At 41.4% G+C, this 217,234-nt stretch overlaps 1 protein-coding gene across 1 annotated transcript; it reads right to left on the bottom strand.

Annotated features, from left to right (window-relative positions):
• Positions 1-49,178: 49,178 nt before the first annotated feature.
• Positions 49,179-172,501, bottom strand: LOC124619607 (transmembrane protein 68). The gene is made up of 7 exons (XM_047146110.1): positions 172,306-172,501; positions 172,030-172,168; positions 102,589-102,683; positions 97,926-98,093; positions 61,530-61,723; positions 51,263-51,466; positions 49,179-50,065 (listed from the first exon to the last, which is right to left on the bottom strand). The coding sequence occupies exons 1-7, from the start codon at positions 172,349-172,351 to the stop codon at positions 49,955-49,957; spliced, it is 957 nt and encodes a 318-aa protein (XP_047002066.1). The 5' UTR covers positions 172,352-172,501; the 3' UTR covers positions 49,179-49,954.
• Between the last annotated feature and the right edge of the window lie 44,733 nt (positions 172,502-217,234).

Raw genomic sequence — 217,234 nt, forward strand, 5'->3', positions numbered from 1 at the left:
GCCACTTTATAAAAAGGGAGACATTGATAACGTTGACAATTTTAGATCTATTTCTATGCCTTCTAGTATTACAGGTGATTCAAAAATATTTCTGTTTGCTGATGACACCAGCTTGATAGTGAAGGATCTTGTGTGTAATACTGAAACAGTAACAAATAATGTAGTTCATGAAATAAGTTCGTGGCTTGTGGAAAATAATTTGATGCTAAATCACAGTAAGACTCAGTTTTTACAGTTTCTAACTCACAATTCAACAAGAACCGATATTTGGATCAGACAGAATAGGCATATTATAAGCAAGACAGAACAGTTCAAGTTCCTAGGCATTCGGATAGATAGTAAGCTGTTGTGGAAAGCCCATGTCCAGGATCTTCTTCAGAAGCTAAATGCTGCTTTATTTACCATTAGAACAGTATCTGAAATAAGTGACACTTCAACACGAAAAGTAGTCTACTTCACATATTTTCATACGCTTATGTCGTATGGTATTATTTTTTGGGGTAATTCTTCTGATTCAAAAAGGGTATTTTTGGCTCAAAAACGGGGCTGTTCGAGCTATATGTGGTGTAAGTTCGAGAACCTCTTGTCGACCCTTATTCAAAAATCTGGGAATTCTGACATTGCCCTCACAGTATATATTTTCTTTAATGTCGTTTGTTGTTAGCAATATTAGCCTATTCCCAAGAGTTAGCAGCTTTCACTCAGTTAATATTAGGCAGAAATCAAATCTGCATGTAGAATGCACTTCCTTGACTCTTGTGCAGAAAGGAGTGCAGTATTCTGCTGCATCCATTTTCAATAAGCTACCACAAGAACTCAAAAATCTTAGCAGTAGCCCAAACTCTTTTAAGTCTAAACTGAAGAGTTTCCTCATGGCTCACTCCTTCTATTCTGTCGAGGAACTCCTGGAAGAGCTAAAAAATTAAGCAAATTCCAGTGTTACATTGTTGATTTTCTTCATTTAAACTTACGACTTGTCACCTGAATATGTTTTTTTATATTTCATTTTATCTGTTTCTAACATTGTGTTATAATTTCGTGTATTGACTCGTTCCACGACCATGGAGACTTCTCCTTAATTTGGTCCCACGGAATAATAAATAAATAACAATTTGGCTTTAGGAAGGGCAAATCCACAGTCCATCCCATTGACTCCCTGATTAAAAAAGTGCTTAATGCTTATGAAGGAAAAAATTTTGCTCTGGCCACCTTTTATGTTCTTAGCAAAGCCTTTGATTATGTGGAGCATATTTCACTTCTCAACAAACTAGTTTATTACGGAATCACAAACAGTGAACTTGACAACAGTTTTGAATCTTTCCTCAGCAAACATAAACAAATTGTTTGTATTGGTAAACAGAGATCACAGCTAGCTGAAGTTAAGTGTGGTGTGCCACAAGGCTCAGTATTAGGACCTCTGCTATTTATCCTAATGACAAATGATCTACCATCTTACATAAATACTCACTCCATTCTCTATGCAGATGATACCACTTTTTTCAATATCAGCTCAGACATGGATATGCTCCAAAATGTGGCAAATGACAATATCACAGGCATCAGTCTGGTTTCGAGCTAATGGGTTCCTGCTTAATGAGAGTAAAACTCAAAAGATTGTATTAAGTTTAAGAGATCTGCCAGTGGAAGACTTCATGGATAGTGTTAAGTTCTTAGGCATTGTTATAGATAGTAAATTGTCTTGGGAGCCACATATTAAATACATTAGTGCAAGGTTGTCTAGAGTGGTGTATTTGTTAAGGAATTAAAAAAAAAATGTACCTGCACCCTATGTAAGATCAAATGGCTCTGAGCACTATGGGACTCAATTGCTGTGGTCATCAGTCCCCTAGAACTTAGAACTACTTAAACCTAGCTAACCTAAGGACATCACACACACCCATGCCCGAGGCAGGATTCGAACCTGTGACCGTAGGATCAGCGCGGCTCCGGACTGGAGCGCCTAGAACCGCACGGTCACCGCGGCCAGCCTATGTAAGATCAGCCTACTTTGCTTTTTGCCAAAGCATTATATGTTATGGGCTTTTAATATGGGGCAACAGCTCACACCTTCAGGATATTTTGGTACTTCAGAAGCAAGTAATTCGAATTATCACAAACAGTGATAAACTGGCCCACTGCAAACCACTGTTTATCAACTTAAAATATTAACTGTTATGAACATGTATATTTACACTGCCCTACTGCATATAAAGAGCAACTTACCAGAATACCAGCGTAGAAGAGATGTACACTCTCATGGAACCAGAAATAGTAGCCATCTTGACATACCTTACTACAGATTATCCAAGTCACTGAACAGCTACAAAGCGGTGTGTATGAAGATGTTTAACAAACTGCCACTAGAATGGGTAGAAACTCCATTTGATTTATTTAAAGACAAATTATTCAGTTGGTTAGCTGCAAATCCTTGCTACTCACTTCAGGAATTTTATGACTGTAAAATATCATAGTGGTACTGGTTTGGACAGTGCAGAATAATTTCTTTAACTAAGTAATTTATGATGCAATGTTTTTGTATTATTTCATTTTAAATATTGTATTATATGGAAAACCAGTAGTGACATATTGATCTTCAACCCTTGTATATATGCTGTATAACTTGTATATATGTAACTTGACTTTGCCAATTGCTTTAATAGCTAAACGACAATAAAATTTCATTCAATTCAATTCATCCCCTCTGCAAGACTTGCCCTATGCACCCTTCCACCACCACCAGCTATATCAGCTCAGTCACTGCCAAAACATACTATCAAAGGTCACGCCAGGAAGACTTGGACACATTAATTCTGACTCTGACTTAAGTGTCCTGTGCCAGCATTCCACCACACCATGCTAGCCAGATGGTAGCTGGTGAAATGGTGATGAATGAACCCGTGTAGTGTGGTCAGCTCATTGAACAATCAAACTGAAGGTGCCTGTCTGTTGTCACATCCATAAGGGAGCTGAACCTTGATATCCACATAGTCATGAATGTTCTTGGAACTGTTTCCGCCTTGATGACCATGGTAGGAGAGCCTCGACCCATTGGGAAGACCTGTTGATAGCTGTGAGAATTTATCTGAATGCTTGCACTAGTGGTAGTGACACTGTGAGGTCTATGTGCACATGTGAAAAACGACCTGTTGGCTCCTGAAATGAACCAAGTGGCTTATGAACATTATGTCCTACGCTGGACACTTTGCAAAGTAAGCATGTTTTAACTCATAAGTGAAAAATTATTTATTTATTTACACATCAAGTTCCATAGGACCAAATAGAGGAACGTGACAGTAGATGAAATTATAACATAAAAGTAGTAACAGATGAAAGATAAAATGTTTATGAACCCGAAAAAAGTCAAGTTTAAGTAAATGCAGTCAACAATACAACAAGAATCAGCTTAATTTTTTATGGAACTCCTCAACAGAATAGAAGGAATGACCCATGAGGAAATTCTTCAGTTTCAATTTGAAAGCACATGGATTACTGCTAAGATTTTTGAATTCTGGTGGTAGCTTACTGAAAATGAATGCAGCAGTATACTGCATACCTTTCTGCACAAGAGTTAAGGAAGTCCAATCCAAATGCATGTTTGATTTCTGCCGAGTATTAACTGAGTGGAAGCTGCTTATTCTTGGAATAAGCTAATATTGTCAACAAGAAGTGACAGTAAGGAATATATACATTGAGAGGCCAATGTCAAAATATCCAGACTTGTGAACAGGGGTCAACAAGAGGTTCGTGAAATTACACCAGTTATTGCCCGAACCGTCAGTTTCTGAGCCAAAAATATACTTTTAGAATGGGAAGAGTTATCCCAAAATATAATACCATATGACATAAGCAAATGAAAGTAAGCGAAGTAGACTAATTTTTGTGTTGAACAATCACTCACTTCAGATACCATTCAAATAGTAAAAATGGCAACATTAAGTCTTTGGACAAGATCCTGAATGTGGGCTTTCCAGGACAGTTTACTATCTATCTGAACACTTAGAAATTTGAACTGTTCAGTTTCATTAATCATATGCCCATTCTGTGAAACTAAAACATCAGGTTTTGTTGAATTGTGTGTTAGAAACTGTAAAAACTGAGTGATTTGGCATTAGTTTATTTTTTACAAGCCATGAACTTATGTCATGAACTGTGCTATTTGAAACTGAGCCAATGCTGCACACAACATCCTTTACTACCAAGCTAGTGTCATCAGCAAACAGAAATATTTTAGAGTTACCTGTAATACTAGGGAGCACATCATTTATATAAATAAGGAACAGGAGTGGCCCCAACACTGATCCCTGGGGCACCCCCCACTTGATCGTACCCCACTCTGATCACACATCACAGCCATTCTCAACACTGTGAATAATGACCTTTTGCTGTCTGTTGCTAAAGTAGGAGATGAACAAATTGTGAGCTACTCCCCGTATTCCATAATGGTCCAACTTCTTGAGCAATATTTTGTGATCAACACAATCAAGTGCCTTAATTAAATCAAAAAATATACCTAGCATTTAAAACCTTTTGCTTAACCCACCCAGTACCTCACAGAGAAAAGAGAATATAGCATTTTCAGTTGTTAAAAGACTTCTAAAGCTGAACTGTACATTTGATAGCAAATCGTGTGATTTAAAATGATCAATTATCGTTACATACACAGCCTTTTCAGTAACTTTAGCAAACACTGATGGCATAGAAATAGGTCTAAAATTGACTACATTATCCCTTTCTGCCTTTTTATAAAGCAACTTTACTACTGAGTACTTTAATCGCTCAGTAAACTGACCATTCCTAATGGAAAAATTACAAATATGGCTAAATACAGTGCTAACATATGCAGCAACGTACTTTAATATTCTGTTAGACACTCTATCATATCCATGAGAGTCCTTAGTTTCCAGTGATTTAATTATTGACTCATTCTCCCTCTCTCAATCTCGTCGTACCCCAGGCTACACGTATCTCTATGTCACCTGGCCAATGGTTGCATTGGCCCCTGAATGTGTTAGCCCATGGATCACATCAAACATTTGTCTTCTACAGCTTGCAGGCACAAAGAGGTGAGATTGGCTTTAAAACACATCACACCAAGTGAGAGAGTTACCCAATGATAGTTGTTTTGACTGCATCCCTGTCATTTGTATTGTCTGGACCACTGTTGTTCTCTATATGTTTTCTGTGCTGCAGCTAGCAGTGTTGGGTCTACATTTGCTGAGAGTGCATTGATTCTGGAGAAATAGTCCATTACCATTTTGTCTGCTCCTCTAAGGTGATGAATACCGGTTGTGAATTGTGCTGTGAACTCTACAAGGTGAAAGTGTCAAGGAGAGGAGGATTTGCATGGTTTGTTAAATGCAAAGGAAGCTGATTTATGATCTGTAAAAATAGTAAAGTCATGCACCTCAACTTGCATTCAGGAAAGCTTGATTGCTTCATAGACTGCCAGAAGTTCCCGATCGTAGGCACTCCATTGCATCTTTGCCTCTGACAATTTCCGAGAGAAAAAAATCAAGTGGTTGCCATGATCCATTTATCTTCTGCTGTAGAACTGTCCCTACAGGAGTCTGATGAGTCAATGACCACAGCTAGTGGTGCAATTCTGTATGGGATGACCTAGAAGTACCTCTTCTTGCAAGGAGAATTTGACTTTGTGAAATGCAACTAACATCTCTGGAGTCCATACAATAACTTGTGTCTGTGCGAATGGCTGCCTGAAAGCACTGCTGTGAGCAGTGTGTATACCTTATCTACCTGTGGTAGATGACATCTGTTAAAAATGACCATTCCCAAGAACCGGCGTAATTGTTTATATTTTTCTGGAAGTGGCACTGCATATAGTGAATATACTTTAGATTGCAAGGGGTTCATTCCTTCCAAGGTTATCCAGTGTCATAAAAAATCCACTGCTTCTTTGAGAAGGGAACATTTGTCTTTGTTTATCTGCAATCCATATTCACCAAGTCTTCCAAAAATTGTCTGTATGCAATTTTTGTGCTCAGACGCAGAAGTAGAAAAAAATCAACACATTGTCCAGATATGCAATACAGAAGTTCAGGCCACATAGAATCTAGTTGATGAACTGTTGCCATGTCTGCACTGCATTCTTAGGGCCAAATGACATTCAAACATATTCAAATAGGCTGAAAGGTGTAATAACCACAATCTTTTTCACATCTTCTGGTGCTACCAGAATAATGTTGTACACAACTTCTTAGAGCCTGCCCCTGTGGTCATAAAACCATGCAAGTGTGGAACTGGATAGCAACCTGGTGTGGTACATGCATTCACGGTACGATGATGTCCACAAAGATGCCATGACCCATTTTTCTTCCTCGGCAGATGAAGGATTGATGCCCAAGGGCTGTTAGAACATCTGATAATCCCCACTGCAATTAACTCCTCAGATTCCTTCTTTGTAGCTGCGTATTTATCAGGAGCTGACCAACATGCGTTGTACACTACCGGGAGCCCTGAAATTGTAGGTATATGGTGAACAGTATGATTCCATACCTGAACTTGTGCTGTTGTAGTCGTCAACACTGCAGCACTTTGCAGCATCCGCGAATGTTCATGTACTGCTTCATTGTCCATCTGCAATGTAGCATCATGTATAGATACGATGATATGATAATAGTAAAGGAAATCACTTCTGTGAATTGGCTCAATGATGTCAACAATCAGAAAAGTCCATCTTAATTTTTGTGAAAACCCCAGACTCACAGTTGCCTCTTCATTGCCATATGCAGGAATCTTCCAATTGATTTGCTGCTGTTAACAATGATTGTATGGAAAAAGGATTAGTTGTCATTGCCAGAAGGGCTCTGACATCTGAACCTGTGTCAACTAAATACATGAGTTAACTGTGTCTGTCTTTGAGGTAAAGTCGGTGTGACAAGGAGATACTGTAAAGTCTAAAGTGCTTGCTAGTCCAGCGCGAGACAGATACATTGCCAATGCTAAGTACAAGATAGGTACCATGTTGTTATGGCTTAATGGTTCTGAGCACTATGGGACTTAACAGCTGAGGTCATCAGTCCCCTAGAACTTAGAACTACTTAAACCTAACTAACCTAAGGACATCACACACATCCATGCCCGAGGCAGGATTCGAACCTGCGACCGTAGCGGTCTTGCGGTTCCAGACTGACGTTCCTAGAACCGCACGGCCACACCAGTTGGCTATGGCTTAATGGAGCACTATTATCAAGTGTCAGGTTACCTAGGCACTGTCCACTGAACCGACTGGATGAGCCTAAGTTTGGATCCTGTATTTGTTTGGGTAAGGAAGTGGCTGATGACATTTGTTTGCCTGAAATGTGCCTAGTAGCAGAACAGTTTCCCCTGTTGGGTACCATCAACTTTTGTTCTGAACTGCTTGCATTTGTCACTGGAGAGTGTAAAAGTTGTGTCATAGAGTGCTCACCTGTTCATCTAGCGGGAGTTGTTGACCTTTGTCCTCAAAAACTTTCTCTATACTTCCTAGGCTGTACTGTCAAATTTTGAAGCTCCTCTTGTGTCTGAGAGTGACAGTATGTGATAAAGTTGGTCTGTGATTAGTAGGTGCAGGTTAAATGAAGAGGAGGTGTCAGAAATCAATGCACTCTTGACCACAAAAGGTAGCTGGCCCATCCACACCTGCCTAAGTGCAGCATCAGAAACCAATGATTGTAGGTGTTGCCAAAAGACCAAAGGCATCTTGTCCCCCATTGCTCTTTGCAGCACTTGCTAAATGCGAATGTTCGTTGGTTTGCGTACCTGTTGGAATACATTGGTTTCATTGTGTATATACTTGCATTTCCTTTCCATGAGCATGTTGTGCATGTCTGCTGGTAGCAATGAGGAAGTGGTGGTGGGTCAAATTGGGATCATGGTCAAAACTGTTCAAGGCATGGTTCGATGTCAGGTTTGCTGTTGGAAGGTTTTTGGGATTGGGTTGCAAAGTGATATTTCCATTTGACATTACATGTGAAGGGAATTAGGTCCTTCACCGAAGCAGCTAGATTGAATGCAGATTTGGGGCTGAAAGTGAGACCTTAGGCTCTTGTGATTGTAGGTTCTTTTTGGTCTAGAGGCAATGGTGAAGGCTGTGGGGTGTTAAAGAGGTTGTCCAAGCTCAGTTTGTAGGAGAGGAATGGTGGTTGATGGTGTGGCTGTTTAGGGAGCTGCAGAGGAACAAGAAGGGAAACACCGCTGTATGGGCAATTTAAGAGAAGGTCGAATAGCTTTTTGAGGTGAAGTCTGGCATGTCGTTGCAGTTTGAAGTTGGCTTGGCAGATGATTCCATCCAAGAAAACATGAGGGGCAGATAACTACAGGATTTTGCAGAAGGAGAAAAGTCTGGTGGAGGGTGAATTGGCTGATGAGGCATATAGGTCACATATTAGCTTGGTAAGAGCAAGAGATAACTGTATTGGAAACTGTAAAAGAGCCTGGTGTAGAGTAGGTTTACATCCAGAAACAGGATTTCAGTATTAGTTCTTTTGGAGTAACTCCAAGGGACAAGCAGGTTTCAATAAACTGAATGAGGGATCTTAATTTTGATAGCGCTGAAGCATGTTTTTGAAAAGAATGGATGTAATATTTGATTGGATTCATCATGGCAAGAGAGGTCAGTTTGGAGTGTTAGTGATCGTGGGAGTGGAAAAAAAGATATGCAGAATTGGCAATCTATATGACACGAAAAAGATGACTGGAACAAAAAATCTATTGGGAAAGTCTGAAAAAGAGACAAAATTTTAAAAACTGTGTAAACCGAAAGAGAAAGACGTAACAGAAAATGTAAACGACTTATAGAATAGAATAGAATCTTTATGGTCACATGACATGTTATATATAATTATTTGATTGAAACATTGGTGACCCATCAGTGAATGATTCTATGCCTACCTAAGTATATCTTAAAACAAGATACATTACAATAAAGCACATAGATGCTCCCAGAAGCACATTACAACATAAAAAGATAATTACATGTTAGATTTCTTCCTGTTTCTTAAAATTTTCCACAGTGGTTTAAAATCTTCCTTTTTAAGCATTTTTCATGTTTGTTTCTCTGGTTTACAAATATGGACATACTTTATAAGAGCACATACTTCCATAAAAGTAATATGTATGTATACCTCTAGATATTTAGATACATAGTTTACACAATATATAGTTTATAAGTATGGATAAATATGAAAAGAACATATACCTCGATAAAAAGAGAACATAAGCATACACATTGAACATAATGTAGAAAAAACAGAAAAACAAAACAAATGTAATATCTCCTATTTGTCTTCCTTGTTTATAAAATCATCCACATTCTAGTAACAGTTGCTTTTTAAATATTTTACAATATTTGCACCTGTGGGTTCTAGCTTGCAGTCCTTGATCTTTGAATGCATTTTATTGCTAAGCTTCAAAGCCATGTAATATGAGCTGTTTTCAAACAATGATAGTCTGTGGCAAAGTAACATGTTATCTTGTTTGTGCATTGTTTCATAAGTATGTGTAAACAAATTCCCCCCCCCCCCCCCAAACAAGGTGTGGGATTTTTAGCTCAAAGAGAAGTGTTTCATAGAAGGAATTGTCAGTAAGTCAAGGCTTGCAAATAAAGGTTTGTGTGATTGTCTATTGTTTGTTCCATTTGTAACTCTGATAATTTTTTTCTGTAGTTTGAACACACTGAGGAGGCTTCCTTTTTCAATTCCCCAAAAATTATGCCATCTCTTGCAACTGATATAAAATATGCATGATACACAGTTTTCCTAACAGCTAAGACAGTTACTTTATTTATTGCGTGTTAACAAAACTATTTAACCGCTTCACATGATTAGTCCATGACAAGTTTTTGTTTATGGTCACCCCAAGAAATTTAACAGATTCTGCAGTGATCAGTTCTCTGCTTTCATAACTTAACTGTTTTATATATTCAACAGTTTCTTCGGTCCTGAAGTGTACAATTTGTGTTTTTGTTAACTTTAGCTTCATAGCATTATTATTTGTTCAATTTTCTAGTTCTTGAAGAGTTTGTTTCGTTTTCTGTGCTAACTTGGCACTTTCTGTGCTAGCTTGGCAACTACTTAGCTTGCCCCTTTGAGGGGCAGACATACAAACAGATCAGGTGTACGGCCATGGGAACCACGATGTCTCCTTCCTATGCCAACCTTTTCATCTATTGCTTGGAGTGGGCTTTCCTAGGATCCATAAGTCTTCAGCCCCTGATTTGGTTCACATACATTGATGACATCTTTACCATGTGGACTCATGGTGAGGCTGACCTGTTAAAATCCTGGAATCTCTGAATACCTTCTCTCAGTTAAATTTCACCTGGTCCTACTCCAACCCCCATACCACTTTCCTTGGTGTTGATCTCATCCTCAATGAAGGCCAGCTACACACTTCTGTCCACATTAAACTATCCAACAAACAACAGTATTTACATTTTGACAGTTATCATCCTTTCCCTGCCAAACATTCCCTCCCATATACCCCACGCATTAGAGGCAAATGCATTTATCGGATGCAGACTCCTTACAGCAATACACCACCATTCTCACCTCAGCCTTCACTACACGTAATTATCCCACCAGCCTAGTTCAAAAGCAGATTTCCCAGCCCATCACATCCAATCCTGGTACTACTGGTCTCTCCAAAAAACAACTTCGGAGCACATCACTGGTCACTCTGTATTATCCTGGTTTGGAATGTATTAATCAGTTACATTGGCAAGGGCAAGACTTCCTAAAATCATGCCCTGAAATGAGATCCATTCTGTCTGAGATTTTGCCCACCCCACCTAGAATAGTTTTTCACGGACTTCCAAAGTTCCTCAATATCCTTGTCAGAATCTATGCTCCTTCTGCACCCATCTCCCTACCCTATGGTTCCTACCCCAGAGGCCAAAAAACAACATAACCTAGTCAGCATTGAGTCATCAAGAAAATAAACTCAAAAAAAGCATGGACTATAATAAATTCAGTGGCCAAAAGCAAGCAGAAAGCTGAGGTAGAAATTTCAGCAGATGAATTTAATAACTACTGTACAAAATCTGTTTACCAAATTAGGGAAAGCATTGGGAGGCCACAAGAAACTGTAGCTGATCTCATTAAATATCATAATGTAGACTACACCCTGAAAGATAAATTCCTCTTAACAGAGGTCACACCAGATGTTGTTTTAACTATTGTAAATAATTTTAGGCCCTCTGATAGTGAAGATATATATGGTATTTCTTGTAAGATGTTAAAAAAGTAATTGGGCACACAGTATATCCTCTTACTAAATGTATAAACAGATGTCTAATTGAAGGAGTATTCCCAGATGTATTAAAATTATCCACGGTAGTGCCCATTTTCAAGAAAGGAGACAAAAGTTGCCCATCTAGGGTTGTATTTTTGTAGTTCTATGGCTAAGGTTTTGTAATAGTTTCTGGAACTGATTTTGTGGTAGTTTTCTTCTACTGAATTTATCACCTCTTTCTGATATTGTCTCTTGATTCGCTTCTTATACAAGTGGTGATTAGCATGGACCTCTAATTATAGACCCATCTCCTTCCTTCCAATGTTCTCATAGATTTTTGGAAAGGCTGCTAATGACGGAATATTGAAACGCATTTCTGATGAAAACATTTGAACAACAGCTGAATTTAGCTACCATAAAGGCTTATTCAGTGCTTGATTTGTAAGAAAAGAGATTCTACTTCTTTAATCTTCTGGGGAGTGGATTTCAAATTTAGACTTCGTAAAATGTTGTTTTGATGCTTTCCTGCGCATTTTAGAAGTGTGAATACAACAATTGTACTGGTTGTTGTGTGGCTAGGGCCTCCTGTCGGGAAGAACTGTTGCCTGGTGCAAGTCTGTTTATGTGATGCCACTTGGACGACTTGCGTGTTGATGGGGATGATGATAATGAAGACAACACAACATTGAGTCCCTGAGTGGAGTAAATCTCTGACTCACCCAGGAATCGAATCTGCACCCATTAGCATGGCATTCTGTCATGCTGATCACACAGCTATCAAGGTGGACACTTGTACCAGTAAAAATAGAGTTCTATCATACCACATGTCAAAACCTGCAAGTCAAATTTTTTTTTACACTTCCGAACATTTAAAACAAGTTGCAAATCCTTGCAACATTTTAAAACCTTATTATGACCTGACTTAATACTATAGCACCAGAGATAGAGAGATGCTGAATCAACATTTGGCTGTCAAGAGAGCAATGCATGAAGCCTTGAATGACCTTCATAGCATTGTCTTACTGAAATATCTGTTCATATGTAAAAGCTGTCAGTGGCACTCAAGTTAGTATCGAGACACGAGACATGACACAGGAACACTGTTCCACTCATAAATGGAGCCTGGGAAAAATTACTAACTATATGCTTCCACGCAGGCCCTGATTTCTCTTACCTTGCTTTCATGATCTTTATATGAGATGTACTTTGGTGGCAGTATGATTGTTCTACCGTCTACTGTAAATACCACATCTGTAAATTTTCACAATAGCATTTCATGCAAAGAATGTCTTCTTCCTTCCAAGGATTCCCATTTGAGTTCAGATAGCGTTTCCCTAATACTCGCATGTTGATCAAACCTAATGCTAACAAATCTAGCACCATGTCTCTGAATTGCTTTGATGTGTTCCTTTAAAATGATGTGAGGATTTCTAACACTCAAGCAGTACTCAGGAGTGGCCTACACAAGTGTTCTGTACGCAGTCTCCTTTGAACATCAGTTACATCTACTTAGGAGTCTCCCAATTAACTGAAGTCAACCCTTTGGCTTCTCTACAACTGACCTTACAAGCTTGTTCCATTTCATGATGCTTTTGCAGTGTTTTGCCTAGCTATTTAATCAGCATGACTGTGTCAAGGCATGCTACTAACATTGTGTTTAACCTTTGTGGGACTGTTTTTCCTATTCATTGCATTAATTTATATTTTCCACATTTAGAGCAAGCAGCCATTCATCACACCCAAATAGAAATTCTGTCCAGTCATCCTGTATCCTCCCACAGTCAGTTAAAGATGATATGTCCCATACACTACAGCATCATCAGCAAACAGTCACAGATTGCTACTCACCCTATCCATCAGACCATTTATGTAAATAGAGAACAGGAGAGGTCTTATTACACTTTCCTGGGGCACTCCTGGCGATACCTTTGTCTCGACGAATGCTCGCTGCAAAAGACAGTCTACTGAGTTCTATTACTAAAAGTTGGGAACTTATTCCATATACTTGGACCTTTGTTAATAATCTGCTGTGTGGCACTTTGTCAGATGCTTTCTGTAAAGTTGTGAATATGGCATCTCTCTGTTGTGCTACATCCAAAATTCACAGGATATAATGCAAGAAAAGGGCAAGCCAAGTTTTGCATGAATTATGCTTTCTAAATGTGTGCTGTTTGTAGATGGAAGCTTTTCTCTTTCAAGGAAATTTATTATTTTTAAACTTACAATATGATCAAGAATTCTGCAGCAAATTAACATTATGGATATTGATCTGCAATTCTGCAGATCCATTCTTAGACCCTTCTTAGATACGGAACTCACCTGCACTTTTTTCCAGTCCCTTGGGACCTTATGGTAGATGAAAGATTCATGATAAATGCAAGATAAGTATCAAGTCAATCATGATGCAATGAGTACTCTCTATAAAACCGAATTGTGATTCCATCTAGATAAGGCAACTTCAATGTTGTCAACCTTTTCAGCTGCTTTTAATGCCAATAATGCCTATTTCTGTGTCCTCCATATGGCAGTTTGTGCAGTGGTCAAACAATAGTATGTGTGTAACATCCTCCTGCATGAATTAAATTTGAAAATTCAGCTTTCCTTTTCCTGACTTCTACTGCCACATCAGACTGGTATAGGAGTGACTGAACTGAAGTCTCCAATCCACTTAGTTATTTTATGTAGAACCAGAACTTTCTAGGGTAATCGGCAAGCTCTTTAACATATGACAGTGGAAATTACTGTAGGCTTCATACATCCATCTTTTCATAAATGCAAAAATTTCTACTAACTTTTGCTTCTCACCATTTCTACTTACTTTTCTGAACCAACAGTGGAACAATCTGTTTTCTCCATCCTTAATCTATTTATTCAGCATGTACTTCTCCAGAGCATGATTTACAATAAGTTTAAAACTTGCCTATTGGTACTAAATGGCACCCATTCATTGTCTAAGAAGCATGCTACTGACTGTTTCACCTGTTTTCTAGCATAAAAACTTTCCTATCATTCTTGATGGAATTATTAAATACAATAACCATCAAGGCTATGATGACAACATAATTGCTAATCCATGTCTCTGTCTAGAAGCTTGGGCCTGTTTGTAGCTATAAGGTCTAAAATATTTCCATTAACTGTGGATTGAATATCCATCTGTACCACCTGCAAAAAATCTATAGATGTCCCAGTCTACACACAATGGTAAAGTTCTGAAGGTGGTAAAGGTGTAAATTTATAAAGATGGTAAAGGTGTAAAGGTATAAAGGTAGTAAGGGCAATACACTGGTATTGGTGTAGGGGAATATTAGTGGTAAAGGTTTAAAAGAAAAGTTTTGAAGCTTTAAAGGAATAAGTGTGGTAAAGGTGTTAAGGTATAAATGTGGTGAAGTTTTAAGGGTATTAGGGTGATAAAGATACAAACTTATAAATAATAGGTATACAGATGATAAAGGTGTACAGGACACAAGGAGGAGCTCTGTGTACTGTGCCATTTTAAAAAATTACGCCAGTGCTACAGAACACCGCTATGACTCAGATTCAGTGTCGGCATTATTGCTTATACTCCAATTAAAATTACTTTGTGACTTACATACTGCCATTGGGGGGGGGGGGGGGGGGGGACAGTATGCAGACAGCCATGCTTCACAAAACTCTGTATGTAACCTAAAAAACAGGCAACACAGTGAGCACATGGAGCTTTAGAAAGAACTACGATAAGAGGCTACTCGCCCCTACCAAGCCTGTCCACAACAAACCACATGAAAAATACACAAGATGAGAGGAAACAGAACTTGATGTGTGAGGGCTAGGGTTTGATTGCAGAGTAGTGTGAACTTTTCAGGTATCTTACTAAACAAAAAAAGAACACTTGCCCCCTCCCTCACCGCACCTTTTTCTTCTTCTTCTTCTTCTTCTCCTCTCTCTCTCTCTCTCTCTCTCTCTCTCTCTCTCTCTCTCTCTCTCTCTCTCTCTCTCTCTTTTTTTTTTTTTTTTTTTAAAAAAAAGGAAGGGTTCAACAACCTTTTCAGTTTGCAGCAGCATGCCAGACATCGAAAACCATTGTGTACTGCTTGATGTGTACTTGGAGCTGAAGCCAAAAGTTCACAGAAAACAGATGGGTTCACTGGATGGAGCTAAGGAGTGATGGGTTAAGGCATGTGTTGAAGCGTTTTCTCCTACATGCAGTTTGGATTGCTTCAGAATAACAAAAGATTTTTCAGTTCTGCAAGTGAGTTTCTGTAATACACAAATAAGCATCAACAGCAGGACACAAAAATACTGAATCATAGCCTTACTTTATTTGCATGGCTTCCTAGAGGTGCAAGAAAGAAGGTGGCATGGTCTTACTGTTACTATATTCCAACATGCAGTAGAGGCTGGCCCTGGTGGCTTTGTATTGTATTGCCTTGCCTTGCTGTGGCCTGATGTTGCCCTGACTTGCCACGGTATTTGCTAGAAGTGTAAAGAAAGGCAGCTGATTACATTACGAGGATGCAATTACAAAGGCAAGCTACAACTGCAAGAAAGATAGCAGTATGCTGACAAAATGTGCAATGACAATGTAATACAAGTACAATAAATGGCAACACATACATCCAAGGGTAAGATGGACATTATCCTCTTACAGAAAGAGGCACATTACTCCAAGAAATGATTTCCATCATGATACATAAAGTAATCACAGAGCAGGCAGTGTAAACATAAGTCTTCCATAGTGACAGAGTGGTATTTTGTCACTGACATTCACCTTATGAGGTGTTCACCTCCAGAAGCAATGCCACATAGGCTAAGAATGGGTGAACATGGAACCAAAGGAAGCACTGAAGTATGTAGCAATGGTAAAGATGATAGATCTAGTCCTCCTCAAGGAAGAACAAAAGAAAAATTGGATAGCATCATTGGTATGGCACTAGGGTAAGAAATTAGAGGAGGAACAAACAATAACTGGTTGGAGTAAGACCACAGTTGCCCACCACCGCAAAATGCAGAATGAGTAACTGCATGTCTCACTGAATAAAGCAGCATTAAGATACACACTCAACAAATTTCTTGTTCCGTAGTTGTCTCATACCCTCTGTGACAGCAAAGAAAGGCAGAAGGTGAATACAACCTCAGATTTGCGTCCTCAGTTAGGATGCAATGTTGTTTTCCATACTCAGCAAGAATGCAATAGATTCAGCAAAACACAGTTTGAGGAAACCTAATTCAAATCCCTCTATCATAGTCCACCCAGGTGCTTGGAACACCAAGTGTTTTTATAGGACCGAGAAATAGAAACTTTTTGCATTGTTTAATCCCTTGTGAGTTACCAGGTCCACCTCATGGTGATTCATCAGGAATCACAGCTGGTGGTGGTGTCAAGTGATTGAGGTATGGCTTTAGCCTGTCAAAAATGTATTATCACGGTGTAATCAGTTAATTGTAACTCAGTGTTCACAGGTTTACATCTACATACAGACAGGCCAATGTATGGTGCATGGCTGAGGTACCTTGTACCACTACTAGTTATTCCCATTTCTGTTTCACTATGTGCCTCCGTACCCACCTTAATTTCTCTTGTCTTCACAGTTGTTATGTGAAATGTACTCTTGTGGTACTAGAATCATTCTGCAGCCAGTTGCAAATGCTAAATCTAAATTTTCTCAATCATGTTTCCCTTCAGGGATTCCCATCTAAGTTCATGAAGCACCTCCACAAAACTCACATGCTTATCAAACCTACTGGTAACAAAAGTAGCAGCACACCTCTCAATTGCTTATGTCTTGCTGTGGCCACGAGAGCATGTTTGGATGTCTGCGTGTTTGTGTGTGTGAATATGTATACCATTACTAGAAAAAGAGCTAATGCTTGAAAGCTAGTGTTAATACTGTTTTCAGTTGTGTGTTTCTGTGATCCATGCATCAATCCACTGGAGGGGCTGCCTTCCTCTTACTTTACTTACTGCTCCATCCAAATTCCCATCATTGTAATAGTAATGTCAGACTTTCTCAGATGATATAGTTATCTGTAAATACTATCTGAAAAAAAGCTGCACAAATGTTCAGTTGGATCTTGATAAGATTTCAGAGTGGCGCTAAGTTTGGCAACTTACTTTAAATGTTCAGAAATGTAAAATCATCAACTTCACAAAACATAACAACACAGTATCCTATGACTACAATATCAATAAGCCATAGCTGAAATCAATCAACTTGTACAAATACCTGTGTATAACAGTTTGTGGGGACATGAAATGGTATGACCACAGAAGTCAAATTGTAGGTGAAGCAACTAGTAGACTTTGACTGATTGGTTGGATACTGGAAAAATGTGTTAGTCAACAAAGGAGACTGTTTAAAAAAACATATTAAATAGGATTAACAGATTACACTGAATGTATAGAAGTATGGGTGGCATGAAGGGTCACAGGTCTGCTTAACTAAGAAGAGCATTACAGACATGCCAAAAAGCCTGAAATGGCAGATGCTTGAAGATAAGATACCAACAATTTTTCCAAAGCCTACTTAAAATGTTACAAGAACCAGATCTTTTCCATAGTGAGTGTGAAAACGAGGTTAGGCTAATTACAATGTGCACAAAGGCATTAAGCAGTAATTCTTCCCACACACCATACACAAATGGAATGGGGAGAGATCCTAATACACGGTACAATGGTTGCCGCGCAGCTCATGGTGGTTTGCAGAATATGGGCGTAGAAACTGGCCAACAACAATAAATCCAACAAAAAGATAATTGGGGATCTTAATGTGAAAGTATGGCAAAAACTACAGAATATATATTTTCTATGGGAGTAACTTTGGCTGTAAACCAGAAATGACAGATATCATACATTAGAAAATTTGCGAAACTAATACATTGTTTTTCATTAAAATACTCTTGCAGAATAAAGCAAACAGAAAATGGACTTGATAGGGACCAAATGCAATTAAAAATGATACTGACCATATTTTACCAAACAACAGAGGAATTCTACAGGACATGACAGTCTTCAATCATTTTTGAAATATATAATTTCTTTTGAAACCTTAACTGCAAGTGAATACTAGGACATTTTTTTCTAAATGAGAGTAACTTAAGGAATTCAACCTCCACATCAAGAAAAAAATTCACCGAAGAAAAAAATTCACGCATCAGATAGGCAGTAGCTGATAATCCAGTATATTGTACCGCAGATGTAACAATCGGAAGGCAAAATAAATAGATATTGAATATTAAATTGGACTACCAAATGGGGGAGAAATAAAACACTTACTTGCATTAATATGTTGTAGAGGAGAAACCCAATTGCATTAATGCATGGCAACATATTGAGCCAACGCAGAAACATAATAATATGGCAATGATAATAATTTGTACACAGCAGAAGTACAATAACTAGAAATATACTGGCTTCCTTAAGTGAGTAAAATATAACAACAAACCACAATAACTCAGAAAAACAAAGCATCTAGCACAGATGTCATGTATGACGTTTCGTGTGAAACCTAGCTCGCGCTATTCGTCCACGAGACTCAGAGGACCATTGACACGGGTTCACAGGTACATGCCGTGTTTCTTGGCTTCTGCAAGGCGTTCGATACAGTTCCCCACAGTCGTTTAATGAACAAAGTAAGAGCATATGGACTATCAGACCAATTGTGTGATTGGATTGAGGAGTTCCTAGATAACAGAACACAGCACGTCATTCTCAATGGAGAGAAGTCTTCCGAAGTAAGAGTGATTTCAGGTGTGCTGCAGGGGAGTGTCATGGGACCGTTGCTGTTCGCAATATACATAAATGACCTGGTGGATGACATCGGAAGTTCTCTGAGGCTTTTTGCGGATGATGCTGTGGTGTATCGAGAGGTTGTAACAATGGAAAATTGTACTGAAATGCAGGAGGATCTGCAGCGAATTGACACATGGTGCAGAGAATGGCAATTCAATCTCAATGTAGACAAGTGTAATGTGCTGCGAATACACAGAAAGATAGATCCCTTATCATTTAGCTAAAATATAGCAGGTCAGCAACTGGAAGCAGTTAATTCCATAAATTATCTGGGAGTACGCATTAGGAGTGATTTAAAATGGAATGATCATATAAAGTTGATCGTCGGTAAAGCAGATGCCAGACTGAGATTCATTGGAAGACTCCTAAGGAAATGCAATCCAAAAACAAAGGAAGTAGGTTACAGTACGCTTGTTCGCCCACTGCTTGAATACTGCTCAGCAGTGTGGGATCCGTACCAGAGAGGGTCGATAGAAGAGAGAGAGAAGATCCAACGGAGAGCAGCGCGCTTCGTTACAAGATCATTTAGCAATCGCGAAAGCGTTACGGAGATGATAGATAAACTCCAGTGGAAGACTCTGCAGGAGAGACGCTCAGTAGCTCGGTACGGACTTTTGTTAAAGTTTCGGGAACATACCTTCACCGAAGAGTCAAGCAGTATATTGCTCCCTCCTACATATATCTCGCGAAGAGATCATGAGGATAAAGTCAGAGAGATTAGAGCCCACGCAGAAGCATACCGACAATCCTTCTTTCCACGAGCAATACGAGAGTGGAATAGAAGGGAGAACCGATAGAGGTACTCAGGGTACCCTCCGCCACACACTGTCAGGTGGCTTGCGGAGTATGGATGTAGATGTAGATGTAGATCAATGTCATGATCTACAGAACTAGCATGAACAGAACTGCGGTGCTGCAGTCCTCTCGCAGAATTCAGAAAGCAACAACACATTTAACATTGGGACAGCAGCTGCAGTTGTGAGGGAGAAAGAAGAACAGTGATCTTGATTACATGACACCAGTGTGTCATGAACCAGGAGAATAACGATGAGATGCTATTGGCTAAGAGATGTGATCACATGGTTACACGTTCATGTTTCTGTTGCTCAAAGACTGGCAATGGTTCCTGGACACCATGTCTGTTATCTAAAAGTTTCAGCCAAGGACAATCATGAACTTTGTTGCATGGCACCAGTCTCAAAAGAATAGGACCATGATCCTATACCACTGCCAGACTCCCCTAGCTGTGGCTGTTGGAAGGGTATGATGCTCTTCCACTGCAGGCAGGGAGCTTTGTAGCAGTGGCATTTAGCTGAAGTGATCAGTTCACATGTGGACTGCTCAACATGAGAGGCAGTGTTTTTAATATTCACACCAACATGTACACTGTACACTGACTTCAGATTAATGGCTGACTATGCCCTTCACTCACACACAGCCCTTTTTTTCTGTAAAGTGGTAGTAAATATGGTTTAATTTGATGAGAATTCAAACCCGCTGTCATCCATCAAATATCTCTGAAAGGGGTGCCCTCAGACAAGAGAGTGTCAGTATGTTTAAATATACAGGGTGAACCAGAACCCTAAAGACAAACTGTCAGAGGTAGTAGTATGGACCAAAACAAAAAATCATTCAGTAAACAAGCACCCTAAAGCCCATACCTTAAGAGCTACAAGCACTTGTTCATCTTAGCTGCTGCAAAACACACCTCTACTACTGAACAAGTGCTCATAACTCTTAAGGTCTGCATTTTAGAGCCTATGTTTACTAGACATTTTTTTCTTGATTTGGTCCATCCTACCACCTCTGAAAGTGCCTGTGCAGTTCTAGTTCACCTAGCATATTCAGGTGGAAACAAAGACCTCCATGTTTCTACACATTTAACTATAACTGCATAAGACTACAGACACGACATCTTTGAAGCATATGAACATTTTCATTCCAGTGTAATTTGTGATGATTTCACAAAAGGAAAACATGTTGAAAACAGGTCTTTTCTTGGCTATGAATATTTTTCAAAGCAAAATATTCATTTTATAGTGAGAGCACCTAAATCTCCCCCATAAAGCATGTCTGATAGCACATTAAGCTCCATTGGAATAATTACAATTCATATTCATATTACTTTTTTTATGTATCAAAAGAGCACATCCACTTTGAACATTTCAGAGAGGTTCTTAGTCCAAAAGAGGATTTTCATGTTTTATTCATGCCATTTTTTGAGTTCTATGCTTCATTAAGTTTCAGGACACAATTATTTGATTTACAGGTTATCTACAATACACCCACATTCTGGAAACTCCTATAAAGTGCACGTTAGACTGTATCTTGTATTAGGGTCTCTCTGTGTTTCCTGACTGTCTACACATTGAGCACCCGCTTCTTCAGCATGACAATGCAAGACTACACCCAAGCACAGGGACATCTGCAACAATCTGATGCCTTGGGTTCACTGTCATCAATCATCCTCCATATGGTCCCAACTTGGCCCCATCTAATCTTCGTCTTTTTCCAGGACTTGTAGAAAATCTTTGAGGACTTCACTTGGACAGTGATGAAGCAGTGCAAGCAGGTGGATTTTTCCTCCTATTATATTTTTCTTCTCTTCCCCCTCGCCCGCCATTTTTTTGCAAATATCTTCAAGATTATCACAGTTATAAGGCATGAGCACAGTACCAAAAGTCTCAAATATTTACTCAGGACTTAGCCAACTTGACTTTATTACCCATTACATTCATTTAGTTAATCAGAATCTGTTAGTGTGATAGGTTTACTTAAAAACTGTGCTGATTAGAAATACCAGCTATTGCAAACTTCATTATCATTGTTGGAAATATGTTAGTAACTTCTGCACTCATTTAGTTTCAGAGTAATTAGCATTCTTATCCAAAGCATTGTTACTGAAGTAAAATCCCACATTTTGGCAAATTAGATGGCATAGTTCAATAGCTTTATCTATAAGTTCACATTGAGAAGCATATCTCTATATTATTCAGTTAACCTGGAATGCAAATGTTTACTATTACTACTGCTATGTCAACATCGTTCACTGGCCAAGGCCAGACAGACTGCATCACATCTTAGTTATTATGTATTAAAAACATTACTAAAACTAAGATAAATGACAAAAAGCATTACAAAACTATGATGCTATAAACAGGGGTTATAAATAGAACTACTAAATGTTTCCAGTTTGTGAATTCACATGTGATGGTATCATGTTGAACAGTCTACAGTTCCATTTGTAGAAAAAAATTCATTTGCCAAATATAGTGGCTGCTGCTTGAGCACATGTGTCAGTCTAGCTCTGAATATCCTCAGTGGCAATGTTTGAACATCTGGTGGTAGGTGGTTGAACATCATCAGAGCTGCTGTTGGAAAACTGAAAGTGTGCTGCTTAGGAGACAGCTTGGAATATCAATATCAGCCTTACTTTGTGTGTCATAGTTGTGAATCTCTTGTATCTTGCAGAAGGATTCTTGCTTTTCTTTTATTTAGATAGGAGAGTTGAAACATACTGGTTAAATATTGTCATTATTCCCACCTGCTTGAAAATGGGTCTACAGTGGTCAAATTTCTTGCTGGAAGATATTATTCCTACAACATTCTTCTGTAGGAGCAATATGTTTTTACTTCAGTAGAGTGTCCCCATAGCAGCAATACGTATGTGGTGTGGCTGTGGAACAGTGCACCACATACTGTGATTAAGTACTGCTCTGTTTTCACACATTTGAGCTTCCTGAGGAGAGCAATTACTTTTGAGAGCTTGAAATCACACGTGCACTGCATTCAGTCCACATCAGCTTATTGTCAGTTGCGATTCCCAGGAATTTGATGCTATCAGCTGATCCGTGTGGCTCGATCAGTGATATTCCCGCCACTGGTACGGGTCATCATTCTGGTGGTGTGTGCAGACCGTGTGGTGGTGCTACCTACTGGGCCGATCAGGGAGCAAGTGGTAAGTACTAGCAAGTAGTGTGGGAATTTGGTTTTGGGGCGCCTAGCAGTAAAGTCATTTGCCAACTCTGGCAGACAGTATAGGTGCCGTGCAAGGAAGCAGGAAGAGCACATCTCAAAGGGGCTGTTTACCCGGGTGACGGCACTGTAGGCAATATCCAGTGTGGAAGCAGTCACGTTACTGGGAAGTCGTTGGTGTATTTTGCTTGCTATAAGTCTCCTGGCACCGGGATCTGCGGCAGCTGGCTTCGTCAAACAAGCAAGAGAGTAAAGGCCTTGCTTGAGCTGTAAATTGTGTCCAGAATCAACTACTGGGTTCAGTGCTGTTGACTTCATTTTCTTGGCAGGCCATTTCTACTCCTACTGAGTCTGTCCTCAAATGTGTTAGTTTCAACTTGCTTAGTACGCAAGGTTCTAGTGACAGCTGTATGTGATGTGATGATTAACATTTACTAGGGCCTGGAGTGCTGATACATTCTGTTTGTAGAATTTACTGTCAGTGTTAACTGCCATTGAAAACAGTTTGACTGGTCCTTGTCTAAGTGCCGCCTGGTTATTGTATTTATATCACAAGATGGAGTTAAGCTGGCCAATTGTTATCGATATACATAGATAAAATATTCCCTGGATATATTTTGCTGCAAACTGCAATAAGATTACTGTTATGTTTCTATCTAAAGTCATAGTGTGTCTGAGAGACCTGTGTCTAATTTTAAGTAAGTAGTCTCATAAATTCTTACAAGTTACTGAGAGGCCAGTTGTTATTCTGTATTTAAATAGTTTGAAACTGATTTTATTAACGAAAGTACAAGAATTCCTTCAATGACAGTATGTGGATATGGTAATTAATTCTGATTTAATCACAAACATAAATGTGGCTATTTGCTGTAAGTTGCCTTGTGTTTTGTGTCGGGGTGAGGGTTCTCAATATACCGTTAGTCTGCACGCTAGTTACTTGCATTTGATTTCATTTTATCGGGACTTCTGCTGTTTGGCTTGGTAGTGGGTGTGGGGTCCTGGGTTGCGTCCTGCTTGTGGTGTTCTGTATTTTTTCACCCCCTTTGCCTGCATGTGCCGGCTGGCCTTGTATCTGGTTCACTCGCGGCTTAATGTATAATTGGCCTTACACACATAAGATAATGGATTTGTACTGCTTAGCTGATGTTCATTAATAGGTTGATTGATTCTACAGGTGATGTGCTGTAATGAATTATTGTGTTTCTAGTTACTTAAGGCAGATGTCAGTCAGTTCTAAATACCCACTAGTTCTGGGATTTTTCGTGCCTATTCGTGACCGTTGCTGCTCCCGTTTGGGGGTCATGCCGAGCCTGTATTGGAAACAGCTGAGTAGGCAGGCGTCTGCTTCTGGGCATAGTTTGTTGAATCCCATGAGGTTGCTAGGTCACATGAAAATTTAGATTTTATATCCTACATTGTAGGGTGTCTGCCATTTAGGTAACATGTTTGTGTGTTATGGTATCTGCTTTGTTGTTGCCTGTACTGTGAATTACTTTGGTAATACCAATCACTGCAGTAACGAAAGACTACATTTACTGTTTAAATTTTAGTAAATTGTTCTTCAGGTTGATCATAGTTTTTCAGTAAATAATTTTTTAACTCATTTCACTAAATGTGTAATACTAATGTGCTGGTCACCTCCTCGAGCAATAAATCATTGATGGACCACAAATTGGCAAGTGGAGACTTCAGAGGATAAATAAGCAATAGAGAGAGAGAGAGGATGCCTTGCTCCCTTCGTCGCAGGTGGAATTGAAGGCTAAATTCAACCAAGGAATGGTCTCATCCCATCTTCACTGCGACTTCTGGTGGAAGGCTATGAGAGTGGCCTTACGATTGCGATTTACTCTCCCAGCAAATGAAGCTTGAGGGTAGCAGGGAATAGTAGTAACATGATGTATAGTGACCTTTGTGGACCAAAGATCAAAAAAATGTTAGTCAGAAGGCGAATGGTTAAACCAGCTGTTGTTCCACTACTAGGGATGAGCCATACAAAGTGCATGAACACATCCATCGCTACCAATATATATCTATTGCCATTCTGCGTTCTCGGTAATGGACTGATATAATCAATGAACACCTTGTCCATTGGTGCATTCTCCCTGGTAGATCGCAGCAACCCTCTCCTCGCATTAGAGTTGGCCTTGGACTCCTTACAAACATGGCATTGCTCTACTAATCTACAAATGTTCTTATACAATGTCGCCCAGGTTAGATACTCCCGAATCTTAGCATTAGTCTTGGCGACTCTCAAGTGGCCTCCCACCACAGTATTATGGAAATAATGGGAAATCGCAGGGACTAGTTCATTCGGCAGACAAATCTTAACCCTTTCGTCGCTCTTAGTTTGTACGCATACGATGCCCTTTTCTATACTATAGCCTGGCACCTGCTTCCCTTCTAGGAGCTGCTGTTTTATGGGACTCAAGGTATGATCCATGCCCTGCTTTTCTCTCAAACTGCCAAACAACTCTGGAACTTCAGTTAGGACTCCCATAACCAAACTGGTTTCCTTCCTGTCCCTCCTCAAACATCCTACTCAGTGTGTCCGCTATAGAATTTTCCATTGAATCTGGAGGCTGATATGCGGACTGCCGCCCGGGCGATACATCTGGTTTTCTTGGGGCGGGCCAGTACCCAGCCTAATGCCTAGTTGTCGGTCTTCAAGTTGACATGTCTATATTCTAGGTAGAAACGAAACCTTTCTAAAGCAAAGAGTACTACCAATGCTTCCCATTCATACACAGAATATTTTAACTCAGCAGGCGATAGTGTCCTGGATGCGTACACTATCGGACGACATTCACCTTCATCCTACTGGAGCAGCACAACTGCCACCCCAGAATTAGACGTGTCTGTCTGAACAATAAAACGCTTACCAAAATCTGGTACAGCCAACACAGATGGATTGGCTAAGGCCTCCTTAATAGCATCAAATGCAGATTTCTGGGATTCACCCCACTGAAAATCTACATTCTTCTTCTGAAGTTGGTTTAGTGGAGCAGCTAATTGCGCAAAATGGGGCACATATTTATGGAAGAAATTAGCCATCCCTATAAATCGGGCAACTCCCTTCTTAGTCTTAGGAGGTGGAAACTTATGTAGATCCCTCATTCTCCCCTGGTCAATCCTCATGCCCACTGCCGAGACCAAATGACCTAAAAACAAAATCTCCTTACATGCCTTACTTATCTTAGAAGGCTTGACCATAATCCCAGCTTCCCATAAGCGGAGTAAGACTTGCTCCAAATACTGAAGGTGCTCTTCAAATGTAGGACTATATACTACCACATTGTCAAGGTAATTATAAACAATCTTGTACTTGACATCCCCCAAGATGTTATCTAGCAGCCGAGACAGGACTGCCGCACCAGTGGACAACCCAAATGGCACCCGATTAAACTCTTTAACAGTACAGTCTGTGCTAAATGCAGTGACTGGTTTAGACTCTTCGAATAATGGAATCTGGTAGTAAGCCTGGTTGAGGTCCACGATGGTAAAGACATTTGCCCTGCTAACCATGTAAAACATGGTGCAAGTCGGGCAATGGCACCGACTCCAAAACAACCTTCGGGTTTAATCGTCTATAGTCCACTACCAGGCTATACTCAGCCTCTGCCTTATGCACCAAAAACATCAGAGAAGTATAAGGAGAGGTCAAATTCCTGATCACTCCTGCCTCCAAAATTTTATCAACTAACTGGCGCAGCACCTCCGCCTTCGGCAGTGACAATCTGTATGGTGGTTGTCGAACTGGCACATCGTTGGTCAAGCAGATATGGTAACGGATTTTATCTATCACACCGAACTTATTAGTCAGCACATCAGGAAAACTACTCAGAAGCATCAATAATTCCTCTGCCTGACTACCTGGCAAATGACTGAGCCCAAATTCAGAATCCTGAACAGATACATTGTTTACGTCGGTCTGCCCCTGGCATGAACACACACTAAACTTCTTCACTGGTGCGAACAGAAAATGAAACATCCTACTGGCATAATCTAACACCAAACCCATCCATTGTATCGAATCACAGCCCAATAACAAATTAATGGACAGGTTTTCCACCACTAACTGTTTCGATACACTTCCCCAGCAACAGCCCATGAGGGGCAACACTTAGCCCATTAAACGCACAACATCTCTCTGAGGTTGGTTGCAAAGGAGGTTACGTACTGAATGATACTTCTGATACCATTGATGGTCTAATAAGGACACACTACTGCCAGAATCTACTAACACACAGACTGGTTCACGGTTCAAGGTGCTGCAAACGAACGGCAGTGACTGGCTACCAACTGTTCTTATGTAATCACATTGCTTCATTGGATGTTCCTGACTAAAGGTGTCCCTGTTCCTTAACTGTCAGCTACTCGGGCACAGTTTCCATCTCTCTGGACAAGCACGTACCAAATGCTCGAAACTCCCACAACGAAAACAGCTCTTATTCCAAACATCATTTATCTTTCCTTCAATACAATCAGGTTGCACCCAGGTCGCGCCCTGGCTCTCTTACTATCAGCAAAATGGAGCCCCTCAATCTGATAAACCAAAGTCTCAAGTTCACTGAAGGTAGTTGGCTTTGGGGCAAACATAACTTGTGACTTGTTCTCTGGTATGATGCCCTGCAATAAACTCTCTACAGCCTCCCTCTCAGTTATATTTAAGTCCAGCGCTGTAATGGCGTCATGAATATCCTCTGAAGTCTCCACTTGCCAATTTGTGGTCCATCAATGATTTATTGCTCGAGGAGGTGACCAGCACATTAGTATTACACATTTAGTGAAATGAGTTAAAAATTATTTACTGAAAAACTATGATCAACCTGAAGAACAATTTACTAAAATTTAATGAGGAAATGTAGTCTTTCTTTACTGCAGTGATTGGTATTACCAAAGAAATCACAGTACAGGCAACAACAAAGCAGATACCATAACACACAAACATGTTACCTAAATGGCAGACACCCTACAATGGAGGATATAAAATCTAAATTTTCATGTGACCTAGCAACCTCATGGGATTCAACAAACTATGCCCAGAAGCAGACGCCTGCCTACTCAGCTGTTTCCAATACAGGCTCGGCATGACCCCCAAACGGGAGCAGCAACGGTCACGAATAGACACGAAAAATCCCAGAACTAGTGGGTATTTAGAACTGACTGACATCTGCCTTAAGTAACTAGAAACACAATAATTCATTACAGCACATCATCTGTAGAATCAATCAACCTATTAATGAACATTAGCTAAGCAGTACAAATCCATTATCTTATGTGTGTAAGGCCAATTATACATTAAGCCGCGAGTGAACCAGATACAAGGCCAGCCGGCACATGCAGGCAAAGGGGGTGAAAAAATACAGAACACCACAAGCAGGACGCAACCCAGGACCCCACACCCACTACCAAGCCAAACAGCAGAAGTCCCGATAAAATGAAATCAAATGCAAGTAACTAGCGTGCAGACTAACGGTATATTGAGAACCCTCACCCCGACACAAAACACAAGGCAACTTACAGCAAATAGCCACATTTATGTTTGTGATTAAATCAGAATTAATTACCATATCCACATACTGTCATTGAAAGAATTCTTGTACTTTCGTTAATAAAATCAGTTTCAAACTATTTAAATACAGAATAACAACTGGCGTCTCAGTAACTTGTAAGAAATTATGAGACTACTTACTTAGAATTAGACACAGGTCTCTCAGACACACTATGACTTTAGATAGAAACATAACAGTAATCTTATTGCAGTTTGCAGCAAAATATATCCAGGGAATATTTTATCCATGTATATCTATAACAATTGGCCAGCTTAACTCCATCTTGTGATATAAATACAATAACCAGGCGGCACTTAGACAAGGACCAGCCAAACTGTTTTCAATGGCAGTTAACACTGACAGCAAATTCTACAAACAGAATGTATCAGCACTCCAGGCCCTAGTAAATGTTAATCATCACATCACCTACAGCTGTCACTAGAACCTTGCGTACTAAGCAAGTTGAAATTAACACATTTGAGGACAGACTCAGTAGGAGTAGAAACGGCCTGCCAAGAAAATGAAGTCAACAGCACTGAACCCAGTAGTTGATTCTGGACACAATTTACAGCACAAGCAAGGCCCTTACCCTCTTGCTTGTTTGACGAAGCCAGCTGGAACATCGCCGTCACACAAGGCTACACCAGCCGGAAAAATTGGCCGTAGCGGAACACTGCCTAATTGAGGGACACAAAATGAAATTTGAGGAAACTGTTGTGATTGCCAACATTTCCGGTTTTTGGAATAGTGTCTATAAAGAGGCGATTGAAATTAGGTTGGCTGATAATTTAATCAACAGAGACAATGGGTTTCCTCTTAGCAAAACGTGGAATCCTGTATTATCTCGCATCAAATCTGAATGTTCTTCGGTGCGGCCTTGATTTCGATATATCGTTGCCAGCAGTGTTTCACTAAGGGTGGCGCCACCTCCCTGTTTTGGAAGCCAGAAACCGTGATGGGCGGCGCATGCGCCGTGTACTGAATGGTGGCCTATATAGGACGTCGAATTGCAATCTTGCGTAAGTTCTCAGTGGGACTCATCAGCAAAAGCAGCGTTTCCTGAAGATGGCGAACAGTTGGATCACCGAAATATCGAGTCGAGTTGATTTTAGGATCCGGCAGCAAACCCGAAGAGACTTTCTATACTCATCGCTATTCCTCTATTCTCAAACATCGGTTCTTTCTTCCAGTAGTCTTGTAATCGCGGATATTTAATGCTACCCATATGTAACGAAACACCCAGGAAAACTAGTAATGCACCTATACATAGAGGTTTCCATTTACAGATCCTAGATCCCCCTTTTGTATTTTCACTCAGCAATATGTTGACTGCGTTATCATTCATTTCGTCAACTACAAGTTGCAACACTTCATCTGTTACCAATAATCTGAAGAAATCCATAGGAGAATTGCCAGCAGGATGAATTTGCAAAACTTCTTCCTCATAAATGGGTGATACTGCATATTATGCGGTTCTTTACGCCAGGAATCACCTGGATTATCTCCGCGTGACAGGTTGGGCTCTTTTTCGTTGTCGATTTCCACACAATCATCATGATCCGTATCTTCAGATTTGGAACTGTCATGAAACAGATTCGAAAGCTGTGCTTCTACGCTATCATCACTCTGCAATTCTTCTGCAGCCTCTAAATGACAATCTCCATGGTATTCCTTGTCCTCACTACACAGAAAATCACTGTCGTCTAGTACGCTAAGTAACTGTTCCTCTGTCAATTTAACACTTTTCCTGCTCCTTTTCACATTGGAAGGTCCAGGTGTCAATTCATTAGCTGCCATTATGAACAATATATGTTCAATAATTGACCACAAAAAACAAAAGTTTACATGCTTTGATGCTAGCTTAGACGCTGCAACTAGACTGAGTAATCCGACAGTGAGCGCGGACGCTTATAAGTGTAAGTTGCACTGGCTTGTGGCTTGTTTTGACACCTATGAGTGTCAGCCGCACTGGCTCATGGCTTGTTGTGACACTTATAAGCGTCAGCCGCAGCGAAAGTGTTAAGTGTGGTTATTTGCTGTAAGTCGCCTTGTGTTTTGTGTCGGGGGAGGAGGGCCTCGATATACTGTTAGCCTGCATGCTAGTTACTTGCCTTTGATTTTGTTTTGTCGGGACTTCTGATGTCTGACTTGGTAGCGGATGCGTCCTGCTTGTGGTATTCTGTATTTTCCACCCCCTTTGCCTGCGCGTGCCGGCTGGCCGTGTATCTAGTTCGCTCACGGTTTAATGTATAATTGGCCTTATGCATATAGGATAATAGATTTGTACTGCTTAGCTGATGTTCGTTAATATATTGATTAATTCTATAGATGATGTGCTGTAATGAATTACTGTGCTTCTAGTTACTTAGGGCAGATGTCAGTCTGTTGTAGATACCCACTAGTTCTGGGATTTTTCATGCCTATTCGTGACCATTGCTGCTCCCGCTAGTGGGTCCATGCCAAGCCTGTATTGGAAACAGCTGAGCGGGCGGGCGTCCGCTTCTGGGTGTAGTTTGTTGAATTCCACGAGGCTGCCATTTAAGTAACATGGTTGTATACCATGGTATCTGATTTGTTGTTGCCTGTACTCTGGATTACTTTGGTAATACCAATCACTGCAGTAATGAAAGACTATAGTTCCTCATTAAATTTTAGTAAATTGTTCTTCAGGTTGATCATAGATCAGGTTGATTCACTAAGGCTGCATAATATTTTCTGGGTTTTATCTTTACTTAATTTAATTTTGTTTGCTTTGAACCACATTTTGGCTACTTTGAGAAAATATATCAACATCCTTCAGTGCTTCCACTGAATTTCTACCCTTAGCTATTAATGTTATATCATCTGCAAAGAACAGGGTATGACCATCATAACTTAAGACATTGATAAATATCAAAGGAGCAGAGGACCACGTACAGAGCCCTGCAGTACACATCATTCAGTCGCCATTTCATGAGATACAAATACTCTGCTGGATACAAATACTCTGCCACTTGTCTCTTAGGTAAGATGATAGTCTCATAAATGACACCATTTACACCATAAGATTTTAGTTTTTTTCAACTTTATCTTATGGGAGATGCAATCAAATGGCTTGTTTAGATCACAAAGAATTAAAGCCATGCAATAATTTTATTCAAATGCTTACATTATTTTTGTTATTACATCAAGCATTGCAGTAAATATAAATTTCTCTCTTCTAAATCAATGTTTGTTATGCAGGATGTGCATATCATCTTCAAAATAACATGACAGTTGATACTTCATAATACACTCCTGGAAATGGAAAAAAGAACACATTGACACCGGTGTGTCAGACCCACCATACTTGCTCCGGACACTGCGAGAGGGCTGTACAAGCAATGATCACACGCACGGCACAGCGGACACACCAGGAACCGCGGTGTTGGCCGTCGAATGGCGGTAGCTGCGCAGCATTTGTGCACCGCCACCGTCAGTGTCAGCCAGTTTGCCGTGGCATACGGAGCTCCATCGCAGTCTTTAACACTGGTAGCATGCCGCGACAGCGTGGACGTGAACCGTATGTGCAGTTGACGGACTTTGAGCGAGGGCGTATAGTGGGCATGCGGGAGGCCGGGTGGACGTACCGCCGAATTGCTCAACACGTGGGGCATGAGGTCTCCACAGTACATCGATGTTGTCGCCAGTGGTCGGCGGAAGGTGCACGTGCCCGTCGACCTGGGACCGGACCGCAGCGACGCACGGATGCACGCCAAGACCGTAGGATCCTACGCAGTGCCGTAGGGGACCGCACCGCCACTTCCCAGCAAATTAGGGACACTGTTGCTCCTGGGGTATCGGCGAGGACCATTCGCAACCGTCTCCATGAAGCTGGGCTACGGTCCCGCACACCGTTAGGCCGTCTTCTGCTTACGCCCCAACATCGTGCAGCCCGCCTCCAGTGGTGTCGCGACAGGCGTGAATGGAGGGACGAATGGAGACGTGTCGTCTTCAGCGATGAGAGTCGCTTCTGCCTTGGTGCCAATGATGGTCGTATGCGTGTTTGGCGCCGTGCAGGTGAGCGCCACAATCAGGACTGCATACGACCGAGGCACACAGGGCCAACACCCGGCATCATGGTGTGGGGAGCGATCTCCTACACTGGCCGTACACCACTGGTGATCGTCGAGGGGACACTGAATAGTGCACGGTACATCCAAACCGTCATCGAACCCATCGTTCTACCATTCCTAGACCGGCAAGGGAACTTGCTGTTCCAACAGGACAATGCACGTCCGCATGTATCCCGTGCCACCCAACGTGCTCTAGAAGGTGTAAGTCAACTACCCTGGCCAGCAAGATCTCCAGATCTGTCCCCCATTGAGCATGTTTGGGACTGGATGAAGCGTGGTCTCACGCGGTCTGCACGTCCAGCACGAACACTGGTCCAACTGAGGCGCCAGGTGGAAATGGCATGGCAAGCCGTTCCACAGGACTACATCCAGCATCTCTACGATCGTCTCCATGGGAGAATAGCAGCCTGCATTGCTGCGAAAGGTGGATATACACTGTACTAGTGCCGACATTGTGCATGCTCTGTTGCCTGTGTCTATGTGCCTGTGGTTCTGTCAGTGTGATCATGTGATGTATCTGACCCCAGGAATGTGTCAATAAAGTTTCCCCCTTCCTGGGACAATGAATTCACGGTGTTCTTATTTCAATTTCCAGGAGTGTAGTTACAATCACCTTTGTTAGTATAGATATTGTGGAAATTGCTCTATAGATGGATGGACTGTTAGAATCACCCCCCCCCTCCCCCCCCCCCCCCCTATTTTTTAATACACAGGCACTATTTTTACATCTTAAGAAAGCTAGACAAACACTAACCTCAAGGCACTGGTTAATGAAGTCAGCCAAAGGTTCAACAATATCAGATACAGTATCCTGTTCATATACGAGGTGGAATCCAAAATTTTCGGAACTGGTGCTGTGATCTGGAAAGTAGGGGTAGTAGATCTTTGCACCACTAGGTGGTGAGAGCTGCACATCTGATGAGTCAGTGTGCGGAGTGGCATTCAGCTGAGACGATGTGTTGTGTGTCCACAGTGATTTCCGTAATACTCTATGTTTGATGTGTGGTGATTTTACAATGGATCTACGAACAGAACAGCGTGTATCAAATTCTGTGCGAATCTCGAGAAAAGTGCTACGGAGACCCTTGCAACGATTCAACAAGTGTTTGGGGGACAGAGCATGAGCCGTATGCGTGTGTTTGAGTGGCATGCTTGGTTCAGGGCCAGCCGTACAGACAGCGAAGATCATGCTCACACTGATAGGCCCATTAGCTGCACAACGCCTGACATTGTTCCAAACTTCAACAATTGGTTCGTGCTGATCAACATCAAACCATTCAAGACCTTGCAGATGAAGTGGACATTGGTTATGGTACATGTCAATGAATGTTGACTGATTAATTGGGCGTGCATCAAGTCACCGCAAAATTTGTGTCAAGGATCTTGACTGCCAGTCAGAAGGCACAGCTTGTTGAAGTGTGCACGGACCTTCGTCAGACTGCATCTGATGATCCAACCTTCTTGTCACAGGTTATCACTGGCGATGAGAGCTGGATTTACGGTTATGACCCAGAGACAAAGCAAGAATTGTCCTAGTGGAAGAGCCTGGACTATCCAAGACCCAAAAAAGCGAGACAGGTGAAGAGCAAAATGAAGAGCATGATCTTCGCTTTCTTTGATACTAAGGGAATTGCGCACAAGGAATTCATCCCATCCAACCAAACAGTGAATTCCGCATACTACTGTGACATTTTGCGACAGCTCTGTGAAAACATGCGTGATGACAGCCCGAACTTTGGAGAAAGGGAACTGACTGCTGCATCATGACAACGCACCCTGCCACACGTCCTTGTTCACCAGGACCTTTTTGGCACAAAACAACATGGCGGTTGTACCCCACCCCACCGTACTTGCCAGATTTGGCACCTTGCGACTTCGCGATGTTCCCAAAACTGAAAATCAAGTTGAAAGGCTGTCAGTTCGACACTCTAGAGAGGATTCAAGAAGCTTTGATGGTGGTGATAAACACCGTCAAAGAACAGGACTTCCAGAAAACGTTTGACCAGTGGCAGAAGCGCTGGGACCGGCGTGTACGTGCAGATGGGAACTACTTCCAGGGTGATGGTGACCATTAGTCCAAAGGTAAGGTTTTCAACAGATGGCAGCACCAGTCCCGAAAATTTTGGATAGCACCTCGTATATATGGCCAACAGAGTGTTTAAACCATTCACCTCTGGAAGCACTTTCTTCCACCTGGTCAAGATAAAACTATTGCTAAAGCTTATAATATTTGTAATTCCAATTTCTAAATCTAATACTTCAGCTGCTTTCTTCCCAACAACATTATAAAATATTTGTTATAATCATCAGCGCCACAAGTGTTTATGGTACTGGGCTCTTTTTTTTCTGTGTTGGTTAACCAGTTCCCAGGCCACTTTGCATGGGTTGCAGGCTTTAGAAATGAACCTAACATAATAAGCTTTCTTGCTGCTTCTAGCTACTTCCTTTCTGTAGATTATTTTAGCTTTCAGATAATTACAATGAAACATATCTTGGCCCTGGCATCTGTTGCTGTTTTTGCTTGGACATCTAGCAGCAAACTGTAACTCATAAAAAGACATTGGGCAACAAAGGAACATTTTGGAAGCCATTTTAGTCAGTCTGCAGATAGGTATGATGTGAGCAAGACCTGTGCCCAAAAATTATTGCACAATGTATGCAGACAAGTTATAACAAATCACAAGTCATAAGAAGGTGCTGAGTTTTATTTAAATTCTTTTTCAAAGTCTTTATATATTGACTGTTTTTTCGATGATTGGTTGTGAACTCATAATTAGATTCATGAATTGTGTTAATACTCAATAATATTTTCTGTGCCAATAGTAATGGATTGTGGACTGTGTTATTTCTGAATTATATATGAATGCTCGATTTCAAGGACAGTGATTTGAAAACTATATTCAGTGACTGAATTAATGCTTTACTTGCCACACACAAACGTTTGGGTCACTTCAGTGTTAAGTTACTGAACTTGAACAATGTCAATATAGAAGATCTTGGATGAGAGCCTAGTGTGGACCACATCATTTAAAATCGCCTGCTTCAAACAACTACTTTTCAGCCTTATTCGACAGAGGCGCAGTTACCAGAGGCATATTAACACAAGTAAGTATGGCTACACTTCAAGGTGAAGTTGTGGCCCCTTCTACAAAGTCAAACATTTTAACACGACATATTCAAACTGGTCTCTTGTTAGGAGAAACGTGTTCACTGCCAGGGTGATTATGTTGAGGAAAAAAAAAAAAAACATGTAGACATGAAGAATAAAAATGTAGAATGCTGACATTTTATTTAGAATGCTGATGTTTTATTTAGAAAGTTTTAAAAGTTTTCACATAAAAAAATATGGGCATTACTTTTCAGCACACCCTCATATTACTAAGTAATTACCTTTCTTATTGAACACTATATCCAAGCTAAAGTTTTGCAGTAGTTAATAAGTTTGTACTGAGTGGCAATTATGATGTGCCTTGTAGTTCACATATACAACACTTATCAAATTCAACACGTGGCTTTACTCCTACCCATCCTTTCACAGCTTGAATGAATAGTTTGCACAGCTGCTGATATCAGACAAGTTATACACTACTGGCCAATAAAATTGCTACACTATGAAGATGACATGCTACAGTTGCGAAATTTAACCGACAGGAAGAAGATGCTGTGATACGCAAATGATTAGCTTTTCAGAGCATTCACACGAGATTGGCGCCGGAGGAAAGTTTCCAACCGATTTCTCACACACAAACAGCAATTGACCGGCGTTGCCTGGTGAAACATTGCTCTGACGCCTCATGTAAGGAGGAGAAATGCGTACCATCATATTTCCGACTTTGATAAAGGTCGGATTGTAGCCTATCGCGATTGTGGTTTATCATATCACGACATTTCTGCTCGCGTTGGTCGAGATCCAATGACTGTTAGCAGAATATGGAATCGGTGGGTTCAGGAGGGTAATACAGAGCGCCGTGCTGGATCCCAACGGCCTCGTATCACTAGCATTCGAAATGACAGGCATCTTATCTGCATGGCTGTAACAGATTGTGCAGCCATGTCTCGATCCCTGAGTCAACAGATGGGGACGTTTGCAAGACAACAACCATCTGCACGAACAGTTCGATGACATTTGCAGCAGCATGGACTATCAGCCCAGAGACCATGGCTGCGGTTACCCTTGACGCTGCATCCAAGACAGGAGCACCTGCGATGGTGTACTCAACGACGAACCTGGGTGCACGAATGGCTAAACGTCATTTTTTCGGATGAATCCAGGTTCTGTTTACAGTATCATGATGGTTGCATCTGTGTTTGGTGACATCGTGGTGAACGCACATTGGAAGCATGTATTCGTCATTGCCATACTGGCGTATCACCTGGCGTGATGGTATGGGCTGCCATTGGTTACACGTCTCCGTCACCTCTTGTTCGCATTGATGGCGCTTTGAACAAGGGTAGACGTTACATTTCAGATTGTTACGACCCGTGGCTCTACCCTTCATTCGATCCCTGCGAAACCCTACATTTCAGCAGGATAATGCATGACCTCATGTTGCAGGTCCTGTACGGGCCCTTCTGGATACAGAAAATGTTCGACTGCTGCCCCGGCCAGCACATTTTCCAGATCTCTCACCAACTGAAAACGTCTGGTCAATGGTGGCTGAGCAACTGGCTCATCACAATACGCCAGTCACTACTCTTGATGAACTGTGGTATCGTGTTGAACCTGCATGGGCAGCTGTACCTGTACACACCATCCAAGCTCTGTTTGACTCAATGCCCAGGCGTATCAAGGCCGTTATTACGGCCAGGGGTGGTTGTTCTGGGTACTGATTTCTCAGGATCTATGCATCCAAATTGCGTGAAAATGTAATCACATGTCAGTTCTAGTATAATATATTTGTCCAATGAATACCTGTTTATCATCTGCATTTCTTCTTAGTGTAGCAATTTTAATGGACAGTAGTGTATATAGTCATGTTGTTACCACACTGAAGAATCACCTCCTCATAAAAGCAGTATGTAGCACTTTCCATGTGATATCTCCAAACACATGATGCCTACATTTTAATTTATTTAAATTAATTAAGGCCAGCATACAAGTGTATTTCAAAAGAAAGACTAAATGGCATATTTACATTTAGTCTTATTCTGCTATCTCTTTTTGAGAGAGTTTTACATATAGCCTTTAGGCCACTCCTTTACCTCATTTCTATGGCTGAAAGAACTATTTGTTCTGAAAGCCTTTGAGCCAGCTTTCTTTAACAATAATGCTTTTTCTGTAGGCTTTGCTTAAAAGACACTAGAAATGTTTGTGACAGTTACCAATTGAAAAAATTAAGACGGCAGTTGGATGCATCAGTAGTGCTGGCACAGCCTCAGCAGCTGTAGCCAGGCCTTAGCAAACAATTGTAGACCGTGGTTTGCCTGAAAGTGTGTCAGCTGTGGTTGCATTCCATTAGAGAAAATCATTCCTCTCAGCTTTATTGTGGTGGGAATGATACTAATTTTCCTCAGACAGTTCTCAGTATTTTGCTCTAGGTTGCTACTATCTAGCAAGTATGTCAAGTCTATTTTGTCATGGTGAGCTAACAACTATTTGACATAGGGAGCTAACAACTAATTTTCCTTGCAAAAACTCAACTGAAACACATGCACACACAGACTAAAAATGTGTTTCTTGGGCTGACAGGGTGGTGAAAGAGGAAAGATGTCTGGCAGTTGGGAATGGTAAGATGTTCGGGCCCAGGGTGTGGGAAGTTAGTGAGAAAGAACACCCACACTCAATAAAGAGAAACTGCTGGATGTTTCTCTTTTAATTATGTGATACCCACACTCTTCATGTCACCTTTCCCACAGCTAATGCTGGATCACACATACTGTTTACATTGTTGAACAAAATGTACAAATGTGAACAACTTAAGACTCATTTTGCCCCGTGTATTAAATATGCTCATGTAAATAGAGAAACAGAATGCTGACTTATAACAGAAAAAGCTAAAATCTTCTTTAGATAAAAATAATTGGTTTGGTGCAGTAAAGTGTAGGTATCTGCTCCATATTTCCCTAAATAGACAGTGAGTTTTGAGACATCTTGAATAGTACAAAGGAGAGTGTATAGCCATCTATTTTACTTCTGCTCCACACAGTCTGAATATAATATGCGGAAACTGAAAAAGTATACATGGTGTGGTACATGAGACAACTACTACTTCCCAGATACTATTAATACTTCATTACATTAAGAAAGAAGTCACTAGTGAAACAAATAATACTGGTGTCTTTATCCAAATTCATTCATATAATACTCGTCACAAATTTCCCAATAAAAATTTGTTACATCAGTCTATAACAACAAAACCTCTTACTACAGTAATAACATAACAATAAAATATGCCATACCCTCATGATAACAGAGGTGAATGATGTATCCATATCATTACATACAAAAATATAGGCTTCTCTCTTATACAATATTGCACAAAGGTGCCAAAGAAATAAAGAAAAACAAAATAATCATTTTCTGTAGTCTGTTAGTATCCAACACAAATGCACAAAAGAAAAATGTTTCACTATTGACACATCACATAAAAGGTATCACAGCTATAAAACAAACCAGTACAAAAACATCTACCAAACAAGCTTCAGTGCTTGTATTTTACAAACAGAACTTCAGAAATATCAGTGCTTGTGAAAATATTTGATTTTCAATAATAGCTGAAGTTAATGTTATGTAATTTACTTCTTAAATAACAGTTTACAAGATGCCTTGGTACATTTGCAATACCATGTTCTGAACTACTTGAGATTACTACTCTTCTCCTGTAAGTGAAGTGAGGAGATCTTTTCCCTATTGTCTATGTCTTAGATCATTATACAATTTTTTTTAAAAAAAGACAAAATTCTTACATAGAATCAAGATATCATTATTCCCAACAGATAACACAAGAATATCTATAAAAAAAAAAAATTTACAAAATCGAAACACCATCAGAGAAACAAAATCCATGAAGTGAGCCTCATTAAAGGATTAAAGGACAAAAAAATTTTGTTATCCGCAATTATTTCAGATCATGACTACTAAATTACATGACTATCAAGTCCTAAAAATAGAAAAATACTGTAGCAGAAAAGGACAGAACACTTTCAGATACATAATATAAAATTCACACCTTCAGACAATAATGTCAATGTCTGGGAATGTAATACTGAATTGATAAACTACAGTAATCACATATCTCAGGTAGAATATCTGCACATGCAAAAAATAATATTTTGAGCCACACCTGGAAATTTGTGATCTATTATAAGCATGACATTAAAAAATTCATTTCTGCACATTCAATTTGATTATCACCTTGCAATTAAAGACCAAGTTTACAGTTATGTACTTAGATAGTTCCAGTTTTTAAACATACACATTACAGCCTATATTCATTTCTAAAACATATTTAACTACAATGGACTACTTCAGGAAAGAGAGAAGAGTGTTGAAGAAATGCACTTCCTGGGAAAGCATAATTGGAACATGCAAATGTTGGCATGTATAATGACAATTTGTGAAAGCAGAGACTGAGTAAATCATCTTGAAATTTGTATAATCCTGGAATTCACAACAGTGCTAAACTGAAGAATCAGTGACACCTTTAAAATTCCAACTACACAAACGAACAACACAGGACTCTAGTCCATAGGAAAAAACAAGGGGCCACATAATAGAATCAACAACTTACTGCAGCAAAGGGGCTCAGAAACACAGAGGATTTGACTGTTTCCATCACTAGCAGTTGGGCAGCTGGACGTGTGAAGGAATGTGAGAATTTTCTTAAGCAGAACACAAACAGAAAGATAATAAAATACACAATGAGAAGTAACAAAAAAGGGATGAAGGAAATGTAATAGAAACAGACACACATGGTACCTCTTAATTTGATTAGAAAAAGATAGCTGATGGTAGGAAGCCACAATAGAGTGGTCGGCAGCTACACACCAGTCAGTTTCTGTAATTACATTCTGAAAGGTAGGAACTAGAAGTATGTATTTTCAGCATTTGTCTACTGCAACAAATGATTCCATCACTCCCACTTAATTTTGGATGTCTGCTATACAAGTCTTCCAGTATTTATACACCCCTCCTTGAGCTACTGGTTTTGGGCCTGTGGTGCAGGAAAATGAATACTGCAGATGTGCCCTCACATCATGTGTGCACCTCTCCAGTGGCTCCCCCTCTGAAGAAGTGACTTTTACCTGCAACGGGACAGCAGTAAGTACAGTGACTATATGAAAAATCCTTGCATCTTTCAGGGTACTTGTGCAAATTTTGGTGCCTTTTATGTCAGGAAGTCCATCTTCTGTTCATATAATCAGAGGCATTCTTAAAATCGTAATAATGTCCCATACTTATATTAATCATAATGACAATATCCAGATTTCCTATATATGTATGTGTTTAAAACTCACACCTAAACAGTAATCACCAGCTTTGCTGTCATGGCCACTGCTACCAAGTCCTGTCAGTTATTTGTTACCACCTGAAGCTTTCTGTTACTGTAATATTACATTATTTTTCTAACTTACTTTCCACACACATCATACTGATAATGACAAGAGAGAATTGCCCTGTAAATGCTGCCAGGGAGGAAGTACATTCTAATACTGTACAAATGGATGTTAGTTACTATGATTTCCATATATACTGACTGTTAAATATTCAGACTTGTGTTTTCTGTAACTACCTAATGAGCTTTTAATAAACACCTTGGCAGAAACTGCGTAAGATGTAACTGGCTCTCTACAGATGAACTGCACAGTTATTTAAACTAGCTGTGAATGGCATACCACTTAACATTCAACAAGCAGAATTGGTACTTTTTGCAGACAAGTGTTATAATAAATACTATTGGAGAGAAAGCAACAGAAGAGATTGATGATGTTTTTCAAAAAAATATTAAGAGGCTCTCTGAAAATGAACTCTACCTCAATTTGGAAAAAAACCTACAGTTTATTCAATTCTATACAAGAAATAAGGTCATATAAACAACTCATGTAGCACATGAACAGGAGTCAGTAAATACGGTGAAATGATCCAAATTTTTTAGTTTACTTACTGATGAAAACTTGAACTGGAAGAAGCATATTACAGAGCTTCTCAGACAACTATGTTCAGCTACTTTTGCTCTGTGTATAATTGCTAATCTTGGAAACATATGAACCAACCTCTGACATATTTTGCATATTTACATTCAATAATGTCCTGTGGAATAATTTATTGGGCTAACTCATCACTTACAAAGAAAGCACTGATTGCACAAAAGTTGGCAACTGGAACAATATGTGGTGTTCACTCACGGTCATCACATAGGGATCTCTTTTAAGAAGTTATATCTTCTAATGAAATTCATCACAATTTGAGAAGAACATCAGAGGAAAAAATGACCTTTATTAACAATGATAAAAGATGTCCATAACTTAGAAAGGAGTTCAATATGTAACAACAACAAAAGTTTCAAATATTTGCTCCACAGCATGAAATGTCAGACAGGAAGCAAAAGGTTTCAAATCTAACCTAAAATCATTTCCCCTGGACAGCTCCTTCTGTTCCATTGATGAATTTCTACTTAAACAAATGGTAGCCTGTAAAAAAAACTAGTTTTTAAGTATAACTGCATGAGCAAGGCCAAAAAATGTATTCATTAATGTTAACACTAATCATATATATACTAATATAATAGAAGGAAACGTTCCACGTGGGAAAAATTATATATAAAAACAAAGATGAGGTGACTTACCGAACGAAAGCGCTGGCAGGTCGATAGACACACAAACAAACACAAACATACACACAAAATTCAAGCTTTCGCAACAAACTGTTGCCTCATCAGGAAAGAGGGAAGGAGAGGGGAAGACGAAAGGAAGTGGGTTTTAAGGGAGAGGGTAAGGAGTCATTCCAATCCCGGGAGCGGAAAGACTTACCTTTGGGGGAAAAAAGGACAGGTACACACTCGCACACACGCACATATCCATCCACACATACAGACACAAGCAGACTTGTGTCTGTATGTGTGGATGGATATGTGCGTGTGTGCGAGTGTATACCTGTCCTTTTTTCCCCCAAAGGTAAGTCTTTCCGCTCCCGGGATTGGAATGACTCCTTACCCTCTCCCTTAAAACCCACTTCCTTTCGTCTTCCCCTCTCCTTCCCTCTTTCCTGATGAGGCAACAGTTTGTTGCGAAAGCTTGAATTTTGTGTGTATGTTTGTGTTTGTTTGTGTGTCTATCGACCTGCCAGCGCTTTCGTTCGGTAAGTCACCTCATCTTTGTTTTTATATATAACATATATATACTAAAACTGACTCGTTCTACATCATTTTAATAAAAAACTCGTTCTACATAATTTTAGTAAAAGAATCATTCAAATGAACTTTGGAACATGTAACTAATTAACTATCAAGCTGGTCACTGGCAGAAGGTTTTGTCTACCCCCATAGAGGTACAGAAGAGTTCAATGTCATGATGGCTTGGAATTTGCTGTACTATCAAATGCAAAAATAATAAATATTTTGTGTCAAAAAAATAATCCACTGTAGCACAAGACAAGTACCATTTTATTTGCAAGCTAAACTTCTGAGTCACTTTTACAAGGTGAGCCACTTAAAGATTTTTTTGTATTTCTAAGTGCCATTGCTTCTGTACTCAGAAAGCCAAACAGACTAATTGATGCAGGTAAAATGATAATTGATGATGGTCCTTATGGAGGAAACTAACATACAAAGAATGATATTAAAACAATATGTATCTAGGTTGGGAGGTGCATAAAAGGGAATATGTAAAAGCACTTTTCTTTACATGATGTAGTTTTGGTAATAACAATATCACTTTAATGATCAGCCATCATTTACCACATGGTTAAATCAAACAATGGAAACTCCAAGTGGGAATATTAACAATATCATGAAAAGGATAGATTGTTGCTCACCACAAAGATGACCCACTGAGTTGCGTGTAACAGTGTGCCTGTCTTACATGAGGTTACATAGACTGTACTACATTTAAGATTTCGTACATAGTTCTATGGTTTATTATGTGACTACTCTTCCCACTTACAGCCCCCACACCCCGCCATTTTATGAAGTACTTCACTTTCTACATCCCAGGTGTGATTCACCATTCTGAAAGACTTTGATGTACACTTTCATTTTTTCTCAGCTTGTTTTTAATGTTTTCAGATAAATTCATGAGGAATAACATACAATAAATCTCACTGAAATGAGAAGTAACCCAAAAAATGGGGCCATGAATTATATAAATCATATTAGGATACTGTATCAATAGAAGTTGATCGAATTACATCAAATATGAACAGTGAATGTTAACCACACTAGTTAGTAACAAAAGACCAAAAACTTTCTTGTTCTGGCAAACAGCAATGAAGCTTTATAAATATATCCAATGACACACTTGGTTAAAGAAATGTAAGGGCAAAATCAATGTAAAGCTTTCCCATATAAAATGTGAAACACAACAACTTACCATATCCCTGAATTAACAAAGAAAACTTCTTCATCTAACCTTTGCTAGTATTTAACATTCCAATAACAATATAGAATGTACAATAACTATTTAAATCAGGAGCAGCAGTAACAATTGCTGGGGAGTCTGAATGACTAAAAATTCCTATGATAGCAAACAAGGAGTTTGACTGGAAGGAACAGGGACATTACTTGTTGAAGATTCCACCATACTTTAGAAGAAGGTGTTAAACACACATTTGGAACTGGTTTTTATGTCAGAAATGACAGTGTATCAAACTTAAAAAATTTTACAGCACAGTGAATCCAGGAATTTCTGTACTCTTACTTGATTTGCTATATCACATTTCACTTTTGTTGACTGTCACGCACCTACATAGGATAGTACACACTAGAAGAAAGATACTTTCTATGTAGAGCTGGAAGACATTGTGGAAGCTGTCCTGAAAGCTAATATTAGAATCCTCATTGACAACTATAATGCCTAAGTTGTGAAAGGGCTGTGTTTTACTTCAGTCGTCTAAGTTTTCATAGACTTCGTGATAATTTTAATAACAATGGAACAAGGTTTGTCAATTTTTCTACATGATATGGCATATTTGTGAGCAGCACTAAAAACCTCCACAAAGATACATATAAAGGCACATAAGTATCTTCATATGGAAAAACTGTCAAACACATAAATCACATAGCAATCAAAGCTGAAGCTAAGAGCCAGATTACAAATGTCAGAAGTTCATGTGTAGTTGAAAGCAGATTTGAACATTTCTTAGTGAAAAGTAGCTTTTCTAAAATCAGTGAAGAGGAGTGATCTAAAGAAACTGCAGTATTCTGATGTAGTTAAACAAACCCAAGAAGGAAGTAGAAATGATCTGCAATTAAGATTCAAAACAGTTTTGTCATATTGACTTATGCAGAAGAGCAGGGTGCAGAACAACAATGGAAAGGTATTAAGAGTGTATTCATATGTGGGGAAGAGTCAGTAATCAAACAATAAGTAGTGACGAAAAGGAGTGGTTTAAGCAAATCTGTGAGAACGCAGCTGGAAATAGGAAGCAAGTCAATGAAAAATTAAACAGTGTCCAATTTTTCAAAGCAGCATTTGAGAAAATGCATACAGGCACACTTTCTGCACCAAGGAGAAAGAAAAATATCTCTTCAAAGTGTAATACATGATGCAGATGAAGATTTTTCTGAGATACGTTAGCAACGATGTTTACAGAAAGATATCCTTTCTAAGAACAAATCACAAATCTATTGTGAAATTCATATAAAAACACTAAACTAGAGGTGTCAACAAATGACTCTTAGATTGCAAATACATGAAAGGAGTGCTTCAGCAATCTACTGAACTGCCCATTCTCAACAACACTGTTTTCTTTTCACAACGAGCACACCATGCACTCTCAGTATGAACCATCAACAGTGGAAGAGATGAAACCAAGCAAGATATGAATCAGCAAGTGGTATTCAATTAGAAATCATCCATAAATGTGGTGAAGACATAATTTTGAGAATCCACAAGTTAATAATCACTTAATGTATGAATAGCTTTCACGAGACTGCAAAACTGCTTTTACCCCATTCAGTCATACTGGAACTACTGGGGTATTGCATTGCTCATTATTTATTATAAATTATTTTCAAAGTCCTTTTTAGGTTGAATTAAGCCCCTAGACCCAATAATTATAGAAGAATATCATGGTGGATTTCACAAAGGGAGATCTACAACTGACTAGATCTTTTCTGTATGGCACATTATGAAGAAAACATAGGAATTACATATACTTTTTTTTTGATTTCAAGAAAGTATATGATAGCATCCACTGAGAGAGTATGATCAAATGTTTAGAGGGATATGATTTCAATAAAAAGTGTGTGAACTTTACAAAAGTACACCTGGCTGACAATTCAGTCAGAATCATAATAGTGAATTAGACAAGAAAGGAAAACACTGTCCAAACAGATCTTTATGGCCCAATGGATGTGGATATGGTGGGGCATGTGGTCAGCACACTGCTCTCCCGGCCACTGTCAGTTTTTGTGATCAGTCCCGCTATTTCTCAATCAAGTAGCTTCTCAGTTGGTGGAATTAGGTGACAAGAGGATTAAAAAATCAAAATTGGGTTACAACAGGTTGACAGTCTTTCCCCTGTACTATTCAGTTTTGCTTTGTACTTGATTATGAAAGAGAATGTCTAAAAAGTTCAGAAGAATTCAGATAGGAAATGAGAGCATTAAGTGGGTTGAGTATACCAATGACTTACAGTTACTGTCTAACTTAAGGAAAAAACTACAGGTAGAAGTGGCTCAGACACTGAAATCAGGTGCAAGTAAATTAAGACTACAAAAAAGAATACAGGAGGCTAATTATGGTCAGAAATGGATCCTTGGAAGCATTTCTACATTTCTGAACTGCAGGCAGATCTTACTCCCACATCCAAGAATTGAAATATCAGGTGCTATATTCAGACAGGAACACTCCAGCCAAGTTGGAACAGAGGCAAGATTACAAGCTGCCAACCACTGCATATTGTGACCTCCATCATCATTTTCAAAAGTCTGTCAACACATTTTAAATTAAACATATAAAAAAAGGTATCCAAAGCTGCACTATATGGATTTACTACCTGAAGCACCAAGTAACAATAGCTGTCAGTGTTTGAAAGAAAGGTGCTTTTTTAAACTGTAGGATCTGTTGCTGATACACAGAGTGAAGAATCTGTCACAATGCTGAACTCTACATAATGTACAATCAGCCAAACATTGGAGCTGTAACAAAAATACAATGTCTACAGTCAGCAGGATGCACTGTTTGCTTGCTAGAAGCAAGAAAATTCAGTGAACAAAATTAATATTAACTGTCAAAATGACTGGAACCAGTTCTGTGGCAAGACCCCAAACATAGTGGATGGATGGCTTTCGAAAGATCTGCAGTAAGTTGGACTGCTGGTTGAGTCATAGCATGAGCAATGACCAGACACCACTGGGGGCAATCACTCAAGAAGGTGCATGGTCCACAGGACCTGATCACGATAGTTCACACTAGTACATGGAAACAGAACAGATTATGTCTGTCTGACTTGTTTCAGAGAAAGAAATCAGTCAGTGCCACATATAAGGAATCATTACATTATTCACTTCAGGTGAATTCATACAAACAATAGGGAGCCTGCACAAGAAACCATGTACATAATCTTGATCATGTAGTGTTTCCTAAGCTTATTAACCGATTAATGCCCACATTGTGTTTTAACATATGTTACACATTTGTTTTGATTTTACTGTCACCACTAGATAGAACAGTGTAGACTGCTTACAATTGTTTTTGTGGACATCCTGCAGATGCTGCTCCATAACAATGGTATTCCCAGTGAAACGAAAATACCATAATGGCACAGTAAGTCATTTCCTCTTAGTATTACTGTGAACTGGCAAAATAATGTGTAATAGGTAAGAATTTTATCCTATACTGAAGCTGCTTATATTAATACTAATGTTTGGCTTGTTCTTGTTTTAGTATTACTCACAGAAACAATTGAACACTATGTTGTTTCTGGTTATAAAAGCTTTTTCTAGGCTTCAGTAATACAATAATACATTGTTGTATGATAACTGTCGCTACCTTTATACCTAACTCAGTTAAAATTCCTTTTTTTACTTTTTGGAGTACAATATTTGATGCAATTGCTTGCAGAGGTCATTTTGCAAAATTCTTAGGTAGTATACTTTATTGGCATGTAAAATGAATACTATTATAATCCAGATGATCCTCAAAATGCAGAAGAGATTCTAAAAATGCTTGAGAGCCTCAGTGATGAAAATAATATCAGCGGTGGAATAGAATGAGCAGTTGAGCTGGATTTAGTCCTCCTTCCACCACATGATGGAAATGATTCTGAATGTAATGATGCTCCTAGTGACGAAAGACACATTAGTTTCAGTGTCATTGGTACAGGAGACCTTTTGCAGCGAATGGAAATGCAAGCCATTGCAGAAGGAAACAGGAATGATGTTGTTGAGCAGCCTGTGACAGACAGGGACAATGAGGATAACAACACACCACCAGAGCAATCAAAGAAACTGAATACTATGAATGTTGGCAGTCAAGTAGATTTCACATAAATGCCTTTTCTTGCAGCTGAAATGAAGCAGTTTCATAAGATGCCTATAGACACATTCAAAGAAGTTTTTAATGAAGAATTTATGGAGTACATCTGTAAAGAGAGAGTCAAATATGATACTCAGAAAGGATGTTTAGACTATCAACGTTCTCCTGATGAATTACATAAATATTTTGGCATTCTTATTCTTGCAAATTACAATACAGCCCCTTTTAGATGAATGTATTGGGAAACAAGGGCAGATATTTACAACTGTCTTGTAAGTAATTCACTCAGTTGAAACAGGTTTGAAAAAATCCATCACTTTCTACATTTTCAAAGATAACACTACTACAGATCCAAGTAATAAAATGTAGAAAATTGATCCTCAACACCATATTTCTGCAACACGTTCAGCCAATAGGGCAGTTTTCTCTTTAGATGAAGCCAGGGAGTCCTACTGTGGACATAACAGAATGAAACAATTCATAAGGGGAAAACCTATTTGTCACGGATACAAGTTATGGTGCCTTGCAGCATCTGAGGGCTATGTTGTGAAAATCAGTCCACACACACTGGTGCTGGTGACAAAGCAGGAGGAAAAGTATCGGGAACTCAAATAACAGAAAAAAAATGTGTACATTTTTTCTTCCTCCTCATTCTGTTTTCTTTGTTAACACGTATTTCTACTACTGAGTAGTTTTTCATAGTAATTTCAACGGCTTACTGCTGGATGTAATCATGCAAAATAGACTATATACCAGAGTCTCATTTCTCTATCTTAATTTTTTGTCATGCAGTTCCACACTGTAATATCACATTTCACAGTTTAAGATTTCATTTTTATTGTTTATGCCATTCTTGAATGTACACTATTTCAGACACCTACAAGCTCTTTTTACACATTTTTTAAATGAATTTTGGACATGATAATCTCATTTGATTCCAATACTTCAAGGACAAAAGGCTATTCACCAATTAATTTTTAATCAATATTAATGAACCATTCATTAGACAACATAATTGTAATTTGTATTACTAATCATCAAAATCAATTTGATGTTAGCTTCATCATGAATACATCACAAAATTACTTTTTGTTGTGTGAATACTTCAAGAGACAATTGCTTTAGGGCAGCAAATAAATTATAAGAACATGTATAAATGAAAAGCAGGAGCTTTGCTTCTTTGTTTTAAGATGCATAGCTATGCATTTCTTGTATTTTTGTTACATCAATGATGAAGCAAAATACTGTTTCCGAAACATGTATTACACATAGAAGAATATAATGTTTAAATCAAGCTCATGAAAAATCTACACCACTGACACAAAGAGAGGGGAAAAAGTGCTAAAATGTAAACATTCATCACCTGATAGAAAAACTCAATGATCATCCTTTCTTTATGATAAAACAAGACATGTAAGACCAGCTTACACCAGTTCCAAAAATAATATAAATTAAATCAAGCACAGTGTTTCCACACACATCAAATTAAGATCAGGCTCTTTTATATATTTCTAATGCACGAGTTAGTGTGAAAATAACACATCACAATGAGAATTAATTATAATTCATAAAAACACCACCAATGAAGAGTTGCCTCTTTCTCATTTTTTTAGCATTTATAAATGGCAGTAAGTAGATATAATACTCCATCGTTGTTCAAAATCTGTCACTAATCCACTGCAAATAGAAAAGAAAAGGTATTATGTTTCTTTTTCTTTAGGCGTTTCATAAACTCGTTCCTTTAGTGCCCTTAAAATACTTCCAGGTGTCCGCTGGTGCTTCCGGATAAGATCTTCCAAAGCAGAAGCTATCTGTAGAGAAACCAAATCAGCAATTACCAAAAAGAACAACTATAAACTTACGACTTACATGCAGCATGAAAAATGCTGCAGAAATGTGTTGTTTACTTAGAAATTTAGGCATACAGATTTTTTCAAACATAATAATTGTTTCTAAATTTAGTACTTAACCTATTAGAAACCAAAGAATTTCCAACAACTTAAATAACTCCTTTCGTATTCCCAGACTAATAAATTATAGCTAGAACATTATCATAACAATAATAAGTTGAGATAGCATTGATTTTTCTGTAAAACCACACAAAATATAGTAAACTAGATAAAAGAATCCTTAAATGGCATTAAACACAACTCTCAAACAGAAAATTTGAAAACAGAAAGTTCATTACATTTGTTCCAGAGCTAGCAAACATAACATAACATAAAATAACATAACATAACATAAAATAACATAACATAACATAAAATAACATAACATAACATAACATAACATAAAATAACATAACAAAACATAAAATAACATAACAAAACATAAAATAACATAACAAAACAATGGAAATTCCTGGTAGCAATATCAACAATTTAGGAAAAGATAGATTGCTACTTAGTGCAAAGATGACCTCTTATTGTAAAGATAACTTATTAAGTTGCAGACAGACAGAATTATAAGACACTTAGGCATAAGCTATTAGCCACAGCCTTCATCACAAAATGAGGAATACACACAATTTATTCACACAAGCAAGCAAGCCTCATGCACACATGACTGCTAACTCCAGCAGCTCGAGCCATAATGCAACAACATGTGGGACAGAAACAGCAATCTGAAGAGGGTAGGGAAGGGGAAGGGGAAGGGACAGCAGTGCAAGGGTAGGGGGAGAGAGGAGTGCTTTCTGGTGGAATGTGCAGGACCTAGTGCCAAAAGGTGCAGTGCCAGGAGGTTATGGACCAGGGAGGTGGGGAAAACCGAGTGAAATGCAGTAAGTAGCAGTCTATCTTTTTCCTACATCATTGGTAACAAACTTAGTTGTGACAACAGAAACAAATCTCCATTTATATGGAAGGGCAGAGTTCTTTCTGAATAGGTGTCTTTTACACAGAGAAAGTCTCTCTATTGGATAAAAATAACCATTGAAACAATATTTAAGTGATATTTCGTATTTGTGCCCCAAAGAAAAATTCACTTGACACTTAAATAATTCAATTTACCTTAGCCTGCAGTTGTTCTGGTGTGAGGCTGCCATCATATGGTATTGGTTTACCAATGTGGGTTTTAAGCTTAACAGGAAATCCCCCATATATGGGAACAAGAGGGAACCTTGTGATGTTGTATAGTCTCAACCAAAGACGACCACCAAGACCAATACTGCGAAATGCTTCCCTCAAGTTCTGTGTGAACATTGGGATAACTGGCTGCAAAAAATAAATTAAATAATTTTATTTACATTTGTCTCACATTCTCCATGTGATACCCTGTTCATAAAATGCAGTGGATGGGGTCAAGATAAGCACTTACCAATTAGCGAAGGTATGCACAGTGGATAAATGGGCAAATAAGAATTACAGCCCATTGGAGTCTCAATGCCAAGAGAGGACTATCCATTTGGCAGTGCAGGATTATATTACCAAGCTTGATGTTATTGTGAAGGTAAATAGCACTATCCATGAAAAGGGCCATACAATTTTTAAAATTTTGTTTAAGAGGGAGGATGGGATGTACGCTTTTGGGATAGAGATGGAAAACCATCATACATCATGGCAGATTGACACTTTGGCAGGATAATGCGGATATGTGAGCAGCGATCTATGGCTTTTTGCTGATGATGCTGTTGTGTACGGAAAGGTGTTGGCGTTAAGTGACAGGAGGAGGATACAAGATAACTTGGACAAAGTTTCGTGGGTGTGATGAATGACAGATGACTCTCAATGTGGAAAAATTTAAGATAGTGCAGATGAGTAGGAAAAATAATCTCAATGTTTGAATACTGCATTGGTAGAATACTGCTTGATACAGTCATGTCATTTCAATATCAGGGCATAATGTTGCAAAGTGATATGAAATGGAATGAGCATATAGGGATGATAGCAGGAAAGGTGAATGGTTGAATTTGGTTTATTGGAAGAATTTTAGGAAAGTGTAGTTCATCTGTAAGGGAAACCACATAAAGAAAACTGGTGTGACCCATTCTTGATTACTGCTCAAGTGTTTGGGACCCCCATCAGATCAGGTTACAGGAAGACATTGAAGCAACTCAGAGGTGGGCTGCTAGATATGTTATTGGTAGGTTTGATGAACATGCAAGTATTGCACAGATGCTTTGGGAACTCAAATGGGAATCACTGAATGGAAAGCAACTGTGTTTTTGAGGAACACTAATCAGAAAATTTAAAGAACCAGAATTCAAAGCTGACTGCAGAGCAATTCTACTGCCAGAATGAAATTTTCACTCTGCAAGGGAGTGTGCGCCGATATGAAACTTCCTCTACCAGCACTTGCCCCCCCGAAATGCAAAGATCCCGAGTTCGAGTCTCAGTCAAGCACACAGTTTTAATCTGCTAGGAAGTTTCAATTCTACTGCCACAAACGTACATTCTCCATAAGCACCACGAAGGTAGACAAGATATATTAGGGCTCGTACAGAGGCATATACACAGCTGTGTTTCCCTCTCTCTATTTGTGAGTGGAATAGGAAAGGAAATGACTTAATGATACTAGGTACCCTCCGCCACACTCCATATAGTGGTTTATGGAGTATGTATGTGGATATTGATAAGTGGAGAAAAGCTGCCATATCTCACATGGAACTTAAAACTTTATATTTCATTTGATTTAGTTAACCTTCTGAATTATTTAATGTACAAAGATGAAACTGGCATCAAGGTGTTCTTAAAGAACTTGATTCTGTTTTCCTCATAGACTTATTTACAGCAACAAATTTTTAAGTTGATGTAAAGAATGCTTACAAAAATGCATTTCCTGACAAAGTTAGTGATTTTCTGACAAATGGGAAACTTTTTTGTCACTGAAACTAAGAGTATATATTACACAAACAAAATCTTAAGAATAAATCATATTTTCATCAGCTCTGATGTAGAACTGTGTCACAGAGTTCTAACGTGAGGTAATCTGAGTTACTGTGATACATAATGCTTCTTCCAGTTGCAAGTGAAGAGCTCTCATAGTTGCAGGAATTATTATTTTATTTTTTGTGTGTTGTTTGATGCTGAACAATATCAGAAGCCAGGGTGTTAACAGTTATGAGTGGAAATGTTGAACACTGTTCCCTCGAGGGGGGGGGGGGGGGGGGGGGAGAGGGGGTGAGGAGGGGGAGAGCTATGTGAAGTGGTCAAGAGAAAGTGTTTGCATTTTGTGAATCTATTTTGAGAAAGAAAACTTTAATGGAAGCTTGTTTGTCTTCATTAACAAGGCGGTTGAAAGAGCTGCTGCTGCTTTAAATATAAACAAAAACACTTCAGTACTGTAAAGGCAGACAAGGATACGTATGAGAATGAAAAGAAAGCTGGAAAATCATTGAACAGGAAAACTTGGGAATACACTGTACAGGTCAGCGGATTACCAAAATAGCTTATTTGCTGGGAATATAATATATTACGTTTATGATTATACTGCAGAAAGGAATATGTGACACTTAACAAATTATTGATCATGCTTAAGGAAGCAAGTATACTGAAGAGCCAAAGAAATTGGTACATCTGCCTAATATTGTGTAGGGCCCCTGCGAGCACACAGAAGTGCTGCAACACAACGTGGCATGGACTCAACTAATTTCTGAAGTAGTGCTGGAGAGAACAGATACCACAAATCCTGCAGGGCTGTCCATAAATCCTTAAGAGTACGAGGGGGTGGAAATCTCTTGTGAACAGCACATTGCAAGACATCCCAGATATGCTCAATAATGTCCATGTCTGGGGACTTTGGTGACCAGCAGAAGTGTTTAAGTGCAGAAGAATACTCCTGGATCCACTCTGTAGCAATTTTGGATGTGTGGGGTGTCGCGTTGTCCCGCAGGCATTGCCGAAGTCTGTTGGTAGGCACAATGGATGTGAATGGATGCAGATGATCAGACAAAATGCTTATGTACGTGTCATGTCACATGTCAGAATCATATCTAGACATATCAGGGGTCCCATATCACTCCAACTGCACACACACACCACACCATTACAGAGCCTCCACCAACTTTAACAACAGTCCCCTGCTGAGATGCAGGGTCCATGGATTCATGAGGTTGTCTCCATACATGTACACATCCATCTGATCGATACAATTTCAAATGAGACTCATCCAACCAGGCAATATGTTTTCAGTCATCAACAGTCCAATATCAGTGTTGAGTACCAGACGAGGTGTAGAGCTTTGTGTTGTGCAGTCATCAAGGGCACACGAGTGGGCCTTTGGCTCCGAAAGTCCATATTGATGATATTTCATTGAATGGTTCACATGCTGAGATTTACTGATGGCCCAGCATTGAAATCTACAACAATTATTGGTGGGGTTGCACTTCTGTCACGTCGAACGATTCTCTTCGGTCGTCGTTGGTCCCATTCTTACAGGATCTTTTTCCGGCCGCAGCAATGTCAGAGATTTGTTGTTTTACCAGATTCCTGATATTCATGGTACACTCGTGAAATGGTCGTACGGGAAATATCCCCACATCATCGTTACCTTGGTGGTGCTGTGTCTCATCGCTCGTGCGCCGACTATAACACCATGTTCAAACTCACTTAAATCTGATATCCTGTCATTGTAGCGGCAGTGAATGATCTAACAACTGCGGCAGACACTTGTTGTCTTCTATAGGCATTACCGACCGCAGTGCCTTATTCTGCCTGTTTATACATCTCTGTATTTGAATATGCATGCCTATACCAATTTCTTTGGCACTTCATTGTATCTTTCAAAACATTCACATGAGATAATTCACAGCTCTGGGCAACCTGAACTTTCATGGTTGACATCTCTCTGGACATAAGCTATTGATGGAGAGAGAAGATGTAACTGCGTGGCTGATGACAAATCAGTTTCATTATGAGAAACAGATTTCTGAGTTTATAGCTAATCTATTATTACATTTTCTGACCAACCACACAGTTAAGTCTTCTCTATCCATCAATATCTTATGTCCAGAGAAATGTCAGCCATGAAAGCTCAGGTTGTGCAGAGCTGTGAATAATCACATCTGAATGCCTCGAAAGATACCTGCTTCCTTAAGCATGATCAATAATTTGTTAAGTGCCTCATATTCCTTTCTGCAATATAATTATAAACTTAATATATAACATTCCCAGCAAATAAGCTATTTTGGTAATCCACTGATCTATACAACTTTATCCCACGTTTTCATTTTCGACGATTTTCCAGCTTCCTTTTCCTACTAATACATTTCTTTGCCAATCCTTACAGTATTGTAGTGTTTTTGTTTGTATTCAAAGCTGTATCAGCTCTTTCAACCACCTTGTTAAAGGAGATATATGAGGTTCCATTGAAGTCTTCTCTCTAAAAGTAGACACACAAAACAAAAAACTTTTCTCTCAATTACTTCATATGGCAATCCCCTAATTGAATGGTGTTCAGTGTTCCCACTCATACCATCTAGCACACCTGCTTCTGACACTGTTCAGCATTACACAACAAACAAAAACTAAAAGAAAGACTCCAGGAACCATACTAAATGAAAACAAAAAGAGTCACAGTGCCCAACAAATGACGAGGACAGGAAGGTGCCTCAACCTCAAGGAAACAGGAAGGAAGGAAAATTTGAGTTTAATGTTCCATTGACAGTGTGGTCATTAAAGATGAAGCACAAGCTCGCATTAAGGATTTGGAAGGAAATAAGCTGTGTCATTTTGACAGGAACCATCCAGGCATTTACCTGGAGTGATACAAGGAAATCACTAAAAACCTAAATCTGGATGACTGGTGGAGATTTGAACCATGGTTCTCCCAAATACAAGTCCAGTGTGCTAACCACTGTGCTACCTTACTCAGTCAACTTTAACCATAATGCAGATTAGAAGTGGTGGTGTAGAGAAGGTTTGGCAATTGTGATTGTTGGCCACAGCCACTGGTCTCATGGGATTGGCTGAATGTGTACCATGCTCCCATGTGATCTTCGCCCCACTGCATCCTAGTTAGTAGTAATTTAACAGTATTTTGAACAGAGTACAGTCCTAAAATACAACCACACCTTCCATCAGAACTTCAACTATCTCTCATTCTGTCCCAAGATGAGGGATATCCTTTCCTCCGAAGTGGTATTCAATCACTCTCACCATATGCAACACCCTAAGTCCATCCCCTAGCCACTACCGTTCCAATGTTGTACCCAATACCGTATTTACTCGAATCTAAGCCGCACTTTTTTTCCGGTTTTTGTAATCCAAAAAACTGCCTGCAAAGTAAGCGGAAATTCTGAAAAATGTTGGTAGGTGCCGCCACGACTAACTTCTGCCATCGAATATATGTAGGCATACTTTGCAGGCACAAAGATAAATACTGGCGCCAAAACCTCTGTGTCAGTAAATAAATTAAAAAAAAAATGTAGAAAAATGTAAACATTATGCCATGTATTCTTTCATGTTTGCTACTATCTCATTTAAATCCTGTCTGCCTAATGAACTATGAAACTAGAGTGAGACAACAGCAAACGCGGAAGAATATAAATATCATGTCATGTTTATGTTCATATTATTCTTATGCTGAATAGCGACACATTCAGAAATGAAGAACGGTAACTAACAAGATTTTTAAATTTAAGATGACTAATTTCTGTGCAGAATGTAATGTACTAAAGAAGCGTCTGCAAAGATTTTCAAACGGAGAAAAATTTTCGCTAAACTCTCGTTCAGAACATCATCTACAGTCTATTATTTGGTTCTTGTTGATCATTATCAAAGAAAGCAACAGTGTAAGTAACAACAAATAGCAGTCTTTTGCCATTGTTTCACTTATGAGATAATTGTTCCTTTTCTTTTTCTTTTTTATTGTAAGCCACGGTACCATGCACAAAAACAAGCAATGCTGTGAGAGGCGACAGGTCATGAGCACTCAGTATCAGAATGCGACAAACAATGCACGACACAGTACAATAATGCGTTTTCAGCTTAAAGTGACAAACACCTATAACAAAGAGAACGACACTTATCAGATCTTAGCAAAATAAGCAATCGATTCAAACCAGATGAAGCACGTGAAAAAGGAAGGGTACCCGTATAAATATGGGCAGAGCGCCTGACACATGGCAATGGCTACTTGGTAAAGCTTAAGTGTTAAACTTACGACTCGACCCAAACTACTGTACCTGTATTCAAAAAGATTTCGGGCTTGCAGCCGGTTGTCGTGGTAGCTGTGTATTCATCCATTCAACCTCAGTTGTGTTTCATGTTACAACGGACCGACTTTGTTTCGGTTTGGAGGGGTGGTCGAAAACTTTTCTCTCACCTTGAATTTTGAGTCTCAAATTTCAGGAGCGGCTTAGATTCGGGAAATTTTTTTTTTCCTCGATTTTGAGTCTCATTTTCCAGGTGTGGCTTAGATTCGAGTGCGGCTTAGATTCGAGTAAATACGGTAGGTCATTCTCCATGGATGACCAATGTGCAAGCCTGTATCATACATCATACACCACTATCTATTCCATTCCAGTCATAGGCATTTCCTGTCTGGTCAAAGGCAGTGCAAAGGCAATCAGGTTTTATATCAGCTATCCTGTTAATACCTGGAAGTTTTTATGTTTGTATGATAAATAACCTGTTCTCTACATGCTGGTCACTGCCAAACTGTAGCTAATCACAAACTTGACCTGCCTTCAGTACCTGCTCCTCTGAATTGCATGCTCTCCGTTCTTACAACTACACTGGCCTCAATGTGTACTAGTTCTCTTTTGAGCCACTCCATACTGTCTCCCACATCCTAACCCTTTCTTCCCCTTCACATCAAACTTGACAGACCTGTACATGCTACTGCACAGGATCACTTTTTGCTACTATTGTTTGTAGGGACAAGCAAATTTTTGCGAAAACAACAATACAAAAATAACAGCTTTTAGCAAAAAATGCAAAATTGGTGATTTTTACAAGATATCACAAAATTTTAATCTTCCTGTTGAAAATGTTGAAAATCTGAAGATAGTAATTTCTTAATTTTTGTAATTGCTGGTTATTGAATGTTGAAATAGCATTTTGTCTTCTAATCTCCTCGAGGTTGAGGTTTGTGCATAATCTTAAAATGATAGTTCAGGAGGTTCATTTCACATTTAAATTGGCAAACCACAAAAAAATTAAAAAAAAAACATATTTGTAGAAGAAACAACACAGAATTTGTTGGAAGCAACATCGAATCGGGCAAAAGAGCACCGAATCGGGCAAAAGAGCACCGAATCGGGCAAAAGAGCACCGAATCGGGCAAAAGAGCACCGAATCGGGCAAAAGAGCACCGAATCGGGCAAAAGAGCAAATTTGTCAAAAACAACACCGAATTCTTGAAAACAACATGTAATTTGAGAAAACACTGAATTTCACAAAAAAACGAGTTTGGCAAGAAATAATGTGGGGAAAAAATACCAAATTTGGCAAAAAATTTCACAAAAAAAACACTGAATTTGGCAACAATCATGGAATCTGAAGAGGATCAACACCAAATCTAGAAAGTAAAGAAAAGAAAAAGAAAAAAAGTTATTTCACAATCATCATCACCAATTTTGGAAAAAAACAGTACCAAATTAGGCAAGAATCTGCACCGAATTTGGCAAAAAACAGCACCGAAAATGGCAAAAAAACAGTACCAAAAAGGCAATAAAACATCACTGAATTTCGAAAGATAACTCGAAATTTGATTATAAGACACCTAATTTGGTAAAAAGTAACACTTAATTGGACTTTAAATAAAACCTGATTTGGCAATAAATAAATAAATACAGACATCGAATAAGGCAAAAAAGACACGATGTCACAGCAGAAATTACAAATATGTTGGTAAAAATAACAATGAATCTGCCAAAAAAAGTAACAACATATTTGACAAAAAGTAACATCGAATTTGGCCAAAAATAACACTGAATTTTGCCACAAATTAAAACTATTTTTTCCTGTCCCTAATGATAAATGTTTAACTTTAGTGGAAATCTGTCCCCAAGGATTGAAGCACACCATACCTGGAACACTCTTTCATTTTTCCCGAATTTAGCTGCACAAATGAGCCAAACAATTTGGCACATGACCTAGTTACTTCCTATTTCATTAATTTTGCTACCCAAACCTATCTATCTTGATCCATACATGGAAAAGGTACCATAGACTATCACATCACTTTCTGCAAATTTCACTTCATCCACAACATACTCAAAGTTAATAAAGTTTGACAGGCATCTACTAGCTTCTTAAGACACCCTCTGGGGTGCCACATCACGTATTGCAGCTCATATAAAACCTTCCATCCCTCCTTAGACCAATGGCAGCATTGTTTGTTTCACACTGAGCAATGAGAGCCATTAGTTCTCGTATTGGTGGCTTTTCAGCAGCAGCAGCAACAACAACAACAACAACAACAACAACAACTTAAAAACCAAGTAGTATTGCCTTTTTCACAATGGTCTGAGCACGATAGTGCTTGATACCAATATGTTCCAAAATGCCATGCATGAAAATGTGATTTTTCAGGGGGTCATATCTTGCATTACATCTGTCAGAGAGATAAGGGGTCAAGTGCTTGGATAGCCCCTGGCCTAGCGACCATACGTATACCTACCAGAAGAATAAACACATTGTAGCTGTCCCTAAGTACAGGTTCAAACTTTAAACATTACACACTTCCTCCAGCCCAGGCAACTGAGGCTATAAAGAAACCACTTCTTCATGGGGCGCTTCCTGAATGAAAATACCAATTGTGGAGCTGTCCACTTCACTTCTATAATTTCTATTCAAAGCATATCATAATTTTTCCCACATGTTCTTAAGATGACATTCTTGGGGAACTTAGAGACTTTTATCAATATCATTATCCGTTACTGACATCCACAGGTTCAAAGTTGCTGTATTTATGCACATAATATACAGTCTGACACAAATGTAGTTTTAACTGATGTAGTGAACACATAGCAAAGGTTCTAAAGTCATAAAACTATGTTTTTAGTCAGCATTTATTCACCCATAAAACTTTATGATTCACTGTCTCGGTATAATGGCACCTCATGTCTATACAAATATGTGCAAAGTACTATTGCAGTGACAAAAACTGGGCTATAAAGTGTTTTAACATGCCTGAAAAGAACTTAAAATGACTGCCAAAAGTTACACAAAACTGAAATGATGCAAATTTAGTCAGATATTTTTAATAACATTTCCATTAAATCATAATCTGGGCATTTCTGATGAACTATTATTGATGAATGAAGTATTCAGAAAAAATTGTGTGTTACCCTAACACTATACATAATTATTTGTTGTTTATACATGTCAAAGTATGTCAATATATTGAAGTATATAAATAAAGTGTCAAATCTTTACTGACCTATAGAATTCATTTTATATAAGCAGCACATTCTGCTGTAGCAGGGAAAAGAAGGGAACCAGTGGCGAACCAGTATGTATGTATGTATGTATGTATCCATGCATGCATGCATACATACATACATACATAGGTACACACATACATACATACATACATCATGTTCCATAAATACCATCAAAGAAAATGGCCCTCTGAGGAGTGGTGTAAGTAAAGTTATGCATTGACACTAGCAACTACTGCAGGCTACTTCTGTAAAATATCTTAACTAATACTGACTAGTACTCATCAACTCATAACTAAGAGCATTACTTTCATATATCCAGTTAGTATGTGTTATTTGGTTTATGGCAATTGACACTGACTTTTAGTAACAGAATCATTTGGAAACTGAGGATGGTAAGAGATATGCATGCATGAATGAAGAGCATCCCTTAATGTACATTCTAAGCAATATTCAAGTTCTGAAAGCCTCATTTCAACCAAGAATCAAGACCTGGGAACCTTAAGTGCAGAAACAGAATCAGGAGAATGTACACACTTTTCTGTTCTGGACGGTTACAATCATAGACTAAGAATTAGGATGTGTAGAATTACATGTTTATGACAATTCTTGTATTAATTTTTATTTGTCTCATATATTTGAAGACTACTTTACTAATGTGCTGTTAAATGGCTGCTACATCTAAGCATGTTAACTCTTGAGTAAAATATGTATTCTATATTCACAATGGTTTATTCAGTCTGGATCTATGTAACATTCAATGCAAATAATGAAACAATGTACAACAATAGGTGTGCATACCTTATTTACCACTGAGAAAGAATGTTAAGGAAAATGGAAGACACTACCTATTTCTGGTAAGTGGTGCACTCTCATCTGATGACCTTTAATTAACTAAGTATGATGTCAGTAGTACAGTTACAAACACACACAGATATACACATATTTACCGCTTTGGCTTCAAGTGCAACTTTTGCAAAACCGAGTCTTTTCTTCCACATTAGTCTGTAGTATGAATCTCCAAACTGTGCTTCATACACACCGCCTGGTGAAATAGCAAGCAGGTTATTTTCCTTCAGTATATTAGCACATGTGTGCACTGTGCCAGGTATCACTCCCAGCACCTCAGATACAATTGTCCAACCTACAAAAAAAATTATACATCATAAAAATATTGATACACTTAATAAGGTACAATGTAGCAGACTTCAATACATATAATCCACTCTGCCAGTACTTTTGTTACCATATTAATATAGAATTATTTAATTTTTAAGTGCACACCTACATATCTAAACTCAAGACATTAACAAACAAACACACAAACACACACACACACACACACACACACACACACACACAAGCTGTTAAAGAACAAAAAATCATAACAAAAGAACAGAGAAGACATATGATGACTGATGATATTTCATAGTGAGGGATGGCACAACTATGTGTATTTTAAGCAAAGTTTGTCTTTACAGTCTCAGTTGTGTGACAAAATGCCTGATGACTAGTTTTTTGACAATAAAAATGATCATCTTCAGAATTAAGTGTTTACAATTGATGATAAGTCAACTCTAATAAAGAGCAGATGTATGTGGCTGGCTATTTCTTAGACTCTATGCCTGTTAGTATATGAGGAGGATACCACATCATAAGCAAATGATCACCAGCCTCTCCAGAGAATCTGAGAAAGGCTAGCTGTCTTCACCAAAGCAGCTAGCCACTTGCAAAAACTGAGTATTGCCTCTGAACCCTAACAGAAAGTATCACTTGTGGTGATATGAGTGATCATTTGAAGCTGGGTGCGTGCATCATGTTTAATCACCATTGACAGAGCCTCTTCCACATCCCGGACAAGGCCCATACAATCAGAGTGGACCTGCTCATTATTTACTTAAAAGGGTATATCACCTGCCTAACACTGGAGCTCCCAATGAGCAGCACACCCAGCCTCTACACTTGTCTGAAACATTGAGGAAGATCAGGCCCAGTATCGAAATACAAAATATCCAATGTTGTCTCAGATGTACTTCAACAAGTATCAGTGCACCAATGCAAAGCCAGTGCCTTGGCCACAGGGCAATACCACTTTGTTATGTATCACAGCTGAGTAGCAGTGCTTTCAAATACAATCTGCAATAAAAAATGTTGCAAAATTAGGAGAATATTACTGAAAAATTCGTATTCAGTATAATCATTAGCAACTGATACTACAAAAAGGAAATGTAAAATATTGCACATAGATAGATAAAATTTCTCAATATTGTTTACGCACACGATCAGCAACAAAACACCTGACACTCTAATATTGTTTTTCAGCTTACATCAGTGTTAACTAACTTAAAGCCAATGAGCTTTTAATAGTGACTTCTCCTCTGCCACTCCCAAGTGGAATGAAAACTGTATGTGATAGTTCTTAGATGATGATCTATCTATAAAAGTCTCACTAGACACTTAAGTTACTTTAACTCAACTCATCTGCATTAGATACAAATAAAATAAATTCTTAGAGACAATATTCCCTTCAGGGACCCAGTCAGAAATTGATTTTGTGTGAGAGAGGAAGGGTTCATATAAAGACAACCCATGCTATGGATGTCTTGCAGCAGAAGTGAGGTGAAGAAGAAATACTGATCCTGTGAGAAAAAAATAGTTCAGGAAACCCAAAAATAGCAACTGTAGAGGCCAAGAGTTTCACACATACCAGAAAGACTCCAGCATAAGCAGCTGCACATGAGTATTTAGATCTCTCCAGGAGATGTTCCTGAGGTGTGACATTCATTAAGGCAGCAGCACAGAACAAAACAGGTTCACTGGTATTGATACTTAGACAAAAAGTTCAGCAGAGGATATTTCACAAAAAAAATTATGTCTTGACTGGTGAGAGACAATATTAACCCAAAATCAAATACCATCTGATGCTTAGTGCTTCCTCATGAGGAGCCCACACAGCAAGATTAAGAGACGTCACCGCTGTGAGAACAAAAGGGATACCTCATTGTCATTGTAACTGTCTACTTGTCCTCTAGGCAATTTCTACACACTGAGTGCTGAACTGTAAGTAGCATGCTGCTTACATCAAGTCACGTCTTTTGGACTTTGAAGCACCTCAAGTGAAATTATATTTATGTCCTTTCGCATAACAACAAACCACAAATGCATGTTCAATACCCCTTCGTCAACTCTTAACCAAACAGTCGACCTTGAGCTACACTACAGATCAGTCCGTCACAACATCCTACATTCCAAAAACTAACACAAATGCAAAAGAAATACTCAGTGTAGGTATGATGTCATATGACACATCATCATTACACTATGAGACAAAATTCAACATGCAGTATTGGTAGATTCAGTTGACCATAAATGCAAGACTAGCAGTAATACCAGCCACTATTTTGCAGACTAAAAATTCACAAATACTACCCACCCCATTTACTTGATATGAAATCTTGTGGCTTCCTCTTTCCTATGACTGAAGAAAAGATGTAACTGCAGATATTTTCTTAAGCTGAACATAGTATATCAGTGCATCAAATGACATTCACCAAAAAAATCTACTAGAACCATTGGAGATGAAGGGAAAGGTGCATAAAGTTTTGTGGGAAATATTTTTATAGGCGTACTGAAAACATTTATTACAACAGGTTCACTAAGGACACTTTTAGCACAATTCTAATAAATGTTTTTAAAACCATATATGTACATGAAATCTGTTAAATCAGAACCGAGAACTAATATTTTAAGTAAGAGGGTACAACAAGTAAAGATACATGTTTATTCAAGATATTTCAATTTCTTCAAACATTTTAAGTCTTAACAGCATTTATAGCAAACAATATCTATCATTTACAACAACAGTACAAGAAATTAAAATGATTTTTTTCAGACTGTCTCTGTTTTGGCGCAAACTGGAACTCTGTATTCTGCTGCAACAAGCTCCCATCTGATACAAAAAAGAAATTGTGACTCCCTACCAACTCAAAAGATTATTATCTGATTACTTTGAATAAAGACTGAAGAGCTCTGTTAGGGGTCTGCAGCAGATGTTAAAGGATATGATGTTGTCGAATACAGCCTGTTCAGTAACTCTGTGATAAAGTATGCATTTAGTCACTGTTTGGCATGGGCATTTATGTGACTAGATAGCTGATTCTCTGTCATACCTGCAGGGAACACAGACCTGTAATCGCAGCATAGCTGGTATAAGATGTGGCTGTTTTCACATGTTGCAGTAAGAAATGCCTGTGACTTTACTGCAACAGAATGTGTGGGTGGGTGCACATATGTATCATGTACCTTGTTAGTCCACGTGAGCACAATCTGTAGGATGGAGGGTTAAAAGCAGGGGCAACAAATGTGTGGACTACAATTCTGTGCACGTCAAGTGGGCAAAGTAATTCTAGTTTGGGTGGTGATGATAGCAAGAGGTAGTCAGACAGCTGGAAAATAATGATGTGGAGTTTTTCAAGGCCCAACCAACATTGGATGATTAGGAGAGGCCTGACTGAAGTGTGATCTGCCAAGCTGGCGACTTATTAGTGTTGCAAGAAGGAATGGTGTGGAAAATTTGCTTCTGGATCAGCTGCCTATAAAGGCTCTGGCAAGGTTATCAGCATATACAGATAGTTACTGATTCCCGCTGCAGGAGTGATGTCCATAGAGGCTAAGGCAACAAGAGAGGGTCTTTTTGATGTGAAACTGATGACATTTGTGGTTAGTATATTTGATATGAACAGAGATTTTTCATGGAAGCATTTGAGAACTATGAGGGTTGACCAAAAAGTAATGCCTCCACCTTCATAACTCTTCAACAGTTGACAGCATTGGTATGTGGCAGGTACTGGCTTGTTCCACAGCCTCTTCTCGATAGCTCCAGTTGGCGGGAAGCCTTAGCACTGAATGGTTGTGTTGTTACTGTGTAAAGTATGGAACCCTGTGCAGTCAGTCAGTCAATGCGATTTAAGCAATGTGCACTCATTGAATTCTTGACAGCAGAAGGTGTCACCCCAAAGGAGCTTCATCAGAGGATGAAAGCAGTTTATGGCGATTGTGTTGATGTGAGTACTGTGCATTGTTGGGTGAGTAAGTTTAAAGATGTTGAGGCGGGAACATATGACCTGCATGGCAAACAAAGAGTTGGACATCCTCTGACAGCAAACACCGAGTTTCACAAGCAAAATGTAGACAGATTGATTCAGGACGATGGCCGGATCACTCAGAGAGAAACTGCAAGCACAAGGACGTATGGGTCACATTATTGCTTTGCTTGGTTATCTGAAGATCTGTGTACGATGGGTACCCCGGATGCTGACACCTGAAATGAAAGCGCACAGACTTGAAATTCACCAGGAACTCCTCTTTCGTTTCGAGAATGAAGGTGATGCCTTTCTCCATTCAACTGTGACAGGAGACGAAACGTGGGTACACCATTATGACCCATAGATGAAATGTCAGTCTATGAAATATCGACACAAACACTCACCCCTGAAAAATAAATTCAAGACGCAGCCCTCAGCTGGAAAAATTACGGCCACAGTGTCCTGGAATGCAGATGGTGTTATCCATCTTAATTTCCTTGATTGTGGAACAACAATAAACTCAGAGTGTTACATCACAATGCTGCAAACTCTGAAATGATGGTTAACAAGGGTCCGAAAGGAAAAGGGAAATGTTTTCCTGCAGCATGGCAATGCCAAGCCACACATTTCACGTGCCACCAGAGCAGAACTTCAGAGACTGAATTTCACCATCATACGGCACCCTCCATACAGTCCAGATTTAGCACCATCTGACTTTCACCTGTTCCTGATAATGAAAGACGATTTGCAGGGATATCATTATGCTTCTGATGAAGATGTTGAGAGAACTGTGAGGCTGTGGTTGTGGAAACAGAGTGTCGGCTTCTTCCGTGACGGCTTCAGAAAACTTTTTCATCATAGGCAGAAATTCATCTAATTGGCTGGTGATTATGTGGAAAAGTGAATATTGTTAATTAAAGATCACATTGTAAGGATTACTTCTGTGTTTGATTTATTAAAATATTCTCATCCAAACCCTACAGCCTTAAAAGTAATAGAATTACTTAGAGCAGTGGTGTAGCATATTGGTTCAAATCCTATCAGATGCATTTAAACTTTTTACTTTTGAATATTTATGGAAATGACATGGTCCTTTTTTATTCAGTTAACTAGTTTAAAAATATTTTTTTTATTTCTAATCCTTTGCTGTGTTGTCTTCTTCATCATACTGACTTTATTTGCTCTTATTTTTTTCCTCTTCTTTCATTTTTATTTATTATCATATTTAAACGTTCAAAAATGCCAATCTACTGATTAAATAGAAAAATATGAAATAATTTACTTAAAGTGGCTGTGCAATGGTATCAAAAATGTCAGTTTCATTACAAGATACACATTTTTTGGATGTTAATTGTTACAAGAACATTCAAAACATAAATTCTTGTTTCATTATCAACAAAATAACACAGATGAAGATTTAAACAACAGAAAGGATTATAAATGACACACAATTCCAGCAGAATGAGGAATAGAAATAATGAATGCAATTACATCAATGAAAATATAAAATGAATGAAAAGCACTGGTTTTCCTTATTTCTACAGTATAGCTTTTATTGTATTAACCAGTTTTCAGCTAACAAGGCCATCTTCAGACATTTACTAAGTATTATCACCAAAGAAGTTACATTCTTTGTAAACAAAATTGAAATAGAAATTGCACACCTATATTGAAGCAGAAACATACAGAAAGTAATATCTTTAACAGTGTGGTGATAATGCAATGTAAGGAGCAAAAAGTTGAACAGTAAATAAAAAAAAAAAAAATGGCGTAAACAGGAAAAAACATAGTACAAATCTAATCCTAAATGACCAGACACAGCTTAACACTTCCCCTCTCCTAAACTTCACATAATCCTCTGTTTTTCATTACTTCCCACACTGCCTGTTCTCACATATTCCTCCATTTTCCTGTATTCATTGAGTTCTTTTATTTTATTGAAATTGTCTATGTCACGCATATATACTGTAGTTTCAATTGTTAAGGCTTTCTTTTAACTGGTACTTGTATTACTTTCCATTTTTAATACCTCTTGTAGTTGTTTCATCAAGTATTATTTTATTTTACTTGGTTCACTTATTTGATGCAAACTGTTACATACAAACAGTTTTGAGTAGTGTTATGTTTTTCCTGTTTGCTCCTTTTGTATTTGTGTATTGTTCCACTTTTTTTCCTTTTAAAATGCAGTACCACTATACTATCAAAGATTGCATTTACTGTATGTTCCCTCACACTCCTCCATTTTCCTGCATTTATTCATTTCTATTTATGTTGTTGATACAGCTTAAGTTCATTACATATTCTTTTGATACATTGATAATTGTTTCTTCTTTTAATTAGTCTGTGTATCACTCTCCGTATTTTAAACCTCCTGAAGTACCCTTGTAAGGAACAAATTTTATTTCACTTTAGTCGATTTGTTTACTAATGTAAACTGTTATGTAGGCTAGCTGTTCCTGTTTTATGTTAAAGTTTTTCCCTGTTTACTTCCATTTTTATTTATTTCCTGTTCAACTTTTTACTTTTTACATTGCTTACCATGGCACTGTCAAAGATGTTATTTACTATATGTTTCTGCTTCAATCTAGACGTGCAACTTCTCTTCCAATGTAACTTCTTTGGTGACAATACTCTGTAAATGTCTGAAGATGCCCTTGTAAGTCGAAAAAACAGTTAACACAACAAAAGAAATACTATAGAACAAAAGCAAACTAGCACTTTTCATTTATTATAATGTTGTTCTGCAAAGAACTAATGGAAGATTCAATTACCATGAAAATATAAAGTGATAAAAAGGAAGAAATTAAAAGTAAATGCATAAGAATAATTAAAATCACATGGAAAAGACTGCAAATGAAAAAAGAATGATAGGAACGAGAGAGAGAGAGAGAGAGAGAGAGAGAGAGAGAGAGAGAGAGAGAGAGCAAATAAAAATGTCAACATAATGATGAAAATGACGTAACAAAGAACTAGAAATGAAAAAAGAATTACGTTTAAACCAATTAATGGAATATAAACAATGATGAAAGTCACTTTGACAAATATTTAAAAACAAACAATTTCAAAGCACCAGACAGGATTCAAACCCACAACCTTCTGCCCATCAGTAATGCATCTTAAGCATACACTACACCACCCCTCATTACAACACTATTATTTTTAGGGTTGGTTGGTTGGTTGGTTGGTTGGATTAAAAGAGGGGAAAGGGACCAAACTATGAGGTCATCAGACCCTTGTTACAAATAAAACAACAAAACAAGTGTGAGAACAAAACAAACGAGACTGATAACTCAAAATGGAATGAAAGGAAAAATCACAAATATGTAAATGGACAAAAAGGGGACAAGAAAACCACAGAAATGCAAGAAACTGGATGAAGAGATTAAAATGAGGCAGATTACCATGGCTAGCTGACCATGAGAATAAAAAAGGAGAAGCCATACACTGTGCAACACATTCTAAGGTCAAATGATAAAACCCACCCTCATGAATAAAATGTAAAACTAAATCAGCTGATGAGGCGTTGTCAGATAAAATCAACAGCAACGAGACCGGTACACCAAGATTTCGTCGCTGGGCAATCAAAGTAGGACAGTGCACCAGAATATGGGCCACTGTCAACTGGGCGCTGCACTGACACTCAGGTGGGTCTTCACGGTGCAGGAGGTAACCGTGAGTCACCCAAGCATGGCCAATGGGGAGCCGGCAGAGGAAAACAGATTCCCTGTGAGAGGACCGCGTGGAAGACTTCCACACATTTGTAGTCTCCTTAATGACATGCAGTTTGTTGTGAGTACTATTATGCCATTCCGTCTCCCAAAGCCGAAAAACCCTAAGGCGTAAGTCAGAACGCATGTCAGGTTCAGAGATGCCCGTCTCCAGAAGCCGTTTCCATGTAGCCTGTTTGGCCAGCCTGACATCAAGTTCGTTGCCTGGGATGCCGGCGTGTCCCAGGGTTCACACAAACACCACTAAATAACGGGACCGGTCCAGGGCATAAATGGACTCCTGGATGGATACTACCAAAGGATGGTGAGGGTAGCACTGGTTGATAGCTTGTAGGCTGCTCAAGGAGTCAATACACAGAAGAAACAATTCCCCGGGGCAGGAATGGATATACTGAAGTGCATGAGAGATGGCTTTCAGCTCTGCAGTGAATACACTGCAGCCATCGGGCAAGAAATGCTGTTCCAAATGGCCTCTGTGGATGTAGGCAAATCCAAAATGACCATCAGCCATCAAGCCATCGGTGTTAACCTCTTCAGAGCCCCAAAACACGTCAAGAGTTGAGAGGAAGTGACAGTGGAGCACAGCAGGCGTAACTGAGTCCTTAGGGTCATGTGGAAGGTCCAGACGAATCTGCAGCCTAGGTGTACACCATGGAGGTGTATGCGGACGGACCTGGATGGGAGGTGGTAAAGGGAAGGACTCCAGATCAGACAGAAGGGATCGCACACAGACTGCAATCGTTGGCCCTGATCTGAGCCACCGATGCAGGAGATGAACTGCCATGGGTGGAAAAAGGAGACGGTAATTCAGATGTACAGGAGAACTATGAATGTGTGCAACATAACTGGTGACCAGTTGTGCATGCCTGACCTGCAATGGAGTGACTCCAGCCTCCACCAGGACGCTGGTTACTGGGCTCATACTAAAAGCTCCAGTCAGTCGAGTAAACGCAACGCTGAGGGCGCCGCCAAACCATAAACCAGAGGCCCATAGTCAAGGCATGATTGAACAAGGGCTCTGTAGAACTGCAGCAGCATAGAGCAATCTGCAACCAAATTGGCGTTGCTCAGGCAGCAGAGGGCACTGAGGCGCTGCCAGCCCTTCCACTTAAGCTGACGAAGGTGAGGAAGCCAAGTCTATTGGGTGTCAAAAACCAGTCCTAAGAATCAAAATGTCTCCACTACAGTGAGGGGATCATCATTAAGGTAAAGTTCTGGTTCCGGATGAATGGTATGATGCCAAAGGAAGTGCATGGCACACGACTTAGCGGCCGAAAACTGGAAGCCGTGGGCAAGAGCCCATGACTGCACTTGGTGGATGGCTCCCTGTAGGCGCCGCTCAGCAACACCAATGCTGGTGGAGCAGTACAAAATGCAGAAGTCGTCTGCATACAGAGAGGGTGAGACAGAAGGCCCTACAGCTGCTGCTAGACCGTTATTGGCCACTAAAAATAGTGATACACTCGATACAGAGCCCTGCGGGACCCCATTCTCCTGAATATGGGGGGAACTATGGGAGGCACCAACCTGGACATGGAAAGTATGGAGCGACAGGAAATTCTGGATAAAAATCAAGAGCAGGCCTTGGAGACCCCACCTGTATAATGTGCCAAGGATATGATGTCGCCAGGTGGTGTCATATGCTTTGCGTGGATCAAAACAAGACAGCAACCAGGTGTTGGCATCTGGAAAAGGCTGTTCAGATGGCAGACTCGAGGGACACACGATTACCAGAGGTAGAGCACCCCTGGCGGAAGCCGCCCTGACACGGAGCCTCCAGGACCCATCCCAACCACCGACACACCATACAATCCACCAGCTCACAAACAACAATGGTGAGGCTGATAGCTATCCATATCAAGTGCGTTTTTGTCGGGTTTGAGCACCAGAACAATGGTGCTAAGATGCCATCGCACCAGATCCAGTTGAAGATGACGAGGAGATGGCATTTGTAGTGACATGAGAGATGTTTAATCATCTGCCTGTGGATCCGATCTGGCCCAGGAGCTGTGTCGGGGCAATGCGCAAGTGCACTGAGGAGCTCCCACTCTGTAAATGGGGCATTATATGGTTCACTGTGGCGTGTAGTGAACTTTCCTTTCCATCCGCCGTTTGTGGGTGTGAAAGGCTGGGGGGATAGTTTGCTGACGCAGAAGCTCCAGCATAGTGGTCAGCAAAGTGCTCGGCAATCGCGATTGTGTCGGTACATAGCACGCCATTGATGTTAACACCGGGAACACATGTTGGGGTCTAGTACCCGAAAACACGTTTGATCTTCATCCAGACTTGGGAAGATGACGTATGGCACCCAATGGTCAACATGTACCTCTCCCAACACTCCTCTTTCTGTCATTTTATAAGCTGGCGCACACGGGCACAGAGCCACTTAAAGGCTATCAGATGCTCTAGGGAAGGGTGTCGCTTACGTCGCTGTAGAGCTCGCCGATGGTCTGCAATTGCCTCAATGACTTCCGGCAACCACCAAGGGACTGTCTTTCCCCGAAGGAACCTTGAAGAGCAAGGAATCACATGTTCTGCCGCAGAAACAATTGTGGTAGTCACCTCCTTAACCATCACATCGATGTTACCATGTGGGGCAGAGTCAACGGTGACATAGAGGAGCAAGTTTCCCAGTCCGCCTAGTTTAAAGCCCATCTGGGTAGGTGTCCATGGGGCTGACGCCGGGGCAGTTACAGGAAGATGGGGAAGTGGTCACTACCACACAGGTCGTCATGTGCTCTCCAGTGAATAGATGGGAGAAGCCCTGGGCTGCAAATCAATAAATCAATGCCCAAGTAACTACCTCGAGCCACACTGAAATGTGTGGCAGCCCCAACATTTAAGAGGCTGAGGTCGAACTGAGACAGTAAAGATTCGACATCTTTGCCTCAGCCAGTAAGCGTGGTGTCACCCCACAAGGGGTTATGGGCATTAAAATCTCCCAAAAGTAGGAAAGGTTTAGGGAGTTGATCAATCAGTGCAGCTAATACATTCAGGGGTACTGCATCATATGGAGGAAGATATACATTGCAGACAGTTATTTCCTGCATCGTCCGTATTCTGAGAGCCATAGCTTCAAGAGGGGTTTGAAGGGGCACAGCTTCACTACAGACTGAGTTTAGGACATAAATGCAAACTCCACCCGACACTCGATTATAGTCGCTATGGTTCCTGTAATATCCCTTATAGCCACAGAGGGCAGGGGTCCGCATTGCTGGGAAGCAGGTTCCTGGAAGCCAATGCAGAAAGCAGGTGTAAAGTTTAACAGTTGCCGTGGCTCAGCCAGGAAGTGGTAAAAACCGCCACAATTTCACTGGAGGATGACATCATCGTAAGACTGGGAAGCCATGAACATTCAATGAGGCAGGTTACACCTCAGGGTCACCTGCTGCCACCACCTTATTGTCTGAGCAGTCTATATCCATTGTGTCTGAGGCTCCGGCAAGATTTAGGTCCTCAGCAGATGCCAGAATCTCCATCCCATCCTCAGATGCAGCCTTACTCTTCTCTGGCTCAGAAGTGGGGACTGAAATCCCCCATGGTTGGGGGGGTGTTGCTCGCAAGGTAGGTGGTGTGGGAGCAACAGGGAGGGAATTGCCCCCCCACCATCAAGGGGGCAGGTGTAATCTCCCAATTCTGAAAGGCGACAGGAATACGAGGAACTGATGGGGTGAGAACTGTTCTCATAGCGGCGGCATATAAGGAGGTCAAAGCCACAGGTTGTAGGTGCTCAAATTTCCTCTTTGCCTCAGTGTAAGGTCAGTTGGTCCAGGGGCTTATATTCCATGATTTTCCTCTCTTTCTGTAAAATCCTGCAGTCTGGCGAGCAAGGTGAATGATGCTCTCTGCAGTTGACACAGATGGGAGGTGGGGAGCATGGAGTATTGGAATGTGATGGATGTTCACAATCTCGACAGGTGGGGGCTAGAAGTACAGCAAGTAGACATATGGCCAAACTTCTAACACTTAAAGCACCACATCGGGGGAGGCATATATGAATTGACGTCACAGCAGTAAACAATCACCTTGACCTTCTTGGGCAATGTGCACCCTCGAAGGCTGGTGGCAACCAGGTTACCCCTCGGCCCGATGCTGTTTTTATCAGAATGGACCTAGAATGCATTTTGGACAAGCCCTCCACCTCCCCAAACTTTTCCTCCAAATGATTCACAAAAAACTGAGGCTTCATGGACACGAATGTTTCCCCATCGACTCTCGTACAAACGAGTTACCTGGGCGAATAAGCTTCACTGCCATCCTTAGCCTGGCATTCCTCCCATGGTGTGGCCAGGGTGGGGAACGACTTGGGGTCACATTTCTTAGCACTGAAGCTAACCACCAGCAAGAGATGACGTACTACGTTTCATGGCATGTCATCCAACCTGATGCCACCCACTCCAACCAGGGGCCCTCCCCACGGGTGCCACCCAGCCGCAGCAAAGGCCACCTGGCAGGATGGCCGTTGCTGGGAGTCCCAATGCCCCAGGGTGATGGGCATCTACTCCTTGGTATAGGTGGGGAGTTAATGGTGCAGGGATAGCAGAGTGATCCCTTTGCTGTCAGGGGGCTACAACCTACAGAATACCTGGCAGCCCCACCACAACGGATTGGCTACCGTGCTGGATATGAGGTACAGAGAAGTCCATGGTCATCGTCGGCATAGTGCATGGTGGAAAACACACCCAGGAAGGTGTCCTCGCCCAAGAGATGGACAATGGGCGGGACTACAATGCGACGATGAGAAAATGGGCCAAAGATCTCAATGCACAATGGACACGATACACCATGTAAAGAGCCCTTCCCCAATTGGCTCGCTCTTCGGGAAAATTTTGAAAAATGGAGGTCAAACCCTACAGGGGACCATCACAAAGGCTGAAACGTGAGAGACTCCTTTTTGTCACCTCTTACGACAGGCAGGAGTACCTTGTACCTATTCTTAGCCCTGGAGTATTTTTAGGGCTCTAAGGCAGTGGTCATCAAACTGAGGCTCACAGTTATCAGGTATATTTTATAATACTAACATGAATCTAGCAACCACTAGCTGAATCCAAGAACATCGAGTAACATTAACAGCTTCTTAAGAGTGTAGCTTTCCTGATGGTTAACAAACAAAAATACTTCTGGAGATTGTAATATTTAAACATATGTTTAATTTTAATTGACATTGATGAACCAAGCTGTGAGATACATACAGTTAGGCATGTATACAGTGCCATGTCCACTGCAGGTTTACTGGATGTGAGTGGGGGAAGTGTTTTATTGTTTCTTTCCAATACTAACATCTCAGACAAGCACCATTCATTCATACCAATCAGCTGCATGGACTCATGAAAGCATCAGTTAGTTAACTATAATAAATTATTTGTGTTAACATTAATGTGCACCTTAGTTTTAGGACCTACTGACACAACTAATAAAAAAACTGGTTTTATTTCAACAGGCTACCAGTTTTTTAATGGAAATGCATCCATGGAATATGAGGAGTTGTCAATGAAAAATTATTTTATGTTAGTTTTAAAACTTGCTTTGCTACCTATCAGACATTTTATGTTACTGGGTGAATGTTCAGATGTTGCTGCATACTGAACTCCTTTCTGAGCCACTGAGTAATGACGGTCTTTCTTCCTTTAGTGCTGTAAGTATGGACATCACTGTTCTTCTGACACTGTGATGGCTTATTTATCACAAATTTTATTAGAATATACACATAATGTGATAGCTCACTCCATGACGAGGCACCTACATAATGTCCATGGGTGAACACCATTTATTATTCTTATTGCTCACTTTTATGCAATCAATACCCACTAAGTGATGAGTTACCTGAGAAAATTATTGTGTAAGTCATTATTGAGTGGAAATATGCAAAATATGTCAACAAGTTGATTCTTTTGTTTCCAAGATTAGCAATCATATAAAGGGTAAAATTAGGTGAACTTAGTTGTTTGAGAAGCTCAGTAATACACTTGTTCCATTTTCAGTTTTCATCAGTGTGTACATCCAAGCATGTGGAGCAGTGTACCCTATTTACTGACTCCTCTTCATGTGTTACATCAATTTTGGTGTAACCAGTTGCTGTACTGAATTGAATATAGTGTAACAAGTTTCTTGTGCTGGTCATTTTCGCAGCAGCTGTATATAAATTACAGTGGTTCAAAAGGAGAACGCCTTTTGCATGCTGCTCATTAAGTTTTTTATTTATCTTGTGTGCCCAGATGAGTTTCGCCTTAATTACAAGGCAGTTTCCGTGGCTGTCCTGAAATACCACAAATTTTTTGTTTGCCTATACAGGTTATCATCTGTACTTATATGCTATAGATTTAAAACAGTTCACCAATATTTTTACAATAAAATGGAAAGGTACTTCCAGATCAGTATCTAATTCATTATATCTAAGCCAAACAGCTTTCTCTCGTGTCAAACTGGCTGAAAGTTTCCACTTTTCTTTTTGTCACTGTTCACTACTCAATGAAAACAGTGGCAAAAAGGTAAGTACACACTTATTACTGTCTCATACTTACTGTCATTTACCTGTTTCATTTTGTCATTCAACTAAATAGGTAGAGCTTTTATCTTTTAATTGCTCCACAATGTGTCATTTACTTTATTATGCAGTGTATCTATCTTGTTTTATTTTATACTGTTGATGAGTTCGATTTCATGGAAAGATTCAAAGGTGAATAAAGCATCTGTAGTTGTAGTTATTTAAGACAGAAACAAACATCAAGCATTGCACATTAATAATAAGTAATGCCACTTGACAATATACATAATACTTCTTAAGATCTCAGTTGGAAGACAGCTGATTAAATAATGATAAAATATTCCAATGAAAATAATTAATTTTTAACAATATACTCACCAAGTGGCAGCAGGAGAAACACACACACACACACACACACACACACACACACACACACACACAAAGGTGTGGCTCCTCCTAACAGCAGAAGAGTTGAAGGGGACGGAAGAGTGTGAAGGAAAAGGACTGGAGAGGATTAAGAACAGGGGTACATTTTGTAAAATTCACCCGAATCCCAGATTTGGGGAGACTTAACAGATGGGATGAAAAGTAAAGGCTGATTGTTTGGGACTGCACCGGACAAGATTGAAAACTTGGGAGGTTAAATTAGGAAGACAGAGTAATATGCAAGACTGAGTTTTTGATAAAAAATTGTGCATCAGTTAATAAGAGTGAAAAGTTAAGTGCATTGTATGTGACACAGGTGGAAGGTGAGACAATGAAAAATAGGTGAGAAAATGAAAGATGTAGAAAACTAAAATGAAGTGAAGAAAGGAATAGTTACTGTGAATAAATGCTGTGATGGAAGGAATTAACGTAAATTAAGGCCAAGTGGGTGGTGAGAAACAAGGACATGTTGTAGCACTAGTTCCCACCTGTGGAGTTCTGAAAAACTGGCATTTGAGGGAAGAACATAGATGGCGCATGTGGTGAAACAGTCACCAAGGTTACAATTGTCGTGTTGTTGAGCATGCTCTGCAATAAAATATTGTGTATTTTTGGTATACACCCTCTGCTTTTGCCGATTAATCCTAACTGGCAACTAAGTGGTAATCATGCCGATGTAAAAGGCCAAACAGTGTTTACGTAACAGCTGATATATGACGTGTCATTTTACGGGTGGCTCTCCCTTTGATAATATATGTATTGCCAGTTATAGGGCTGATATGGGCGATGGTAGGAGGGTGTACAGGGCAAGTCTTGCAGCAGGGACAGTCACAGGGGTAGGAGCAATAGGGTAGGGAGATGGGTGCAGAAGGGGCATAAGGTCTGCCAAGGATATTGCAGAGATTGGGAGGGCAATGAAAAGCTATTTTATGTGTTGTGGGCGAAATCTCAGACAGAATGGACCTCATTTCATGGCATGATTTTTGGAAGTCATGACCTTGTTGAATTAGCTGATTAACACATTCAAGACCAGGATGATATTGAGTGACAAGTCGAGCACTCTAAAGTTGTTTTTTGTAGGAATCAGCAGTGTGATGCCACGGGAAACACATTTTTCAACTAGGTTGATGAGGTAATCCTTTTATCTTCTTCCTGTGATCCACAAACCCAATCATCCTGGCCACTCAATAGTTGCTGGCTTCAAAGCACCCCCGAACGTATATCTGCCTTCACTGGTCAACACCTGCAACCCATAGTCCAAAGACTCCCATCCTATATTAAAGATACCAACAATTTCCTAGATCATCTGAAATCCATGCCCATCCCACTGCTGCCTCACACCTTGCTTCCACTGCCACCTCACACCTTGCTTGTCACCATTGATGCCAGCTCCCTCTATACCAACATCCCCCACATACATGGTTTATCTGCTGCTGAACATTTCCTCAGTCAGCACCCAGCCGATTCCAAATCTATGACATCCTTCCTGCTCACCTTAACCAACTTTATACTTGCCAACAATTACTTCACCTTTGAGGGGAAGACGTACAAACAGATCAGGGGTACAGTCATGGGAATAAAGATGGCTACTTGCTATGCCAATCTTTTCATGGATTGCTTGAAGGGGGCTTTCCTGGGATCCACAAGCCTTCAGTGCCTGGTTTGGTGTAGATACATTGATGACATCTTTGCCATATGGATACATGGTGATGCTGACCAGTTAAAATTCCTGGTATCTCTAAATACCTTCTCCCGATTAAATTTCATATGGTCCTATTCTGAATTCCTCAATGTTGATCCCATGCTCACGGAAGGCCAGTTACACATTTCCATCCACATAAAACCTACTAACAAACAACACCACTTACATTTTGACAGTTGCCATCATTTCCATGTCAAACGTTCCCTCCCATAAAGCCTTGGCATTCAAGGCAAATATATTTGTTCAGATGCAGACTCTTTACAGCAATACACCACCATTCTCACCTCAGCCTTCACTGGACATAATTACCCCACCAGCCTAGTTCAAAACCCAATTTCCCGGACCGTCCCATCCATTCCTGGTACTGATGATCTCTCCAAGAGATAACTTTGGAGCACACCACTTGTCACAAAGTATGCTCCCTGCCGCCGTTGGATAAGCAGCTGAGCAGCAAGTCGTATACTCCTAGCTCACTCATTTGTTACATAGTTTAATTCTTAATTTCTTTGCGTGTTTTTGGTACTTGCATTGTTTAATTCATAAATTTCGGGCGTATTATAGTATTTGAGAGTTGTAGCATCGCGTTTTAGTACCTGAATAGTGTAAATTCGCGTAGTCGTTTGTCTACTGTTTTTGTTTTGAACGGCCAGTGTCGGTTGGTCGCAGTCAGTGTGCTCCCTGCCGCCGTTGGATAAGCAGCTGAGCAGCAAGTCGTATACTCCTAGCTCACTCATTTGTTACATAGTTTAATTCTTAATTTCTTTGCGTGTTTTTGGTACTTGCATTGTTTAATTCATAAATTTCGGGCGTATTATAGTACTTGAGAGTGTAGCATCGTGTTTTAGTACCTGAATAGTGTAATTTCGCTTAGTCTCCTTCCGCCGCCGAGCAGTGTCAGCAGTGCGCAAGTAGCAGCATTACTGCATTTACTAGGCAATCTTGTATTTTAATAACCGTTTAAATTTTGTCGATTTGTTTGCGCTTTCTGTAGATTAGTTCAGACGTTCTTTGCAAACCAGTTTTTAGCATGGATAGGGACTGCAACTGCTGTGTTCGGATGCAGGCTGAGTTGGCATCCCTTCGCTCCCAGCTTCAGGCAGTGTTGGCTTCGGTCACACAGCTTGAGGCTGTTGCCAATGGGCATCACTGTGGGGGTCCGGATGGGGGTTTGTCGGGGACGGCCAGCTCGTCCCACGCATCCCCTGATCGGACTAAGACTGTGGTTGCCCGGGATACTGCCCGCATTGAGGCTGATCCCTCACCTGTGGTAGAGTGGGAGGTCGTTTCAAGGTGTGGCAGGGAGCGAAAGACATTCCGGAGGGCTGAACGGAAAGCCTCTCCAGTTTGTCTGACGAACCGGTTTCAGGCTCTGTCTCAGGCTGATACTGATCTTCGGCCTGACATGGCTGCTTGTCCTGTTCCAGAGGTTGCCCCTCAGTCTGCAAGATCCGGTCAGTTGCAGAGGGTGGGCTTACTGGTAATTGGGAGCTCCAACGTCAGGCGTGTAATGGGGCCCCTTAGGGAAATGGCAGCAAGAGAGGGGAAGAAAACCAATGTGCACTCCGTGTGCATACCGGGGGGAGTCATTCCAGATGTGGAAAGGGTCCTCCCGGATGCCATGGAGGGTACAGGGTGCACCCATCTGCAGGTGGTCGCTCATGTCGGCACCAATGATGTGTGTCGAATCCTCTCTGGCTTCCGGCGGCTATCTGATTTGGTGAAGACTGCCAGTCTCACTAGCGGGATGAAAGCAGAGCTCACCATCTGCAGCATCGTCGACAGGACTGACTGCGGACCTTTGATACAGAGCCGAGTGGAGGGTCTGAATCAGAGGCTGAGACGGTTCTGCGACCATGTGGGCTGCAGATTCCTCGACTTGCGCCATAGGGTGGTGGGGTTTCGGGTTCCGCTGGATAGGTCAGGAGTCCACTACACGCAACAAGCGGCTACACGGGTAGCAGGGGTTGTGTGGCGTGGGCTGGGCGGTTTTTTAGGTTAGATGGCCTTGGGCAAGTACAGAAAGGGCAACAGCCTCAACGGGTGTGGGGCAAAGTCAGGACATGCGGGGACCAAGCAGCAATCGGTATTGTAATTGTCAACTGTCGAAGCTGCGTTGGTAAAGTACCGGAACTTCAAGCGCTGATAGAAAGCACCGAAGCTGAAATCGTTATAGGTACAGAAAGCTGGCTTAAGCCAGAGATAAATTCTGCCGAAATTTTTACAAAGGTACAGACGGTGTTTAGAAAGGATAGATTGCATGCAACCGGTGGTGGAGTGTTCGTCGCTGTTAGTAGTAGTTTATCCTGTAGTGAAGTAGAAGTGGATAGTTCCTGTGAATTATTATGGGTGGAGGTTACACTAAACAACCGAACTAGGTTAATAATTGGCTCCTTTTACCGACCTCCCGACTCAGCAGCATTAGTGGCAGAACAACTGAGAGAAAATTTGGAATACATTTCACATAAATTTTCTCAGCATGTTATAGTCTTAGGTGGAGATTTCAATTTACCAGATATAGACTGGGACACTCAGATGTTTAGGACGGGTGGTAGGGACAGAGCATCGAGTGACATCATACTGAGTGCACTATCCGAAAATTACCTCGAGCAATTAAACAGAGAACCGACTCGTGGAGATAACATCTTGGACCTAATGATAACAAACAGACCCGAACTTTTCGACTCTGTATGTACAGAACAGGGAATCAGTGATCATAAGGCCGTTGCAGCATCCCTGAATATGGAAGTTAATAGGAATATAAAAAAAGGGAGGAAGGTTTATCTGTTTAGCAAGAGTAATAGAAGGCAGATTTCAGACTACCTAACAGATCAAAACGAAAATTTCTGTTCCGACACTGACAATGTTGAGTGTTTATGGAAAAAGTTCAAGGCAATCGTAAAATGCGTTTTAGACAGGTACGTGCCGAGTAAAACTGTGAGGGACGGGAAAAACCCACCGTGGTACAACAACAAAGTTAGGAAACTACTGCGAAAGCAAAGAGAGCTCCACTCCAAGTTTAAACGCAGCCAAAACCTCTCAGACAAACAGAAGCTAAACGATGTCAAAGTTAGCGTAAGGAGGGCTATGCGTGAAGCGTTCATTGAATTCGAAAGTGAAATTCTATGTACCGACTTGACAGAAAATCCTAGGAAGTTCTGGTCTTACGTTAAATCAGTAAGTGGCTCGAAACAGCATATCCAGACACTACGGGATGATGATGGCATTGAAACAGAGGATGACACGCGTAAAGCTGAAATACTAAACACCTTTTTCCAAAGCTGTTTCACAGAGGAAGACCGCACTGCAGTTCCTTCTCTAAATCCTCGCACAAACGAAAAAATGGCTGACATCGAAATAAGTGTCCAAGGAATAGAAAAGCAACAGGAATCACTCAACAGAGGAAAGTCCACTGGACCTGACGGGATACCAATTCGATTCTACACAGAGTACGCGAAAGAACTTGCCCCCCTTCTAACAGCCGTGTACCGCAAGTCTCTAGAGGAACGGAGGGTTCCAAATGATTGGAAAAGAGCACAGATAGTCCCAGTCTTCAAGAAGGGTCGTCGAGCAGATGCGCAAAACTATAGACCTATATCTCTTACGTCGATCTCTTGTAGAATTTTAGAACATGTTTTTTGCTCGCGTATCATGTCATTTCTGGAAACCCAGAATCTACTATGTAGGAATCAACATGGATTCCGGAAACAGCGATCGTGTGAGACCCAACTCGCCTTATTTGTTCATGAGACCCAGAAAATATTAGATACAGGCTCCCAGGTAGATGCTATTTTTCTTGACTTCCGGAAGGCGTTCGATACAGTTCCGCACTGTCGCCTGATAAACAAAGTAAGAGCCTACGGAATATCAGACCAGCTGTGTGGCTGGATTGAAGAGTTTTTAGCAAACAGAACACAGCATGTTGTTATCAATGGAGAGACGTCTACAGACGTTAAAGTAACCTCTGGCGTGCCACAGGGGAGTGTTATGGGACCATTGCTTTTCACAATATATATAAATGACTTAGTAGATAGTGTCGGAAGTTCCATGCGGCTTTTCGCGGATGATGCTGTAGTATACAGAGAAGTTGCTGCATTAGAAAATTGTAGCGAAATACAGGAAGATCTGCAGCGGATAGGCACTTGGTGCAGGGAGTGGCAACTGACCCTTAACATAGACAAATGTAATGTATTGCGAATGCATAGAAAGAAGGATCCTTTGTTGTATGATTACATGATAGTGGAACAAACACTGGTAGCAGTTACTTCTGTAAAATATCTGGGAGTATGCGTACGGAACGATTTGAAGTGGAATGATCATATAAAATTAATTGTTGGTAAGGCGGGGTACCAGGTTGAGATTCATTGGGAGAGTGCATGTAGTCCATCAACAAAGGAGGTGGCTTACAAAACACTCGTTCGACCTATACTTGAGTATTGCTCATCAGTGTGGGATCCGTACCAGATCGGTTTGATGGAGGAGATAGAGAAGATCCAAAGAAGAGTGGCGCGTTTCGTCACAGGGTTATTTGGTAACCGTGATAGCGCTACGGAGATGTTTAATAAACTCAAGTGGCAGACTCTGCAAGAGAGGCGCTCTGCATCGCTGTGTAGCTTGCTCGCCAGGTTTCGAGAGGGTGCGTTTCTGGATGAGGTATCGAATATATTGCTTCCCCCTACTTATACCTCCCGTGGAGATCACGAATGTAAAATTAGAGAGATTAGAGCGCGCACGGAGGCTTTCAGACAGTCGTTCTTCCTGCGAACCATACGCGACTGGAACAGGAAAGGGAGGTAATGACAGTGGCACGTAAAGTGCCCTCCGCCACACACCGTTGGGTGGCTTGCGGAGTATCGATGTAGATGTAGATTATGTATTAATCAGCTATTTCCACAAGGCCATGACTTCCTGAAATCATCCCCTGAAATCAGATCCATTCTGTCTGAGATTTTGCCCGCCACACACAGCTTTTTGTTGTCCTCCCAATCTCTGCAATATCCTTGTCAGACCCTATACTCCTTCTGCATAATCTCCCTTTCCTATGCCTGTGACCGTCATGTCTGCAAGATTTGCCATGTGCACCCTCCTATTGCCACCTATGCACACCCTGTAACTGGCAAAACAGATGCTACCAAAGGAAGAACCACCTGCGACATGACATGTTCCATACCAGCAGTAATTTAACAATGTTCAGCCTTTTACATCAACATCAGGATATATGGGCATAGGCAGAGAGTGTATACCGGCAACACACAATATCCTGTTGCAAACCATGCTCAACAATGTGACAGTTGTGACATCGGTACCTGTTTCACCACATGCACCATCTGGATTCTTCCCACAAACGCCATTTTCTCAGAACTCTGCAGTTGAGAATTAGTGCTACATGTCCTTGGTTCTCGCTAACCACCTGACCTCAATTTAAGTTAATTCCTTCTGTCTCAGCATTTCTTCACAGAAACTACTCTTTCATTTTCTGACTTTTTTATTTTTTGCCGTCCCACCTCCCACTTCCGTTACGTACAATGCACTCAGCTTTTCACTCTTTTTAATTGTTGCTTGATGTTTTAGCAGTAATCTCTATCTTGCATATTGCCCTGTCTTCCACCTTTAACCTCTCAGGTTTTCAGATCTCACCCAGTACCGTCCCCAACAATCAGTCGTTCCTTCTCATTCCATCTGGTAAGTCTCCTCTGACCCGGGATTCTGGGTGACTTTTCCGAACTGTACCCCTTTTCCTAAAACTCTCCAGTCCTTTTAAGTTTTAGGGCACATTGATTTTAATTTTTTTTTTCCTTGTGTGGATCTTCATATTTTCATGGCACAATGACTGCTCTATTAAATTCTGGGTGTGGAGCCGTATAAAGACTGCTGCTTCTTTTAATATTTCGGCTGTGTATCATTCAGCTGTCTTCAAAGTGAGATGAAAGACTGACGCACTAGCATGCACTCTGTTCTTTTACACTCGCAGACTGTGTCACCGCACATGGGCCACAGATGCACCAGTGCCTGACACGTTGATCACTAGCCAAGAAGTACAGTGTTTATCGATTAGATCTGTAGATGCCTGGTCGATCCACACTGGAATGTCTATGTATCACTGCGAGCTGCACTGTTGCGATGACTTTGTAAGTTTATTACGGGTAGTACCAGATTCCATTAATTATCCAAGCTGAAGTCACTATCTCTAATGGACTGTACAAGTTGTCTGTCCGATATATGAAAGGTCACATTTGCAGGGGATCTTGTTAATGCTAGCGTTCAGGAGCACCAAATCATCTTTAATGGAACCCAAGGATGCTGCTGTCTTCCGTGGAGGACAAAAAATCACCAACTTTGTGCTTGCTGAGGATTTGTCTTATTGTGTACAAACAGATGCCACCATCCTTCCCAGACTATGAGTGTTCGCAGATCTTTGGTTCATAGGGCAAACATCATTGCTGATGAGAGCAATCTGCAGGATGAGCTCCTGCGTTTAAAGGGTATGTCTGAAGCCAATGGGTATTTTCAAAGCAGATAAATGAGGTGCTATGAGTCAATCCAAAGGTGGCCAAAAGGAATGCAGAAGACACAGAAAGATTTAAGTCCATGGCTTTCCTGCCATATACGGGAAACATATCATCAAACATAGGAAAAAGACAATATTTAAGCATTTACCTGATGTTTTTGGAATTTACCTGATCTTATTGGGACTCAGTGGTGAAAAAGGCATTTGAAATTTGCTTAGAGATAAATTTAATTAAGCACTTCAGCCTGGAAAGTGATGGAATCTGGCACTTTCGATAATAAACTTACCAAAACATCATCACAGTGCAATCTTCTGGATCAGTCTAAAGATAGCTGAACGATACACATGAAGAAGAAATGGCCGAAATGTTGACCAATAAAATAACATTCACATCATGCTAATACAACCACTAAAAGCAATATTGAAGAGACACACACACACACACACACACACACACACACACACAAGCACTAAAATAATATTTGTGACATGTTAAAATGATTTAATAACTAGCAAACAAAATGAAATAACAGTATGCTAGTGTTTGCTGGTTACAATGGCACAGGAATATGTATCAGCACTATCAAAAGGGAAGAAATAAATTGTGTGTACTTACAACACTAAAGTAAGATAAAAAATACAACTATGTGATTATGTTTTTCATTTGCAAGGTAGAAGTAAGAATCTCTCAAAAAAGTAGGGATTGTTATGAGCAGAAGGGTGTACCCAAATATATGTACTATGGTAAGAGCGAGTTGAAAATTCAGGAAGGAATAACAACAATATTATGGAAAGTATAGATTGTTACTCATCACATAGAGGAGATGTTGAGTTGTAGAGAGGCACAACAGAAATACTGCTATGTATGTGTGCTTTTAATGCAGAAAACATGCACACAAGCACACCTCACACACACGACCACTCTCTACCCACTGAGAGCAGACTACGAACAACAGCACACGATGGGAGTAGCTGTCTGGGAGTGTGGGGGTAAAGAGGAGGCTGTGCTGTGACAGGAAGGTGGACGGATGGCAGGGTAGAGGTAGTGCTGCTTCTGGGAGCATGCAGCAACACGGTGGGGCAGAGTAGGGGAGAGAAGTATAGGAGGGGGTAAAAGGGGGGGGAGGAGAGAGAGATAGGGGGGAGGGAGGAGAGAGATAGGGGGGAGGGGGAGAGAGAGAGATAGGGGGGGGAGAGAGAGATAGGGGGGAGAGAGAGAGATAGGGGGGGGAGAGAGAGATAGGGGGGGGGGGAGAGAGATAGGGGGGGGGGAGAGAGATAGGAGGGGGGGGGAGAGAGATAGGGGGGGAGAGAGAGAGAGATAGGGGGGGGGGAGAGAGAGAGAGATAGGGGGGGGGAGAGAGAGAGAGAGAGATAGGGGGGGGGGAGGAGAGAGAGAGAGATAGGGGGGGGGGGGGAGAGAGAGAGAGATAGGGGGGGGAGAGAGAGAGAGAGAGATAGGGGGGGGGGAGAGAGAGAGAGAGATAGGGGGGGGAGAGAGAGAGAGAGAGATAGGGGGGGGGGGGGAGAGAGAGAGAGAGAGATAGGGGGGGGGAGAGAGAGAGAGAGAGAGAGAGAGAGATAGGGGGGGGGGAGAGAGAGAGAGAGAGAGATAGGGGGGGGGAGAGAGAGAGAGAGAGAGATAGGGGGGGGGAGAGAGAGAGAGAGAGAGATAGGGGGGGGAGAGAGAGAGAGAGAGAGATAGGGGGGGGGAGAGAGAGAGAGAGAGAGATAGGGGGGGGGAGAGAGAGAGAGAGAGAGATAGGGGGGGGGGAGAGAGAGAGAGAGAGAGATAGGGGGGGGAGAGAGAGAGAGAGAGAGAGATAGGGGGGGGGGAGAGAGAGAGAGAGAGAGATAGGGGGGGGGGAGAGAGAGAGAGAGAGAGATAGGGGGGGGGAGAGAGAGAGAGAGAGAGATAGGGGGGGGGGGAGAGAGAGAGAGAGAGATAGGGGGGGGGGGGAGAGAGAGAGAGAGATAGGGGGGGGAGAGAGAGAGAGATAGGGGGGGGGAGAGAGAGAGAGATAGGGGGGAGGGAGAGAGAGAGAGATAGGGGGGGGGGGGAGAGAGAGAGAGATAGGGGGGGGGAGAGAGAGAGAGATAGGGGGGGGGGGAGAGAGAGAGAGATAGGGGGGGGGGAGAGAGAGAGAGATAGGGGGGGGGGAGAGAGAGAGAGATAGGGGGGGGGGAGAGAGAGAGAGATAGGGGGGGGAGAGAGAGAGAGATAGGGGGGGGAGAGAGAGAGATAGGGGGGGGGGGAGAGAGAGAGATAGGGGGGGGGGAGAGAGACAGATAGGGGGGGAGAGAGACAGATAGGGGGGGGGGAGAGACAGATAGGGGGGGGGGAGAGACAGATAGGGGGGGGGAGACAGATAGGGGGGGGGGGGAGACAGATAGGGGGGGGAGACAGATGGGGGGGGGAGACAGATGGGGGGGGGAGACAGATGGGGGGGGGGAGACAGATAGGGGGGGGGAGACAGATAGGGGGGGAGACAGATAGGGGGGGAGACAGATAGGGGGGGAGACAGATAGGGGGGGGAGACAGATAGGGGGGGGGGGGAGACAGATAGAGGGGGGGAGACAGATAGGGGGGGGAGACAGATAGGGGGGGGGAGACAGATAGGGGGGGGAGACAGATAGGGGGGGGAGACAGATAGGGGGGGGAGACAGATAGGGGGGGAGACAGATAGGGGGGGAGACAGATAGGGGGGGAGACAGATAGGGGGGGAGACAGATAGGGGGGGAGACAGATAGGGGGGGAGACAGATAGGGGGGGAGACAGATAGGGGGGGAGACAGATAGGGGGGGAGACAGATAGGGGGGGAGACAGATAGGGGGGGAGACAGATAGGGGGGGAGACAGATAGCGGGGGGAGACAGATAGCGGGGGAGACAGATAGGGGGGGAGACAGATAGGGGGGGAGACAGATAGGGGGGGGAGACAGATAGGGGGGGAGACAGATAGGGGGGGAGACAGATAGGGGGGAGACAGATAGGGGGGGAGACAGATAGGGGGGGAGACAGATAGGGGGGGAGACAGATAGGGGGGGAGACAGATAGGGGGGGAGACAGATAGGGGGGGAGACAGATAGGGGGGGAGACAGATAGGGGGGGAGACAGATAGGGGGGGAGACAGATAGGGGGGGAGACAGATAGGGGGGGGAGACAGATAGGGGGGGAGACAGATAGGGGGGGAGACAGATAGGGGGGGAGACAGATAGGGGGGGAGACAGATAGGGGGGGAGACAGATAGGGGGGGAGACAGATAGGGGGGGAGACAGATAGGGGGGGAGACAGATAGGGGGGGGAGACAGATAGGGGGGGAGACAGATAGGGGGGGAGACAGATAGGGGGGGGAGACAGATAGGGGGGGAGACAGATAGGGGGGGAGACAGATAGGGGGGAGACAGATAGGGGGGAGACAGATAGGGGGGGGAGACAGATAGGGGGGGAGACAGATAGGGGGGGAGACAGATAGGGGGGAGACAGATAGGGGGGAGAGAGATAGGGGGGAGAGAGATAGGGGGGAGAGAGATAGGGGGGAGAGAGATAGGGGGGGAGAGAGATAGGGGGGGAGAGAGATAGGGGGGGAGAGAGATAGGGGGGGAGAGAGATAGGGGGGGAGAGAGATAGGGGGGAGAGAGATAGGGGGGAGAGAGATAGGGGGGGAGAGAGATAGGGGGGGAGAGAGATAGGGGGGGAGAGAGATAGGGGGGGAGAGAGATAGGGGGGGAGAGATAGGGGGGGGAGAGATGGGGGGGAGGAGATAGGGGGGGAGAGAGGGGGGAGAGATAGGGGGGGAGATAGGGGGGGGAGATAGGGGGGGAGAGATAGGGGGGAGAGATAGGGGGGAGGAGATAGGGGGGAGGAGATAGGGGGGGGGAGATAGGGGGGGAGAGATAGGGGGGGGAGATAGGGGGGGAGAGATAGGGGGGGAGAGATAGGGGGGGAGATAGGGGGGGGAGATAGGGGGGGGAGATAGGGGGGGAGATAGGGGGGGGAGATAGGGGGGAGATAGGGGGGAGATAGGGGGGAGATAGGGGGGAGATAGGGGGGAGATAGGGGGGGAGATAGGGGGGAGAGAGGGGGAGAGAGAGGGAGAGGGGAGGGAGGGGAGGGAGGGAGAGGGGGAGGGAGGGAGAGGGGGAGGGAGGGAGGGAGGGGGAGGGGGAGGGGGAGGGAGAGGGAGGGAGGGAGGGAGAGGGATGGTGGGAGGGAGAGGGAGGGAGGGAGGGAGAGGGAGGGAGGGAGGGAGGGAGAGGGATGGAGGGTGGGGGAGGGAGGGGTGGGAGGGGGAGGGAGGCGTGGGAGGAGAGGGAGGGGTGGGGGAGGGAGGGAGGGGGAGGGAGGGGTGGGAGGGAGGGGGGGGGTGGGGGTAGGGAGGGAGGGATGGGGGTAGGGAGGGAGGCAGGGAGGGTGGTAGGGAGGCAGGGAGGGTGGTAGGGAGGGAGGCAAGGCAGGGAGGGTGGTAGGGAGGGGAGGGAGGGAGGGAGGGTGGTAGGGAGGGAGGGGAGGGTGGTCGGGAGGGAGGGAGGGGGGGGTAGAGCAGGGAGGGGGGGTCCTCTCGAGGGCGGGGCGGGAGGAGGGTCGAGGGGGCGGGCGCGGGAGAGCGCACACAGAGAGGGGGAGAGGGGGCACGCAGGGAGGGGGCGAGGGGGCATGCAGGGGAGGGGGGAGGGGAGGGCGAGGGGAGGGCGAGGGGGAGGGGGAGGGGGGAGGGGAGGGCGAGGGGGAGAGGGAGAGAGTCAGGGTGAGAGAGAGAAAAACAGCTGGTGTTAGTAGGAAGGATCCAGACAGCACAGTAATCACTGAAGTGAAGCCAGTTGTGTTGGGCAGCATGTCACGCAAATGGGTGGTCCAGCTGTCTCACCACCTTCTCGCTCATTTGCTTCACTTAGTTCTTCTCAGCCCAACAAGCCACTTTCGTCGATGTTGACTTTCACTTCAAAGATGGCTACATCAGTACCTCCATCCAAATCAAACCTGAAAACGACCAGCAATATCTTCACTTTGACAGCTGCCACCAATTCCATACCAAGTTGTTCTTAACAGCTTAGCCACGAGTGTCTGTCGTGTCTTTAGCGATGAGCAGTCCCCTCTCGAAATATACCAAGGATCTAACTGAGGCCTTCACAGACAAACTACCCCTCCCAATCTCATACAAAAACAGGACTCCTGTGCCTCATCTCTCAAGTCATTTACCAGCTCCCACATTCCCACTGTCTGGTTACTCCTCTTGTACCTCAGTACCGCCCACGACTGGAGAAACTGAATCCAACCCCTCCCACAGTGGTATTCTGCCACCTAATGAACCTAAGCAATATCCTTGTCCATCTCTACTCTACCACTGCTCCCAACTCCATGCCTCATATCCCTGTAACAGATATAGATGCATGATTTGTCCCATACTTCTTCCCACCACCACCACCACCACCACCACCACCACCACCACCACCACCACCTCCTCCTCCTCCTCCTCCTCCAGTCTAATCACAACCATCACCTATTCCATCGAAGGCAGGGCTACATGTGAAAGCAGTAATGTGAGCTACAAACTAAGTTGCAACAACGGTGCTGCTTTCTGCATGGGCATGACAAACAGCAAGCTGTCTGTCCACTTGAATGGCCACTGACAAACTGTGGCCAAGAGATAGCTGGGCCATCCAGTTACTGAACATGCTGACCATCACAACATGCTTCACTTCCATGACTACTTCATAGCTGCACCACCTGGATCATTTCTAAGACCACCATCTTTTCTGAATCACACAGGTGGGAATTTCACTGCAATACACTATTTGATCAAAAGTATCCAGACACCTGGCTGAAAATGACTTACAAGTTCGTGGTGACCTCCACTGGTAATGCTGGAATTCAGTATGGTGTTGGTCCACCCTTAGCCTTGATGACAGCTTCCACTCTCGCAGACATACATTCAATCAGGTGCTCGAAGTTATCTTGGGGAATGACAGTCCATTCTTCACAAGTGCTGTCCTGAGAAGAGGTATCTATGTATGTCGATGAGGCCTGGCATGAAATCTGCGTTCCAAAACATCCCGAAGGTGTTCTATAGGATTCAGGTCAGGATTCTGTGCAGGCCAGTCCATTACAGGGATGTTATTGCCATGTAACCACTCTGCCACAGGTGGTGCATTATGAACAGGTGCTCAATCATGTTGAAAGATGCAACTGACATCCCTGAATTGCTCTTCAACAGTGGGAAGCAATAAGGTGCTTAAAATATCAATGTAGGCCTGTGTTGTTATAGAGTCAAGCAAAACAATAAGGGGTGCAAGCCCCCTCCATGAAAAACATGACCACACAATAACACCACCACCTCCAAATTTTACTGTTGGCACTACACACGCTGGCAGATTATGTTTACCCAACATTCACCATACCCACACCCTGCCCTCTGATCGCCACATGATTTGTCACTCGACACAACGTTTTTCCACTGTTCAATCACCCAATGTTTATGCTCCTTACACCAAGCAAGGTGTCATTTGGCATTTACCAGTGTGATGTGTGGCTTACGAGCAGCAGCTCGACCATGAAATCCACGTTTTCTCACCTCTCACTTACTGTCATAGTACTTGCAGTGGGTCCTGATGCAGTTTGGAATCCCTATGTTATGGTCTGGATAGATGTCTGCCTATTACACATTACGATCCTCTTCAACTCTTGGCAGTCTCTGTCAGTCAACAGACAATGTCGGCCTGTACGCCTTTGTGCTGTATGTGTCCTTTCACATTTCCACTTCATTATCACATTGGAAACAGTGGACCTAGGGCTGTTTAGGAGTGTGGAAATCTCATGTACAAATGTATGACACAAGTGATACCCAATCACCTGACCACATTCGAAGTCCATGAGTCCAGCGGAGCACCCCATTCTGCTCTCTCACAATGTCTAATGACTACTGAGGTCACTGATATGGAGTAGCTGGTAGTAGGTGGCAGCACAGTGCACCTAATATGAAAAACATATGTTTTTGGGGGTTACAGATACTTTTGATCACATACTGTATATCCCAAGTTACAGTAGCACCCGTGGACTCAACTTTCAGTACTCCCTGTCCTTCATACACCTATCCCCTTCCCTGTTCCCACTCTAGCATTACACAGCCTTCTATTCAACCAACACACCCGCTAATTTGTCTGTGTCTTTCTCCGAGCCCCTCCTCTACTTCGCTCCTTTTATGCTTCCCCCCCCCCCCCCCCTCCCTCCCTCCCCCTCAAACCTCCAGACAACATCTAGCAGCCCTACCCTGTCCCCACCCCATCCCTGCATGCTCCCATAAACAGCACTATGCCCCCCTTCACCATTACCATGCTATCTCTCCCCCTTCCCACCCCACCCCAACCTGCTCCTTATCCCCATCACCCAGATTGCTGCTCCCATCAGACGCAGTTGCTCGCAGTCCAGCCTCAATGGCCAGAGACAGTGGTCATGTGTCTGCGAGGGGTGTGTGTGTGTGTGTGTGTGTGTGTGTGTGTGTGTGTGTGTGTGTGTGTGTGTGTGTGTGTGCACTCTTCATTATAATGAGGTCTTTTGACTGAAAGTTCACATGTATAGCAGTCTTTTTGTTGTGCCTGTCTGTGACTCAATAGTGAGTAGCAATCTTTCATAATATATGATAATATATAGGGTAAGTGTACCAAGAAGGCAGGCCCTATACCTGTGTAAATATAAAGGAGGATAGGTTGGAGGATGTTGTGTAGAGACACACAACGTTGGAAGGGAAAAGAAGGAAAGGTGATTTAATAGGAGAAAAGGATGTATCTTAGGAATTAGGTGAAAGTAGTATAATGAACTTTAAACATGTAATAAGGGAAAGGCAAACACTCACCTATAGTGGATCAATGTGTGGAGTACAGCTCTATGAAAGTTTAAGATTTTTAAGTAATCAGAATGTAACTTCAACAAAATTAACTTTAAGACAAAAAACCCTATTATGAAATGAAAGAATAGCCAGAGTGCTATGGTACTTATGAGACGTCAATGTCTTTAAGATTGTTTCTTTTAACTAAAGTATGCAAAAGCACAATCAGTTTTGTTTATCAACACTTGTATTAGAAGTCAGAGTCATGTAAAATCATTCAGTTATTAACACATACCAGCCTGGCATCCTGGTTAAAAAACCACAAGATTACCAGAAATGTTTGTAATAACAAAGCAATACTATGGAAAGACGTAAAGCATGTTACTCTCCCCAAATTAATTTTGTTATTAATTTTCTAATATAGAGTTATAAATCTCTTTTAGAGGTATCATTATTCATGAAGATGTATGGTGACTGTTACCAAAAGTATCATTATCAAACTGGTTTTTTAATGGGTGAATATAGGTAAGCTTATGTATCAAAAAAGATTACTATTCACAGTTAAAGACTTCTAAATGGTGCAAAGATTCCAGTTACACTGAGGTTGGTTGGTTGGTTGGGCAAGGAGACCAGACTGCGTGGTCATCGGTCTCATCGGTTTAGGGAAGGATGTGGAAGGAAGTTGGCCGTGCCCTTTCAGAGGAACCATCCCGGCATTTGCCTGGAGTGATTTAGGGAAATCACGGAAAACCTAAATCAGGATGGCTGGAGGTTACACTGAGGTGACAAAAGTCATAAGATAAAGCCTAATATTGTGTCAGACCTTCTTTTGCCCGGCACAGTCAGTGCAGCAACTCTATGTGGCATAGACTCAACATGTCGTTGGAAGTCCCCTGCAGGAATATTGAGCAATGCTGCCTCCATAGCCGGCCACAACTGCAAAAGTTGTTACAGAATTTTTTGCACAAACCAATCTCTTGATTACGACCCATAAATGTTGAATGGGATTCATGTTGGGCAATATGGGTGGCCAAATTGTTTGCTCAAATTGTCCAGAATGTGCTCTAAACCAACTTCAAACATTTATGGCCTGGTGAAATTTTGCTCATACATAAAAATTCCATAGTTGTTTGGGAACATGAAGTCTCTGAATAGCTGCAAATGGTTTCCAAGTAACCAAACAAAACCATTTCCTGTCAATGGTCGGTTCAGTTGGCTCAGAAGACCCAGTCCATTCCGCGTAAACACAGCCCACACCATTATGAAGCCACCACCAGCTAGCACAATGCCTTGTTGATGACTTAGGTCCATGGCTTCATGGGCTCTGCACAACACTCAAATACTACCGTCAGCTCATATCAGCTGAAACTGGAACTCATCTGATCAGCCCATGATTTTCCAGTTGTCTAGGGCCGAACCGACATGGTCATGAGCTCATGTCAGGTGCTGTAGGCTATTTTGTGCTGTTAGCAGACACTTGCACCACTATTAATGCCAAATGTAGCCACACTATCCTAATGGGTACGTTCATCATACATCCCACATTGACTTCTGTTGTTATTTTGCACTGTGTCACTTGTCTGTTCACATCGACAACTCCATGCAAACGCTGCTGCTCTCCGTGAAGGCCATCAGCCACTGCATTGTCCATGGTGAGAGGTAATGCCTGGTATTCTTGGCACACTCTAGATACTGTGGATGCTTGCAGGATTACATAATCATTCTCGAAATGGAATATCCCTCGCATCTAGCTCTAACTACCATTCAATGTTAATTCCACTTGTGCGGTCATAATCCCATTGAAACCTTTTCACACGAATCACCTGAGTACAAATAACAGCTCCGCCAATGCACTGTCCTTTTATACCTAGCATGTGCGAACTACTGCCAACTGTATATGTGCATAAACTATCCAATGACTTGTCAGCTCATTGTATGTGCCACACACCAATCAGCTGTAGATGAGTAGTGCCCGATTTCCATTTTTGTTTAAATGTAGTTAACTGTTATTCTAACAAATTGCGACACGGTCACAGGAGCCGGCGAAAGTGCTCGCTGGGCAATGTGATCTTGTACCTGATGCCTACATTGCTTTATTAATGACTGAATGCCTCTCGCATGTGTATCTTGCCCTGTCGTTACATAGCATAAAGTGCATCACTTATTTGCTCCATTTTCTACCATCTTTCATTTTACTCTTGCATTTGATTTTCCCTTCTTTTTTTATATAATACATTTCATTAACAAGCTATTTTTATTAAGCAACTGTTACAATATTTTATTATACTTTTCTTGCAGTGGCATGTCACAGGGTATATGAGGCTCTCTGGTGGTTAAGTTCCTCCGACTTCTAGCCTAAGCTGCGTTCTGGCGGCTCCACTAACAGATGTCGCTGATCATATACTTTAGTCTTGTTTTCATCCTTTTTCGCTTCTTTCCTTAGTTATTCTATCAAGTTTATGTTATTTAATGAACTCTATGAGCATTTTATTGTGTATCTCATTATTCTTATCTAAAATGACCACCAGAACATCTCCGAGTCATATATTACCACTTAACCATTTCCTTTTAACAATTTTAAATTTAACTTTGAGTTTTTAATTATTACACTTCATCCACTGTAATAGCTTATACATTTGGAGTGCCCACTACAGACTTTACTATTGTACTCTTTATTTCTTAAATACTGTACAATCTTTATAACTGACGAATATGTGTAGACTTAGAGTACTGACATCTAATGAGCTTATGCCATAAACATATGTTGTGGCTACTATGTGCAGTCTGTTATGATCAGTAGTGATAGAGGCAGTGTGGCTTTGCCAGAACTGTGGCCTAGTTTACATAATATTTTACATATGTGTGATGATATTATGCTGATTTTGAATATATTTTGTGACACTGTCACTACGGCTTTAGAGTTCCAGAACCTGTACAGAAAATTGGAATAAAAATCAACATAAACTTCTTTTCCGCCCTTTTTATTGCTCGTGAAAACCACACATTGCATGTTGTACCACCATAAAGCGAGACCTTCAGAGGGGGTGGTCCAGACTGCTGTACACACCAGTACCTCTAATACCCAGTAGCATGTCCTCTTGCATTGATGCATGCCTGTATTTGTCGTGGCATACTATCCACAAGTTCGTCAAGGCACCATTGGTCCAGATTGTCCCACTACTCAACCGTGATTTGGCATAGATCCCTCAAAGTGGTTGGTAGGTCATTTTGTCCATAAACAGCTCTTTTCAATCTATCCCAGGCAGGCTGGCCACATTAGTCGAGCAATGTCGTTATCCTGTAGGAAGTTATTCACAAGATGTGCACGTCCATGAAGACGAATGCCTCACCAATATGCTGCCGATATGGTTGCACTATCGGTCAGAGGATGGCATTCACGTACCATACAGCCGTTATGGCGCCTTCCATGACCACCAGCGGCATACGTCGGCTTCGCATAATGCCACTCCAAAACAGCAGGGAACCTCCCTCCACCTTGCTGCACTCGTTGGACAGAGTGTGTAAGGTATTCAGCCTGACTGGATTGCCCACAAACACTTTTCTGACGATTGTCTGGTTGAAGGAATATGCAACACTCATTGATGAAGAGAACTTGATGCCAATCCTGAGTGGTCCATTTGCATGTTGTCGGGCCCATCTGTACCGTGCTGTATGGTGTCATGGTTGCAAAGACGGACCTCACCATGGACGTCGGGAGTGAAATTGTTCATCATGCAGCATATTGTGCACAGTTTGAGTCTTAACACTACGTCCTGTGGCTGCACAAAAAGCATTATACAGCATGATAGCATTGCTGTCAGGGTTCCTCAAAGCCATAATTCAAAGGTAGCGGTCATCCACTGCAGTAGCAGTTATTGGGCTGCCTGAGTGACGCATGTCATCGACAGTTCCTCTCTCTCCGTATCTCCTCCATGTCTGAATAACATCGCTTTATTTCACTCCAAGACGCCTGTACTCTTCCCTTGTTGAGAGCCCTTCCTGGCACAAAGTAACAATGCGGGTGCGATCAAACCATGGTATTGACCATTGAGGCATGGTTGAATTTCAGACAAAATGATTTGTCTACCTCCTTCCTGGTGGAATGACTGGAACTGATCAGCTGTTGGACCCCCTCTGTCCACTAGGCACTGCTAATGCACGATTGTTTACATCTTTGGGCGGATTTAGTGACATCTCTCAACAGCCAAAGAGACTGTTGTCTGTGATACAATATCCACAGTCAATGTCTGTCTGCAGGAGTTCTGGGAACTGGGGTGATGCAAAACATTTTTGATGTCTGTATTAGGACATGTTATAAAATATGTTTGTCTCATCATACAGGGTGACAATTATTGAACTATATGAAAAAAAAAAATGTAAATTAGTTACAAACTGCAGTGAGCACGCACTTTATTCAAAACGTAAACATCACTACAGATATTCGGATTTCGGTTGTGACATGTTCGATATGCTTGACATCATTGGTGATTATGTGGTGCAGAAAAATAATGAAATTCTGCATGGCCCACTCAAGTGTCAGAACATCAATGCTGTTGATGACCTCGTAAATGCCTGTTTTCAGCTCAGCAATGGTTTTGGGGTTATTGCTGCACACCATGTCTTTAATACAGCCCCACAAAAAGGAGTGATATGTGTTCTGATCCGGAGAATATGATGGCCAATTGAGGCCCATGCCAGTGGCCTGTGGATACTCCAGAGCCAGAATGCGGTCCCCAGTGTGTTCCTCCAGGAGATCAAACACTCTCCTGCTTCAGTGGGGGTCGAGCTCTGTCTCACATGAACCACATTTTGTCTATACCAGCGTCACTTTGGATAATGGGAATGAAATTGTCTTCCAAAACCTTCACATACCGTTCGGTAGTCACCACGCCACCAAGGAATATTGCACCAATTATTCTGTGAATGGACACTGCACACCACACAGTCCACAGTCACCCGTTGAGGGTGAAGAGACTTCTTAATCGCAAAATGCAGATTCTCAGTCTCCCAAATGCGTCAGTTTTGGTTATTGATGAATCCATCCAAACAAAAGTGGGTTTTATCGCTAAAACAAACCATACTAATTCCCATTATGCCCCACGGCAAAGCCTGCAGTTTCAACGCCCTAATGCAAACCTTTCAGAAGTTATGATGATTTTATTTCATATACTTCAATAACTGTCATCCTGTATTTTACAGGCATGCTTTCATAGTCATGAAAATAGTAATTTTTCATTAGGGCATATTTTATTGTTCTAAGATGTAATCTGTTCACTAGTTGTATTTAGTTTCCAATGTTTTGAAGCAGATCTGAAGATGGTCATTGCTGACTGAAGCCAGTAGTCTAAGGACCAAACTGTTATTCTCTCATAAACATCAGCATGGACATGTGATTTTAATGCTACCAATAGAAGAAAAACAGCAGTTATTTATTTCAACTCGGAAAGTGGTATTCCCCTGCTATCCCCCTTTTTCAACAACTAGCATTCTTGCCACATTAAATGTAGCCTATGTAAGTACACATTACACTCTAAATTCCTTTTACTAACACCTGCCCCCAATATTAAGTAAGCGTTTGACAAAGAAATGCAATCACCTGGTATTTTGAAGAGGAACCTGTCTGCAACTGTATGTATAAGACGATTCTTAAAAAGGTAGGCCTTTGATATAAAATAATACAAGTCAACAGGAATAGCACCATGATAGTAAACAATTAAGGCAGGTGATTCATCTGGGATGTTATCCATTCCATTGACTTCATAACCTGGAAATAAAATAGTATTATTTAACTCAAAAATATTTCTGCAATTGAGGTATGTAAAATAATAGCTACCTAACAGAATAAGCAAATACTGGTTTACTACATTTTTAAAAATATTCATTACACAGAAATAACATGAATAGTAAGGAAATTCAACATTTTTCTCTATTTACCTTGCTATGTCAATTTGTAAATACATCTACACTGTATATAATTGTAGGTACAGATACCATAAGCATAACTAATGTTGTCAAACTGATGGCTTATCAAATTATTAAGGTGCTTTATATAGCGTGGTACAACAAGAGGGAGGAGTTGTTATGTTCTGTGTTTCTCTGACCCATGATAAGATTACCAACTCAGTTGTCTGAGCGCAAAGGGGAAGATGGATGAGAGTACAGATTTCCATTCAATCTAAAGTTCTGACAATAGACGTACTTGGTAATTTGCATATATAAAAAGCATTTCCAGCAATCTACAATGATATTAGTCCCACAAAATAAGTTCCAATACTATCTGGAAATATAAAAATTACTATAATTATTTTAAAATTTCCGGGACAAATATAGGTTACTTCTGTACTGGTGAAACGAGTTTTAGTTTTATTAATATTTATATTTCATTGGAACGTAAACTGTTTTTAGAGGCTATACCAATTATGGTTGATCACATACTTGTGGCTACGGTCTTAGAAATAAACATTTCTTATTTAATGTCATTATTGCTTTGAATATGTATTTTTAGTTTTCTTACTCATTCAGTATATCTAGGTAAAATAGAGACTTCGTATTTCCTGGGTCTCTAGTATCTGAAACCTTACATATTTTGGTTAGCTGAAAGGGATGTTGAGTGCCTTTGCCATGTCCCGTATTTTGTGGCTTAGAGGAGTGTGACTACTGCTGATTTACTGTGTTTTTCAAGCAAATATGCCACCACTTGTTCGCGGATAAAGCACAGAATTGTAGAGGCTCATAAGTTCGAGCATTCCATCATAGACCTTATGCAAGAGTTATACACATTGCAGATTATTCACAATACTTGATACTACAGACACTCAGTACTCATTGTCATCTCGGGGGGAAAATGAGAAGCACGTTTCATCAATTATCTAGGAACTGTCCCCCCTCCTCCTTTTTCTTTGCAAGTTTATGGTAATATATTATCACTTGTTGATACCATCTAAAATACAAAACAATGAAGACAATTTGCCTAGCATGTATCATTTTAAAAGTTTCATATGCTGAAGTGCCAAAGAAACTAGTTTAGGCATGCGTATTCAAATACAGAGATATGAAAACAGCCAGAATACAGCGCTGCAGTCAGCAAAGCCTACATAACACAACAAGTGTCTGGTACGGTTGCTAGATTGGTTACTGCTGCTACAATGGCAGGTTATCAAAGATTTAAGTGAGTTTAAATGTGGTGTTATAGTTGGCGCACAATCGATGGGACACAGCATCTCTGAAGTAGCAATCAACTTGGGATTTTCCCGTGCAATCATTTCAAGAGCATACCGTGAATATCAGGAATCTGGTAAAACATCAAATCTCTGACACTGATGCAGCCAGAAAAAGGTCCTTCAAGAGCGGGACCAACGACGACTGAAGAAAATCATTCAACGTGATGGAAGTGCAACCCTTCTGCAAATTGCTGTATATTTCCATGCTGGGCCATTCAACGACTGCACGACACAAAGCTTTACGCCTCGCCTGGACCCATCACCACCGTCAGTGAACTGTTTATGAGTGGAAAAATGTTCCCTGGTCAGATGACTCATTTAAAATTGTATCGAGTGGTTGGACGTGTACCGGTGTGGAAACAATCTCATGAATCATTCATGTCAGCAGGGGACTGTTCCAGCTGGTGGAAGCTCTGTTAAAGATGTGGGGTGCATGCAGTTGGAGTGATATGGGACCCCTAATATGTTTAGACATGACTGACAGGTGATACATACGTAAGCATCCTGTCTGATCACCTGCATCCACTCATGTCCATTGCGCATTCCGACAGACTTGGGCAATTCCAGCAGGAAAATGCAACACACCATGTCCAGAATTGCTACAGAGTGGCTCCACGAACATTCTTCCAAGTTTAACCACTTCCACTGGTCACCAAACTCCCCCAGACATAATTATTGAGAATATCTGGGATGACTTGCAACGTGCTGTTCAGAAGAGATCTCCATCCCCTCGTACCCTTACATATCAGCCCTTCAGGATTCGTGGTGTCAATTTATTGTGAGTAGCAAATATCCTTTTCATAGTATTGTCATTATTTCTTCCTGGATTTTCCATTTTTTAATCTATCCTTTCTGTAATATAGCTGATATCTAACCTCGACTTGCATAGTCTAAGTTTATATAATTATATTTTTGGAGAAATGATGTTTTGTTGTAATTCATATTCAAAAATCAGATAACTGTCATGGTTCATTGAAATTAACGAGCAGTAGTGTACCTGACAGGCAGTTTCAATAGTAATATCAGATTTTTTTGCAGATGTGCAGTTATACATAATTAAGTACAGGGTGGTTACAATTAAACTTCCGCTACCTGATGGGGTCCCCATGACAAACATGTGATCATAGGACAATGAAACTTTCAATGAAACATTCAATAAGAACATGCAGAAGAGAGATAACCAATAAATCATTGAAAGAAACACATTTTAATTTAATGAGAGGGTAACATCTGTTAACTGCGTACCATGTTTACACTCCATGTTACAAACGTTGCTCACTATGGCAACCATCTGCACCCATGACAGCCTGGAAGCAAACTAGAGATTGTTCTGCTGCTGCCCCAAACAATGGTGGACCATGGAAAGTGAAGCTGTTGTGACACAGCCCATGCACTGCTTGAAGGTTGCACACTGCATCCAGTATTCTCAGCCATGGAAACCGTAACTTCTTCAATAATTTGTGGTGCAATTGGCTGTCAGCCTCTCCCAGGAGCAACTCTCAAATCACCAGTTCATTAGAACTTCTGAAGCATGTTCTTCAACCCCAGTGTGGGGAAGATTACCTCTGTGTAGCAGCACTATTGCTGTTGTTTTGATAAAACAGTTTAACAAGTAAAGCCCTGCTCACCTTGTACAGATCCATGGTGACTCTGCAACTGTAATGCAAACTGATGCTTACGTTTTCAACCCTATGTTGCTCTGCCAGTACCGGTGCCTAATGGCAACTACTAACAACACAAATCCTGCTGCGCACAGTCTGCACATCAATCCTCTACAGGTTGGTAACCATATGGTTAATAGTCTCACATCCACACTGAACATATACAAAGAAGATTAGTTTGACCATGGAAGAGCTTACAGAGTTGCAGAAAAACCTGAAGTTTAGAAACTTGGATACATATGACAACTAACTTGCAAAAGCCTACTTACAAAATTTTGAGAACCAGTATTAACTGAGGATTTAGTACTATACAACAACCCTCCATGTATCACTATTGTAGGGACTGCAAAGACCAGATTAGACCAATTACACCAAGCACAAAGCATGTAAGTTATCATTCTTCCTGTACTCAATACACAAATGGAATAGGAACAAACACTAACAAGTGATAAAATGGGAAGTACCCTTTCTATATCTACATCTACATACATGCACTTCATAGTAGTTTCCACAATATGGATGTAGATATACATTTTACAATAAACTTAGCGGTATTTGAGATTATACACAAGAGTGTTAACAGGCTTCCTTATTGCATACCATTTTGTGAATGGAAAAGGAAGGGGGGGAGGGGAGATGTAGCAGTATACTCTATAAGCTCTACAATATAACACCTGGTGGCTGTTTGTGGCAAGTCAGATAAGTTTTTTTTAGATATGTGAAAGAGAAAGAACCCTAAGAGCCACTCAGAAATTGTGCATGGTTTACTCAGCAAATACAAATATGTAAGCCTCACAACTGATGCAGTTCTCACTACATGAACTCTAATACTTTCGACATAAGCCATGGCTTTTGATGGTATAGTAGAAGAAATAAATTTTGTTGAGCAACATTCTCACATCACATAATATTACAATATGTCAAGTGGGTATTGTGTAGAGATGCCAACAGCAGAGACAGAAAAGTTTTCTCCAATTGCCAATAACAAAGGTCTATCATGCTGCCTCTACTAGTAATGACCCAGATACTGAACACTCATTTCCTGTTCTGTGAACTAACTAAAACATAGACTTGTCAACAAAACACGATTCTCCTTTGTACTTACCTCTTTAATCTCTTAGTTTTATTATCTTATAATGTGCGTGATTTTACTAAAGTTATGTTGTTATGAACTGATCAAAAATTTTTCCCAGACAGACTCAAGACCCAACTCTTGCCTTACATGTTCCACTCAGTTTTCCACAGTTTTTAATCAAAAAAGGTAAAGTACTACCGTAAGTTATGCTGCCTCTAATTTTATATGAACTGTGGTTACAACAAAAATATTCAAAATTACATGTTTACATGAGAAGAATTTATGGTATCAAGTGTTATCTACCATGCCAAAGCCAGCCATGGGCGTCCCATAAGGCAGCAATTGTTTTCCGAGCACCATCCCAGAAGTCTGTCTCGTATGCATGTCGAAGACGTTCCCTGTAATTTTCATGCACACCATGTTCAACTGAAAAATTCTAACAGTAATAAAAGGAGCTGAAAGAAAGAAAGAGAACTTGTCTTTTCTAGCACACACTCAATAACACATGCATGCACCCCCCCCCCAACACACATATACACAAACAAACAAACTAAATTACTGGAGGCAGAGGGGGGAGAGATGGGAGAGAGAGAGAGAGAGACGGGGGGGAGGGGAGAGAGACCGGGGGTGGGGGTGGAGACCGGGGGGTGGGGGTGGAGACCGGGGGGGTGGGGGTGGAGACCGGGGGGGTGGGGGTGGAGACCGGGGGGTGGGGGTGGAGACCGGGGGGTGGGGGTGGAGACCGGGGGGTGGGGGTGGAGACCGGGGGGTGGGGGTGGAGACCGGGGGTGGGGGTGGAGACCGGGGGTGGGGGGAGGGGAGATGGGGGAAAGGGGGAGAGGGGGCAGAGGGAGAGAGGGGAGAGAGGGGGGGAGCGGGGGGAGTGGGGGAGCAGAGGGGGCAGAGAGGGGGGAGAGGGGGGAAGAGGGGGGGAGAGGGGGGAGAGGGGGGAGAGGGGGGTGAGGGGGGGAGAGGGGGGGAGAGGGGGGAGGGGGGAGAGGGGGGAGAGGGGGCAGAGGGGGGAGAGGGGTGGAGAGGGGTGGAGAGGGGGCAGAGGGGGGAGAGGGGGAGAGGGGGGAAGAGGGGGAAGGGGGGGAGAGGGGGGAGAGGGGGGAGAGGGGGGAGCGGGGGGAGCGGGGGGAGCGGGGGGAGCGGGGGGAGAGGGGGGAGCGGGGGGAGAGGGGGGAGCGGGGGGAGAGGGGGGAGCGGGGGGAGAGGGGGGAGCGGGGGAGAGGGGGGAGCGGGGGAGAGGGGGGAGCGGGGGAGAGGGGGGAGCGGGGGAGAGGGGGGAGCGTGGGGGAGAGGGGGGAGCGGGGGGAGCGGGGGGGAGCGTGGGGGAGAGGGGGGAGCGTGGGGGAGAGGGGGGAGCGTGGGGGAGAGGGGGGAGCGTGGGGGAGAGGGGGGAGCGTGGGGGAGAGGGGGGAGCGTGGGGGAGAGGGGGGAGCGTGGGGGAGAGGGGGGAGCGTGGGGAGCGGGGGGGAGCGTGGGGAGCGGGGGGAGAGGGGGGAGCGGGGGGAGAGGGGGGAGCGGGGGGAGCGGGGGGAGCGGTGGGAGAGGGGGGAGCGGGGGGAGCGGGGGGAGCGGGGGGAGAGGGGGGAGCGGGGGGAGAGGGGGGAGCGGGGGGAGAGGGGGGAGCGGGGGGAGAGGGGGGAGCGGGGGGAGAGGGGGGAGCGGGGGGAGAGGGGGGAGAGGGGGGAGCGGGGGGAGAAGGGGGGAGCGGGGAGAGAAGGGGGGAGAGGGCGGAGCGGGGAGAGAAGGGGGGAGAGGGCGGAGCGGGGAGAGAAGGGGGGAGAGGGCGGAGCGGGGAGAGAAGGGGGGGAGAGGGCGGAGCGGGGAGAGAAGGGGGGAGAGGGCGGAGCGGGGAGAGAAGGGGGGAGAGGGCGGAGCGGGGAGAGAAGGGGGGGAGAGGGCGGAGCGGGGAGAGAAGGGGGGGAGAGGGCGGAGCGGGGAGAGAAGGGGGGGAGAGGGGAGAGAAGGGGGAGAGAGGGGAGAGAAGGGGGAGAGAGGGGAGAGAAGGGGGAGAGATGAGGGGGGGGGGAGATTGGAGGTGAGTAGGTTGTGTACTAATATTAGATGGAGAACAAAGTTCAAAAGGTACAGTGATGACATGCTTTTCCAAGAGCACTAATGTGCCACACATCTGTCTGCAATGTGCTTTATAATTTTTTGTTTGTTATTCCCTTCTTCAAATTTCCATTGTTATCAAATACTGAACAGCTGTACCAAGTATCAAAAATTTGAAAAGTTCCTTAGTGTTTTCAGTATGAAACGGCAATCATCAATTTTTATGTTAAGTGATTACACATCTTTCATAAACCTGGAAAAATGAGTTTTTGTATTATTCTTCTAGGTTTGTTCCCTCAATGGTTGGTTAACTAATGTCTCATTAGATATTGGGCAGTAGCTTGGCTTTGACACAGATGGGGGAAGAAATTGGGTGTTATCTGAATGTAGGGTACAAGTTAAAACTTTGTTGAAGACCAGTACTATCTCCACTGTTTTTTATTTTTCATATAATCAAGGAAAAATGGAAAAATTTAAACAACATAATGAAGGAAATACATGTGTGAACAGTTAATTAGGGATGATATGGCAACAAGTCTGAATTATAACAGGTTGCAATTATGAGCTAACACTCCATTAACACTCACTCACTCACTCACTCCCACACACACACACACACACACACACACACACACACACACACACACACAGTTTATGTATATAAAACATTTCACAAACAAAGTAAAAATAATTCGAAGCATCAACAAATAAACAAATGACAACAGTTCAACAAGAAATTAAGTGAATTTGACTTACTCTAACAGACACTGTTTACATAGCAGACACTTGTTTCTAGACCAGTGTTAAAACCTTGGGCTGACTCAAAAACACTGTCCTTGACCTATCTTTGTAATTCCTTTATAACACAAGACATGCTTCCTGAAAGACTTAAACACGTAGTACTTCCACCTGACATCTACAATGGATTCTCAATTATCCAACCTAATGTGGCAGAAGGTCAAGCTCAATAATAAAAAAGCTGAATAGGCTCTCTTCCAGCCCCAGCTGTACCATTCAAAACACCCTTTTTTATACCAAAACCCAATTTTATAAATATTTAGTGACTTCTTACATAATACATGTAAGTCAGAAGTGTTTGTTATGTATGTACTGCTAATCTCAAAAATTAGTACATGAAACATAAAACAATCCTGCATTGTAAAGAATGAATGTATGATTACACATGTCAAAAGTCAGACCTAACAAAAAAGAGGTCTTTTTAAAAGGCTTTGATAGATGACTGTTTCCCTCCTTTAGCCCTCTCCTGTGCTGTAATATCCCTCCACTTGCACAATCATATGTTGTCAGCTGGCATTGCTTCCTCCTGCTCATTAATGTACTGTTGTGCTGTCTCAACCATCTAAAACCCTTGCAAATGTGGGACGAGATTTCTCCTGTCATCTAAGTTCGCCTCCTTCTCTTGTGTTACTTCCACTGCATCATCATTTCCAGAATATTGTTGTCAGTTAATTCATCAGCATGATCATTTGCCATCCATTCTGTTACGTCCTCTGCATCAGTGTTCTTACAGTCTAGTACATTTTTGACCAAGAAAACAATATCATCATTTTCGTATTTCAATTTGGCTTAACACATGGGTTCAAAATTAAAATGCCCAACTTCATTGTCTAAAAGAATTTTCATGACTTTAAAAATGATATGTTTGGAATCTCTTCCCACACTTCAGCCAATCCCCTTATGACATATAGCAAGTCAATCCTCTTCAGTACGCTGACTGTCTTCATTATTATCAATCACCGTAAACAAACTGAGAGGACTTTAGCAATACTTCTTTTTAGCAACTCAAGGATGCCCTGCTCCATCGGCTGACCAAGAGCAGTCAGATTTGGTGGTTAAAAAAATGCTCTTATATCTCCACCTGTGAGTTCATCACTGGTGGGATGTGAATGTGCATTATCAAAAAGGAGCAACAGATTTCCTCAGTAAACTGTTGATATTCAAATATTTATCTACAGCTGGTATGAATTCATTTTGGAATAAGGTTTAAAAGACTTATGAATTCATCCATGCTTTTTTTTTATTAGCGTAATGTAGGGGCAGTGATCTGTGATTTTTCAGTTTTAAGTTTCCATGATTATGCTATCACTGTAAAACTAAGCTTGTGGTTGCCATTTGCATTACTCCAAGCCAATATGGTAACTAATTCATTAATTTTCTTGTATCTGGGTGCTGCAGCTTCCTTTTCTGAAGCAAGCATTTTCATAGGGTGCATCTTTTAATTTAAACCAGTCTCATCACAATTATACAACTGTTCACCAGAAATTCTTTCTTCATAAATTAACTTCAAAAGGCAGTCTTCAAACAATGATACAGCCTCTTTGTCAGCAGATAAAGCCTCTTCAGTAATGGTAATTTGGCAAATAGTGAATTGTTTTTTCCACCACTCCAACCACCCATCACTGGCAATAAATTCTCAATCTGCTCCTCCTATTTGCCACTTAAATGGCAATGCTTTTTCCTGCAATAGTGACCCGGTAATGAGCTAAACTTTTCCTCTTAAATGTCCGTGCCTCTAAAATAAAGCTTTCTTAGTTTCTTTATGCTTACCATTCAACATTGTCTTCCTTAATCTTATTCCACTTCCACTAGCTTGGGAAGCACACCACTTTTCTATTTCTGCTTGATTTTTCTTCAAGTCTCCAACAGTATTTTTTCCTACTCCTAACTCCAAAGCAATAATTTTGGCTGCTACCTCAGAATCCAATCGCATTGCGGCATGCTGTTTTTGATGTATAGTCACTACAAGTTTTTTCTGTTTATCACCCATTTAATCAAAACACAAAGGACCACACAAAACAACAATTTTACAACACATGCACTTTGGACATATGATACGCAATTGAAGAAACAAAGAGCACAAAGTTGCCAACAGACTGCTCTTTATGCATGTTCATCATTGTTATTGAGAGTTCTTGTAAATATCATTTGTTGAAAAGATGTTCCAGTAATTTCTTCAATATTTGCAAATATAGTATGCACCTTATAATTGTGACTCCAGATGTGCTAGGTGGAATGAAGACACACAAAACATTTAGTAAGGCCATACAACACTGTGCCTGGTGACCGGTTGCTAAAGATTTGGAAAAGTACAGTGAGTACAATAAATTAATCCCCATTTTATCATGGAGTAATATTAATCAGTAATGTCTGATTAACATACTGTCAGCTTACTTTGCAACTGCTAAACTGCTAATCATAACAACACCTAATCACTTAGCAATTACTGAAACTCATAAAACAAAATCTTATTAACAATGTAAACAATGTGATTATTTGGACTATTGTAATATTTATTAAAACACCAAAAGATAATATATGTATATTTGAAACCAGAAACCTGTTAGAAAGTTTTGGATGGGGTACTTTCAGAGCAATTAACAAAAATGTAGTCAGCATTGTTCATTTGTATCATTTCACTAATTTTTCTGTGGAAACGACATATTATTTGACCTTGTATTCCACTTCATATACGTCAATTGTAACCACCAAATGATAACATTTTCTGTAATTTTGAACAACAACTGTGATTATAATTAGCAAAATTACTATATGTAACAATGTTACAATTGGCAGCTAATGTATGCAGCACCTGCAAGGAACTGCACAAGGTGACCAGTAAGATATAAGATTTTGTCAAGGACTCTGATGTAACATATAGTACACCTGAAACAACAACTGTCTTTATATGACTACTGAGGATCATACAGTAATCCAGTTTTTTTTCACTTAAAAAATATCCAGGAAACAGTATCTGCAGCGAAGCATCAAGAGCAAGATAAGTTGACACTGTTAATTATTTTTCTGAAGATACTAAGTTATACCCACTATATTGCAAGAACTTGATTTTTCAGTGATCGTTAACATTACAGAAAGATGATTAACTTTCAGTTTGTTTTCTTATAGTGACAACATTTTCTTTTATCCCCAGCATTGCAGTTACACCACAGGGGCCTTCGGCTTTCATGGGCAAGTGCTCTACTGACTGAGCTACACAAGCACAACTCACAACCTATCCTCACGGCCTTACTTCCGCCAGTACCTTGTCTCCTACCTTCCAAGCAAAGCTGTGAGGAGTCGGTCATGCTTGGGTAGCTCAATCAGCAGAGCACTTGTCCACAAAAGGCAAAGGTCCTGAGTTTAAGTCTCTGTCCGGCTCATAGTTTTAATCTACCATGAAGTTTCATATCAGCGCGTGTGCCTGGTGACACACACACATACACACACACACACACACACACACACACACACACACACACACACACCACACCCCCCCCCCCCCCCACCACCACCACCACCACCACCACCACCACCACCACCACCACCATCCATCTGACACCTACTACAGTGTATTTAATTCTTAATTGGCAGTAGATGATGATGATAATGATAATAAAATTCAGATGGATTATGATTCACACAATCAAAATCCAATAATCAAAAATAATTTCCATTATAGACTTCCTCCTTGTTTCAGGTTCAAATGGGGATCTTTATTTTGGAATTGCCATAAATTTGAAAGGAAACAAAACTTGTATTATTTGTAAGTCTTTCCAAAAATTATCTAATTACATGATTCAAAATTTCTATCAGCTGGATGACTAATAGTGCAATGTATACAGACCTCTCTTCTTACTGTATATAAATAGCTATTATTCTGATAAATATGAGGAGGAGGAGGAGGAGGAGGAGGAGATTAGTGTTTAACATCCCGTCGACAACGAGGTCATTAGAGACTGAGCGCAAGCTCGGGTTAGGGAAGGATGGGGAAGGAAATCGGCCGTGCCCTTTCAAAGGAACCATCCCAGCATTTGCCTGAAAGGATTTAGGGAAATCACGGAAAACCTAAATCAGGATGGCCGGAGACGGGATTGAACCGTCGTCCTCCCGAATGCTAGTCCAGTGTGCTAACCACTGCGCCACCTCGCTCGGTGATAAATATCAGGTAGTCATTCAAATAACAAGGATGCAGTTCTATTATGAATAGTATGTATGGTTGGAGTCAGAAACAATGGCACTCGAGTTTAGGCTTGTTCTGTGCAGATACATCACACACTTTCTGACAGACAGTGAGAATTCTGTAATGTTCTGAGGAGTCTGCTGTAAATGTCAGTGCCAATGCATGCATTAAATGTGATCATAGTGAGTTGTTTAGTGAATATTTATTACATTTGTTGAGAGTTGTCATCACTGATGGCGATAGAAGCAACAAGTAATATTATAAGTAATACTACTTATATAATTAAGAGAGTGACATAATTTGCAGAAAACAAAATCATTTCAGGCACAAAGTGTGTGTGTGTGCACATACCGGAACTGTCACTTGGAACTGGCAACACTGCAATCCCTGTCTGAGCCTCAACCTGCGAGACCCACCATCATTTATGAACTGGGCTACAGTTTATGAAGACTGAGGAAACAACACCATTGCTCAAAGTATTGGCTTTTCTCCTACATTTATTGTGTGACATTTAATTTGATTAAGCAAAAATAGTTTACAGCAATTTAATAGTCACTAATTAGTAATGCTGTTTGTTAATGTACATCTTGACCCCCTTATACATTCCTGAAGATTTTCTTTTGCGATAAGACGTGCAGAATAGACTGGGTGGATTGATGAATGAATGAATGAATGAGATGGAGTGACTATTGTAGAAAAATTCTAGGATGTCAAATATTTTTGCTTGTATTAGATTTATTAGCATATTACGAGACATGACAACCCTTGGTGCAACTATGTGATTACCATTTATTTTGAGCTGACAACTCTCAAGAGGGCAACACGTAGAATTGTCAAAGAAGTTTCAGAAGATACTATCATCATATCTGGAACTCATAAATATACACTATGTGATCAAAAGTATCCAGAACCCTGGCTGAAAATGACTTAAGTTTGTGGCACTCTCCATCGTTAATGCTGGAATTCAATATGGTGTTGGCCCACTCTCAGCCTTGATGACAGCTTCCACTCTCACAGACATACATTCAATCAGGTGCTGGAAGGTTTATTGGGGAATGGCAACCCATTCTTCAGGGAGTGCTTCACTGAGGACAGGTATGGATGTTGGTCGGTGAGGCCTGGCATGAAGTCGGCATTCCAAAACATCCCAAAGTTGTTCTATAGGATTCAGGACAGGACTCTGTGCAGGTCAGTCCATTATAATGATATTGTCGTGCAACCATTCTGCCACAGGCCGTGCATTATGAACAGGTGGTCGATCTTGTTGAAAGATGAAATCACCATCCCCGAATTGCTCTTCAACAGTGGGAAGCAAGAAGGTGCTTTAAACATTAATGTAGGCCTGTGCTGTGATAGTGCCACACAAAACAACAAGGGGTGCTAAGCCCACACCATAACATCATTGCTTCCAAATTTTACTCTTGGCACTACACATGCTGGCAGATGACATTCACCAAGCATTCTCCATACCCACACCCTGCCATCTGATCGCCACATTGTGTACTATGATTGTCACTCGATACAACGTTTTTCCACTGTTTGATCATCTAATGTTTACGTTCCTTACACCAAGCAAGGTGTCATTTGGCATTTACCAGTGTGGTGTGTGGCTTATGAGCAGCAGCTCGACCATGAAATCCACGTTTTCTCACCTCCCACCTACTGTCATAGTACTTGCAGTGGGTCCTGATGCAGTTTGGAATTCTTATGTGATGGTCTGGATCGATGTCTGCCTATTATACATTGCGATTCTCTTCAACTCTCAGTGGTCTCTGTCAGTCAACAGATGAGGTAGGCCTGTACGCTTTTGTGCTGTACGTGTCCTTTCACGTTTCCACTTCATTATCACATTGGCAACAGTGGACCTAGGGATTTTAGGAGTGTGGAAATCTCATGTACAAATGTATGACACAAGTGACACCCAATCGCCTGTCCTCATTCGAAGTCCACAGGTCCAGCAGAGCGCCCCATTCTGCTCTCTCACAATGTCTAATGACTACTGAGGTCACTGATATGGAGTATCTGGCAGTAGGTGGCAGCACAATGCACCCAATATGAAAAATGTATGTTTTTGGGGGTGTCCAGATACTTTTGATCACATAGCGTAGCCAGACAGATAAGCAGTTTGACTGGGTGTACGCTTGCCTGACCTTTGGTCATCCTGAACTGAAGGACACACATGCGGACCACTTTCGGTGTTTTGTGACACCTTTCCACCATTCCGTTGCTTTCATGCATCGGTAAGATCCATGCTGGTTTCACTCTTTCAATGGACACATTGAGAGTTTTTCCATTTTGCAAGATGTCTATAGCATGGGCATTACATCACAGTACTTGGTAGGGCCCAGTATTAGGAGGTTGTAGAGCAGCCCATTGGCATCCATGCGCAACATGATGTGCGAGCAATCGGCCAATGCTTTGTGAATGAAGACTGGATGTTAATGATGGTGAGATACCGGTGGCCCTGTGTGCTGACCTGTTAGTAAGTCTTGCAACTCTTGATCACTCTCTTGTGCTATGATGAGGTCATGACGACTTAAGGGGACAGTCGCCACCAGGCTCAAAAAAATCTAATTTTTTTTTTTTTAGTCTTAATCTATGCTCCAATTATTTGGCTACAAAATGCCGTTTGTTTCATACAAATCTGATTATTATATTTGGAGTTATTAATTTGTTCGTGAAGCATGGTAACTAGCACCACGTCCATTTTTGCTGTGTCTTGTGCAGTAGTCAGCATTGACTATAGTACAACAATCATTTATGTCCCACGGATATAAATACTCTTTGTTTGGGTTGAAAAAGAGAATTGTTATTCTGATGTTTGCCAGCCTGTCTGCATTGCCGACTATCATTTGTCAGTTTCTTCATCCTAGTTGTTTACGTTTTGGTGATATAAATGTAATGATTTTGTGAAACGTTATAACACAATGGGTAGAATAAGGAAGTTTGGATAATAGCCTAAGTTTCATGGAAATACATATGTAAAAATAAACCGTGAAACTGCTAGTTTTGAACTGAGGGCAGAAAATAATATTGAAAGTGAAGTCAGTGCGAGTGTCAGTGCTTCAAGCAAGAAGCTTCTAGGTGCTGCCAGTTTTCCAAGTGCCTCTCAATTGCGTGACAATGCAATATGTGGTGTGAACAGTGTTTCTGTTGTTACTGACACAAACATTCTGATCTCTATGAGGTTATTACGTGAGCTTATCGAAAAACACACAAATTGTAAAAACTGTGGTGGAAACGTTACTTTGCAAGATGATGTGGTGAAAACCAAGGGAATTGTTTGTAATTTAGTTTTGACATGTTTGGAATGTAGCTGTACTGCCAATACAATGTCATCCCACGTAACAAGAAGCAGATTGTATGAAAACAATATAAGATTAGTGTATGAACTTAGATCTATTAGGAAAGGGCGAAGTGCAGGTGCTGTTCTTTGTGCAGTGATGAACATTCCTCCACCTCCAAGAAAGTTTGATGTTTACAACAAGACTATTGGTGCAGCTGTAGCTGAGGTAAGTGAATCTACAATGTTGAAAGCAGCCAAAGAAGCAGTTCTGTTGAATGATACGAAATCTGACCCAAGGCAAATTTCTGCTGGTTTTGATGGCAGTTGGCAGAAACGTGGGCATACATCCCTAAATGGCATTGTGTCAGCAACTTCTTTTGATACTGTGAAGCTTCTGGATATTGAAATTATTACTAAGTTCTGTGACATCTGTAGCAAAAATCCCACTATACAACATGTGTGCAACAAGGACTATGATGGTTCTAGTGGAGGCATGGAAGTGGCTGGTGTTGCTAACATTTTCAAAAGGTGTGTGCAGTCAAGAGGTATCCTCTATACAGACTATCTTGGGGATGGGGACAGTAAGGCTTATCAGAAAGTGGTAGAAGGTAAACCTTATGGGCCTAGAGTCAAAATTAATAAACTGGAATGTATAGGACATGTACAGAAAAGAATGGGATCACGACTTCTAAAGATTCTAAAGATATGTAAGGAAAAAAATTAGGTGGTAAAGGGGGCCTGACAAAGGCTGAAATAGACAGGATCCAGACTTATTATGGTATGGCCATTAGAAATAACTGCAACAATGTAGAAGCAATGAGGAGAGCCATCTGGGCTATATTCTTTCATAAAATTTCAACAGATGAGGAACCACAACGTAACCTTTGCCCACGGGGACCTGACAGCTGGTGCAAATTCAACAGCCCAGCTACATCTTCCAGCTATAAGCACAAACATTCAATTCCAGAAAAAATCCTGCTAGCTGTGAAACCCATTTTCAGAGACCTTAGCCAACAAGAGCTCTTGAAAAAGTGTCTCCATGGAAAAACTCAAAACCCAAATGAAAGTTTGAATTCTGTCATTTGGACAAGGCTACCAAAAACTGTTTTTGTTAGAAAAGAAACACTAAAATTTGGTGTTCAAGATGCAGTGATGTGCTTCAATGCTGGTGTGTCAAAGAAGACTGATGTATTAAGACAATTGGGAACAAAGGATGGTATCAATACTGAAAGGGGACTGAAAAAGATTGACATGGACCGTATCCGTTATGCTGATATTTCTGCAGGAAATGCTACCAAGGAGGCCAGGATAGCCAGAAGATCGAAGAAAAGAAGAAAGATCAAGAAGCTGAGCCACAGTATAGTCCTGGAATGTTTTAAAAGTGTGTCTGTATGACATTGTACATTACTTTCTTGCATGTAAAACTTTAATACCATTTTTCTCAAAACTACATTTTTTGACCTTCTGGTACACTTTTCTCAAAAACTATGACTGCTACAGACATCAGACTTACAGTATCTCTCTTATAGAACAAAAAAATGATTACTCATGAAATATATAAAATACATTAACCATTTTTGTGTGATTTAAGAATGATGTTTCAGCTGTACACTGTAAAAGTTTCAGGTCTTTATCTCCATTAGATACTTCAGAAAGTGTACCTGACGTTTGCTCGTTTTAGCATTGCTTCCTAATGGGAGTTCAAACTCTATGTCATAGAACATTTGTCACTGATGTTGTGGGAGGCTGACATGGTAGGTTTATGATCCATGGAAACTGTCGCTGGCTGGGCTCCAATGTAAGGGCGAAAATATCTCACGCTCTCATATATTGCCAGTAACTCCCTATTCCAAGCACTCCACTTTGTCTGCCTGTGCTATAGCTTCTTTGAAAAAAAAAAAAAGTCCAAAGGCTGTCAATGTCCATTCACTTCTTGGTGTAGTGCTGCTCCAATTGTGACCTGGCTGGTGAAAGGCTGTCAATGTCCATTCACTTCTTGGTGTAGTGCTGCTCCAATTGTGACCTGGCTGGTGAAAGGCTGTCAATGTCCATTTACTTCTTGGTGTAGTGCTGCTCCAATTGTGACCTTGCTGGTGTCTACCACAATATTCAATGGTGCACCTGGGAAAGGGTGGGCAAGCAATATCGCTTCTTCAAAGCTGGCTTGTAATTGGCTGTAAACATTACTCATTTGTGGTGTCTAGTGTAGTATACGCTTGCCCTTGGAATTCTTAGCTGCATGCTCGTCCGTTAGCGGTACCTTGGTGGCAGCTGTTATTGCCAAATGACAGCGGTGAAAATTTACCATGCCTAAAAATAGTCTAAGGTGCTTATTATCTGTTGGCTTTGGTAGATTACTTAACGTGGCAATTTTTCCAGGCAAAGGTCGGATCCCATTGGCCAAGACCTTGTGGCCTAGGAAAGTTAATTCGCTTTTGCGCATGATGCACTTGCCTTCATTTAGTATCACTCCATAGTTACAGAGCCTCTACAAAACTTCACATATATGATGGTCAGGAACTTGTGCATCAGCTGAATATATTAATATGGCATCTAAATACCTGAAGCAAAATGGCAAGCCTTGCAATCCTTCATCAATGAATCTCTGCCAGGTTTTGGCTGCATTTTTAAGACCAAATGGCATGGACATTAGGTACTGGGTACTTACCTGGGGCTGTTCTTGCATACAACCTATGGTAATTGCCACAGGCGGCCCATGTGTTGTCCTTTTTGTGCACTTGGTGTAATGGGGATGACCATGGGCTGTCTGACCTTCATATAACACAAGCACAGAGCATATCTTCAAATATTGCTTATTCTAAGCCAATCGTTCTAGGGATATTCTAGAGACACATCGTTAAAACTGGCACACCTGGGGTCAGGGGTATATAATGCACTGTACTGTGCTTAACACTGGTTGCACCGACGTATCTGGGGTGAACTGTTTACTTGCAGCATTAATTACTCCTATTACATTGTCCACAGAACCTCTCTGAATTACTTTTACCCTGCCACATCGTGTCTCACTTATAAGCCTGCATTTGCCAAATCTACAGTCAGTGCGAAGTGCAACAGAAAATCAGCACCTAAGGTGCATTGTTTAATATCCACCACCATGAAACTCCAATTATACAGCATAGAAAAGCCAATGTCTATTGCCATGTCTTTGAGCCTATATGCTTTGATGTTGGAGTCGTTCACAGCTAGGGCTCCTTGTGCCCATAACTGGAAGGGTGCTGACCGCTGAACTGGTGTCTATTAAAAATCTTAAGCCTGAAATCTTATCAATCACGTGCAACTGATGTGATGTCGTGCCGTGACTCTGAAAAGTAGTGTGCATGCCATTGTGGGACTTACCTTTGCCATGTATCCATCTGTGCTTTGCTGCAATACAATGCTTCTTACATCGGCAGTATCACTCGTGAGCACGCAGACCTTGGTACCTAATTCGGACTGCCCTTGCCATTTGGATAGTCACATGGCTTAGTGCACTTTGTAGAATGGGAGCTGAAATGTGTATGGTACCAGCAGATATCATCAGCAGTAATTTGACCTCGAGTGGTGTCTAACGGCTGTAGGTTGCATGAACAATGTGACCGCGTTTTCTTATCAGAGTCTGTCCATAACTCCAAGATCTGTAACTGCGTGACAACTTTTCCCATTGTGGTCCGTAACTATTTGGGTTCCCCAGCGATGTCTGATGATTGCTGATAAGATGCGGCATCACAATTCGATATCGGCTCCTCCAAAAACTCCAATGCGTGTTTTCACCTTTTGATGTGACGCTAGTATTTGTTTCTGCTACACAAGTCACAGTAGTTGACTCCAATGTGGCATATGCTCTATCACTTACTTGCAGTCATTTATCCAATGGTTGTCCTTCACACATTATTAATGTCAACTCTACTCGAGATGGAACCTGTTGTCACCAAATATGTAGCAGCAACTCATTAGATATTATGCAACAGTCCACTAACACACTCAAATGTCTCCAAAATTCAGACTTGTTTCTGTCCCCACATTTCTCTCGGTAAAACACTTGTGAAAGCCTCTGGTCAGATAACTTCATGCAGTGAGTGATTAGCGAAGGCTTCAGCATGAGGTATGCTTGTTGATGAGGTAGGTGTAGAATCATATTGGAAACTATTGTCATCGCTCTCTGGTCCAAACTGCTAATTGTCAGTATAAATTGTTCAGTCTTCCGTGATCCATTGTCGTGCAAAAATGTTTACCAAGATTGCAAATCAAATGTCTGGTTGTTTGGATGTAAATTGAGGTGCCCACAATTGTAGGTGTAGTGCAGTTGACACAAACAAACTGGCACATACAAAATTTTCAGCGTGGCTATGCACTCATGGGGTGTCCGTTATCGCTGGAGTTTGTGATTTCGTTATATGTCCGTCCTGCTGTTGTTTCTCAGTGTCGACAATTGTAAAACCTCAATCTCTTGTTGCAGGTGCCAGATCTCATCAGCAATAGTACATAAAAAATTATTTGTGCCTTCCATTATTAACGGATGTAATCCGAAAAAGGTTATTGTGACTTAAACTGTTCCTGTTTTTGGGGTCACCAATTATGTAGGTCAGAAATTGAGCCCACTTATACTTTGAGACACTTATTTAGTTAGCTTACAGTCAGAAGTACAACTTTAAAGAAAAACAAAGAAAAATAGCCAACTCTCAAAATCAGTTACTCTTCCAAGGAATAAACAATGCACTGCACTGGTTGGTCTCTTGTTACCACAAAACATTCATAAGATTTGTTCACACATCAAATCAACATAACACACATGATTTGATTGTAACATAATTCCAGCAGTACATTTAAAACTCAACAGGAGTCTTTAGATGTTTATACATTCAAAATTTGACAGGTGCCTCAAGATGTTCATTACATAGTCATGTGCTACCTCTCCAGAGATCATGAAGTTAAAAGAAAATACAAAGATATGGGGTGGTAAAGGACTCAAACATACATTATTTTATAATGACATGAACAGTATTGAGCTGACTGTGTACTGACTCATATTTCATTTTTAAAGACAGCAAAATATTATTGTACTTAATTTTGGGTTGTTCATTCAATAATTGGTCTGGCTCCTTTATCTTATATTTATACATTTTTCATTGCTCATGTATGTTAATTCTCATTCCTTTGGGTGCTACATGTAAAATCTATGATAGTATTTTCAATACTACAAGCCACATGTTTTGTGCTTTGTAAATGCTTGATCCCTACACAAAAGTAGATTCTTTCAGAGGTGATGGGGATAAGTACTCCCTCTTGGGCCAACCGATCCTCATGAGTATGTGCATTAGCTGGAACAAAAATGATGAAACAAAAGCACTCATCCAATACGAGGTGTGACGTGATCCATGCCAATGGATGCTTGGCACACAGGATGATGTGCCATGAACAGAACCTCAGGGTTACAGGCAATCTTCTGGGGTAATTAGCCTTACACAAGTGTGGAGTTCCTCTGATGTGGACCAATATTTCTCCAATGCTCACAGAACCAAAAGTGGAGAACAATGCAGGAAAACAAATACGCTGAAGGGCTTGATGTGTAAGATACATCAAACACCCAAACACTGGGCAGTGAACCGATGGAAGCTGTTTCTGCAACTAGATCGGGGAATACACCAGTCTCAAAAGTGAAAAACATTTTTGAGAATTTGGACCAGATTAAGATCAGAACTTTGTCTTGGACAAGAAGGAGAAAACTCCTCAGAGAACAAAGGGAAAAGGAAAGTAAAGAGCGGCTTCCTAAGAACAAATGGAGGCATTAAAAGATCTTGCTCCAAACACCTTTAAGAAAAGACACTCTCAAAGGGAATGGGGTAAGCAAACTCTTTCTACTTCTAAGACAGGGAATAAAAGATGAGGGAGCAGCCCGATACAGTTCACAGGATAACTGGATCCTGAAGTCAGGAATCAGGGAAACAGACCAACAATACTGCAGTCTCAGTTTCCAAGATGCCAGTAATCCAACATGGATATCCTTATGTCAGCATCATATTACAGCAGGAGGAGCTAATCTAGATAACTTTCTTCAGAAAAGTTGGGGAATATGCCAGTCAAAGCCCCAATTTCTGGAATGACTACATGGAAAATGATCCGCCACTCTTCATCTATGAGGGGATATGGATAGTGGACTGGCTGAGTGAGATGGTGCCCAGGAAAGCTCAGTGGTATGACAAAGTTGCTGGTCAAGACAGCAGGGGAACTATTCACAACCACTAAGATATTAATCTGTGTATCAAAACTACTCAATACTCTGCTGGAGAAAGTACAGGTTGAAAAACAGAAAATCTCAGCAAAGGACTGGAGGCATTAACCAGAAAATTGGAACTGATGGCCAAACCTTTGAGGTGGAAGTTGGAGAAAAATTGCCGCAGGCAATGTAAGAGCAAGACCTAAAACTGTATTTCGGGGTCTTACAGATTACTGTCAGGGTGATCAAGGACATCAGAGTTGACAATGACAACTTGGCAGCTGCAGGTGCTGTAGATAAATCTGCAGCACAGTAAGGGGCAACTGCCATCATGAGTCATTTTCTGGGAAATCAGAAGGTGGACGTGGCACTGATCCAAGAATCCTATTTCCAGAAACGGGCTAATTCAGGTCTTTGAGGAACTGGAGGTAAGTTGATTTATGACAGGAATCAAAAAACCCCTACAACATGCATTTATGTTAGAGAAGGTATTTCATTCAACCTGATGATAAATTACATTCCAGGGACAGAGTGCCCAATAAAGTGAAATAGTGTGATGAAGGGATCAGGAGGAAATTTTTATTCGCGTCAGCATACCTTCCTTACGAGGACAGCACACCTCCATCCCAGGAAGTGAGGAGACTGGTAGACAGCTGCTTGCAGTTGGCTGAAAAACTGCGGCGGCTGCGGTGCCCATGCCCACAACCTAGTGTGGAGAAACAGCAGAGGTAAGTACCTATTTGAATATCTATTCAAGTTGTGGTCTATAAATTGTTGGCAGTTCATATGTATGGTGAATAATGGTACCCATTAGGGATTAACTGTTGTCAATTCAAATGTACAGCAAATAATGGTTCCCGTTAAGGAAATGGCAGCAAGGGATGAGAAGCAACATCCAGTAGACTCAATGCATATGGCTGGTGGCTTCATTTAGCATGTTCAAGAGGCTATTTTGGCAGCCACTGAGGAAACAGGATGCCATCAACTGCAGACCTTCGTGCACACTGGAACACACAATGCCTCTCAGCTCAGTTCTTGGGTCATACTTGGATCATTCCAGCGATCAGCACAGAGGGTTGAGAATGCCCATCTTCCTCATGGAGTTTCAATGAAGCTCATAATCTGCAGCATTGTTCCTACAACAGATTATGACCCCAAGGTCCTTAGTTGAGTGGAAGGCATGAACCAGAGACTCCAAGGGTTCTGCGACAAGCTAGGCTGTGACTTCCTAGACTTGTGCCATTGGGCTGAAAGTTGTACAGTCCCCCTAAATAGGTCAAGTGTGCACTACACATCAGAGGCAGTTACCCAAGTAACAAACTGTGACAAGCATTTTTTGAATTAGGCATCCCTTCACCCAATCCAGACAATGATACATTCGGGAAACCCATACATATCAGTGTAAGGGCAACATAAATATCTCCCACAGATGAGAGTATCAAAATCCTAGTGATTAATTGCCAAAGCATTCACAATGAAGTGATAGAGTTTGAAGAGCTCCTAAAAACAAACACTGAAGCTCACATAATAAGACGATTAAAACCTGAAGTTCACAGCAGTGCGACCTTCGGGGAAAACTTAAGCATATACAGAAAGGATAGGGAAACGGGAAATAGAGGTGGGGTATTTGTTGCATAGGACAAGAAACTCAAATCCACTACGATAGAAGTTCAAGTTGCATATGTCATTTTTGGATAAGACTCCGTATCAAGGATGGGCAAAAAATTATAAAAGGGTCTTTCTATCAAAGGTCAGCTCACTTGTACATAAGTTCCCTAATGATACTGTAATCATTGGAGGAGACTTTAATCACCCAGAAATCAACTGGAATAATTATAAATCTATTTTTAAATTTTTATATAATAATTATAGTTCTGTTAGTGGTGGACGTAACAGGACATGCTGTGAAATGTTACTAAATGCCTGATCTGCAAACTACCTAGAACAGATAGTTCAGAATGGACACACATTAAGATCTAGTGGCAAGAAACAGAGCTCTACGAGGCTGTCAACATCGAAACTGGGATCCGTGACCATGAGGTAGTTGCAGCAACAATTAATACCAAAACACAAAGGGCAACAAACGAACAAAAAGATTTATATGTTCAGCAAACTAGACAGAGAAACAATAGTGTCATACCTGAAACTTTTAGTTCAGAACAAGAGCATGTAGAGAACTATGGCTCAAGTTTGAAAGAATAGTTGACCATGCAATAATTAGATATCTAAGTATGACAGTTTATAATAGGAGGGATCCTCCATGATATACAGTCGCTGTAAGGAAACTTCGAAAGAAACTACTGCATAATAGGTATACCACAAAGCATAGGGCTATAGATAGAAGGATGCTGAATGAAACGTGTTTGGTAGTCAAGAGAGCAATGCGTGAAACCTTCAAAGACTACCGTAACAGAATATCGTCAAATGATCTTTCACAAAACCTAAAGAAATTCTGGTCTTACGTAAAAGCTGTTAGTTGCACCAAGATTAGAGTCCAGTCACTCATGGATGAACTGGAACCTAAAGTTGTTCAATGAAATTGTGCCACTAGAGGTTGGGTGGGGGATTGGGGTGGGTGGGGGGGGGGGGGGGGGGGGAGGATCAGTGAAGAGTGAAGTATTTAACAATAAATCTGAGTGTGAAACTAAGAAACCTCACACAAAGAATATATGGTCCAAGGCAAAAGGTGCTCTTATGTGCACTAGGATGATGATGATGATCTAAAGAGAGGGGCACTTGACATCATGGTCATCAGTGCCCTGACGAAAACTCAGAATGTTAATCTCATGGATGGTGACGAAGGCTGTGTCCACATGTGGAGCAGTTTATAATGTATTAAAGTCTGCCTCCCTTCCCCACCAATTTAGGGATGAGGCCTGACAGTTCACAAAATTTCACCACCCTTGTAACACTGGAATCAGTATCTGCGAGGATGCTGGGCAAACCTCTATCAAGACTGAGGGCTGCCCTAATATCAGTATATAGGACACACATTGCCAAAATATGCTGAACTGAAAGTGGCATGCCACAAACTTCACAGAGTGGTGGATCCTCTTGCCGAAGGAGGAAGCCATGTGTGAAAGGGCTATGTTGGATGCGCAGTCTGGGAAGCAGAATCTCTTTCCAGGGGAGAGGCTGACATGAAGTTCGGCATGCCTTTGTGGTTGATTTGAGTGACCGCAGTTTGTTTTCTGTCACTTGCGACCATTCAGTCTCCCATTGACGCATGACGCATTGTCAGAAAATGAGATTATGTGCACTAGGCCAGCCTGTGGAAAAAGCTGGGGGGGGGGGGGGGGGGGCCTTAGTCCCAAGAGCATGTTGACTAGAGAGCACTATCTCTCTGGGGAAAATGGCCATGGTATTCCAGGTGGAGATACTCGCTATCAGAATATGTATGAGGAGAATTTACACAAATGTAACATGAATGACAGCATATACATCAATTCAGACAGCCAAGTATCTCTGAAAACTATAAGCCCCTGCAACTAGATCAAAGTTTATTCGAGAATGCCATGGAATCTTTGTGAGGCTAGGGGAAAGCAATAGGGTAAACCTGCTGCGGGACCCTGGTCACTCACGTATCAGTGGTAATGAAGAAGATGATAGTCTAGCCGGGATGACTCCATCTGTTGACCAGAACTTATTATATTACTAAGGTGATGGTAAAATCTAAATCATATAGCTGTATTAGGAGGCAGTACATGGAAGACTGAACTAAAACCTGAAAAGAAAAATGGGAAGCTAAGTTTAAAGAAAAGTTCTGTATTCCTGAGGTTGAACAGGAGGCAGATTAAACTCCTAAGTTTAACGATTGGTCATGGAAACTTCAAGAAGCATCTGTACATGATAGGAACAGTGAAAGAAGTACCTAATTGCACACTATGCTGTATGGGGAATAAAACTGCACCACATTTAATCTTTTAATGGAAAGCACTGGAGGTCAAAAGGAACAAAAATATTTGAGTCACTAATTCTCAAACAAAATGGGGCTAACAGAGACCTAGTAGAGGGACTCCTACTACTATTTCAGAGTAATGGTTGGCTTTTCTAGACTTACAGGGAGAGATACCACACAAATAACTTAATTTTGGTGCAGGGAACGGGAAGCTAAGACCACTTTTGATTTCTCTAACTGGTTAAATCAGACCAAATCAAATTATGTAGACAGCATTCTATGGTCATACAATTTGTCTGGTTTCAACCAGTCTGAGTATCTGAGGCACAGGAATTCTTCAGGTCCAGAACTTAAGTAAAGCTGGAGGTCCAAATGGCAATACTGCATTTGCAAAAAAGCAGAAAAGGTAAGATGTCAAAGACAAATAAGGAGCAAAACAGCAACCTCAAAAGTAACTCCTGTGCTATTTTTGAAAGAGTTTCTTCCAGGATGACTTTTCATTCCTACAGAAAAGATGTTACTGTGTTTCTCAATATCTTTCAAACCATTTCAGCACACTATCTTTAATTTTTGGCTGTCACACTTTTGTAGTGTGTCAAAACTGATTGTCTCATAGGCAACAGTGTGGCCTCACAGTTTCCTACAATATACGCCAGGTGATCATTACATTAATTACTTCATCAGGTGCTCAATAGTATGAAAGTGACAATCGATCAACTTGTATCAAGCATTCTCATAGTTTAGTCACTGCATAACCTCTTCACCCACTGACAGGAATGAGGTAAGCATGAGGTTTTTTGATGGCGAATCATTTTTATAGAACCTGATTTATATTCCATGGTTTTTGTTTGGTTTACATCTTATGGTGGTATAGCTGATTTAAATAATAACACCACACAATTCAATAACGTGTACTGTCATAATCACCAGTGTAATCTCTACATTTACGAATAAATGGCAATGTCCAACTGACTGACTCACTGACTCATCCTCACCCAGCCCCAACTGCTAAGGATAGAAACCAGATATTTGGAGAGAGTGTTGATCTTATACTTTAGGGCTCATTTAAGATTGGATTTTTCGAAATTCCACCACTAAGGGCGTGAAATAGGGGATGAAATTTTTTTATGTTTTTTTTAAGTATGTCACTATTAAAGCAATTTTGAAGCCGGAACTACAAAAATTGGTATTTGGTTTCTCCCTCAGAAAAAAATTACGTAATTCACATTTTTGGAAATTTGAACCCTGTGGGGGTGAAATAGCGAGCAAAAGTTTTTTTTAAAAAAATAAATTGTTATTAAAGAACTACTAAAGTATTTTAAACTTCATCTTTGAAAACTGGCATTTGACTTCTGGTTTACAAATAAAAAAAAAATGTGTGTTCCAGTATTTCTGGAAATTCAACCCTCAAGAATGTGAAATAGGAGATGGAATGTTTTATGAACTATTTCATTATGAATGGATGTTCAAAGCTAAATCTATGAAAATTTGCATTTGGCTTCTTGGTTATAAATAGAAAATCTGATGATGATGATGAAGTCCCATACTCCTTGACAGAGCATAGGCGATGATTCAGTAGACCCGCACTGCTGTACTAGACAAGGTCCTAGCGGAGGTGGTTTGCCATTGCCATCCTCTGACCGTAATGGGGATGGATAATGATGATGATGATGATGATGATGATGATGATGATGATGATGATGATGATGACGACGACACAACAACACCCAGTCATCACGAGGCAGGTGAAAATCCCTGACCCCACCGGGAGTTGAACGTGGGACCCCGTGCTTGGGAAGTGAGAAAGCTACCGTGAGACCACGAGCTGCGGACTATAAAAAAATGTATGTCATTGTTTTTGGAAATTCAACTCTAATGGGGTGAAACAGGAGGTGAAATGTTTCTGAAAATATTTCATTGTCAAAGCATTTATAAAGCTAAATCCATGAAAAATGGTATTTGGCTTCTAAGACAGAAATGAAAGAAATACCTGTTTCAATGTTTTTGAAAATTCAACCCCTAAGGTGTTGAAATAGGACCAGACTGATTCACTGACTCATCACTGCCCAACCGAAACTGCCAAGAAGAGAAACTTAAAATTTGAAGAGGGGTGTGGATCATATACTGTAGGTATTGCTTAAGAATGGGTTGTTTGAAATTCCACTCCCAAAGGGAGTGAAATAGAGGATGAAAGGCTTTTTGAAAATATGTCACTATTATGGCAATTTTGACGCTAGAACTACGAAAATTGGTACTTGGTTTCTCATTCAGAAATTAAAAAAAAAATACATTTCAGCATTTTTGAAAACTCAATCACTATGGGGGTAAAATAGTGGATGAAAGTTTAACTCATTAATTAGGAGCTATTAACGTATTTTTAAAACTACATCTATGAAAATTGGTTTCGGTGTTTTTGAGAATTCAGACCCCTAAGAGAAAAAAAATAGGGGATGAAGAGTTTTAAGAATTTTTTTAAATTATGGAAACATTATCAAAGCTATGAAGATTTGTATTTGGTGTCTATTTCAGAAATTAAAAAATACGCATTTCATTTTGTTCAGAAATTCAATCTCTTTGGTGCTCAAAATTTTTAAGAAAATATTTCACTATATTAAAAAAATTTAAAGCTAAATCTATGAAAACTCTTATTTCACTTCTCAGTTAGATACAAAGAAATGTGTGTTAGGGGATGAAAGTTCCTATGGAAAAATCACTACAAGAACACAAAAGACCATACAGACTATGCGAGCAAAGCAGCGGGTGCTAAGCTACTCCATGATAATGTTACAACGTTCACCTATTATACAACTTAAACTTAAGTATGTAGCCAGAAAGCTGGACATTTTTGCCCTGTAGACAGCCTCCAATCTTTTTCATAATGACAAGGTGCCAAGTTGGTTATACTTGTGCACTTCAGTCTTTACTAAGGATTCTAATTTGTGGATGTGATGCTCTACAAACCTTTGGTTCAGACAAATGCCACATTATTAGCATACAATTACTCTTAATTCTTTCCTGCATTGATACAGAAATGGCTCAAAATACAATTCACTATGGAACTGACAAGACCTTTTATGCGTGTAGCACTGACTGCCACTAGGTAGTGAAAATTGTCTGTAGAGAGGGTGTACACAGAAGTCTTTTTATATGTGATATACTGAGCACTGTGTCCAGCATTTTCAGAAATCTAAGTCTTACTGAAACACATGGTGCTTTTGAAACAAGTTGTGATTATAACAATTACATGGGATCATCCCCGTCAGTTCCTCCACATTCTTCGGCCAAGCTGTGATGACTGCATCTAACACACACTGAACAAAAAACTAAACTGGTCACCCACGGGAGACATTACACTAATTCCATATAACACAGTCTCTAGCCCCAACAAGTCTCAGTTCGATAAGGTGGATGGGAACATGTAAAGATACAAAACTGCTGGGAAGTTGCTTGCAATGTGTCACGCGCTGTTCCAAAAAGTCCCAAACATTTCCTGTGGGATTAAGACCAGCTGATTTAGCATGCCAGTTGAGGTGTGATAGGGTATTCAAGTGTTCATCAAGCCAAGAATGTATATTTGCACGCAGTCCCATTAACACAGCTGTTGTCGTCTTGGAAGATGGGAGTGTCCACAGCATACTCACTATGAAGATGTAGAAGGTAGGGGGAACACTTGGTCACCAAGAATGTTAAAATAAACATCCCGGTTAAACTTCATGGTAACCTGAATGACTGGGCCCCGTCACAGTATGAAAACCACCCCAAAATAGCACCCTCCAGACACAGCGGTCGAATGCCTCGTAAGGCCATTGGTGTGCTTAACACCTGGCATCATTTGAAAAGAGGCAGAACTCTGCCTTGTTGGTCACATTACAGGCTTCCAGTCAGCTAAGGTTCAGTTTTTGTGTCATCTGGGCCACTAAAGACGTGCAGTTGATGAGTAGCGATCGAGACATCCTTGAAGATGTTGTTCTAGAAGGCTGGCCCATTGAGAGCTGTGGTAGATCGCAAAATTGTCGCCAAAGAGGGAGCTCAAGATATCGGGAAGGAGACAATCCATAATTGGATTTATGGCGATGGCAATGGCAAACAGTACAACACTTAGCTCGGAGCCCTGGGGGCATCCCATTTTCTTGGGAGAAGGTACAGGATAGAGTAGTGTTCACCTGCACTTTAAATGTGTGATCTGTCAAGTCCATGGACGAAAAGAGGTAGCCAACCACAAAAGCCCCAATAGAACAGTGTGCAGAGGGTGCCCGTCATCCAAAAGATATCACGTGCCCTCTCCAGATCAAAGAATATTGCTAACGTTTGGCGTTTCCTGTGAAAGTTGTTCATGATGTTAGTGGAGACAGCAACAAGATGGTCATCTGCGAAACGATGCTTTCGGAAACCTCATTGAGTAGTGGTTAAAAGGTTTCGAGACTCCAGCCACCAGCCTAAATGGCAATTTACCATATGCTTCAAAACCTTACAAACAATACTCATGAGAGACATTGGACAATAGCTGGAGGGGAGATGTCTGTCCTTTCCTGGTTTCGGAACAGGAATGACGATAGCTTCCCGCCATCTTCTGGGAAAGGTTCCGTCGACCCAAAGTCGGTTATAAAGGTGAAGGAGGTTGTTTTGTTTTGTTTTGTTTTGTTTTAGGGTGCAAAAACAACTGCAGTCATACATGCTAAAGTCAAAACTATAGAACATGAACACAGAGAGGAGTTAAGCAACTATATGCCAGTCCCTATGGACAATTAAGAGACAGCTGAAAACAGGCACGTGGAAAACTGGCTATAAAACACCATACAGAAATGGAGGTCCAATCTAAAAATTAAATGGCATGGTGAAGGAGGCAACACAGACTAGAGTATGATATATGCAGCAACATTTGGACGTGGGTACCATCCGGTCCCGGAGCAGAAGAGCAAGAGGAGGAGAGTGCATGTCCGAGTTCCCGCACTGAAAAAATGGCTTTATAGCTTTCGCAATTTTGAGAAGAAAAAGCAAGAGGTCACACTTCTGCTACCCGTTTCTTTGTGAGAAAGGCTGGTGGGTAATTAGAAGAGCTCGAAATCTCAGCAATGTGTTGACCCAATGAATTAGAGATTGTGACTGGGTCTGCTAAGGTATCCTGCACAACAGTTATCCCAGAGATCGGGAAATAACTGGACATGCCGGATAGCCATTGGATTCGACTCCAAACTAATGAGGGTGTGAAGGTATTAAAAGGAGCTGGTAAAGCAGTCCCAGCTTGCCTTCTTGCTATCGCGTATGATGCAATGGCATCGCGCACATGACAGCTTATAGCGGATACAATTGGCCAATGTGGGATAATTGCGGAAAACAACGCGAAGAGCACCTCTCCGCTCACGTATTGCATCACGGCATTACTCGTTCCACCAAGGAACAGGGGGGGGGGGGGGGGGGGGGGGGTACAGGGTACTGAATGTTCTGCGGCTGTAAGAATAACTTCCATAACACGAGTGACCTGATCATCAATGCTAGGAAACTGACAGTCATCAAATGTTGCTAGAGAGGAGAAAAGTGTCCAATCGGCTTGAGAAAACTTCCAGGGTCTTGGGCGCATAGATGGCAGGCATGGCTGTAATCGAACGACACATGGAAAATGGTCACTCGAGTGTGTCTCAGCAAAAGCGAACCATTCAAAGCGCCGAGCTAGCCAAACAGTACTGACCAACAGGTCCAAATGAGAGTAGGTTGACTTGGAGGCAGACAAAAATGTAGGTTCCCCAGTGTTGAGCCAAACAAGTTCTGCTTGGTGGAAGAGGTTAAGCAATAGGGAGTCTCTCAGACAAAGATGTGGAGATCCCCAAAGCGGGTGGTGGGTGTTGAAGTCCCCAGTCAGCAAATAGAGGGGTGGGAGCTGACAAAGGATATATAGGAGATCGGCTCTTTCCATTGGCATGGAAGACGGAATGTATATGGTAAAAAGAGAGAAGGTTAATCCAGAAAGGGTGGGGTTTAAGGGCGCTCAACTACTGAGGTCATTAGCACCCAGTCACAGTTGTTAGAGCACATGGAATCTAGTAAAACTCAAGGGGAGGGGGGAACACCAGAAAGTCCTGACAAAGATGCAGATAAAATAAGTAAAAAAGTTAGATGTCTTTGGACAAGCCAGTCAAAGTTATAAAACGCAGAACACGAGCTATTGCTCGAGCGTCATCAGCTAAAATATCCGGTAAAGTAGATGGCAGGGACAGGACAACACGAGATTGACTAAAGCGGGGACACGACAATAAAACATGGCGCACTGTTAATGCCTGACCACAAGGGCACTGCGGGGCTGGGTCACCGGAGAGCAGGTAGCAGTGGCTAATCCGGCAATGGCCAATCTGCAACCTGGTCAGAAGGACCTCTTCTCGCCGAGATGGTCGGGAGGAGGTTGTCCAAGCAGTTGGGAGCGGTTTTACTGCCCGGAGCTTGTTTCCTTGGAGGGATGACCAAGCATCCCACCACGACGACACAAGCCTCTTACAAACAACCCCACGAACGTCAGATGACGGGACACAATGGGAGGCTGGCCGAGGCATAAGGACTGCAGCCTTGGCTGCAGCATCTGCAGCCTCATTCCCAGGCACTCCTACATGTCCGGGAACCCACAGAAAGCTGACAGGAGAACCATTATCAGCGAAAGAATGTAGGGACTGCTGGATCCGTTGAACCAAGGGATGGACCGGATAGGGAGCTCCAAGGCTCTGAAGAGCACTGAGTGAGTCAGAGCAGAGTACATACGATGAATGGCGGTGGCGGCGGGCATACTGAACGGCCTGATGGAGAGCAAAAAGCTCGGCCGTAAACCTGGAAAATTGGTCGAGGAGCCGGTATTTAAAGGTGGCGGTCCCGACGACAAAGGCACAGCCGACACCATCGTCAGTTTTGGAGCCATCGGTGTAAATAAAGGTGTGACCGGCAAGTCGAGCACGAAGTTCGACAAACCGTGAGCAATACACTGCAGCCAGAGTACCCTCCTTCAGGAGTGAGCTGAGGTCGAGATAAATACGAACCGGAGCCTGGAGCCAAGGTGGTGTCGGGCTCTCACCCTCTCTGAAGGTTGTAGGGAGGGCAAAATCCAATTGTCGAAGCAGGCGACGGAAGCGGACTCCGGGGGGGCAGCAGGGCAGACACATACAACCCGTACTGACGGTCGAGAGAATCGGCGAAGGAGGACTGATAAGAGGGGTGGTCGGGCATAGACAACAGCCGGCAGGCATACCGACACAGCAGTACGTCGCGCCGGTAGGTCAATGGTAATTCGGCAGCTTCAGCATAAAGACTCTCGACAGGACTAGTGTAGAAGGCTCCGGTCGCAAGACGTAACCCCCGATGGTGGATGGAGTTGAGACGGCGTAAGAGGGATGGCCGAGCAGACGAGTAGACGAAGCTCCCATAATCCAGCTTCGATCGGACTATGGACCAATACAAGCGAAGCAGGACAGTGCGATCCGCTCCCCAAGATGAACCACTAAGAACTCTGAGGACATTAAGGGAACGTGTACAACGGGCCGCCAAATAAGAGACACGTGGAGACCAACAAAGTTTCCTGTCGAACGTGAGCCCTAGAAACTTAGTTGTTTCCACGAATGGGAGAACAACGGGACCGAGATGTAAGGATGGCGGAAGGAACGCTTTATATCGCCAAAAGTTGATACAAACAGTCTTCTCTTCAGAGAACCGGAAGCCATTTGCCACACTCCATGACTATAGGCTGTCTAGACAACGCTGAAGGCAGCGCTCCAGGAGGCACGTTCTCTGGGCACTGCAGTAGATTGCGAAGTCATCGACAAAGAGAGAGCCTGAGACATTAGGTGGAATGCAATCCATAATTGGATTGATCGCGATGGCAAAAAGGGCTACGCTCAAGACGGAGCCCTGAGGCACTCCGTTCTCCTGGAGGAAGACGTCGGACAATACGGAACCCACACGTACCCTAAACTTTCGATCCGTTAAAAAGGAATCAATAAAAAGGGGCAGATGACCGCGTAGGCCCCACCTGTGCATAGTGCGGAGGATACCTCCTCTCCAACAGGTACCATAAGCCTTCTCCAAATCGAAGAACACGGCTACCGTTTGGCGCCTTCGCAAAAAGTTGTTCATGATGAATGTCGACAAGGTCACAAGATGGTCAACAGTGGAGCGGCGGCGTTGAAAGCCGCATTGGACATTGGTAAGTAGCCGTCGAGATTCAAGAATCCAGACTAACCGAGCACGAACCATGCGCTCCATCACCTTACAGACACAGCTTGTAAGAGAAATGGGGCGGTAACTAGAAGGAAGGTGTCTATCCTTCCCGGGTTTAGGTATAGGAACAACGACAGCGTCACGCCAACGCATGGGGACCTGACCTTCGGTCCAGACGCGATTGTAGGTACGAAGAAGGAAGCTTTTGCCCACCGGAGAAAGGTGTGCCAGCATCTGAACGTGAATGGCATCTGGCCCCGGAGCAGAGGACCGGGACAGTGCAAGCGCACGTTCGAGTTCCCGCATAGTAAAGGGGGCATTATAAGTTTCCAGATTCAGCGAGCGGAAGGAAGGTCGCCGAGCCTCTTCTGCCTCTTTCCTGGGAAGGAAGGCAGGGTGGTAATGGACGGAGCTTGAAATCTCCGCGAAAAACCGGCCGAAGGCGTTGGGGACAGCCACAGGATCAACGAGGACCTCATTACCTGAGGTCAGGTCAGGTACCGAGGAGTGGGCCTTAATGCCCGGCAGCCGGCGCAGGCCACCCCAAATGACAGAAGAGGGAGTAAAACTGTTAAAGGAGCTGGTGAAAGAGGCCCAACAAGTTTTTTTGCTGTCTTTGATGACTCTACGTCATTGCGCTCGGAGTCGTTTGTATCCAATACAATTCGCCAACGTAGGATGGTGGCGAAAGGTGCGTAAAGCATATCGTCGAGCACGGATAGCGTCTCTACAAGCCTCGCTCTACCAGGGGACGGAAACACGACGTGAAGAAGAGGTAGTACGAGGAATGGAACGTTCGGCAGCATTGATGATAACAGCCGTGAGGTATTCGACCTGACTGTCACAACTGAGAAAATCGTGGTCCGGAAAGGTCGCCAGGGAGGAGTAAAGTCCCCAGTCAGCTTTCGGTATGTTCCAGCTCTAAGGACGTGGGGATGGGGTGTGGTGCAGGAGACGAACGACACAGGGGAAGTGGTCGCTCGAATAGGTGTCAGAAAGGACATACCACTCGAACCGACGGGCAAGAGTGGTAGAACAGATCGAGAGGTCCAAGTGGGAGTAGGTATGAGTAGAGTCCGAGAGGAAAGTCGGGGCGCCAGTATTGAGGCAGACAAGATTGAGATGGTTGAAGACATCTGCCAAGAGTGAGCCTCTTTGACAGGATGCAGGAGAGCCCCAAAGGGGATGATGGGCATTGAAGTCACCAAACAATAAAAACGGCGGGGGAAGCTGAACAATCAGGTGCATCATGTCAGCCCGACTAACTGCGGATGACGATGGAGTGTAGATGGTACAAACTGAAAAAGTAAAAGCAGAAAGAGTAATACGGACAGCTATTGCTTGGAGTGGGGTAGTCAATGGGATGGGATGGTAATAGACATCGTCCCGAATGAGCAACATGACCCCACCATGAGCTGGGATACCGTCCACAGGGGTGAGGTCATACCGCTCCGAGGTATAGTGGGTAAAGGCAATACGGTCAGTCAGGCGCAACTTGGTTTCCTGGAGACCTAGGACGAGCGGACAGTGCAGGCGGAGGAGCAGTTGTAATTCTTCCCGATTAGATCGAATACCTCTTATGTTCCAATGTAACAAGGCCATCGCTAGTCAAAAAACAGGGGGAACGAGACGGGGGAAGAGCTGGTCACCTCGACGGCCGCGGAGGGCCAGGTTTCGAGGGAACAACGCTACAACCGGCGGGAGGCGGATCCTATTCCATCGAGTCGTCGCCAGCTGCGGCCGCTGTCCCGGGTTGTGTAGGAGGGGCAGCCTCATTTGCCGACGAGAGGCCAGCTGAGTGCCTGGCAGCAGAGCGTCCCAGCAAAACTGAGGACGGCCGGGAGCAGCGACTCACGGATGGTGCGTCAGACGAAACGCGCCGGGGTGGAGAGGGGGATAGAGACTACTTCTTGGAGGCCTTCTTGGAAGTCCGAGGAGGCACAGGGATGGTGGGCTGGACCCGAAGAAGGTCCTCACGCGCGGGGTCCATTTTGGAACGCTGGACTGCGGAAGCTGGGGTCCGGTACGTTTCGCTTCTCAGGCGGCAGGGGGGGGGGGGGGGGGGGGAGGAGGAGGAAGGGCGGCCCCTGGGGCAGAGGAGGCGGGGGCCGCGGGGGAGGAGGATTTGGAAGGGAGGGATTTGGGAGGCAGAGGCATAAACCCCGGATGGGGGGAGGAGGTTGAGGGGGAACAGGATAGGGGTAAGGATACCGTGGAAGGAGTGGACACGACTGAGGCAAACAAAGTGGTCAACGTCACGGGATGGAAGCGGTCATACTTCTTCCTGGCCTCAGAATAAGAGAGACGATCCAAAGTTTTGAGTTCTTGAATCTTCTTCTCCTTCTGATACGCGGGGCAGTCTAAGGATCTAGGCGAGTGGACGCCAGGACAATTAACGCACCGAGGTGGTGGGGTGCATGTATGTTCCTCACGAAGAGGACGTCCACATTCGCCACAAAGGGGTTCAGCCTCACACCGTGACGACATGTGCCCAAAGTGCAAACACCGAAAACAGCGCATAGGAGGCGGGACGTAAGGTCGCACGTCGCACCGCTAGCACATCACCTTTACCTTCTCCATGAGAACGTCCCCCTCAAAGGTGAGGATAAAGGCCCCGGTGTCGATGCGACAGTCTTTGGGGCCGCGCTGGACTCGCCGGACGAAATGCACGCCTCGGTGCTCCAGGTTGGCCCTGAGCTCCTCATCAGATTGCAGCAGGAGGTCCCAATGATAAGTAACCCCCTGCGTCCTATTCAGTGCCAGATGCGGGACAATGGACACTGGGATGTCCCCTAGTCGGTCACACGCCTGGAGCGCCGCCGACTGTGTGGCGGAGGTGGTCTTTATAAGAACGGACCCCGAACGCATCTTACTGAGAGCCTAGATTTCCCCGAAGATGTCCTCGATGTGCTGAACAAAGAACATGGGCTTGGAGGTGGCGAAAGTCCCCCCCATCGGTTCGAGAACAGACCAAATAGCGGGGGATGTACTTCGCCCCAAGCCGGCGGGCCTGTCCCTCCTCCCAGGGAGTGGCCAAGGGGGAAAGGGCAGGAGAACCAGAACCAGAGACAGTACCTTTCCTTTTGAAAGACTCAGCTGCAGAGCGACCTGATACGTGCTGACGTTTCATCTGCGAAACGTCCGCCCCGATACCACCCACTCCGACCAGGGGCTCTCCCCAAGGGCGCCACCCAGCCTCAGCAAGGGCCACCTGGCAGGATGACCGTTGCCGGGAGTCCTGATGCCCCAAGGAGACGGGCGTCTACTCCTTGGCCGACATGGGGAGGGTGCAGCTCGGGTATCGGCAGTACGATCCCTGTGTTGTCAGGGGGCTACAACCTAGAGGGTACATGACGACCCCACCACAACGGGCTGGCTACCGTGCTGGATTTCGGGTGCCATGGAAAGTCCATCATGATCATAGGTGCAGATGGGGACGCACTATGGGCGTAACTTGTACAACCCATCAGGCGTTTAGGCCCAATTTGAGGAATAGTGGGTATGGTGACAACGCCGTTACAATGCTGAGTGCCAAGGTCTTAGTACACCGAGGACCAGTGGTACACCACGTAAGGCGTCCTTCCCCAAAAGGCTCGTACTTCTGTAGAATTTTGAAAAATGGGGGTCAAACCCCAAGGGGGACCATCACATGGAAGGCCGAAACGGTTGAAACTCCTTTTAGTTGCCTCTTACGACAGGCAGGAATACCTCGGGCCTATTCTTACCCCGGACCCGCAGGGGGAAATTCAGAAAGGGAGAGACGTACAGCGTTAGCTTGGAAGAAACTGTGGAAGTGTATAGGGTGGTAAGTGATAGTATCACGGAGGAGAATCTTAAGTCCCCCATGTGCTGAAATGCCAGCAACAGATGGGAGATCAAACAGGACTGACCGGAAATGGGGGGAGACAAAGCGATCTTGGGGACGTAGCTTTGTTTCCTGAAGACAGAAGACGACCGCGGAGTAGGATCGTAAGAGGATCAACAGTCCATCCATATTGGAGCGAATTCCACGGATATTCCAATGGATAATTGACATAGGGTGGACGAAAAAAGGAAAAATCTCACCATGGTTGCCATCAACTCAGCGACCTCTGAGAGCTGACAGTGTCGAATGGCACTGAGCCAGAGGCAGAAGATCCTGATCCATAGGTTGTTTGAGAGCAGCTCCTGCCACCAGTAATCGGCTGGTTGATCAGCCGCCAGCGGTGCGTCTCAGCGACACGAAAGACCGCCGAGGGCAGGTATCGCTGGGTGGCACTGTAGAAGACACACACCATGGCAGAGATGGAGAGGAACTGTGCTTGTTATGAGCCTTCTTGGAAGCAGGATGTTAAGATGAAGGAGGAGTGAAGGATTGGAAGGTCTGGGTACATAAAAAATCTTCATGAGTATGCTCTTTTTCCCAAGTCCGGGCATCCAATTTAGCAGGAGCCGATGAAGGTTGAGCCTTAGAGTGAGCGGGAGATAAGAGGAGGTGGAATGAGTGATCTTTGGGCTGGCCGATCTGACAACTGTGGCGCTAAAGCTGAGATCGCATGTCAGCAAGGCTACCTTTTTAGTAGGTCAAGGAGAGGCGAGGACATTGCTATATTTACCTCCTGGGAGCACAGTGGGCTTTCTACTGAGGAATAACTTATGAGCAGCAAAGATAGACACCTTTTCCTTCACTCGGATTTCCTGAATAATTCGTTCATCTTTAACAATAGGACAACCTCTAGAAGAAGCAGCGTGGTTGCCTATACAGTTAATGCAGCAAGGGGATGAGGTGGACAATCACCCTCATGGGCATCCCTGCCATGGGTAATGCACTTGGCCATATTGGAACACGACTGGCTGGTATGACTATACCTCTGACACCGATAGCAACACGTAGTGTTGGGGATGTAAGGGTGACCTGAAATTATCTCACATCCCGCTTTCATGTTCCATGGAAGTTGAACTGTCAAATGTCACGAAGAGAGTGTGTATCAGTACCAATTCCTTTTCAATCCTTTTCATCACTCGACGTACGGCCATTACTCCCTGATCAGACAGGTAATTTTGAATGTCCTCATTTGATAATCCGTCAAGTGATCAGGTATAAACCACTCCATGCAATGAGTTTAATGGACGGTGTGCTTGCACCTGGACAGGGAAGGTGTGTAGCAGTGTAGTTCGAAGCAATTTTTGTGCCTGGAGGGCACTGTCTGCTTCTAACAAGAAGGTGCCATTTTGTAACTGGGAACAAGACTTCACAAGACCTGCAATTTTGTCGACACCTTTCTGAATAATAAAAGGGCTGACTGTTGAGAAGTCTTGACCTTTGTCAGACCAAGAAATAACTAGGAACTTTGGCACCGAGGGAAGATGATGATGATGATGATGATGATGATTATCTTTGGTTTGTGGAGCACTCAACTGTGCGGTCATCACTGCCCGTACACATTTCCAATCTGTACACAGTCCCATCTAGATACTGTCATGGATGATGATAGAATGATAAGGACAACACGAACACCCAGTCCCCGGACAGAGAAAATTCCCAACCCAACCAGGGATCGAACCTGTGATCCAGAGGCAGCAAGGCTAGCCACTAGATCACGAGCTGTGGACACTGAGGGAAGAATTTTCTGTGACTGAGACTCACCTAGCTTTCTCTCATGGCCAGAAGTTGCAGAACTAGCAGAAACCATTGCGAAATTATCCCCCATAATTACCAGCATCTCCGATGGTGCGCTCCTTCCTAGTGGGGGCCGGCCCTCTCTGAGGGCACTCCCACCTCAAGATGATGATGATGATGATGACAACGACGACGATTGGTTTTGTTGGGCACTTAACTGCACGGTCATCAGCGTCCGTACAAAGTCCCGATTTTTTCCACCCAGTCCAATTTAGCCACTGTCATGAATGATGATGGTGGTGGTGGTGGTGGTGGTGGTGGTGGTGGTGATGATGATGATGATGATGATGATACAAACATCCAGCTCCCGTGCAGAGAAAATCCCTAACCCAGCCGGAAATCGAACCCGGGACCACGTAATCCAGAAGCACTCCCACCTTAGGTGATTGTCCACAACTCAGGTCACACATACCAAGAAACGGACTGAGGGACCAATCATCACATTCAGAAGGTACCAGCTCAGGTAATCACCCCTCCCTGGGCCTGACCTTTACCAGGGGGTACATACGTGTCCTACTTGTTGACCTGGGGTGGGGAATTATGCATTACCCCGTCACCGGCTATGCATGGGAACATGTGAGTCGACCTTCAGACACACACAGGGAGGAAAGAAAGAGAAAGGGAGGAACAAAGAAAAGGAAAGGAAAGAAGAGAAGAATTCTCAAACACTGTAGCGGAGAAGGAGGTAAAGAGAAGAATCAAGGAAAAGAGAAGGACAATGTAAGGGCAGAGACTTTCCACTATATAAATAAAAGAAGAGAAACCACATCATACATTCACAAGCACCCGTCTCCGGATGTAGGCACAAAACATACTCTCAAAGAGAGGGAGAAGGGGAAGAGAAAGGAGTGGGGGGGGGGGGGGGGGGGGTGAGGAAGGGAGGAAGGATCAGGGACAGGGAGGGATGTGGAAAGGGAAGGTATGCAGCCCGGAAAGGAAAGAGAACTGTACTAGCTCGGGGTCCTGTGCTCGCCACACACGTATCCACAGAAGAGTTGTGGGCCCTCTAGTGGAAGCGAAAATATGTACAGTTATTTCATGCAGGGCAATGCAAGACCACATATCACCAATGCTTCTATGACAGCAATACAAAGTTTTTTGATGATTGGGCAGCTGACTGGCCTCCTCATTCTCCAGATCTAAATCCGTGACATTTTTAGCTTTGGGCAATGTTAAAAGATGAGGTGTATGCAACGCTTGAAGAGTTGGAAGACAGGGTTCAGCTAGTCATTTCCCCAGATGTCAGCAGCCGAAATTTTTTGAGTGTTTGCTAATGTGTTCACGAGACATCAGGCTGCTCTTACCACAGAGGAACACCATTTTGAACACTGAATGTAAATAAAGGTAAGAATCAGATGGCAATGTTGTTTATGCTTCACTCACGGGAAGTGCACACACAGCCAACTACCAGCAGCCTAGTATCTGAGAGTCGGGTGCAGCAGCTGCCAGTAGATGCAGTGGAGGCGACCAGTGGCTGTGTTGCAAACCCCTCCTGGGTGTCTTTCGTGAGACACCCTGTACCTTATGGATGCGGTGGACTGTGAAATGGTACAGTGGCTCAGGTTTGCATTAGCACTGCTGAGTGTACCTACTACGTGAAGTAATCTGTCAACCTGATTCAGTGCCAATAATTGTACTGTGGTCCTTCATCCCTGCCTGCAGAGGGTCGAAGGCTGTAAGAGAGCTCATATTCTCTAGCAACTAGCTGTGAAATTACATAACCACTCTTTAAAAATCTCTTCTGTGTTTAACATTTCTCGAAAGATATTACAACATCCAGTGAGCAGATTGCTCACATACACTGAGGTGACAAAAGACATGGAATAGTGATATGCACATATACACATGGGGTTGTACTGTGTACACAAGGTATAAATGGCCAGTGCATTGGTAGAGCTCTCATTTGTAATCAGGTGCTTCATGTGAAAAGGTTTCCAATGTGATTACGGCCGCACAATGGGAATTAAAAGACTCTGATCACTGAATGGTTGTTGGAGCTATATGCATGGGACAATCCATTTTGAAAACCATTAGGGAATTCAATATTCCGTAATTCACAGTATCAAGAGTGTGCCAAGAATACCAAATTTCGGGCATTACCTCTCACCATGGACAATGCATTGGCTAACACTGACTGAGAGCAGCAGTTTTGAGTAGAGTTTTTAGTGCTAACAGACAAGCAACACTGCATGAAATAACTGCAGAAATCAATGTGGGATGTACGACAAATGTGTCCATTAGGACAGTGCAGCGAAATTTGGTGTTAATGGGCAATGGCATCAGACAACTGAAGTGAGTGCCTTTGCTAACCGCAAGCAGTGCCTCTCCTGGGCTCATGACCATATTGATTGGATCCTTGATGACTGGAAAACCATTGTCTGGTCAGATAAGTCCCGATGTCAGTTAGTACGAGCTGACAAGAGTTCAGTTGTGGTGCAGACCCCATAAAGCCATGAATCTAAATTGTCAACAAGGCACACTGTGCAAGCTGGTGGTGGCTCTGTAACAGTGTGGGGTGTATTTTTATAGAATGGACTGCATCCGCTGCTCCAACTTAACCCATCATTGACTGTAAATGGTTATGTTTGGCTACTTGGAGATCATTGCATCCATTCATGAACATGTTCCCAAATAACAATGGAATTTTTATGGATGACAATGCACCACATCACCAGGCTACAATTGTTCACAACTGGTTGAAGAACAGTATTTGGCCACTTATATCGCCCAACATGAATCCCACTGAATGTTTACAAGACATAATCAAGAGGTCAGTTTGTGCACAAAATCCTGCACTGGCAACACTTTCACAATTACAGATGGCTACAGAGGCAGCATGGCTCAGTATTTCTGCTCGGGACTTACAACACCTTGTTGACTCCATGTTATGTCAAGGTGCTGCACGGTGCCGGGCAAAAGGGGGTCCAACACAATACTGGGAGGTATCCCATGACTTTTGTCACCTCAGTGTACAACATGCTTGTAGCCAGTATAGACAAAATAACTCATCGAATGACAGTAAGTATGTGATTACATAACATAAGCTTGTTTTTTCTGAAGCTAGACCATTGTCATCAGATCCATTCTTCTCTGGAGTACATAGCATACCCAAAGCGCAACTGCAAATTGTAAACGACTTCTCCATCGCAAGCAAAGACTCATTGTCACAACTTGCTGATGAATGTGCTCAAATTTCTCTCTCTACATCTGTATGTACACCTATCAGCCATAACATTATGACCACCTACTTAATAGCCAGTATGTCCACGTTTGGCACAGATACCAGTGGCAACACATTGTGACATGGAAGCAATAAGGCCCTGGTAGGGCACTGGAGGGAGTTGGCACCACCACATCTGTACACCCAAGCCACCGAATTCTGGTAAATTCTACGGAGGGGGGAGGGGGGGGGGGGGTGAGGGACGAGTTGAGCTGACACCACATTCAATCACATCCCAGCTTTACTTGATCGGGTTCAGATCTGGTGATTTGGGGAGACCAGCACATCAATCAGAACTTGCCACTGTGTTCCTCGAACCACTACATCACACTCTTGGTCTTGTGACATGGTGCATTATCTTGTTGAAAAATGCCACTGCCAGTTGGAAACATGATGATCATGAAAGAGTGTACATGGTCTGCAACCAGTGTACTACACTCGTTGGCTATCAAGGTGCCTTGCACGAGCTCCACTGTGCCCACAGATGCCCACGTGAATATTCCCAAGAGCACAATGGGGCCCCCATCAGCTTGTCTTTGTCCCTCAGTACAGGTGTCAAGAAGCTGTTCACCAGGAAGACGGTGGATTCGTATCCTCCCATTGGTATGATGAAGAAGGTATTGGGATTTATCAGACCATCAAATTCTCTGCCACAGTAGCAAAATCCAGTGCCAATGGCCATGTGCCCATTTCAGTTGTAGTTCAGATGTGGTGTTAACATTGGCACACCCATCAGTCTGCAAAGGCCAATTGTTAGGGGTGTTTGGTGCACTGTGTGTTCAGACACACTTGCACTCTGCCCAGCATTAAAGTCTGATGTTAGATGCACCACAGTTCACTGCCTGTCCCACTCCACCAGTCTGCTTAGCCTATGATGTCTAACATCTGTAATAAGGAGTGGCCACGCAACCCCATAACATCTGGATGTGGTCTCACCTTGGTTTTGCCACGTGTTGAAGACACCACGGCACTCCTTGAACACCCGACAAATCTAGCAGTTTCCAAAATGCTCATGCCGAGCCTCCGGGCTATCACAATCTACCCTTGGCCAAACTCAGATAGACAATGTGCCTTCCACATTCTACACAAGAACAGAACACTCTCTGATGCTACACGCCCCGCACGTATGTCTTGCTATCAGTCATACCTTGCCAGGTGACGCTGTTATCACTTACACAAATTTATATCTATGGTAGGGTCGGTGGTCACAATGTTCTAGCTGATCAATATAAATTCAATAAATGTGCACACAGTTGGTGGTCCTTTTTATACTACTAATTAAAATCACGTTTCTCTGTGAATATCTTTCATCTGTACAACAGAAAGAAGTGAGACATGTTGCTATACTAAATAAGAACATGTACTCCTACAGCAGTCAGGGTAGCTCCAGTGTAGTGTTCTCCTTCCACAATATGCAGCTGTGTGCAAAGTAGGTATGACCAATACTGAGTCTCTTTGAAGGGGATGAAGTGACATTCTCCACTTTTTGGAGAATGTCTTACTGTTTTTAGCTTGTTGGGCTGGATGTTGATCATCTCCTTTTCTTTTTACTTTTATAAGATTCGGTATCTGAGTCAGCATACAGGATTTGTATCAGCTGCAGGACCATTGTGGAGATTTCCTCAACTAATATATCGGCATGACCATTCCCTTGAATGCTTAGGTAGCTCAACATCCAGATGCATACTACAAAGGCTCTTATATTTTCGAAGTGCCATAAAACTTTACGAAATTGTCAAGACAAATAAATGAGTTGCACAGTAATTTTCAATCACATTGAAACTGCTAAGAGAGTTGTTGAGCAAGAGAATATTTATTGAAGGTTGAGGTTTCACGTGTGAGGGAGCTCTGTGTACTGCTGCCAATTCTTCCATGTAGATGCTGTATTCAGTGAGCTGTTTTCCGTAAAAATGTTTGTTCTCAAATATATAGCCGACTCTCATCGTCCTGGTAGCCACTGGTATATTTCAGGCTAAGGGTTGTGCAGTCTTGAAGGAAAGAGTAAACTTACAGTGATGGATATTAGAGTCTGGTCTGGGGATACACCACATGGGAATCTCTGTATGTTGTGCCCAAGTTGTGGGCAAAAAAAGAGCCCCTGTTGCATGTCTTCTAGTCTAACCCCTGTTCTCCTCCCTGTTCTCACATGATTCATAGGTCTCACATGAAGTTACAGAAACAAGGTGGACTCCATTGTGGCACACACAGTCTAATAGGCCTGAAATGGAAAGTGTTGCCAAACAGTAAGTGGCACATAAATGGTTTAATCACACTAAAATCAAATCCTGATAATATTTTGCTAGAATCTGTTATTCTGCTCCCCAAGAAGTGTTTCCAAAGGAAGGGTAGGGACTTTAAATTTCCACACACAGTTCATATTGAGCTGCTTTACATGTGGTAATTATGTCAGTTTTGATAAACTGCAGTCCTAAAAGCAAATGTGATATACCACTTCCCACAGTTGGTTATCCAGGTAGAATTCAGGATGTGGTTGCATGGATTGAATTCTGCAGAAGTGGATGACCACAGATTTTATGATTTTATTGGTAAAAAACAATACTCTTGATTGGTTGTCTGAAGGTGACATTCTGCTGAGCACAGTGATGTTGAATTACAGTACAGAAAAAAAAAATCAATGACGGACAATGGTGGTGATACATTTGGTCCTGCAATACCAGAAAATTGGGTAATGACAAATGCAAAGAGATTAGCACTCAAGAGTGAAACCACTGGAACCCTTTTTTCTTGTACATGTTGATTACTACGTACTATATCAAGTCTAATGCAGAAATGGCGATAGGATAAGAAATTTTTAATAAAAATTGGTAGACTGTCTCAGAAGCACTACCCATACAACATGGCTAAGGTGTTTAACTGCCATGTTGTACTGTATGCCTTTTGTAAATCGAAGACCTCTACCAGGTGTCGACTATGCACAAAGGCCTCCCTGATCATCAACCCAACCATAAAAGGTGGTCAGGAGACCTTCAAGAACCACATTGAAATGGCAAAAGCAAATTTCTTATCTTCCAGACACTAACAAAGCCCCTTATTCAGCAGTTTGCATAGGGTTTCTGTTAAAGTTATCAGTCTGTAGCTATCTGTATTGTGACAGTTTTTAACAGGTTTCAATATTGGCATAGTGATACTTTCTGTCTATGAGTGGAAAAAATCCCCTCTTGTCAAATCTTGTTAATCATCATCAGAATACTTTGTCTGCTATTTCACCAAGGTGGTGAAGCATTTGATTGTGTATGCTGCCTGGGGAGTTATCTTCGCACTTCGTGGCGACTACCACAAATAAGCACAGTGGGTTTCAAGTATGGCATTCATTAAATGACTAGGTAACAGACGATGTTTTACAAATCACTGTGGACATGCCTTTGTGTCACAGCTACAAGTCTAGGTCTGCAAAGTATTAAGCCATCTGCAGTAAAATAAAATGTGTTGGTATCCCTCTATTCTGACAAAGCCAAAAACCCAAGAAGACTTGCTCAACTAGCTGATCTGTACTAACAGTGTATGTTGAAATCACAAGGCAAGGTAAAAGAGCTGTGGTGTTACACACCACTCTAGAGAATTTGTGTGTATCCCTGTGAATTCTTACCAATTAATGCTACTCATGAAGAAAATCATAAAATAAGCTACTGTAAAGAAGAGCCCAAATACTATGTGGCTCTGTTATTTTATTTGCATGTGGAGAATCATGTTGGAGGATGGTGTCTCTTCAATACGGGACACAAGAGGAAGTTACTGCGTGAACATGAACATGGATGCTCCTAGCATTGCCGGCCTACTTTGGAGACGTGGCAAGTCCTTGGAAAATACATATATATTTTTGACAATAGTTATGTTTCATTCATATTCATTCTGTAGACAGACTTGTGTGCCGAGGTTTCATGCTGGACGTCAAAACATACAGATCATAAATATGAAAGGTTTCACATAACAGCTATAGGAAATGGACAGAATGCTACTAACTACACAGAGGAGGCACTGAGTCACAGACAGGCGCAGTGAAAAAGACTGCTAAAATGTTAAGCTTTCAAGGTCCTTCTTCCAAAATAGAAAACACACACATTCACACAAGCACAACTCACACAGACATGACTGTTGTCTCCCCATACTGGAGCAGTTGTGCTCCAATATCTGGAGACAGTGGTTGTGCGTGAGTTGTGCATGGCCTTCTCTATGTGGTAAAAAGCAGTCTATCATTTCCATATAGTTATTATTCCATCCAGGACTTTCCAAAGGTCTTTAGTATATTAGTCAACAGAAGTCAGAGAAGCAGTTTTAAATTTCCTGAGAGCAATAATCACACAAGGAGGAGATAAAGTGTGTCATAGTCTTACACATGGACACAACTGAACAACAAGAATGTAATGAGGAAACAATATTAAAATCTCCAGTAAATAAATCAAGTCAAACTGAACAGAACAGCAAACATAACTCTTCTGGCTCCTGATGGGATATACCTGTACATTGGTGGGGATGTAGGTGGCAGTTTATAAGTTGCAAATTCTTACCAAGTCAGTCAGACAACCGAAGCCCAACAGTTACAGCTTTCAGTATGGTGTTCAATAGCACCTGCCCACTAAAAGTACATAATTGTAACAACATGCAAATGCCCCTAACAGCCCTCACTGCATTAGTTCAGTTGTTACTAAAAATGTGGTAGTTTTTGACTGTAGGACGGCAATCTCCCAATTCTTGAAAGCAACATAAATGGCAGAGAAAAGGGACATCACTTGCTAGAGTTCCACGAATTGGCAGTAATAACTGTAATAATTCCATTGTATGATCATTAAAAAGAGAACAGGGAGTTGGGGTACCAAAAGTGAAAAGCAGGTATTTACAGGTATTTTACCGTGAACAAAGATTCACCAGAAAAAGGTACTGTCAAAAATATTTCTGATTTACATCTTTTCCTTTCCTTCTCTCACTTTTTCCCTTGGAGGTCTGAAATTCTCATGAAAGCTTTCGTGCTGTATATCTGGATACAAGGATGACTGAACCATGTCAAGGACCTATGCTTGTACTCCTTCCTCCCACTGATTTTATTTGCATGTGGATCAGTTAAAATATGGGGTGGTGTGGGGAGAGGGGGAGGGACCTTTTCTCCAGTGAAGCTGGAGGAGGATGGAATATCACCAGCTACATCAGCACAGCTGTATCCATTTGCACAGAATGAGTGGCATTCAAGGTAGGTGCAACCTTTGTTCGAACAGTTTACCAGTTTTTGTGGTTTTAGGGCGCACAACTACAGTGGTCATTAGTGCCCAGACTAAGTTATGAATGCACTGCAAGGCACAAGGTTAAAACAGCAACTAAAAGGGACAACACTCTAAAAGGCACATTAACAGGCAAGGGATTAAAAGAAAACAGCATAATCAAATGTCCTTAGACAGGTTTGTCAAGTGGATAAAACGAAGAACGCAAGCAGCTGCTCCTGTGTCATCCGCTAAAATGGCATCCAGAGTACATGGCAGACCAAGATCAACGCACAGTGTATTAAAATTTGGACAGGACGTTAAAATGTGGCGTACCGTCTGCAATTGCCCACATGGGCAGAACGGCGCCGGCGTAGTCGTCAGCAGTTTTTTTTTTTTTTGTGGTTTTAGGGCGCAAAACTTTTATGGTCATTAGCGCCCAGCCTGTGACGTAGGAAACAGGAAAAAACGAAATTTAAAATCAGCAGTAATGGGAACAAAGTCATAAAATTTGAGAAACTAAAGGCAGAGGAATGCTTAAAAATCCACTATAGAAAGGGGTTGGTTGTCCCCAAAAAAGCTTCAAATGACTGACGTCATTTCACTGTCACTAATAAACTGTAGAACGCGGTCAGCTGAGCGCGTGTCATCTGCTAAAATCGACGATAGATCAGGCGATAGCTGTAGACGGGAGCGTAACGGATTAAAATAGGGGCATTCAATTAAAAGGTGTCTGACCGTCCACAGCTGAGAGCTGTGGGGACAGATTGGGGGAGGATCACCGCTTAAAAGATGTTGATGGCTAAAAAGACAGTGCCCTATCTGGAGTCTAGCTAAAATTACCTCCTCCCGACGACGCGTTCGGGAGGACGAGGTCCAAGCGCAAGGAAGGGCTTTCACTTCCCGCAATTTATTATGGGGAAGTGTTGACCAATGCGCATGCCATAAATGAGCAACTTGGCGACATAAACCGCTCCGTAGATCGGTAAACGGAAGAGACTGAATAGCTGGCCGAGGAAGAGAGACTGCAGCCTTGGCCGCTATATCAGCCGCCTCATTCCCACAGATACTAGCGTGTCCCGGGAGCCAGAGGAACGCCACTGAGACGCCCCCCAGGTGGAGCAAACGAAGACAGTCCTGAATCCGGTGGACCAGAGGGTGCACAGGGTAAAGAGCTTGGAGACTTAGGAGAGAGCTGAGAGAATCTGAGCAGATTGCGTACTGTATCCGCTGATGGCGGCGGATGTAGTGGACAGCCTGGAGAACAGCGTAAAGCTCCGCAGTATAAACCGAACACTGGTCGGGAAGCCGAAAGTGATTTGGGGTGTCGCCAACAATATAGGCACTCCCTACACCTAACGATGTTTTCGAGCCGTCAGTGTAAATAAATGTGGCTTCCGTCATTTGTGCACATAGAGCAGCAAATGCCTGACGGTAAACAAGTGTAGGGGTACCATCCTTGGGAAATTGACATAGGTCTCTGAGCAAGTCGATCCGGGGACGGAGCCAAGGCGGTGCTGTACCCCAAGTTGTCAAGAAGGTTTTAGGAAAGCGGAAGGAAAGAGAATGGAGCAGTTGACGGAAGCGGACTCCCGGGGGTAGTAGGGAGGGGGAGCGGCCTGCATACCCGACATCAAAGGAGGCGTCAAAAAAAAAAATGGGCTGGATTAGCAGGCATGGAAGACAGATGGCTAGCATAACGACTCAGAAGGACTGCCCGCCGATTGGACAGCGGAGGTTCAGCAGTCTCAGCATAAAGGCTTTCCACAGGGCTGGTGTAAAAAGCTCCAGACACTAAACGTAATCCACGGTGGTGGATAGAGTCGAGACGCCGAAGAATAGACGGACGAGCAGAGGAGTAGACTATGCTTCCATAATCCAATTTCGAGCGCACTAAGGCGCGATAGAGGCAGAGAAGGACCACTCGGTCCGCTCCCCAGGAGGTACCATTCAGGACACGGAGGGTGTTAAGGGAACGCAGACAGCGAGCCGAAAGATAGGAAACGTGGGAGGACCAGCACAGTTTTCTGTCAAACATAAGACCCAAGAATTTAGCGACGTCGGAAAACGGAAGGTTGACAGGACCTAGATGTAAGGAGGGCGGAAGAAACTCCTTACGTCGCCAAAAATTAACACAAACGGTCTTACTGGGTGAGAACCGGAAGCCGGTTTCGATGCTCCACGAGTGGAGGCGATCGAGACATCCTTGAAGACGTCTTTCAAGAAGGCTGGTCCGTTGAGAGCTGTAGTAGATCGCAAAATTGTCCACAAAAAGGGAGCCCGAGACATCAGGAAGGAGACAATCCATAATTGGATTAATGGCGATGGCAAACAGTACAACACTCACCACGGAGCCCTGGGGTACCCCGTTTTCTTGGGAGAAAGTACGGGAGAGAGTAGTGTTCACCCGCACCCTAAATGTGCGCTCTGCCATAAATTCGCGAAGAAAAAGGGGCAGCCGGCCTCGAAAGCCCCAAGAGAACAGTGTGCGGAGGATGCCTGTCCTCCAACAGGTATCGTATGCTCTCTCCAGATCAAAAAATATTGCTACCGTTTGGCGTTTCCGGAGAAAATTGTTCATGATATAAGTGGAGAGAGCAACAAGATGGTCAACGGCAGAACGATGCTTTCGGAATCCACATTGGGCTGGTGTTAAAAGACTGCGGGATTCCAGCCACCAAGCTAAACGGTAATTCACCATACGCTCCAAAACCTTACAGACACTACTCGTGAGAGAAATGGGGCGATAGCTAGAGGGAAGATGTTTGTCCTTTCCAGGTTTCGGAACGGGAACGACAATAGCTTCCCGCCATCGCTTGGGAAAGGTACTGTCGGTCCAAATACGATTATAAAGGCGAAGGAGGTAACGCAGGCTATGGGTTGATAAATGCAGCAACATTTGGATGTGGATACCATCCGGTCCTGGGGCGGAGGAGCGAGAAGAAGAGAGAGCATGTTGGAGTTCCCGCATGGAGAAAACAGTATTGTAGCTTTCGTGATTTTGAGAGGAGAAAGCAAGATGTCGCACTTCCGCTGCACGTTTCTTCGGGAGAAACGCTGGCGGGTAATTTGAAGAGCTCGAAATCTCAGCAAAATGCTGACCCAATGAGTTAGAAATTGTGACGGGGTCCACTAAGGTATCATGCGCGACAGTGAGCCCAGAGACCGGGGAGAAACTAGGCGCACCTGAGAACCGTCGAAGCCGACTCCAAACTTCCGAGGAGGGAATGAAGGTGTTAAATGAGCTAATAAAGAATTTCCAGCTTGCCTTCTTGCTATCGCGGATGACGCGACGGCATCGCGCACGGAGCTGCTTATATCGGATACAGTTGGGCAAAGTTGGATGGTGACGGAAAATGCGAAGAGCCCGTCGCCGCTCACGTATTGCGTCATGGCATGCCTCGTTCCACCAAGGAACTGGGGGGCGCCGGGGCAATTCGGAGGTGCGTGGTATTGAACGTTCCGCAGCTGTGAGAATATCGTCGGTAACATGTGTGACCTCATCGTCGACGCTGGGAAAGCGACGGTCATCGAATGTCGCTAGAGACGAAAAAAGTGTCCATTCGGCTTGGGCAAACTTCCAGCGTCGCGAGCGCATATATGGCAGTTGAGGCTGCAGTCTAAGAACACATGGAAAGTGGTCACTCGAGTGTGTATCATCAAGGGCGAACCATTCGAAGTGCCGAGCTAGCGGAACAGTACCGACCGCAAGGTCCAAATGAGATAAATTTGTCGTGGAGGCAGACAAAAATGTGGGGACCCCAGTGTTGAGGCAGACTAAATCCGCTTGGTGGAAGACGTCTAGCAACAGTGAGCCACGTGGACAAGGATGTGGAGATCCCCAAAGTGGGTGGTGGGCATTGAAGTCCCCAACCAGCAAATAGGGGGGTGGAAGCTGATCAAGAAGATGAAGGAGATCAGCTCGTGCCATTGGTGTGGACGATGGAATGTATACCGTACAAAGAGAGAACGTGTATCCAGAAAGGGAAAGACGGACGGCGACAGCTTGGAAGGAAGTGTTTAAATGGATTGGGTGATAATGGAGAGTATCATGGAGCAGAATCATGAGTCCTCCATGGGCTGGAGTGCCTCCAACAGAGGGGAGGTCATATCGAACGGACTGAAAATGAGGTAGAACAAAGCGGTCATGGGGACGCAGCTTTGTTTCCTGAAGACAGAAGATGACCGGCGAGTAGGATAGTAAGAGGATCGACAATTCATCCCGATTGGCTCGAATGCCGCGGATATTCCAGTGGATAATGAACATAGGGTGAACAGAAAATGGAGGAACGTGACCAAGGGTGCTGTCAACTCAACGACTGCTCAGAGCTTGCGACCGACAGCATGGAATGGCATTCAGTCGAAGGCAGAAGATCCTGATCCATAGGTTGGTCAGGAGCAGCTCCTGCCACCAACGATCGGCCAGTTGACCGGCCACCAGCAGTGCGCCTCGGCGACACAGAAGACGGCCGAGGGCGATTTCCGCCAGGTGGTGCTGTAGATGGGACACGCCTTGGCGGAGAAGGAGAGGAACTGTGTTTCTTCGTAGCCTTCTTGGAAGTATGATGTTTAGATGAAGGAGGAACCGATGGTTGTGAAGTTGCGGTACGTAAAAACTCTTCATGAGAATGCTCTTTTTTCGAAGACTTGGCGTCTGACTTTTGGGCTCGAGATTTAGCAGAACTCGACGAAGGGTGAGCCATAGAGTGGGCAGGCGAAAGAGGTGAGGTTGAACGGGTGATCTTTGCGCTGGCCGATCTGACGACCGTGGTACTAAAGGGGAAGTCGCAAGTCTGCGTGGCCGCCTCCTTTGTTGGTCGAGGAGAGGCAAGGACAGTGCTGTATTTACCTTTCTGAGGCACGGTGGGCTGTCGACTGGCGAGTAACTTTCGAGCAGCAAAGGTCAACACCTTTTCCTTCACTCTTATTTCCTGGATGAGCTTTTCATCCTTAAAAACGGGGCAATCTCGAGAGGAAGCAGCGTGGTCACCCATACAGTTGATGCAGCGAGGGGATGGAGGTGGACAAGCACCCTCATGGGCATCCTTGCCACATGTAACACATTTGGCCGGATTGGAACAGGACTGGCTGGTGTGATTGAACAGCTGACATCGATAGCAACGCGTAGGGTTTGGGACATAAGGGCGAACGGAAATTATCTCATAGCCTGCTTTGATTTTTGATGGGAGTTGAACTTTGTCAAATGTCAAAAAGACAGTGCGGGTTGGAATGATGTTCGAGTCAACCCTTTTCATAACCCGATGAACAGCCGTGACGCCCTGGTCAGACAGGTAGTGCTGAATTTCTTCGTCAGACAATCCATCGAGGGAGCGTGTATAAACGACTCCACGCGAGGAATTTAAGGTACGGTGCGGTTCCACCCGGACAGGGAAGGTGTGGAGCAGAGAAGTACGCAGCAATTTTTGAGCCTGGAGGGCACTGTGTGTTTCCAACAACAGGGTGCCATTCCGTAATCTGGAACAAGACTTTACAGGACCCGCAATTGCGTCGACACCTTTCTGAATAATGAAAGGGTTGACCGTGGAAAAGTCGTGACCTTCGTCAGACCGAGAAACAACAAGGAACTGTGGCAACGATGGAAGAACCGTCTGTGGCTGAGACTCAGTGAACTTACGTTTGTGAGCAGACATAGTGGAAGGTGAGGAAACCATTGCGGAAGAATCCCCCATGATTACCGGCGTCTCCGATGGCGCGCTCCTCCCTTGTGGGGGCCCTCACCGAGGGCACACCCGCCTTAGGTGATTGTTCACACCTCAGGTCACACCTCCCGACAACGGACAGAGGGACCAATCGGCACTTTCGGAAGGTATCAGCTCGGGTAATCACCCCTCCCTGGGCCTGGCCGTTACCAGGGGGTACGTACGTGTCCTACCTGTCTACCCGGGGCGGGGAATTACGCGTTACCCCGTCACCGGCTACGCATGGAAGTGCGTGGGTCGGCCTTCAGACACACACAGGGAGGAAAGAAGAGAAAGGGAAAGGAAAGAAGAGGGGGTCTCAAACGCCGCAGCGGAGAAAAGGGCAAGGAGAAGAGGGAAGGAAAAGAGAAGGACAGAGGAAGAACGAGGACTTGCAAGTGTAAGAGCAAGGAATTTGGAACAGTTTCGAGCGTCCGTCTCCGGACGTAGGCACAAACCATACTCCCAGAGGGGGAGAAGGGGAAGGAAAGAGCCAGAGGTGAGGGGGGGGGGGGTGAAGATGGGGGACGGGGAGGGATGCGGAAAGGGAAGGGAAGGTATGCAGCCCGGAAAGGAAGGAGGGCCACATTAGCTCGGGGTCCCGTGCTCGCTACGCACGTGTCCACAAAAGAGTTGTGGACCCCCTGGGGCGGTCATCAGCAGCTGTTTACCAGTTTGATATGTAGTTTATGACTTCTAAATTTGTAAAATTTGTTATCATATGAATTGGATGAAAAGTTGCCTCTTTTTCGGGTTTTGAAGTATGACAGTAACTAATTTTACATGCCTCTATCAAACAATGTAAACTCTAGGTTGGAATATCAACAACGTAAGAAAAAAGAGTGATGGCTACTCACCACAAAGATGACTCATTACGTTACAGACAGGCCAAATTAAAAAACAATTACCCATTGGCTTTTGGCTGCAGCCTTTGTAAGAAAAATAAAGAGAAACACAAAAACATTCATCATACAGGGTGTTTCAAAAATGACCGGTATATTTGAAATGGCAGTAAAAACTAAACGAGCAGCGATAGAAATACACCGTTTGTTGCAATATGCTTGGGACAACAGTACATTTTCAGGCGGACAAACTTTCGAAATTACAGTTGTTACAATTTTCAACAACAGATGGCGCTGCAAGTGATGTGAAAGATATAGAAGACAACGCAGTCTGTGGGTGCGCCATTCTGTACGTCGTCTTTCTGCTGTAAGCGTGTGCTGTTCACAACGTGCAAGTGTGCTGTGGACAACATGGTTTATTCCTTAGAATAGAGGATTTTTCTGGTGTTGGAATTCTACCGCCTAGAACACAGTGTTGTTGCAACAAGACGAAGTTTTCAACGGAGGTTTAATGTAACCAAAGGACCGAAAAGCGATACAATAAAGGATCTGTTTGAAAAATTTCAACGGACTGGGAACGTGACGGATGAACACGCTGGAAAGGTAGGGCGACCGCGTACGGCAACCACAGAGGGCAACGCGCAGTTAGTGCAGCAGGTGATCCAACAGCGGCCTCGGGTTTCCGTTCGCCGTGTTGCAGCTATGGTCCAAATGACGCCAACGTCCACGTATCGTCTCATGCGCCAGAGTTTACACTTCTATCCATACAAAATTCAAACGCGGCAACCCCTCAGCGCCGCTACCATTGCTGCACGAGAGACATTCGCTAACGATATAGTGCACAGGATTGATGACGGCGATATGCATGTGGGCAGCATTTGGTTTACTGACGAAGCTTATTTTTAACTGGACGGCTTCGTCAATAAACAGAACTGGCGCATATGGGGAACCGAAAAGCCCCATGTTGCAGTCCCATCGTCCCTGCATCCTCAAAAAGTACTGGTCTGGGCCGCCATTTCTTCCAAAGGAATCATTGGCCCATTTTTCAGATCCGAACGATTACTGCATCTCGCTATCGTGAATTTGTGGCGGTACAAACTGCCTTAGACGACACTGCGAACACCTCGTGGTTTATGCAAGATGGTGCCCGGCCACATTGCACAGCCGACGTCTTTAATTTCCTGAATGAATATTTCGATGATCGTGTGATTGCTTTGGGCTATCCGAAACATACAGGAGGCGGCGTGGATTGGCCTCCCTATTCGCCAGACATGAACGTCTGTGACTTCTTTCTGTGGGGACACATGAAAGACCAGGTGTACCGCCAGAATCCAGAAACAATTGAACAGCTGAAGCAGTACATCTCATCTGCATGTGAAGCCATTCCGCCAGACACGTTATCAAAGGTTTCGGGTAATTTTATTCAGAGACTACGCCATATTATTGCTACGCATGGTGGATATGTGGAAAATATCGTACTATAGAGTTTCCCAGACCGCAGCGCCATCTGTTGTTGACAATTGTAACTACTGTAATTTGGAAAGTTTGTCTGCCTGAAAATGTACTGTTGTCCCAAGCATATTGCAACGAACAGTGTATTTCTATCGCTGCTCGTTTAGTTTGTATTGCCGTTTCAAATATACCGGTCATTTTTGAAACACCCTGTATCTGGTAGCTGGGCAGCCCGGTCATGTGTGTGCTATGTATGCCTGCTGGTGTGATGCTGTCCAAGCTGCCGGAGACAATGGTCACGAGGGTATGAGGTGTGCTTGCTTGTTTGAATGAACGCACGCATGTTTCTCTTTCTTTTCTATTGAATGCTAATGTGCAACTGTCTTAATTGTGCCTGACTGCAACAGGACTGTCAAAGTAGTAATCAATCTTTTCCTCACATTATATTCCTCTATTTTTTCTTCCTATTTTAAATCAGGCAAACCTGCAACCATGGCCAGTTGTGGTATGCACAGTGGAGGTTGTTCACAATGTATATCACAGTACGGAGTTCAGCCACAGTTTTCATAGATGGGTTTTGAAGTACAGTGAGATGACATGTAACAAAACAGAAACACCAGAAGTAGCTCACGGGTGGTGGAAAGTATGGCTTAATGCCAGTTCATAAACTGTGGCTTTTACTTTTTACGGTAACATGTGTCCTTCCAATGTGCAAGCACGTGGTGTATTCCTTCAAAATGCACTGTGGAGGGAGACACTCTTACCCAGTTAACAAATCAACAGAAGCAGTGTTGTATACAGTCACTGGAGGAGGGTCTGGAGTTAAATCCAGAACACTGAACAACTTATTTCCCGTCCCTACAAAAATTTTGAAGGTGAAAAACTTGCCACATCTGAGATATGAGCTGATTATTATAACTGAAGCGCTAGTGAATGAACAGGTTCTATAAAATGTGACACCATATGACATAGTGGAGTCAAAAAAAGCAAATTACACAAGCTTCTGGGTGTCAGTGACGGCAGGGAATATTTGTAGTGTGGGCAACACTACAAATTTTCTGCATAAAGGCTATGCTATTTTCATTCCCAACAAAGCTTTCTGTCTGTCTTCAGTTGTGGAAATTTTCTACAACACTATCTGATTGTTGATAAGACATGTTTATTTATGTTCTGTGTCAGAAACTGTATGCATTGCTTTATTTTTCTCTTTTTTCCGTAACACGCGAAAATCTTTTTCTGTAAGCCACATGCGGGTCCTACCTACTACTCTAATGGAAATCCACTTACATTACAATACAACATGTTTCTTTGTGGCACTTGTAGCACGAATTTCTACTAACTTTGGGCTGTTATCATCTGTGGGTTCTTTTCTGAGCCAAGAGTACAACAGTCTTCACTTCCTCTCCAATTTCCAAATTATGTTATTAAACCCTAGTGGGTCTTTTCTGTACTTAAAACTTACTCAGCACACACTTCTCCAGGGGCATGATTTACAATCCATTTAAACCTGGTCCTTAATTCCTCTACATCCATCGTATTGGAACTACATGATGTCCATTTCGTAAGTGGAATGCTAACAACTGCCAATCTGCTCTTTTTAGCAAAAATACTCTCTTAGCCTTCATGATTGATTTGTTAACTTTACTGTTGTTATGATGACATCATGATCATTATTCCCTGTCTCTATATTGACACTGTTGATAAGGTCAGGCCTGTCTGAAGCTATAAGGTCTAAAGTATTTCTATTGCACGTGGCCGGTCAAAATAGATGCTGAAAACATTTTTTGGAAAAAGTGTTCAAAAGTACTTCACAAGACTGCCACTTTGTACCACCTGAAATGAATCCATAGGTGTCCCTGTCTATACACGGAAGGTTAAAGTTGCCAACTAATACTACATTACTGGGACATTGCCACACTACTATGTGTAGTCCTTCTCTGAATGATTCTAAAACTGTCACAGCAGAATTGGATAGCTGGTAAAACCATCCAATAACTAGCTTGAGTTCATCTAGAGCTATTACAAGAGTGCGGATGACTTCACAGTCAGACTAAATTTTGACCTTAATAGCTACAATATTTTTGCTGACTGCAATTAACACTCCTACTCCTATGGTATCTAATCTGTCTCTTCTAAATATGTTCCATACCTCAATATTTCAAAGTTTTCTACTTCAGGTTTCAAACAGTTCTTAGTTCTGAGAATAATTTGAGCATGTCAACTTTACTGAAGGGCAGTAAATTCAGGAACTTTGCTGAGAATAATTTGGCAATCTACTGTCAAAGTTTTGAAAGTCAAAGTATCTATTTTGTACGCAGTCTGATTTCACGTACTGACTGGCGAGCATTCATCAAAGGACTTCAAACTACTGCCTAGCCTAATAAAACAGTAGTCCACTAAGCAGGAGCAGAAAGGAGAGGAGTGGAGATGGGGAAAAGACTCACTGAAGGTGATGGGAGGCAAACTGTGAGGAAGTGACAGGACAGATGGGGCAGGAACAGTTGGATGGAGGGTAGGGGGATAGTACATTACTGTACATTGAAGCTGGGATGATTTCAGGAATGGAGAATATCCTGTAAGGGTAACTCCCATCTGTATAGTTAAGAAAAATTGATAGTGGAGGGAAGGGTCCATATGACCCAGGTTAAGAAGCAGCCATTGAAATCAAGCACCTTATGTCCAGCTGCATGTCTAATCCCATCAAGCCTGCCATGTTCCGTAGATCATTTTCATGATTATTTTATCGATATGATGTGGAAGCAGTCAGATTACAAGATTATATATATATATATATATATATATATATTTTTTTTTTTTTTTTTTTTTTTTTTTTTTTTTACACACACTCACATGAATACTGCTAATATTAATATTACTGAAATTTTTAGATTTAGAGATTTTTGTTGCTGAATAATGTACTCCTTTTTGAGCAACTGACATCTTCAGTAACGGATAGGAAAGGTCATTTTTCCTCCAGTGTTGTATGTATGAACATCACTGTTTTTCGCGAACTGAGATGGATTATTTATAATGAATTTCATTAGCGAATATATGTACTCTGATGGTGCGGTTAAGATACCTAACTCCTTGAATAGGTGCCTACATGAAGTCCTTGGGTGAACACCACTTACTATTCTCACTGCTCTCTTTTGTGCAATCAATACTTTATGTCTAAGTGGTGAGTTACCCCAGAAAACTATTCCATAAGACATTATTGAGCAGAAATATGCAAAGTAGGTTAGGAGGCTGATCTGTTTATTACCAAGACTAGTGATTATATGAAGAGCGAAAGAAGCTGAACTTAATTGTTTGAGAAGCTCAGTAATATGCTTCTTCCAGTTCAAGTTGTCATCAATGTGAACACCCAAAAATTTGGAGAAATCTACCATGTTAACTGAGCCCTGTTCATATGTTATATCAATTGATGGTATGACTATTCAGTGAACAGAACTGGATATAGTAAGTTTTTTTCAAAATTAAGGGAGAGTCCATTTTCTGAGAACGACTTAATAATTCTTTGAAAGACATCCTTAACAATATCTTCAGCTGCTTTTTCTGGAATGGGATTTATTATAATATTCATGTCATCTGCAAAAAGTACTAGTTCTGCTTGCTGAACGTTAAGTGAGAGGTCATTCACATGAATAAGGAACAGCAGAGGACCCAAAATTGAACCCTGTGGGACTCCCTTTGTGGCAACTCCCCGTTCACTAGAATTTACCACCCTCCCAACATTATTTGTGTTATTCAGCACAACTTTTTGCTTTCTCTTCGCTAAGCATGATTCAAACCAGCTGTGTGTACAGCCTTCAATTCCATAAAACCTGAGTTTTTCTAAGAGACATGATCCACACAGTCAAATGCCGTGGAAACATCACAAAAAAATACCAACTGGTGATAATTTGTTATTTAGGGCTTGTACTACTTGATGGGTAATAAGTCATTCAGCCTGCCTTAGGGCACCACTATCAAAAACCTATCCTACTTCGTCATCAGCCCCTAGTAGCAACCAGACCCCGTCTAAGTGACCTTTTCCATTTGCAACATCCACCAAAACTCCCTTCCAACACTCCACTAAATCCAGAGTTGAAAGAGTCATACATCACTGTTTTTAATCTTTGCACTAAAAATACTCCGCTCCCCAGAAGTTTCAGCTATATACAAAGGCCTCACCTCCAGCACTACACCAAATTTACCCACGTTAGACATGTCAAAGACCTGCTCTTCTTCTCCCCAACCCTGCAATGGAAACACTTATTTGCCACAAATCCCTCCACCCAAAGCCAGTCTAATCCCAACACTAAACCTGCCTCTCTGGTTCATACCACTGTCCCACCGTGATCCTCCAACCCTCACACCTAACCACCCCCTGGTCACCTTCCAGAATTCCTCACCTCCAACTTGGCCTCACCATCCTTCTGCGGGTCATCCCTTCCTAAGAACACAAACCTTTCAGCAGAAGATAGGATAGCCATACACAGCCTATAGCATATCCTCACCTAACCTCCCTACCTGCTGACAAATTTCCACCACTGTTTGAATCCAGCAATTATCTGACTATGCCACCAATAAATTCTGCCACAGTGATCCCATCCAAAAGGTGCAACATAACTTCCACACCCTACTTAAAAGCCTTAGGGCCTTCCTAGAGCCTCTCCTGTGACTCTATTTCCCTCCTCACCACTATGACACCCCAGACACCCAACTTCCACATGCTCCCCAAAATTTACCAACCCAACAATCCTGGACACACCATTGTAGCTGGTTATTGTGCTCCCACTGCAAGAATTTCAGCCCTCATTGGCCAACACCTCTGATCTATGGCCCAAAATCTAGCCTCCTACATCATACATACCAACCACTTCTTTTGTCAACTCTCCACCATCCACATCCCTCTACCTCCTGGACCCCTACTCGTCACTGTTGGCACCACATCCCTGTACACCAACATCTGTCATGTCCATATAGTCTTGCCACTATTTAACACTAATTCTCCCAACATGCTTCATACTTCAAACCCACTACCTCATTAGTCATACACCTTAGTAACTACACCCTAGCACACACCTACTTTATATCTTTATGATCTGGACTCAGGACCAGAACACCTTATGCTTATTTCTTCACAACCTCGATCCTTTCTATCCCACCCATTTCACTTGGTCCTCCTTAACCCAGTGTCCCACCTTCCCAGATGTTTAACTACTCCTTTCTGATGGCTCCATCCAGACCTCTGTCCACATTAAAACCACCAACAGTATCTGAATTTCGACAACTGTCAGCCCTTCCACAACAAAAAATCCCTGCAGTGACTGTGGCAGTGCTATGTTGTCCACAGAAGGCACCTCAGACTTTGTGTGTGTGTGTGTGTGTGTGTGTGTGTGTGTGTGTGTGTGTGTGTGTGCGTGCGTGTGTGCGTGTGTGCGAGAGAGAGAGAGAGAGAGAGAGAGAGAGAGAGAGAGAGAGAGAGAGAGAGAGAGAGAGATCGGTCACCATCAGAGCCTGCTATTGGCCCCAGTATGTTTAAGGCTGGTCAATCTATTCTACAATCACTTTGTGTACAAATTGATGGAAGTAAGGTCTGTCAGTTATGCAAAACATCGTTTTTTCCAAGTTCCCAAACATATTTCAGCACTTCTGTGCCATTATCAGTGGGTTTCTGTTTTATTTAATCTGCAACGTGAACATTTTTACTAAACAATTGCAAAATTGTGTGGATATTTAGTTCAAACAACAATTCATTTCTTTTTGTTAATACCTCTACAATCAGTTTACAAGGTTTTTCAGGACCACTTGTGTATTATTTATTACAGATAGCTTTTCATCTGCAACCAAACGATGTTGATGAGAAATTTTTTTGGGAGTTGGGGTTGGGTTGGGTTCTTTGGGGAAGGAGACCAGACAGCAAGGTCATCGGTCTCATCGGTTTAGTGAAGGACGGGGAAGGAAGTCGGCCGTGCCCTTTCAAAGGAACCATCCTGGCATTTGCCTGGAGCAATTTAGGGAAATCACGGAAAACCTAAATCAGGATGGCCGGACGCGGGATTGAACCGTCGTCCTCCCAAATGCGAGTCCAGTGTCTAACCACTGCGCCACCTCGCTTGGTGTTGGGAGTTAACCTATAATTTTATGCTCTAAACGTAATTTAGTTTGTCGCGATATTTCATGCTTATATTTGATTTTACTTATGTTTTTGTGTACATAATTGGTTCCTGCTGAACACTACTTAAATACTGTTTTCAAGTTGTTAATGCTTCTGTGGAATGAAGTTGTTTACAGTGTACTGGTTGTGTTGTACTGATACCTAATTACAACACAACTAGCGATGAGTGTGGCCCTGTTGTCTGCACAAATTTGTACAATAGTTGGTCGTCCATTTATTCTCTCAATGATACAGAGGACATTTTATGTTGGTTGTTGAACAGCAAGAATCATTCACTCAGCACTGCACCACGAATCACAGGCACTCGACGAATTCAAATACTTCAATCACTAGCTTCTGTTTTGTCTAGTCTGTCTGTCTGTCTGTCTGTCTGTGTCACCTGCTGTTTTGCCCTCCAAGGCCCCTTAGTTTATCTGCCTCCAATTACTACATACAATGAGTCTGTCGAGGAATGGGATGCATACGAGAAATGTCTGCGACAACACTTTCAAGCTTTAGGGATGCTATTTTATGTCCTGCATTATTCCTTTCGAGGATATCACCAAGGATGTATTAAGTCCTATGTCAACTCGCCCCTTTGCAAGACCTGTCTTCTTTAACATCTAACCAAATGTGTGAACTTCTTTCAAAGTACTACTGTAAGCACAACCATGTTATTGCATCCTGGGTTGAATTTCACCTCTGCAGGAAGCAACCACATGAATCCTATCAAGCATGGGCAGCTCAACTCCACAGATTACGTCGTCATTTTGTGTCCAATGTGCATAAAGAGCCACATGCTGATCAGATGGTGAGAGATACTATCATTCATTAATTCTGGATCATGAGGTGTGAAAGTGTGCCCTCCAGTGTGGAAATCAAGCCCTCTCCAGGGTTTTAGCTACCGCACAGTTGTTCAAGGTGTCACAAGCTGTTGGTAATCAGACTGAGTCACAGTGGGAGGTATTGGCAATCCAACCTTCTCCTCCACACCAAGCTTCTGATAAGTTTCAGGGTCAAGCTTCAGATAGTTCTCAGGGGCAAGACACAGTGGTGGCAGTCTGCACACGATCACAGCATCAAGGCAGCTGGCCTCGCTCTCAGCAGCAGCTCCACCAACAGAGTAAACAGGCCAGTCAACAGCAACATACATGCTTCATGCTCTCGGCCTGCCCTTATTGTTTCATTAGCCACAAGCACCCAGACTGCGCTGGACTACCTGTCAATTGTATCAGAAAAGGTCACATTGCTTCTGTTTGTAATGCAAAAATCCAAAGGTCCTATTGTTGATATGGATGTAAACATTGTATCGGCTATTTCTGTTACACCAAACAAAGCTTTTCACTGATGTAATGGTTTTTCATAAAGTTCTGCACATGCTGTGGTAATCTAGTTAAACTCACAAACTTATATGGACTTGGGCTCCCCTCCGCTTCTCCCTCTGTCACAAAAGTTAGCAAATTGCAATAAGCAGAGCATCCCTATTTTGGCCAATTCTCTGCCCCGGTGACCTATAAAACGGTAGTCTGGTTACTTACATTTCTTGTTGTAGATAATGCACATATGGAGAGTCTTTTTGGATTAGATGCTTTTAAGTTGTTTGGTTTTACCGTTTCAGATGACAAGAATTTAATGTCTGAGCACGTGCAGACAGATGCATTACATTCCAAGTTTTCCTCTTTGTTCTCTCTTGGATTGGGTTGTGCCAACAATTTCCATTTGCAAATTAGTGTGAAACCTTCTGCTCGCTCTCATTTTTTCTGGGCCTGTCTGGTTCCAGTGGCACTCAGGGAACAAGTCAAAGATGAATTACACTGGCTCACAGAATCTGATGTTGTTCAGCTTATTGCATCAAGTGAATGGTCTTGGTCTAACCCTTAATTATACTAAAGAAACTGTTGGACCAGTCATGCCTCTGTGGCGATTTTAAAGTTTATGTGAATGCACATTCTCGATAGTGCACCTGGACGAACTCTTTGCTGAGTTACCAGGTGGTCAATATTTCTCAAAAATTTAATTGTCAGAAGCCTACTTACAACTTTTTTTAGATACAGAGTCACAACGTATTTTTATTTATTTATTTATTTATTTTATTTACACGTTAAGTTCCGTAGGACCAAATTGAGGAGCAAATCTCCAAGGTCATGGAATGTGTCTGTACATGAACTTACAACATAAAAGTAATAACAGATAAAAATAAATGTTCATGAACCAGAAAAAAGTCATTCCACAAGTTTAAGTAAACGCTATCAGCAATACAATGAGAATCAGCTTAATTTTTCAAGGAGCTCCTCGACAGAATAGAAGGAGTGACCCATGAGGAAACTCTTCAGTTTCGATTTGAAAGCGCGTGGATTACTGCTAAGATTTTTGAATTCGAGTAGTAGCTTACTGAAAATGGATGCAGCAGTATACTGCACACCTTTATGCACAATAGTTAAGGAAGTCCGATCCAAATGGAGGTTTGATTTCTGGCGAGTATTAACCGAATGAAAGCTGCTTGTTCTTGGAAACAAACTAGTATTGGTAACAAGAAACGACAATAAGGAATATACATATTGAGAGGCCAATGTCAAAATACCCAGACTCGTGAACAGAGCATGACAAGAGATTCGTGAACTCACACCACTTATTGCCTGAACTGCCCGTTTCTGAGCCAAAAATATCCTTCTAGAATGGGAAGAGTTACCCCAAAACATAATACCATACGACATAAGTGAATGAAAATAAGCAATTTACATGTCGAAGTATCACTCACTTTTGATACCGTTCGAATAGTGAAAATGGCAGTATTAAGTCTTTGAACAAGATTCTGAACGTGGGCTTTCCACGGCAGCTTACTATCTATCTGAACATGTAGAAATTTGAACTGTTCAGTTTCACTAATCATATACCCGTTCTGTGAGATTAAAACGTCAGGTTTTGTTGAATTGTGTGTTATAAACTGTAGAAACTGAGTCTTACTGTGATTTAACGTTAGTTTATTTTCTACAAGCCATGAACTGAGGTCATGTACTGCACTACTTGAAACCGAGTCAATGTTGTACACAACATCCTTTACTACCAAGCTAGTGTCATCAACAAACAGAAATATTTTAGAGTTATCCATAATACTAGAGGGCATATCATTTACATAAATAAGGAACAAGAGCAGCCCTAAAACTGATCCCTGGGGCACCCCCCACTTGACAGTACCCCACACTCAGATCCCACATCACAGCCGTTATCAACATTGTGAATAATGAACTTTTGCTGCCTGTTGCTAAAGTAAGAGGTGAACCAATTGTGAGCTACTCCCCTTATTCCGTAATGATCCAACTTCTGGAGAAATATTGAGAGATCAACACAGTCAAATGCCTTTGTTAAATCAAAAAATACGCCAAGCGTTCAAAACTTTTTGTTTAGCCCATCCAGTATCTCACAGAGAAAAGAGAATATAGCATTTTCAGTTGTCAAATGACTTCTAAAGCCAAACTGTACATTTGATAGCAAATTGTGTGATATAAAATGATCAATTAACCTTACATACACAGCCTTTTTGATAACTTTTGCAAACACTGATGGCATAGAAATAGGTCTAAAATTATCTACATTATCCCTTTCTCCATTTTTATAAAGCGGCTTTAAAATTGAGTACTTTAATCGCTCAGGAAACTGACCATTCCTAAAGGAAAAATTACAAATATGGCTAAATACAGGGCTAACATGTGCAGCAAAGTACTGTAATATTCTGCTAGGCACTCCAGCATAACCATGAGAGTCCTTAGTCTTCAGTGATTTAATTATTGACTCAATCTCCCTCTTGTCTGTATCACAGAGGAGTATTTCAGACGTCAATCTCAGAAAGGCATTTGCTAAAAAATTTATATGATTTCCTGTAGAAACTAAATTTTTATTTAATTCACCAGCAATGCTCAGAAAATGACTGTTAAATACTGTACATATATCTGATTTATCAGTAACAGAAATATTATTACTGTGAACTGACTTTATATCATCGACCTTGTGTTGCTGACCAGACACTTCCTTCACAACTGATCATATGGCTTTAATTTTATCCTGTGAATTAGCTATTCTATTTGCATACCACATACTTTTTCCCTTGCTAATAACATTTTTAAGCATCTTAAAATACTGTTTGTAATGGGCTACTGTAGCTTGATTGTGGCTAATTTTAACATTTAGATATAATTCCCCCCATGATATCCTTATCCCACTAGTCAGCCAACTGGGCTGTCCATTACTGCTAGTACCCCGTTTAGGATATTCTAATGGAAAGCAACTCTCAAAGAGCATGAGGAATGTGTTATGGAAAGCATTGTATTTATCATTTATATTGTCGGCACTATAAACATCTTGCCACTCTTGTTCCTTGACAAGTTTTGAAAAACTCTCTATTGCTGTTGGATTAACTTTCCTACGTAGTTTGTAATTAAATATGACATTGGTTTGAGTACGAAAACATTTTAGTGTTAAAATTTGTGCATCATGGTCTGACAGGCCATTCACCCTTTTACTAACAGAATGCCCATCTAGTAATGAAGAATGAATAAAAATATTGTCTATGACTGTGCTACTATTCCCCTGCACACTAGTAGGAAAAAAAAAAGTTTGCATCAAATCATATGAATTTAGGAGATCTACCAACATCCTTCTTCTTGCACAATCATATAGAAAATCAATATTGAAGTAACCTCATATAACTACTTTCTGGTACTTCCTACAAAGTGAATCAAGAACCGTCTCTAGCTTAAGCAAAAATGCTCTGAAGTCGGAGTTAGGGGACCTATAAACAACAGCAATTAGAAGTTTAGTTTCACTAAACTCAACTAATGCTGCACAACTTTTAAATATCTGTTCAGTGCAGTGTCGTGATACGTTAGTTGTCAATAATCCTTTTAGGCTGTACCAATACTTGTGGTTGCCTTTTGGAGTCGCCAATGCTCCCACTATTTTCAACATTTTTTGGAATAAGTTCCAGTGTCTGTGATGGGTTGCGCAAACTATCTGGATGATATTGTAGTTTCCCATGCCTCCACTGAGGGACATTTGCAAACTCTTTTGGCATCCTCCAGTTTGAAGTGTAATTTAGAAAAATGTCATTTTTTTCCTTCTATCCTTTATCTTGGGTCTGAAGTTACTTGTGAGTGTATCAAACCCTGCATCAACATGTTTCTGCTACTGAGTCGCTTCTACGTCTACAATGTTAGTGTCTGATAATAGTCCACAATTTTCATCGCAAGAGTTGGCGGCATTTAGCGATTCCTGTGGTATTCATCACACTCTCACCCCACCTACTGTAAATATTAAAAACTCAGCTTAAAAGTACATTGCCAATTCTTTGTCTGACATTGCCTTACATCCATTTCTCTCCTAGTACTCTTGCATGCCACTGCTACACTTCCTGTGTCCAACACCTGGACATCAACCCATCCAGCCGCCATGCCTCTGCTGGCGGGAGTGACTGTTTGAGTGCACGGTTTCAGACGTGCCCTGAATGGATTCCAGCTGTCATCGCCAGATGAGGGCGGTGACTGTGACATCTGCATAGAGGATGGCCTCTGCTCGAGGCACCGTGATCAGCTTTGCCTTCATGTGGACGGTTGGGTGCCCCCTGATGTCAAACCATTGCCTCCAAGCCCGTTCACATCGGGCATCACATCACCTGCTGCTGCCAGTCCTCCACTTCTACATGGGCAAGGGCATTCATCCTCAGTGGTCGAACTAACAGTTCCTCTAATGCTTCCAATACAATTGTCAGCAATTCTGTCACCTATGCCCAAGCAACTGCTGATAAAAGTATGATCAGCATCACAAGCACCGTCACCAGAGCCAATGCCCGAGGTCGACATGGAACAGCCCCGGTGTCACGAGTGTTGCCGTATGGTTTGACCCGCAACATGCCACCTTAGCCAGAACACAGAGGACGAGGAGGACAGTATGGACGTCTTAAGAATCCATGATCTCCCTAAGAGCGGAGAAATGCAGTGACGCATGCAAGTACTTTCAAGAGGCCGTGCGTGTGGCAGTGGTATGTCATCTGCAGAGGGCACCTCAGACATATGTATGTGGTGTGTGTGTGTGTGTGTGTACTTTTTTTCTACTTCGGAAGAAAGACTTTTTCTGGAAGTTTAAATATTTTCAGCATTCTGTCTTCGTGTCTCTCTGTAACTCAACACTTCCTCTTTGTGGTGAGTAGTGATCTATGCTTTTCCATATTATTGTTATTCCATCCTGGACTTGCCACCATTTGATTTTACTTAGATCATAGCATATGTTACAGATGATTACAACAGATCACACTGAAATAAGAGTTCCAGAACCCATCCTTAAATTATGTTTGATTATTTTTATCAATAATACCACATGACCAGTTTAATGAGTTATTGGATCAAAGTAGTAGATAGTAAAAATAGGTAATTATACATAAATGTATCTTTCAGTCTCCACATGAGTACAGGACACCCAGAAACAAATTCTGACTGCCCTCACAAATGTTTTAATCTGCAGTGATGTATACACTCTACTGCAACATATCAACAGAGAAAAACTGTGTCCTAGAACCCTACATTTTACAGTGTAGCAGGCCACTGTCTTTACTGAAAGTGTTTTCCACAGAAACCAATTCTCCCCAAAATTACAGAGGCGCTATAAGATGCAATTTTTTATCCATTTCATTAAATATGTTCTGCTGAGGCTAATTTCTCAGAATAGTGTGTTGCCCTACAGTGTACACCATTTGCCTGAGGTAACCAATAGCCACCCTCACAAAATATCTTATGTATGCGCGACATTCTAAAACCTTTCTTGTCTTCATGAATTGCTACATTTTTGCTGGGTGCCTTAAAACTAATTACAGTTATGTATCTTCAGCAACCGATTAATGTTGATATTCTCACACACCAAATGAAGCTCCAAATGTCTCACCCATATTGGCTATAGAAAACCTGCCAATGCGGACTGCATTCTCTCAGCAACACCATTTACACAGAAAAGCAGTGTTCAAAAGAACACTGCACATTTTGCCAAAGCTATCTTTGCCAAAGCTATGCCATAAATTTGCCATAAGAAGTGAGTCACCAACAAAAAGTCTTCTATGAAAATGGCTACAATCACTGTCAGTTTTCACAAGCTCTTTCACTTGAGACCTCCTTCACCTGCTTTTAAACAAACTTACTCATAGAGCTTCCAAGTTTTCCATCCAATTACTCTTATATTGGGAACAGCAACTCTCCAACAACACTTTCTACGAATACCCCCAAAAGTTACTTTTACATCTGACAATTTCACCCATTTAAAAAGTTCTATATAGTCCTGCATCCAGTCAGGAAGCTTGTATAATATTCTGCATACCCATACTTTGTTCATAAACAACAGTGAGGAATTATATAAAATGTCTTTTTCAAGTCAAAGAACATAAAATCAAAGCAGGTACTATTGTCTATGCCATATGGATGAATACAGTGTGCTCCATATCATAAGTAGGCCGACCATGTCTGCGAAAGCCATCTTAATAGATTACTATAGAAGAGAATTTAGCTCTCTAAAAATGTCGAGATATGCAAGCATAAAATGTGTTTCATAACTCTACAACAAACTGACCTGAGCAACATAGGCCTATAACTGCAAGTGTGTGTCCAACGACATTTCATAACAATAATAATAACCAGTAGCTTTTTCCAATTGCTTGAAATCCTTTGTTGCACCAGCTACCAATGATAAGCTACTGTTACAAGGGGAGCAAGTTCTTTCAGATGACGTGCATAGAATCATACAGGTATCTCTCAGGTATAACTGTCTTTTTCCCAGTCGAGTGATTTTACTTACTTTTCTATCCTACTATAACTTTTCAGTATCTTGACATTTCAGCGTTTGTGCAATGATTAAAAGAAGGAATCATTTTACAATCTTCCACAGTGATACAACTTTGGATGACTTAATAAAGAATTCGTGCCTTATGCCCATGATCTTCTGTTTCAGTGCCAGTATGAATGACTGAATACATGCTTTTGATCCATTTACTGATTTTCTGTTCTTATGCAAGACCAAAACTTCTTAGACCTTTTCATCAGACTGGCTGACAAAATTTTAGTTTGAAATTCATGGAACACTTTTCTCATCACTCTCCTTATACTCATAGTGACTTTGTTTAGCTTTTTCAGATGGGCTGGTTGTGGTGGGTAGTGGGAGAACTTTCCTACAACTTGAAAACTTTCTCAGCACACATATTACAGCATATTGAACATTACTTTTGAATTTTATCTTATCACATTCTTCCCAGATATTTAAAACTAGTCGCTAAGATAATCAATCAGTTTCCTGTCACATATGTAGTACAATACATCAAACACTAACGAACAGCACCAGAAAGGACACACTGCTGAAATTCTGTACAAAAGTAATAGTGCCCACAGTATTGCATAGATGTGAAAGGTGGACTTCCTCACATAAATATAGAAGTAGCTGAAATGAAATTCCTTTGAAAGAAGGAACATTAGGGTTTAAGACACTGAATGACTAGGTACTTACACATGGAGTACAAACTGGAGACTGGAAGAGGATGGAAAAAAAACAGAAACCATATTTTAAAATGAATTATCTCAGCATATGCCTTAAGTGTTTTTCGATAAACATAAAAAACCGAAATCTGGATGTACAGACAGGAATTTGAGCTCTGGTCCTGTTGACTACAAGCCCATATTCTTGACCACAGTGTCATCTAACTCAGTAATTCTCCCTCTCTCGCCTCTTCTGCCGCCCCCCCCCCCCCACTCTCACTCTGTGAGAGACCTATTCAAGGCAAGCAAAATGTATCCAGAATGAGTACATTATAACCAGAACACACAAATATATCGAGTTGTAATTTTTGCTAAGTCACAGTGGACAATTTGTGGAATTATTTGACATAGGAAAGTAATTTTTTACTTTTTTAGCTACCGAATTATGACACTGAAATTAATCAATATTTGATAATATAATGTAGTTGGATAGGTTAAAAAGTCTACTAACTACGCACCGGCAGGAGAACACACATAATAAAAAAAAATTTTAAAAAAAATAAAAAAAGGTTTCACTTATGCAAGCTTTTGGAGCCAGTGGCTCCTCCTTCTGGCAGAATGGATATTATAATATAACTGGACAGATAAAAAATTCCTCACAAAGTGGCAGCAGGAGAACACACACACACACACACACACACACACACAAAATTTTTACTTATGGAAGCCCTTCTGTCGTAAGAAGGAACCACTGGCTTCAAAAGCTTGCTTTTTTTACATGTGTGTTCTCCTGCTGTCGCTTGAGTAATTTTTTTAATATCTGATTATGTATCAATAATTTATGTTAATTTCTCTCACCTCAGCATTTCTTCACAGAACTACTCCATTCTTCACTTCATTTTAGTTTTTTTACATCTTTCATTTTCTGACCTGTCTATTTTTTGCCATCCCCCTCCAACCTTTGTAATATACAGTGTAGTTAGCTTTGCACTCTTATTAACTTGTGCACAATGTTCTAGCAGTAACCTCTGCCTTGCATATTACCTTGTCTTCCACCTTGAAGCTCTCACGCTTGCAAATCTCGTCTAGTGTAGTCCCCAACAATCAGTCTTTACTTCTCATCCCCCCTGACCCGGGGTTCCAGGTGATTTTTCCAACCTCCTCTCCTTTTCCCAAACCTCTCCAGTACCTTTCCCTTCCCCTTCAATACTTCTGCCAGAAGGAGGATCCAGCAGCTCCAAAAGCTCGCATAAGTAAAACCTTTTTTTTAATTATTATATGTGTGTTTTCCTGCCAACACTTGGTGAGTAAATTTTTTATCCATCCAATTACACTGAATTACAACAGTGGCATTTTAATTTAAATACTGGGACTATATACCTTATTCTGTGGAACTGGAAAGAGAAATTTAACATTTCATTTAGTAACAAAATAACAGTGCAATATATCACTGTCTGTCATTAGAAGCAGAGCTCCCACAACATTTGTCCTAGTGTACCAAAAACATAACTCGGGAATAATTAATGTGTTTATTAATATGAATAAGGTGCTCAAAATGTTGATCCTGGGCACTGATATTTATATCTACAGCCACACTCTGCAAACCACTGTGAAAATCATTTTCAGAGGGTGCATCCCACTGTACCAGTTATTTGGTCTTTTCCCCGTTCCATACATACATAGAGCACAGGAAAAACGATTATTTAGACGCCTCTGTGTGTGCTGGAATTAATCTAGTCTTATTCTCATGATCCCTTTGGGGGTGATATTTAGGAGGTCTTAGTATTTTCCAAGAGACATCATTTAAAGCCTTCTCTTGAAACTGTTAGTAGACATTCTTCAGATAGTTTCTGTCTATCTTCAAGAGTCTGCCAGTTTCGTTCTTTCAACATCTCAGTGATACCTTCCCGCTGTTCAAGAAAACCTGTGACCATTCATGCTGCCCTTCTCTGTATATGTTCGATATCTCCTGCTAGTCCTATCTGGTACGTATCCCACATATTATAATATTCTAGGATGGGTCACACGAGTGATTTGTAAGCAATCTGCTTTGTAGACTGTATTTCTCTAGTATTCTACTAAAAAACTGAAGTCTGCTACTTTCTTTACCCATGAATGAGCCTAAGTGATCATTCCATTTCATGTCCCTACTAAGTGTTGTACTCAAGTATTTGCACGAGTTTACAGATTCCAACTATGACTCATTAATATTATATTTTTCAGATATACCTTCTTTTGTTTTGTCTTGTGAAGTGAAGAATTTTACATTTTTGAACATTTAAAGCTAGCTGTCAATCAATGCACCACTTTGAAATCATATCAAAATCAGACTTAATATATGTAGATCTCCTTTTGGACTGTATTTCATTATTACAGTCAATAAAGTGATCATCTACAGATAATATTGCATGCTGAACTTCATCGGGAATTTTCGTAGTGTAGGCACACATTATGCAGCATTTCACGTTTTTCTTATAAACTTTTTTTTTTATTTTCCCTACATATTAAAGTTGTGAGATGTCAAGTCTGGCAAGCATACATGCAATTTTGAATTTTGTGTTTCCTAAATGACCAATCCAACAATTTCTGAATGTTATGTTATGGAAAATGTATCAATTTCTTTTACACTCTAGAACAGCAATTACCTGTGCAGATTGGGAGGGACTGGCATCATATACATTACCTTTTGTCCAGTGGGATGTCCTTTAATGACTGTGAAAACATATCCGTTAAGAACTGCAGACATTTGTGATTATTTAGAATCCCATCAATAAAACAGGTAGCAATGGCATAATTTTTGAAAAGCCCACAGCCATGCTGACAGATAAAGGTCATTGTTTATCCATTTCTCTGTGGATTTTCAGTTCATCAGTAAGTGCATACAATGAAGACCGATTTGTCCATGGCTTGTAAATGCTTCATCCATAAACAAAATCTTGCATAGAAATGCACCACCACTTTTCAGTTTCCAGAGATTCACAGAACTGAAACCAATTTTGAAAGTACTCCCCATGACGCTGTAAGTGAAATGTGGAAAGAATGAAATATGTGAGACTTTGCTATTTGCACAATACTCCTTTAGCTGATCACATTCAAACATACAAGTTGCCCAACAGTGACAGATGGTTTGTGTGTTATTGCTAAAATATTAGTTGCATTTATCCAATCAGTTCTCATTCTTTAAAGTTTTTGTCTTTTATTCTTCACACCTCCAGTGAAGAATAAAAGTCCTTAAAACTTTTCTCACAATATTTGCAAAGACGGGTCGTAAGGGCTTGGTACAATCAGGACATCTTTTGGGATACCACCTGTAGCATTTCTCAAACAGTCCTGGGACATTTAGCATTAACAAAAAGCATATTCTCTTATGTTCTATAAGCTGTTCAGTTCTAAATAGCTTCACCAACAAGTTGTATGATCATTACAAAAGCAGAACATAGATTGACTGACTTCACACAGGTAAACACACAGATTATATCTGTTTAAGATCTTTTTATTATATTTGGTGGCAGGGCACACATTTGTGGCGCCTCTTTTCGTGACAGCTGGATGGTAGTTTGTGGCACTTTTATTGTGTTATTATTTAATCTTGTTCAATGCATTACACCGTAAAAGTCCTCTTAAAAGGCTCTTTGCAATGCCACAAAAAGGCATATGCTTCCACTTACAAAAAGAAACCAAGCTGGTGTCATACTTTGGCAGCTATAAATGTTGAAAACAACTTTTAGACATAGAAATGTAACATAAAATATCTATCGGTAGAAATAAATTATTTTCTACAAGGATACCCAAGTTTCCCTCGGAAAATATTCTGTACATGCAAACATTTCCTACTAAAAGCACACTCCACAACTATTACAGTATTTTACTGTCTCCCTTGAACTCTATGATACACAGTGTTATAAATGTTATTCCACACTGTAGCTTTTTCATTATTTTGCATTGCAGTCCTAAAACACAAAATCCCAATAAAATAAATCAGTAAAACTTTACACTGGGAAAATGGTGTGCAAAGAATGTTTCAGAGTTCTGTCATCTGAGATAAATCTTGTCTCACAAGTAACAGCATCTGTCTTCCAATTTACCAGCAATATATATGGCTACAGGCATATCTTTCCCATATTTTGTCCTGTGCAATAATTTATTAAATACAGTATTCGTCATAAAAATTCTCTATTTATTGCAGGCTTCAGGTTAAAGTCTAGGACATAAACATTGTGTGGAGAGTACAGGCAAAAATGTGATATCTGCTCAGAAAAAGACTGCCCTTTTCGCACATAATCGATAACAGAGTACCAGTCAAGGAAAATAAGTTTAATTTCGAGGAAACTCTTCACTTAAATACCTTTTAAATTAGTAAATTGAAACTACCGAAGAAAAATTTCAACTTACCTATGTAGCTTGTAAATGTAGAGTATAACGGCATTCATATAGAACATTAAAAATATGACTAGAGGCAACATGAAGGTAAGCAGAAGCGGCGCTAAAAGCCATGTCAACCACAACGTAAAGTGGACATCTATGTATTCAACTGGAAAAAAAGACACGGAAAAGCCAAAGGCGAAAATTACTAATTATTGGCCACTGTCAACATCTACGGGAATATCGCACAGAATGTGTGCCTATGTGCAAAATCTTATTCTGAGTATGTAACGCTCTGCAACCTACCAATCGCATTTTCAAAATATCTTGTGACATTTGTCAAAACTGTCATTCCTATAAAATTGGCACACTTATTGCTTACGAAAGTAGGAAATCGTATGGTGTGCTGCACTTGCGGTACGTCACTTTTACTGTGACAAACTTAAAATAATTGACGCACGGGCCATGCTTACTGGTCACATTTGTATGTCAACACACGTAGTCACTCTCCTGTGATGGAAAACAACGCGCTAGAAGATATGTCAGTTTCGCAATAGCTTGCATGGTATTACGAGTCGAATATACCGTTCAGTGAAGAAATGTGTGTCGCGAGAGAAGTGCGACGACGAAGCTATGCATCATATCTTCATTATACCATTTTTGCCTTAACCAATGTGAGGCTAATGTTTGTGAATTTTCAGTTTTCTATGAGTGTCGCTTGTAACGTAATTTATATGGAATAGAATGCTTTGTTCAGTACTCATATTCTTTACGAGTTCTATGTGTCGCATCTTGTTTTTATAAGTCCTTGCGCTCCATTGCAATATATACATATGTGATTAGTGACATATTTTCCTGTTATTTACAGAAGAAACAGAATACGCCAAAGAAAACCGCAAATTGATATAAGTGCACTACTCACGCCTGGACACAGACTTCTGAAACGCAAACATGACGGAAACACCAATTTATTTAGATTTGTTGATGATGCACATAATTGCTTTTAAACAGTGTTCACATATAGACGGAGATCAGCAATCGTTATGTACTTGAAGCAATGATGGTTATGGTTCAATGGGCTTCTGAGACAAAGCAGCAAAATATGCGTGTTCTGTAAATTTGATAAGACAGGTAATAAATATGAAGAGCATTACAGAAGCCCTAGAAACCGTGTACGTAGTACAATAATTAAAGATATTATGGGACAGCAAATGTACACTAACAATGTTAGGTACCGTCTTAAGAATTTTCCGACCAGCAGGTACAAAGGAACCAGTAAACTATTCGCAGGCATTAATCTAATCAAGGCTTCATGAACCAAGGTTGTCGCTGCATGTTTCGTTCACAGAAAACGCCTTTTTCCGGTGAAAAGATCTTGCTTGTAGCGTAATTTGTCGTGTGTAGAAATATTAGGCTCTGCACATGTGATATAACAAAAGTATATGTATTTCCTAGGGTAAATTACTAAAAATATTTCGTTTGAACTGTTAACTACGCAAGCACGTCTCTATGCACAAATTTTATAACTAATAGCTCAAATTACCCCAACTCCCAATTGTAAAACTTTTTTAAATCTATTAAATGTCCAGTTACACCAGCTGTGATATCGAACAGCAGTGTCAGATAGTGTTATAGTTTTGACTTCTGTCTGCATAAATTTCCCTAACTCTCATCAAAAAATTTTACTTCCTTTTCCATTTTGTTTCAGTAATTATTTTAGAAACAAAGCATCATATGTTACTCATCATTGATCTAAAGTAACATTTTTAATGTTCTTTTATGCGTTAATTCTTAAATAAGGAACTTTGTGTCACATTAAACATACGTGATGGACCGAGACTCGAACTCGGGATTTTTGCCTTTTTTAGCTGAGGATAAATTTAAAATGTGGACTCTGTTGTAGGGTAGTAAGGAAAGGGAAATGTTGCGTACGGTATTGTGGAATTCACAGAGAATAAGAAAGAAATATCTGTACCGGCGCAGCTACAGGAGGTTAACCGCTTACGTAAGATTAAGAGGGAAGGGGTAATGTTGTGAGTAGTGGCTTGCAAGAATAGTTGGTTACTTATTTTCATGGTACCTGGATCATTTAGCACTGTACATAGTAATGATGTAGAAAAATTCATTTTACATTTACGCCGCAAATTCTGGATATTTCTCCTACCCACCATCTTCTACACATTACAATAACAGAATTTTTTCTAGGAGATATCAAGAAGAAACTTTCTCAATTTGTTTTCAGATTTTACTGTTCTGCCTGTCAGACGTTTTATATCACCAGGTAAGTGATCAAAAATTTTTGTTGCTGCGTTGTGCATTCCTTTTTGTGCCAAAGACAACCTTAATGTGGAGAAATGAATGTGATTTTTTCTTCTGGTATTGTAATTATCATTGTTTCTTTTGAACTACAGTGGGTTAAATACAATAAACTGCATAAGGGAATAAATATACTGTGAACCAATAGTCAGAATGCCCAATTCCTTAACATATGTCTACAAGATCGTTGTTGGTGAGCACAACAATTTATTCTTACAGTATGTTTTTGAGCAGCAAAGACTTTCTTTATTACAGGTGAGTTACACCACATCATTATTTCATATGCCATTATTGAATAAAAGTAAGCAAAATATGTAAACTTACTGATTTGCCTCTTCCCAACATTTTGCAACGATTCTAAGCGCAAATGTGGCGGAACTAAGTTGTTTTATGAGTTCCAAAATGTGTTTTTTCCAGATTAAATACTCATCAGTGTGAACGACTAAGAATTTTGAAGGTTCGACCCCACTGATTAGTTCCTCACCTTGCATTATTCTTATCATTAGTCTAGTATCCCTAGATGCACAGAGCTGAACATGTTTTTAAAATTGAGGATGAAACCATTGACAGAAAACCAGCCAACAATATTTTTAAGAACTTTGTTTTTCATTTCTTCTATTTCTATTTGTCTGCTTAGATTGACTGCAATAATAGTGTCACCAGCAAAAAGAAATAATTCTGCTTGTTGTATACTAGGTGGATAATCATTAAGATAATAAGAGGAACAATAGCAGACTTGCAATTGAGCCCTGAGGAAACCCCACACACGATTTCTTCCCAGTCAGAATCATGTCCTTGGACTATATTGACTGAATTGCTAAGTACAACCTTCTGCATTCTTTTGGTTAGATATGACATTATCCATATGTTTGCTATACCATCAATTCCATGCAACATCAATTTATCTGGAAGAATACTGTGATCCACACAGTCAAATGCCTTAGAAAGGTCGCAGAAAATACCAGCTGCCACTATTCTTTTATTTAATGGCAGAAGGCAGGGAGAAAGATGTTGCGCTATGAGAATTTAATTTGGACTCCCCCCCCCCCCAAAAAAAAAAGAAAAACTGTATGTACCAGCCATCAAGGTTAAGTCTGTTCACACATTGCACCTTAAGGTGTACACACACGTATGAGCTCTCCAAACCTAGGTGTTTGGAACTGGAGACTGGTTAACATTAACTGACTACACAACACACATGGGAGTTTTTATTTATTTTATTTGCATAAAGGCTGATTCCCTCTAGATGTCAATAGACCTTCATGTCAGGGTGTATTCACAGTGGAGGTCATGTCACATCACATCAGTTCACTTAAGCCCAAGATACCATACATGATACTTACAAATAGTCAGAATATAGTATAGGACTTGAGGAACTGAAAACAATAAAGTTTGTTAATGGCCAAATATAGCTTCATAACATATGTTCTTGATCAATTTTATTTGAAAAAGTACCAAGAAGTGAAGTGAAGCATTTGAAAACAATGACATTTACTTACTAGCAAATATATATACATACAAACACATAAAACAATATTAATTTTATAAGGGAATAAATAGAGCCCATTCACCTAATCCGTCATGCTTATTTTCCTATGTAACAAAGGAAACTATAACAACTGCAAGTTTCTCCTTCCTTACAGCTGACTTTTTCACTTAAAAATGTTATTGGATAAAAATTTCTTCGTCAGCTTAAGTTCTTACCTGCTCTGTTCTGTTATTGTAAGACCTATACAATGTTTCGTTATCAGATATCTGATCTCACTTGCGAATGAACACTACGGAAAAAATATACATATTGTTATGGAAGATTTGCAATTCACCAATAAAGCAAAGCAAATAACGAGTATGTGCGGCGAAAATAGGTAAACTTCCAACATTAGTTGACGACGAAACCGTAAAAACTCTCTTCCCAGGAAACCTTGATGGTGATATGGCGAGATGGGATCATATGTTCATGGCCTATGTGAATGTTGCAATTTGAAATGCACTGTGGAATGTTTTTACATGATGTGATGGCTAATGTGACTCGGCCTATATTAATGGCGCGAATCTGTGTGCAAGTACTAGATGATAATAACGCTCAAAACTTGAAGAAGAACGACTGATTTCCTGTTACGTTCATTGGATTGTAAAAAACAGCCAGCCAGTTGCAAAATACAAGTGTATTAAATGTTGACCATGGTTTTGACAATTTTAAAACTGTCTTGTTCAGATGGTGTTGTATATTTTAACAAATATTATGACTTTGTGTGTGGAACAAATACGGTATCATAACCATAAACAAAATTACAGGAAATGTTTACAAAAATTTTAGTGAAGCATACTGATGTAGAATCACATATTATTGTAACTGACATGAGAGTCATTAACTCTATCCAGCAAATGTGTGCGTCATCCAGTTAAGTGCTCTCTGCTGTAGAGCTTTGTCTTAAAACTTTTGAAAACACCACAAATTTGACAATGGATCCAACAATATATAGTGTACCACTTGAATAATATGTATGTATAGGACATTCAAATACAAAACGTCACATTGGATCCGACAGAGTGTAAATATGCCATGTACAGAGCTAGTGAGTTGCGTTGACTGAGCATACACACTAGCCTTAGGTCACCTCTTGTAGGTGACGCTCCTGCACATCCTATATGTGTGTAGCTGCACGCATGAGAAGCACTTGTGCGTGAGTAAGCAACTGTAACAAGTATGAGTGTCAAAGTAAAAATGCTTCAAGGAAAAATTATCAATATATAAAGCCCTTATGACATGACACACCTAAGGTGTACAAGTCAGGTTGTAAGCATAGAACTGTATCATTGATACAGATAGTCGCTTCTCTACCCAGTGCAGAGCAACAGTGCGAAGTTGTGGCGCAGCTTTCGTGGAGCGTCGGCGGAGTGCTGTGTTGATGCTGTGGCTGCAGCACGTATCTTACAAGTTATGGTGAAGTAATTGAAAATGTTTGCCACACAAGTTTTGCATTTAATTTCAGTGTCACGACGTAGTATCAATATTTATCCAGAAGGTGATGTTTCTTGGTTTCGTTTGTTGTGTCGGAAAAACAACATTCAACCAAATCGCGACTGTTACGGAAAAATAATGGGGACTGGCATGATCCAAATTGCAAGTTCTAAGTGAAAGAAATACATATCGTTTTGACTAGCTGAATGTCACGAGCGCAGGTACTTTCTCGTTCGTATATCGTACCCGACATCTTATGGAGAATCCGCGTCGCGCTTCGGTCACGCGTCACGCGCACTCTCGTGTTATAACCCACTGCATTGTTTAGTACTGTTGGAAGATCTGTGCCAATCGTCGACTGATAAAACAGTCCCTGAACGGTAATTATTTTGTGTCCTATGCACTATGTTCTTGCACTGGATGCCATGATGTAGACAGCAACCTTATACGTCACAATGGACACGTACTTGGAGTACAAATACTGATCATGTCCATTGTGGAATAATGTTGTGAACAGTGCAGCCCCACCCTGTGCAAGTCTTTAACAGAATACAATGAATTCTACCAGATCAACTTGGTGTCGTTGGGGGGAGTAGCTACTCTCCCTGGTAAACAATAGTTATTACAGGACACATCATAGCAGGCAGTGCAGAGAGCAGCAAATCAATCGCCGTGGGAAGAGCCAGGTACATCGGTTTAGGCACATGGTCGTTAAATATCCAGCCCTGTTCCTGTGTCTAGGGAGCATTGTAAGGTCTCGAGTGCTAATGGCTAGCTTTTATTAGTACTGTATATCTACCCCCTTTCCTCCCAGGCGTGTTACAAGGTGTAGCAGCAGCTCAGTGACCTAGTGGCAGAAAAAGTGAAGCTACAAAGTGATAATGCTCTTTTCACAAAAATTCTCGCAAAGAGCACGTCTTTTTAACGTCACAAGCAATATCGACGATCGCATAATCGGCTATCCACTTTGTGACAAGGATGAATACGAATATTATTGCTCCTCAGTTCACTAGCAGCAGTTTAAGCTGTTCTCTTAGGTTCCTGCCTAACCACACGCTCTAAAGGCGGCACATACACAGAAATAAAGAGATAAATATTTGTGAGAAACAACAATATAAATTTTTTTGTTGCTTCCTAAGAATCATCGTGTGTTGAAAATGTAATATGTATTTTATTTATCAAAAATTATTTTTTGTGGTTAATGTAATCATCAAAGAATAACTAAATGTTAAAAAATATGTATCTTAGTGTTACATTACAATAATTTCTTAGGTCATGTTAATTTTTTGTTATTAAAAGAGCGCCATTACGGATTTCGCTCAGTCTTCTGTTTCCTTTTGATATGAAAGGTCGAAATGTATCTGCGTGAGTAATCAGGTGTATGTAAATCTGTTAACTATTTCAATACATGATAGTAAAGTATTTGTTGGAATTACTTAAGTACAGTAAGTACTCTTCCATGTCAAATTCATTAAGATTTTTCTGTATTTAGCGTTTTTCACTGTTCGAGCTTCGTCGCTGACGAATTCAAACTAATTGTGCAAACTAACTGTGCAAATGGCACACAATCTGCAACGATTTAAATTAAGTTGTTTCACTTTCAGAAAAGCATAGAAGCTGAGCAGTATTGTGATGATCCTAGGTCGAAAGACGCGTAATTCAGTTTCTGAAGACATGACTACCAAATAACACGACGGAAAAATTACTTAATGTACCAGAACATGACATTGAACAATTTATGTTACATTACATTACATTTATCGTTTTCCATGGATCCCTTGAAGAGGAGTCTCTGGGATGTAGGAAGAATCAATGTTAGACTCCATCGATTTAATATGCAAGGATTTAAAACTAAACTCTGGTCATGAAAATAGTCCTGAATTACAGTCCAAACATGAAAACAGGCATAATTCACCAAACTGTAATAATAACAGTAACGGTAGACGTAATGGTTACAATCGTAACAATAACAGGCCACAGAATCGAATGGCCAATCCCAGTACAACAGGAAGTGTAGGCATGATGACTGATATAATGCTAATTATAATAGCTATTCCAAAGGAAAACACGTAATCAACGACAAGGAGGATACCCACATCAGTGGGAGCAAAACCAAATACCATCGCTAAACAACCAGAATATAACAAGAAATCAAAGCAATAATTCTGCACCGAGCGAGGTGGCGCAGTGGTTAGCACACTGGACTCGCATTCAGGAGGACAACGGTTCATTCCCGCGTCCAGCCATCCTGATTTAGGTTTTCCGTGATTTCCCTAAATCGCTCCAGGCAAATGCTGGGATGGTTCCTCTGAAATGGCACGGCCGACTTCCTTCCCCGTCCTTCCCTAATCCAATGAGACTGATGACCTCGATGTTTGTTCTCTTCCTCCTAACAACCTAACCCAATAATTCTGCACAACAGGGACAAAACAATCCGCCCCGTGGTATAATCTAAATCATAATGTACGCATCACAGAGATAATGGATGACAACCATCTGGGAACCTCGAATGAAACAAACTGGACATGGCCTGAATTTGCTCTCTATTGTTGGCCATGAGATGAAGTGACAGGGCCAGCAGTTATGCAGGAAACGAAAATAATATGTTGCACTACAACTAGTGTGTTGGAATAGAATAAGACTTGTTGACCGAACACCATAAGTGCAATCAACCTAACATAGAACTGATACAAGCTTTGGTAGAGGCAGGTACCTGCAAATTTAATTATTGACTCCAGAGCCACAGTGAATGTTATAGATATGCAATTTTTCAAAAAGACGAGTCAAGGTAACTAAATATCGACATTTCCAGTTAGCAACTGCAAAGTGACCAGTGCTATTGGCACCCAGTCATAACTTGTAAAGCACCCAGTACAGACAGATATTAAAATAAGAGATGAAGTGATTACATATCTTTTTCGTGATAGAGGGTCTTGTGGTACCCTACATACTTTGCTGCGAGTTTTTGCAGCAGAGGAAAAACGATTGACCTCTCAACTGTGGACTTAAGCATTGAGAATAGGAGTAGGAGAGAGGCTCTGGAAATTGTTCAGGCAAAAGAAATCCATAGTAAATATTGCCAGAGGAATCAAGTACATTATGAATGACTGAAGGAATTGCATATCACAAATGAAATATCTGAGCACAAATATTATTACTCAGGCACAGAACAGGAATTATGTGCAAGCTACAACTGATTAGCTCCAAAGTGAAGGAATCTGGATATTAAACCACAGAGCAACAGAATGGTCTCAATCAATTACTAACCAATTATGTACGTGTATTTACTGAGCAACCCAGGATAATCAAAGGCTACACATACCATACAGAGATGGCACCTCACAAAACCTTCTGCTATGCTGCTTACTCTGTCCCATGGTCAAAAAAGGAAGAATTTACAAAAGAGACTAGAAAAATGATTCAATGGGAACTAATTGAACCATCAGTGTCACCATATAGCAGTCTTCTAGTCGCTGCAGATAAGGCAGGATGCAAAATTAGGGTGGTTCTAGACACTCGTGACATTAATAAAATCATAGTCCCGGTTGGTATTGTACTGGAAAATCTGGAAGAGAAGGCACAAAAATTCTTCAGTTTTAAATATTTAACCTCACGGGACCTCTGGTCATCGGTACTGGCAGATCCCATTATCAGAAAGTTCATGGAAATATATTGCTTTCATTTTTAGTGGGAGGAGCTATCAATTCAGATTGTTATCGTTTGGGTTGAACATTAGCACAGTGGTATTTATAACTCCATTAGACTCAGTATTGTGTCCAGAGCTTTTAGATAAAGTGATATTGTATGTGGACAATCCTTTAACAGCCACACCCACTTGGGGAGAACGCATGCACATATTTACAAGAGTGTTGAAAACATTTGCTGGAACTGGCATCACTGCCAACTTCGAGAAATCCAAGTTTGGCAGGAGAGAATAAAATTCTTCAGTCACTCACTGATCCTAAAAAAATGATTGCAATACAGAAATTTCTCCAACCTTGTACTAAAAACCAGTTGAAAGCATTCATTGGTTTAGTTTCATTTTTCCAGCGATTTATTCGAGATCAAGTAATGAATGGTGATGCACTACTAAACCTGTTGTGAAAAAACACACTGTGGGTTTGGTTGGTAGAGTGCAAAGAAGAATCTGAGAGAATGAGACAAGCATTGTTAAATTCAGAAATCCTGAGTCACCACAACATGGAAAATGTTTTTTTGCCTTCCTATAGATCCATTCTCTTGTGGGTTGGGGCCATGTCTGTTTCAACAAGAAGAAGTGAATGATACAAAGGCGATATGAGTGAGTGGTATTGCAAGTGCGTTACAGACCCAGACTTTTGTAACGTAAAATTAACTTTAAATCAGAACCCAACTTGTGAACCGTATAAACAATTAAAGGTGGAAAGTAACATTTTATTTCACGCCGTGTAGTGGAGATGCTGAGTGGCAGACTGACACATCAAAAAGACTGTCACAAGTAAAGCTTTCAGCCAGTAAGGACTTCATCAAAAATAGTTCACACACGCAAACACACACACACACACACACACACACACACACACACACACACACAACGCAATTCACACACATATGACAGTAGTCTCAGGCAACTGAAGCCACACTGTGAGCACCAGCAACAGTGCATGATGGGATTGGCGATTCGGTGGGGGTAAGGAGGAGGGTGGGGCAGGGAGGGGGAAGGATAGTAGAGTAGGAGTGGCAGACAGTGAAGTGCTGATGGGGAGTGTAAAGTGATGAGGTGGAGAGAGGGTAAGGCAGCTATTTTGCAGTAGGGAGGTTAGACGCTATGTGCAGTGGAGAGATGGGGTGTGGGGCATAATGGAAATGGAGAGAAGTGAAAAGACTGAGTGCGATGGAGGCATGAGGGCTGTGTAGTGCTGGAATGGGAACAGGGAAGGGAACGGCGGGTGAGGACAATGGCTAACGAAGGTTGAGGCCAGTAAGTTCACAGTAACTTAGGATATATTGCAGAGAAAGTTCCCAACTGTGCAATTCATAAAAGCGTTTGTTGGTGGGAAGGATCCATATGGCACAGGCTGTGAAGCAGTCATCGCAATTAAGGATGTCATGTTGGGCAGCGTGCTCAGCAGCAGGGTGGTCCACTTGTTTCTTGGCCACAGTTTGCAGTGGCCATTCATGTAGACAGACCGCTTGTTTTTTGTCATGCCCACATTGAATGCAGCACAGTGGTTGCAGCTGAGCTTGTAGATGGACCAGAGATGGGTAATTTGAAGGTAAGGCTATTTGGCGGGGGGGGGGGGGGGGTCCGTGAGTGAAGCAATAATACAGAAACAGTATGTGGGACTTGTTTCTGGCCAGGGATAAGGAAACTTCTCTGTATTATGCAGATGGAAGGAGCAAGGATCAATGGTGGTAGAAAAATTGCGAAAAATTGGCTCATGGACTCCCCTCAGATGTCCTTACCATCAAATTACCCATCTCCGGAGAATGGTTGGTGGATGGTGAAGTGATGCAACCCGTCTTCCTATGCACCCAACACATGCTCTATAGGATCCAAATCGTGAGACTGAGCAGACCACACCATGGTGCAATATCTTCCGTTTCCAAGAAAACATAAACCCCTCTTGCTCTATGAAGTCGATCATTATCGTCCATCACCTCGCCAACCATACATGAGGTCTGAAGATGTCATCATGATACTTGCAGCAGTTACCGATACCTTGCCAATTCACCCATACAGTTTCATGAAGAGGTGTTCATGTGGTCAACATAATCCCTGCCCACAACATTAGGGATCCTAGTCGATATTGGTCTCTTTCCATAGTGTTTGGGTCCTGAAATCGTGTTCCACGTTCCCTCCAGATGCCAATGTGTCGAATATTACTCTCGAGACCAAACTGGGACATCTGTGAAAAGAACATTGGCCCACTGTTCGACCACGACTCCACTCTAGACCTTCCTTTCTGTGAAGACGCATCAAAGGTACACATACAGTAGGTCTCCAACAATAAAGGTCACTCTTCCAAAGCCTGGACAACGTTTGTCTCGATACAGCACATCCAGTGGATGCTGCGATATCAAATGCCAGTTGCTGTACCATCTTGCGTCCAAATAACGGCTTTCTCTCTCTCTCTCTCTCTCTCTCTCTTTCATACTCAAGTTTTTGGGGTACTGTTTTGATCTCTATAAATTGTTGCCGTATCCGAGAAACAACAATTCAATTCACATCAAGTTATAGGGCCTCATCAGTTTGCATCTGTTCTGCTTCCTTTCTTCTTATGGCCCTCCACCACAGAGAGTCTGGTAGGCGTCTTCTTTGAGACATACTGCATCGTCATTGGCCATATACACAGAGATTGTGGATGTGGGCCTACCAGGCAAACACTACCCTGTTTGACATGTGCCGTGGCGTCATCGTTCATGCGGTTGTCCGTTGACTGGAATGCCTTTCTACCAGGTGTAAAAGTATGAAGCCGGAATTTCCGTATAGAAGGTGCTACCCGTCAGTGTAGAGCCCGTGAGACCGCGTCTGCAGCACCATCTGCTTCGTGTAACGGCTGACAATGAATGTCAACACACAGTAACCCAAGTTCCATACATCGGTATCTGTTTCAAACCTGTAAACATGTCGAGTTTGGTGATTACGAGCAACGACTTGCGGACAGCATTAGTTTTCTGTTATCATTTGAAGAAAACTGCTGCAAAATCGCATCGAATGCTTATCGAAGCTTTTGGCGTACATGCACTTGGGAAAACAGTGTTTCGAGTGCTTCAAAAAATTCAAAAGTGGTGATTTTGAATTGAGAAACGACGAGTGCGGACAACCACCGGAAAAGTTCGAAGACAACGAATTGCAGGCCTCATTGGATGAAGATGATACTCAAACTCAACAGGAACTCGCGGAACAATTCATTACGACGCAAAAGTCGCTTCTTTTCGCTTGAAAGCTATGGGAAAGGTGCAGAAAGTTTGAAAATGGTTTCCACGGCAAGCAAATCGAAAGACCACTTATGAAATGCCGCTCGCCAGATATAAAAATTGATGTATTTTGAGAGTCCTAAGCGTCGTAAATCATGTGTGTATCCAGGCAGACATCGACATCCACTGCAAGAGCAAATCGATTTGGAAAGAAGACATTGCTCTGTGTTTGGTGGGATCAAGAGGTGGCATCTATTATGAGCTGCTAAAACGTGGTAAAAACGTCAACGCTGATAGCTACCAACGGCAAATGATCGATTTAAATCGAGTATTACGTGAAAAACGACAGGAATATTGAAAAAGTCACACAGAGACATATTGCTCCATGATAACGCCCGATCACACACAGAAAGACGGAACAGGGAAAGGATTGAGGCGTTCAGTTGGGAAATACTAGGACAAGCGGCATATTTTCCTGACTTGGCTCCATCCGATTATCATGTATTTGCATCACTGGGACAAGCTCTTGCTAAACAACGCTTCAATTCGTATGAAAATGTACGAAAATGGCTTGCTAACTGGTTCGCTTCACAAGAAGAACTGTATTTTCGGCGTAGCATTCATAGCCTGCCGTAGAGGTGGAAGAAATGTATAAACAGCAATGGAGATTATTTTGAATAAATTATGTTTTCAGTTTCAAACAACAGACCTGTAATTATTGCTACCAAATTCCGGTTTCATACTTCTACACTTCGTAAGTGCAGAAGACGAATGTATGGACTTCTGTGGACAGTTTGTTTGGTTACACCGTAAATTAGACATAAGACAGGAAATAGCAGTTCATTGCTGTAATTTTGGACACCAGTGTATGATAAAGTACTTGTGCCAGAAACTAATATATATATTTGTTCACTAATATAATTCTGTATTCCGTGTTTTTTTGTTATGTATGTACATACACCCGATGACTGCTTATGTAAAGTCATACAACAAATGGGTGCAACATACTTATGAACTGTGCGTAAAAAATGAACTTTAAACAGGAGTGATAAACAAATCCAAGTGTTGTGGCATGCTACTCACAAAGTTCGAATGAGTGTGCTCATAGTGTGCCAGAGGACTATATAACATGCCCTTATGAACGATGAATAATAAACAGTAATGTAAACCTTTCTCTTGCAAATATTCACAAAACGCTAAGAATGATTGTGTGTTGAAAATGTGATACATATTTTATTTATCAAAAATTATTTGTTGTAATAAATGTAATCATTGAAGAATAACTATATATTAAAAATGTGTATCTTAGAGCTAGATTATAATAATACAATATGAGGTCATGTTAATTCTTCGTTATTAATAGAGAGCCATTACATATTTCATGCTCTCTTCTGCTTGCTTTCAATATACGATTAAAGAACACTTGTTGGAATTATTTAGGTACAGTAAATACCCTTCCATGTCAAATTCATTAAGATTTTTCAACATTTAGAATTTTTAGGTGTTCGAGCATCTTCGCTGATGATCTGCAACCGCCATCATTAGACAACAAATATAAATTTTAACTAACTGTGCAAAAGACACACGACCTGCAACGATTTAAATTAAGTTGTTTCATTTCAGAATAGCAGAGAACCTGAACGGTACAATTTCTTAACATTTTCTTACTTAATTTTTACTTAAGGCTCAACTTTCTTTTTAAGCTTTCATTCCTCCACTGAAAGGGCGGGGCTGCCTCATAGAGGGCTTAATGCCGCTTTCGAACCTTAGCTTAGACTTATGCACTCCTGTTTTCGAAGCATTTACTTTTCAGTTTGGTTAAGGATCTAATTTGTATTTTTGTTTTGTTCTGGTATTTTTGTATTATTTTCGTTATTGTTATGGTTCTTTTTTCCGTTTTGTTGTTGGTGGGGGATATACACAGCTCTGGCATTTGCCTTACAGCTGAGGGAAACCACCTAAAAAAACCTCAGCGGGAGTCGGGTGCATTCCTATGTTATTCTAGTCTTCTATTTTAAAATTTAATGTCTTCATAGGTGTTGTGGGAATTATCTGTCTTGATTTTTCGTGCTTCCCTGGGTGTATGGTTTCTGTTGCTATGACCATGATGTGTGTTGGATATGGGTATTTGTCTCTTGATATATTGAAATAATATGAATTTTTTTGGAAGAGTTGCTTGATGTTATTGCTGGTGATGATCCTATTGTTTCCGTATGTTGCCATTTGCCTTACTAATCCTTCCTCCACTGAGTTTATTCCAAGTGTGGCATGTAATGTGGCTGTTGGTTCATATAGTAGTTCTGCAATTGTTCTCAACGTCCTCTGCTCTGTGGATCTGATTCTATTATATTGCGTTTCTGTCCAACACCATGTTATCACAGAATATTTCGACACTAGCCTAACAAACATTTTGTAAATGTGTAGAACAACAGAAATTGCGGCTCCTCTGGTTTAGTGCTGTAGTAGTTTTATTCATGATAATTTTGTGCTTCCTATCTCTTTTTTTTTTTCGTCGTATTTTTCGTCCAATTCGGTAGGTTGTCGGTTTCCAGCCTGAGGTATATCGATGTCATCGTTGGCTCTACTCTTTGTCCCCATAAAGTGATTTGTGCATTATCTGGGTTTTGTGGCTTGTATTGCGTCATGTGTCTATGTCCTATAATTAGGAGTTGTGATTTTGTTGGGCTGAGCCTTATCCTCCATGCTGACATCCATTTTTCTCGGGTTTTGATATATCTGTTAATTTTTTTCCGTGCTTGGGGTTTGACACCAGAAGGCCGTATCATTGACATATAGAGCTATCTCCTCATTCAATCCTCTTGGTTTTGGTATGTCTGCTGAGTATAAGTTGTAGAGTAGTGGTGATATTATCACCCCCTGCAGTACTCCTGCTGGTGGTGCGTGTGTTTCTGGAATTCATTTCCTACTTTTATTGTTATGGCTCTTTCTATTACTATGTCTTTGATCAATTTGACTATCTCTATTAGTGTAACAAGTTTTATTAACTTGTGCAGTAGCCCTATATGCCATACTTTGTCGAACACCCTTTCAGTGTTGAGCAGTAGTGTAGCTGCTACATTGGCTATGTTTATTGTTTCTATGCTACTACTAACCAGTTGCAGTATTGGATCTACAGTGCTCCTGTTATTACGGAATCGTGCTTGTTCGTCTAGTACTAATTTTTTTTTTGTTCATGAATCTCTGAAGTCTATTCGTGAGGATGACGCCAAACGTTTATCCAATGATCGAATAGAGGCTTTATCAGTCTATAAGATTTGGCGTCTTTTTTCGGTTTTATCGATTTAGGTAGCATTTTGACATTGGCCCTTTTTAATTGTTGAGACTCTGCCTGGATTTATGTAGGCACTTATAATATTTTTGTGAGCAGTAAATAATTTTGTTATATAAAGGCAATGAAAGCATTAACTACTACAACAGTAAAGTATTTCTCTCGCAGTCAGTATTACTTCAGTTCTACACAGGCCAATGCAAATCTATATGCCTCTCTCCACCTAATGTAAAAGTTATAATACGAAATATTCTAAATGCAAGACAACTAAGCTTAGCTGGCAAATAATAATAATCATTCTTAACTGCATTATTGTGATCAAACAAAAACAGACAGAAGTTATTTCATTACGATTTTTCAAGACAATCTGCAACAAAATTATAAAAAAGATATTTAAATGGAGATATGGCATATTATCATGTTCTATCTTGAAGGCTTGTACCGTTGATGCGTTATTATGTGACATTTATTGATAAATGTGACGTGTTTGTGATAAATTTTCGATGAAGGCCATAAATCATTACATGACATTTTATTATAGCAATAATTATAATAAATCATTCCAAGAATGACGTATTTTTAAACTCTCTAGTTAGTGCAGTTAGCATCCAGTTAAGTGCTATTCTTGGAATAGTGCGAGAAACACTTTGTACGGACCCAAAATACGCCTAACCAGAGAAAAGACTCGGGATAACTTAACCGGCAATTTCTGGCCGAGCAGCAGGATTAAGTTTTCAAGATGGCAGGAATTGTGACAGATGCAGGCAGTGATGACGATATTTTGGCTGAACTGTTTATGAGAATATGGAAAGGAAAATGTGACGACGCCAGTTTCTTATTTACATCCCGATTTCGCTTATCAAATGATGGTGTGCTTCATCTTTTCAATCTTGTACGTGAGAAACTGTAGCATATGATGGACAGATGAGACTATTTCTTTGTTTTCTTAAGTAATACTGTTTATTTGTAGTAATATGCATTTGATTTCAGTACTTCGTGAATTACATCGTGTTATTTATGTAAATCAGGCGTATTAAAATGACGATTGTTGCAAAAATAGTATTGTCTATCTGGCGTGTGTTTCAAGTGCTGCAATAGTGGAAAGAACTGTTTCGTTTTATGTAGCAGATAGTGCCATAATAGACTTAATCAAATCGATAAGCCACACCAGTTATGTGTACTCTTTGTATTAACAGCTTTTTTCTGTTTTAGAAAAACACGATTTTTCGTTCTGCAAAACATTTTGATAAAACAGCAGTGCCCCAATTTCCTCAGTGACATTACGTCAATAGCCGAAAATATTGTTCCAGTCGGATTCCTATTGGGAATTTCTCTTTTTGTAAACATAACAGCAGTGTGAGAACAACAATTCCACATTTTAGTGAAAATATTGGGATCACAAGCTCATTAATGCTTCAGAGCAACAACATTGTCTAACAATTACCAAACTATTACCATTATTCACTGAAGCTTGTGAACTATTTGTGTTTGCCGGCCGAAGTGGCCGTGCGGTTAAAGGCGCTGCAGTCTGGAACCGCAAGACCGCTACGGTCGCAGGTTCGAATCCTGCCTCGGGCATGGATGTTTGTGATGTCCTTAGGTTAGTTAGGTTTAACTAGTTCTAAGTTCTAGGGGACTAATGACCTCAGCAGTTGAGTCCCATAGTGCTCAGAGCCATTTGAACCATTTTTGAACTATTTGTGTTTACACAGGCTAAGTTCACCACAGTAAGATTAAGAGGAAAGTTAGCATTTTTTTGTTTCTAATAAATGGTAATGCTTTCCCAGCTATAGAGCATCACTGTTGTGTTTCTCAGTTATTGATATTATCACAGTAAGCCAACCCATATTTATCACAAAATTGTAGCTATATATGTGTGTTACAAGAGTAGAACAGGACTCTAGTTACTGAATCTGCATAGCTGTAGCACGTGGAAGAAGTGCATGAAATGCTATGTTTCTCTCTTGAATATCAAGATATTTTCACTGTCCCCCTTTATGTCAAATTGTAGATGTTTGAAGATAACTTAAATTGACATATATTGTACTTGTATGAAGCACCATATTTTTGATGTTGATGGCTTATTATGATATTTTAATGTAACATAAAGTCTGACAGTGCATTAACATCCAGAGTTCACTCAGCCACATCTGTAGCAAAAAAATTGTCCACTTGCATTTCCCATTGGGACACCAACTTTCAATCTTTTAATGAATGCTAAAAACCAACAAAATTGTCCACCACCTGGCATTATTCCCATAAACATGTAAATTATCTGTGCTTACTCAAGCTAAGCTTAGCACAGTAAAATTAACAAGAAAGTAAGTTTTTTTTTAAAGACATCTATAGCAGCTGTTGTTTTTTAACTTATTAGTATTAGCCGCATAACCACATGCATATTTATCATTAAGTAATTGTTATATTTGTGTTATAAGAACATAGGTACTTGTCATTCAGCTAACAGGAATCTCTAGTTATTGAATCTACATAATCTTCATAGTGGAAGGAGTGGCTGGCAAGTTATGTTTTTAAATTTCTCTTGAATTGTCATATGTCATTCTTTTATTTCTTTCAGAAATGACTCTGTTCCACCAATGAACCAGTTACTACAGACACCCTTTGGTGATATCCTTTAGTCCATTGCAGACTTCAGTGCTATTGGCAAGTTGACCTTTGGCAGGATTGTTAAAAATATGTGCATAACACTGAACAACATACACATGAGACAGTTTTTTAATTATTGCAGTTCTCTGATGTAATGACATGAAAATAAATTAAACAAATGTATACTGATTGATATTCAGGGTGTATCCAAAAGAATCATCTGATTTGGCACATCTATATTTCTGAAACTAATAAAAATATATAATGAATTTTGTTTTTTTATGAACTGGAAACTACTTTTTTTCATAGCTTTTAATAGGTGTTCAATATGCTGCCCTTGAGATGCACTGCATATGTCAGTGTGGTATTCAAATTGTTCCCACACTGCAGCAACCATGTCTGGGTTACAGTTTCCACAGCTGTTAAGCAATGTCTCACTTCATTCATTGTTGTTGGTAATGGAGTCACATAAACAGAGTCTTTTATATTCCCCCATAATAAATATTCACATACAGTCAGATTCGATGATGTTGGAGGCCAGTAATGTAAGGCTGAATCATTTGGTCCAGTATGAGCGATCCATCTTTCAGTAATACTTTGATTTAAAAATTCCCACACTACCAGATGCCAGTGTGGCAGTGCCCCATCCTGTTGATGAATGAAGTCATTCGAATCAGTCTCCAACTGTGGAAAAAGAAAGTTCTCAAGGATATCGAGATATGTGCTTCCAGTAACACAGTTCTTGGCAAATCAAAATGAACCATACACCTTTGCCCAAGAAACTACACGAAACATATTAAATTTTGGAAAGTACCCCTTATGTTGTACAGCTTCATGTGGTTGTTCTGTACCCCATAATCTCACAATGTTACGGTTCACCTTTCCATTCAAATGGAATGTTGCCTCATCACTAGACACTAATTGTGGAAGATAGCTGTCATTCTCTATCTTGCTAAGAACAAAATTACAGAACTTCACAGGTTGTTGTTCGTCACCCTTACAAAGAGCTTGCAGTAGCTCAATTTTGTATGGTTACATGTGTAAACGACAACGCAACACATGCCAGATGGACATCAGGGAGCATGCTGAGCTGTCAGACTGCACAGTGTATGGATTTCAGCAGACTCCTTGTGAAACTATGACAGATGCATTCGATGTCTGTGTCAGACACTCAGGGATGTCTCGGCGTTTTGGCTTTATAAAAACAAATTGTTTCTTAAAATTGTTCATGCCTTCGTCTAGTGGCTTATGATGTAGGAGAAGCCGCACCACACCTCGTACAATAGTCACGCTGAATAGTTATTATTGACTTCCACTGCGTAAAACGTAGAACACAAATTGCTTTCCGCTGTCCCAACTCCATTTCTACTAGAACTGAAGTGGTCACATACTGCTGCTACCTAGTGGGAACACGTAAAACTCGATATTTTGATCTTTCCAACAGTACACTGTTCGCGCACATATCTCAAATAGTTATGATTTTTTAAATTGAATGATTCTTTTTGATACGCCCTGTATTTTTATTCTGAAAATATTTCTTTAATTTTTATTTTCTGATCCATTTTTTTACCAATACAGTTGTTCCTCCCTTCTCTGGTTCCTTTCAAGCTATTTTTGAAGCAGCAACATCTGCAATGCTGCTAATTCTTTCACATTTGAGAATAGGTATTTTTATTCTGAAAACAAAACTGACAGTTCTAAGCTGATACGACTGTAGAAAAAAAGGAAGAACGCAGTAAAGGACTCACACCTCCAGTTACTCACCCTTCATTCCCAGATTCCGTATAGCTGATAGATATGATTACACAATAAAAAATTATGGTTGAAATAGTTACCTCAAACACTTGGGGTGAGATACAATAACAGCAGCCTCCACTTTGATATGTACCACACATACATTTTTACTCCAGGATTATATAAAGGTAATAGTTGCTTGTTGTAAATTTTGGCATATTGTTCTTCATATATACCCTCAATGTAATTAATAATCACATCATAGAAAGAGAATTTGCATATGCCCAAAAACTGCAAAAGTGAATGCACAAACAGTGTTCAATATTTGAGGAAGGGTATTTTCTATAGCACTCCCATTGCTGCTGTAATGAATTAACCATTCTAAGGTGTAAATACTAAAGCACGCTAGCTAGAAACGTCTTGCAGAATTTTAAGTCAAATCAATCTCCACAATGTCTGTATCATCACAGTTTGTTGGAGAAACTGAAAAGACCAACTACTTCACAAAGTAGCTGTTTCTATATTATGTACCTACTTACAATTCACCATCTAGCACATAGCTACATTTCATTCCATGTGTAGAAATGTTGCACCTGAATCGAACTTGTGGGCTTGCTTCTGTTGACAACTTTCTCAAATCGTGTATTACACTGTACGCAGCTCGGAACTTACATTCCAGGTGTGAGACGCCACCAATTTGCAGCATCTGCTATCTTTTGTGGACATCATATTTGTGTGTTTAATAAAATATATTCCGCACGTCTGTTACAGTTACTCTGTCGATCTATGTGAAGTTCTTTGTGAATAGAAATTTGCGTATTTTTTCCCGTAATTTACTCGGAAATCTAGAAAGATGTTTCACTGATCCTTTAACTAATTTCGGGATAGATCGTTATAATGTTGTACATATAAGTATCTTACCAATTTAGTTAAATTTTTTGCAGTAATATTTTCATTGGATGAGACTGCAGCAGTTTTCATGTTTTATACTACACTTTTGAACTGCTTTGCAGTACCTACCAGCCTCAAAGTATCCTCAAATGAATAGTTTGGCATCTTGAACGCTTACCACTCATGTTTGACAGACTATTTCTGCAGTGGAACCCTTAGTAAATATGAAATGACATATTAAATGCGCAAACAAAGTTGACATTCGGTGCGCTGGCTGATAGGAGCGGCTGTAAATGGGGAATGCCTTAGCAGTTGCTTTCATCAGCCACCGCGCCAAGTGTCAACTTACTTTGCGTGTACAATACACGAAAGTACCCAGAGTGATCTTCAGTTGTTACCAATTTAACTGGACATGATCTCTATTTCGGGAATAACTAACAGAGGAATAAAATGGCGTCCTACAACGTGCACTCCAAGTTAACCCGTGGTTAGCCAGTTCCTCGATTAGCTATCCCTGGCTCTATCTCGAGATTGTACAACGAATCATGAGTCTTATTACACGCTGATAGAGTCACACGTAACGTCATTATGACGCGAACATGCTGTATCGAAGACGACAGAGTTCGTATATCGACTTTTGCGATCGTGGTTAGCCAGTTCCTCGATTAGCTATCCCTGGCTCTATCTCGAGATTGTACAACGAATCATGAGTCTTATTACACGCTGATAGAGTCACACGTAACGTCATTATGACGCGTACATGCTGTATCGAAGACGACAGAGTTCGTATATCGACTTTTGCGATCGTTCGAAACACTAAACTGCAATAGCCATATTTGCAGACGAATCGAAGGGGCAGCTCATTAATCCTCAATTGGTATATTCACTGTAGTTTTGGAAGCTATTGATGTGTTTATTTTCTTCGAAAATGTGAGGCTGCAAACTTTTGGAAAATAGGGGCTCACAAGAAGCTTGTTAATGGTAGAGATGGAAGGACATCTATTGACTTACAATGACACAATCAGTTAAACGAAATTCTGTGGCGAAAAAAGAGAGGCATTTTTTTTCTTTTGTTAATGCAAAAATTGCCGCCAAGTTGCGGCTTTCTGTGGAGTCCACGTAATACTCAATGCAAGTAGGAAATTGCCTTCAGAAATGATTCAGTTGTTAAATTAAAGACTGAAATGTCTAATGCCAAAGTATATTCTCAATATTGTTGAGCAGTTACACATATCATATCAGTAAAATGCCAAATTTTGTTAACATTGCTCATCGCAATCCTAAATACTTAAGGTATGACCAATGAGAATGTGTTTCTACATGTAAATTTGCACGGATACTCCGCAAATCACATTTAAGTGCCTGGCAGAGGGGTCATCGAGCCATTGACAGAGCACAGAAAAAGCCTATGTCTATCCGTTCAGGCTCTGTATTCCCTTATTCTATTATGATGATCTTTCTCCCTATGTAGGTCACCGTCAACAAAACATTTTCGCATTCAGAGAAGAAAATTGGTGATTGAAATTTCGTGAGAAGATTATGCTGCAACGAGAAACGTCTTTGTTTCAATGTTTTCCCCACTAAATCCTGTACCATTTCAGTGACACTCTCTCCCCTATTTCGCGATAATACGAAATGCATTGCCATGCAGCAGTGTTCTAAAAGAGGACAGACGAGCATGGTGTAGGCAGTCTTTTTAGAAGATATGTTACATTTTCTAAGTGTCCTGCCAATAAAATGCAGTCTTTGGTTACCCTTCCCCACAATATTTTCTATGTGTTCCTTCCAATTTAAGTTGTCCATAATTGTAATTGTTCAAGAAAAGTAGTCTGGCCTGATATACGAAAGACATATGCAGAAGGGCATAATGTGCCATAGATTATTTTGTCAACTAGTTTAATAACATCATACCATTTCTCCTCAAAAACAGAATTATTCAATCCAATATTCATCATCATTTGGTTACTGCAATGAAAGTGTCAAATGAGTAATGTTAACAAAACTTTGCATTTTACTGATATGAAGAACCATTTGCAAATACTGTCAACTCAGTGCAGACACTTCATACTGGTAGTTGAGAAAAAAGCTCTTTGGTCACCTATTTTCAGCAGAAATGCTGCACCTGATGTACATAGAAACTATACTTATGAGCCAAAGAAACTGGCATAAGCAAGCGTATTTAAATACAGATATATGTAAACAGGCAGAATACAATGCTGCGGTCGGCAATGCCTGTTAAAGACAACTAGTGTCTGGCGCAGTTGTTAGATCGGTTACTGCTGCTACAATGGCAGGTTATCAAGAATTAAGTGACTTTAAACGTGGTGTTATACTCTGCGCACGAGCGATAGGACGCCGCACCTCCGATGTAGCAAAGAAGTGGGGATTTTCCCGCATAAGAATGTCACGAGTGTACTGTAAATATAGTGAATCTGATAAGACATCAAATCTCAGACATTCCTGCGGTCGGAAAAAGATCCTGCAAGAACGGGACCAACGACGACCGAAGAGAATCGTCTAACTTGACAGAAACTGCTTCAGATTTCTATGCTGGGGCATCAACAAGTGTCAGCTTGTGAGCCATTCAACGGAACATCATCGATATGGGCTTTCGGAGCCAAAGGGCCAATTGTGTACCCTTGACGACTACACAACACAAAGCTTTACGCCTCGCCTGGGCCCATCAACACCGACTTTGGACCGTTGGTGACTGGAAACATGTTGCCTGGTTGGACAACATTCGTTTCAAATTGTATCAAGTGAATTGTTGTGTACGGGTATGGAGAGAATGTGATGAATCCATGGAGTAGTGTCAGTGTCGTCCTAACCGCCGTCTGCTTCACGTCTGCTGTGCAGCGAGCTACCTTAATTTAAGTATTAACTGTATTTTTCTTACTTGTCACTTTTTATTCCGTGTGTTTTCGCTTTTAGGAAGCTTTAATTGTCGAGTGTTATTAATAGTGTTCCATAGATTTCGTGTTTGTTTTGAATACAGTCAGAGAGAGTCCCTTTAGTGCCAGTAGTGCTAGTGTTTGTTTTCAATACAGTCCAGAGACAGGTAGTGCTATTTTCATTGTTTTCTACAAGAAGTGGCTAGCAATCACAGTTTAGTCAACTATCAGCTGCCTTTAGTGAATTAGCAGTCTAGTTAAAAGTTGATTAACTCTCTTCAGTAAATTGATTCCTTAGGACGGATAGGATGTGTGACTGCTGTGTACGGACGCAAGAGGAGCTGGCCACTGTTCACGAACAGCTGAACATGTTGATGGCCGCGGTCAGCCGTCTTCAGGTTGCTGCCTCGGAGTGTAGCGGCAGTGCGGAGTCTGGTGCGTCGCAAGGTACACCCCAGGTGTTACATGCTTCACCCACTGTCCCTGCTGTCGAGACATCTTCGCGGGTACCGAGTGCGGTTGGGCCACCCTCTCCCCAAGGGGAGTGGCGGGTTCAGCGGCGTTCGCGGCGCATGAGGCGGAGGGTAAACGTGGAGGCTGGCCATGTGGCATCGCCCGCTCTACCTGTGAGTGGACATGTGGCTGCTCCTTCAGCAAGGTCCAAGCAGGCATACGGGGGGAGGGGTTTGTTAGTTATTGGGAGCTCCAACGTTAGGCGGATGATGGAGCCCCTTAGGAAAATAGCGGAAAGGTCGGGGAAGAAGGCCAGTGTTCACTGTGTCTGCTTGCCGGGGGGTCTCATCCGAGATGTGGAGGAGGCCCTACCGGCGGCGATAGAGAGCACTGGGTGCACCCGACTGCAAATTGTTGCTCATGTCGGCACTAATGACTCCTGCCGTCTGGGTTCAGAGGTCATCCTCAGTTCTTACAGGCGGTTGGCGGAATTGGTGAAGGCGGAAAGCCTCGCTCGCGGGGTGGAATCAGAGCTAACTATTTGTAGTATCGTTCCCAGAACCGATCGCGGTCGTCTGGTTTGGAGCCGAGTGGAAGACTTAAACCAGAGGCTCAGACGATTCTGTGGAGATCTGGGGTGCAAATTTCTCGACCTCCGTTATTGGGTGGAGAAATGTAGGGTCCCCCTGAATAGGTCAGGCGTGCACTACACGCTGGAAGCGGCTACAAGGGTAGCGGAGTACGTGTGGAGTGCACATGGGGGTTTTTTAGGTTAGAGAATTCCCTCCCTAGGCCCAACAAGACGCCTCCTGAGACACGGCAAGGTAGGAGTAGACAAAATGCAACAGGGAATAATAATATAAATGTGCTAATAGTAAACTGCAGGAGCGTCTATAGAAAGGTCCCAGAACTGCTCTCATTAATAAACGGTCACAACGCCCATATAGTACTAGGGACAGAAAGTTGGCTGAAACCAGACATAAACAGTAATGAAATCCTAAACTCAGATTGGAGTGTATACCGCAGAGACAGGCTGGACAGTGAAGGGGGAGGCGTGTTTATAGCGATAAGAAGTGCAATAGTATCGAAGGAAATTGACAGAGATCCGAAATGTGAAATGATTTGGGTGAAGGTCACGGTTCAAGAAGGCTCAGACATGGTAATTGGATGTCTCTATAGGCCCCCTGGCTCAGCAGCTGTTGTGGCTGAGCACCTGAAGGATAATTTGGAAAATATTTCGAGTAGATTTCTCCGACATGTTATAGTTCTGGGTGGACATTTTAATTTGCTGGATATAGACTGGGAGACTCAAACGTTCATAACGGGTGGCAGGGACAAAGAATCCAATGAAATTTTTTTAAGTGCTTTATCTGAAAACTACCTTGAGCAGTTAAACAGAGAACTGACTCGTGGCGATAACATATAGACCTTCTGGTGATAAACAGACCCGAACTATTTGAAACAGTTAACGCAGAACAAGGAATCAGCGATCATAAAGCGGTTACGGCATCGATGATTTCAGCCATAAATAGAAATATTAAAAGAGGTAGGAAGATTTTTCTGTTTAGCAAAAGTGACAAAAAGCAGATTACAGAGTACCTGATGGCTCAACACAAAAGTTTTGTCTCAAGTACAGATAGTGTTGAGGATCAGTGGACAAAGTTCAAAACCATCGTACAATATGCGTTGGATGAGTATGTGCCAAGCAAGATCGTAAGAGATGGAAAAGAGCCACCGTGTTACAACAACCGAGTTAGAAAACTGCTGCGGAAGCAAAGGGAACTTCACAGCAAACATAAACGTAGCCAAAGCCTTGCAGACAAACAAAAATTACGCGAAGCGAAATGTAGTGTGAAGAGGGCTATGCGAGAGGCGTTCAATGAATTCGAAAGTAAAGTTCTATGTACTGACTTGGCAGAAAATCCTAAGAAATTTTGGTTTAATGTCAAAGCGGTAGGCGGATCAAAACAAAATGTCCAGACACTCTGTGACCAAAATGGTACTGAAACAGAGGATGACAGACTAAAGACCGAAATACTAAATGTCTTTTTCCAAAGCTGTTTCACAGAGGAAGACTGCACTGTAGTTCCTTCTCTAGATTGTCGCACAGATGACAAAATGGTAGATATCGAAATAGACGACACAGGGATAGAGAAACAATTAAAATCGCTCAAAAGAGGAAAGGCCGCTGGACCTGATGGGATACCAGTTCGATTTTACACAGAGTACGCGAAGGAACTTGCCCCCCTTCTTGCGGTGGTGTACCGTAGGTCACTAGAAGAGCGTAGCGTTCCAAAGGATTGGAAAAGGGCACAGGTCATCCCCGTTTTCAAGAAGGGACGTCGAACAGATGTGCAGAACTATAGACCTATATATCTAACGTCGATCAGTTGTAGAATTTTGGAACACGCATTATGTTCGAGTATAATGACTTTTCTGGAGACTAGAAATCTACTCTGTAGGAATCAGCTTGGGTTTCGAAAAAGACGGTCGTGTGAAACCCAGCTCGCGCTATTCGTCCACGAGACTCAGAGGGCCATAGACACGGGTTCACAGGTAGATGCCGTGTTTCTTGACTTCCGCAAGGCGTTCGATACAGTTCCCCACAGTCGTTTAATGAACAAGGTAAGAGCATATGGACTATCAGACCAACTGTGTGATTGGATTGAGGAGTTCCTAGATAACAGAACGTAGCATGTCATTCGCAATGGAGAGAAGTCTTCCGAAGTAAGAGTGATTTCAGGTGTGCCGCAGGGGAGTGTCATAGGACCGTTGCTATTCACAATATACATAAATGACCTGGTGGATGACATCGGAAGTTCACTGAGGCTTTTTGCAGATGATGCTGTGGTGTATCGAGAGGTTGTAACAATGGAAAATTGTACTGAAATGCAGGAGTATCTGCAGCAAATTGACGCATGGTGCAGGGAATGGCAATTGAATTTCAATGTAGACAAGTGTAATGTGCTGCGACAAAATAGCAGGTCGGCAACTGGAAGCAGTTAATTCCATAAATTATCTGGGAGTACGCATTAGGAGTGATTTAAAATGGAATGATCATATAAAGTTGATCATCAGTAAGGCAGATGCCAGACTGAGATTCATTGGAAGAATCCTAAGGAAATGCAATCCGAAAACAAAGGAAGTTGGTTACAGTACGCTTGTTCGCCCACTGCTTGAATACTGCTCAGAAGTGTGGGATCCATACCAGATAGGGTTGATAGAAGAGATGGAGAAGATCTAACGAAGAGCAGCGCGCTTCGTTACCGGATCATTTAGTAATCGCGAAAGCGTTACGGAGATGATAGATAAACTCCAGTGGAAGACTCTGCAGGAGAGACACTCAGGAGCTCGGTATGGGCTTTTGTTAAAGTTTCGAGAACATACGTTCACCGAAGAGTCAAGCGGTATATTGCTCCCTCCTACGTATATCTCGCGAAGAGACCATGAGGATAAAATCAGAGAGACTGAGCCCACACAGAAGCATACCGACAATCCTTCTTTCCACGAACAATACGAGACTGGAATAGAAGGGAGAACCGATAGAGGTACTCAGGGTACCCTCCGCCACACACCGTCGGGTGGCTTGCCGAGTATGGATGTAGATGTAGATGTAGACCCTGCATCTCAGCTGGTGAAGGCTCTGTAATGGTGTGGGGCATTCACATTTGGAGTGATATGGGACCCCTGATACATCTAGATACGACTCTAGCAGGTGACACGTACATAAGCATCCTGTCTGATCACCTGCACTAATTCACGTCCATTGTGCATTCTGACAGACTTGGGAAATTCCAGCAAGACACTGCAACACCCAACATGTCCAGAATGGCTACAGGAACAGTCTCTCTAGTTTAAACACTTCTGCTAGCCACCAAACTCCCCACACATGAACATTATTGAGCATATCTGGAATGCCTTGCCACATGTTGTTCAGAAGAGATCTTCACCCCTCGAACTCTTACTGATTTATGTACAGCCCTGCAGTATTCATGATGTCATTTCCCTCCAGCACTACTTCTGACATTAGTCGATCCCATGCCACATCGTGTTGCGGCACTTCTGCGTGTTGCAGGAGCCCTACACGATATTAGGCAGATGTACCAGTTTCTTTGGGTCTTCAAAGCAAACGAGAACTTAAATTTAGCATTAGATGTGACTAATGGCTTCCCTGATGTCTCACTGCAGTAGAGTCAGATTAGCATCAGCCTCTTCCTGATGACATTGAGAACCTCTAAAGTGTGTTTGGAGGTCAGATACAATAATTATTACTGATAAATTTACAATACTGGGGCAATTTCGGACACATTGATGCAGTTCTTCAGTGATATTTGTAAGTGGTTGATTATATGTAGGATATGCTTTGGCAGTAGACATTTCAGTCTTTAATTTTGACAACTGAATCATTTCTGAAGATAATTTCCTACTTGCATCCAGTTTAATGCGGACTTCGAACCACACTGCACACTGCTACTTAGACACAATTTTCATATTTTAATATTTTAGGCGTTTCGAACATAGGATCTTTGTCACTGCATAATTTGGCCTGTCTGACTGAACCACTGTGACGTTGATCAAACTCTCACGTATAGTACCGTTTACATACCATATGGTGAGCTCTTTTTGCAGAAGTTGGCAAGTGCAAATTTTCAAAGAAAGTAAGATCATCAATAGCTTCCAAAATTGCAGTGAATATACCAACTGAGGAATAATGTGCTGTTCCTTCAATTCGTCTGAAAAATGGCTACTGCAGTATAGCATTTCAAACAATCGCAAAAGTCGAAACACAGTCTCCGTCGTATTCAATACAGCATCATAATGACGTCAAGCATTATGCTACCAGCTTGCAATAAGGCTCACCCATATTACATGACACACCCAACATATACACGTGCCTTTATTTGCAGAGATGTCATGAGAAGTACTATGGCTGTGCACCTTTCAAAGATATATTTTGGCTGAAGGACCTACATGAGGCCATATTGGATTTCGTCAGCCTCATATTTGGTGTGTTTTATATTATAACCAAATTATCTTATCTCCTATAAATAAATGCTGTTCCAAAACACTAAAAATTTATTGATATTAAATGTCAGATGAGTTATTGCATTTGAATTTCAGGGACTGTATGTAACATAACTAAGGGGAGAATTGCATTTGATCACTCTGGTATAGTGGATAATGACTGTAGAAGTATTTAATTGCAATTGGCTGTTTCAGTTTGAGTCCTGCAATCGTCAAAAATTTTATTATTCGTCCTCACAGTTCCGAGGACTTCTGGGACTTGATGTCAATAATTTACAAATTAAGATTGAAACACAGAAGTGTGAGGAAATATTCAAAACATTTTGATTATTTGATAAAAACAAACTACCACTCACTATTAGGAAAAAAGTAAACGAACTGACACAAGTGAGAAACAATTAAAAGGTGTCTTAGTCTCACTGTCAGCCACCTATGAAGTATAATAGAAAACTTACAAGGTATTTGTATTTGAAGACTTCTTGTACAAACAAGAACGTCTTCAAATTTCAGTTACTTTCAATAAAAAAGAAGAAGTTTACTTTCCTGGCTGTGAATTGTAATTTTTTACTCAAATTAGAACATACTTCACACTTACATATCGTTAAGCCTAATTCACACTGGCTGTGACCTCACGTCACATCCCATCCAAACATTCCATAAAGCATTTCAAACTTCGCTATCCACACTGGCCATCCCATCATGCCATGTCACACCACCATCAAGGTTTCTTAGCAAGAAAGTTTTGATGGCTGATGTCAACCGTTCATTGTCGATCACATGACCCCAAACTCATTTACTCTTGATTTACGACCATGCACAGATCTCCATATTTTGTTTATTTGTGGTTTTGGTGATTAATATCAGTTTTTTGTGTGTTATTTGTTATAAAATTGTTTGGTTTCTTTCTTTCTTTTGTTAAAATTTATAATAAACAACGAAAGATTAATTGCAGTAGTGAGCCAGCAATTTGAATGCTATGACATGAGTGTACTAAATTACTTGCCCTCTACTACATCTATAAAGTGGATATTTATACATACCAGTGTGGTATTTAATATTTTGCAATGAAATGCATGCAACATGGCTGCAACTTGAAGGGAAAAAGTACTGTGTACAGATTTAGGTTCATTAGCAAGTGAAATTTATTTTTATATTGTGAGGCATTTGTAGCGTTTTGCAAAGGAATCGCTTGAAACCTTCAGACACTGCTAGTTTTTTGTTTAAATATGCAATTATGGCAGGCTTATTTATAATTAAGTAGCGCTCAGAATCGTGGGTGAAATAGTTTTATAAGCATCAGTGGTCAATATTTATGTGGTTTTGGGTAGTCAACCCCTGCACAGATAAGAGAATTGATCCATTAAAAGCCAGATAGAAGATGTGAAGGAAAGCTATAACTCTTGGAAGGAAAGGTATTGAAGGAGATACGACTAATGTGCAAAAGTTTCCTGTGAACTAGCAACTAAAGTTAACTTAAAACCAAATTTTCATAGAATGTAATAGCAACTCGTAACATTGTGTTTCCTTTAGTAATTCTGGACGCAATTTGACATATTAAATAAAAAAACTGATGCTTCGACTTTCTAATACGTAAAATTAAGATTCTACGTCCTTGATCTCTTTGTATAGTGTGTAAAATACCCTTTCTGTACCAAATAATAGTATTTTTGGACCCATTCTTTTTTGTGTAGCTCTGCTCTTCTGTCTTCCTTCTGTGATATGCAAGCTATGCCTGCAAGCTTCAAACCATTTGAGTCCAATGAATGTCATTTTAGTACAAATGTGGACTCAAATATCCATGTATATAAGCTACCACACTGTGTATGTACACTTAGTGCGTAATAACAGTTGAAAATCATCATGTGAAGATCGCAATTCCCGCGAAAAGAAAAATAGTTGAGGCCAGCCATGCAATTTGAGATCACGTGACTTAACTCGATTTGACGTGACGTGCCGTCACATGATGGACAGTGTGAATATACTTTGATGGCACGGTGCCGTGACGTGACAGTACTGTGATGGCCATTTGCCTTTAGGAGAGCTTCTTAAGTACTTTTCGAATTATAGACCGCTATATAAATAACGAGTATAAGGTAAGCAGGTTGTTACTTTCAAAGAAATCAGTGACAGTCATACCACAGTCTAACATTAACAGTCGCGACACTTAACTGCTGTAAAAGTTATTACCGTTTGACAGATGGAGCGGCACTAGCGCTCCAATCGGCGAGTAAGGTGAACATCAGATGCGTCGTAAGCATAGTGTTTGTTTTGCATCCTTTTCCTACGTAATTTACGAAATATTTGAGTTATTTTCTTGCCTCCAAGGATTTGTGTAGTATAAGAAGGCATATATGTTTCTAAAAATGATTCTAAAATAAGCGCAAGTATGGACAAAAAGCATGAATCGAGTGGCAAGCTACAACACATTTGTGAAGAAACACGTTGTGACATTGGATAGAATTGCAGCTTACCTCGTTGATATCAAAAGAATATAAACACACAGATTCACACGTAAGAAGCGCAGGCATGTACCTCTACATGCAAAAGCGATCGACAGCTCATTTATCGTTCTGCAGGTCTTTTGTGTTTGACATTGTTGGCTATTGCAACAAGTACGACCTTCATCTTTATATTATTCTAAGTGGGCAACCAACTGCCAAATAGTAGGTGAAATATGTTGAAAACATTATAATGAGCTGATTACATTGCATTTCATGCAAAACCAACTATTTGAATAATTTTTCGAACAGTCTGTCAGTGAACAAGGTGCTAATAAAATAATTAGATTAGATTAGATTAGATTAGATTAGATTTACTTTCATTCCAATTGATCCGTAGTGAGGAGGTCCTCCAGGATGTGGAACATGTCAGAAAAACAACAATACATGACAAATATTTAAACTAAAACAAATAAGCTAATGTACCATTCCACAGGTCCCAAGTGGAATGATCGTCATTTTTTAATGAACACTAAGAGTCATTTTACAAATACTATTGCACTGAATTTAAAATAAAAAAGTTTTATATTTATTTATAAGGTAAGAAACATGTAATACAACTACTGTAATACTTATTTACAATGAACACATTACTGCACTGAAATGGTGCAGAAGTTAGATTATACTTACACACACACACACACACACACACACACACACACACACACAAATTTTCAGTGAACACATTACTGCACTGAAATTGTGCAGAAGTTATGTTGTACTTATATACAAATCAGTTGGTTTTCCTCAGAAATTCATCAATGGAGTAGAAGGAGTTGGCCACCAATAAATCCTTTAGGCTTCTCTTAAACTGAATTTCATTGGTTGTTAAGCTTTTTATGGCTGCTGGCAAGTTATTGAAAATGTGTGTTCCTGAATAATGCACACCTTTTTGTACAAGACTAAGTGACTTTAAATCCTTGTGAAGATTATTCTTATTTCTAGTATTGATTCCATGAATTGAGCTGTTGGTTTGAAAAAGTGATATATTTTTAATGACAAATTTCATTAAGGAATAAATATATTGGGAAGCTGTAGTTAGTATCCCTAGTTCCCTAAACAGGCTTCTGCAGGATGTTCTTGAGTTCACACCACATATAATTCTTACTGCACGTTTTTGTGCCCGGAAAACTTTAGCTTGGCTTGATGAATTACCCCAGAAAATAATCCCATATGACATTATGGAATGAAAGTAAGCATAGTATGCCAGCTTTTTCATTTTTATATCCCCTATGCCTGACAAAATTCGCATTGCAAACAGAGATTTGTTAAGACGCTTCAGCAGTTCTGTGGTGTGCTCCTCCCAGTTGAATTTATTATCAAGCTGTAATCCCAAGAATTTAACACCGTCCACTTCTTCTATCTTCTTGTCATCATATGTTAGACATATACTCTTGGGACACCCCTTACAAGTTCTGAACTGCATGTAGTGTGTTTTTTCAAAGTTTAGTGACAAAGAATTGGCTAGGAACCAGTGATTAATGTCTACAAATATTTTATTGGCTGATCTTTCTAAGACTACACTTGATTTGCTATTTATTGCAATGTTTGTATCATTAGCAAACAAAACAAACTTGGCATCTGGTAATGTTACTGATGAAAGGTCATTGATATACACAAGAAAAAGTAAGGGCCCCAAAATGGAACCTTGTGGGACCCCACATGTAATTAGTTCCCAGTTGGATGATGCCTGATAGCTTGATACATGTCTCTTTCCTAATAACACCCTTTGTTTCCTGCCAGAGATATAAGATTTGAACCATTTTGCAGCATTTCCTGTTACACTATAATATTCTAGTTTACTTAAAAGGATATTGTGATTTACACAGTCAAATGCCTTTGACAGATCACAAAATATACCAGTTGCCTGCAATTTTTTGTCTAATGAATTAAGTACATTTTCACTGCAAGTGTAGATAGCCTTCTCAATATCAGAACCTTTTAGAAATCCAAACTGTGACTTTGACAGTATGTTATTTGAGATAAGATGGTTATAAAGACGACTGTACATTACTTTTTCGAAAATTTTTGAGAATGCTGGCAACAGTGAAATTGGACGGAAATTTGATGCTATTTCTTTATCTCCCTTCTTAAACAGTGGCTTAACTTCAGCATATTTCAGCCATTCGGGAAATATTCCACTGATAAACGACTGGTTACACAGATAGCTTAATATGTTACTTAGCTCAGAATCACATTCTTTAATTAACTTTGTTGATATTTCATCATACCCACTAGATGTTTTTGATTTTAAAGATTTTATGATGGACATTATTTCTGTTGGGGTAGTGAGGGTCAAATTCATATTATGGAAGTTACTTGAAATGTCTGGTCTAAGGTAATCCATAGCAGCATCTACCGAACCTGACAACCCCATCTTTTCAGTAACAGTTATAAAATGTTTGTTAAAAAGTTCTGCAACACTATACACATCTGTCACCAATGCATCATTTACTCTTAATGCTATTTGTTCCTCTTCATGTCTGGTTCTACCGGTCTCCTCCTTCACTATATCCCATATTGTCTTTATTTTGTTATCTGATATGACTATCTTTTCCTTGTAATATATTTGCTTTGACATCCGTATTACAGTCTTTAATATTTTGCAGTATTTCTTATAATGTGCTATAGCATCAACATTGGAAATGTTTCGGATTGACAGATACAGTTTTCTTTTTGTTTTACAAGATACCCCTATTCCTCGAGTAATCCATGGCTTCTTTGTAGACTTTGCTCTAACCTTGGTAAGTTTTGGGGGAAAGCAGTGTTCAAATAAGGTAAGCACTTTATTAGCAAAAATGTTATATTTTTCATTCATGCCATGAGCACTGTAAACATCAGTCCAGTGAATGTCTCTGAGGAGTGTCCTAAAATAATCAATTTTTGGCTTACTGATTACCCTCTTGAGCTCAGATTTAACAGATTTTATATCCTGTTCAGTATTAACATTTAACAGAAGGAACTGCATGTCATGGTCTGAGAGGCCATTGACTATTGGTTTTGTAATATAATTTTGTTCATTTGACTTTTCTATAAAGATATTATCAATGGCTGTTTGTGAGCAAGTGGTTATCCTAGTGGGGAACTTTACTGTGGGAATTAAGTTGAATGATAGTGTTACTAACTCAAATAGGTTCTTATTGGGAGAGTCTTTAAGGAAATCTACATTGAAATCACCAGCAACCACTATTTCTTTGTTTTTGGTTGTTAAATGGGCCAGTACAGCTTCAAGGTGGTTTACAAACAGTGTTAAATGGGCCAGTACAGCTTCAAGGTGGTTTACAAACATCACACAAAGGAAGCAAGGAAAATTAAGTGACTAACAACAGAAGTGAATGAAATACATGCCAAACATTACGATTTTATAAGACACGAATAACTGCACTTAATCTAACCACTTCATCGTCAAAGCAGGTCTGCGTTGACGATTCACACGAATCTAGCACTGATACATGAACAGCTGAACTGGCTGTTTCTGTGCTATAGGATTGTTTTACAGCTTTAGATGGATTGTTGAATCTTTGTGGCAGTTTCCTCTTCATCATCAGTTGAGGTGGCTTATTTGGGATGTCAAACAGTGTGGGTACTGCATTCCATACGAGTTTATTATTGTTTGCATTCATGAACTGGTTTTGTTCGAAATGTAGCAAATAAAACCTAATATTATTATACATTTAAACGAGGTCTTTTTTCGTAAGGTCTTCTCGTCTGCTTTAACTAGCAATTTTCTGCTCCTAAAACGAAACCTTAATCATTAATACACATGTAGTTTGCCAGTGAATATAGTTTAGTAACATGATGCTATATACCTCTCAGGATCGTCAGGAAACCTAAAAAAGACACCTGTGGTGTCTTTTTCATGTTGTTGCTGCAATTTATTGCGCTACAAACGCTCCCGCTTATAAAAACCATTGTAGAAATCAAAATAAACAACCACTATTCGCTTTCACAATCGCGCCGAACTCACAGTTTAAGTTACTGGCCGCTTGGGGCACTGCTGGCGCGGTAGGCAACAAAATCGAGGCCAACTGTCGCGACTGTTATGTTAGACCGTGGTCATACTTTCCAAGTTTGCAATAAATGAAGCAGCCAATCATATAAGTAGTTTCTGTTTCAATTTGTCTGCTAGAATGGCTGCCACATCCAATACGACACCTTGAAAACAGAAACATCTATCAATGCCTTCGCGAAAGCCAAAGTATATCTTTCAAAGGAACACAGCCACATTACCTCACATGACGTATATACAAATAAAGTCACGTGTCTTCGCATAAGTGCTTTCTGCCAAAGTATATCTTTGAAAGATGTGCAGCCACAGTACCTCTCGTTACGTATATGCAAATAAAGGCACGTAACATATACAGTTCTGTACCAGCGCCCCAGGCATACAAGTCTGGCACTGCCAACATTTCCGTTAGATCTATTGCACGAAACACCAAACATAAGTCCGCACTAGCACTCCATGGGAACACATTCGGAACTACACGCTTGTATACATCGCTTACATCATTGAGTGCCGAAGCTATTTTTTTTTTTTTTTTTTTTTTTTTTTTTTTGTAAAGTTGCTGTTTATTCAGATTGAAACTTCAGAGAGGTCTAACTTCGTATTTATTAGACAGCTATCGTGCAGCTATAATGAAATTACTTTACGATTATACATAATTACGATCAATGTATTAGTTTTATGTCATGCAGGTACAAATAAAAGATAACCTGTGTTTTCGTTCCACAGCATTGTAGACTTGGGCGACGTAGTTCTCTATGCTGCATTTGCCGTGACAGTGTACGCCTTAAAACGACGATGTAATGTCAGTGCTGGAGGTGGTGGTGGTGGTTAGTGTTTAACGTCCCGTCGACAACGAGGTCATTAGAGACGGAGCGCAAGCTCGGGTTAGGGAAGGATTGGGAAGGAAATCGGCCGTGCCCTTTCAAAGGAACCATCCCGGTATTTGCCTGAAAGGATGTAGGGAAATCACGGGAAACCTAAATCAGGATGGTTGGAGACGGGATTGAACCGTCGTGCTCCCGAATGCCAGTCCTGTGTGCTAACCACTGCGCCACCTCGCTCGGTGTCAGTGCTGGAATTGGCTTCGACTACGAATGGGAAAAAGGTTTTATACATAAGGCGACCATCCATCCCGCTCTTTTCAGGACGGTCACGATTTTTATATCTCTGTTCCAAATTTTTCCAAAGGTTATTTGGGACACCTATTTGCCTCGGATTCAAAAATATTACGAAATGATTTATCCTGAATTAGATATTTGTTTCACTTGTATTGGTATGTAATTGTATGAAATATGAATTAATACACTTTTTCTAACAAGTTAAAGTTACATTTTGCATTTATTACATTCAATTATTTTTTTTTTTGCAATATCAAAATTTTTTAATGTGTCCCGAATTTGGGTCTAGAAAATATGGTCATTTTAATGCACACCCTATTAACAGGAGAGTTAAGGCCCGAAGATCCACAGGAATTTAGGAATCTCATCAGAATGGACGTGTCTTCTCAGTGGTACATGTTAAGATACATGTAAGTGGCAGACCATGAAGAAGGCCAATTAACATTAGTCGTCATGCCACGTCACGTCAGTGTCAAGATTTCTCAAGAGGTAAGTTTTGGCAGCTGACGTCATCCATCCATTGTTGATCAAGTGACTCACAAACTCAGTACATCTTGATCGCGGCCATGGGCAGAATCTCATATTTCATTTCATCATGGTTTTCGTGGTTGATATCAGTTTTTTATTGTTCGCTATTTCTTTTGTTAAAATTTATAATAAATGACCACAGGTTAACTGAAGCAGTGAGACAGCAGTCTGATTTGTACGACTTGAGCGTACAAAATTACTTAAGGCCCGTCCACACACAACGATCTGTCTGCGCACATCACATCTGCGCAGACAGATCGTTGCGTGTGGACAGAAGATTTGCACCAACCTGAGGTGTGTGCAAACCTGGAAGTTGGAGTTGGAGGTTTTAGCGAAACCTCTCAAATCTGTGGGCTCAAACCACATCTGCGCAGACAAGTTGCAGCGTGTGGACAGGAGATCGCCGCAAATCTGGCGCGAAACAGCTGTTTGCTCAGTCTAGTGTTTGTGCGTACAGGGCGTTAAAATGGCTGATACTCGTCAGTGTTCTCGAGAGTTTGTAAGTGAATTCATTGATATGTATAAACCACCCATGTTTGTGGAAGATTAAAAGTAAAGAATATAGTGACCGAGACAAAAAGACAGCAGCATACAATGCTCTAATTGAAAAATTGCGGGCAGTTGACGCCTCGGCAAACAGGGAAACAGTATTAAAAAATAAAAAAAATAAAAAATTTGTTGCGATCTGTTCACCGAAAAGAGTTATCCAAAGTTCAGAAATCTAGAAGATCAGGTGCAGGAGTAGATCAAGTATACCATCCAACGTTATGGTATTTTGATCTGCTTGGCTTTCTTAGTGATCAAGAAACGCCAAGACCAAGCAGGAGTACAACTGAAGATGAAATTGGAATGTCAATGTTACCGCCAGCCGTTCATGAGGAGAAATTGCCCTTCTCATACAAATATTTTTTCTCATAATATGAAGGGTTACAAGCTTTAAGAGATAATTATAAGTTTCGACATCCATTCGCAAATAATTTCGCCAGTCGTTAGGTTCGCCCTGCAACTCTCTCAGTAAATTTACGTGAGAAAACTGCTTTCGCTTTAGCAGCCACTGTCCACACCATTTTGCCCGCTTTCTCTGTTTCCTGTGGTTGGTCTGAATATTTTTTGCAACACAAGTTGCGAACACAGACCACAACAGAACTTCCCCCATTTCTATATTTCAAAATAACTGAATTAAATGTTTGACGTTTACGGGGAGCGTAGTCGCTTGCCACTGATATTTCTTTTCTACACCAACAGATGGCGGGCGAGTACTAGATTGGGGTTTGTGTCGTGTGAACACACCACATTTGCAGCGATCTTTGCATGTACAGACATTTGCGCCGATGTCTGCGCAAACAGATCGTTGCGTGTGGACCGGTCTTTACTCTCTATTACATTTATATAGCGAACTCTTATGGACACTGGTGCTGTAGTTAATATTTTACAATGAAATGGATTGCAACATGGCTGCAACTTGAAGGGACAGAACCAGATTGATTAGCAGGCGGAATTTGTGTATTGTCAGGCTGTTTCGATGATACATAAAAATTGCACTGAAACCTTGAGAGACTGTAAATTGTTTGTTTAAATCTGTATCCTTTTTGTGAATACAGTTTTTAAACATTTGGTTAAAGTTACATAACAGACAACAGATTGCATTTTTAGTATTTTATGTATGATATGTGTGGTTAATATGCACCAAAATACTCATCCATTACGGTATCTCATTCTGAAACTATTGTGCAGTTTTAGCATTTATGATGAAGAGTGTACTTAAATACGTCACGAAAATTCTAGGCTACGCTTTAGGTCTGTCTATTAGCACAACCTTTATTCAGCCTTCACATTCCTAGGCTGTATCAATTCTCAACCGAGTACAAAATTTTTCTCTGAGTATATTAGCTCCTTGGTTCATTTCTTCGACAATAAGAATGTAATACATCCATATCATGAGACACAAGGTTCTTAGAACCAAGTACGGATGTAGGACAAAGATGGCATCCGCCATCTAACGTTAATTGTGCTTTTCAATTGCCACTTGCGACTTCTAGTTGCTACTTGTCACAGAAATCGCAGTTAGATTCGCTAGCGGGTCACAAAGAAAAACAGCAATAAAGATAATAATAATAGACCATCAGATGGCACAAGGCGTTGAAATTTAACTGCGCTTTTGAGATGCTACTTGTGACTTGCCACTGAAATCGCAGCTACACATTTAAACAAGAGGTTCACAGGAAGAGGTACGAAATTCGCCCAACAGATGGCACATGGCGTTGAATGGTATCTGCGCTTTTAGTTGCTATTTGCGAAATGTCACTGAAAGGGCCAGGGAAAGAAGCACGAAATTCGACCAACAGATGACACACGGGGCTGAATGTTAAGTGCTGCTTGCGACTCCTAGTTGTGACTGAAATCGCAACCAGATTCTGTAAAGTTGTTATTGTAACCTGGAACAGCAGCTGAACGGAATGGACAGTGTCTTGTTAGGAGGATATAAGATGAATATCAACAGAAGCAAGAGGATAATAGAGTGTAGTCGAATTAAATCAGGTGATATATTTGGGCAGTAAAATAACAGATGATGGTCGAAGTAGAGAAGATACAAAATGTAGACTGGCTATGGCAAGGAAAGCGTTTCTGAAGAAGAGAAATATCTTAACATCGAGTATTGATTTAAGTGTCAGGAAGTCTTTTCTGAAAGTATTTGCATGGAGTGTAGCCACATATGGAAGTGAAACGAGGAAGATAAACAGTGTAGACAAGAGGAGAATAGAAGCTTTCGAAATGTGGTACTACAGAAGAATGCTGAATCACGTAACTAATGAGGTGGTACTGAATACAATTGAGAGAAGAGGAATTTGTGGTACAACTTGACTGGAAGAAGGGATCGGTTGGTAGAATACATTCCGAGGCATCAACGATCACCAATTTAGCACTGGAGGGAAGCTTGGAGCGTAAAAACCGTAGAGGGAGACCAAGGGATGAATACAGTAAGAAGATTCAGAAGGATGTTGCTTGCAGTAGTTATTCAGAGATGAAGAGACTTGCACAGGCTAGAGTAGCATGGAGAGCTGCATCAAACCAGCCTCTGGACTGAAGACCACAACAATGTTGTCGCGATATCTGTGACTTCCAATTCACTGTGATTTATAACATAAGCGATTTCTTTCTCACACTGTGAATACACCTTGATGTGACGTTGGCGTGACATGACGGTACTTTGAGGGATAGTGTGAATTGACCTTATTTCATAACAGAGCGACACGAAGATGCAAAACAACATTTATATTCCTCACTGGTCGCGGCCGGCACAACTGCACTGATTCTTGTGGCTATTCCCCCAACACTATCCTTCTTGGCACTCTGAAATAATACAAAAGATGTAATCAAATCAAGTAAATACCGTACTTTCACCAATTAAGGCAATACGTACACATCTGAAGTAAAATTAGATTCGTATTTACGTGAAACAGGTAAACTCAAAATTAAACATGTTTAGACGTACTTTATTTTGTGACAGCGTATCTAGAGGTCCACACAGACACCCTTCCTTGCCGTATGGCTCTGTAAGAACGCCTATAATTTCTTTGTTGCTCTCCATATCTATAGTATGAAACTATTATTGTGTGTACAGTTCTTGTCAAACGCATTTTTTTTTTTAAAAAAAACTCTTATTTGTTTTATTACTGCATTAATAAAAGTTACTCGGTGAAAAACGTGTAGAATATTTCGCGCAGAAGTACTCAGATGTTTCTTACGTCAGGCAGAATAGGAGCGTGTATCTGCGCGTGTGCCTTGTGCAGTATTAGGCGGTTTTTCCGCGTATCCGCAGAACGCAGGATTTCCAGCGGGCTTTCTACTTGTTACTGTTTTCTTCAGCAGAAGAAATACGTGGGCGATTGCGGACTGTTTCGACGATTGCACGCAAGAGAAACTACATAATGTAGTAAACGTTGAAAGATCCAAGAACAAATGCAAAAAATCGTGGAGTAGTCCATTGAAGAAATTAGTACTTCAGTAAATAGACCTCCCGAAACTGCACTTAGTACCTTGGACAACTGCTTTAAAAGAGCTTTCCTGAGCACTTTCACAGAAGTGTGTCTAATTATAAGGAGGTTGTTTGTGTTGTTGTCCCAAGATAATAATTACACAAAATATTTGTCAGGATTTGTATGTAAGCAATGGGTGCTTGATGTACAGAATACGCGAACACCAAGAAGGAAGTTTTAACGGTTTATTAACAAAAGACTGACTATAAAACACGCACGCTATGCACGCCCATCCACACTGTGTCTGACATCCTAACACCGGCTAATTACTATCGAATCGAAGGGCTTCATGTTGAACTAAGAAAATAGACATATTCGCGCCCGAGGCCGCGCTAGTTATACGGCGTGCTGCGGACGGCGGCAAGATATGTCGGCTGGCGAGCGCGTGTTACGTACTGTACGGCTACGTGCAAACCCGTAGACCCTTACACAACACTATTCCGAAAACAGTGCAAAATTTTGTGTTTTCAAAAAAAAAAAAAAAAAAAAAAAAAAAAAAAAAAAAAAAAAAAAAAGGTTCAAATGGCTCTGAGCACTATGGGACTTAACATCTTAGGTCATCAGTCCCTTAGAACTTAGAACTACTTAAACCTAACTAACCTAAGGACATCGCACACATCCATGCCCGAGGCAGGATTCGAACCTGCGACCGCAGCAGTCCCGCGGTTCCGGACTGCAGTGCCTAGAACCGCACGGCCACCGCGGCCGGCTTAGTGTTTTCATGTAATTTGTTAAAAGATGTTATTGACTGCGCAATTTGTTCTTTAACTTTTTGTGTAAATAAATGTCTGGTTGAAAGTAAGTTCCCTGCTAAACTAAAAATTTCTAGAGCTGTGCCCATTTATAAAAATGGTGAAAAGAGCCGCCCCACTAGCTGCAAGCCCTTATCCATAACTCTTGTGTTTTCTAAAGTTTTTGGAACAATAATGTATAATCAAGTTAGTGTTTACTTGGGAAAATCAAATATAATAAGTGATAGTATAATTAAATCAGGTAGTGCTGAGGGAACTGGATTAAGAAATGAGACACTTAAAGTAGAAAATGAGTTTAGCTGTTTGGGGAGCCAAATAACTGATGATGGTCGAAGTAGAGGGACTATAAAATGTAGACTGGCTATGGCAAGAAAAGCAGTTCTGAAGAAGAGAAGTTTGTTAACATCGATTGTAGTATTAGGTATCAGGAAGTCTTTTCTGAAAGTGGAGTGTGGCCATGTATGGAAGTGAAAAATGGACCATGTATGGAAGTGAAAAATGGATGATACACAGAGTAGAAAAGAAGAGCATAGAAGCTTTCGAAATGTGGTGCGACAGAAGAATGCCGAAGATGGGCAGATCATGTAACTAATGAATAGGTACTGAACAGAATTGGGGAGAACAGGAATTTGTGGTACAACTTGACTAGAAGAAGGGATCAGTTGATAGAACATGTTCCAAGCCATAAAAGGATCACCAATTTGGTATTCGAGGGAAGCATGGAGGGTAAAAATCGTAGAGGGAGACCAAGAGATGAATACAGTAAGCAGATACAGAAGGATGTAGGTTGCAGTAGTTATTCGGAGATGCAGAAGCTTGCACATGATAGAGTAGCATGGACAGCTGCATCAAACTAGTCTCTGGGCTTAAGACCACAACAACAATGATCAACGATTTGGTTTAGAAAAGGTAAATCTACAACTGAATTGAATTGAATGGATTCCCTAGGGAAAATTGTCCTAGATCTGTTTGTGGCTAGGGGCTATAACCAGACTACATTTTGTGACTTGAGCAGAGCTTTTGGTTGTGTAGAGCACAATACTTTGTTGAATAAGGTACTCTGTTATGGGTTTTGATGGCAACAATATAAATATTTTTAAATCTTTCCTAGAAAATCGCCAGCAAGTTGTGTGCATTGGTAGAGAGAAAGTCAAATTTGGTCTATGTTAGGTCTGGAGTGCCACAAGGGCCGTTGCTTGGACCTTTATTGTTTCTGTTAATGATTAATCATCTGCCTTTATTCATAAATTCTCACACAATATCATATGCCAGTGATACAACATTTCTAAATAGAACCTAAGATCTAGCCACACTAAAAACATTGACCATAAATACCCTTGCTCAATCTTCATTATGGTTCAGAGTGAGTGGTTTCTTGTTAAATGAAAGTAAAAGCCAGGAATTTTACTACTTTAGCTTGAAGGAGATCCCTAACCACCATGAATTAGAAACAGTTAAATTTTTAGGTGTTACTGTTGACAACAAATTGATCTGGCAACCACACATCAAAAATATATTGGGTAGGCTTTCAAGAATTATTTATTTAATTAGAAATTTAAAAAAAACATGTTACCAATAACTATGTAAAATTAGCATATTTTTCTTTCTTCCAAAGCATTGTATCATATGGAATTTTGTTGTGGGGTAGTAGTTGTCACATAAATTACATTTTACTTTTTCAGAAGAATAATTACTGATTCTGGGAAATCAGAATACTGTAAACCTATGTTCATTAAATTGCAATATCTGGCAGCAGTAAACCTATTCATTTATAAAGTTCTGTTGTACATTAGAAACAATGTTTCAAAATTTGTATTGAGAAGTGATAGTCATAGCTATAATACTAGAAATACAATGTGCGTAGACATGCCACATTGTAGACTATGTAAATCACAGAACTCCTACCTAGTCCTTGGACTAAGGATGTTTAACAGACTAAGCAAAGATTTTAAAGAATTGTCTGGAAATCTTTTTAAAGCCAAATTCTATAAGCTACTAGTAAACAATTCTTTTTACACTGTTGGTGATAATTTCCTGGATTTTCCTTGCTGCCTCGTTCGTAAATAGGGATCACTTTGCTCTTTCTTAAACCAGCAGATCATGGAGGAGCAAACTCAATGTATTTTCCATTCAGTGCAGCTGGAAAAAGAATTTGTACATACATTTAATAGTGGACACATTAACATTGGCAACTGCAGCAAATTTCTGAAAAGTTTTTCTAGTGCAGAGTATGTCACAGATGCTATATCATTTTTTATACTTTTATGTTTACTTAATGTCAGATTTTGAATAATATATAGCTCAATTTTGTGGCTTACCAATACAGTTTGGAAACTGTCACAACTTATCAGATTCTTTTGAATTTTAATTCCACCCTGCTTCTGTTGTAGGGATTTGTTAACAATTTAACCAAAATTAGTGTCTCAGTGTCACCTAGAGGTACGGCACATTCAAAAAATAATAGTAGTTTACCTTCAAGTATTTATTGGTCAGTTTGTTGCTAATTTCAGCACACACCTGCACAAATTTTGAAATGTATGGCTGTGAAATTTTATGGCTGAAAGCTAGTCTCTTACATAATTCCCCAGTTGCCACAAATTGAAGTGTGACAACTGACCTGAAACATAATGGAACATAATGTAGGTAGTGATGGTAGTAATGTAGGTAGTGATATGTGATGGTCCAATCATAAAACACATAAATTAAATCGTTCAATTCTTACCTCTGGCTAGGTTAAATAGCTTCCCTCATCACAGTGTCATGTGCATGAATCCCATAATGTACCATGGACAGTAGCTTGTCAAAATATGAAACGTCCATCCTAACAAAATTCCTGAATTCCAGACGATCTTCAGGCCTCAACTCCTTCATTAACTGGCAGTACATGTCCTCTCTTTCATCCCTTCTTTCCAGCCAAGGCCAAACCCAATTCCTGTCACTGGCATTATGTTACAATTCTGTCCTTCTAACTACTAAAGAGGTTACTGTCACTCCAAATGCAGCATAAATAATAGCATCCTCTGTGTATAAAACGCTGTGAAACAAAAGTAAACATTGATAATTCTTTGACCAGCATCATTATAAAAAAGGACAATTTAGTCCATAATTCTGTTAACTGTAATTTAATTTCATTCTTGTTGCACAAGGGAACAATAATTTATTAATAAATATGAACCTAGATCACTGTGAAGATTTAATATGAGTAAGTAGCAGTTCTACGAAATGATCAGT

Source organism: Schistocerca americana, chromosome 6, assembly GCF_021461395.2.
Source record: "Schistocerca americana isolate TAMUIC-IGC-003095 chromosome 6, iqSchAmer2.1, whole genome shotgun sequence".
NCBI lineage: Eukaryota > Metazoa > Arthropoda > Insecta > Orthoptera > Acrididae > Schistocerca > Schistocerca americana.

Excerpts from the sequence above, each read along its gene's own strand:
- LOC124619607 (XM_047146110.1), bottom strand. The coding sequence starts at position 172,351 with ATGACAGTTTTGACAAATGTCACAAGATATTTTGAAAATGCGATTG. Across the intron at positions 51,467-61,529 it reads TTGCACTTGAAGCCAAAGCG|CCAGTTATCCCAATGTTCAC; the intron begins GTAAATATGTGT and ends TATTTTTTGCAG. Across the intron at positions 50,066-51,262 it reads CAGAACAACTGCAGGCTAAG|ATAGCTTCTGCTTTGGAAGA; the intron begins GTAAATTGAATT and ends GTTTCTCTACAG.